Genomic DNA, 288,358 nt, shown 5'->3' with positions numbered 1-288,358 from the left:
TGGTCCTACGGCTGCTGCTGTCAGAGTTTTGAATCCAAACTCAAAGCCATATGAATCAACAGTTGGAAGGCCCTTATGTGTAATTTGCCCTTGCATCTTACCTTTGAGCTGTTTTAAAGTGCCGACAAATGCACCAGGTGGTGTGATTTCCGTTCTAGTCATGATCGCCACACCTTTGATTGATAGGCAAATATTTTAATAGATTCCTCTGGCTGTTTTTTAAATATTTATATGGTGAAAAATAAGTACTATTTGATGAAAACGTGTGGCACAGATGCTTTTGCAAATGAATGGATTAGTCCGTGATGTACAAAGGGACCAAATACAGGGGGTATGAAGGGTGGCATTACTATGTCTGTATGTTTTGAACTTTTGTCAAATGAAATTTCTCAAATATTGTTTACACGTAGATCCAGGGGACATCTGGTTTTGAACTTGTATTTTATTGATTTTGAACAAATGAATTATACACTAATTGTTTTGATTAGGGACATATCTTTTAAGATACATGTTTTTATGTCTGTACTTTTATGCATTTTAATTGATGTGAAATAAAGTTGTGTGACTGACTGACTGAGTAGTTGTAAGCCTGATGGTACAGTTGTATGCAGTAGCAGGACACTCCTGTCACATGAATCCAGTATTGGGCAGCATGCAGATGGCCATCAGGGAGTCTTTCAGTGTGTATCAAGGCAGCTAGACAACACAGATCATCACAGCTGGTCAGGTAGGTGTTTACTGAGTGATTTAAACAGTGGGTGCAAGCATGATGCATCAACTGCCTATTTATGCAGGTGTGCATTAGAACTCATGCCTCTGATGCAGGTTTCATTAATTACTCACAAAATGGCCACCATTTGTGACTGATTCCACGATCCATACCACCCATGAAAAGACTTGTCAGAGTTTATCAGGCAGATAGGGCAGCAAAGGGGCCTGTGTTCCTACATCTCCACAGTGGTTCATTTCTGTTGCCCCAACCAAGGGAGATGCAGACATGTGCCAGTGTAAGCTGAATGGAATTGAGGGGTGATAGGGTCTGTACCACAGGTGGGGGACTTTTCTCAGCATCTCTCATGATTGGGCACAAACACCCTCTACAATGCAGCACTGGGGCTAATAGTGAGAAAATAGACACAGTTTTCTAGGAACCCATTGCCTGATCATGCTGGATTGCAGAATACCAGCACCCTAAAGTCAAAAGTAAGAGAAGTACCACTCCTCTGTCCCACAGCATTTTCTCCACACTTTCACCAGTCATCCTTTGCAAAGTGCATTGACTTGCATAGCAGCATGTGTCACAGCATTTTTATTAACTTATTAGTAACCTTTGATCCATTTGATCTAGAAATTAGTTTATGTTTGATAAAATCGGCAAATTTCCAGCTGCAAATGATGCAGCAGATAATGGATTATGTTGCAAATGTATCAAATCCATAAATATGCAAAACATGCAGTGGCTGCAGAATCGCATAATTCCAGAGGCCCTAAAAGTATTGTAGCTGCCAACTGGGCCTGGCTATCCTGTAAAAGACCGAAGGCTTCTTTAAGGAGCTCTAATGCTGAAGACAAGATGTTGGTTAAAGAATACATCCTTTGGAAACTGTGTGCATACCTTTGTGATAATTTAAAAACCTGCTTGCTGGTTCTCTTTACCTACCTGTTCAAGTATTTCTGCAGCTTTTCTTACTGAGTATTTGTGGGTTGAAGTCTGAGGAGGAAATCATTAAAATCCATCTTTTCTTTTAATATGGGCAAATGCTCCTTTCTAACCAAAAGATTGCAATATGCTCACCAATGCTGACACAACTTGCCCACACGTTGGGGCATATCAGCAACAACCGGTGATAATTATCGCTAAGCGCACTTAGCGCTGGATAATTATCGCCGGCTAGTGTGGATTTTTATCGCTGAGATAGCGTGCTATTAGCAACGCTTATCTCAAAAGCGATAAAAATCCTCGCGCTAACTGCCTAACGTGAGATTATCGCTGGAAACCCAGCGATAATCTCACAAAATGTGGCGTTAGCTTGTTGTTAGGGCCTCACAAACTTAGCCATGATATCCACCCTCCATAGGATACCATGGCTAAGTCAGTCCTGAAGCAGGCGTAAGGAAAGTAGCGATAACAGGGGTTATCGCTACTATTCTTGCCGCAATGCTTCATAGCGAGGGGCTTGATGATAGGAGAAATGTCGCTTAGCGACATTTCTCCTGTAATGTCAGGTCAGGAATGCCCAATTTGCATCTCATTAGAGATGCAAAGCTGGGCGTTAGGTATTTGTGCGCTAATGCAAGGTTTCACGCGTTAGCGTGACCTTGCTAATTAGGCGATAAAATTATGGCCGCTTTTTGGCCAAAAACGGCCGCAAAGGCGGCGATAATTTTCTATCGCCGCGTTGTAGATATGCCCATATATTTGGTAAAGACTTAAGGTATGTGGCTGTTATATTTTGGATCAGGGTGTTTAAACCAATGGTCTTTGAAAGGAAATAATGCATGTCTGTATTGGAATCATCAGGCCATAAGGCTAATCTTTATAAGGGAATTGTGAGACACTGTAAGTTCCATTCTGTTTCAAGAGTAAGGTGGTTATTATCCTCCTGGAGGCCATTTGTCTCAGTGCCGGGACACTCTTCTAGTAGAGGAGTGCTCTAGAAAACCCTTCATTTATTCATTCATTGTGAAAAGTCAAAAGCTGAGGGATGTGACTTGTCTGGAACTAGGGAAATGTCTCTTGGAAATTTGAATAACTATTTAGAGGCAGAGTTTCAAAATGTCATTTTTGTCATTCTATATCTCTCTAGAATGCCTCGTTCTATGTGTATAACAAGGTGCATAATGATGAAAAAAATACATTTCTTTATAATTCAATACATTCAAAATGGATCTTCATTTTCAAAGATAATGTAAATCAGACATTTTACAGTCTCAGTGTCCCTGTCATCAGAAATGGAACTAGGAATAATCACATCATTCGTTGAAACTTTCAACACATATAGCAATTGCCATGTCTCAGTCAATCCCAAAATGTATGTACTCCAAAACTATGCTCTTAGGCACAGGATAAGCAATGATATTTGCAGGTCAGAGATCTTGTAGAGCTCCGTCGGGTGAGAGATGTGGCAGAAGTTCTTGAACCACAGGTTGTGGAACAGTTCTTTGATAGACATAATGTCCATTCAGTAGCAGAAAAATAACAGTCAGCGCAATCAGCCATATAAAAAAACAGAAATACTCCTGTAGCGATCTAAGCTTAGGACCACAAAATTAATGAAAAGCAAGACAAAATCAATGGTGTTGAGTGACTGTGATGGAAGTGTCTCTGTGTAGATGTCAGATTCATTCTCATAAAGTGTTGTTTTTTGAAAAGGCATCATTTCGATCACAATTGAGCCGTGCAGAGGTTCAAAATAAACCATGGTGTTGCTTGGACAATTTGACATTTTTATGATGGCAGCATTGGATTCATCAATAAAATCCATAGTTCAGTATAAAGCTGGAGATGCAAATATCCTTGACTGGGTTCTCAATAGGCCTGGGCGGAGTTGTTGCAGTGCCAGCTCCGTTACATTTTCCGTAATGCATAGCGCAACGTGCATTCTTGCACCAGAAATAGCACGCAAACGGCACCACGCGGTTAGCCCAGGCGGTGTCATCTCGGTTTTTTGTTCTGTTAATGGTGCTGGGCCTCCTTTCTATCTCTGCTTAATCATAATCCTACCCCTCATTGTTTGTATTTTACGTTTATACAATTTCTTTTTGTTTTTTGCATGTCTTTTGTACTTTATTTTTCGCTTTGCTTTCTTTTTCCTTCCATCCCCCTTCATTTTCCTTCTTCTATTTTATTCTCTTCTCCAGGCCCCCACCCAGCACCATGGCAGTGCAAGGGAGCTGCCGAGCCAGGCCCCCCCCGAACAACCATCCGCACACACCTACCTTGGGGTAGGCCATGCCGCGAAAGGGTGCACCCCCGTGCATTATTCATGGAGGTGGAGGTGACAGCACTAGTTTGTTTTTTGTGCAGCACCACCTCCTTTACTGTCACAAGGAAGCAGGCCTGGTAGCGGATACAGCCTCCGGGAGCCGAAGCAACGGTCAAGAGAATGGGCTGAAATTGTGTGCCTCGGCTCCAGGGTACAGCTTACCCAACAACAGCTGATGCACCGGTGGGCAGAAATCCTGGATAGGGACCAGGACCTGCTCGACCTACTGGGCGTGAAGGTTGTTCTTGGTGAGTAATAATTATTTATTTGTTGTGTTCTATCTATACTAATATTGTTTACCCAAATCGCAAGCATGCTGCTCGCACTCAGGTAAGTTAAGTTTATGTTACAAATATTATATGATCATCCGAGAGTTTACAGGTGCTCGCCGGTCCTACCTAATCCTACTTGTTGGTTGCTCGCTCGGACTGTTTATTTAAGAAGTCATGCAGAGACTCCTTTGTCCACTCACTGAGATAGTGGTAATTATTGGCATTAGTGAGCTAGTGCGTTCTTCTCTCACTTCTCTGTGCCTTCGTTTTTGTAGCTCGCACAGTCCCAACTCCCAATCCCAAGCGATTTCCCAGTGATCTGTAGTAAGTAACTAGTAACTATGCATGCATAAGCATGTATGCATTGAAAACTAATGCAGACTTAGGTGACCGGTCAAAAGGTGAGAGATCGAAAATGAGATGAGAAGCAAAGATCATTTGTTAAAATGTATTAATATTTACAAAATGTAGTTAAGACATTTAGAATAAGGTTAGGAAATTGAGGAGTGGGTCCACAATAGTAATAAGAGAGGAGATCTGATTCATAAAAGTTATATCAAATGTTACTGCATTTTCATCTCACAGTCAAAATATGTTTGTTGAGATTAACTGTACCACTAATCATTTTTTAAAAATGTTGTTTGTTTCTTACAAAAGCAGCCAGGGGTAGGAGAGGGATATGGCGTCAGCTAGTACCACCACCGAGGCACAGATGGTTGAGGGGGCTGGAGGTGCCTCCACGAGTGCTGATGGCTCTGCTAACCTCGGAAAGTCCTCCTGTTAATAATATTATTATTTGCCTATCTTGATTCTTCTTTTACTGCTCCACATTTAGAAATATTTTTGTTCCTTTTTACTGTGCCTGTCTCTACATTACCCTATCAATTACTTAATCCACTATACTTCAAAGTTTCTGTATTTGACTTCAAAACTATCTGTTCTAGTTTGTAGATTTCTTTCTCTTCTGCCTTGCCAGTGAGTATTCCCTCTCCCCTTATGGACTGCTGGATCAGTGAGACTCAGAGAATCCATTTTAGGTCAGGTACTCTACTGCGAAGATTGCATGTTTGTTGAGAAACCTTTCTTGCTCTTGCTGAAACAGATCTGAAAAATGAGAGAGTGGCCATGGTGGACCCCCCAGTCTTGTGCATGTATTATTATCAGAGCATACCAGCAGTTAATGACCGTGCAGCATGGCTGGAAGTATGAGGAGGGCAGCCCCATTACATTTGCCAACAAAGACCATATGTCCTTCATTGACCAATTATTGCACCACTTATTGAGCTTCAAAAACTCAGATTCATTATAGTTCTGCCCCTCCATTACAAAAAGTTTTTGTTTGATCCTGACTAGCTAGCTTTTCATTGATTGCCAACCAACAAAATGGCCAACGTGATGCTTCAAATTTGTGATAGAAGACTAAGATACTGTAATCAAACTGTAGTCATGTTTTGTTTTGTGGTTGTATTTTGCTTAAAAGAAGAAGAGGGGGAACCATATTTGGCATCTGAAATTATAATTGTGTAATTTTTTTTCTAGCTGCACAGACCACCAGTGCCAGGGACGGGACCCCCAGAGAGGGCGCGGCTGCAGCGGTCACCACAGAGAGGGGAGTACCAGCAGCAGCATTGGCGAGCATTGGTAAGTTACACTGCTTACTTATTGACAAATAGTGAAGAAGTCACTGCGAGAGCATTGACCGACAGGTGCATATCAAAGTCAAGGGTGAAGATTAAGAATACTAGAGAAGAACAACAATGTATAATGTAATTTGCTTGACTTCTGTGGGTTGGATAGTCTGTGACGAATGTGCCAAAGCTATATTGCGATCATTAATCCTTTTTACTGACTGAACTGCAGTACTTCTCTCTTTTCCCACCTCCTACTTGCTCAAAAGGATTTAGGTCATAGCTGAGGGAGTTTTAGGTTAAATTGGCCTGAGGTGATAACAAAATTGACACGCACATAGCAACACAAGGATTCTTGATTAGCAATCCCTGTTGACAGCTTGTATAACCAGCTATTTAACCCCTTCGATGCGCATGACGGAGCGGTACCGTCATGCGCATCGGTTGCACTGTGCGTATGGCAGAACCGCTCCGTCATGGCCCCGCCCGCGCAATAGAACCTTCAGCACAGCGTGGTAATCCGCGCCCCGCTGAAGGGGTTAAGAGAAAATTAAAATACCTTGACGCAAGATCCAACAGGCTTCGCAAACCTCACAGAGACAAGGGTCTGATCACTCTGTCCAGTTTGTAGTGGACTGATCTCTTATGAAAAATATGCAAATGAAAAGGTCAGACTAGAGATGCGACAAGAAAATTCAAGTTGTCTGATCATACTTTAGGTCCATGGGCACTGCGAAGTTGGGACTGCCAAGAGTTCAAAAGGCACTTTTGTGAGGTAAATCCTTTAGCTTTCTATCAGCTAAAGCTTGGAATAAACTGCCTTTGGAATTGAGGATGCAGCCGTCGGAAGTGATGTTTGGTTTTAACGGTCCCCGGGGGACTTGTGTTAATCACTGCTGTTTGCGGACAGATCCTCTATGGGAGGACTAGGGTTTTTTTGTTGGTGGATAAGGCTCTCCTGTTAAGGACTGAAATGTCTCAGAGCGGGGACACTCCATTGGAGTAACCAAGCACTTTATAAGCTTTAATCTAATCTAATCTATACCAGAATCACTATTGTAGCGAAAACAAAACTGTTCATTAGCAAATGGGCCTAATTTGTGACGCCCCAAACCATCTAGGAACTTTACTAGGAAATCCATCAAAAAAGAAATTAGCAGTTTTATAAAACTAGTGTGTTGCTGTGTTTGTCCTGCCTTTATTCCTTTCAGACAGTTCGAGCTTTTGACATTTGCCTTGAGTTTTATGTGAATGGGTAATGGTTGCTCTGACTCTAATTACATCAAATTAAATGGCCCTAGGGGACCATCAATATACTGCTACTGTGCCACCCACCACATAATTTTAAACAGGTTTTTTGCACAGAGTGACAGAGCATTCTTTACAATTTGTGATTTATTTTCTAGCTATTCCTGGTCACGAGGGACCAGGTCACCAGGATGCAGCAGCCCAGGTGCGGCAGAAGAAGCTGGGGGCAATATGGGCTTAATACCAGCATATGGTGGCCTAGGAGGAGGAGGAGGCAGCGCCTCAGGGCTCAGCCAGGCCCCAGTACCAGCACCTCCAGCTTCCCAACCACAACATCGACACTGCAGTCTGCATGCAGCTGTCCGCCAGCCAACAGCATACACTGCTGCCTCCATCTCTGACTGCACCCTACTGCACCTAGAAGATCTCTTGCTCTGTGTCTAATTCCCAATGCCCCATTTTTAGCTTTTATTTTGGTGGGTGGGACCTGTTTGTTGTTGTGGGTGTGGAGGGTGGGGATGTGGGAGTTGGGATTGGGGTTTCGTTTCTTTTTACAGCTTGGACTTTTTCAGGGACAATGGTTGAGGATGGGGTCATTTCAGTTGTTTGAGGAGGGATTGGGCCTGTAGTTGTTTAAGTTCCTTTATGTCTCTAATCTAGGTCTAATCTAGGTCTTTTCAATGCTGCCTTTTAGCTCAACGTATTTTTAAAATGTGCTAAAAGTGTGTAACCACAATTAAGTACGTGCTATGTCTATGTGGTGCCCTTGCCCTACTATTCTCCTAGTCTCTGCAATCTGCAACTATATTGACCACTTTTGGCAGAGTTTGCCATTGCCTTTCCTCCAATAGCTGAGAAAAACAACGAACCATAGTTCTCTTACCGAATAAAATAAGCAAGGTCGGCATGGTTTTCCCAAGGTTCCATAGTGGTGGTAATAGTAGCAGCCTAGAGCACTAACAACAGTACAGGAATCAGAAGTCAGGTCCCACTCCCACTCCCACCTAGGTGAACTCCAACTGTAGTATTTTAATAGGAAGGATTATTCATCACAGGCAAATAAATGGAAATAAAAAAACTGAGTTAGTGGGTGTTAGAAATGGAGGTCTCTAGTTGGCAATGGTTTGCACCTTTGTCCAAATAGGGACCCTTCTTCCTATTCAAGGTAAGGGTGATACACTCTAAAAAATACCCTGCTCACCCCCTTGGTAGCTTGGCACGAGCAGACAGGCTTATGTCACAGGCAGTGTGTAAAGCATTTGTGCACACATACAGTAAAACAGTGAAAACACTACAAATGGACACCACAGAAGTCTAGAAAACTGCAGAATCTTTATCGAAACAAAACAAGACCAAAACGACAAAAATCCGCAGTACAGTAATCAAAATGTATTTCTTAGAAGGTAAAAACAGTTCTGCCCATAGCAAACTATAGATGCGACACTTTCAACACAAAGTACCTTGAATATGTCACAGTCACACACAAAACTGTGATGCGTCGGTTCCTTACTTCAGGACAGGTGATGCGTCGGTTTCTTACTGCCATGGAGGGGAGGTGATGGGTTGGTTCTTTACTGAAGGGGAGGTGATGTGTCAGTTTCTTACTGTGCGGGGAGGTGATGTGTTGGTTTCTTACTGCAACCCCAGCATTCTTGTGGACTTGGCACCACGGCGCAATGTGTGGTGTTCGGCGATGCATCAGTTCTCAGTGAGGCGGAGGCAACAATGCTACATTGGTCTCTCCAGCCACCGTCCCATGATACCTTGGTTCTTACAGCCGCACAGAGGATGAGACCATGTAGAGTCCAAGATGCTGTGGCTCGGATACTCAACAGCAACTCTGCAGCAGGCATTCACACCAGTCTGATGAATGGTATTGGCAGATGTGGAACCAATAAACAAACAAATAATAAGGCTTTAGTCTAGTATCAACTCTATCTCTTAAGGTATCGCTTCACAAAAGCTTTTCAAATCCAACCTTTACTTTTCATGTTTTGTTTTAATTTATTTTGTCTGTTCAGGCGCCTTCATTAATATTCTTGAAACTGTAGTAGGTATGATTTCAGCATCAAACCCAAAAGCAAATTTGGCTAGGGTTGGCTTCACCCAAGTCCTCTCTGGCAGAGCCTTGCTAACAATATGTACAAGTTGAATAAAACACTGGTTACCTTTTTTTGTACCACAATGTTGCGACTGAGCTCAGCGCGTAACAAAATCGAGTCTGTAAATGTATCTCTCCTTTCTTCTTGTTCTTTTTTCCAACCAGGTGTAAGACTAATGCGGGACGTTCTTTGCGGTGAGCTTGAAGCAAGAGGATCAACAGAGCTGGCGAGCCAGAGTTAGAGACCTAACCCTCTGGATCCGTGGACTTATATGTTTGTATCGATTCAATCTTTGTGCCAGAGGAAGCAAAGGAGTCTTGCTTCAAGACTGTGTAATCACTGGAGTTTTTTAACAAATCTGTAGAGAGCCTAGTAAGAATGTTTTTAGTGAGCCAGGAAAAATAAAACTATGAGTCTGCTTACGATAGCGGATGAACTTCTGTCCGACCTCCATCGACCTAGTGCTGGTGACCGCCTGCCTATAAGGCGACAGTCCCACATATGATATTACAATGAGGCCACCACCATGGCAGCCACAAAAGGCATTTTTTACATTGCGGCGGGTGCTGCTGGCTGCAGAACCCGCCGCAATGCTAAAAAGGCAGGTTTTCCTTTTACCTGCACTATGTGACAGGCACCGTCTTTCGTCTTGACAAAACCGAGTCAGTACGGCTGTCGGAATCGGGCATTGTATTCGCTCGTTTGGTAGCTGGCCTTATTGCATGGTACGATTCAGCTCCAAATGACACGGACTGACTGCATTGGGTTCGGAACCGATTCAGTTGACGTGTTGCATTGCACTTGGTCATTGAGTACGGGGGACGATTTGGTCAGAAACTTAGCCTCCAAATCAAATGTGCTTCTTCCAATTCCTGTATAGAGCCCTTCCTAACAAGATCGTAATCTGCCACTTTGTGTGTGACTGTGTATTTGGGTAGTATTTGTATATCTGAGAAAGTTTTGGGGGGTGGTGTTTGAGTACTTGAACTTTTTGTTCTGGCTATTAGGCATTTTAGGTTAGGGATGGAAGGTAACTGCCCAGTTACATGCTCTGGAACACGTATTAGAACATGTTTTAAGATTTTTGTGCTAGTTTCTTGTGAGCTGGTGCTTACTTCTTTCATGTTCTCTAGAGCGTCGCTAACCTTTAGTTCTGTGACATTAAGGGGGTTGGTTGTGTTCTTTAACCTTGATTACGGTTGCTTCTCTGGCGGTTGCTCTCCCATAGCAAGAACTGCAGCAGTATGTAGTACATTTCCAATGTATTTTATTTTCAGTTAAGTTCTCTTGTGCATAACTGTAACCCATGTAGCATAGTAGTCATTTTTGTTTTTCTGAGGAAATAAACTTAGCCCCTTCTGTCATTTTCTTTCTGTGAATATATATATCTATATATATATATATATTACCTACTGGCGGTCGCTAGTAGGTAGTTATAGTTAGGACCACGTTTCCATAGGAAGAGCATTTTTTGTTTTGCTTATAACTTTGGCATTGTTTGATGAATCTTCATGAAATTTTCCAAGCTTATTCTTTGTTCATATCAACCTATGTTGAAAGTTTGGGGGTGATTCGTCAAGGGGGGGACCGAGACTAAAGGGAGTCCCAAAACGTGTTTTCTCCATGCAATTTCCATAGGAAACTTTAGACAAGGCTACAGGTCGAACGGGTGAACGGAATTACCCCAAATTTGGCAGGGAGAAAGGTCTTGGTCTAGAAAGCACGCTTTTGTTTATTTGGTGTAAATCAATTCAGTAGTTTTGGAGAAATATCAAAATTTACAGATATCGATATTTGGGAATTCTGCAATCTGATTGGCTGAGGCGTTACGAGCACAAGCTTGCTGGTTATTGGCCGCGAACGGATGCAACTAGGAAGTGTTGGCAGCCATTTTGTGATTCTGTTGAAGTGAGTAAGGGGAAAAAAGGGCAAAAAAGTAGGAAAGAGGAGGGTAGGAGCACTGTGAGCTCTGTGGGGTAGTTAGCTTGTGCTATACAGGAAGTGTGAAGCGAAGTATTCACCCCTACCGGTGTGAAAGTGCTGTTTTGCCCAGAGTGAGATGGTGCTGAGGTGAGGTGGCGGTACACTCGGGTATGAACTCGTGCGCCTATACCGTGAGCTGATTGCTGTAAACTGATGTGCTCTGGGCGCTGCAGCATAGCTGTGCAAATGGTGTTAGTATGCGTTTAGACCAGCGTTTCCCAAACTGTGGGCCGCGGACCCCCAGGGGTCCGTGACACATTCCCAGGGGGTCCGCGAGCTGGATCGTATTATATTGAAGCGCCCATGCGCTACTTCGGCTACAAGCACTGAAGGACAGCGCAGGGGCGGCAGGACCAAAAAAAAATCGGGCCAATCACCATTTCAGCTTTGGGGTGGAAGCTGAAGGGTGATTGGCTTATTATTTTATAGGCGTGCACGTTCGCACGGCAGTGCGTCTTCCCTCACGTTTGCGGCCAGCCCAGGAGCATTTGCCACCCAACGCCCTGTCTCTGCTTTCGCATTCCGGCATCTCAGACCACTCGAGGAGCATGTGAGTGTTTATTTTTTAATTACATTTACAGCTAGTGGGCAAGGGTAAGGCCAGGGGAATTCGGACGCCGTGTTTATTGAGGCCGGGTGTACTTACCCATACATGCCAACATTTCAGGAGAGCAAAGTGGGCGATTCTGTAAAAATAATCGGGAGAATGGGGCCTTGAATCGGGTTACTGTCACGTATGGGCCTTGGAAGTGTGTTGCTGCAGGATCGGACATTTAAAACGCAAATGCACGTGTTTTTCTTACCTGTTAGAAGCATGGAGCGCCAGGGCCGGCTTTAGGGCGGTGCGACCGGTGCCACCTTCCTGGGGGCACCGTGCTTGAACGTTTAGTACGCTTTTGAAGCACCTGCTGCAGCGTTTCTTTCCCCGGCAATTACCAGGCTCACATAAATGTCACAATAACTCCTGTGATTAATTATCGTCCGAGAGAGATCAGCATTTTGCATAGTTGAGGTTTTGACTTATGTGAAGTTAGTGAAGGGGGTTAATATGCCTTCTGCAAAGAACGTGTACCAAGTGATTACAGAGTGCGTATGTACAGGTCAGCAGGTTACTGCTTTCAAAAGAAACCTCCTTTTATTACTTGCAATTTATAACTTTAAGAAGCATGGAGCGCCAGGGCCGGCTTTAGGGCGGTGCCACCGGTGCCACCTTTCTGGGGGCGCCGTGCTTGAACGTTTATTACGCTTTTGAAGCACCTGCTGCAGCGTTTCTTTCCCCAATTATCGTCCGAGACAGATCAGCATTTTGCATAGTTGAGGTTTTGACTTATGTGAAGTTAGTGCAGAGGGTTAATATGCCTTCTGCAAAGAACGTGTACCAAGTGATTACAGAGTGCGTATGTACAGATCAGCAGGTTTCTGCTTTCAAAAGAAACCTCCTTTTGTTACTTGCAATTTATAACTTAAATTCCTAATATAGAATAGTGAGCTATTGACTTTCATCCCAGAACTGCATACACACTGCAAAGAATACATTATTGGAAAATTGATTAATGTTGCAAAAAGGATTAATTTGGCTAGAAATCGATTCTTATTATTAAAGAGAACTCCCAACTATGCAGTTTCTTTTTCGACTCTGAGTTTGGGCTTCTCCACACCAAGTACTCTTAAACTATACTGCCTACCAGTATGTAGGACATGTGACTCCTACACTTTTAGTCTTTTGGCTTATGTAACCTTTCCTATACACTGATTTACACACGTATGATTGATTGTCTCTGTGTAATGTGTGTGTGATGCAAAGTGCTCGAACACCCTGCACTAGTATGAGTGGCGCTATATAACTAATTCAATGCATCTGAGGGAGTGTGGTTATGGAGACTTCGTCACTGTTAAAGGGTGCTAGTGAGAGACTCCCTGGTGGAGGTGGTCATGGGGCGCCAACAAACATTGTCGCACAGGGCGCCACCAGCACTAAAGCCGGCCTGTTTTAATTTTTTGACATTTAAATTGTAAAAATTGCTTGGGGGTCCCCGGACTCCAGTAGTGATTCAGTGGGGGTCCTCAGGAGTCAAGAGTTTGGGAACCACTGGTTTAGACTATAGCAGGGGTGGGAAGCAAACTACTCACTCCTACCGGTCTGAAGACTCGGGGATCAAACCGTGAGCCTAAGCCGTGAGCTGATTGCTGTAAAGTGATGTGCTGTGGGCGCTGTAGGATACTGGCCGCTGTAGCATACCTGTGTAAGTAGTGTTAGTATACATTTATACTATACAGGGAGTGGGAAGCGAACTACTCACCCCTACCGGTGTGAAGACTCGAATGCTGTGTTTTCACAAGCAGGAATAAAGAAATAATTGTGGAGAATATAATGCAGAATGTTTCAATGCCACAGAAGACAAATGATGAAATCAGGTGTGTCTAAGAAAGTGGCTGTGTTTAATAAAGCGATGGAGTCTGCAAGTTATATAAAAAGTGTCTTTATTTAAGTGCCATAAATGGACCCACTGGTGCAAGAGCTAAGGCATCCAGCTGAGGAAACTCGAACCGCTTCTGCTGTATTCAAACCTAAGCTCCTGCATCAGTGAATTCCACATTACATGTTACAGTTCCATGTGACATAAACAATAGCTATTAGACATGAATGAGTTAATTCTATAATGAAAATAAAGGTAGGATACGATTACCAGACTGTGCCAACTAGTTCCTAAACAATGTCGTGTTTTTTGATCTTGATCGCCAGCTTGTGAGCAGAGGCTGAGGATGAGCTAATTTGTGTGAAAGGGCTTCATTGATAACAGGCAGGCAGAGAGACGTGTGCACAAAGAATAGACATGGTTTCAAAATGGATGTCGGATTTAGGCTTATTTAGCAAGTAAATAGCGTATTTGCATAGGCCATACATCACCAATCCCTGGTTAGGCTGGAGACGTAAGGGGCAATAATGAAAACAGAGTTCAAATGCCTGAGTATACTTAGAAAGTTATTATATGAAAATAGTTCAATTGAAGTGTATTAAAAAAATGTATAGGAAAACGTTTAAAATAATTGGAAAAAATCAATCCAAGGATAACGTGAATTTCTTACAAGTCTTGGAGATTGCAGTCCGGAGATTGCAGTCCGAAAGTTCTTCAGCAGCTTGAGATGCGTAATGTTCCAAGAGGCGATTGTTGCCATCGTGTGAGAAAAGCGAAGCGATCCAATTCATATCCTCGAAGGGACAGTAATGTTCCTTGAATGTTGGAGCGGCAATTTCAATTGGCAGGCAATCTGCGATATTGTCAAAGGTTGCATGTTGCAGGAGATCTTTCGCAGCTGTGCATAAATTCCATTCCACCAGGATACCTTTTTGCATTGCATACGCCATTGCTCCACTGCCCGAACAATCAAGTTCATGGGTTTCAAGATACTCCATTACCTGCTGGATATCTGGAGCGATTGTTGGGATGGTGGCAAGGCATAGATCCATTCACCAGTCGAATGGGCAAGTTTTGCAATAAAAAGATGGTTGCACGCAGATTGCATATGTGTAAATAAATGTCATGTTGTAGCTGGCTAATAGATAGAGGCAGGCAGCCGAAAAGTTGTTCCATTTTTTCACGGTATTGATGTAGCTTCGCGTAGAGGCGTATTCTGTCAGACATGATTGATACCACAGGGAGTGCAGCCATTTCTTACAAGCAAAAATAGTAGTAGGATGGCCCCAAACAGAGCGAGAATTATGGGCACTGTTCCTGTTATTCCAGAGATGATCGAATGAATGAAGTATGGTATTATACCAAAATCAGTTTGGAAGCCTGTGACAAGGCCCGAGAAGATAGTGTTAAAAAAAATGCGCCAGACCTTGAGTGTCAGATATGTTGAAAATTGTGTAACAATTCACAAAGTGTAATGGGAGGTTCGTATTTAAAAAGGACTGTATTTTACTTGAAGTTCGTGCTATCTGCAGTCGATAAATTTCTTTTGCAGAAGTGAGCGACACTTCTGTTTGAAACAAAAGCACTTTCAGTTTGCTCAGTTTAATGAAATCTGTTTTCAAAGTAGGTATTGAAGGCCAAGTTGAACTTTGGGAGTTACTTTGTGTGGGTGGGAATAGACCCCGAAACAGGTCCTAGGATGCTTCTTTCCAGTCCAGGGAGGACCTGGCTTGGCAGTTCGGGCTGGACTGTTCCCATGAGGCACAGGGTCAAGACTGATTTGCATATGACTGGGTCCAAACTGGAATAGCATGGTGAGCAAAAAAACAATGGGTTTAGGCCAAGATCTCTGTACTGGGGTGAATGTATGACATTGTTCTGCATTCTGTCCATCAACTGTTTTTTTTGCATCTGTCACCCTGAGTGGGACGGGTATGCCCAGACGTGGGTCCTGTGCTCTCCATGCCACTGGAATTAAACTATTCTGGCTGAAGAGGGGTGAAACCCCGAAACCGGTCCTAGGATGCTTCTTTCCAGTCCAGAGAGTACCTGGCTTGGCAGTTCAGCTGGACTGTTCCCATGAGGCACAGGGTGAAGACTGATTTGCATATGGCTGGGTTCAAACTGGAATGGCATGGTGAGCAAAAAAACTATGGATTTAGGCCCAGATCACTGTACTGGGGTAAATGTATGACATTGTTCTGCATTCTGTCCATTAACTGTTTTTTTTGCATTTGTCACCCCGAGTGGGATGGGTATGCCCAGACGTGGGTCCCGTGCTCTCCATGCCACTGGAATTAAGCTATCCTGGCTGAAGAGGGGTGAAACCCCAAAACCAGTCCTAGGATGCTTCTTTCCAGTCCAGGGAGGACCTGGCTTGGCAGTTTGGGCTGGAATGTTCGCATGAGACACAGGGTCAAGACTGATTTGCATATGACTGGGTTCAAACTGGAATGGCATGGTGAGCAAACAAACAATGGATTTAGGCCCAGATCTCTGTACTGCAGTGAATGTATGACATTGTTCTGCATTCTGTCCATCAACTTTTTTTTTGCATTTGTCAATCCAGTGGGACGGGAATGCCCAGAAGTGGGTCCCGTGCTCTCCATGCCACTGGAATTAAGCTATCCTGGCTGAAGAGGGGTGAAACCTCGAAACCGAACCGGTCCTAGGATGCTTCTTTCCAGTCCAGGGAGGACCTGGCTTGGCAGTTCAAGCTGAACTGTTCCCATGAGGCACAGGGTGAAGACTGATTTGCATATGGCTGGGTTCCAACTGGAATGGCCAGGTGAGCAAAAAAATGATGGATTTAGGCCCAGATCTCTGTACTGGGGTGAATGTATGACATTGTTCTGCATTCTATCCATCAACTGTTTTTTTTGCATGGGAATAGACATTGCCACAGGAAGTTACTCGGTTTGAAACAGTAAGGACATACGGTATGCCAGCTCATGTTATTAAGAACCAGTTAACTGCTGTTAGAAAGCTGTGTGAATGTTGGTCTGATTGTGGGAGTTGGTGTGCTTTTAAGAAAGCATGCAAGATTGGGGGCTGTAAGCTTAGAAGGGTCATGCAGTTGGACATTCTTGCATAGTAATGAATGACTTCCATTGTGGTCGCACTTTTCACCTGTGAGAAAAACTTCTGTATCCTCTTTAAGACAACGATATGTAAATGGGAGAAACCACTGCTCATGAATAAATGCGCTACCTTATATAATCACATACAACATGACAAACAACATGTACACTTAGCAGACACGACACTACGTACTGTGGGAACCGTGGCTAGCCATGTGCACAAACCAAACATGGCACCTCTGCCACACAATTCAGAATGCAGGGAGAGATGGGAGCAAAGTATGTGTGAAGGTGGCAAGTGCTTCTCGATTATAAAAGTATACAATGCAAAGTGTTGAGGGGGTGTGCAGGAGAGACTTGAGTATGCAGACCACAGACATGTACATGTCAACATACACTGATGGTCTATTGAGTGAAGTGGACAGTGGACGCAACCATGATAGGACAGTCAGTAGGGAAGATTATGTAAACATAGCGCGTATGTGCCCCCTCCCCCCCAAATCTTTAGCGTAGTGTGCTGGCTCGGCATACGCAAGGCTAACGTAGGGGTATGAATAAAAGACACGTTTCTCTAGGTGTGGTTCTCTTCCGAAATGGCAAACGTGTCTGCCAGGTCTGCGTAGCTTACACCGCCACGAGGCTGATGCCGTGAGCGAAGGTGGGTGCGTGAATGATGCTCTCAGCCTGCTGGTACCCAGAAACCGTCATGGCCGCTGCGAAGCACATATGTCCTACAGTTCACCTTTCGACACCGTCATATGTGAAAGAGGGCCCACCACGTGCCAGCGAAAGCTCCTGGGTCGAGGTCTGCGAGCTCGGAAGACTTCTGAGATCAATGCTGGCTACCCCGACACAGGCACACAGCACCCAGCCTGAGGCCCAGCACCGTGGAGTGCTCTGTATACTACTAACACAGTAGTCCAACAGGTACCAACAATGGAACGGTGTCTTGATCCCATAATGGACGATGTTAGAACTGCATCTGAGAGTGGAGATGAAGGTACTGCCTTCGACCAGGTGCAACCAACTCTAAGTCTCACTAGTGGAATGGTGTCTTGATCCCACAATGAACGATGTTAGAACTGCATCTGAGAGTGGAGATGAAGGTACTCCCTTCGACCAGGTACAACCAACTCTAGGTCCCAACAGTGGAACGGTGTCTTGATCCCACAATGAATGATGTCCTATATTACCTGCTGCTTGGTTTTCACAGAACTCCCTCCGTTAAGGTGCATCACACTCTGTGCTTCCGTAACTAACTGCTGCACATGATTATTGGGCTTGGTTGACTGTAGTCGCTGGAGTACACCGCGGTACAGCAGGTCCGAACAGTGAAACGGGGTCTTGATTCTATGATTGAGGATGTCAGAAGTTAAAATCTATGATGATTTCTGTGTACCCCCTCCGATCAGGGGCAACCAACTCCGTGCTTCCGAATCCAATGGCATGTGGCTGTGAGGCATTAATGGCTACACTCCGGTCAGCAGGGTTCACAATTCAGATCGACTGGTGATTGTTAAATTACGGAATCCAGTAGGCAACTAACTACAACGTCTATTGAAATATACAAAATATCCTTTTACTATACTTGCTTGAAGAACTTAGATGAGTTATAGGTTTAGTACAATGACCAAATTCTTCTTGGTAGTGGAAAAGAACACTGAATAACAGTCTACACAGCAGAGATCGCAATTCGAATTGTTTTGATTTATTTATTGCAGAGTTTTCTGTAAGTTATGTTGTTGTATTTGGTGGAGAGGAAGTGAGAAAAAGTATTGATGGCTGTCTGTGCTGACTACTGCCTTCAATTTGCACTGCAGACAGCATGTTTACAATTCAGATCGAGTTGCTATTGTAGATGACGCAGTCCTGTAGGCAAAAGACATTGCTGCAGTGCGCTATGTCAGCACTACGCATCATCGCATGCTCCGCATCGCTTTTTGTTGCTTCACGCACTGCAAAGAGGACAGCTCAAGTCAATGCCACGTGGCTGTGGGCCCTTGCTGACCGCTCTCTCTGCCCTACACTGTAGACAGCAGTGTCCGCAATTCAGATAGAGTTGCTATTGCAGATGATGCAGTCCTGTAGGGAACAGACATTGCTCCTAGTACGGCCCGCCCGCAGCACGGATCATCGCTGGCTGTGCACATGCTGAATGCTTTTGATGTGGCTATCTGAGTGCACTAGAACTGATCGACCCTTTATGATACAATCATTTTGTGTATTATTTCAGATCTACTGCCTGTATCTCATTATACCAGAAGTTATGGTTCTTTTATGATAGAATCTTTTGTGTATTATTTCACATCTACTTTCCCTACCTTACTGCAGCACAAACTATTGACCCTTTTAATATTGAATCTCTGTGTGTGATCCAATGATTACTGTTGTAGTTGATGCTAGCAGCAACCATTCCCTGAGGGCTGGTTTACACTCACCTCACACGCATTCAGCACAGACGTCACTGGATATGTGACCCTGGTAATAAAGCATGTGCCCATACCCCCTTCCACTATCCGTGTCCGTGTGTTCATTATCTGTGCATGATACTGCATGATACTGCCCCTGGGCAGTACCACATTACATTGTGCTGTGGACAGCGTATGCAACCATGTTATCTCTGGCAGTGGGGAAAACTTTGGTGAAGCAACTTTTAGGTGCATGGCTATCACAGGTGGAAGGCTACTTTACAGGCCATGAATATTGATGAAGATGATGGTTGCATGTTGTGTGTAGTGTAAGATATGTGCACATAGCAAAAAGTTTTCAAAAAAGCCCTCTAAGCAGAAGAGGTGTGTCTCATCAATTCTGTAGAGAGAATGACTAAAATGGGTGGCGTTCTCCAACTGCTACAATGGGAAATGTTATGAACTAATCAAATGCTTTTTTTTAAGGCCACATTGCAATCGCGCACCCAGCGCGCAAGGAGACCGCACCCAACGTGAAAATATATTTACCATAATATAAGTTTATTACAGTTAGAAATCTAAAAATGTTTAAAATATTTTAGATTATCGCTTGCTCTCATATACACTTTAAAGTCATTTAGATATAGTTTTGAGACATAAAAAAATGAGTGAATGGCTTACCTGGCGCGACACCATACATCTATGATGTAACACAGGGCCTGGCAGCGTGCACTTGTCGCATATGCAACACGCAGCGGGCACGGCCCCATACGTACATGAGGTATCGTGCGGCTTGGTACTGCGTACCCGTCGCATACCAAAGTAGCAGCTGGCGTGACCTCATACGTATATGATGTTACGCGGGACACGGTGCCACAAACCCATCGCATACGAAATGCTCATCATTCATTTACGAGATTAGCAATATGGCGGATAGGATTCGCATGCTGATGGAGCTTGGTACACTACCGGTACGGGACTCCCCAAAAAAAGGAAAAAAATACATATTTATTTTTGAAGATATAAAACAATACATAGGGGCTCATTTATGAGCCCCTGCGTCACTTTTGCGCCACCGGTGCGTCACTTTTTGTGACGCACCAGTGGCGTAAAACATGCGCCATGATGCGCCATATTTACAAAGTGACGCATCTACCTAGATGCGTCACTTTGTAAACCCCTGCGCTACATTATACCTGCGTCAGGTATAATGTATGCAGGGTGGGCGTTCCCATGTAAGTAAGCATCGTAGAAGTGACGCAGTGAAATCTACGAGATTTCACTGCGCCACTTCTAGGGTGCAAATGCGTCAATATCTTGCGCCTGCCTCACAGCAGGCGTAAGACTGACGCAGGCCCTTTCACATGGGGCTTGCCCCATGTGAAAGGACACTTTGCTGGAGTTGCGTCACTTTTGTGACACACTCCAGCGATGCGTCACTTTTGCGCCTACAGATACGTCAGAAATACTGACGTATCTGTGACATGATGCGCCATACTGTAAATATGACGCATCATTGGAGTCGCAGGGATTGCGCAGTGAAAAGTGACGCATCACTGTTTTCACGCAGTGATGCGTCACTTTTCATAAATGAGGCCCATAATTTTTAAAGCAAAAAAAAAGGATAATAGAGTTCCAAAATATTACAAAATAAATGTAGAAAAAATATAGGTTTTATAAATAAAAATGAGGGAATGGTGTACCCGGCGCGACACCATACGTCTATGATGTAACACAGGGCCTGGCAGTGTGCACTCGTCGCATATGCAATGCGCAGCGGGCCTGACCCCATACTTACATGACGTAACGCGCGGCTTGGTACTGCGTACCCGTCGCATACCAAAGTAGCAGCTGGCGCGTCCTCATACGTATATGATGTTACGCGGGACGCAGTGCCACTAACCTGTCGGATACTAAATGCGAATCATTTACGAGTTTAGCAATATGGCGGATTGGTTTCGCGTGCTGATGGAGCTTGGTACACTGTCAGTACAGGACTCCAGTTTTCTCCCCCAAAAAAAGAAAAAGATATACATATTTTTTTAAGATATAAAACATTACATAATTTTTAAAATAAAAAAAGGATAATAGAGTTCCAAAATATTTTTTAAAAAGTAGAAAAATATAGGATTTATAAATATTAAAATATGAAATTAACATTTAAAAAACCTTCGAAATTCACTGAAAAAAACATGGGTTTTTACAGACGTCATAGTTAGGAGTTAGCATTTAAAACCTTTGAAATTCACTAAAAAACCATAGGTTTAGTTGGATATGTGACTCATATAAAACCAGAGAAATTCGCCCGTTATAGTTAGTTGAGCTAACTATAACTTGCGCGCCCGCAATGCACTGGTGATGACATCACATATTACATCACTCATGACATGGTCGGTGACATCACAGATGACATCTCAAATGACAGGCCCTTGCCGCGGGGGGTGCACCACCGCTAGAGAAGTGCAGGTCGATCGCTGGGAAATTGTGCCCAGTGTTACCGAAGGGACCAGCGCCGGAAATAAAGACTCGGCAGAATTTGAGGCCCATCCAGGGTTGGCATCTGTGACTGTGTGTGACAACAGCACCCATCTAAGGGTTGTATAAAAGCGCTACACTACATCTACCAGAATGCTGGGAAGGCTGCTGACAATGAACCTATCAGGAGGCAGCAATCTCAATAAAAGGTGTGGCGCAAGACGCCGTGTTACACGCATTAACTGCCGCTGAGAAAGATGTTTATCGAAACGCGTCAGGCTGCATCTCATTGACTGGAGAGTCTAGTAGGCATTGTTGGCCCCGAAGTGCACGGCCAAAGCTGTTGGGCAACTTGGAGCATTATCTGTACACGTGACAGGCCCTTGCCGCGGGGGGTGCACCACCGCAAGAGAATTGCGGGTCGATCGCTGGGAAATTGTGCCCAGTGTTACCGAAGGGAACAGCACCAGAAATAAAGACTCAGCAGAATTTGAGGCCCATCCAGGGTTGGCATCTGTGACTGTGTGTGACAACAGCACCCATCTAAGGGTTTTATTAAAGCGCTACAGTACGTCTACCAGAATGCCTGGGAAGACTGCTGACAATGAACCTATCAGGAGGCAGCAATCTCAATAAAAGGTGTGGCGCAAGACACCGTGTTACACGCATTAACGTCCTTTGAGGAAGATGTTTATCGAAACGCATCAGGCCGCATCTCATTGACTGGAGAGTATAGTTGGCATTGTTGTCCCCGGACTGCACCGCCAAAGCAGTTGGGCAACTTCGAGTATTACATATAGATATCTATATATATATATATATATATATATATATATATATATATATATATATATTATCTACTGGCGGTCGCCAGTAGATAGTTATAGTTACAACCTAGTTTCCATAGGAAATCTCAAAATTCTATTTTGAATAACTTTGGCGCCGGATGACGAACCCTCGCGAAATTTTCAAAACTAATGGGGCGATCCGCTCAGCTCCTACCCTGAAAGTCTCGGGGTGATTCGTCAAGTGGGGGCCGAGAAAAAGGGGGGGTCCAAAAACGTGTTTTCCCCATGCATTTTTCCATAGGACCTTTAGTCGCAGCTACAGCCCGAACGGCTGAACAGAATTACGTGAAATTTGGCAGAGAGGTTGCCATAAGGTCAAGGAAGTGCCTTTTGCAGGTCTGGTGTAAATCTGTTCAGTATTTCCTGAGAAAATAGCATTTAAAAGCATATCAATATCTATACGCGAGCACCATGCGCGCATTGTGCGCGCACCCTGCCGTGCGCAAGCGCAATTCTGATTGGTTGTTAGATGTCGGTAAACATTCGAATCGGTCGAAACCAGGAAGTGTCGGCCGCCATTTTGTCTCTCGCAGTCTGAGGGGGTGAAAAAAAAGGTGGAGAACGTGAAAAAGGGGGCAGAGTGGACAGTTCCTGACCCCCTAGCCTTGGTCAGGGGGTCACAGAAGGACCCCCAAGGGAGAAAATGTATTTTTTTTTTTTTTTAAATCGCGAGGTGCGCGCACCGTGCGCGCACGGCACGCACTGCGAATCGTGGGGGCTCGGTGCGCGAAGCGCACCGGGCCCCCACACCGCGCGCACGGTGCGCAAAGCGAACCGTGCGCGCACTGTGCGAGCACTGCGCACTGCGAATCGTGGGGGCTCGGTGCGCGAAGCGCACCGGGCCCCCACTGCGCGCACACGGTGCGCGAAGCAAACCGTGCGCGCACAGTGCGCGCACCTCGCGATTTTTGAAAAAAAAAAAAAAATTCACGGTGCGCGCACAGTGAAAAATCTGAAAAAAAATATAAATTAATAAATAAATAACTTAGCATTTAAAAAAACGTACAAATTCACTGAAAAAACCATAGGTTTCACACACGTTATAGTTACGAATTAGCATTTAAAAAACCTTGCAAATTCACTTAAAAAACCATAGGTTTCACACATGTTATAGTTAGCTGGACATTTCACTCGTGAAAAACCAATGAAATTCCCCCGTTATAGTTAGTGCAGGCAACTATAACTCACGCAACCGCAATCCTCTGCTGATGACATCAGATATTACATCACTGATGACATATGCGTCTTTATGAAAAATAAATATTTGTGATATATGTATAGCTAAAGATTAATGGAAGAAGACATGGGTAAATAAGTGTCTAAATACAGTGATGTAATATCTGACGTCATCAGCAGAGGATTGCGGTCGCGTGAGTTATAGTTGCCTGCACTAACTATAACGGGGGAATTTCATTGTTTTTTTACGAGTGAAATGTCCAGCTAACTATAACATGTGTGAAACCTATGGTTTTTTAAGTGAATATATATATATATATATAAATATATATGTTAATTGTTAATAAGTGAAAAGTAAACATTTTCGTATAGATTTTCAATTGTTAATCATACTTGCATAAATGTTTCTTTTTTACTTTTTAAATGCTTTCTTGAATTTTGTTGATGGTTTACTGGTTTGATAGTTTCTTCTGTTGGTTGAAAAAAATCAGTAGTTGTATTAAAGTGTTACATTTTATTTCTTAGTTTTGTTTACTTAGTGTCTATTTTTAGTTTGTTATTTTTATGTTCTAAAACACTCTTATTATTTTTCGTTGATGTACTTTATTTCTTTGATCTTGTTTTGAATTGGAAATTCTATAGCCTGTTGAAGGGAAATAAGATACAAGTTTTAATTAGTTATCTATTTTGTTTGCTAGGATTGTTTTTAGGTCTATTAATTTAAGTTTTACAAATAGTTAAAAGATATACTTTATGTGGTTCGTTAATGTTGATTTTGTTCTTTCTTTTTGTAGGAAATGGTGGATTGGAAATTTGTATGTAGTTTAAGGTTTTGGTGAAGTTTAGTCTAACAAAATGAACAGGAAAAAAACCAATGGTTTTGTTTTGTAGGTGTTAGAACCGGCGGTCTCTAGTTGGCAGAGGTATACACTTCTGACAAATAGGGACCCACCTTCTCTAGTCAGGGCAAGGGGATCACACACTCAGATAACCCCTGCTCACCCCCTTGGTAGCTTGGCAGAGCAGACAGGCTTATCTCAGAGGCAGTGTGTTAAGCATTTATGACCACATACAGTAATAAAGTGAATACACTACAAATGGACACAACACAGGAGTTATTATAAAAATAGTATTTTTATATAAGGCTTAGCACAAGACCAAATAACGACAAAAATATACCACAATCTTAATAAATTCTCTTTGGAAGGAAAAATAATAGTTCAGGTAAAGTTTCTTCTTAGGAAATAGTTCTTTAGCAACAAAAGTAAGTATTCTTCTGAAACACAGTTCTTGGCAACAATGTGACCCCCACAGGAGTCACACGACATCGAGTTTACGATATTCCCAAGGTTCGGCGTCGACCGCGAGGAGCGCTACGTCGAGCCTGGAGTTGCAACAGAACCCACAAACACAGTACCTTTGGAAATGAAGAAAACGATGATCCACGGCGTCGAGATGTCGGTGTCGAGGTCGGTGTCGATTGTGCCTCGGATTCGGGTCGATCCGCAGCGGCGTCGAGAGGTGTCGGGCCGGAGCAGCGCTCACGGCATCGAGAAGGGCGTCGCGTCGATGCGATCAGCAGCGGCGTCGAGATGGGGTCGCTTGGAGCTGGAGCCAAACTCACTACTCACTGGCGTCGATACCGGCATCAAGACGGGTCACTTGGAGCTGGAGCCGAACTCACTACTCACTGGCGTCGCTACTGGCGTCGATCGGGCCCGGCAGCCGGCGTCGAAGGCTCAGAACACTGGAGCCGTTACTCACGATGTCGAGCTGGATTCGGCGGCGTCGGCGACGTCGAGACTGCAGATTTCCCCTGTGCACTGGAAATAACACTTTCCAGCAACCAGCAATTCAGTAGAGGGTGAAGTCCTTTGGCCCTGTGACTTCAACAGGAGACTGGCAATCTTCCAGCCCTTGGAGACTTTCTTGCAAGCTTGAGAGTACACACCAAGTTCCTCTCTCCTTGTCCCTTGGCAAAAATAAAGAAGCAACTTCAGGTTCCCCCCAGCAAACAGCACACTGGCAGAAGGGGGAGGCAAGTCCTTGGATCAGCAGGCTTCTTGTCCTTGGTAGAGGTTTCCTTGTCAGAAGTGATCTAAGTTCTTTGGTTCATGGGTCCTTCTTTTATACCCCTTTTCTGCTTTGTTCCCTTTGTCCAAGCAGGGAAATTCCCCCCATCCTAGGTTTGTTGTGGGTGTTGCCAGGCCAAGGCACCTGGCCTATTCACTGAGCAGGGCAGGGTCATCAGCCGCCCAGCAGGAGGGGGAGCCAGTATTGTCACTGGCAGGGGCAGGGCTATCAGTCGCCCGGCAGGAGGTGGAGTCAGCAATGTGTCAGGCAGGGCAGGCTATCAGGGACTACTCTTCCCCCACTCTAAGGTGCCGATCACGATCCGGTAAAAAATTCCCCCGTGCGACTCATATCGGGTCTTTTTACCGTACGAATCGTACAAGTGCCGTACGAACTGGCAATCACGATTCGCATGGTAAAAAGTCCATACGAACCGCACTGGGAATCATTCCCCACACGTCCTCGGGTCGGAAAATGTGTCCGACACGTCCTCGGACGATTTACCTTACAAACGTGAAAATCCAAGTCCGACCGAGGAATCACGATCCATCCCGTGCGTCCGAGGTTACAACCGTATGGAAAAAACACCGTCCGCACCGAACTCCTACAGCAACCATGGAGACATGTGCCCGCATACGCGTCCAACACTCCCCCCAGCCCCCGTACGTCCGACACGTACCCCCCATATCTGTATACCCCCACCCGTCTAGGTACACCCCAGTACGTTCCAGTCGAACCCCCACCCCAGTACGTGTCATAGCCCCGTCTACCTACACCCCAGTACGTTCCAGTCGTACCCCCACCCCAGTACGTGTCGTACCCCCGTGTACCTACACCCCAGTACGTTCGAGCCACACCCCCACCCCAGTACGTGTCATAGCCCCGTCTACCCACACCCCAGTACGTTCCAGTCGTACCCCCACCCCAGTACGTGTCGTACCCCCCGTGTACCTACACCCCAGTACGTTCGAGCCACACCCCCACCCCAGTACGTGTCATAGCCCCGTCTACCCACACCCCAGTACGTTCCAGTCGTACCCCCACCCCAGTACGTGTCGTACCACCGTCAATGTACACCCCCCCACCCCTGTACGTGTCGTACCACCGTCTATGTACACCCCAGTACGTTCCAGTCGTACCCCCACCCCAGTACGTGTCGTACCACCGTGAACCTACACCCCAGTACGTTCGAGCCCCACCCCCACCCCAGTACGTGTCATACCCCCGTGTACCTACACCCCAGTACGTTCCAGTCGTACCCCCACCCCAGTACGTGTCGTACCACCGTCAATGTACACCCCCCCACCCCTGTATGTGTCGTACCACCGTCTATGTACACCCCAGTACGTTCCAGTCGTACCCCCACCCCAGTACGTGTCGTACCACCGTGAACCTACACCCCAGTACGTTCCAGTCGTACCCCCACCCCTGGACGTGTCGTACCACCGTGAACCTACACCCCAGTACGTTCGAGTCCTACCCCCACCCCAGTACGTGTCATACCCCCCGTGTACCTACACCCCAGTACGTTCCAGTCCTACCCCCACCCCAGTACGTGTCGTACCCCCCGTGTACCTACACCCCAGTACGTTCCAGTCGTACCCCCACCCCAGTACATGTCGTACCCCCCGTGTACCTACACCCCAGTACGTTTGAGCCCCACCCCCACCCCAGTACGTGTCATACCCCCCGTGTACCTACACCCCAGTACGTTCCAGTCGTACCCCCACCCCAGTACGTGTCGTACCCCCCGTGTACCTACACCCCAGTACGTTCGAGCCCCACCCCCACCCCAGTACGTGTCATACCCCCCGTGTACCTACACCCCAGTACGTTCCTGGCGCACCCCCAACACAACCTCCTAAGTACGGAGCGCACCCCATGCCCCAACATCACAACCGCATGTACGAGTCGTACAAAGCCACACACAAGGACATAATCGTACAACCAAATGGCCCATGTACACACCGTACACACGCTCAAAACGCACGTACACAACAAGGACAAAACAAAACAACACAAGAATACACCATTCGAAAGGCACACAGCCACTAAACATGGCCAACAACCACTATAATAACACAATCACTGACCTGCAACTGTCAAAAACAAACAGAGGACCAATACACCACCACTCCTTATAACACACCCACCCAAAATTCAAACACTGCCACACCCACCCATGGACCAATGAAAAGGGCCCACACACACAAACCATGAGCCTTTGCAACAGACTCACTGCTGCCAGACACCACAGAACCAGACTACAAGCTACACCACATCTTACACTTGCACACCTTCACACGACCACCCTCACAAACACCCTCTCATCACATTCACACACACACACAACCATCCACACCCCCCCCCCAACATCCACACCCCCCCCACACCCACACCATCCCCACCCACACCCCTCACCATGCCCACTACCAAGAATCCAAAGTTCAGTCACCGAGAGTTGGAGGTCCTTGTTGATCAAATCCTCAGAGTCGAGCCACAGATCTTTGGAACATTGGTCAGAAGCACCAGCCAGGCAGCCAAAACAGCCATGTGGCAGACCATCGTCGATGCTGTGAATGCTGTTGCGGACACCAGGAGGACCAAGCAGGATTGCCAGAACAGGTGGTACGATCTGCGGAGGAGGGTCAGAGCCAAGAGGCAGGAGGAACACGACCAGGCCAACGCCGCCGGAGGAGGGCCCTCCCGCAGAGCCGTACAGTACCATCCCTGGGAGGAGAGGGTGATGGCCATACTGCCGGTGGAGGCAGTTGAAGGAGTAGAAGGACTCCGAGACCCGGGTGAGTACACAAACAACGCACCTCACATGGGGGGAACTGCAACCACAACCAAAATTACTAACAGGCACGCAACCACCACAAGCCATCGCATGACTCAACCACACTCCATGAGCAGGCACATGCCACTGCTGCCACCATGCCCCATGCACCCAGCTGGACAATGTCAAGTCACAGGCCACAGAAGACAACAACACATGACACGGTAACCCGGATGGCGGGAGGCTGGGCACCAAGAATCACATAGTGCGACTCCAAAGCAGACAACAATGCCCTCTGCCCATATGGCCTAGGTCACAGCCAGACAAACACTGTGTCCCAACACAGGAATGACTTGCCAGCAAATGGCGGACGCCTTGCATCAACACATGGGGGTGAAGGCACTGATTTGTACATGACAGCAGCTAATGAACAGCCAACATTGTGAAAGAGTGGCAGCACACACCACCACAGCAGCAGCGCACAGACACACAGCAGACAAAATGGGTGCCTGGAGATCAGAAACAAACTCACATCAACAGGCCAAGGGCCACTCAAAGATCTGCTAACAGTGTGTGCCCAGGAAGCTGGGCCAAGGTGACAGAGGGTGACACACGGAGGGAGGGAGAGGGGGACACAGAGGGAGGGAGAGGGGGACTGAGAGGGAGGGAGACGGACAGAGGGAAGAGGCTGACACACAGAGGGAGGGAGAGGGGGACAGAGAGGGAGGGAGAGGGGGACAGAGAGGGAGGGAGACACAGGAAGATGGACAGAGGGAGGAGGCTGACACACAGAGGGAGGGAGAGGGGGACAGAGAGGGAGGGAGAGGGGGACAGAGAGGGAGGGAGACACAGGAAGATGGACAGAGGGAGGAGGCTGACACACAGAGGGAGGGAGAGGGGGACAGAGAGGGAGGGAGAGGGGGACAGAGAGGGAGGGAGACACAGGAAGATGGACAGAGGGAGGAGGCTGACACACAGAGGGAGGGAGAGGGGGACAGAGAGGGAGGGAGAGGGGGACAGAGAAGGAGGGAGACACAGGGAGAGCAAATCAGTCCTTTGGTGTGTGGGAATGTCTGCTCGTCAGCAGGTGGACTGCGTGCATGTAGACAAGGGTGGCCAGTGCCAGAACCCCCCCTCTTCATCATGGCAAAACGCAGGGCCATGTCACAACCTGTACACGAGCACAAGGACAGCCACCTGCATCATATAAGTGTGTGGATCCACTCCATGTGCACATGTACAGTGCTACAAGGAAGGCGCAAATGCATGGCTCGCCACACATGCACACTCCACTGCTGACTGCAGTCACACTTGACGCAGCAAGTAAGACTGTGCCACACATAGTTAAAGGGGCCAAATTGGTGCCCAAGGGACACACCCATGCACAAGTGCACTGTGAGTGGAATGCAAGACAGATCCTAATTCCAAGAGGAAATGTGCCAACTTTGTAACGGATGAAACATGGATGTTGCATGGATCAAAATTAACATTTTCTCTCTCACACAAAGGTCAACATCGTGCTGCACCCCCCAACACTGGGGGGGAACACTCACAGGACCCGGATCTGCAGGAGACCGATCCCACCGGCAGCGACCACTCTCACCACTCTGCGGACGACCCCGACCGACCTGGCCCCTCTGGTGTCCAACCACCTGCAGCACCTGCGTCAGGTACAACCGTGCCAACCACCACCCCCACTCCTGCCACATCCCAGGAGACACCCAGGATCCCTGCCCCAACACCACAATGCAGCCAGGCTCGCCAGGAGGGACACGGTGTCCCGGGCACCCAGGAGGAGGCAGGCGACAACGCCAATGCCACCCCTCAGGGGTCCCGGAGACCCGATGTTCCCACAAGTGCAGGCCAGACGCAAGTGGGCAGGGGTGGTGGGAGTGGAGGACGGCGGAGGCGCGAGCCTGACCAGTTGGCTGGGGATCCGGTATTTTCCCATGTCCGTAACATCCTGGACTCATACCGGCAGGACACCACGGGCATGGCCCAGGTTGTGTCCGTCCTCGAGGGGATCAAGGTCCAGCAGGCCCAGCAACATGCGGAGCTAATAGCCTGTCTACAGGTACACCAACGGAGGATGGAGGACAGACAGGCTGAGCAAGTGACGGCGTCCCAGGGGATTCACGCTGAACTCCGTCGGATGGCCGACACCATGGCCGACCCTCCCTGTGCCAGAAGGCGGAGAACATCACCACCCACAGGGAGGGATCATGAGGAGGAGGAGGAAACATCCGACGGAGCATCCCAGACGTCGTCACGGCCTGCTGCTGAGGTTCCCCGCAGGAAGCCGGGTCGTCCACGGAAAGGACCGTGAGGGTGGCTGCTACATCACCATCTCCCAGGACACCTGGCCTGGCACCTGGCCCACTGGAGCAACAGCATCACAGCATCAAGAGACATTCTCTGCCACATGGCCCTGCTGGTCACTGGCTGACCAATGTTGACAAAGACTGTGGCATGGACTCTGAGGATTTCAAATGGCAAGGACACCAACTCCCCTACTGAACTTTGGATTCCCTAATCCCGGAAAGCCCCTCACTTTGTCCCCCCCCCCCAATAATAAATCACACTATTAAGAGTAGATGCCTGCTGGTAGCATTATTACATAACATGTGTCTTGTACAGTCTAAACATGCCTGAGTCATCTGTTCACTTCAACCATCCACACCCTGGGGCCTGAGTCTGGCACAGGACACATGGGTCACAGTTTATTAGGCAAGACAGACATGGAGCACCATACACACCCGTGATGGTCAGAACCAGCCGAGGGGGTGGCCGAACAACCGTGCTGACAGACACATTGAGTACAGCAACAGTCATGCGCAGAGGTCAGGGATCCTGGCCCGTGTCCTGGGGGGCACCCAGGTATGTGTAGACAGGTGGCAGAACCATGTCCTGCAAGCTTGAGTCCGGTGGATGCAGAGAATGGGGTCATGGACAACGTTGGATGCATGGGGATGGCACATGTCACAATACCCACACAGTCATGGACATCATGCCCAATACACAGTCTCAGCACACACACACAGCTTGCATCTTGCCACTCGACACATTGACACATAGCCACAATCAGGGAATACCATGCCAGACATGCAGGATGCACCGTGCCAACACACCAGCATTGACTGAGAAGAGGCACCTTGGAGGCATAGGGACACCTTTATTAGTCATGTTTTTGGGATTGCAGAGGCAACTTGAAGTACACATGAACACATCATGTGGAGTAACATGTGGCTCCAACACTGGCACCCCCCTTCTGCAGCACAAATGCGTGATAGCCATGGAACTGGCACACAAGCGTCGGCTAACAGCTAAACACCCACAGCTGCTCACGGAGAGCCTGCCATACACCATACATCCGCTGATGTGGAAGTCCCACGCCATGTCAAGACAATGTTAACCGTATGTGTCCGAGGGCAGTGTCACACACATTGATGCCATCATCACAATCCACTATCCCATCACTGATGACTGACAACCAGGCAGCCCATCTATTCAGGTGTACCCAGCTGCATGTCGTGTCCCATGGGGATGCCACATGTCTGCAGAGGAACCAAACCCCGACCGGGGCAGTGTGCACACATCGTGAACAACTGCCACACCCAATACACCCCAGATGCATCCCTTACCCCATGGAGACTTCCAAACGTGTCCGTGCCTGTAACGCTGAGTCAGCCCACGATGTCATGTCCATGAGGAATAGCAGTGCCACAACAATGCAACCAGCAAACGGCATGCGCAGGTACCTGGGGAAGAGAGACACACAAGAAGTCAGCCACAAAAAGCACAGCCACTTGCATGTGCAGTTACTCGACACATGTATGGATGACAACATGCTAGGTCACAATTATGACTGGGGAAATACTACCATCACTGCCACCATCACTCCAGTGACACACCCACACACACCTCTGACCCACGTGCCATACATGCAGGTGGAGACACACATCACAACGCATGCCACACGGGGACCAATGCGTGCACACTCAGACCCTGGTACTCACCACTAAGCAAAGAAGTCGCGTATGAGCCGAGTCCGGATGTCCTCTTGCGGCTCCACATCCTCCACATCACTAGCCCCATTGCCAAGCCCTTCGTCCTCCACGGGTGGATGGTCCTCGTCATGTTGATTCAGGATGAGTGGCACAGCTCTTTCAACTGCCATGTTGTGCAGCATGCAGCAGACCATGAAGATCTTGCAGACCTTCGCCGGGGCATAAGGGAGTGCACCGCCGGTCTTGTGGAGGCACCGGAATCGGCTCTTCAGCATGCCAAACGTCCTCTCTATCACTCGCCTTGTCCGGCCATGGGCGGTGTTATAGCGGAGCTGGGCCGGCGTGATGGGGTTGCGGAGAGGTGTCAGCAGCCAAGGCATGTTGGGATAGCCAGCGTCCCCTACATGGGAAGCACATGGACATCGTTAGAACTGGTGTAGCGGTCGTGCTGGTCGGCTATACAGAATACAGGACAGACAGACTGTACCCACCAACAACACATGCCCGTTCGTTGCGCAGCTGCATCATCATATCAGGCATCCCGCTACGCCTCATGATGTAGGCATCGTGTGCTGATCCTGGGAAACGAGCACAGACATGTGAAATCACCATATTGGACAGACACACCACAAGGGCATTGATGGAGTGGTAGTGCTTCCGATTGCGGTACGCCACCTCCCGTGCGTGTGGTGGTACCAAACCTACATGTGTCCCATCTATGGACCCAATGACATGGGGCATCCCTCCCAGGGCATAGAATCCACGCTTGACCTCAGTCATCTGTTCAGGGGTTGGGAACTTGATGAAGTCATCCAGGTGAATCAACATGGCCTCCAAGAAATCATGCAGCACACCGCTGAACATGCTCTGGGACATGCCACCAACATGAGCTATGGTATTTTGGAAGGTACCCGTGGCCAGAAAATGTAGGGCAGCCATTACCTTCAGCTGGGGTGTCAGTGCCGTAGGATACCTGTGCTGCGGTTGCAGGTGTGGTGCCAGTCTCGCCGTCAGCTCCAGAATCAACGGTTGGGTGAAGCGGTAGAGCCGGATCCTGTCATTCTCCTGCATGGTAGCCAAGTCTGGAATTCTTCGGGCAACAGGAGGCGCTCTGCAGTAATTTGGAAGTGACAAGGAAGAGTGAGTGCACTACGAGAACAACTCATGTCTACTGAGCACATGTAAATCTGGCAATACACACATGCCACATAGGGAGTCAGGCATGTGCTACATGCCCAGGACACGTATGGATGCAAGGTGACACTCCTTCCAAGACCCAGCTACACACGGTGATTGAGAACCTCCCCATGCCACGCCATGGAAATAGCTGTGTCCCAGTGCAAGTGCACTGCCCGACGCAAGACAGGAGTGACATACACCCACACATCAGCAGAAGTGTGATGCCGATTGCAGAGACTGGTAGCGGAACACTGGAGCCACAGGTCACATGACATTACACTAGTCCAGCCCACACACCTTGCCATGAAGGTGCACATGTCATGACTCACCACACATTCCTTGTGAGTTTGCTGACATGGCCTTGTCACGGTACTCCGTGTCCCATGCATACATGTGCACCTCACATCCGATAACACATGTGGCATGGTGTTGGGAACAGTGTGCAATGACAATCTACACACAGCCACATGTTGGTTGCTGCAACGGCTGCAGCTTTTGAGGGTGCTACAACATCAACCTGATGTAAATCCCGGACACATATATGACATAGTCACATTGTGCACTGTGGGTAGTGACAAGTCATGTGTCATGACCCCTGTACCGGGCATCATGGGACACTTCCGTGTGTTGGTGTCCGTGCCATGCCAGTGACGCTCACCCCAAGTGCGCAGTCCCACATGCACACATGTCAAAGGAGTCAAGGGCATGCCTGGCACACATTGCACCCTCACACAGTACACATGTACACATCTCATCATACATCTGGTGCCTTCTCCACTAAGGAGGCATGTTCCACATCACAGCCTGTGACACCTGTGCCCCACACATGTAGTAATGCACAGACGATGCCCTGATGTCCATTCCTGGACAAGTATGTCCATCCATGGACAAGTATGTCCGCCCTATTCCTACATGTGTGTCGCCTATCACCACAGTGATGTGTAAAAACCGCCGTACTGCTGCTGAGAGGGCCTGTGCATGTTCCCAAATCACTGTGGGAGTGCTGCCGTATGTGCACCCATCGTGATGGCGAGCGTACAGGCATTTGTACGGTCCGTAGCACTACGGGTACGCATACGCGTGCAGACCCATAGTGATAGTGAGCGTAGATGCGTGTGTACGTTCCGTACCACTACGGGTACGCATACGCGTGCAGACCCATAGTGAGAGTGAGCGTAGATGCGTGTGTACGGCCCTATCACTATGGGTCTGCACGCGTATGCGTACCCGTAGTGGTACGGACCGTACACTCGCATCTACGCTCACTATCACTATGGGTCTGCACGCGTATGCGTACCCGTAGTGGTACGGACCGTACACTCGCATCTACGCTCACTATCACTATGGGTCTGCACGCGTATGCGTACCCGTAGTGGTACAGACCGTACACTCGCATGTACGCTCACTATCACTAGGAGTACGCATACGCGTGCAGACCCATAGTGATGGAGAGCGTAGGCATGCATGTACGGGCCGTTGCCATGCATTTGGGGTGCCCTAGGGCCCCGAAACGCACTGTACCTGTGTGTGATGCTCCAAATTACATAGGGGACAAGTATTAAGGCCTACATGCATGCTGGTTGTCATGGAGACCAAGTTCAAAATTCGAAATTGTTCAGGAAGGTGCACAGCAGAAGTCAGTTGGAATTCTTCTACTTTGTTGCAATGTGTTTGTGGGGCTGACATCATGCAGGAGAATGAAACCGATAGAGAACCCACAGACTGCTAGGTTTGAAGGGATTGGTGGAAACATAGGATGCAAATGTGAGTGACCAATCACTCTGTACTCCTGTGCATGAGACTGGGCAGAAGGGCACATATAAGGCAGCCAGGTCCCATGAGGGAGCACTTGCCTGCACATCTTTGCATTCGTCGACCCAGCTGCTGCTACTGATTCCCTGGAACCATGTCAAGGGCTGTGGAGAGGACACAGCCATTCACCCTGGAGGAGAACATGGCTCTGCTGGATGTGATCCTCCCACAGTACTCCATGCTGTATGGGCGACCAGGGTATCAGGTGAGTGCATAGGCCACTGCCACAGACTGTCCCTATGTTGTGACTGTGACTTCTGCCATTGCGTCCAGGTGTAACACACATGCCATGTACTGTCGGGGGGGTCCCAGGGGGGGGTGCCTGATGTCTCCCAGCAGTGCCCTGAGACAGGAGGGGTGGGGGCCTATCACTCACAGCAGTGCCCTGAGACAGGAGGGGTGGGGGCCTATCACTCACAGCAGTGCCCTGAGACAGGAGGGGTGGGGGCCTATCACTCACAGCAGTGCCCTGAGACAGGAGGGGTGGGGGCCTATCACTCACAGCAGTGCCCTGAGACAGGAGGGGTGGGGGCCTATCACTCACAGCAGTGCCCTGAGACAGGAGGGGTGGGTGTGATGCACAGTGTGAGCCTTGATCATTGATTGTGACATTGCCATCATTCCACCTGTGTACCCACTGTGGCACGTACTGCTTTTTCCCTCACCAGGGGATGATGTCCCTATGACAAAGGTGCAATGCGTTGGCTGCATGACATGCCTTGTTGTAACCAGCTAATTTGTACCCATATGTCTCTCTGTGACATGTGGCTGGTGTATTGATGTGGTGTCACTTGTTCCTCCTCAAAGGTAGGCGCCACTGCCAAGGAGCAGATCTGGCTGACCGCCGTCAGTGCCGTGAGGGGTGTGGATGGTCGGAGGCGGAGCCTGCCCCAGGTGAGAAAACGCTGGCAGGATATCCGGTGCTGGACGCGGAGGATTGCACGGCTCCTGCTGGGGGACTCACCTGAGAGCCACAAGAACCGCGGCCGCCGCCGTCTGAGCCACCTCCACAGGCGTGTGCTGCCGGTGGTCTTTCCAGACCTGGAGAGGCGCTTACAGGCGATGCAGCAGCCGGAAGGGGGTAGGTACATGTGTGTTCGTTGTGTGTCACCGGCATTTGTAAGGGCACAGTAGCATGAATTAACTGGCAGGGTTTAAAGGTGCTGTGCAGATCCTGTTTGCCCCAGTATAGCGCTGCGCCCCTGCTACCCTTCCCCTCCTTGCAATGTGTTCCCTGGTCTGTGTGTAGTCACTCCTTCACAAGGTGATGTAGGCTGGCGCTTTGTCCACGAGAACAATGACTGTAGCATCATGTGTGGGGGTGGTGTGTAACAGGTTGTGGGACCTTGCCTGTGCACTGTCAAGTTCACTGCATGTGGGTTCCATGTCAGTTGGCACTGATGCTGACTCCAGACATGGGAGTTGGTCTCTCATGTGTCATGCCTTACAGCGCGCATGTCCTATGTAGTGGCCTGTGACATGATGTGCATGAGTGTGCGATACACATAGTGCAGGGATGGTGACGTGTGTTGCAGTCATTACCATTCAGTAGCATGTAGTTGCGTGCCCACTACTGTCCCCTGGGGCACCTTTTCCTCAGTGGTGTATGTGTCATCATAAACGTGGACAATCTCAGTGTCTACAGCGTAGGTTGTGCTCTGTGCCATTGTCCCCTGTCACCATGTATATAGACGTGCTATTTTGTACAGGTGTCCACTGTGCAGCCTGACCTGATTGTCCTTCTTCATACTCACAGTTGCCAGTGCCTGTGTGTCTTGTTATACTCATCTGAGGATGGGCACTGGTACCTCATTATTTGTACAGGCGCACCTTGGCTGTTTGGCGTCCAATCTTGCTTTTTGCCTGCCCCTGTGTGTATCACCCAGACTATGAGATGTTGGTGCCACCTGTGTCTCAACAATTTGCCTCGTGTAGGGTCTTGTTGGGGCGGGCAATGCCTATGTGTCAAATCCTGATTTCCACTTGCTGGGTCTGGGCAGTGTGTGATGTGTCTGGACACACACGCAATGTGCAGTGACCGAGTCATGTTGGGCATGTTTTCAGCATTACCTATGCAGCATGTGTCTCAAGTTCATGGATATGGTCCCTGGTCATCGGTATTTTCGCCAACGCTGTGTGGTGCAGATGCAGTGCTGGATTGTCCCCAGGGCCTGGGTGCTATGTCAGACTCCGTTTCCTGTGTTTAGCTATTGTCTCATGCTCTCCATGGTATTTCAGTGGCATGGTGGCTCAACCAACTGTGTGTTTCATGCCCTACATCGGTACCCTGTTCAGTAGATGTTAGGGATCTACCTTTTCAGGCTATGCAATGTTACCTATGTAGATTGGACTCATGTGACAGATGTGTACAGCTGTCTGATTAATTTCTGTCTCTCCACCCTGCCCACAGCATCGTCGGGGGACACAGAGGGAGACATGGACACAGAGCAGGCGGAGGGACCGAGCACCAATGCCAGCCGTGACATCGGGGCTGGCACATCGAGTGGGACAGAGGTGGAGGATAGTGCGGCCGAGGACCTGTCGACTGGCACATCAGACTACGAAGCTGACAGGTCCGAGGAGGATGTCTCCGAGTGGGCAGAGGCTGCACCAGCAGCTGACAGCGGAACAACACCTCGCACCGCCCCCTCAGTTTCCACCAGCCGCCTCCCACTTGCTCGTGTCCCTTCCCAGCGTGCCCGGTCACAGCATGTCTCCTTCCTGCCAGGCACCGCACCCCCTGCCCCTGTCTCCACTGCTGCCGCCAATGCAGAGTCTGTGGACATCCAGCGGCAACTGCAGGTTGGTCAGGCTGCGATCCTTAATGTCCTCCATGCCCACGGCAAAACCCTCACCAACATCGAGGCTTTCTTGGAGGGCATTCATTCATCGCAGGCTGACCAACGCAACTTGCTGAGGTCCATCGACTCCACACTGACTGCAGCAGTGGGTCTCCTGCAGCGCGACCTCCCCCCACCTACCCCTGCCCCATCCACACTTCCCACTCCCATGCCTGTCCCACGTACACCCAGACGTCGGCATGCACCCACATCAACGGACACGGGCACCACACCAGCAGGGAAGGTCCACCGCACTCCTCCTGACACGCACACACAGGGTGAGGTAGGCACACCCACTGGGTCGGGGGGCAAACGTGTGACACGCAGCCATAGTGGGAGTCCGCATTCCACCCAGTCCACTCCCTCCAAATCCCCTCCCCTCAGCTCTCCTGGCCACATCTCCCCCAAGGACTCCTTCATGGCCGCTCTGTCCCTGAGCCCCACAGTTACACCACCACGCAAGCGGTCAAGGAGGTCCCCGGTCAGGGTGGTTGAGTCTCCCCCCCTGTCTCCACCCTCCCCCGGTGGCGCTGCGACCCATCCCTCTGACCCCCCCCCCTCCTTGGGGCCTGAGGTCCCTTCGGGTGCAGGGGACTCCCTGGAGGACCTTGCAAAGGTGTGTAGTGCCATCCTGGCCTCCGCCTTTGGCACTGACCCACCCCCTGTGGTGGAGTCCTCCATCCCTGCACCCACAACGCCGCCCCTTTGCCCTGATGTCCCTGCGGTGCCTGTTGCTTCCCCCCCCCCTGATGCCCTCACCAGTGTGGAAGACGATGCCATTTGACTGTGCAGGCAAGGTAGGGGACACGCATCCCACTGTGTCCCCCATCCAGCTGAGAATCATTGACTGCCCTATGGGCTTTGTGAAGATTGAACTGCCTGCGATCCACGGACATTGTGCTCATGCTGAATAAAGCTTAATTTTGTTTTCATTATCACACTACTGCTATGCTGGTATTGGTGTTGGTGGGGCTGCTACATGGTTTTTGGTGGTGTGTAAGGGTTTGGGTGTGTGGGATATGTAGTAGTGTACTGCTCATTGGTGGGACCCTGGGATCTGTGTGCCATCACAAGGTGTTGGCTAACTTTCTTTGTTCATGTAAGCAGTTACTGCATGGTGCACTTGTCCCAGGGTGTATTCCTTCCTCTGTGTACCCAGCTTTCTTCCCTGCAGGGCGTTCCCAATGTTTAGCGCAGAGCTGTGTCTACATGAGCTGTGTGTGTGACGGAGCCCTTCTACTTTGGCCATGCATGCAGGGCCATGTCTCCACCTGCAACAATCGTGGCATCCTTGATGATCACTGTACTTGTGTGTGGAGTCTGTTGACATGAGTTCATGGGGACATGTTCCCTTGTAGCCAGTATGCATGTGGATAATTCTGGCCTCACACACATGTGTTACACCCCTCCTGTCTCAGGGCACTGGTGGGAGGACTCCACACCCACCCCTCCTGTCTCAGGGCACTGCTGGGAGTGATAGGCACCCACCCCTCCTGTCTCAGGGCACTGCTGGGAGGACTCTGCACACACCCCTCCTGTCTCAGGGCACTGCTGGGAGTGATAGGCACCCACCCCTCCTGTCTCAGGGCACTGCTGGGAGGACTCTGCACACACCCCTCCTGTCTCAGGGCACTGCTGGGAGTGATAGGCACCCACCCCTCCTGTCTCAGGGCACTGCTGGGAGGACTCTGCACACACCCCTCCTGTCTAAGGGCACTGCTGGGAGGACTCCACACCCACCCCTCTTGTCTCTGGGCACAGCTGGGAGGACTCCACACCCACCCCTCCTGTCTCAGGGCACTGCTGGGAGTGATAGGCACCCACCCCTCCTGTCTCAGGGCACTGCTGGGAGTGATAGGCACCCACCCCTCCTGTCTCAGGGCACTGCTGGGAGGACTCTGCACACACCCCTCCTGTCTCAGGGCACTGCTGGGAGTGATAGGCACCCACCCCTCCTGTCTCAGGGCACTGCTGGGAGGACTCTGCACACACCCCTCCTGTCTCAGGGCACTGCTGGGAGTGATAGGCACCCACCCCTCCTGTCTCAGGGCACTGCTGGGAGGACTCTGCACACACCCCTCCTGTCTCAGGGCACTGCTGGGAGGACTCCACACCCACCCCTCCTGTCTCTGGGCACAGCTGGGAGGACTCCACACCCACCCCTCCTGTCTCAGGGTACTGCTGGGAGTGATAGGCACCCACCCCTCCTGTCTCAGGGCACTGCTGGGAGTGATAGGCAACCACCCCTCCTGTCTCAGGGCACTGCTGGGAGGACTCTGCACACACCCCTCCTGTCTCAGGGCACTGCTGGGAGTGATAGGCACCCACCCCTCCTGTCTCAGGGCACTGCTGGGAGGACTCTGCACACACCCCTCCTGTCTCAGGGCACTGCTGGGAGGACTCCACACCCACCCCTCCTGTCTCTGGGCCCAGCTGGGAGGACTCCACACCCACCCCTCCTGTCTCAGGGCACTGCTGGGAGTGATAGGCACCCACCCCTCCTGTCTCAGGGCACTGCTGGGAGTGATAGGCAACCACCCCTCCTGTCTCAGGGCACTGCTGGGTGGACTCTGCACACACACCTCCGATTTCAGGATATGTACGCTTGGCACATACACGGTGGGGGTACGCTCAATGCATTCGAGGTGAGGGTACGAGTCTACTTACACTGGTGTGGTGGGGGTACGCTCCATGCATACGCGGGTGAGGGTACGGGTCGAACTTACACTGTTGGGGTGGGGGTACGCTCCGTACGTCCGCGGGTGGGGGTACGGGTCGTACTTACACTGTTGGCATGGGGGTACGCTCCTTGCATACGCGGGTGGGGGTATGGGTCGTACTTACACTGTTGGGCTGGGGGGTACGCTCCTTGCATTCGCGGTTGGGGGTACGGGTCGTACTTACACTGTTGGGCTGGGGGGTACGCTCCTTGCATTCGCGGGTGGGGGTACGGGTCGTACTTACGCTGTTGGGCTGGGGGGTACGCTCCTTGCATTCGCGGGTGGGGGTACGGGTCGTACTTACGCTGTTGGGCTGGGGGGTACGCTCCTTGCATTCGCGGGTGGGGGTACGGGTCGTACTTACACTGTTGGGCTGGGGGGTACGCTCCTTGCATTCGCGGGTGAGGGTACGGGTTGAACTTACGCTGTTGGGCTGGGGGGTACGCTCCTTGCATTCGCGGGTGGGGGTACGGGTCGTACTTACACTGTTGGGGTGGGGGTACGGTCCGTGAGTCCGCGGGTGGGGGTTCGAGTCGTACTTACACTGTTGGCATGGGGGGTACGCTCCATGCATACGCGGGTGAGGGTACGGGTCGAACTTACATTGTTGGGGTGGGGGTACGGTCCGTGAGTCCGCGGGTGGGGGTTCGAGTCGTACTTACACTGTTGGCATGGGGGGTACGCTCCATGCATACGCGGGTGAGGGTACGGGTCGAACTTACACTGTTGGGGTGGGGGTACGCTCCGTACGTCCGCGGGTGGGGGTACGGGTCGTACTAACACTGTTGGCATGGGGGGTACGCTCCTTGCATACGCGGGTGGGGGTACGGGTCGTACTTACACTGTTGGGCTGGGGGGGTACGCTCCTTGCATACGCGGGTGAGGGTTCGCGTCGTACTTGCACTGTTGGCATGGGGGGTACGCTCCATGCATACGCGGGTGGGGGTACGGGTCGTACTTACACTGTTGGGCTGGGGGGTACGCTCCTTGCATACGGGGTGGGGGTAGGGTCCGTACATATCCGTGCCCACGCTATGTGATGTTTGTGCGGCCCGTACCCAGGCCTTTGCCACGTGGGTGCGATCCGTCCCGCCATTGTTGGGGTGACGTGTGTGGGCGTGGTCCGACTCGTACCCACGCTCTTCAGGCGTGGGTACGGGACGTACCTGTCTGGTTGTGTTGCCGGTTCGCGTGGTGACGGACTTCTGTTGTGGCGGTCGCTGGCTTATCAGGACACGCCCCCACCCCCTCGTGGTGACCAGGGCATGGGAGTCAGGTATGTCCAGGCCATGTGTGGTGTGTGACTTATGTGGTTGTTTTGTGGCCTGCCCTGGTCGTGCCACCCCCACCCCACCCCACTTTCCCCCCTCCCTTAGTTATTCTGACCTTCTGCGGCGTCTGCGTCGTAACCTGTAGAGGAGGTGTACTGCTATGAGGGCAGGGATGACTCGTAGGTTCGGGTCCATGTCTGTCCGTCGCGTACTGGTACTCCTTGCTCGCGTCGTCCTGTCGCGTACGGGTCCTCCTTGATCGCGTCGTCCTGTCGCGTACGGGTCCTCCTTGGTGGCGTCGTCCTGTGTGTCCGTCACGTACTGGTCCTCCTTGTTCGCGTCGTCGTCTGTCCGTCGCGTACTGGTGGTCCTTGTTCGCGTCGTCCTGATTTCCCGGCAGTTTTTGGCTGCCGCAAAATATTCACCGTGCGGGGTGACGTCGGTGCGAATCGTGATTCCTGGGTCGTGAATGGCTGGCTGCAAGCGTCCCGACGTCAGGTCGGCGCTTTCCCGGATCGCATTGGTAGGTGTTTTTTTGTTCGGTCGGGCTTTTTTACGATTCGTACGGTAATGGTGTACCCGTGCGAATCGTAATTCCTTGTTTGTGAAAATTGACGCCCGGGTACGCGTCGGGCGGAGATTGTGCTCCGTCCGACGGTTCGTACCCGGTTTTTGCAGGATCGTGATCGGCACCTAAGTGTAGATGCCTCATTCACCCCACACTGACTCATTCAGACCTCTGGAGCCACCCAGCCCCTGACACACACACCAAACCAGCAGAGACCGGTGGATAGTTGGACAAGAAAATAGCCACTTTCTAAAAGGGCTATTTTCAAACACAGAATTTAAAAACCATCCATCCAAAAGGGTGTGTTATTAAATTCTGAGTTCAGGGATACTAAACTCGACCTGCTACCATGCTCCCTGAGTCAGATAGATTATAATGGAGTTAATAATCAGTCTGCTCATTCTGGCCTAAGGGAGGCAGGTAGCCCTTCAATAGTGAAAAACGAAAATGGCTGTAATTCACTATTAGGTCATGCCACACACATCAGGGCATGACCTACCTTTTACCCACAATGCACCCAGCCCTAGGGCCTACCATAGAGGTGTCTGAAATGTGGCAAAGTGAAGGTTTTAGAGACTGGCAAGTAGGTTTCCTTGCCAAGTCGACATGGCAGTCAGGGACTGCACGCAGGCTCTGCGGTGGCAGGCCTGGTTCACATTTTATAAGCTGCTTCTGTGGGTGGCACAACCAGTGCTGCAAGCCCACCAGCAGCAGTTAACTTACATGCCCTTGGCACACGCGGTGCATTAGACTAGGGTCTGAACAGTAAGCCAACCAAGCCAATCATGGTAACACCAATCAATGTATCAATTTAACATAGGGAGCACTTGCACTGTGGCACTGATCAGCAGTGGCACAGTGCCCAAAGCAATATTCCAGCAAAAACATCGTAAACAGAGGAGGCCAACAGAAAAAAATGGAGGAGAGACTCATGCCAATGATGCCAGGTCTAACAGTAGGTTTATATGTTTCATTACTTTTTAGTTAAGGTTATTTATTTATTATAAAGGTTTTGTGCTTACCTTTAATGAGACATTCTGGTTGTAGTAGTATATGTAGATATTTTTCATTGTGTTGTCTATCTGGCAACATTTTGTCCTACTCCAATGTTTGTCAGTTTTGAGGTAATTTTAAGGTTAATTAATTGGTTACTTTTATAGTGTTAGTTTAATTAGTTTAATTAGTTGCAGTTTTCTATTGGTTTTTGTGGTTGTAGTTTAATTTTATTGCTTGGAATAGCATCTGTGTGATCATTTTGGCAGTTATAATTTAATATGTTTAATGTTTTTGTATTTATTTAAAAGCTTTTTTCATTTTAAGTAATAATATAATTAGAATATATGTTTTATTATAAGATATATATTTTTTATTTTATATGTTGTACATTTGTTTATTTCATTTAATAGTGGTAATTATTAATTTGTGTTTTTGTGTTTGTGTATTTATTTATTTTAATTAGAGTTTTGTTAAGTTTATTAGTTAGTAGTATGGTTTTCGTAGTTATTTGATTACATTGTTATGTATATTTTAATGTTTGAAATTAGATTTTTTTGAAATATTTAGTTTATGTCGATATTTTTGTTGGATTATATGTAATTTGGAATTTTCCGATGTTTTGTAGTCAATAGTTTTTTTGAAGGATATTTTTTTCTCGATATTTGTGTAGTTTTAATTGTGTGTATTGGTAGTCGATATTTTTGTCTGCGATATTAGTGATTTAATAATAGTGTAGGTGGATGTAATAGGGGTCCATATTGTGTCAGTGATCCATGAATGTTTTAATAATTAATGTGAAATAGCGCTTAGGAGCAATAAGCGCTTAAATGGGATACCTGGTTGCACTAGAAAGAGGCAAAGTCAAACATTCAGGCCACCCACGATGGAGCACATGCTGGATACAGGGACCCAACCTGGGCCCGCTGAACCAAAGTAACATGATCTGGGATGCGTCGTCATCGACAAAGATGCAAGGTGCAGCGAAAGTGGAGGATAAGTATACATTTTCTCCACACAACTGCTGCGATGGTAAGGTTCTGAGTGCGAGGTGCTGGTTCTGGGTGTGATGCGCAGCTGCTGTTCTCTGAGAAGCGATGTGTTGGTTCCCAAGGTGGTGCACTGGTTCCGGAGGATATGCGCCGGGTCCGCTCCACGCAATGAGGAAGATGCACTGGTCGTGACTCATGCAAAGGCAAAGATGTGCCGGTTCCAGTGGGGAGGCGTGGGTTCTGGTTGAAGCAGCACTTTATACCCACTTCTAAGGACTGGGTTGGCACTACTTGGCAGGGCAAGACTTGCAGCAAGAAAAGTTCAGGTGCTGTAGCAGTATGAGCTGACAGGAGGCAAGCCAGCAAGCCATTGGAGTCAATCTGGGCTCAGGTGATGCAGGTCCAGTCCTTCTTACCCAGGCAGTAGAACAGCAGGTAGCAGAGCAGCTCAGCAAGGCAGGAGTACAGAAATGCAAGAGTCCAGAAGAGTTGAAGTCCTTCCAGCAGCATAGCAGTTCTACTTTGGTAAAGTGGTCAGAGGTCCAGAAGTGTACTGAAGTTATGATGTCAGAGAGGTCCTGTACATATACCCAGCTATGCCTTTGAAGTGAGGGAGACTTCCAAGAAAGCTTCAAAGTGCACAGTGGTCCTCTCTTCTTGCCCTGGATCCAGAGTAAACCCAGGGGGTGTATGTAGCACTTTGTGTGTGAACATGACACAGACTATTCAGGTGTAAGTGTGAGGCTGTTCCCAGCTCCTCCCTCCCATCACCCAGGATGGCCCATCAAGACAGGCAGCATGTACCATGTGGCTAAAGTAAGTAAATGCCAACTGTCTAAAATTGGCATTTGCTAAACTATAACTTAAAATTCAACTTCACCATAAGTTGTGATTTTCAATTTTAAGTCTTGTGACACCAAACCTGAAAAGTCAATTTCTTAACAATTGGGAATTACACTTAAAAGACGTAATAAGGTAATCTCAATGTTATCCTTTGTAGAGAAACTCCTAGCTGTGGTAAAAAATGAAATAGGGAGTTTTTCACTGCCAAGACATTTAAAACTTAAACCTACATTTCCTGCCTTTTAAATCCATTGCACCTCTGCCCTGTTGGTCATACAGAGTCTACCTTAGGGGTGACTAATATATATAAAAAGTAAATGTTTAGGCCTTTCAAGAGTTTTATCTTGTTATGTCCAAGTGGCAGTATAAAACTGACCTTACAGGCTCTGCAAATGGCTTGTCTGAGCCAAGGTATGGGGGATACTTATGTGAGTGGCACAAAGAGTGCTGCATGCCTACTAGTAGCATCTATTTTACAGGCCCAGGGCAGCCAATATTACCATGTTTGAGGGAGAGAGCACAAGGACTTTAGAACTGGTCAGCAGTGGTAAAGTGCACAGAGTTCTAAGCCAGCAAAACTGAGCTCAGAAAATGGAGGGAAGGAGGCAGAGAGTTGGGGAACACCACCTCAAAGATGTCAGTTCAAACAATAATATTATTAATAATAATGATAAGTTAAATTTTAGCAAAAGGATTAGAAAGTATCCTCACTGTTCAGCTCACTATTTGAAATATAGAGCAAGAGTTAGCAGCTTCAGTAGAAACTGCAGCAGATGTAAATCTCTCATCGCCCATCCACCTGTTACTGTCCAGAGTACATGGACTGGGACCAGTGAGTGCTAACATCCTCTTCTGATCCCCATTGTTCCATCAGAAAGCATGGAGCCTTCACAAAATCAGGATCTGCACCTAATCTATGTGGCCATCAGTTTATGTTCCATGTTCAAATCGAGCAAAGGTCAACATTGATATGTATACAGTACATGAAAGACATTTTACTTTCCAGCACATTATATTTCAAAGAAAAGTAGTGCTGCAGTGGAGATACATGCATTTAAAGCACTGATGTATTTTTTAAATCCTAGTATTGCAAACAAGATCAGTTGAAACTTTATGACTGTGCAGGAAGGCTTGGAGGGGAAAACATGGATACTCTAATGCACATCCAAATATGAGGTGTCAAGATCACAATGTCTCATACTTGCTGACATGCAATCAACAAGGCTGTGGGTTTTCATTGTACTTTATGGTCTACATATCCATCAACAAAGAAGTTAGGATAATCAAAATGAAGGACATGTGTACTGTTGAAGACACAGGATGACAATGGATAACAATAAAGGTCTTTGACCAGATCTCCAGAATTCCCCTTTACATGCTGCTTCTTCATTACAAATGACCAAACAGTGGCAGCTGCTACTTAATTGCGGTGGGCGGGGTGGGTCACGGCAGGTGTGGGGGTGGTGGGAGGGAATGAATGAAAAATTCAAACTCACCTACCTGCCTTCCGGTCGCCACCTCTCGGGCCTCTTCGCCCACATCCAGGACTCCAGGGGTAGGAACTGGAAGCACCCATGCTGTTTGCAGCATTTTGATTGGTCTGAGCGCCATTGTTCGGTGCTCAGAGAAGGACTGGGAGGCTGGGCGTGTTCCCCACCAGGCTGTGCAATAGAGCCTGGTGGAGGACATGCTAAGTGCGTGTGACTGTTTGGCCATTCCAATACTGCCAATCAAACCATAATGCACACTTAGAGAGTGCCCACCACCCCTCCCCCTGCTCCTGTTACAGCCAGCCCCACCCTGCCCCAAACCAGCTGAGCAACGAAGGAAAAATATAATGATTATAACAATGCGCCATTATCATTTTATTTGTTCCTTTTTGACCTGCACGCTGCAGTGGGGCGACACTCCTCCGCTTTAGCTAAAGAGCCACCGCTGCATATTAATATGATTGGGTCTATATATTAAGTTCAGTGACAAAGACATAATAAGGTGACTGACGATATCATTATTTGTGGGAAAATGTATTTAAAAAGTACTTAATGTACATGGTAGACAGAACTGAGCACAAGCGATCAAGCTGCAATTACTAAGAAGTGGTGAGAAGAGTCACTGCAAAACGACACCATAGTGTGATGGCAATGGCGCGTGGAGGACATTCCTCAGATTACCTAGAGAGAGTGGAAAATGCTCGTCAAGCAGGAAATGCACCTTTAACCTTGAATGCAACAGTGGAGGGATAACCAGTCTAGTAAGTTTAGCTACAGGAAATATTTAGGGATCCAGAAAATACTTTCAATTATTTGCATAAGACTGCTGATATAAGGAGGCCAGAAGATTACTGAACAGCCATTCTTGACATACAGTCATTTGTTAACAGTGAAGCTTGCTCACCCTGCCTTTCCAGGTAAGACATTTGCTCATTCAGCTGGAAATTAAACTGCTACTAACCCTTACATTCTGCAGCAAGGGCACTGCGCGGGGGAATGGATCAGCCGTGTGTGGGAAGGGAATGCCTTGTAGGGGACCTCAGGATAAGTGTATTTTTCATTGAGCGGGAGACTAGAGAGCAGGAGGCAGCTTAAAGCAAGGGATGTTTTTCCATTGCCCCAGGATGCTGCTTTAGCTGACGTTTTATTTTGTTTCAAAATACGTACATTTGTGATGTGACATATGTTATCATTTTGCGCACGCGTAATGTACCGATGTGTAGATGTTAAACAGTAATTCGACTACAGTGCTGGAACCTAAATGCTGGATATTTTGAGATGTATCACTATTTGATGAAGCACAATGCAGCAAGACAACTTGCAGTGAAGCATCAAATGGAGAGGGCAGGAATGTGTTGTATCTGCCAGGATAGGGTGCATATCTGGTGCTTATGTGTTCTCTACCTGTGCGGACGCACTATGTGCTGCCTATTGCCAATGCAGGTACCCTTGCTGGTACCTGCTCCTGCTGTAATGATGCCTGCGTTGCGGGCAGGTTGGTTTTTCTGCATAAAGTGATCCTGCACAAAACAATCCTTAGAGTTGTTTTCCTCTTTCTAAGTGTGCTGCAGAGTGCAGCACACCAAGCAAGAGGAAACAATAAGGAGAAATAAACCTATTTCTCCTCATTGTGCCTCCATTGGGAAGGCATACATTTCTGATTCAATCCCAGGTTCAACTGTCTAGAACAATTTGGGAATGCACTAAAAACCATGGATGGATGCATGGGAACACCCATGCTCCAACCTTGTAATGCCTTCTTTGCACAGAGTAACGCAATGCAGCGACTTACGCCGCCGTGCATTACTCTGGATTTACCAAGCCACACAGAGCCACGCGATCCTTTGGTAAATCTACGTCTTCACACTAAGAACTTGTACACTCAAGTCTGGAGAATTGCCTGATAAATATAGGTGACCTAGTAATCAGTATCTCCGTGGTTTAGCAGAAACCAGACAACTAGTGAATTCATTCACTGTTATTTAACTATTTTTATAAAGCACTTTTTCATCCAAATGGTGTCTGCGACCTTAAGAAGGAGTGAGATATTAATCCAGTTCTGCTGCAAACTGCAGCTGATGTCTGCAGGCAAAGACTCGGAATTTGAGAGATTTTCTGAACAATGAGACGGTTTGCCCATGTTGGCATGGTATTCTTATTTTGAACCTTGTTAACTTTTGGTGACTGGAATTTATGGATTTGCATAAATGCTTGCCTCGTGTTTGCTGGGGAGGAAGATGGTTTCTTTGGAGACATCACTCTTGCTGAAGCCCTGATGTAGAGGATAATGCTACAATGCCAAAGTTGTCTAATCTCGATTCCACCTCATGCCTCTTCCATCCACCACCATACACTTGCTGCCCCTTTCTCTCACTTTTGCAGGCTCATTTTCATCCCTGCTTTCTTTCTAACTTTGCCACCCTTTTCTTATCGTTCACTTTTTTTAACCACTTTGCTGACCTTTACTTCCTTGTTCTGTATCGATGACTACTGTGGAAAAATGAGTTCCAGTCCCCAAGAAAGAGTGCCAGTGGGCCCCCACTTGAAACCACCGGCTAAAATTAAGCGCTGCCTTTGAGCCGAGGAATACTCACACCACAAATGTTCATATAATGCCTGCTGTTTGTTTGGGGGTAGCTAGCAGTCCTTGCCAGTGCTATTCATAATGAGAGAGCTGGTAGCTTTCCCTAGTGTTCTTGTTCTGTGTGCAAGGGATGGTGCACTGTGGATGACTGTGGTGTAACCCGCGTGTGCGACATTTGAACTGCAGATGCTTGTACTGTGCTTGCACTGTAAATGCTTTCCTCATGACAGGCATACACCACCTGAACCTGTTCAATGTCAATGAAGCATGCAATGTACAGGCTTCTACCATGTACCATAGCTGCTTGGTCACTGTGTTAGAGAACATGCACTCTGGATATTTGACATGATTTGTGTTGTATGTGTGAAAGAGAGACTAGCAACTGTACCTGCTATTTGTATCATATCAGTGTACCATGTACTGAGGATGCCTGTACGGTAGCTGCTCTATTATTGAGGGAAGTTTGCACTGCTGGACCTAGAATGGTACCTGCTCTGTTTCTTAGGTGATGTTTCACTGCAGATTATTCTACTGTACTTGCTCATGAGAGAAGTGTGAATTCTGTATGCCTGACTGGTACCTTAACTTTCTGGTGGTGGTATTACCAACATAGATCTTGTCAAACCACAGATAATCAGATAAATTACATACTCTGTCTTACATTGTATAAAATGCCTTCTTTTGTGATCCTGATTGGTGTTATATTTGAAAGAGGTGAACTTATTTATTCCCAATATACATGCTGTGTAATTTGTACAAAAATCCCGATGATTTATCCAAAATCTAGGTTTTCTAGTAGAAGGTGTGATGTAACTAGGAAATACAATCTCTTTGCTCAATCAATGATACTTTGGCTGACTTTCAACCCACAGGCAGAAGTGTATGTCCATCTGAAGACCACAACTCTTCCCTTTGCCAAGCCAGCAGATACCCTTTCACGTAGCCTAGTCAATCCAGTTCCACAAACACTAGTCATTCCAGACCTTTCCCTTTGGACATTCTTCCTTCTAAGAAAGTGTGACCTCCTATCCATCTCTAACTTCCTGTCCTCCTCATTTAGCAAGCTTTAGATGAACAACCCCGTCCTTTCAGGCTCTTGGCTACTGCCCAATACTGATCACTTTAGCTTCCTTTGTGTTGATCGGGCTTCCTAATCTCTGTAGTACGAATCGGCCAGAGTTGAAATTTTGCTCTGAAAATATTGTTGGTTCAACTGTAAACATAGCATCCTAAGCCTGTATTGAATTATTTTCATTTGTTAATTTATAGTTAAGGCTGACTAAAATATATTTCACTACTGTGTGAACCTTCTTGAGTCTGTCACAAGGAATTCACTAAAAACACCTCATTTTGTTTTACTTTTCAGAAACCATGAAGGAATTCAGCATTCTACTTCTCTTCTCGATCATTGAAGGTTTGTGATTTATTTTATTCATAAAATGACGTGTCACTAGTTGAATGGTCCCACGGGTAATAAGGTTATTGTCTACCTATGTAGCTATTTTATTCATTCAATAGTGTCATAGTTCACAATCACATTTCCAAATTGGATTCAGCCTGAGGAGACTTTGTATACAACTTGTTTTAATTCTGGAGTGACTCAAGTTAAATGCTTGCACATCTATGTTTTCCCAGAAGAGCTTCATTTAGGAAAGATAAAGGATTGGGGCATTAAACACTTTAATGGAGAGATCTTGCAAACATCATTATGGAGAACCAGCGTAGTGACTGGGCAGTTAATTAGTGGTCCCAGTGATCTATGTCTGATCCAATTAACAGTGGCAGCTGGTGAAGTTTGAAAATTGTGGGGCATAACATATTAACTGCAGTAAAATCAAGTGGGAAAGAGAAAGGGGCACGCCTCACTCCCTGTAGGGAGATTCTAGGGGTTGTCTCTGAGATTTGGTGTGCATTTTACCAATCAATTTTCACATAATGGGCTAAAAGTAAAGAGAATCAATGTAATCTTTGTGGTAAGTGTTACCCTCACAAGGGCTGCTGAGATGCACCATCATTGAGAAAGCATTAAAAATATCGCCAAATAGTGTTTGGCCAAGGAGCTGCAAATATTTGAGATAAATCTGGTTACACACTGTCTTTTGGCTAATTTTCCCCCAAAATGTAAATAGCATCCTTCTTTGCTTTCATTATCCCATCTTGCCTAGTATTGTATTGTTTCTATTGGAAGGGCCATGGTGGGAAAACCAAAAGCAATTCAAATCAGAACTACACAAACCCTACAGGTGTGCATGTAGCAAAACTAATACTTAAGCACATAGAAATGACAGAATCAGAAATGTTAAAGGTTCTAATACAAATCTTTCTCAATGTAGGTGATAAAATGCCTCTGCATAACTCATAAAAAACTTCAGTCTGGTATCAAGCAACTACAATTAGCAATACACCTTCAGAGTTTAAAGTATCTCTCAAACACCAGCTTTATTTTATAAATGCAATCATTTTGTCTGAATCACAGATACTTCAAATTTCAATGTCTCGTCTTTCATCATTCGGTCTCTACTGTTCTATTTTTATTCCATGCAGTATCTCAGTATTGTTCTGATTTCTACACTATCTTTCATTGCCTGAAATGCCTCTATGCTTTCAGTGGTGTAGCAGTGGCGTAGCAAGACTCTATTGCCATGCTGAGTATTTAAAGATCATCTATCCCTGAGGTGCAGAGCGAGCCTAACAACCCTAGCCTCGGTGTCACTGTACCTGATGCACTATTGATAGCTGCCCCGTCACCTCTGCTATCCTCCTTCGCTGAACCCTTTTTCCACACTGTCTTTCCCCGGGTAATCATAGCTGCGTAACTAAGCTTTCACTATAGAGTCTCTCTCCATTTCCTCTTTACAATCTGTCTCTGAGAATCAATCCTGTTACCATTCCTCTCTGCTGTTGCTCCTCTGCTATGCTAATCTTCCTTTATGCATTGTGTCTTATCTGCTTCTCTTTCCTTTCTCTCACTTCCTCTTTCTTTCTCTCATTTTTATGGGGGCGTGGCCCCATGCAATTGAGAATCACTTTGCTACTGCGCCCGTGCTGTTTTTTGGCCCTGTAGGTGGGTGTAGTCATTCATGGGTGTCCGCCTGCACTGTGAAACATGGAGTGGCTTTAAAGCAGCTGCTCTGTATTTCACTTGAATGTGCTGCCCTGAGAGAAGGACAAATTTGTGGATGTCCTGGGGACAGCACATTCTTTCTAATACGGCACCCCTTACCTGTTTGCATCCTGCACACCTTTGAAAAGGTGCACAATGGCAAAAACAGGGAAAGTGTGTCATATACATAATACGGCCCCTGGTGTGGTAGTGCATTGCCATTTACAAGCAGCACCTTTTCCATTAAAATGCCAGCCTAATTTGCACACAAATGTAGTTTTACAGGCAAAACGATATAGTGGTCAAACAATAAAGTGTGGAAGTCAGATTTCAGAGAATATGTCATATTAAAATGTCTTGATTTGTTTCGATGCTATTAAAATCTTTGTTCCCATAACACTTCAGAATTACAAAAAATTTGCTTTATTCATACTTTCCTAATTGATGGTATATTTTGATATATGTGTATAATTTATAAGAGATATTTAAATGTTGTTGCATGGTAGGAAGAAAATGTATGACTAACACCCTTTACATTCATTTCCTGTATCCCAGCAAGAGAGTCACATAGGCCAATTTTAGGTCGAGCCTAGAGTCAGCACGCATGCGCTGCTCTGCGAGACTTGCTGTACTGGAATATGGAATAGAAGCCCTGCCCACTCTCCGCCCATATTTGTCATTGGCTTGTATCATTGTCCTCCGTAAATTCAGTAATCGGCTTGTTAGGACCTCCTAAGTATGGCATTGTCTTCATTTGTAACCTCCCATCCTACTTTCGTTGTTACACAGTACCTGTTATTTAGTTTTGTAAGCACTATTATCTTTATTGAGTTTCTCTTAACACAGGCACGACGTGCTTTGCTTACATTCGGCACGCTGTGCGTGCTTTCGCTTTCCAAGCAGCCGGGACAATAGCACCGCTTGTTTGCAATGTCATAGGTCTCACATTTAAAGGCCTATGCATTGCAATTCTTTTTTTTTGTGGGTGAGCGAAAGCCAATCAGAGTGTAACCGGTGCACGAGAAATAGCAGTGGTGGTGATGAGCTGCCTGGTGGTCGTGGGACAGAGGTTATTTTGTCGAAAAAACATGGAAGGGCTGGGGCAAAGAAACACGGTAACATGCAATTTTACAGCAGATAGTAAAGGATTGGGACATCAAGCAAAACCAGTGAAATGTTAGAGTTAGCTACTTCGGTTCACGTTTTTGAAAAAATACTGTGTCGCCTTTAAAGAAAAAAAATATTAAACGTGTATTGTCTCAGCACAGTTATGGTCTTTTCAGTCACTGTCCGGATCACAGACGGGCGTTTATAGCACTCTTCCTCATGCACCACCAAATCAGCACCCTCTGATACATTTTTGCTGCTTTTTTAGTAGGAAATCTTCACAAAAGCTCACAGCCATCCTGACACATATGTTTTCATTTGCTGTAAGGAATCGAGCGTTGTTACTAAAGCGAAAGGAAGCACGCTCACTCACGCCTACACTCGCAAGCCAACAATCACATGCACACTGACACACAGAAACAACACAGACACACTCACGGATACACAAAGAAATGCCAACAGACCCAGAAATATACAGAGACACAGTGGCACACTCGACACCCAGAAACAATCTCTCAAAAATGCACACACACAAAGACGCAATCACAGACACTTACACAGTAATACACACACTAACACACAAACAACAGACACAAATAAACACAAAAATCACTCACTGACAATCACACATATACAATCACAGGCGGACTGATATACACTTCAAACACTCATTCACACACACAAAATTATTTCACACTCATAGGCACACACATACTAATACAGTACACACTCGTAAACATTCATACTTGTGCGCTTGCAAGTAGATGCCTACACCTATATCTAATGTTAAGAAGAATAAAATCACGCCATAAAATACATTTTTCGAATATTTTTCAGACATTCTCCATTATTTACCCTCATTGAACTGAATACTGTAATTTAATTGTAAAATGCGTTATCTAACTCTCCTTCCTTAGACCTAATATCTGGGTTCCGCCTCCCACCCGGTCCTTTTCAGAGATGGCCCAGCTCGACGCCCGCTTCTTGCCGCGCACAATGGCCACAAAAATAGGCTTTAAATGTAGTACACTTTTAATTCTATTACATTTTATGTGCAAGCTTTGCAGAATTGTTTTTCTAAATGCTTATGGGGACTTTAACTCCCTGCATCTTTCTGAATGATGTCCCGTCTGTTCGCAGTTGCAGGCCTTTGCTTAAAAGTTGGGATCAACAAATAATGTGTCAAACTACAGGAAGTGATGAAAATAAATAAATACAGCCTCACATTTGTGATCTGTGACAACTGGGGTGGTACACACGGGTCACTGTAGAACACAGGAAATGATTGGTTTCTTTATTTTCTAAAGGAAGTGCAGCTGTGGGATAACTCAGTGGGTGAATGCATCTGTTGCTTAAATCTTCACGCAATCTACAATACATAACTTTAAATGTGGCAAGTCCAGCAAGTATTTTCACCCTTCTAGGTCAATACAATAATGACCAGGCTCACTGTTTACAACAAGCCTTGCCTATGTGTGAACTAAACTAATAGGGAAACCGGGCAGTTGCAGGGATAATGGGCAAGACACTGGGGGACATCATTAATGCCCTTGTCCCTGCTGGAATTGAATGCAAAGAGCTAGAATTCAACTTAACACATTTCCATTCCACACCACATAATTCAACAACAAACCACATATTTCAACTCAACAACACAATTACACAACACACCACATACATCCAAACCACACCACAGAACTCCCCATCATGCCACAAAATTCAACAGCACACCACATAATTAAACTCCACAACAAACCACCCCACAACACAAATACAATTCCGCATAATTACACTCTATCACACATAATCCCACTCCATCTAATTCCAGTACACTCAATACTAAATAATTACTATCCACATATTTCCACTGCACTCAAGCCACATATTTCCAATACACAAATCAACTCCACTCCATGCAATTCCACCACACACAATTCCACAACTAACAATTCCACTCCAACCCACATAATTCCACTCCACCTCACATACATCCGCTCCAATCCAAAACACATGAATAAAAGACATTCTCATATACAACGCCAATACCTACAACTCTCACAAATGCTAGATCAATTTGGTTTGAAAATGCAAGTTGAAAATGCTCCCACTTTGCAGACAGAGAAAGCCAAATAAACACAATTTTCTGAATAATCATCCAATGATCAGAGGTCATAGCCTAACATTTCATCTTTGTTACCAAATTCACAACAAATGTGACAATAGAAACACAACATTTAAAAAGGCATCTGGATTGATCATTCACCTCTTGAATTCCAGCATGGCTAATTTTGGGGCTGCTACAGCCCTCTCACGTTTCTACTTCCCGTGCCAATGCTTCAGACTGTACTCCCCCATTCTCTCTAAAGCCGCCTTCATTTATAGAGTCTCTCTTCTTCATCAGTATAATTGTAAACGGTGCAGCAGGTGCATTGGCACCAGGGCTTAGGGGTAAGAGAGCCCATAGACTCAAGTAGACCCGTTTTCGACTACCAAGCCAGGAGATGAGATCCCACTTTCCCTGCTGGCGTTAAGCCAGGTCTGGTGGCTCAGTGGATTAATGCATCTACTACAGGGGCCTGTGTTCAACCTCATGGTCACAGGTTCAAATCCTGGCGGATCCACTCAGCCTTTCATCCATCTGAGGTTGATAAAATGAGTACCATTGAGTTGGGTAACAATAAACATCTGTTATTCAGCGCCAAGAGACCTCTGGGTGAAGGTGCGCTTTACAAATACACATGTTATGTTATTAAGGCCCAGGTAGTGATTGCTATGCCACTGCCTACCTTATGATAGCCACCCTTTTTTGGCCCTGAATACAAGTGAACCATTCTTTTCTGACTCCTTTGCAAACTACTGTTGCAACTGAAGTCTAAATTGTGTGTTTTGTGGACTCTCTATTTTCCCCAGGAATATTTTGGCAGTTAAAACCTGCCAGGCTTTAGCGAAAGAAAATGCCTGGTGAATCCCAGGACTTGCAGAGTTTGGCACACAAAGTACCAAAATCTTCATGCGATGTCTAATTTTAAACTTGTAAGAGGGAATAATGATCAAACCTTTTAAATTCTGATCCATGTGGAGTTGAATTTTAAAAGGTGTGATAACATTCGACTTCCAGGCAAAGCCACTCTTAATGAGGGCCTTTGTAGTCTGTGTCCGCTCTCTGCCTTCCACCCTTTCTCTCCCTAGCTCAGGGGTCTTCAAACTGGGGGACAGGCCCCTCTAAGGGTGCCGGAATTGTTCCCAGGGATGGGCACCAGGCTCTGGACAAAGAAAGCATTATGCTGATAACATTGCTTTGTTTTAAGCAGAAAAAAATTAGCGGAAGTAAGCCACTCTGTAATGGGCCATAACCTACATCTTTTGTCATTTATATCCTAGCTGAGAGAATGTGTCAAGAGGAAAGGGACTCCAAATATTCTTCAAAACCTCCACCCTATTTTTAATAATTACACTATGGTAACTTGTACACGCTGGTAAGGCCTGTCTGACCAGAATAGCATTTTTGGCACTCATGCATTTGACTGCATTTTTTAAACTGTAACATAAATTAATTTCAAAGTTTAAATAAGTCTCAATATATTTAAACATTGCAAATTTGATAAAATATTTGTGAAAAATTCTGAGGGTGGTGTCTGATGTTTTTTGTGCCCGATGGGGGGGGGGTGCAACATTTCAAAGTTCGAGGACCACTGCATTGGCTTGACACTGTTTTTCAGGGCTGATAATAGGCTCACATGCCATAACACAGATCAACATTGATTGTATCTGCTTGAATAAAACAGAGTGATTTGATGAGTACTAATGGAATTAAATGAAACAAAAAAATGAACCATCTCAGCACCTTAATCAGAAAGAGCGGCGCTTTTTAATTCTGCTCCATACAATCCTGCCCCTTTTGATAGAGCTACGGACATGACTTCTCATGAGAGCTTTGTTTTGCAGGAAACCAGAACCTGAGGAAATAAACCTTTAATTTAAAAAAAAAATGTAAATCCTAAAATCTCATAATTTTCCTGCCAGCAAACAAAACCTTAGGTGACTTTGGCAACTTGCTGGAGTGTATAGCTGGAGTGTATAAGTGGGGACCAGATCTAAACCTATGCAGACCCCTGTGTCTTTCACTGTGCAGATGTGCTCCCCAAAGATTCCTCGCATCGCAAACTTAACTGCGGCATTCTCCACAGCTCACCATCATTTTGTTTGTGGGAACGCCACAACTCAGGTACTCCGTTTCTCACTGTGCCAATAAGCCTGCTGTTAGCAGTATCCGGTGTTAGGCTAGAGCTAGGAATCAAACCTTCACCCCTGCTCTAATCCTAGATTCTGATTCTGATAGGGCCTGGCAAAAGCTCATCACCACCTGGGACGTCTCCTATCCTTAATAAGCTGCACAGAGCATGCAGACCACACCTAAGAATGTTTGAATGTGTGTGAGGGCTGAAAATGAAAGGTGCCCCTCACATGTGCAAACTCTATTAAGTCTCCCGGATGCCTCCTCTCCTGTGCCCCTGACATGTTCTCTGTGCATTTTCACCAGTTGCGGCTCCTCCACAATGGCGATAAATGTCGCCCCACTGGCTCAGAGCCAGCAGATAGAAAATAAACAATATTTAATTATCGCTTTATTTTTCAACTGATGGATGAGCCAGCGTGTGTAGGGAGGGGCCGGGCCCGGCCATGGAAAGGAAGAGTGGAGTGCACTACTAAGTGCGAATGTCGGATTGGCTGGCCATTTAAGCCAGGCAAAAAGACATGCACAGTAAGGTTTCTCCAACCCAGCTGTGTTGCACAGCACAGACTCCATGTGCTTGAGCGAGCATTAAATCAGCCTGCTCAGTTCAATCCTCGCTCTTCTCCCATAGCATGAGAGCGGCATGGGGATTGCACAGGGCGACTCTGATGCTGTCCCAGTGTCTTCTTGGACCAGGAAGAAGAGGTACACTGAGGCATGAGGAGCGAGGCGGCCGGCAGCTTCAGGGACTTTTTTTGTTATATTAAACTACCCACACTCCTCCTCCTGCACTCCCCTCTGCCCCTCCACCTGCCCAACTACTTCTTGTTGGTGTTGGCTGCCACTGACTATCACGAGCACCATACCTGTTAAATCACCCATATTTGGCGAGTGATATCATCTTCCACACAGGGGCACACACTCGGTTTTTAATTAGGCCAGATCTACCTAGTTCATTAAAATTTGATTCAAGAGGACTGCTCTATACCTATTTTAATTATTTTCACCTCATTGTGCACTACCCAGCCCCCACACCCGCATGCACCTTACGGCTTCTTCTTAAAAAAATCCCCGGCAAAGAGCCCCGGTTTCGGGATCCCATCAGTCATTACAGCGCCGGTCTGACGAGGGGCAACTGCCCGATGATGAAGCAGGACACCTCTCGGGTGTGTGAGGGCATCACGAAGAAAGACCTGTCTTTCCCCCACGTCCTCACAGGAACTGCACACCTTTTCTAGATCTTAACCTCCCTAAACAATGGCATAAAAGTTCACAGTAGTGAAGAGTCAGTATGGCCACCTAGTGGTGTGGCCAGGGTGATGAGCAAACCCTCTTCTGTTGGCACCCCAAACCAGTTTTGGGGTCAGTTCTCTACAAAAACAATTTTGATGCAATAATGTAATCAGTATCTTTTATAGCACTGAAGAAGCCAGCATGTGTTAAATAGAATCTTGTCTCCACATTTCCAAGGCTAGAGAAAAATCAAAAGGAAAGACAGAAGGGGTAAAATAAGTGAAAAACACAAATATCAAAAATTTAACTCCAAAGTCAGAGTAGCAGCATTCAATGTTTGATGTTCAGCCACTTCAGTGCCATAGTGGCTACTGGTAACTTCAGTGCATCAAAATATTTTTGGCTATTTTGAGCCTTTAACTGTGATAACCTGTTGGCAGATATAGTGCCTTTGTTTATTAATTTGTATAAGTGAATTGATGTTTGACACAATGAAATTGAATTTTGTTAGCACAAGCAGTTTACTGCTGGTTAGCAGCGAAAAAGTGCTCAGAGTTATATAGGCAACAAAAAAGAGAGGGCATAAATACGGGGGACCATCACACAGTAGGTGTGCCATTCCTTCAACACTGTTCACCAGGAGAACCACAACTACTACATGTTGAGGGCAGAGTAACACTATAATCAATTCTTACTCATTTCAAGGATGGTATTTAATCCAAACACAGTTTTATGGGGAAAGCAGAGTGCTGTCCCAGGTTCATATTCTCATAGTTTTAACAATCACATTCTTATTTTTATAATCTAGTTTAAAATAGTATCCCTATACACAGCTATCTTATATGAACAGCAACCTGTTACATATTCTCTTCTAATTAAATGTTCTTTGTGCTTTCTCTTTGCATTGCCTTCCTGATGGAAAATGCAAAATATTTAAAAAAGAGGAAGAGGTTTTACTCCTTTATCAAGTGCTGTTTCAATAGGTGTCCGAGAGTGTATTTTGGAATTATGAAATATACAACATTTTAATTACCTTTAGAATTTGCTCTAACATTTTACTCATCAATGATCCTCCACAAGGGAAATAATGATCAATGTTCAGTTTAGCTCAAGGAAACTTATGAGGTACTGCCTGCTGCATTGTTGCCACCTCGACAAAATCCTTGATGACCTCTTGGTCTCGCTTTCGACAACATGTAACCTATCACATCAGCCAAAGCAAAATGATATATTAACACCATCAATGAAGCTGCAAATAGAAGAAGAACCATCTTCAAGACAATCAAGCACCATATGAATATTCTGCCTGACCCTCTTTTTCTGCACTAAAACAAACAGATTGAATGCCATCAATGTGTTCTTAAGTGACAACAGACAAACAACTTGACAGCAAATCAACATCAAGAATGCTTCTCCTCTAAAACCACTCCTTCTCATAGAATACTGCAGTTGTCACTTCAAAGCACTATCATTTGCAAATATCACTGAATAACTCAAATCACTCAAAGCCACCTCCTATGAAGATGATGCCTTATGCTTATGCTTCATCGATGTTCTTTCGGGAGATGTTCTCACCCATACTTACCATTGCCCAATGCTCCCTCACTCAAGGACTCATGCAAAAACTCACATGATATATCAGATTCTCCCACTTCCAAAGATATCAACACCAGGCCCTTATGATCTCGCCAATTACCATTTCATCCCTCTCTTTGACAAGATAATTGAAAAAGAGTTTATGCTGAAGTCCAGCGTTAAATCAGCCCCAAATATCCCCTTAGCAACTACCTGGCTTTAGATCATGTTTCAGCACAGAGACAGCAACTAGATGTAGACGATGATCTCCTGACCAGATATGAAGATGTCCCCTGCCTCCTGATATTTCTGAACCTCTCAGCTGCCTTTAGCACTGCTGTCTATCCCTTCGTTATGCATACTCTGAATGCTTAAGTCGTATTCATAGGCATCATCTTTGAATGGTTCCCCTACCTTTCCATGTGGCACCAATTCTTTCCCAGTGGTACCAACAGGTCCTAGGACACCCATTTAATCAGTGGAGACTTCCAAGGTGTCATACTTTGACACTTTATCCTCAAACTCTACCTGGAGCCTCTTGGGGCACAATTCACCAATAGCAACATCAACCTCTACCAATATGTAAAAATACACAACACGTCCTGAAAGTCTTCTCCTGTCTAGAAATCCACTACCTCAAAGTTTGACTGCATCTCATCTAGACCTGCATGTCCAGTACCTAATTGAAGCCAAGACAAGTTTTCTGTTATTTGCTGAAGAAAAGAGGAAAGATATAGCACAAACCTGGCGCACTAATATACAATTTGAAGGATTTGAACCGCAACTTTCAGCCAATGCCTCCTTTCTATGATCAACCTTGGACGCTAACCTTATCCCGAAGAAACACATTTCTAAGAAAACAAAGATGGCCATGTACCAGCTTTCCCTATTAAAAACAATTAAACTGTTCATCCCATAATGCTACTTCAGAACTGTTATTCAATTCCCTATACACTTGTTTAATATATTTGTAAACATTGAAAGCTCTTATTTGGTCTCAAGATCAGTGGCAGGGTGATACATAGGTCAGATTCTTGGATATTTTAAACGTGCTCGGGATTTCCACCAGTAGATTCAGTGAAGACTTTGTAAGGTTCCTGGATGGCTAGTAGAAACTGTATAAAACATGAGCTGGCCAGAAGACCCTCTCCAGTCTACGGCACGTGCTCTAGAATAAACAAAAAAGAAAAGGCTTTTGAGAAATACAATAATATCTCAATTACTATTGGGCTTTATCTATTCTTTATCCGCACATATTTTTAGTTATATCAGTTAATTCAAACTCTTCTGAAATGTAGCTATAAAACGAACAATATACAACACACGGTCCTCATATATAATCTTATCTTACACAGGCGGTCTAAATGTATTATTTTGCGTTGGGTACATCTCCAGGTAGTTCTGTATAAAATGGCCAAATTTAGACTTGTTTGACAATCCCCACAGACAACTCTAAATACTGGCAGGAACTGCGATCATGTTGGTTCATGTCAAAGTTCTAAAAGTTTGACGAAGGACTCTGTCAAACATGAAGGCTGCCTGTCAAACTTTGAAAACATTTTAAGCAGCATTTTAAACATTTCTGACTTTGGAAATAGTCAAACTAATGCCCCCTACACCATGGGAGTTTCCTCTCATGCTGTGAGATGTCAATTTTTTATTTTTACTGTCCCTTCCCACCGGGTTTTACCTAGTGCTGACAAACAGCACAAAAACATATAACACTGTCCCCTCTAAATCAGGTGGACTTTGTTTATTTGTGTCTCTCCGACTGACATACTTATGAACCACTTGACTGTAAGTTATGTGGGAAGACCATCAGTTTGACAGAGAGGGTACTCTGTCACAGTTGCCAACCCTAAATCAGTTCACATGACTTTGCCTTCAAAGCATGTATGAGAAGTCTGCAATGTTTTGTACCACATGTATGTACACCTCCATTTGATTTTGTGCATTAGGTGTATATTACGCAGGCATGACACTTTTTTTCAAGTGATGAATCAGACATACATGTTTTTAAATCAATGCCTAGGGCTGAATTGGTTATTCAGACTCAAGACTAACCACTATTTTTTGGGTTAAAGGACTACTTTCAGGGATGAATAGGCAGAACAATGTTTGCTCAATAAGGCTTAATAGCAACTTGAACAGTTTGTATTCTCAATACAAACAAATTGCTGCCATGGAAAGAACCTCCTGGGTACAGTGGTCGACACTAACATCTTGGAAAGTTATGAAAGTAATCATTCTGTCACATTTTCAAAAATGTCTCTTGGGAGCAGAATCAACTGTAAGAGGATTAGACTTGCAGGGTACTCTCTATTCCTCTGGCTGAATTCAACTCAATCTTTGATTGTACTGATGGATACCACAGAATTAATAATATTTATTAAGAATATAATTATTTAGAATACTACATGTTTCTGTGCCAGCCTCAACTTAATTGATTTCTTTTCTTTTAATATGCAGTTCGCATTTCAAACACACTTAAAGAGAATTTTTACCAATTCCAGGAGGCCAAACGTACATATAGGCTAGCCTTGTTGTCAGCCCAATCACCCCCTTGGCCAAGGCTCTGCTGCTAAACTGATCCCAGGTTCTCATATCCGCTTCTGAAATGACCTGTCCCCAGCCACTTTTGGGACATTCTAACTACCTTACGTGTATTGCATTAGAAAATAATTTGTCTATCTGGTCATATATTGATATATATGAAAAAAATAACAATAATGTATTTGACTAAAATGCTAAACAATAAATCATCATATGAGGATTTATATTGGAAAGATTTACGGTCTAGCACATGCCATAAATAAGACAATACACTTTTAACAATCCCTACAGTCTTGTTAGGCTAGAACTAGGATAAGTGTCTGCTACATGTCAGTAAGCAACATGGGAATATTCGAGTTTTAGTGTCCATCTTTAACGCAACTGGTGCATGTCTAAAACTCAGATCTTTTTTATGTATAACAAATCATAGGCCCTCATTACGCTGGCAGGTGGACCGCCAACGACAGACTGTCAATGGCGGTCCACCAGTGGTCTGCTTTACAGAGAATCCGGTCAGGCCACAGAGGTCAGGGAGTAGGACCGCCACCTCCGACAGGATCAAATATCCCTTCGGGGTGGCAGTCAAATTCCTGACCCTACAATGGAGGCTGTGCCTGTGCAGGCACTTCCGCAGGCACTAACATATCCCTTTCTGACTACCTGTTCATGGCGGTCCCACCACTATGAACAGGCAGATGGAAACAGATTTTGGGGGTCTCTAGTAGGGCTCCCACCCTCTGTGGCCAATGCTAAGTGGCCTGGAAAAGTAGAGGGCACATGGAGTGCCCCTCCACACAACCATGCAGCGTGTGCCAGGCAACATATGGTGCCTGGCACACAGTACATGGATGTGCCCAAAGCGCCTTTCTCTACTGCTGCTTGTGCTGACACCCTTTTCCTGAGCTGCATTGCAACCAATCCTATCGGGGACTGCCGACACATTGTCAGACTGTCACCTGCCCATAACAATGGCGGCCAGTGGTATGACCGACTGCAATCATAATAAGAGCTCCAGTATTTTTGTTATGATTAGAGCAATGCTACCACCTCCAGTGCTTCTCTTGCTACCTCACAGTAGTGACTGCACATATCATAACATATTTTTTTGTTTTCAAAACAAGCATTATCCTGGGAAGAACTTGTAGTTCTTCACAGGCATAACAAATATTGACATATTACATTGTATTTCAGCCACAGTCCCTGCATGCAAAGAACTATATATATATGTGGTTACCTTTAGGTGAAGTTGTGGCAACTTAAATAGTTGCATCACTTGCCAAATCATCTGGGAAGGTGAGTGATTCAAAATCAGGTCAAACTTGTCAGTCCATGTCTAGCCTCAATGATGTGAAAAAGTGGCTGGTCAACACTGAGAGGATTTAAGGGTGTATTTGTTCAAGCTAGAAGAAGACATAGAACAGAATAATTAATTAGTTTTATGTGTATTTATCAGCATTTTACATAATGTAAAAACATTATTTCTAAATAATGAACCTAAATGCTTAACCACAATAACAGCGGCTAAATCCATCTAACAGCTCCTCCCTGTGCCTCTATATATATCTATATGTCAATTTTTAAATTGGTATGGAAACGTCTAAAAATATTTGCTTGCCTCTGAACAAATATTTGCCTGTCCTTCTAGATGTGGATCTGTGTTCTTTTTTCCCAATGCCACATCAAATAATGGAAAGGATGTTGTTCGATCAACAGAACCATTTCCAGTAATTTCTTAATCCAGTATGGTTTCACTCCCATCTGGTCACAGGAATACAGAATTAACTGTACTCCACCGTTTTTCCATTTTTTTCTTTAGAAAAGACATTCTGTTGTTGTTAATCAATTCTGTATATTTGTGCTCATTCTTTTAGAGGAGGTGAAGGTTTCTATTTATAATTTGTTTTAAATGTGTATATCTAATTGAAACTAAGCTTTGTTAAATGAGGCGGTGTTTGCTATACTTGGACTGGTAACACTCATTTACACAACCCAGCCCTAAGCCTTCCACTAATCAATAGAATCACCCCCACTCCAGTGCAGTCAATCACCCTGACAATTGAGTCCTATAGTCAGCTAGCAGACAAGGATGTTCAAACCCTTGTAGGTCATTTCCGTAAACATTAACAGCTTCCTCCATTATATTAAAAAAAAAGATATTTCTTAACATGAAATGGGCTGACATTGCCCTCATACAGTAAACAAGTCTATATCCTGAAGAATCCCTCCAACTCAAGCAGTAATGGGTGGGCATAGTAGCTGGTTAGTGTAGATAAAGATGAGACTTTTGAAGCTTCTTAAAGAGATGTGGGTGGCCATTGTAATTGAATGTAGAATTCCAAGTAGAATCATTAACACGTGAGCAGACCAAGAAGGCCGATAGGTCTTTGCCAAGATACTGGTACTTAACAAGCCAATGGTCGACAAATAGGACTCAGCATCTTTTGTGCAAGAGCAAATCCTCAAGTATGGGGACCTGAACCTGAGACCAGATCCAATTCTAGACTGTACTGGAAGACCTGATACTCAAAATTATGGTGACAGAGCCCTCTTTCATGACCTCCTGACCGACCACACTTTATCAGACGTGCAGGACTACTAGGGTCTTCACCACAAAGAAGGAGGATGAAAGCTTTTACTTAAAAACAACCGGAGCAAAATGTACAACTTAGGCAACATACCTGCTCTTAACAACATGTACAATGAGGGATCTGTGGTTTCTCACAAGAGCCTTTGGGCAGCAGTGAAAGTATTCCTGAGAGGTGTGATGATGAAGGACCCAACTGGGGTTGACCAGTGTCTCCTGCAGATGACAGTCCCTGAACTCCATAATAGCTAGAGCTCAGCTTAGATCACTACTCTTCAGAAAGAGTTAGCATTGGTCCAGCAACACGCAAATGCATTCTTTACCTGGGTTGTGGAAAAGTCAGAAATTAACCTGCAGGGGCAGTAATATGATGATGAAGAAGAAGTGCTCACTTCTTGGTGGCGCTACTACGGCAGCAAGAGACTGAGTTGGTTATAACAATGATTGCGATGAGCAGGGTGCATTGCTCACCCACCCGAAAGATATCATGGACTGCTATGCTTCATTCTAGTAATTCCTTTATGCATCGGAGCCCCAGGCAATGCTGGAGTGCATTGACACTCCTCTGCTCTTTCCCACTGTTAATCTGGTTGACAGGAATTATATTGAAAGGCATTTCACAGAGTAGAAAATAGCTGAGGCCATTTCACCCTTCTCCACCTCCAATTTTCCAAGAAGAGAAAGATATCCAGACAAATTCTATAAGAGTGCAATACTTTTCCTGTCCCACTCTTAATGAAAGCTTACCCGAAAATGGCAGAGTATGACTCCTTTGGAACCATATCTAACAGAGCCACTATTGACCTCTTTTTGAAGGAGAACATGGACCTATTAGATAGATCTCACTGATCAATGTAGACTTTAAAATGATAGGCAAAATACTTCTGATGCAACTACATAAGGTGATTCTCCAAATCATTCACAATCCTCAGCTGTGCTTTGCAGACGGCCGCTGGTCCCATAAGCACCTTCAGAACCTAAGTCACATACTGTGGCACACGAAAGATGACCCAGAGGGAAAATTTGCCCTACTGCTAGAAGCTCAAAAGTAATTTGATTGTAGAGAGAGGTCATATGTATTTGGGGTGATATCTAGGTTGGGGTTGGGTGAAGATTTTATAGCCAAGATCCGTCTCCTATATGATTCTCCCACAGCAGATGTTAACTGCAGTGACTTCCTGTCCCATTGTGGTACTAGACAGAGTCGACCTCTAAACCTGCTTCTATTTTTATTGATTGTGGAGCCCCTATCCATGGCTATACACCTCTCACCAGTGTTGGAGGGAATTGGGACAGAGGGCAGAGTGTTTAAGGTGTTTATGCAGAAGATATCTTGCTCGTCCTATCCTGCCTAGAGTCCGCCATGTTTTATTTTTTGGGAGTTTTATATAGCACAAACTAGACTTGAAGGTATCATAGCGCTTTACATGAGCACCAGTTGCGTTAAAGATGGACACAGTCATTGTTTTTTGTTAGGCACAACAAGATAAAGTGATTGGCCCAGAATCACAGCATGTTGAACGTCCTTGTGGAGACTCAAACTCTCTTTTCCAGCTCTGCGGTTGACCGCTATAGCCCTTAGACCACTTTCTCTCTCCATACTGGCGGTCATATCCATCATTGACATTTTTGCCTCCCTGACTGGGAACAAGATGAGTAGGACTAAATGTGAAGCACTCATGTTGTCCAGGGTAATCACTAATGTTTGCCTATAGGACAATACCATGAAGTGGGTACCTAAATAACTTAGCAATTTGTCATCCACATCAATAGGCGGCTCACAGACATGGAGTACCCCAAGTTAGTCTTTTTAAAGAGGAAACATTTCAATGTATCACTGTGGGGAATGGTTAAGTTAAAAAGACGATTGCTCCCAGGTTTATTTACTTCTTGGGATAATGCCCCTATGAGTACCTGACTTCTACTCTTGTGGATTGAGGCTGAAATACAATCCTACAACTGGAGTAGCCATAACTGTGAGCGACTCAGTTATGTGCGGACACTACTGTAGGGGTTCCTGCAATTACCATTTGTGATATTGTATGGCCTAGCCTTCCAAATCTCACAACTATCCTCTTCTCTATGTGACAAGAGGGAAGTTCTGTTGTTGTGTCACATTCTGAGTTGCCCCAATCTGTACACCCCATTGTATTTGACTGTTGTCATCTGCTCAAGGGCCGACCATTCCGTCCACAATATGACTGTCATGCTTGGGGCTAGATATTGGTTCACAGTGGGGGATCCACTCTGGCACAACATGGCTCTTAGTATAGCCAGTAAACCATTTTATATATAAAATTCTGGTACACAAAGGCAGAGAAATATATAGATCAGGCTTCATTAACTCATTCCAGGGCCTGAGAGAGGAATTTGTCATCCTCATGAGAGAACCTCGGAGGTATCTGCAAATGACTCACAATCTCACGGCCTGCAAGTGACTCACAGAGCTAGGCCATTCATTGGTTGAGCTGATGATGTCTCCCCTGCTTCAATATCTGAGGATCTGGAATTAACTCAAGGGAGCTGTATTAGATTTCTTTGGAGTTCTTATCAAATTCGTGCAATCTGGTACTCTCCTTGGCACCACTAGATTACACTGATAGACCCTTCTGGGAAACTGGTGTTCACTTGAATACTGGTCAACACTGCTTTCCCATCATGACAGAGGGCCTGATTTGGATCTAGGTGGAAAGGTTACCCTGCCACAATGATGATAGACATCACGTCCGCCGAAATATAAATTCTATTATATCCTATGGGATTTATAGTTCAGTGGACTGGATATCTGTCACCGTTGTGACAGAGTAACCCGTCTGACAAGATCTAAATCAAGCCCATAGTTCTTAGAGAATCCAGACTGAAATTCCTTTACTTTAAGGTTTTAAATGTCTGGTATTGGGGATCCCCGGAAGCTGAAGTAGTCACACCTGCTGCCCCATGATCAGTGCTGGGTCTTTAATGAAGATAACTGGAATTTATATCATGTTCTCTGGTCCTGATTGGCCCTACTATCATATTAGTAGGGGATGTGGTGGCACATGTATTGCCATATTTCTTTAGTCACTTCTTTTTTGATGCAGTAGGCCCTGCTGTGTGGAGTTACTAATTCATTCGACCTGGACTCTTACAAGCTGTGATGGCTAGCCTCCTCAAAGGTGGTAGCCAAAATTTGTGTTCTTTGCCATTGGTGCCAGCCCATCACCCCCCATGTTCATGAGGGGATCATTAAGTTACATGGAGTAGCCCTTCATGAATGCACCACCTATAAGATTAATCACAAACTAGAGGTATTAAAAGGGTATGGGGTCCTTTGCTCAACTCTGAAACAAGAGCCATCTGAATGTTGTTTTTCTTCCTTGCCTAAAGTTTACTTTCAGACTTAGAAATGTTTTGGGATAACAATGGTTGTTGAGTCATCCACGTGAGAAGCTAGATCCGAAGTTTGAAAATGGTGGGTTGCTGAAGAGCAGGGTCCGGTTCGCTAGTCAAACACGTTGGGACATTTTGAGGAGGTGAAGTCCGTAGTAGGTGCCTAGAAAGGTCTCAAAGTTGATGAGTTACCGCTCAGCTTCAATCCCGATGAAGCACCCTAAGTTCAGTCAAGGAGACTTTTCTGGAAGTCAGAACTCCTTTCAAGAGGAAAAACCAGCAAATTCAATCTGACCGGTAATTTAATGTGGACTGCTTCAGCCTCACCTCAGTCTCCTGCTGGTTCTCTGGGGACAATGTTGACAAAAAGTTTTTAACTCCCTGCTTTTGTGGTGTGAGCAGGAGTACGCTCTAACTCCAGCCAATGCTCCATGATCTGAAGGACACAGCTTGGGGGTTCAGACTCACTCCAGTAGAAGCCAGCACCTGGGTCAAGGGCAGGTCCAGTTGGAACTGATAAGCTGGGCCGTTACAGAGACAGAGGCCTTTGGAAGCCTTTTGCGTCCCTGTAGCTGAACAAGGAGGTTAGCCAACTGACTCGTGGCTTCACTTCTGAGATCCTGGGTTCAAGGCAAGCAGGTCCAGTCTTTCTTCAGATTTGTTGGACATTAGCGCATTCTTTCTCCTGATCCATACAGGTCTAGAAATGTTTTGAGGAGAGGTGACGACTTATCAGTACTAAAAAGGTTTAGGCCTGTCAAAAGGTTTATTTTGGTAGGGTGAAATGCCAGTTTAAACCATTATACTCAGGCTGCATGGGCAGGCTTTTAGACCATTTTTACAATGCATCTTTAGTGGGAGACATAACGAATGCTGCTGTCCACTGGTTTTATTTAATTTAAATGCCTGGTATCATACTAGAGGCCTACATGTCCTATGGCCAACATAAACAGGCTCCGCAAAACAAGGAAAAAACCTGGAGTGACCCTGCAGAAAGGGCATATTTCCGACAATGAGGATTGTGAAATTACAATACACATACCTTAATCACTGTATCAATGTATTGCTGTAATAATGTAGTACTATAAAATGGTAATATGGTACCATTAAGATGCTTTAGGTTTTGGATCACTGACTTCCAAATGTCTACTTCACCCTTGTTAGTTTCAACTTTACCCCCCTCCCTTTGCCAGCACATCAATCTATTTCCCACCCCCTTCCAACATAGAATCCCTCTTTCCTTGTTTATTTGACTGAGAAGGTAGGTTAACATGGATTGGCTGCTCTATTGTGTATGTATAAATATGTAATGGGTTTATACATTTCAATAAAAAAAAATGTTTAAAAAAAATGGAATGGTGAAAATTGCCATCTTTCGAATAATAACTCCAGCCTTCTGACAATCACTTACATTTCTATTTTTCTTTCTACATATTTCCCCCTGTCAGTTGTTGCAGGTGCCCAGGAAACTATTTTTTTTGCTAAAGGTGAATGTGAAGCTGGCTGGGTTCAGTATACAAAAGCGTGTTACAGGAAATTTGATTCAAAAGTGTCTTGGCCTGCAGCAGAGGTAAGAATTACATAATGTATTCAGGACAGCTACAGAAACATTGCAACGTGGCCTTATATCTAATACATTTAAGAAAAACTATAGGGAACCTCCCAAAGCCTCAAGAACATTCAAACAAAAATGAATTTTCTAGCCCTAAATCCCATTAAATTCCATCCCAATATGTCGCATTAAACACAAAGCACCATGTCCAGTTTTTGTGTTTGAATTTTGATTGTTGGAGGATAGATTACTAGTGGGGTAGGTATGCTCCTACCACAAGCAACAAGGCCACCCACTCCACGTAAGGTCCAAACATCAGCCCCTGGTTCAGCCCTCAGTAGTTGGCTGTGATAAGCTGGCTTAACTCAGCAGACAAGAACATAAAGCATTTAAAAACATCAGTACATTATATAAGTAAGACACAGCACTCAATTAAAATCCCACACCAATTTATAAAAATATGAAATATTGTTATCGTTAAAATGACATCAAACTACAAAAATCCAATGTATGGTACTAGAGATATGGATTTAAAAAAATTAATCACTTTATAGTGCGTAAAACCTATAGTGCTAACCTGGGACATCTGGTCGCGTTTGACCAGGACAAAGTCAAAGTTTGAGGCTGGCCCTGATGGAGCCCTGGTCAGATACACTAAGCAGGCCGGATTTAGTTGAGGTTCGTCAGCTCGACTCTCGCTGTCAAATCCTGGAAGTCTGGAGCTCCGGAGTTTTCAGCAGAATAAATATAAAATACTGGTCAAGTCGCGTTCGAAGTTAGACGTCTTGACTCTTGACGTTGGGTTGCTCACCTCATGAAGCTTTTTCACAAACGTTTTCCAAGTTCTCCAAACTTCTGTAACTTCTACCTTAAGTTCCTCTTGAGGGTCAATGTGTCCAACACGTAAATCCAAGGGTCTAGATTCTCCTAGACAGTCCGTGGAAGTTTGGAGTACCGTTCCCACAATGCACCTGGCCAAATGCTTAAAAGTCCACTGAACAAACTCCAGGCTGGGGACTTCTTGGAGGAGATGGTGCAGGCAAGCTCTTTTAACCGGTTGCTTTCAAGGAGTCTACTTCTTAATCCTTTTTAAAGCAAGGCAAAGTCCTCAGGGCTGTAGTTCCAGGTGTCTAAACAGGAGCAGTCCTTCAGGGAGCAATCCTGTGTGGTACAGACTAGGGTTCCAGCAAGGCAATCCTTCTTCTTGCTGTTTCAGGCAAAAATTCAAATTCAGAACTCAGTTGCTCCTCAGCTCTCACCCATTTATTCACTGATCTGTAGTGACAAGTAGGGGAGGCACCCATGTCCATTGAGTTGCAGAGTTCCACTCAAGTGTGACATCTTCTTGTCGCACAAAGGACTGCACTTTTAAAGTTCAAGATGGAGGAGCCCACTGTTGTGGCTCGCTTCAATTAGTACACCCCCCATCCTACTGCAAATTCCTTTACTGGCCTTGCCATCTGGCTGGGGGTACAGGATGTAGGGGTAGGTTGGCCTGGCATTCCTTTCTGTTCTGCTCTCTCTTTGATGGCCAGCTTGATTTACCCAGCCCCCTTGTATGACCCATCCTCTGCAGCTGCAGAGCTCTCTCCATCAAATACCCACTGACCACCTCATCAAAGCAGCTTGGCTAAGCCTTTTAAGCCTGTTGAGTCTGATCAATCAGGAGAGGCCACTAGAAAGCTGGATTTGGCTTACCGAAAGAAATCTCTATAACTTATTTTCTGTACTAGTTATTATATAATCAACAGGCACAAGCTGTTGTATTTATCATTACCAATCTTTCAAGTCTTTGAATGACATTTTTAGCCCCTTTCTAGCAATAGTTGCATTTAAATTTTTTTTTGCAATATATGCCTATGGATCTAATAATCTACAACGGTGAAAAATGGAATTGGCAGTTTTTTCCTCAGCAGGAATCATAAAACATCTTTTATAATATCACTGCATAAAGTTAACGAGTACCCCACTGCTGGGGCCACTAGGGGAGACCTTAGTGGTGACTAATATCGAAGAATAAGATAGATTACCCCTTTGGAAGTACCTGTTCCACCTATGTCGAATTTGCAAAGCAAGGCTGCTTTAGAAAATGACAGCAGGCACACAGCAGTGCACACTCCAGTGCGGGAAATCTACTTGGCCTGTAAACTCCCTTGCCCTTTTATATACTAGGTAATTATAGGTAGTTTGCACCACCACTTGCCCTATCATATACTAGGCACTTACAGAGTCTGTCATTAGCAATTGTAATTATGCATAACTACCATATGTTTTTCATCAGGGCACTGGCCCTGGGCCTGTTTAGCAGAGCCCAGGGCGCAGTCAGAGGCAGTTACCACCAGCATCAGTCAAACAAGCATTTGCTATGCAATAGCTCTTGCATTTGCAAGAGTTTGAGCTATTGGCATTGTAAATGACAATGCCTTTTATTCATGTGGTTTGAAAACCTGCAAGTAGTGCATAAACACGTACTATGTACTTATAGTTGTACATTATGAGAAGCAAGGCTGGCAGTAAAAAAAAGCTCAGTTCCTGCCAGCCTTGTTTTTCATAAGCAAAGACCATGAGTACAAAATGCATGTTTATGCACTGCTTGCAGGTTTGCAAAACACATAAATAAAAGGTATTGTCATTTACAAAGCCAATAGCTCAAACTCTCTCAAATGCAAGACTTATTTAATTGCAAATGCTTGTTAGGTATGTTTTCGATCCTATCGCCATATTGGAGATCCTGGGGTTATCGTATAGACTATTTCCTACTTGATCAGCCAGTGGTGGTCTTAGTAATGGCAGATGATCAAGAAAGAGAGGAGGGCAGGGAGGAAGAAGTTAAGAAGAGATAAAGTGATCAGAGAGGGAGAAGAGAGAGAATGGATAGTTGGAAAGAGAGAGGCGAAGGGAGCCGGGCTGGTTTGAGCATCCTTCCCAGTGCTGCTTCTGGTTCGCCAATCCAGCTTTGAAAGTGTTGCTAAAGATGTTAGTGTAACGCACAAAACCGTTTTGTTTTGTAAAGTAGCCCTAAAAGTAATGCAAATGGCACTTTGAGCTACTTTGCATTACTTTGCATCATGGAGTGCGGCGCATGGATGATAGAAAAACCTTTCCATGCTACCGTCCTTTTTTTTGACACAAAGTCCAATGTACTAACCCTATTAGACAGGCTTTGCCCCGAAAAATAACCCATCATCGAGGCAGGTGCTAAATAGGAGAAACGTTTTCAATTCTTCTAACTTTTCTCAAATTGCAAGTGTGCTGCACTCTTCAGCACACATAACAATGAGGGCAAAAGTTGAAAATGTGTGTTTTAGCACAGTATTTCTTACTGGAAGCCCACCTTTCCAGTATGTAACCTGTGCTAGACATCATGCAGAAACCTTTGCAGTGTGTGTGTGGTGCTAGGCAGCCTGTTAGCACACCAGTGTTGGGACAGAGAGCAGCAAAGCCATATCGCACTCAGGGGCATATTTACAAGGGCTTTATCTACGCTTTTTTGGCTTAAAAAGCCCAAAAAGCGGAGATAAAAACAGCGCCCTATTTACAAGAGGGTGCTAACATGCATAATCGCATGTTAGCACCCTTTTTCCCAACGCCTCTCTTTGCATCTCTAATGAGATGCAAAGTGGGCATCACTGGGCGTTCCCCGGAAGGACTACCTTGCAAATATCGCTGATGTTCACATCGCGATATTTACAAGGCAGCCCACAGGATTTTAGCACACGTTAGATTCCAAAAACTAACGTCTGCTAAAATCCAGACTTACTTATGCTTTACATAGGGGGTGTATTATGCTGATACGACCAGAGGGTCGTATCTGCAAGGTTATCGCCGTTTTGCAGGGAGAATCACTGGAAAGCCGGCGATGTTCCCTGCAAAACGGCGATAACCTCGCTATCTCTGGATTTTTTATTACCCTGGAGAAACACGCTCTTAGTAACGCGCTACCAGGGCGACACATTCCAGAGATAGCCTGCGATAAAAAATGTATCGCTAAGCACGGCCAGCGATAATTATCACTGGCCGTTGATAATATGCCCCTCAATGTGGCTCAGTGACGCTCTCTCCCACTAGTGCAACACAGAGCAGCCACTTTGGCTTCTGCACGGCATTGCACACCCTTTTTAGTAAACCTGCTCAAGATGTGGTTTACAATGAGAGCTCGGGTACAACGGGATACACAAGTAAGGGAATCTGCACGAGGAGGCATAAGTATAAAGAGTAATCCCTATTTATGAAAATGAGTGCACATATGTGGCGGAAACAGAGTAAGTAGGTTTTCAAACAAACGAGAATAGCCACTGATAAAAAGGAAAGAAACATGAAATATCATTCAGCGTGCTATTATTTCTAGCTGTAAGACTATTTATATAAAGCCAGGGTACCGTGAGGAGACCGTGAAATGCATGGCCTCAAGTCAAAAGAAATGATGCGTGAATGCATGCAATGGATTGCAGCTCTTTTAAGAAACATTTTCAAAAGAGGAAAGAGTAGGTGAATGTTTTATGCAGGTTTTAATTGTCTTGTTTAGCTCTATTTGTAAACGCTGAAGTAATTGGACAATGCTTTCCCGAGGCAAGAACTGTGCCATTGTTATGCACGTTTTCATGTAGGCTACAGCACTAGACATGGACTTTTCCTGGGTGGTAGATAAACACAGCCTCCCCACACAACCAATCTGAAAGACACAGCACTACTGAAACGGTGAGAACAGGAAGAAACCTACATTGCATTCACTTTCCTGAGAGCTCCTTTGTGCCTTATTTACAGACAACAAATTAAACGTGAATGATGCTAGCGGGAAATTAAAGACAAGTCTACAAAGAAGTCACTATTACTAAAACCCAGGCAGAGTTATAATTTTCCTCTAAATTAGTGTGACGTCAAAATTTGTGTCCGTGTCTCCAAAATACCCCTGCCCTCCCCCTCCCGTTGTCCGTGCCTTCTCCGCCCGCCCTACCTCCCGTTTTCCGTGATGCCAAACATTTGCAATGGAACAGGTCTCGCGTAAATGCGAGACCAATTGCACTGCACATGCTTGTATATATAAGGACAAAATTCACGAAGGTGTGTAAACGTATGTAAAGGAGTACACAGGAGTACGGTATTGCATACTCCAGTCGGCCTGTGTGGACAGCCCCCCTGGGCTTCAGTGGTGTTTTTACAATAATTTGATCTGGATGCATGGTCAGCTGTCTTGTCGAAGTCATCATTTCTCGCCCTCGGATCTACTGTGGTGCCTGACTGGATCAACTGGTCTGGGAGGCGAACTGTTAGGAAGCGTGGAAAATAGCTGTTAGAGATATCTTAAAAGAGCGCGACAGCCCCAAGCCTTTCCTCCATAAATGCACAATCTCCTTGATTCCTCCCAATCCGGCTTCAGAAAAAACCACAGCACAGAAACCACCCTCCTCGCCGTAACAGACAAAATCCACTCCCTCCTGGATAGAGGAGAAACAGTGGCACTCATCCTCCTCGACCTCTCAGCAACCTTCGACACAGTCTCCTAACACGCAGACTCCATGACGCAGGGATCTGGGACAAGGCCCTTGACTGGATCCACACTTTCCTCTCCAGCAGAACGCAACGGGTCAGACTTCCTCCTTTCCTCTCGGACCCTACACCAACCACCTGTGGAGTCCCCCAGGGGTCCTCCCTCAGCCCCGCACTCTTCAACACCTACATGGCTCCACTCACCCCCTTCATCAGAACCCACGAGCTCAACATTGTCTCTTACGCAGACGACACCCAACTCATCCTCTCCCTATCCAACGAACCCAACACAGCAAAACACACCTATCAAAAAGGCATGGAAGCCGCCACCAAATGGATGAAAAGCAGCTGCCTGCAACTCAACACAGACCACGCATGAAACCTTAGAATCATCTTAGACTCTGACCTCAAAATGGATGGCCAGATCAACTCATTTGCATCCTCCTGCTTCCACACCCTCCACCTCCAATGTAAGACCTTCAAATGGATCTTCCTCGAGCACAGAAAGACAGGCACTCACGCCCTCGTCACCAGCAGACTCGACTATGGCAATGCACTCTATGCCGGAATAAACAAAACCCTCACTCGCAAGCTAAAAAACATCCAGAACGCCGCCGCAAGACTGGTCCACAACCTGCCAAGACACTGTCATATCTCCCAGCACCTGTGCACACTCCACTGGCTCCCCATCGAGGCTAGAATCACTTCAAGTCTCACACACACAAAGCCCTCCACATCACCGGACCGGCATACCTGAACAGCCGACTCAAATTCCACACACCCCAAAGTACCCTACAATCAGCCAAGTTCTCCTACACCGTGGTCCCCCGTGCCAGAAAGACCAGATCGGGAGGCCGCTCCTTCTCCTTCTTCGAGGCCAGAGCCTGGAACGCCCTTCCGCTCCACCTCAGGCAGACAACATTACTCCCCATCTTCACGAGAAACCTCAAAACTTGGGTCTTTGACAGGCCCCCTTCTTGATGGACTGGAACCTGCACCTTCTCCCCAACACCTTGAGAACCTTACGGGTGAGTAGTCGCGCTTAACAAACACATTATTAACAAACACATGAGTGCTCCACATTGCATGTCTGTGCTCCAAACGTATGTACGCTCCTCCTTGAAAGTTTTTGTGTTGTGCTTGGGAATAATAATAGGAAAGAGTTTTAATTAGTTGTATCTATGTTTGTAAAGGCGTGTTGCAATGCACCATGCTACATGGCATTTCACCCATGTCAATAAGCCACCCGAGCTCCCCTTACACCTCCTCATCGCATGTCACCGCCTGACCTGTTGTTAGCAGCACGACGCCCTTGAATGCAGGTTTATGCGCCAAACAGGCTAGGCCCATATAACTAGTTCCTGATAAACTTGTAATGGGGCCAGGATGAAGGAAGCATGTGAAACCAGTGCACAAACACCGACTCTCCCCTCAATCAAGGGGAGGACATAGAATGTGAACTCCAAGACTCCATAATTACCGCATCTGGCGGCATTTGGAAATGTTGGGTGCGGTATTTTCACGTTGGGATTTCAAAGGAACTGATTCTACCATCATAACCCAAGGGGACAAGTTGTAATAGGTAATACGGCATCGCAGGATCTCAGCAGCATTGGGAATTCAAAGGAATCGATTCTCCCATCCTTCAGAAGACAAACTGCAATGGGTAATACTGCACTCCAAAATACCCACAACCCGCGGGTGGCATGCGGAAATGCTGGGTGGGTAGTTTCACATTGGGATCTCTAAAAAATATCTGATGCAGCCTCTAGAGTTATCTGTTATTTCGCTTTACCTCTGAACTGGAAATAATCCCGGCACAGAAAAAGTACCGAAAGCGCGCATGTATGCACAAACCCATTCAGAGTTCGGAATACATGCACTGCCTACTGAGAAACGAGCTGTCCGAGAAGAAGTGGTGTATGGCAACTTTGCTCCTGCATTTGTGGTGAGCAACAGTAAAGGACTTGACCTGCGCATTAACAACATTTGGCCCCACTAAAAATGACATTATACGCTGCTGCAGTCTTGCTGAGACAGAGGGTGCAAAATGTTTCCATCGTTAGCAACTCACATAAACTCGCCCCAGATATTTTAACAGTATCTTTCTTCAGAGAAGGGTTGAGGCAAAATAGTAGGTAAGGTTTGGCAAGGGTTATAGCAATTGTTGGATATTTGCTCTTCCAGATGACTCATCTCCTTTTGCTGAACCCTTTTTGGTAGGGCGCTGCAAAACTAGATAAAACAAGCATTTGCAATGCAATACGTCTCGCATTTCAAAGAGTTTGAGCTATTGGCATTGTAAATGACAATGCCTTTTTTATTTATCTGTTTTGAAAACCTGCAAGAAGTGCTTAAACACGCACTTTGCACTTATAGACCTTGCTTACGAGAAGCAAGGTTGCCAGTAAAAGAGGCACAGTTACTGCCAGCTTTGCTTCTCATAAGCAAGTACAAAGTGTGTGTTTAAGCACTTGCAGGTTTTCAAAATACATAAATTAAAGGCATTGCCATTTACAATGCCAATAGCTCAAACTCTTGCAAATGCAAGACCTATTGCATTGCAAATGCTTGTGTATTTTATATTGGGCATTTATAAAGTGCAGCCACTATTATTGGAGAGGAGAAGTAGTGAACATTTAAACTTTTGACTGTGGAACCATTAACCTAAATTCTGACTGCGAATTCACACTTGAGGAAATGTGGTATTTTGAAAGTCACTTTATCAACCCGAATCTCAATGATCTCATCTTGCGAATTAGAGAGTGATAAGACACTGACTAAATAGCCAGTAGCAAGGCACATGCGATTAAACAAATCAATTACATTTGTGTTAATGCTAATATAGGGGATAAACAAACTTAGCACTGTGTGGGTCTTTATACATCGGAAGGGGAATTAAAAAAGCACTTCAACAGCTAGGAACCTTTTTACATATCATATGGGAATGCAAGTTCATCAGCGCTTTTTGGCACGAGGTACATGAGGTAAAATTCACTGTACTACACACCCGTCTTTCACCAGAGGCGAGACGCTGCCTCCTCAACATATGGGAACCCACAGATCTTAACACTCACCAGATACAATGGGCCACCATGGGATTCATGATAGCCAAACAAAACATTGCACAATTGTGGGGAGCTGCTAAGCCACCTGCGTTGGAGACCTGGGGGAGAGATCTTGACTGGTGTATGTTTAGGGAGAACACGTTATATGTTGCTAGGGGTTGCCCTAAAAAATGGGCGTGTATCTGGAGCCCTTGGAATAGTTATTGGGGTGAAATCTGTACACCGCCCCTCTTATGTGGAAATGCAATCCTCATACTCCGTATGTCGCTATTATTTCTTCATTTTCTGTGCCCTCTGTATTGTTTATATTGGTTCAATAAAAATAATTATTTTAAAAAAAAAAACAGTGCTTCAAAGAGCAGAAACATCTTATTATATTTAACTCATCTTACCAGCATAGAAGGTGGTGTTCCTCTTCTTGGACTCCATAGTGCAAAATTACTATGACAGATGCTGGAGTACTTGGATGAAGCAGTGTTAAAGGTTTTAATTATTATTTATCTGTGGGTGTGTATAGCACGGATAAGGCCTATACAGTGGAAGAGCGCTTTACATAGCACACCTGTTAAAAGCCACATTTGACACACGTACTGAACAAGGTCTGCAATGTGTTACAAGGTGTATATTAGTTTTGCAAGCTATGCTGACTGTGGTGTGAATTTGTGCTCAATTTATTGAATGTTTGAGGTAAGAGTAGACTTTTAAAACATTCCTCAACCATGCTCACAAACAGCAAAAAAACACATTGCGCAGACTGACGTGTGTGACCCACCCTTTAGCATAAGTGCTGGTGGCCGAAGCTCTGCTGAGAAACGTGCGGCCTGTGAACGTAAAAGTCCTGGGCTGTAGGAAGTGAGCAATAGAAGGTATGGCTGTGAGCCACATGAATAAAACACAGGCATGGCTGTGGGATGGGTTTAGCCCCTGGTGCTCTGGTTTCTGTAGCGGTGAAGCCTCCTCTGATACAAGCGCCAGGTTATATCGAAAGAGAGCCAGGGCCTTCTGTACCAAGACAGATGGCAGTAACTGGGAAGGGGCTAAGTTTCGTCTTCACTTGAAAACTTTGCCATAAATAGCCTCAAACACAGTGATCTCCATCTTTTAAAGAAGGCGAACCAGCCAGTCGCCATGAGGCGCAAGAGTTACTCTCACGCTAAATACATTGCCTCAAACTCACCACAGTTGTCGCCATGTTGCCAACGCCACTGTGGTCGCCACTTGCAACTGCAGGAGATGCTCATACGTCAACTGCCTGGCCAGAACACCTAGCTTCCTGTCAGAGAAAGACACGAAGGACACAAACAGGACAGAGGAATGTGACTGCCTTTTCTGAAAGGTAACATTCTAGTCGTATGTGCTAAAAATATAAACTGTATCTTTGACAGGAATCTGTTTAGAAATAGAAACCGTCCTCCCTACTCCTCTCTGCTTATAACAGATGAATTGTTGTTGCTTAACTAGACTACAAATATGTAATATTATTAGCTGATTATTTAAAACAACTATGTAAGTATTAGACAACATTTCCATAGCTACAGCCCAGTAGCTAGGCTAACGGCCCAAAGCACTACCCCTGCGAGGCTCTGCACCCAAGTACTTTTCAACACAAATTAGAGCCTTAAAGGGGCCACAGAAAGAGCTGGGTTAACTGAGGCCAGGCGTTTTAGAATTCAACCTTCCATTGTGTTTAAAACGGTCCAATTTGATAAATCAATCAATTCTGTGCCATATAGTAAGGAGGCATGGATCAGCACTAAAGACCTCCAATATAGGTGCAAAATGTCCCAGTGGCTCTATAAAAGAAGCCCAGACATTTACCTGAGAAGTGGCTTTCGGCATATTAGTTTCTATATGAGCTTTGTCACTTAAATTTCAGCCCACTAACTTCCCCAATAAAGTATACAATTTTAAAATTTCCAATATTTGACCTTTCAAAGACCATGCACAATTTCTATATTTCAGCTTCTTTCTCCCATGCATCAGGGGCGTAACACAGGCCCCCGTATCCTCCGTGGTGCGGGGGGGGGGCAAGCTCCAGGGGGCCCCCTCAGCACAATTCTTCGACCTGGGAGCTCCTGATTGAGCACATAAGTGCACTTTTAGAGAGGTTGATCTTTGGGGTACCTCCAGATGGATATTTATAGATTTAGAGGATAGATAAAAAAATTATTATGTTGTCTGCATGAAGTAGGCACACACAATGCTGTCCCCCAACTATTGGGGCAAAACCCTCACTTTGCGACAAATGATTAGGGAGGTTTGAAATATATAGGCAGATATAGTAAGCAAACACAATTGTTTTAGCCCATTTCGAGTAGGGATAGCTTGCGATAAACCCCTATCCCTGCCCAATAAAACTCTACACCAAGTATCAGTATGAAGGGCACAAACTAACTCTAAAAGGGTACCCGGTGTACCTAAATTTAAAAACTTACTCCACAGCAAGGAGCAATCTACTTTATCAAATCCTGTGGAGCAGTCGTTGAAAGCTGTGTATTCCATTCCCCCGCTGACTTTAGCGCCTTTTTCATTTATTACCTGAAGGACATTCATGTATCAGTCATCATCATCCTCATCATCATTATCATCTTCAGTTTATCCAAACCATCAAAGCACTTCTAAATAACAATCAAATATTAAAATACTCTTACTCACATTCCTGATAAAATAGGATAAAAACATAAATACCACCATAAAGCAATGCCAGTAAATTCCCCAGCCATACTATTCTCTCTTCAGAGAAAAGTGCATTAAGCAAATACCTAATCATAAAAAACTCCTCTCAGACAGGCAACAATATTACCAAACACATGTTGACATACTCGATAAGGGCAAATCTCATAATTAGAATGGATTGCAGCCTTCTGGCGCTTAAACCAAACATTCAATAAAAAGTGACTTACAGAGAAAACAATAGGAATAGATGTGTCAGTATTGAGGATAATATATGTAACCGAATAATGTCTGGTTTCCAAATTCAAAAAATTGGTCGGATCCACTTTCTTTGGAGGAGAGGGTATTTGGTTCAGAAAAACAATATGTGTTCCTCAATTTCCGTCACTAAGCCACAAGCAGGGCACACAGGTGTATCATGATCAATGACCCAAGTATTAAAAGACCTTAATTGCAGAGTTCAGGTGAAATCTCACATATAAACTTTTTGCCAATGATGGCGAGATCAGCTCTAGAAAGGGCTCAAACTTGGAGTATGGCTGGAAACGTAAGAACTAAGTGGGTAAGTGCGATGAGGGCATCTCTTGGTATACCGATCTGTCACATACACCCAATACTTCATCTTTGCATTATCTATTTCTTTTTTTCTAATATTGTCAGGGCAATCCCACAGCTTAGCTATTCCCAAAATCCTACACCAGGTTTCAACATGAAGTAGCCATGAAATTTGTTTGCCATCACTGATCTTTAGGGCTTCCATCACTAACTCGTGATAGTCAATTAATTCTGGTGTGGTCCACAAGCACAACCAGTAGATTAAGGGTTATAGTGAGGCCACATCCCCAATTCTCTTTATCGCACGGTAAAAAACAGTGGAATCAGTGGAGTACTAACTGGGACAGAACCAAGGGATCTAATGTACGAATTCTCACATACTCCCAGCTTGTGGGTATCGACGTAACCCCCTAGCTCTGCTCCATAAAAGGCAGTGCTTTGGGCTTTCACCAGAAAAACCTCCACTGCAGGGGTGAGTGATCATGTTTGCGTCTGTCTTTAAAAGCGGAGTATCGATTCAGATATATGACACAAGATAAAGTAACTTTTATTTACTTGTGGTCCCCAACTAAGCGAATCTGACAACCTCACCCCTTGGTAATAGAAAATAAATACCCTTTCAAGAGGTTTCTCAGTGATTTTCACTGTTCTTGAAACGACCTTTCCTTTCCTGGAACACATAAACTTGGTTTTCTCTGCATTCAATTCTAGGCCCCTAGTTACACAGAGAGGCAACAATGTATCTAATAACTTCTGTAGGTCAATAGGGGTCCTTGAAATGAGTAGAGAATCATCTGTAAATAGCAGAATCGGTATCTTGTTGCCATTCAAGTCATTTTCACAATCCCTTAGGGCATTGACAACCTTGTTTACATACAAGGAGAATATAGTTGGCGCGAGTACGTAACCTTTTCGCTCCCATGCCGGTTGGGGTTCTAACTTATTAGTTTGCAAGGTTTCCCATCTAATATGTGCGTAGTAACCCTCATGCAACCTCCCTGGTAGATTTACCAAGTTGGTGGATGCACCAAGACCTAGCGAAACTTTACAAAGTAATTCCCAGGGCACCAGATCAAAGGCAGCTCGTAATTATACAAATGCCACATACAATTTTTGTCTTTTAAGCAGCACATGTTTCCAGGTAAATAATTTAAACCTAATGGCCTGGTCGCATGTACTAGTTTTTACACGGAAGATTGCTTGATGTCATCAATCCATGCATGTAATCTGTTTAGAGCATGCTTTGCCAATATTTTCTGCACGCTATCTATTAAGCTAATTGGTATATAGTTGAAGGGGAGCGAGGCATCTCCTTTCTTACAACTAGAAATTATCTCTGCCTCTCTCCATGCCTCTGAAATTTCTCCCCCATCAACTATTGCATTAGAAAGAAGACTAATAGATGGGGCCCATACCAAGGGCTGAGATTTATATAGGTCACTGGGTATCCGGTCGGGCTCCGGTGATTTGGTTTGATCTGTTAGTAGCCTTGAGTGTATCATTTAAATTAAAGGCTAGGTTGATGATGTTAGCACCTAAGGGTGTACCAGTGGATGGGCTTGGTATTTGATCCCCCATTACGCTCCAAGTACAAATGGCTTCTCCCTTGTCATGTTAAATGGGAAAGTGGTTAACCCAATTCTCGGACTGGATATGGGAACATGGAAAATTTACACTATCTAGGCTCCTGCGAGCTTTGATTTTCCAAAACGAATGACTATCATTGCACTGGGTAGTCACCAATAGATCCTGCAAATTCGTATCTGCCCATCCGCGTTTGGCTTGAAAGTGAGCACTGCTGTACGTATTTCATACTGTAACTAGACCTAAAGATCACCCTCTTCGATGGCATTATTCAGCTCGCTTTTTGTTTGCTTGTACTTAGAGTTGAAACATCCAAATTTCCTACCAACAATAGGTTTCTTCCTAGATGATTTGGTTAAAAAATCTTTTTTCAATGCCTCGTAAAACTCACTGTGTGTTACTAAAATATGCTCAAGCAAAGGTAATGCACTTTCGATGTCAGTAAGGTAATGCACAAATAAATCTTAGATCTTTGCATGCAGTTTGCCATCCTCAAGAACCGTAGGCCAAATTACTCTCCTGTGATTATTTGTTAAGAGTGGTTCATGGAAAGTAGAGTACCATCGGGACAAATCTCTTTTGAGAAGAGCTCCCCTCATGTATCAATCGTTCCATGCTCCGTACTGTACCCAGTTTGATCCATAGGTATAATTTTATCAACTTCTGCCCATTCACTAATCTGGGTCAACAAGCATTTAGCAAAGACCTTACCCACGGCATGAAGAAAAGCCATCTGCCAATCGTTTTCTGGTAGGTTACGGTCTCCGTTCTTGAAGAGTGGAACTATGACACTCCCCTTCCAAGAGGGGAGAACTATTTTCCTTTCATAGCAACATTTGAAAACTGGGCTAAGAATATTACTCCAAAGAGGACCATTTTGTTTTATAACAGTGATTGATATTTCACCAGGTCACATTGCTGCCGAAGTGTGCATTCCCCTAAGTGCATGTTCTATATCTTTTTCAGGGGTCGGTACATACAGAGCATGATCTTCCTTTACCGTAAAATACTTTATGGTACCTTCAATTGCTGCATAGAGTACCTGAATAAAACTGGCCCATTTGAGTTCTTCTATACCAACAGGTATGGATCTTGCCCTAGCTCCACAACCCTATCTGGCAAAAATCATTCTCAGGCCGTTTAATACTGCTTCCCTGAATTTTATCCAATATCTATTTTCCTCCTCTTATCTTAAACATACTGTCAGTCTAATCCTCCTCCTTTGTAATAACAACACTCTAAGTATATCTTTCAGGGGTGTAATCTATATATTGTTCCTTAACCAGAGCGTTTATTTCACAATTTTACCAGAGAAGGGTATCCCTTTAAAACTTTCCTTTGGATTCATTTGTTTTACAGCTTTAACTAGCTGCTGCACGAGGGTGTTCAAACGTTCTCTTTCTTTTCCTGCCCAACCTGGAGAGTTAGTTTAGAGAAGCATCTAAGGTACCTTCAAGGCCTACAATTTCCCTGAAATCACAATGAGTTCTACCTGTTTTCTTATTAAACCTAACAGACTGACCATCGAGCCTCCAAGAACTAATGGGTGATGCATTACAATTTACATGAAAAGTTAGAAGCTTATGATGACGAAGAAGGGAATCGGTAACCTTTAAATTGCCCAATAAAAAGAAGGAAGCACATCCTACCACCACATTGTCCAAAATGGACATTCCTCCTGAAGTTATATGTGTATGGTCAGTGGGAGTGCCGGAAGGTAACCTCCCATTTGCTATACCACCATCCATCTTTATCAGCCCAGCAACTAAGATTTTCCCTCTCTTATTAGTTCTTATTTTTGGAGGAAAAAGAGCTTGTGGTATCCGCATGGCTTTCACTTTTTCTTTCTCCTGTAGTTAATCTAAAGCACAGTTAGATATTTTGCAGTTCAGATCCCCAACCGGAGTTTTGTGTGGGAAACTCCTTTTCAAATGCTTTTTTAATATAAAAAAAACCTCACTCAGAAGAACATCATAATTGGCCTCATTAAGCATATAAGTGAAAGATTAAACAAAGTTACTGCAGGTAATACATTACTCGGATCTTTATAACATTCTTATCTCCATTGAATCTTATTAGACAGTAGACATGAAATAAAATGAAATGAAAAGAGCATTTGTAGAGCGCGATGGCTACCCTGAGGCATCCCAGCGCTATATACAACTGTGTGTGCGTAAGACGAAGAGGGGACCTAGTCTGAGGTATTAAACAGCAGTGTTTTCAGCCCCTTTCGAAAAGATAGATGATTAGATTCTGAGCGTAGGTGAAGGGGGAGAGAATTCCAGAGTTTGGACGAGTTGTAAGAAAACAGCCGGCCGCCGGATCTGGCTCTCTTAATTTTTGGCACTGTGGTCAGAAACATGGAAGCTGATCTGAGTTGTCTAGTGGGAAGGTGGGGAGAGATCAGGGAGTGGTTGATAGTGGCGCCTGTTTTCCAGAAGGCGCGATGAGCAATACATAGACTCTTAAAGGATATTCTTTCCCTGATTGGAAGCCAATGAAGTTTCCTTAGTTCGAATTTTGCTGACAGATGGCTGGGAATCTGCAGAAGAGTTCGTGCTGCACAGTTCTGAATGACCTGAAGCTTATTGAGAGTAGCCTGGGGGGCCCCCAGATAGAGGGCATTCCCAAAATCTAGACGAGATAATATGAGGCCTTGGGTCATGATTTGTCTGGCTTTAAAGGGAAGTAGGGGAAGGATTTTTCGGATGAGCCTAAATATGCCGACACAGGTAGCTGAAAGTTTAGCTGCCTGGTTGGTGAAGTTAAGAGACTTATCCAACCAGATGCCCAGGCTCTTAATTGAGTCCTTGGGAATAGGAGTTGGTCCAAGGCACGCTGGCCAGAAGGGGTTGCTGATGGTATTGGGAGAGTTGCCCAAGAGCATCAGCTCTGTCTTGTCCCCATTTAATTTGAGACAAGATGAGGTCATCCAAGAAGCAACTGTTTCTAAACAATCCCTCATATTATTATTTGTCTGTGTATGAGTTTGATTAAGGGCTAACACTAGCTGGGTGTCGTCTGCATAAGTAACAATTTTTATCCCAAAAGGGCGGACAATTGCAGCCAGGGGGGTCATATAAATGTTAAAGAATGTGGGACTCAACGAGGAGCCCTGCGGCAACCCACATCCCAGCGGTTTGCTGGGAGAGGTGGCATTACTCTCAAAGACCTGAAAGGAGCGATCAGAAAGGAAGGATTTAAACCATCTGAGGACATGAGTTGAAATTCCTAAGTTGGTGAGCCTCTGAAGTAAGATGCTATGGTTTACAGTGTCAAACGCGGCACTGAGGTCCAGGAGGAAAATAGCTACAGTCCTTCCTCGATCAATAATCCTCCTGGCCTCTTCCGTCACTGCAACAAGAGCAGACTCAATCTCATGCAAGGGCCGAAATCCTGTCTGGGAAGGGTCCAGCAGGTGGTTGGTCTCGAGAAACTCCGTCTGTATCTTGTTGACGTGTTTCTCTAAGATCTTGCTAAGCCAGGGTAGTAGGGAAATTGGAGGATAGTTTGCAGGGTTATTGCTATCTAGGTTTTTTTTTTTAAAAGAGCCTTAAGTTAACCATGGCCCGTTTCCAGGGGAACGGGACTATACCGGTAGTTATGGAAGCATTAAGCAGGTCCAGGATAGTGGCTAAAATATAGAGCTGACTAGCAACAAAGATCGCGGGGGCGCTGGATCGTTAGGGGAACCAGACTTGACCTGAAGCATAATGGACTGTAGCATGGAACAGTCGAGAGGGGAGAATTTATCAAGTGTTGCCAGGGGGCGGTGCTCTGTCTCAACAGGTTCAACGGCCATTGTGATGGTCTGGGTGAGAGGAAAAGAGGTGTAAATGGTTTGAATTTTATTATGCAAGAACTCTGCCAGGTCATTGCAACGGGGTTGGGCGTTAAGGGGTTTTTCTGGGAGTTTAAGAAGGGTTTTTGCGATTTGGTAGATTTCCCTAGGCTTGGCGGCTGCTGCGTTGATCTTAGTTTCGAAAAAAGCAGCTTGCGCGATTAAGATTTCATTTTTATAGGATTTTATCGCAGCTCTATATGCGATTTTCCTGGGGAGTGAATAGTCCAAACGCCATTTCCTCTCCAGTTTTTTGCAGTGATGCTTGCTTTCTTGCAAGTCTTGGGAGTACCAAGGGGCAGTCTTGGTTCCATGCTTGGGTTTAATGTAATTTATGGGGAGTACAGAGTCTAAAGAATTAAAAATCCATCTATTATAGTTTCGATTGGCTAAGGTGGGATCAGGGTTAGAAGGAGGTCTGGATGATTCGAGGGCCAAAGCCCAGTCAGCCCGAGGGAGTTTTGACCAATTTCGTTCTTTCCGAGTAACTGTAGAGGAAAGAGAAGGGCTGTGTGCGATGGCCAGGCGGAAGGGGATCAGAAAGTGATCTGTCCAAGGCAGCGGGGAGGGGTTTTCCACCAGAAGGTCTGTGCAGTTGCTAAAAATGGGGTCCAAGAGGTGACCCTTACAATGGGTGGGTTTCATTACTAATTGCTGAAGTTGTAACGCAGCAAGGCTCGTGGACAGATCTAAAGCATTGCGATCGGTGGTGTCGTCAAAGGGAATGTTAAAGTCCCCTAAAAGTGTGTAGTTTGCTGAGCTACACACAAAACTGGCTAATGAAGAAGATAGGGCATTAAGGAATTGCCCCATGGGCCCCGGTGGGCGGTATATAAGTGTCCCCGAAAAGGTACTAGTGGCAGAGAAGTCGAGAGAGAAAGCTAAGCTTTCGCAGTTGGGTGGAGAATTAGACATGCTACGGCAACTATAGCAGTCCTTATAAATGATTGCAAGTCCACCCCCTCTCCCAGTGGGACGGTCTGCCCGTAAGATCTGATATTTTTTTGGCAGTGTCTGGATAATATCGGGTTCTGATTCAGAGTGAAGCCAAGTTTCTGTTAAAAAAAGGGCATCTGGATTTATTTCATCTAACAGCAATGAGATCTCTGTGCCATGTTTGGGAAGCGATCTACAATTCAGTAGATACATGCTATGTTGGATATTTTTTTCTGTGAGATTGCAGAAAGGTTGGAAGCCACAGTGTGGGCAGGCTGTTCCTCGTTCTGCTGGAATGCACATGGGGAGACAAAAGGGAGAAGCCTTTCTTCTAAGTTTGTGTAACACAATAGAACTGTACCTCCTAATAACAGAGTTCTGGGGAGCTGGGATGAAGTCTTTGTGTCCCAAGCACATTTCAGGCCCTTGGAGATCTCCTTCAAGCAGGGGACACAGCACACAGCACAGTCCTTCTCCTTTCCTTAGCAGAAGCAGCAACTGCAGGCCAACCCCAGACACGCAGTTCATACCAGTTCTGGGGACACTCTGCAAGTGCACAACAGCATCCATTGTCAGTGCTAGCCTTGGCTCCAGACACACCACAGGGGGGTGGAGCCAGCATTGTGGAAGGCAGGCAGAGCCTTACTCAGGTACAGGTGCTACTCCCACCACTCCAAATGCAGGTCCAGCCTATTCAGCCTAGTGCTGACTCGTCCAGGATCCTGGAGCCACTGCACCTCCCCATCCCCTGTAACTCCAAATCCAGACAGTCAATCCACAAACAGGCAGAGGCACACAGGATGATTAAACAAGAAGTTAGCCACTTTCTAAAAGTGGTATTTTCAAACACACAATTTAAAAAACATCTGTACTAAAAGATGTGTTATTAAATCCTAAGTTCAGGGAAACCAAACTCCATTTTTTCATCTTATGCCTAGGGAAAGATATGCTTGTAGAATGTTACAAAGCATTCCCCATTCTGTCCTAGTGGGTGAGATAGCCTTTCAATAGTGAAAAAACTAAATGGGCAGTATTTCACTATCAGGACATGTTACACACACCAGTAGATGTCCTATTTTTCACATACACTGCACCCTGCCCAGGGAGTACCTTGGGCCTACCATAGGGGTGCCCTATATGTTAGAAAAGGGAAGTTTAGGGCCGGGCAAGTGGGTGCACTTGCCATGTCAACATGGCAGTAAACAAACTGTGCACAGGCACCACGGTGGCAGGCCTGAGACATCTTTTCAGTGCTACTCATGTGGTTGGCACCACAATCAGTGCTGCAGGCCCACTAGTAGCATTTGATTTACCAGCCCTGGCCCACTCAGTGCTCTTTACTAGGGACCTACTGGTAAATCAAATATGCCAATCACGGAGAACCAATCACAATAACAATTTACACAGAGAGCTTATGCACTTTAGCACGTATCAGCAATGGCAAAGTGTCCAGAGTCCTATACCCAACAAGCACTGGTCAGGAAAAAATAGGAGGAAGAAGCAAAAAGGTTTGGGGATAACCCTGCAAAAACGGCCATTTCCAACATTTACAATATAAAATAATAAAATCATCACAAATCAGTTCACCTACACACCAGGTCTCCTGGAGACAAGCCATGTCTGCCTCTAAAGAACTCAAATAACGCAACTTCTCCCTACTCTACTTTATTCCTGCTGCATTCCAGGATATGATATTTAGCACATTGCTAATAGGAGGGGCGTTTCAGGTGGTTACTCTGGGAAACACTAGATAATGCTCTGGGTAACCAATTCCATTTGAGATTCTCATCTTTAACGTTTCCCTGTGAAGGAAAAGCAGGGGATCCTCTAATTGACACTTGACTGCAGAGGTTATCTAAGTGGATTTTTACCCCTTTTACATCAATTAGTGAGTCCTTACTGAAAGATAGAAATTGGTATGGTGGAGACTTTTTATGCACAGAACAGTATTCATCCTCTTCTAAAATTGGGATAACATCAGTCCCCCTACCTTGTAAACCTTCAGACAATCTTAGTATTAAATTATAGTAATTTTAGAATAAAAATTCACCCTTGATTTAAAACCTGCTTCAGCGGGTAAAAAGGAAACTAAATTAATATCACTACCTTGAATAAGCTTCAGATTCTTAGGGCCTCATTTATGAAAAGTGACGCATCGCTGCGTGAAAACAGCGATGCATCACTTTTCAACGCGCCCTCTTTGCGACATGCTGGATGCGTCATATTTACAATATGACGCATTATGTCGCAAGGAATTACAGATAGGTCAGTATTTCTGACGTATCTGTAGGCGCAGAAATGATGCATTTCTGGAGTGTGTCACAAAAGTGACGCAATTTCAGCAGTGGATAATTTAACATGGGCAAGTCCATTTTAATGTGCCTGCGTCAGTCTTACGCCTGCTGTGAGGCAGGCATAAGATTTTGACGCATTTTGATGCACTGCGTCACTTCTACGAGGCTTAATTGCGTCAAAATGCCCATCCTGCATACATTATACCTGGCGCAGGTATAAAGTGGCGCAGGGGTTTACAAAGTGACGCATTTACCTAGATGCATCACTTTGTAAATATGACGCAACATGGTGCATTTGTTTTACCCTGCTGGTGCGTCACAAAAAGTGACGCACCGGCGGCGTAAAAGTGACGCAAGGGCTCATAAATAAGCCCCTTAATCTCTGAAAAACATTTAAGCAGCCAGCCCCTATTTAGGGTTAAATCTTCACCAAACAGGGGAATAAAATCCAACCTATAAGTGTCCACATTACACCAAACATGTTCTAACCCTTCTAACTCGGAAGGACCTTTCTTTTTACCACAATCTGAGAAAGGAGCTGCCATTGGGTTCAATAAAGATGGTTTATAAGAGAGGGACGCCCTTTGATCTTCCATGGCGCTAACTCCTCAGCCAGAGCATTAGCATGATAACTTTCAGAGACCATATGAGTCAATAGAGGTGATATGGAAAGGGGAAAGACCCCATGCACCACAGTCGACTTCACTGCAAACTCCTCAGCCGATAAGTTAACATGACCACTTTCAGGGTCAATAACTTGATGAAATACGTGCGGGGGTTGGATTAAACACTCTGTGCTAGATATAGCATCTATGGCCTCTATATCATCTCTGAGATGTAGTGTCTCTTTTTTTTGTCAAACATATGTGTATTAGTATTTTACATATACTGTGAAAAAATTCTGACAAATGGTACATCGAGATAAGCTTACAAAGCATGGCAGTATAGAGAGTCCAGGGTTGATGTATGATACTAGACACATATCCCAGCCCGTTTCCCAAAAAGAAAAAGGATCTACAATAACAAGTACAAAGTCCAAGATTGTACAGGCGAGGAGTAAGCTTATCCTGAAAAGGAAGATATACCCATAACCCATCTTTCTTTTGCAACAGGTTTTGTCTCTACCCCTTCAAACGGGTAAGGTGCTCCCCCAAGGTAGATCTTCCCCCCCAAAAAAATGGAAAGAAAAACGTAAACCCACCCCCCTCCCTCCCAATCTAAAAACTGGTGGCAGCTACACAACACCAATGTGTTTCCGGATCATATTGTGCACAGGCAGATTAAAATTGAAAGAGATGCATTTCTCTGGTAGAGGCAGGACAGACTGCCAGTGGTAATCCCCTTGTGAGAAAAGTAACCAGCGGGCCCCATCTGTATTCAAAAGTTTTATAATCATCTCGGAATATATCTGCTATCCTTTCAAGACATAGTAACTTCCAAAGCCTAGAATGCCATAGTGAGATGGCGGGAGCCTCCTTTTTCTTCCAGGCTGCTGCTATCGCTACCTTTGCCGCCCCATGCATGTCCACATAATGGCCTTATCAGCCTTGGTTTGATGGATGAGAGAGGGGTAACGGAGGCCCAGGAGAATCTCTGTCATAGTGGTCGGAATAGGATACCCCAGCATATCTTTGATTTGTGTGAGAATTTCCTCCCAGAAGGGTCGTATGGCAGGGCAGTCACACCAAATATGTTGAAAGTCACCCAATAGTCCACACCCTCTCCAAAATGCGTCTGATGTGTTCGGGAATATTGTTTTGAGTTTAGTGGGGTACAGGTACCAATCCATCATTGTTTTAAGGTGGGCTTTCCGTAGCTCTATAGAGTGATTGAATTTCGTGATATCTGACCATAGCCCCATCCACTCCCTATCCTGGATGCCGCGTTGCAATATTCCTTTCCATATGGTCATATAGCGCGGTCTCGGAGAGTGTGCAGAGGTAAGTAGATATGTGTATAGAAATGAAATCACTCCTTTCATAGAGTCTACATTTTGTACGTATGTTTCAAACTTCGTAAGCGGGCATGTGGCTGCTTCATGGATATGGGGTGTGAGTGAGTGTTTCCATTGAATGTAGTGAAAATGTTCAGTAGGTGCCAAGCCGTAATCCCTCATGCAGTTGTCAAAAGTAAGAAGATCAGAATTATGGAATAGGTGAGTCAATGCCCGACATCCACCCTCTCTCCAAGGGACAAAGGGTCCCTCTCAAACAGCCGAAGGGGAAAGCCGGGTTAAAATGAATAGGTGTATATGGTGAGGGGAATGTGGTCCATTGTTCGCTCCCTGATACGGAGTTCCATACTCTCAAGGTGGTTCAGGTAGGGGTGCTAATGTAGGCATTCTCGGGTCTCCCCCTCTTGGGCCACCATATGAGGTCCCAGATTGTCCTCCCTGCAATAGCTCTGTCCATATGGAGACAGTGTTTCTCCAACTCCCTCTTGGCCCAGTCCGTCACCACCCGCAATTGAGCAGCTTTATAGTAGAGTCCAAAGTCAGGGAGACCCACTCCACCCTCTGTCCTCGAGTTCCTCAGGATTGACAAGGAAAACCATGTACGCCCTCCCTGCCATATAAACCGCAGTATCATGGACCTAACTTAAGGGAGGAAGTATTTGTCGGGTTCAATGGGTAGTGCCTGAAAAAGATACAAGAGTTTAGGGAGCACTGTAATTTTGACTGCGTGTATGTGGCCTAACCAGGATATAAAGAGTGACTTCCAGCGCACTAGGTCCGCTTGGAGCCGTAAGAGGGAAGGTGGGAAATTAGCCCTATATAGCCCTTCCACCCGTGACGTCAATTGAACTCCCAGGTATTGGAGAGAACGGGAGGTCCATTGTAAAAAAAGTGTCCATCTGTAACTCTCTGACCTCGCTCTCTGGACTGTAAGATTAAGTATATAAGATTTATCTATATTGACCTTAAACCCTACTACAGCCTTGAACCTTGCGAGTTCAGTTTGAAGCGTGGGGAGAGAGGTGGCCGGTTCGGTAAGGGTCAAAAGCACGTCATCAGCAAAGAGCGTAATCTTATGAGTATCGCCACTAAAAGGCGCGAGAATGGACATGGCCAGCGGTTCAATGCTAAGGGTGGACAATAGGGGCGATAATGGGCACCCCTGGCGGGTACCCCTAGTCAAAGAGAAGGGAGTTGACAGGATACTCTGTCCATCACCACCCCCTTTTTCTCAAATCGATTTTATCCACACTCAGTGTGGGAGGGTATGCTCAGACGTGAGTCCCTTGCTCATTGCACCATCAGGATTCAGGCAAGCCGAGCCGACGAAGGCTGTGATGCCAGAAACCGGTCCCCGGAAGCTTGTTTCCTTCCCAGTATAAGAATTGGCTTGGTAGTTTGGTTTGCCCTGTTCCCATCATGCACTGGGACAGGTACAGACTAATTTGCATGTAGCCAGGTTCTGAGCTGGGATGGTGCAGTGAGCTAAAAAACGGTGATGGATTAAAACCATGATCTCTTGACTTGGTAAGAGTATTCTGCATCATTCAGAAACTCTGTCCATCACCACCCCCTTTTTCTCAAATCGATTTTATCCACACTCAGTGTGGGAGGGTATGCTCAGACGTGAGTCCCTTGCTCATTGCACCATCAGGATTCAGGCAAGCCGGGCCGACGAAGGCTGTGATGCCAGAAACCGGTCCCCGGAAGCTTGTTTCCTTCCCAGTATAAGAATTGGCTTGGTAGTTTGGTTTGCCCTGTTCCCATCATGCACTGGGACAGGTACAGACTAATTTGCATGTAGCCAGGTTCTGAGCTGGGATGGTGCAGTGAGCTAAAAAACGGTGATGGATTAAAACCATGATCTCTTGACTTGGTAAGAGTATTCTGCATCATTCAGAAACTCTGTCCATCACCACCCCCTTTTTCTCAAATCGATTTTATCCACACTCAGTGTGGGAGGGTATGCTCAGACGTGAGTCCCTTGCTCATTGCACCATCAGGATTCAGGCAAGCCGGGCCGACGAAGGCTGTGATGCCAGAAACCGGTCCCCGGAAGCTTGTTTCCTTCCCAGTATAAGAATTGGCTTGGTAGTTTGGTTTGCCCTGTTCCCATCATGCACTGGGACAGGTACAGACTAATTTGCATGTAGCCAGGTTCTGAGCTGGGATGGTGCAGTGAGCTAAAAAACGGTAATGGATTAAAACCATGATCTCTTGACTTGGTAAGAGTATTCTGCATCATTCAGAAACTCTGTCCATCACCACCCCCTTTTTCTCAAGAGGATACCATTCACCTGCACTCTAGAGCGAGGTCGGACGTAGTTGGCTATAATTATGTTAATAAATTTGTCAGCAAACCCAAAGTGTGTGAGCATTTTAAAAAGTAATGCCCAATTCACCCTGTCAAAATCCTTCTCTGCATCTAGCCCGACCAGTACTGCTGGAATCTTTCGCTTGTTGGCTTTCTCTATAAGGTGTACTATGCATCTGGTGTTATCATGTGTCTGGCGGCCTTCAATAAAGCCGGATTGATCAGGGTGGATTAAGTCCGGCATAAGGGCATTCAACCGAGCGGCTAGAATAGCCGAGTAAAGTTTTGCATCAAGATTTAAAAGTGCGATGGGATGGTATGAACTACACATCTGTGGGTTCTTCCCCTGCTTGGGAATAACTGTGATCACTGCCTCTGCCATCGAAGTGTTTACTTCACCTTCCCCTGCCATTGTATTAAAAAGGTGTGTAAGATAGGGCATAGGATCCGGGGCAAAGGTTTTGTAGAATTGGGCCGTAAACCCGTCGGGCCTGGGGCTTTATGTGGTTTCAGGGATTTGATGGCTGAGTTGACCTCTTCTGCCGTTGTAGAGACTGTACGTTTGTCATTCCATTCCTGTGAGACTTGGGGGAACTGCAGAGTCTGAAGGTAGCTATGTTGCCTGTCTGTGGCTCATGTTTCCTCTGTGTATAGGAGTCTTGGAGAAGGAGCCAAAAATATCAGCCTTTTCTGCGTTTTCATGAGTCAGCCCACCCCACCCGTCATGAATTCCTCCTATGTATTCTCATTCCGGTTTTTCCTTCAGCTGTTGAGCTAAGTGTTAACCAATCTTATTCCCCTGGGAGTAGGAAAGTTGACGTAGTTTCAGGAGTGTGAGTTCCGCCCTATTTTTGTAGATGGCTCTAAGTTTCCCCCGTAATGCATTAAGCGTGGGTAAAGATTCTCTAGTGGGGTTGCGTTTATGGTTCGTTTCCACTAGTGCTAACTCAGCCTCCAGGTCTACTCTCTCTTTGGTCCGCTGTTTATTCAGGGTGGAGTCGAGTGCTATACATTTACCTCGAAAAAACGTCCCAGTTATTCAACACTGAGGTATCTGTGGGTGCATTCATAGCAAAGAAATCTGTGATCGTGTCCCGTAGTTCAGTACAGAGTACCCTATCCCTTGTAAGTGAGGCTGGGAAGTACCATTTGGGAGTGGTAGGCGTGATATTACTCCACGGCAGGCAAATCGAGACCAGGCAGTGGTCCGACATGGAAAGCGGGAAGATCTCGGCTTCCCGCGAAGTTCCCATTAAATTTTGGCTAATGAAAATGTAGTTGAGCTGAGATTACGTGCGATGTACATGAGAGTAGAAAGTATAGTCTTGTGTCTGGGGATAGAGAGAACGCCAGGCATCCCTAAGGCCCATGTCATGTATTTGTTGTTTAGCCTCTGAGGAGAAGGAGCTAGTTTCCGGTCTATGGGGGTGTGTGCTGTCTAAATCTGCCTGCAAGGTTAAATTGAAATCCCCCAACAAGATTGTTGACCCGTCTGCAAAATCCTGTATTTTGCCCGTTAGCGTATGTAAAAAGGTTGCCTGTCCCGTGTTGGGTGCGTAGATCGCAATTAACGTGCAGAGTTTACCCATTATTATGCCCTTAACCATGATCCACCTTCCATCCCTATCTGATTGGGTGTCAGTGGGTTGAAATTTCGCAGAGGTATGGAAATGAATTGCAACACCCCGGTGTTTAGTGAGTGTAGAGGCCCTATATATCAGCGGATATTGTTTGTGACGGAAGCGGATTTCCTCTGCTCTAGATAGGTGTGTCTCCTGAATGGCCACTATTTCAAGGTGATGGTCTGTAAGATATTTACAGACCTTTTGTTGTTTTTGAGGCAAATTGAGACCCTTCACATTCCAGGAGCCTATAGTGAGTACCATCTGTCCAGTGTTGATCCCCCGCCATCTCTTGAACCTGTGTGTTGAACCCATGTTTCCTGTAGCAAAAGCCCTGCTGTGTGGGTGACCTAGATATATCTGCCATGTGGAGTGCACCCTGATCAATACATAGCTTTGCAAGGCGTATTTAAAAAGCCGCCACCAGTCCCCCAACCCTCCCCCACCCAACAAACTTAAAAGCCCAAAACATAACATTAACAACATCAAGAGTTGGATCAGTGGTAGTCCTCTGAGAGTGGGTTGAAGAACCCAAATACACTTGATGGGGGGACAGCGTGACCTAGGTCCCTGCCCGCGCCCATTTCGGACACTCTGAAAAGTTGTGATCACCTTACCAGCTTAACCAGGCACTGAGGCCGACTCTATATGTCCAAGTTCCTAATATAGGCAGAAGAGGTCTGATCGCATCGACTCCATAGCAGAATCTTCTGTCACGGTGCAATAGAAGTTGTAACCCCCTGGGGTTATGAGATATAGTTGACCTTGTGCTTGGGCGTAGTCCCTCGGTGCGACCCCTCCTCAGGCTGTTGAGTTCCAGATTCGCAGACTCGTTGGCACAATTGTTCCCGAGGGCAATGTGGCCAGTCGTTCCCCCTTGTCAGGGCTTTTTGTCATTTCCTAGTCTTAAATGTCTCGTAGTTAGGTGGTGTCGGCCCACAGCCGCCCATATCTCGGGTTGTGGTTGAGACGCAACTGAACCACCTTCTTGCATGATTTTTGGTGTACTCGCAGGCTTGTAGACCATTGCGACATGGGGTAGCCAGCGCTCCGGGCTCCTTGCGTTTTGTTTTGTGAGGGCTCAGAGTCCCCTGTAGAGAGATCTAACAGTTCTAGTCACTCCCGTAGGTCTACAATGTGCCGCTGGTTGTTGTGGTAGTCGAAGCGCAAACCAAATAGGTAGGTCCATCGATATCTAATTTTCTCGTCGCGTAATTTGGACGTGATTGGTCGGAACTGCTGTCACCGTGCCAAGGTCGCAGGCGCCAAATCCTGATAAATGGTATAGGAGTGCTCCTGAAAGGAAATATCACCCTTTTTCCAAGCCGCCAGAAGGACCGCTTCTCTCACCTTATAGGAGTGGAATATTGCGAGGACATCTCTTGTCCGCTTCCGCTCGCCGGTCGATGGGCCTCCAACTCGGTGTACCCTGTCGAGCTTGATCATGAGTGTCTGTGGACTGATGATCTCTGCGAACAGACCCTCGAGGAATGCTTCAAGGTCTGGCCCTTCTGCTTCTTCCTCCAGGTCCTGAATTCATAGGTTCTCCTATCGCACTCTATTTTCTAAGTCTTCTGCTTTTAACTGAGTTTGGCATAACTGATCTTGGAGTGTAAGCACGCTTTCCTGCAGTTCGGTGGTGCGTTTGTCAACTTTCTGAGATTGAACTTCCAGATCCACCACTCTCGTACCCACTGAGTCCACGTCGTGTTGGAGGTTAGCCATCCGAGCGTTGATGGCAGACTTCAGTTGGTCGATGGAAGTCGTAATATCTTGGCTCAGTTCCCTCCGCAGCTCTGTTTTAAAATTTGGTAGGGCGACCATAAGGTCATCCTTGGTAAGAGCCATGGTGTTCGTTCCCTCATCGCGATCCACTGGTAGGCGTTTATCCGCTGGAGGGAATAAATGTGAGACTTTTTTCGATGCTCTGGTCAACGTCTTCTTCAGCAGCATAGAGGCGGGCCCAACCTGACCCCCACCGTTAAAGCAAGGGAGACCCTTTATTGCAACGTCTTTCTCTACTGCGTTCCCCGCTTGTATGTAGTTGTGGGGTATCGATGGAAACCACTGCCTGGTATCCCCACAGGTGTCGGCACCCCTAGACAGTGCCCTCAGATTTATCAATTATGGGTCGTACCACAGGCCTCCACGCAGCGACAGGCACCAGTGAGCCCCGGGCTCCGAATGTCAATCCAGGTTTATTGTTGGTAAGTAGGTAGGAGGGAGATCTGCAGATCCCGTTCTGTTGCCAGTCAGGTGGTTGGCCAAGCCGCTGCGGAGGGTGTAATGTTCAAGCTGGCCTCCAAAGCGGTCGCAGCCCCACATGTTGGCACAGGTCAGCACCGTTCTGCAGTGGTGTCTCCCATCTATCAGCAACCTCGCCCCAGTCAACAGTGTCATTCATTCAGGAGAAGTCTTCTTTCATTGGTGCACCAGGCCCTCTGCATATGGAACAATCAGCGATAAAGTCGGCTCACTGGTCAATGCCTGGTCTGGGCATGGCCGCCATCTTAGGGTCAGGCATTCCGTGCGCGCATCGCTGAAAGGCGCAAACACCCTTAGAGTGCAAAATCGGGGTACAGTCTGATGTTGCCACCTTGCCTTACTTGTGTGGAGCCCCGTGGGTCCCCCGTTCTCCTAGCTTGTCTCCCCCTTGTGTCTTCCAGTGGTGCGGAGAACGACGGGATGATCCACGGGACGCCTTACTCTGCGTCTGATTCCTCACCGCCGGTGTTGGACTTCTGCACCAGTCATCATGGCTCGCAGTTGGCAAACATTGGTGGGGCCTCAGCTCTGGCCCAGCCCCGTGCCTACCACTCCAGCGTTCAGCAGCCCCCCTGACTTAGGAGGCGGCGACCACCATTTTGGCAGGCTCCGGGGCCAATGTGTGAGGACCTCAATGCGGCTCTCCAGGGCCAGCATGCGCAGAGATCTTGGGTTCCCCACATGCCCTGATCTTGGGGCTCTCAGGGGATAGTCTCGGCGGCAGTTGCGGTGCAGGTAGGGGGCATTTAGGCGTCTGGAACTCAAGCACGGACCGGGAGCTAAGATGGATTACGTCCGCTCGGCCATCTTGTCCCATAGTGTCTCTTTTTAACAAATCTACACATAGGTTTTTTTCTTCTTTCCTCTTCGCTTTTCCTTCCTCTCTTTTCCCTATGCCCATGGAGCACCTAAATCAGCAACATTTATTTAATTACTGAGCTGGGTTTTAACAATTGGAAATAATTCCTGTTCAACCCTTTTAGATGTACCATCCAGATACTTCCTATTAGAAGTAGGAGTAGTAATAAGAAGAGATTGTATAGGTTCAAGTGTGGGTTCAAAGAAGCTCTCTGGATTTGAAACCTTTTTAACCAGCTTCTTACATTGTAGGTTACAAGTCTGAGCGCAAACATTATTTTGACAACCAACATCAATCTGAACATTCCCTTTACAGGATGTCAAAACCCCTTCTATTTCTACTGGTTCAGTGGGACCGATCTGGCACATGCTTCAAGCCATGCTTTTGAGAGTCCTTAATTGCGATTATTAAGAAATCGCAGTTAAGGACTCGCAAAAGCCTATGCATGTAGGAATCGCTATAAACATTCCTTAATTGTGACTCACAAATTGCGAGTCGCAATTAAGGAATGGCATACAGGCCCATAGTAATGAATGGGAAATTGCATGAGCAATTTGCGAGTACCAGTAGGTATTCGCAAATTGCGCATGCAATTCAAGGGTGTGAAAAGGACACCCTGTTGCACCCCTGAAATTGACATGTGCACCCATGTTGTGCACACACATGCCCCAAGGGCATTTGTGTGTGTAATGTGGAACTTTGAAAAATGCACTTTACTGCATTTTTCAAAGTATTCGCTAAATACCATCAGGGTTAAATTTTCAGTATTTAGTGGACCCTAATAGCAAAATCGCTATTTTAAATGCAATCTTGAAATGCATTTAAGGCATCGCAATTTGCGATGCCTTAAATGCAATCGCAAATTGTGATTTTTGCATTTGGGATGATGCATCCCAAATGCAAAAATACCGGTCACAAAGGGGCAGATTCTGAGATGCACGTGGCTCTATATCCTTTCCCTTTTATTTCTTACCAACTCCTTTAATATTTGTGTCAATCTATCTGGAGGTGCTACACGTCTACCTGCAGTTCCAACTCAATCAATCAGGGTTTGTTAAGCGCAGCTACACACCCGGAAGGGTCTCAAGGCGTTGGGGTGAGTGGGGGGAACAGCTCCTAGGCGCTCATGTAGGATCATCAGAGGCCAGGTGGGTCAAAGGTGTGCCCTCAATCAATCAATCAATCAATCAATCAGGGATTTATAAAGTGCTCTACTCACCCGTGAGGGTCTCAAGGCGCTGGGGGGGAGAGGGTGCATCTCCGGTTCAGTCAAAGAGCCAGGTCTTGAGTCTCTTCCTGAAGGTTTTCAGAGTGGGGGAGCAACTGATGTTGACTGGGAGCCCGTTACAGGTCTTTGCTGCAACGTAGGAGCAGGCTCTTCTGCCTGCTCTGGTTCTGCATATGTGTGGAGTCTCTGCCAGGGCGAGGTCGCTGGGGCGGAGGTTCCTCTTGGGTACGTGGATGGAGACTCTTATGTTGAGGTACTTGGGTCCGATATTGTGGAGGGATTTGTTGGTGTGGGTGCTTGAAGGTTACTCTCTTCTCAATGGGGAGCCGGTAGAGGTCTCGTAGGTGCGGGGTCATGTGCTTGTGTCGTGGGATTCCGAGGATAAGTCTGGCCGCGTTGCCCTGCCTTTCAGGGTAAGTGCGGTGCTGGATGCTCATTGTGATTCATCGAAGAGCCAGATCTTGAGGTCTGTCAGGAACTTGGGGAGAGTTGGTGTCTGGCAGAGGTGGAAAGGGAGGGTGTTCCAGGCCTTTCCCACGAGGAAGGAGTGACCTCCTGTTCTGGTCTTCTTGATGCGTGGTACCGCGGCGAGGGAAAGCTGGGCTGAGTGAAGGGATCATTGTGGTACCTGGAATTTGAGGTGGTGGCTCATGTAGGCAGGACTTTGTGGGCATGGGTGAGAAGCTTAAAGGTGATTTTCTTCTCTATGGGGAGCCAGTGTAATGCCCTCAGGTGTTGGGTGATATGGCAATGGCATGGTAGATTAAGCACTAGTCTGGTGGCGGCGTTCTGGATGTTCTGGAGTTTGTGGGTGAGGTTTTTGTTGATCCCAGTGTAGAGTGCATAACCGTAGTCCAGTCTGCTGCTGATGAGGACATGGGTGACGGTTTTCCTGTGTTTGTGGGGGATCCAGTTGAAAGTTTTATGTAGGAGATGGAGGGTGTCAAAACAGGAAGAGGTAACAGCGTTGATCTGGAGGTCCATTTCGAGTTCGGAGTCCAGGATGATTCCAAGGTTGTGTCTATAGTCTGCAGGTGGGGGTGGATTCCAGAGTGCTGGGGGCCACTAGGTGTCGTTCCAGGCATAGGGATGTGGGCCTATGGTGAGTACTTCAGTTTTGTTGGTGTTCAGTTGTAGGCAGCTGTTTTCCATCTACCTGGCGACTGCTTCCATTCCTTCTTGAAAATTGTATTTCAAGATGTTGGGTTCATTGGATAGTGAAAGCATGAGTTGCGTGTCGTCTACGTACGATACAATTTTGAGTCTGTGTGATCTGATAATGGAAGCAAGAGGGGCCATGTAGACGTTGAACAGAGTAGGGCTGATGGAGGACCCTTGGGGGACCCTGCAGGTGGTTGGTGTGGGCTCTGAGATGAAGGGAGGTAGTCTGACCAGCTGCGTTCTGCTAGAGCGGAATGAGCAAATCCAGTCAAGGGCTTTGTTCCGAATTCCTACATTGTGGAGTCTGTGGGCTAGGTTGCAAAATAACCAGTTGCTCTCGGTACCAGAAACTCCTGGAGATACAGGCACCCAATGGTGACTTCTGCCCTGCTGTCGAGAGTTACCACCGAACTCCTGTGCAGGAAGAAGTTGTCAGTATATGTGGCAAATTTAGCGATTAAAGTCGCAACTTTCTTTTTCTGAAACGGGGCTCAATATTGAGGATGTCTGTCCTCCTTTTTTCTCTTCCCGTCAGACGAGCGTGCTGTCTTCTTTTTTGGTTTCACATACTTTTCTTGCCTGTGTTCAGATCGTCCTCCTCTATCATACTGCTGGTCAGATGATTCCTGAAAGGAACAAGGAGAACATGTATCAGGAACCTGATACCTGTCTGGAATCTTGGTTTTTGTGCAATCACGAAAATTGTACCGACTCTCAGAGGACTCCAGGGGTGGAGAACCTCTGTGAGGTTTCCTTTCTGTGGTAGTTTAGATTTATCCCATGTTTTTTTTAACAACCACGCCAGCCTGCTTGGCTTCCTTGTCTGTACCAGGCTTACTAAGAGGTGGTTTGGTAATTCTGCTACGGTTCCTCTATTGGTGCTCCAGGGCATTGCGCCACTATATTTATTGCCCCCGTAGTTGTCCTTCTTGGCCCCATAAGAAATAAATACATTTAAGTTCAAGTTGCTTTGTTTTTGGAACAGCAGATGCAGAACTGCTTTTTTCACAGCCACGGGTCGGGTTGAGTAGAGTGAGGTGCAGGGGTGGGAATCAAAAATAATTCACAACAGGCACTCATAGAAACCACACTTTGAAGTGCGCATGTCGTTTTGGCCTGCTGCCTTTCTACGACCAGCACGACATGCACACTGAAGGCATCTTACTACCTACGCAATTAATGACCCTTTCGGGTTCACTGCTGCAGCCACTTGTACTCCTAATGAGCACTGCATTCACCCACCTGAGCAAATCCTGGAATTGATTTCATGCTGTGTTTTGGCACTCGAGCAGTGTCTGGATTGGCTCAGATATGTAGTTAGGCCTCTGGCTCAGTGGGCCTGCACATGGGGCAGCGTGAGGTGGAAGGCTCAGGACCATGAAACCATGCCCAATCACTGCCATTTCTGTCTATCTTCCTCCCTATTCATGTTCAGCACCAGTAACTGCATTGTGCAAGAGGTAGGGGTAGAGACGAGTCATAAAGCTTCTAAGCTCCTGACCTTGCAGGATGAAAGGCAGTGATTGACACTCTGAGGCAGAGGCATACAGAGTAAAGAAAATATTCACTGAGGTAAAATGACTGAATAACTGTGGAATAGTGTTAGCTGTGGCCAGAGTTGAAATATGTGGCTGTCCTAATTATAGAATTGAATGCATCTAAAGCACCTCCCTTGGGTGATTGTGAAAGATTCGGCATGACAGATCCACCAGAAGGCATGGGGGCGGCTCGGAGCTCAGTCTTACTTATAGTTCCTGTACACAATTGGCAGGCCCCTCTCCACACCACTGTTCACAACTGAGGCCTAAAAAGCTCTAAGTGATGAAGAATCACATCACAAGTAATAACTCAGAGCTACGGCGGGCCCGACAAGGGAAGGCGGGATAGTGTAGGGGCAAAGTCTACCAACAAGCAAGCAAGGCACGTCCCAAGAAATTGAATCAATGAGTATAGGTAGTGAGTTTGATTTGAGTCGAGATACAGAGGGGGAACGAAAATGATGCGGGTGTAGTATACGTAAGATAGCAGAGAGCGAGTGAGAGATTAAAAGAATTAATTAAAAGGTTCTATGTTTATTGAGTGGTTCCAGGACACTGATTAGGCATGTATTGTTTAACTGCTGTGTATGAAAGTTTCACATGAAGTGACCACTTCTTAAAATCTTAAATGAAATGCTTCTGTGTCTGAACAAATGTGGCGTGAGGTGTTTGAGCCACCTTCAGAGAGAGACATGCAAAACGTACCTTCCGGTGAACCGCAGTGGCCAATGATTTTCTCTGTTTATGTTTATGGATTTGTAAAGCGCATAGCTGCCCGAGGAATTCCCAGCGCTGAGAGAGTTGGCAGAGGCTGCATAGAGGATTAGAGGATTATGGGAAGAGCCATGTTTTGAGCTTTTTTCTGAATGCCAATTCATCAGTTAGCATGCGTGTTTCTGTGGACTCGTCTTCTGAAGCCTCCTGCCTCTGTCCTTAATGGCAGGTGAGAATAGTTTGGGAAACTTTCAAAGCAATACTTTTTGGCTTTTCAATAGTAATAGAGGTGCTGTGTGCAGGAGGTTGAGGAACCTCCAACTGGTTCAACTGTAAAGTACTACGGGGCATATCAACAAGGGCTTTATCTCTGCTTTTTTTGCTTTAAAAGCCAAAAAAGCAGAGATAAAACTAGCACCCTATCAACAACAGGGTGCTAACATGCAAATTTGCATGTTAGTACCCTTTTACTCTACGCTTCCCCTTGCATCTCTAATGAGATGCAAAGGGGGCGTTCCAGAGTAAAATAATAGGGGAAATGTCACTAAGCGACATTTCTCCTATTATCAAGAATATCGCTAACCCTGTTAGAGACAGAAAAAGCAGCGCTAACCGCGGTTAACGCTGCTTTTTTACGTCTGGTATTTTTCTGACTTAGCCATGATATCCTATGGAAGGAGGATATCATGGCTAAGTTTGTCTGTCCCCATCAACAAGCTAACGTGAGATTATCGCTGGGTTTCCAGCGATAATCTCACTTTAGCCACTTAGCGTGAGGATTTTTATCGCTATTGAGATAAGCGTTGCTAATAGCACGCTATCTCAGCGATAAAAATCAATGCTAGCCGGCGATAATTATCCTAGCGCTAAGTGCACTTAGTGATAATTATCGCCGGTTGTTGATATGCCCCAATGTTGGTAGAGTAGAGAATCTTTCTTCAGATCCTTCTGTTGCACCTAATGCACTGTATTATCATTGTAATTCTGCTGTCCTGCCTTTGTGATTGTGATAACTAGTGTACTGTATCATTTTTGTACTTCTACGGTTTGATCTTTGTTTTTCCAAACCTAGAGTACTACACTATTTTTGTACTTTGTCTGTCATATCTTTGCCTTTCCAAAACCACTATAGCATGCCGTCTTTGGTTTTTTGTCAGACCTTTTAGTTTCTTAAGCTAGAGTAATAAGCCATCTTTGTATTCCAAACGCTAGTGCACTGCCATTGTACCATCATTGTACTTCTTCGGGTGAACCTGTGTCTTTGAGAAGATAGCGTACTACCCCATTTTTGTATTTGTCAAATGTTTGTATTTCCCAGGCTAGTCAAGTATACAATCTTTTTATTTCTTTTAGACCTTTGAGTTTCTGAAGCTAGAGTTTCTGAAGCTAGAGTTCTATACCATCTTTGCACTTCTTCCCACATACCTTTGTTATTCTTACAGCTAGTGCGCCAAACTACATTTGGACACTTGCCAGCGCCTTATTCTTCCAAAAGCTAGTGTACTATATTATCTTTGTACTTCTAAAACCCCACATTTGTGCTTCTGGACATTAGGATACTGCACTATCCCTCTACCATCTTTGAGCTTCTTCTGTCAGACTTTTGCGTTTCTGAAGCTAGTGTACTAACCCATCTTTTAACTTCTTCAGTTAACTAATTGTCTTTCTGAAGCTATTGTGATACACAAGTTTTGTACTTCTGTCAGCTCTTTGAGTTTTCAAAGCTAGTGAACTATACGATATTTGTATTTCTTCTGTTACACCTTGGTTGTTCTGAAAACTAGTGTACCATGTTGTCCAGCCCTGCTCACATTCAGATGTTCTTGCTTAGCATTTGACTCTGTACCACAACCCTACCATCCTCAATGTACAGGTACCTACAAGAACCTGGGGCCTTTGGAATGCATGACCAGAACACCCTAGCTTGCTAAAGTGTTTGCAATTCAAATAATGCTATCCAGAGGCTCTTTATTGATGTCATAACTACACTTTCACAATTGCTCAATTAACATTCTCGCTTTTTCAAATTTGCATGAAAATGCACAATATGGACACTCTTTTAAAAATAAACCCTGGTGGAGAACCCTTTGAACCCCCTTATGGCAGTTGGCCACACTAACTATGTCCTCTCTCAACAGGACACTCATCCATCAGTTTTACGCCTCATCACTTCCAAATGTCACCAGCCACCACTGTCTGCTTCCCAAACCTTTGTGTCCCAAGGATGTGTACACATCAGCAATAATTATACGCAACTCATGTGCACGGTTGGCTGGTGCAATCACCATGACCCACTGGCATATTGCCAGATTGGCTGCTACACCTTTAACATTAGACAGAATCACTGCAGGCACTAGGGGAACATTCTTCAATAGTTTAATCCCCAGCAGGGATGCAGCACCTGCCCTGTGTTCGTTTTGTGTTTATGTTTGAGTACGTCTGGTAAGATGGACATCGAGGGAGTGCCATGACAAGCAGTAAGGACAGCAGCAAAAATGATTCCCTGGGTGTTAGAGTTTCCAATAACGGGAACCATCCCATTGGGTAAGCACATAGTCAAAATTCTGTGCTTGTCCTGTGGATTCGTAAGGGGAAACATATCTTCAAGTTGATCGATTTTTGGGGCGATCCAACTGAATTAACAAGTACAGGACTGCTTGCAACTGGGCTTGCACTTGCAGGCCAACTCTAGCTGACCCGGCCAACAAGGTAAGAGAAACAAACTGAGTCAAGCGTCTATGTAAGGCAACAGGCCAAGCATGTAAAGCTTGTGATTGTACAAATGTTAGCCATATCAGGAAAAGGCGAATATCCGTTACTAAGGGGGACCAAGTGGACAGCTGTAGCTATGTGGGGAAGGGCACAGAGGGTGCTGTCACATCACCGGAGAAGCGTGTCGTAGGGAGGTCGCATCGCTGAGGAAGCGCGCTGCCGCTGATCACCGCCGCAACACCGGAGAAGTGTGTCGCAGTTGCCAAGAGTGTCGTTGCATCACCGGGGAAGTGTGTCGCAGGGCCTGTCACGGATCAGAAAGCCACCGAGTTCGCAGCACGGCCATTGGTCGTGCATGCATCGCCTCCACATTGTCGCATCGCAACTGAGACACCATTTGGTTGCATCGCACCGGATCATCTCTGCGCATTGAGGCGCCATGTTGTCGCATCGGAACCAGAGTGCAGGAAGAATCGACACATCGCCTTCTCTGCGCCACTTTTGTTTGTTTTGCGTTACGCATCCCAGGTACTTTTAAACTAAAGTGTCACATTTATCATCTAGAAGTTTATTTTTGCAACAACCCTTTTTAAAGACATTCTACTGAGTTTCTGTATGTTGGATTTTTGTCGTTTTGGTCTTGTTAAGTTTAGATAAGCATATTTTATTTTTCTAAACTGCCGTGGTATCCATTTGTGTTTTCACTGTGTTACTGTGAGTGTTGGTACAAATACTTAACACATTGCCTTTGGGATAAGCCTGTCTGCAAGTGCTATGCTAACAAGGGGGTGAGAAGGGGTTATCAAAAGTGTGTATCCCCCTTACCATGACTAGAAGTAAGGGTCCCTATTTGGTCAAAGGTACCTACATCTGCCAACTAGAGACATTTCTAACACTGCCAATTTCGTTTTTTTACTATTGAAAGGCTATCTTGCCCCATAGGACAGAATGGGGAATGCTTTGTAACATTTTACAAGCATATCTTCCCATAGGGATACGATGGAAAATTGAGTTTGGTATCCCTAAACTAAGAATTTAATAACACATCTTTTAGTAAAGATGTTTTTTAGGTCTCGCCTGACCCAGCGCATGCGCTGGTCTGGCGAGACTTATTGAGAGGGCTCCAAAAAGTGCAACCAGGCCAGCCTAGAGCTACAGTGCATGTGCGCGGGCGCGCGCGCCACTTTTACCGCGATTACTTTCACTTTAGCGGCCATACGGGTGCTTTGATGTTTGATCGCTATCGCGATCTCTTTCACTTTTGGCATAGTCAATAGGTCTCGCTTTTGGGACCTTATAAGTGTTTAGTTATGCAACTGTTGCATAGCTAAACACTTATAAGGTCCCAAAGGCGAGACCTATTGGCTATGCCAATGCTTGTTAAATTGTGTGCTTGAAAATACCACTTTTAGAAAGCGGCTACTTTCTTGTTCAACCATCCTGTGTGTCTCTGCCTGTTTGTAGATTGACTGCCTTGCTTTGGAGTGACAGGGACGGGGAGGTGAAGTGGCTCCAGGTGTCTGGATGAATCAGCACTAGGCTGAATAGGCCTGATCTGCATTTGGAGTGGTGGGAGGAGTAGCACCTGTACCTGACTAGAGCTGTGCCTGCCTTCCATACTGGCACACCGGAGGCCAATTAAACATATTTAGGTAGCATGCAAGGGACTGTGGGAATGCTTATCATTTACCGATTCTTCAATGTTCTTCACCGTGGCCTTTGATGAAGAAGAATGAAATTTTTGGAACGCGTCAGGCCAGGAGGATGTCAAAATGGGGGGTGAAGCTGCCTGTTTTATCAAAATAATGGTTGTAACCTTACCCGAAGCAGAGTGCGGCCTTAATTGCTGGTGCAATCTTTGGAACATGTTTACGCGGCGGTTCCAGGCCATGAAGGGGATGCACCCCCCAGATAAATAACAAGGGATCACAGAGGGAATCCTCTCCCTGGTTACGGTGCTGCAGGTGATTTGAATCAAACAGGCAGAGTCTCATCCGGAGGCTCAATGTGGGCTGCCTAAACTTTGTCCTTTGAACTTGGTGAATAATCGGACCCACTGGAGAGTGTAATTAGTGCTTAAAAGACCACAGATACCAGCATGCGCTGGAAAGAGAACTGTATTGAAGGGCACACCGGAGGCCAATGAAACCTATTTAGGTAGCATGCAGGGGACTGTGGGAATGCAACACATTTACCGATTATTCACTGTGGCCTCTGTGGAAGAAGAATGAAATCTTTGAAATGTGTCAGGCTAGGAGGATGTCACAATGGGATGTGAAGCTGTCGGTTTAATCAAAATAAAGGTTTTGACCTTACCTGAAGCAGACTGCGGCCTCAATTGCTGGTGCAATCTTTGGAACATATATATATATATATATATAGAGTCGCCAGTAAGTTATAGTTAGGACCTAGTTTCCATCGGAAAAGCGTTTAATCTTTTGCCAATATCTTTGGCGCCATTTAATGAATCTTCGCAGAATTTTCAAAACTAATGGGGCGCTCTGGTAAACTCCTGTCTTGAAAGTTTCGGAGTGATTTGTCCCAAAACGTATTTTCTCCATGTTAATTTCCATAGGAAAGATTAGACATGGCTACAGCCTGAGCTGCTGAATGGAATTACACCAAATTTGGCAAAAAAGTTAGCTTTTGGTCCAGAAAGCACTCTTTTCTTTATGTGATCTAAATCTGTTCAGTAGTTCCTGAGAAATTCATATTTTAAAAAATATTAGTATCTGGTGACTGCAGTGGATCTGCAAACCCTTCTGAGCACAAGCCTGACTCAGATTGCCTGCCAAAACTTCAAACCAGGAAGTGTTGGCAGCCATCTTCTGATTCGGATGAACCGCAAAAGGTAAAAAAACAGGGTCAGGGGTCCTATAGGGACCCCGAGGGCCAAAGAAAGCATTTTTAGAAATATTTTCGGAAGTATTCACATGGGTGCGCGAATCCTGCTGAATAAAAAGTAGCACGCTCTCCCGTGCTTCATTTAAATAAGCCCCGGTGGGCTAGGTTCCAGGTGCAATGTTTAAATTGCATGTGGGCCGAAAGGCCCCCCCAGCCCTGGGGACTGCCACCTACCCAGGGCTTTTTACCAATCAAAAGGTATGGGGGGACTCCTGCCCCCCATGCTACCCCAGGGACCACCACCTCACCATGGCATTCCTTAATTAGTCTTGGGGGGACATCCCGGGCCCCTCAAGCCCCGGGGACCGCCAACTCCCAGGGCTTTTATTAAATGAAAAAGTGTGGGGGCTCCTGCCCCCACACTGTCCCAGGGACCACCACATACACAGGGCATTCCTTAATTAGTGTTGGGGGGCCTCACGTGCCCCCCCAAGCACTGGGGACCGCCACCTCCATGGGGAGTTTTTTAAATGAGAAAGCGACCCTTGACCCTGTGTTCAGGCAGGTCACTCCCCACGCCGCACAGCTAGCACCACCTGTCTGTGCCGTGCCTCTCCACCGCTGCTGCCGCGAGTTCTAGCCTCCTGTGGCTGCTCTCGTTTTGCTCTGCTGCCACTGTAGTTTCACTCGTTTTCTTGCTTGTTCCCCCTTGTTGCACTTTCATCTCTTTCGTTTTTCTTGCTTGTCCTCCCCTTGTTGCACTGTAATTTCACTCGTCTTCTTGTTTGTTCTCCCTGTTGCACTGTAATCTCTCTTGTTTTTCTTGCTTGTTCCCCCTGTTGCACTGTAATCTCTCTTGTTTTTCTTGCTTGTCTCCCCCTTGTTGTGCTGTAATTTCACTTGTTTTTCTTGCTTGTCTCCCCCTTGTTGCACTATAATCTCTCTCTTTTTTGCTTCCCGCCACACTCTGTTTTCCTGCCGCTGCGTCCCCTGCATCCCCATCCCTCTTGCTCACCTATTTGCCAGCCCACCTGCCTCCCTGCTGCCCCTCCCTCCCACCTCCCCTTCTTAATGGTGGCCGCTGCGCGGTAAGGAGAGTGACCCTTGACCCTGTGTTCAGGCAGGTCGCTCCCCACGCCGCACAGCTAGCACCACCTGTCTGTGCCGTGCCTCTTCACCGCTGCTGCCGCTTATTCTAGCCTCCTCTGGCTGCTCTCGTTTTGCTCTGCTGCCACTGTAATTTCACTTGTTTTCTTGCTTGTTCCCTCTTGCTGAACTATATTCTCTCTCGTTTTTTGCTACCCGCCACACTCTGTTTTCTTGCTTGTGTCCCCCTTGTTGTGCTGTAATTTCACTTGTTTTTCTTGCTTGTCTCCCCGTGTTGCACTATAATCTCTCTCTTTTTTGCTTCCCGCCACACTCTGTTTTCCCGCCGCTGCATCCCCTGCGGCCCAGCCCCCCTCGCTCACTCATTCGCCAGCCCACCTGCCTCCCTGCTGCCCCTCCCTCCCTCCCCTTCTTCATGGAGGCCGCTGTGCCTAAGGCAATCCCGTCTGCACCCGTCAGTGCCTGGACCGCGCCCAGCACAAGACCCCCTGACCCCCGCGAATGCCATGACACTCGACACCGCTACGACGCCAGCGCCCTACACAGACTCAACACCGGCCAATCACACTCCTGCTGCCGGGCCTCCCCGAAGCGCACCCATGGACCCTTCTCCTGCCAGAACTGCAGCTACACCAGCCCCCAAACCACCAGCACGTCAACCGGTGTAGGATGCAACAGCAACTAATGCATTCAACTCAACACCCGCTCCACCCGCAAACATGCCATCAAGCTCTGGGACCTACTCGACTCCTCTGCCCCAGACGTCGCCTTACTGACCGAGACATGGATGAACCCCTCCTCGGCACCCGACATCGCCATTGCCGTCCCTGATGGCTACAAGATCACCGCAGGGACCGCAACAATGGAACAGGAGGAGGAATCGCCATCGTCCACAGAAACACCCTCAGAATCTCGACCGGCACCCACGAAACGCATATCACCGCCGAACACCTGCACTTACAGATCCACACGGCCCCCGGCCGCAGTTCAGCGACTCCATCGCCGACTTTGTCACCACGCACGCCCTTGTTTCCACTGACTACATCCTCCTCGGAGACCTGAATTTCCACCTCAAGAACACCAACAACAGGAACTCCACCACCCTGCTTGACAATCCCACCAACCTTGGACTCAAACAGCTCGTCACGACTCCGACCCACTCCGCTGTACACACTCTCGACCCCATCTTCTCTGCCAGCAACCATGTCTCCTTCAGCCACACCACCGAACTCCACTGGACCGACCACCGCTGTGTCCACTTCACCTTCGAGAAACCTACCACGCACCACCGCACACAACGGGCCCCCCACCGCAGCTGGAGCAAAATCACCGAAGACCAGCTAGCCACCACCATCGCCCAAAACCCACCAACGGACACTACCGACACCGACTCCGACGCCCTCAACCTCAGGCATTGGATCAATGACTGCGCCAACACACCGACAGAAAAGCCATCTGGTTCACTACCAACCTCCAGGCATCCAAGTAGGCCTGCTGTAGGCTAGAAAAGTGGCACCACGAACAGACAGCAACACAGCCTAAAAGAGCGCCATCCGCAGACACCAACAACTCATCCAAACCGCCATAAGGAACTCCTTCAAAGAGCGCATTGACAACAATGCACACAACAGCAAAGACCTCTTCAACGTCGTGAAGGAACTCTCCAAACCTCAGCTCCAACTCCAATGACATCCAGCCATCACAAGACCTCTGCGACTCCCTAGCCACCTGCTTCCACCACAAGATCGCAGACATCCACAACAGTTTCAGCAACCAGCCCCCCCGACAGACACAGTCTCCTCAGACGTACCGCCCCCCAGCCACATCGACCCCCTGCTCTCCTGGACCCACATCAACGAGAAAGACACCATCAAAATCATGAACACCATCCACTCCGGCTCACCATCTGACCCCTGCCCGCACCACATCTTCAACAAAGCAAGCCCGACCATCACACCCCATCTCCGCAAGATCACCAACAGCTCCTTCAAGACCGCCACCTTCCCTGTGAGCTGGAAGCCCACCAAGATCAACGCCTTACTCAAGAAACCCAAGGCCGACCCCAAGGACCTCAAGAACTTCTGGCCCATCTCCCTCCTCCCATTCCTGGCGAAAGTCATCAAGAAGATTATCAACAGGCAACTGACCTCCTTCCTCAAAAAGAACAACATCCTGGACACATCCCAATCTGGATTCCACTGCAACCACAGCACCGAAACAGCCCTCATCGCCACCACTGACAACATCAGGGCCATGCTGGACAATGGAGAAACCGCGGCCCTCATCCTCCTGGACCTCTAGCCCGTCTTTGACACCATCTGCCCCCACACCCTCCACACACACCTACACAACGCAGGGATCTGCGACAAAGCACTGGTCCCTCCGCCCAACACTCTTCAAGGTCTACATGGCACTGCTTGACAACATCGTTCGATCGCACGACCTCACCATCATCTGATACGCTGATGACACCCAGCTGATCCTCTCCCTCACCACGGCTCCCACCACCGCCAAATCCCAACTCCACGAAGGAATGAAGGCCATTACTGAATGGATGATGAACAGCCGCCTGAAACTGAACTCGGACAAGACGGTGGTCCTAACCATCGGATCCACCCCCTCCATGTGGGACAACTGATGGTGGCTGGCCGCACTGGGAGCTGCACCAACGCCCACCGACCAAGCACGCAACCTGGGAATCATCCTGGACTCCGCGTTGTCAATAACCCAGCAAGTAAACGCCGTCTCTTCCTCCTGCTTCAATACCCTGCACATGCTCTGCAAGATCTACAGATGGATCCCCACTGGAATCAGAAGGACGGGCCCTCATCAGCAGCAGACTGGACTACGGCAATACTCTCTATGCAGGAACCTCAGCCAAACTCCAGAAATGACTACAACGCATACAGACCGCCTATGCACATCTCATTCTCGACATCCCCCGCCATAGTACATCACAGCCCACCTGAAAGACCTGCACTGGCTCCCCGTCAACAAGAGGATCACCTTCAAGCTCCTCACCCACACTCACAAAGCACTCCACAACACCGGACCAGCATACCTCAACGAACGACTCACCTTCTACAGCCCGACCCACCAGCTTCGCTCTGCTGACCTCACCCTTGCCCCCGTCCCCCGCATCTGTCGAGCAACCGTCGGCAGCAGATCGTTCTCCCACCTCGCCGCAAAATCCTGGAACACCCTCCCCATCCGCCTACGACAGACCCAAGACCTGTTGGCCTTCAGGAGACTCCTCAAGACAGACCTGGCTGTTTGAGCAGTATCAGCACCCCTGCCCCCGCGCCTTGAGACCCTCACATGCAAATAGTGCGCTCTATAAATGATTTGATTGATTGATTGATTGATTGATTGGGGGAGTTCCTGCCCCCATGCTGCTCTGGCATCAGTGGGGGGCCCGGAGGTACGTTTGAAGAGTGGTGTAAAAAAGGGGTGTGGCCTCTGAAAAACTCTCAGCAAAGCAGCTTTGTGGGGCTTACTGGAGTTAACAGGAGGGCTAGATAAGCCCCAGGGACCCTCAGGAGGCAAGGGGACTTCATACCCCAACCAAGAGCGCAGTAGGAGGGACGTTTGCAGAGTGGTGGAGAAAGGGAATGTTGCCTATGTCCACCTCTCAGCAATCCCACTGTGAGGGGCTTCCTGGAGGTAACAGGTAGGGTAGTAGGCCCCTAAGGACACCCAACAGTGAAGGGGACTTCAATCCCCATCCAAGAGAGCGCCAGGAAGTGCTTTTGCAGAGTGGTGGGCAAAGGGGACGTGGGCTGCTATGAGAACTTAGCAATCCTGCTGTGTGGGACTTACTGCAGGTAACAGGAGGGGTAGTTGGCCCTCAAGGATGTTCTTGGGGGCCAACTACCCCTCCTGTTACCTTCAGTAAGTCCCATATAATGGGATTGCTAAGAAGTCTTCGGAGGCCACTCACCCCTTCTCCACAACTCTGCAAACAAGCCTCCTGGCACACTACTGGTTGGGGGATGAAGTCTACTTAATTCCTGTGGGACTTTGGGGGCCAAGAAGCCTTCCTATTACCTCCTGTAAGTCCTAAGCAGCGGAGTTCCTGAGCACTGGTCTGAAGCCCAGCATCTTTTCTCCACCACTCTGCAAATGCGGTTACTAGTTAAAGAAGCATTTGCAATGTAATAGGTCTGGCATTTGTGAAAGTAAGGGCTATTGGTATTGTAAATGTAAAAGTGTTTTACTAATGTTTTTGGGAGTGGAGTGGATGTACATTGTGTGTAGTGGAATTATGTGGTATGCTGTGCAGTTAAATTATGTGGATAGAAACTATATGGTATTTAGTGTATCGGAATTATACAGAGTGGGATTATGTGTTATAGAGGGTGATTATGTGGAATGGTAGTCTGTGTTGTGGAGTGGTAACCTCAGGTTTAGTCTTCCTCATTTCCCTAGAAGCTAAACTATAAACTCAATGAAACAAATAAAAGAAGGAACCACTGAGGAGCACTTCTGGACCTAGTCGGAGGTATGAGCAGGGCCAATGTAATTATACGACTGTTCGGCTGCACCAATTTTTGCATAATTAGACATTTTCCACATTTGCCACATAATCCATTATCTGCTGCATAATCTGCAGATTTAAACAAAGAAAAAACCATGTTTCTAGCTCAAACGTTACCAAAAATGTAGTGACAAGTGTAACAGCATGGGGGCAGGCCCTTTCAAACCTGGAATTACTTATTGCGCCTCTCTTGCTTCTTTCTGCATTTCTCTTGCTTCTTTGTGCACCTTTCTTCCTTTTTCCGTACTTCTCTTGCTTCTTTCTGCCCTATATTCCCCTTTCTGTACCTCCCTTCTTTCTGCACCTCTCTTGCTTCTTGCACCTCTATTGCTTCTTTCTTCTGCACTTCTCTTGCCTCTTTCTGCACCTCTGTTGCTTCTTTCTGCATTTCTCTTCCCTCTGTCTGCACCCTCTTCCCTCTTTCTGCACCTCACTTGCTTCTTTCTGAACTACTCTTGCTTCGTTCTGCACCTCTCTTGCTTCTTTCTGCACCCCTCTTCCCTCTTTCTGCACCCCTCTTCCCTCTTTCTGTACCTTTGTTGCCTGTTTATACACCTCGGTTGCCTCTTTCTGCACTTCTCTTGCCCCGTTTCTGCACCACTTGTGCCGCGTTCTGCACCTCTGTTGCCACTTTCTGTACCTCACATGCTTCTTTCTGCACCCCTCTTGCCTCTTTCTGCACCACTCTTCCATCTTTCTGCACCTCTCTTGCCTCTTTCTGTACATGCTCTACCTATGTAGGCATAGTTAAAAATTAACATTTAAAAAATGTTAGAAATTCACTGGAAAACCCACAGGTTTCAGGGACATTATAGTTAGTGATTAGCATTTTAAAAACCTTACAAATTCACTGAAAAACCACAGGTTTCAGGGTCGTTATAGTTAGGAATGAGCATTTATAAAACATAGAAATTCAGTCATTAAAGTTAGCTGGGCTATCTATAACGTGTGCCCCCGCAATGCACTGCTGATGATGTCACATATCCAAATACAAAGAGAAAGTTTCCCAGGTTTGACCAAAAGGGACCGGGTACGTGAAACGTTCAAAATTAACAGACTTCCCTTTTGGATTTACTCGAACGTCTCCTATCATGAAATTCCAACCAATGTATAGTGAACCAAAGACAAGAAGTCTGAGAGACTTTAGCACAACAGAGATAGGGTATATTGTTACTTTATTTAAAACTTTTTCTGTATCTCAAACTGTATTACAGTAATGTATCCACAGTAATTTGATGTATTGGGGTAAACATCTTTATAAACAACATTCATATAGAAACGTGACAATCAATAAAAATAATTCACATTAACAATTCTAATCGTTAGTTGCACATAATTGGATCAAATATAAAATGAAACATTCAATATGAGTCAAAAATGTTATAAAAAAAGGTAAAATTTAAAAACACAGATACAATTGTGTCCTCTTGTCGACGCGTTTCGGTGTAAAGTATGATATGTAACACCTTCTTCAGGACAAATATGTTAAAAACTGCTCTCACTACCAAGTACAGTCAATACAAAGATAAGGCCTCGTGGTCGTAATCCTTAAATGACCAGAATGACGTGTCAATTCACTTCATCCCTGATTTTGCGCATGTATCTTCTAAAGCTGCTCGCCAATTTTATATATAGCCTTTCAAAGAGATCGTTTCATACTCAATAGATTTATAAAACCAACAAACAATGCGTATTTATTACTTTCTTCTCCTTCCCATTAATTACGAAGAAGTGCAGTTCGTTCCACTTATTTCCCACGATACCGGTGATTATCCCGCTCGTGTTTAATTCAAGCAGGGACCAGTTCCTTACAAGGAGCGTAGCGTCACCTCTTATCGGGTTCTCAGGTGTTCGTGGAACGAACTGCACTTCTTCGTAATTAATGGGAAGGAGAAGAAAGTAATAAATACGCATTGTTTGTTGGTTTTATGAATCTATTGAGTATGAAATGATTTCTTTGAAAGGCTATATATAACATTGACGAGCAGCTTTAGAAGATACATGTGCAAAATCAGGGATGAAGTGAATTGACACGTCATTCTGGTCATTTAAGGATTACGACCACGAGGCCTTATCTTTGTATTGACTGTACTTGGTAGTGAGAGCTGTTTTTAACGTATTGGTCCAGAAGAAGGTGTTACATATCATACTTTACACCGAAACGCGTCGAAAAGAGGACACAATTGTATCTGTGTTTTTAAATTTTACCTTTTTTTATAAAATTTTTGACTCTCGTATTGAATGTTTCATTTTATATGTGATCCAATTATGTGCAAGTAACGATTAGAATTGTTAATGTGAATTATTTTTATTGATTGTCACTTTTCTATATGAATGTTGTTTATAAAGATGTTTACCCAAATCCATCAAATAACTGTGGATACATTACTGTAATACAGTTTGAGATACAGAAAAAGTTTTAAATAAAGTAACAATATACCCTATCTCTGTTGTGCTAAAGTCTCTCAGACTTCTTGTCTTTGGTTCACTATACATTGGTTGGAATTTCATGATAGGAGACGTTCAAGTAAATCCAAAAGGGAAGTCTGTTAATTTTGGATGATGTCACATATTACATCATCAGTGTTCACACCTGAGAACCCGATAAGAGGTGACGCTACGCTCCTTGTAAGGGACTGGTCCCTGCTTGAATTAAACACGAGCGGGATAATCACCGGTATCGTGGGAAATAAGTGGAACGAACTGCACTTCTTCGTAATTAATGGGAAGGAGAAGAAAGTAATAAATACGCATTGTTTGTTGGTTTTATGAATCTATTGAGTATGAAACGATCTCTTTGAAAGGCTATATATAACATTGACGAGCAGCTTTAGAAGATACATGCGCAAAATCAGGGATGAAGTGAATTGACACTACATTCTGGTCATTTAAGGATTATGACCATGAGGCCTTATCTTTGTATTGACTGTACTTGGTAGTGAGAGCTGTTTTTAACGTATTGGTCCTGAAGAAGGTGTTACATATCATACTTTACACCGAAACGCGTCGACAAGAGGACACAATTGTATCTGTGTTTTTAAATTTTACCTTCTTTTATAAAATTTTTGACTCTCATATTGAATGTTTCATTTTATATTTGATCCAATTATGTACAACTAACGATTAGAATTGTTAATGTGAATTATTTTTATTGATTGTCACGTTTCTATATGAATGTTGTTTATAAAGATGTTTACCCCAATACATCAAATAACTGTGGATACATTACTGTAATACAGTTTGCGATACAGAAAAAGTTTTAAATAAAGTAACAATATACCCTATCTCTGTTGTGCTAAAGTCTCTCAGACTTCTTGTCTTTGGTTCACTATACATTGGTTGGAATTTCATGATAGGAGACGTTCGAGTAAATCCAAAAGGGAAGTCTGTTAATTTTGGATGATGTCACATATTACATCATCAGTCTAACTACGACGTCCCTGAAACCTGAGGTTTTAACAATAAATATACATACATATATGTATATATGTATTTTATAATTGCCATTATAAAAAACTGGAACATTATAAAAGATGCTTTTATGCCCTGGTAAGAGGAAAACTGACAATTTCATTTCCCGCAATGTGGTCTTGCTAGCTTCATAGGGTAACATGGGAATGCTTTATTAAAGTTTAATAAAGTCTAACTTTTAACAGGCGTGAGCTGGCTACTTAATTCAAAGTATCAAAATAATAGTTACATTAGCTCCAACAACTTGCCAAGGTTGGATTTATTATAACTATTGCAGTAAAGTAGTTTTTGAACTTACTTTCCTGAAGTTACCTAAAATAGACCTGTGGCAGTCTCTTCTGATTGGCCAGTCTTTGATAGCCTGAGCCGAGCTGTTCCCTGATTAGGTGTGAAGAGGCCTGGGCTGAAACAAAGAAGACATCTGGTGGGAGGAGATCTGCTGCATGCAGATGCCAGAACAAGAAGGGAGCTAGGTAGCCAAACCGGTGGTCAGAGACCGAAGCTCAGACAGCACAGGAAGCAGGCCCAGCCACCATCCTAAACCCCCAGCCAGATGGAAGACTAGCAGGGGAGGCTGAAGGGGAGTTTAGGGAAAAATTAGGCATACCTGTGGGTTTAGTTATCCAGACCTGAATTCCAAAAAGAGATTTTCCCCATTCTGATTTCTGTGGAGATGTCCATTCTTGGACAGAAATATGCCACACTTTCTAGGAAGTGGTAATCACAGACAGTGGCAACTTGAACCCATTGGTTGGTCTGCCCCCCTCTTGCCAGTCCAGAATCTGGAATAAATATGGGAGAGCTGCACTGCAACTCAGATCCCTGCTTGGAAACATCTGGAGAAGAAGGACTGCCCTACTGAGCCCTTGGCCTGCACCCAGAAGGACAGCTGCATTACCGTTGCAAGGCTTCACAAAAGAAGACTTTGCATGTCTTAAAATATCAAGGACTGGACTCCCTGATCAGCAACAGGAATAAAAGCGCTGGAAGTCACCTACTTCAACTACCACAGGACACGCCCAGCTGACCAGCTTCGCCTGCAGTTTACTTGGATTGACCAGGCATATTGTGGGAATTGTAGTTCCAAACATCATGAGGCAAATCAGAGCCTCTGGACCATTGGCTCATGTTGTGGACACTTCAAGACCTCAAAGGACCTTTCGGAAGAAATTCTGAAAATTTGAGAACTTTTGGACTACTTTTTGGAAAAAGCCTCATAAAAAGGCTAACCTTGATGACAAGAGTCAAGCCGGAGACTTTAAATTGCGACTCGGCCTGACTATGCATGTTTGCCCCACTGAAAGCTCTATAATATCATAGTCAAAGACCTCCTGGAGTCACCAAGGCATCACGATGCACCATTGTTGAACTGACATCCAGATTGGCGAAGCCGGTCACTTCACTTTAAGAGAAAATGCTCAACAAAAGTAACTAGGTGAAAAGGTAAATATTGACAGGCCACAATTATTAGACATATCCGACCCGCCCTCCACCTCAGATGGTCTGAAATTTTTACTTGGTCCCGGTCCAGTGTGTCCAGATAGCCACAGTTGGCGAACTTCACTTTTAATTAGAGTTGGATTTTTATTGTGTTTTGTGCCTTACTTTTTAGTGTTTTGGTGACATTAAATGCTTTACATACCTAATTTAAGCCTGGTTGCTCGCCAGCCAAGCTACCAGGGGTTGAGGAAGGAGTCATTTACTGAGAATTGACTGGACTTTATTTGTGATAGTGCTATTTTTAGTAGCTGTAAGTACCTGCCTGTACATAGTAATAAACCACCTTCTAACAATATGTAAGTATATTATGTACATAATATTAGTAAAATCAAATGGTCTTGGCCAATGCTGGGCCTACGATTAATGTACTTCCAACACTGAGCTTGTGCTAATTAACTCTTGGTAAGGGCAGTAGCCCTATTCCACCTTGAGGGTAATGGTTTGTGTGCTCCTCTCTGTTTACCAATACAATCTGTGAAACTGCTGTGTCACACATGCTGGATCTGTGCTGACCCAGGATCCAGATATCTCTGTAGCTGGGGCACTCAGGGCATGGGCACATTTCCAACACCATGCAGGGGACCTTTCTATCCCAACACATGGTGCAATATTCAAATTATATGTATCAATAGTTCTTTAAACTTTCTATTGTTAGTTACGTCAGTAGCAAAAGTGAGACAAATACCAAATAATGTTTTTTAAAGAAATTATGTCAAGATGAATTATCAATGTTGCCAGTAACAATACTATCAAAGAAGTCATAAATAATACAAGATGTGAGATCATAATATGGCCAGTGTACTGAACCATAACTGCCAAATTTAAATGTTTTTTAGGTTTTCTTTAGTAACTCTATCTATCTATCTATCTATCTATCTATCTATCTATCTATCTATCTATCTATCTATCTATCTATCTATCTATCTATCTTGAGATTTATAGGTAGATAGATAGATGGATAGATAAATAGATAGATAGTTATTTAAAATGGCACATCGGTATTATCATTTCACTGACCTTTGTAAAACATTCTTACATTATTTGGGGCTCGACTCATGCTAAATAAAACTAGCAACAAACTTGTTATTTCATTAATAATACTTTTTTTACTTTCTATTTAAGGGGGCATGCTTCGCCATAAATTCTCACCTAGCCTCTATCCATACCCTTGAGGAAAATGATTTTGTGTATAATTTGATGGGTAAACCTAGCGACCCAACTACCGGAGCAGCTTACTGGATAGGCGGACATGATACATTCAAGGTGAGTGATTGCCAGACAGAATTCAATAGAATGCATGCCTCATATGTTGGCCATCCCTACTTTTCTTCCTAATTCACACTCAGATCCTGATTACAAGCTCAGATGGAATTTCTCTGCATAATTTATTTTGCCGGGCACATTTTGAAATGTGCATGTTAAGAGCAGGCCAGGGTCAACATTGTCAAACACTGCACGGCATTAGTGTGGATTCTCTGATTCTCGATTGGGAACAGTCCAGTCAAAACTGCTAGGCCAGGTCACCCCTAACCCGGAAAATGAGCAACCCAGGACCAGTTTCACTTAGGGTCAATCAGGCAGACGTAGATAGGTTACAAGGGAATTTTCTTTTACTTCAAGTTAATACATTTTAACTGGTACTTTGTTAATCAATGAGTGTGTTGAATTAATCACATTGATTTGTTCTTCTTATTTAAAGGATGGAAATTTCATGTTTTCTGATGGATCTAAAATGGCATTTACGTATTTTTCTGCGGGCAACCTTTATAACTTTGAAAACGAATCCTACATCGGATCCTGGTACTTGCAAAATGGTGAGTAGATTCTTATGAAACTAAATATTTATTCATTCTCCCCTTTGCAGCTGCGGAAAGAGCACTGCATTTACTTAGAGTGGAGTTATCATAAAACAAAGAACCTCAATTTATAAACCACCTTCTAAATTCCAAACAATTTTCCAAACTGGGATGCCATTCAACCCCTGGATTGAGCCGGCCCTAGGGGAGACTGACTTAGCCACAGTGACTGCGGCTCCAGGTGAGGACGGTGTGGAAGAAATGACTGGACCACCCGTAGTTGATCTGGGGATCACCTCTCCACCCACCTGCCCCTGAGCTGGAGACCTATCAGGCGAGATTGTAACTGGGCTGCCTCTCCTTGAGTGGCTCCTACATGGTGAGTGCTCTCCTGCCCACATGGATATCAGGGGTTGCAGATGAGGTGGACAGTACTTCCCCAAGTTGACAGCTTCTGGCTCATTACCTCATCCCAGGCTGTCTTATCCTCATTATCCAACATAGGGATTCTGCCATGTATTATGTGAATATATATGCACCCATGTGTGTACTGCTATTTTTATTTTTATTTGAAGTGTTTAGTCATACGTGAAAAATGGTGCAAAAGGATCAGAACTCCTTCTCTCAATTTGTGGGAAGGGCAATGTTCAAAACAATTGTAAAATACCCCTCACACACTGAAACCTGATTCAGTGTCATGCTTCATCATTGGGGTCTTCCCACCCCTCTACGGGACGGGGTGTGTTACAACTTAAGTAGACGCAGAAGCACTTTATTCAGTGATTGGTGGGTATGTGTAGTGGGTGGGATCGTGAAAAGAAAATGTGAGATGGTTAAAAATTATCTGGCTAGTGGAATGAAAATAATTTATTGTCTTTCCTGGCTGAGAATAATAAAAGTGGGGAGGTGTAAATGGTGTACTATAATGAGTCACCTCCTACAAGGTCGACATGTTTTAGAAGCCATCCCCTTGGCTTTTTTCCTCAGGACCATCCCTGTTACACCTCAATGGGTGATAGCATAAATGTACATATGCCTGATAGTCACAAACAATGTCCTTTGTTCCCTGTAATGGGAGTAGAACAATATATCACTTGTATATCTTAAGAACCTGAAAAGAAAAATATTTTGGATAAATCATGGCTTTCATCATTTATCTTTATCTATTCACATCACCATCACGGGGAAAGTTTTAAGCTTTTTTGTGATATATTTCTCTTGTGCAACTCTGTTGTTGGTAATGGTACCATTTGGTAAATATCCTCTACTCATAAATCATCTGAAAGAACACTCCTTGTGATTTCTAGTGCCCAGTATCACATTTATTCAACATTGTTTCATACATATGTATCTCCTAGCAAGACACATCTTATGTTACAATACTTTCATACATAAAGGAAGTATTTGTACACTCCTATTGTGCCCCAAAAGGTTACAGATTAATGTTCACAGCAAACGAGCACTCTCATTCATACTCCCATAACGAGCCTTGGAAAAAATGGGAGATGTTTGGCAAAAGTCTGTGCACTCGTCCTTTTAAACTGTGATCTCATGGTGTGTCTTTTTTAAAAAAAAGATGGTATTCATGCTCTCAAAAGGTCATGCCATAATAATAAATACTTTAGAATTTAATCGTTATCGCTCCATGAGCTCACACGAGTGGTGTAGGGCGCCTTCAAATAGACACTGTGGGTATTTGGAAAGAACAAAAGGAAAAACAAGGTTTTAACGCCAAGGTGGTTTTTGAACAAACAAGCGTGGTCTCTTTGGCTTTTTTAAGGACATGCCATTGTCCTTCTTACATGCTGGAAGGAGCGCGATCACCAAAGGAAGTACATTCTCGTGGCTCGTCGGAACCTAACTGAGGTTTACCAGAGCCCGGTCTTTTAAAGTGCAAGGAGGCACGCTTGATAGAAAACAGGTGTGGCTGGAGACACTAGACCTTGAAATTTTAAAGATGGCCGCCGGTAAATGGACCCAAAACAGGGTTCATTTTGATCCACTTCCTGTTGGAACGATTAACACTGAATCGGTTGAAAAAGCAAGCATATATTTATTTGTTTTGAGGCTTATTTTGGAGGAGTTTCAAAAGGCAGCCGAATGGAGGTTGAATTCAAAGGAATTATTAAACAAAAAAGAAAAACAAATTGCTGCGCTAGAGATGCATGGATGGAGTCATCGCAGACGTGCATTCATGTATTTGGGTTTTTTGAAAAAACGCGGGGGGACAAATTTCTGAAAGATGGAAAACCTAATGGAAAAAAAGGTAAAGAATAAATCCCAGCAGTAGAACGCTAGAGGCTGGAAAAATATTAACTGGAAACATTTTCTGTCAGAGGATAAGGATTGAAAAGCAAAAACCATATATATTTAAAAATAGAGTGTGTGTACACTCAGGTTTCAAAAATTATAGTTTCTCTAAAAAAGGAAGAAACCCAGCTTCCAAGGGCATAAACCTCCTATTTGTTCAGTAACAGTATCAAGATGCGGACAATTCTACCTTTTTCCTCTTCACTCCCTCCTTTGATTTTTTGATTGTCTTATCCTCATGACATGCCCAGACTTTGATCCTTTGACTTTACCTCATAGCCTATTTAGCTCATAACGACAGCTATGGTGATGACAGCGGTGATCGCCTCTACCCTGGCCCTCGATGGTTCTGCAGCCCAAAATGCATCTTGGGGGCAGTGCAAGCGGGCCAGGTGAAAAGTTGAACTGACCTCTTGCCTGCATGTGTCGTCTTTCTGGCTGATGCCATGCCCTTCCACTTGACTGTAGCTGGCTTGGGGCCAGAGTGATCCTGAGACATCCTAATTAGTTCCCATAAGAGACTCATGACCATTGTTACCTCTGGATAGATTCTGTGCAACACAATACCTTGGGGCAGATTTACGACAAAGTGACTCAGTGCATTCCGCAAGCCATTTAGCTGTGCCGCAGTGAGTCACTTTCAGAGCACAGGAATGCAACATATTTACAGTGATATGTCCTACTCCTGTGCTCTCTCCTATGCTGGTGCACAAACAGCTGCCATTTGCCGGCGCAGGCACCCTTGCACCCTGGAGCAAGGATGCCTGCATCATGGGGAGATTGCTGTCATGCAGCACGCATTGAAAGAGTGAAAAACGAGGAGAAATAAAAAACATTTCTCCTTGTTGCGCCTCCCTATGCCTCCCTTGGGGAAGCGTAGCATTCACACGCATTTCCAAATTTATGATTCCTCGTAAATCTGGAAATGTGTCTGGTTCCATTGGTGTTACTGGGATCACCCACAGCAACACCCATGGAATGCCCCTTTCACGCAAAGTGCTGCTGTAAAGGGACCATAAGTAGTAGTAAAACACACCACCAGTACGTCACAAAAAGTGAATCTGCTCCCTAATCCCTACTAGGTGGAGATGAGGGGTCAACTACCAGGGACTCTACTTCATGAGGAAAAACAAGGACTCAAATCTACATGGCCCAAACAAAGATGGATACATTTACATCTCCACCATGAGGCGCACTGGACCCGCACTACAACATCTGGAGATCACTCACTCTACTTACACATGTGGATGTCAGCGTAGTGTCTGAGCATGAAACACTAGTGGAAATTTATGTGAGTTGGCCTGTAGGCAACACTCTCTGAAAAGGAACACGTAAATAAGACTTTCCAAAAACTATAAATGAATAAGAAATAGTATGCTCCCATCACTGCTCAATGTGCATGTCCCAGAGACTCAAACAGTAGTTATGCATCAAATTGAGAGTACTATTTTGTTTCCCCTCTTTGACCTCAGAGCCAGACGTTGTGTCTCATAGTCAATTTCAGGCCTAGGCCTTAATGCACATGCAGAATTTCATGTGTGTTGAGCCAAAAGGAAGTCAGAGCAACAGATTCACTTATAGTAGGATGAATCAGGGTATGGGTGCATGTCCAGTTACCATGCAGGGAACATTCTCAACAGTTAGGGCCTTACAAAGGGCTTGATATGTGAATCATTTTGCCCATGTCCAGAAATAGGTCAAGCTATGTCCCATCTACAGTGATGGGTAGAGGGACTTGTGATGTGTGTGGAACTTCATGATGAGTCCCATGGCAGACTGTTTAATAGGATCAGATTGTGAACATGTACTTATTTACCACTGTTTACCTGGGAATTTACTTTACTAAGAAACTCAGAAATGACCACCAAATAAACCACTATAGCTCTTGACCCTAACTATAGTGAAGCCTAGCTGTCCAACGCTTTATCGGGAGGTGGTGTAGAGTATATGACCCAAGCTTGGTGCAGCATATAACATCGGTAAATAATTAATTGTCCAGCAGGGCTTTCATTTTAGAATAGAATATATTTTTTACCAGCACACAACACAATCCCACACATCAAATGAAAAAAACAAGAATATGGAATCCAATTTGTAAACTTAGGGGCATATCAACAACAACCGGCGATAATTATCGCAAAGCGCACTTAGCGCTTGGATAATTATCGCCGGCTAGCGTGAATTTTTATCGCTGAGATAGCGTGCTATTAGCAACGCTTATCTCAAAAGCGATAAAAATCTACACGCTAACTGGCTAACGTGAGATTATCGCTGGAAACCCAGCGATAATCACACGTTACCTTGTTGATAGGGACAGGCAAACTTAGCCATGATATCCTCCTTCCATAGGATATCATGGCTAAGTCTGAAAATTAGCAGACGTAAAAAAGCAGCGTTAACCACGGTTAGCGCTGCTTTTTTTGTCTCTAACAGGGTTAGCGACATTCTTGATAATAGGAGAAATGTCGCTTAGCGACATTTCTCCTATTATTTTACTCTGGAACGCCCCCTTTGCATCTCATTAGAGATGCAAGGGGAAGCGTAGAGTAAAAGGGTGCTAACATGCAAATTTGCGTGTTAGCACCCTGTTGTTGATAGGGCGCTAGTTTTATCTCTGCTTTTTTGGCTTTTAAAGCCAAAAAAGCAGAGATAAAGCCCTTGTTGATATGCCCCTAACTTCTTACAGCAACTGGCCCCTTTGTTTACTTATTGAAACTGCCCCGCTAGGGCAGGTCACTATGTGAAGTGCAAACATTTTGGCCTGCATGGAGAAAGGCGTCGGCACAGATAAAAGAAAAGGCCATGTTTTATTGGTTCTGGCCATAATATAGAGAATCCTTGCTAGGGAAACCTCCTTTGCTGCCACCCAAATAAAGTTCAGAGCCTACATTGGTGGTTGCACTAGTGAACCAGATAAATGCAGCAGTCATTCTGGTGTGTGGTGAGAAATGTGGATCTAGTACAAAGTCTGCTCAATGACTTTAGTTAATTCTCATGAAAGCACCAATCGTGGTTGTAGCATTCTAAGCATGCAACTGTCAGCCGCTATGTCTAATACTTCTTTATATTTCTTTGTTTCAGATGCCTTCATGCAATAAAAGTGATAGGCACGTTATCAGGGTTGTAGCAAAGACTTCAGTTCACAGAAGGTTACTTAGCTGATGATGGGATCCCAACTTACCATCACTCTAGATGCTGTTTTAGAAATTCTTTATGATCCTTGTAGGTGAAATGAGAGAAGAAGCTCATCACATAGACAGACAGATAATACTAATGAACCTCAAAACCAACTGGCCAATTGTTAAGCCTAATGGGTATTGCACATTGTATTGCACTCTTTGCAGGCATGTTTAGTTAGGAGCAAAAATGTAACCTGATTAGAGAATTTGTCCTATTGATTTATGCTAAAAGGAAGATAGACCTCAACAACTCACAGTTCTTCACCATCTGTTGTCAGTGAACTTATGTGATATCGACATCTCTGGTTTTCTTTTAATCCGTTTTGTTTTCTTCTAGCAATTACATTTTCAGTTGAATACATATGTTTATCTTACCATAGGTAAATATTAGCCTTTTATTAATAATTCCATTACTTTGTTATCATTAACCGGCCCACAGCCATGGCCATACATATAACTATTTAAAGAAATGTTGGTAAGTAATGTATTTCATGCCTATACTGAACATCATCAGATTAAAATGTATCTCTTCTCTTACAGTGTTAGCTAAAAATTCTACTAGTAATGACTAAAATAATAATATTCAACATGAATAAAACTTCACGTCATCCAAGGTGTCCAGAGTTGATCATCTGCAGCAGTAATCACAGAAACTCGCAGCTTTCTCGGCTGCTGTGAACCAAACATTGGTCTTGTTCTGGGGATTTTGGTGGAATTGCAATATGGTTCGAGAGTGATACTCAGATATATGTCTTGCTTTTTCTAAAAATGAGCTGCTAAATTTGAATTTTCATGTGAAGGCGCAGTTCCCTTTATCTTATACCAAAATTGGAAACTCCTTTATTTGTAGCACTTAAAATGTTCAAACCGATTTACCATTTTGGACTCAGCCTCAATATCTCTTATGTATTCAAATATTGGGCTTCATTGATCCTACTGGGCCTTATAGTAACCGCAAATCCCTTGTAATCCAAAGTTCAATAAAATGTGTATATTAGATGCTTTAAATGCTTCTGAAAGTCCCACCAAATGTGCAAAATCATACACAACTTTTACTTTGTTAAATTATTTTAGCTATTAAAGTTAGCTGGAAAAGCCTTTGGTATATTTAAACAAGTTTTAACCAGCAGAAATTGATCTTATCGCATCTATATAAGGCTTATGAAAATTTTATAATATGCAAGCAAGAACTCCAGGAATATTGACTAAAGTCCAGATCATAAGTCAACTTCTTCTGTCAATATATAATTATTTCCTAGAAATTCTGGGATTGCTTTTTTGCCAGATAAAATTATCAGTCTGGGACTCTAGTTTTGAAGAATCTAGAACATAAAGTGGTAACTGCTGAAAAGGTCCTGGCTTCTGGGTCAAACGAGGACTGCTTCCGGTAGCAGGAACCAGGGCAGAGCAGTGGGTTCAAGCCGTAGCTGCTGACCCTGACCTCCTGCTGCCCCCCACTACTGCTGATAGCTGGCCACCACACCACATCCACCATTTTATCTATCCCAGCCCCAGCTATCGGTCAATGAGACTGCCCATGCTGAGTGACTGCCCGTGTGGAGACTGTAGTGACTGTAGTGGGGCAGCAGACTCAGGCCACTCACTGCTGATTGCTTTGCCACAACTGCTCTCTTACCGCCACCACTGTTAGCAGCTAGCTACAAATTACCTAGCGCACAGCTGGGTTTCCACCATGAAAGAGGACCTGCGGGGGAGCACTGTGGGGGCATTTGGCATTGTGGCACTCTAGTGGTTGAGAGTGGTAGAGAGTGTGGGCGCTCCAACCAGGCGCAGTCTTAATAGCCTCAATGGCATTTTCGTAATTCCAGCCTAGCAGCCATAAAGGGGTCCCCTCCTGCCGAATAGTTTAAAAGTTACCCAAAAAGATCAAGCTCTCATCCTATCATCAGTCACAAGCTTGATTGCCATTCTCTCCAAGCAAATTAGAGCACTCAAAACTGGTTGTTTAACTTCACACAAAGAAATGTAATTTAAAAAATAAACACAATAAAATATAAGGAAATCAAACCAAATATAATCCCAAAGGAAAAGACATTAATCAATTATTGACACAGTCCCATAGGACTGACAGGGCCTGGCACAAGTGTCAGGTATCTTCACTGAAACTTTCAAAAAGAAAAGAAAAGATGAGATCTGTCAAAGTCAGCCGGATGCCCGGGCAGAAGTCTAACAACCTGAAGCAAGGTGCAACAAAAACTAAATATAAAAAAAACAATCAAGGCAGTAGACCGGGGCTATACCCAAAGGAGTCCTTTGAGTTTGCCAATCCAAATAATGTTCATGAACACAGAAAAAAGCAAAACAAGAACACAAGCTCTAGATTCTCCTTCTATAAATATAATATACTCGACGCCTGGAGAAATACCAGGCCTTCTGACGCCATGAGTCCTTCAGAGGACAGCCTATAGTGTAACTATAAAAGAGATGCAAAATGACCTTGGCCTGGTAGGCACAAACCAGGCAACCATCGAGAAGGAAATAAGGAAGAAGGGCAACTATAACAGAAAACCAATCACAAATAAGGAACCGGATATAGAGGAAATAATAAAGGGCTCAAACAATAACACCCATGATATAATAGAAAAAAAGATTGAAGCAATTCGCCAATCTCAGCGGAGGAAAATACATGACTACAAAAAAACCATAAAATGTACCTAAAGCCCAAGAAAATCCGATTTACTCAACCCCAAAGATTATAGTAAAACACGCAACAACCCAAGGGAAACAAATAGCAGCACAAGTTCATCAGACAGACCAAGAAGAAGGATCAGGAAATTCATGGTGGCTTACACCTAACAAGGAAACTCCACAAGCTATAGAATCAAAAATGGGCTAATGAGTGGAGACGTGCATACCTTCACAATACAAAGCAATATCAAAATAAATGGCATAAATATTTTAGGAAATAAAAACAAATTCACCCAATCACCTCAGGAAACCAGACAATCACATAGTCAGAATCAGCAAATACATTTGGAATCAAAATTGAAATCAACACAAGGGGAAACACCTAGTGACCCAAGCAGCTATTTGGATCTCTTTAGAACATTATTACATGAGCTACAGACATCTACAAAGGCAATTAATATGTAATTGGATGAACTCAACATTTAAATTGAATTAATGAATATCATAGCTATACATTTTGCAGGGATAAATATGAAATTTGACAACCTTAACAATCTAATATTAAGAGTGCAGTCCTAATACTCAGCTCGGTACAAAAGGGGGTGGTGATGGACGGAGCATCAGAACCAATCAAACACTCACACCCAGTCAACAGATCTGGGTTTGATCCATCACCGTTCTTTAGCCCACTCTGCCACCCCAGTTCAGACATGGCCATATGCAAATCAGTCTGACCCTGTGCCTCATGGGAACAGTCCAGCCCGAACTGCTAAGCCATGCCTTCCCTGGAAAGGAAACAAGCTTCCTAGGACAGGTTTCTGGCATTTCAGCCGTCTTCAGCCAGGCAACATTAGTAAAGGTGGTACACTGCAACAGGAAAACCTGAGGTTTTACATTCAAAACCATGATAAAGGAAGTACAACGGAAAGTAAACAAGTGAAAATGTCATGGGTAAACACTTGAGAGATCGAGCCAGGTTACCCAGAGCAGGATAAAGTGAGCAAATAAAAAGAGGACAATCAGGCATACTCGTCCTCTTTAGAAACCCCAATACACAATATAAAAAAGGACAGCATGACCCAACACGGAATTCTCAGATTTCATACGAAAAATCATAATAAGTCAACCATAGTGGAAGACAAACAGGAAGAGCCAACTTGGGGAAAAGACTTGAGCATGGACTATCAATTCATCAAATAGTTGTAAAACCCAAATTTGAATCACAGGGATGGCACGATATGCTAAAGAGGGGCAACATATTAAGAATTGCTAGCAGAAATCTCAGCCTTAAAACATCTAAACTAACCTTCTGCCCTTAGATTTTCTTCTGACAGGGAAACAAAAAAGCAAAGAACAAACGCTCCCCACATGGCAGTCAGAAAAAGAAGGTCAGCTCATTATGAAATTTAAACTACTGTTCAAAGCCTGGGGTATAAAATTATCCAAACCCACTATACCACATTACCCCGGACCCCTTATTAAAAACTCTTCCCACAACGTAAATTATGGATCAGGACAAATAAAAGAAAAACTACAGGTGTACTCAGTATTGCAGAACCCAAAAAGAAGAATTCCATCAATTCTACAGAAAGAGTGGGGCATACAACGGCCAGAAAGTGGTCACATATTTTGACCAAGATCAATGGTGGTGGCTTCCGGGGACCCTTAATGAAGTCAAGGGTAACTGACCCATCAAAAGACAAATAGGCAAATCCAATGATGAAAACATTCACCTCCTCTCATGGAACTTAAGCCGAAGCAACAAAAAAAATGTTTGGAAGAAGGCAGCCCTTCACAAGGCTGGGAAACATGTGACTTAATAGCCCTCCAGGAGACATGGGCACTGGAGGCCATACCCCTTGCAAGTTTTACCCATTACATCATACCCGCAGAGAAAAACAAGAAATATGGCCACCCGAAAGGGGGCCGGCAGTCTATGTGTTCTCAGCACTACACATCAAATCGGATCAGATAGGCTCCCTTGGACTCAATGTACAATTAATTAAATTCACTCTATACATGTCAGATAAAGCGAGAACAGTATGGTTGATTAACACATAGGCACATACAAAGACAAGAAATCAAAAAGCTCATAACGCCCGACTAATTACCACAATCTCGGACATAAGATGCATTTACCCCTCCTGGGATATAGCCCTGACAGGAGATTTTAATTTGAATCTAATTTACACACCGGATAAGGACTAGAAATTGGCAGCTGATAACATATGTTGGACAACCCATCTTGACCACATAGACCAGCACTTGGTAAAAGCATTAGTGTATCTGGGAATGAGAGTTATAAATGGCAGATAGATGATTGACAACCCTCTCAAACACACCTTTTGTGGAGGGAAGACGCAATCCAGCCGTGATTATATGGTAATCTCTTTGCCACTGATGCCTTTCCTCTCCTAATTTTCGGTTGAATATACCATTAGGAGTTACCACTCTTACCAACATATTAATTTAAATTTAAACTTAACTAAACAGCCGGTTAATCCTGCAGCAGACTGAAGCATTTGCTCAATTGATTTAAAACGCCTTAAATTGTCAAATGAAACCATAGAGGAGCTCCAAAACAAATTAAAGGGGTTAATACCAGCAATCGGAAAGGAGTGACCAAATAAAATACAAGCTTGTGTAAACTTCACAGCAAAATTAACAACACTAATGTCAGGGTAACAAAAAGAGGCACTAAGGAACAAATATTACAAGGAACTAACAAGAGAGGTTTACATCCTGAAACGTGAATTAAAGAAGGCCATCAGGAGTCTAAAAACAACAGACCTGGATCAAACAGAATGGGATAACATACGTCAGCTGAGGAAAGAGTACAAAAAGAAGTTATGGGAAGATAAAAGAAACAGCAAAAATAAATTATTTTCAAAATTACTGTACAGTGCTAGGAAAACTAAGTCCAGCATCTTATGGGAAATAATAAAACAATTTGAATAGGTCAATGAACACCTTAACCTTGATTGTACAAGAACACGAGTGGGCCAATTCTTTTTAACAAAAAGATTCATTGAAACCACATCCCATGATCACCCTTCTTGGAAGCTCCGGGAAGGCTATCATCAACAAGATCTAGTGGTGGTTAAAGGAAGAGCAGAAAATTCCACACATGGAAAAGACGACAAGTGTAACCTAAAGGTAAAATCAGATTTTGAATTTTATTCAGCAGAACAAAAAGCAAGGCATCACAGTAAAGACAGCACTTCTTATCAAAAGGCAAAAAAAGATTTGTCCTTTTATTCAGCAGAAGGAATAACAAGGATAATAAGGAAAGGCAGATGAGATGGTGCACCAGGGGCCAATGGCATTCCTCAAGCAATTTTCAAAAATGATCAACCTTTTTGGAGCAACCATCTAACCATACTATTTAAAGAAACTGAGCTACTAAATCATATTCCTTCTAGCAGGCAAGGCTCAATAATCACACTGATCTACAAAGGAGGAGATAGAACATGTCCATCGAATTGCAGGTTAATTGCCCCATTAGACGTAGAAGGAAAATGTACTACGCCTCACTGATCCTGGAAGACCTGATTAAGTAGTCAGACTAGCTTTACCTAATTCTGGTCAACCAGACAGGTTTTAGAAAAGGGATCGGGCAAGATCACAAATATTCTAACTCCTTAATAGCAGAGACAAATGCAAGCAGTGGAAACAACAACTGTATCTTTTTTTTATAGATCTAAAGACGGCATTTGACAGTGTGGATCATCACCTTCTATGGGGAAAACTGAGAGTTTGGAACATTCCCTAGAGAATATTAAGAGGAATACTGCTAATTAATTCCCCAGCATGGATAAAAATAAAATTGGTCAATGGCTCCAGAATATAAAGAAAGCAGATAGCAAACAAAGGCTTCAAACAAGGATGCGTGTTGGCACCGCACCTTTTCAATCTATTTATGTCTGACCTGGAAGAACGGCTGGATAAGATCAACTCTCAACCAATGGAATTGGAAAAGTTATTATTTCTTTCCTATGCAGGAGATGTGGTGTTAATGAGCCTGACTAAGATCGGTCTCCGAAGGTCTCTTACAGAAATGACAGAATACATAAAATCAAAGAAACTAGAAAATAACACAACAAAAAGCAAAACAATGCTCCTCTGTAACTACCAAGCAGAACATATGTCTCGATGGAAACCTGCTAGCGAAAGTAACTAGCCATAAATACCTGGTGTTTTACATTGATAATAGACTAAGCCATCCAGACCAGAAAACGTATATGTTACAGAGAAGTAGTGCATAAACATTTGCCTGGCAAAAAAACTAAAGGGGGCCGTCATATAAGCCGCAGTGGTATTTGCCAAAATGCTTCCAACAATAACGTATGCCAGTATTGCTCTACACAGCAAAGACTCTGAACTACTGAACAAACTACTAGTCTCAACATATAAAAAGGTTTTTCGAATACATCAGTCGGTTTCACCAGCCCAGGTGCGACTTGAATTTGAACTTATAAATGAAACAATAGGGAGAATGTACACCACAATAGAGCTTTGTTTAAGCCTGGGCAAAGCACTACGCTACGCTCGCGTAGTTTGTGAAGTTTGCGCTACTTTGCACTACGCGAATTGCACGTAGCACAGTGCGATCATGCGTAGCGTAGTGTTGCGTAGTGCTGCGGTCATTTTTTGCTTGCTCGCGGTCCTCAACGTCAAGTTGGCGACCGCGAGCAAGCAAAATGACATCCCGGCGAGACTTTTTCCTTGTTCGCGATCAGCAACATCAAGTTGGCGATCGCGAGCATGGAAAATAAACCTCCCGGCGAGATTCCCAACGCGAGGAGGTCAGGTTTCTCATTGCGAGTGGTCGCGTATGCTCGCGACTGCTCGCGATGAGAAACTGCCAGTTCGCGTTGAGAAAGCTGTCGCTCGAGTAAAAATCTACTCGAGCAGCAGAAAACTACAGCTCGCACTGTGCAAGATGCCATTATCAATGATTGCACAGTGCCGGTTGCTTGTCCGCACTGTGCAATCATTGAAAACGACATCTGGCACAGTGCGAACAAGGTACTACGCAGTTCGCGAAGTACTACGCGTAGCTCGCGTAGTGCGAACTGCACTTTGCGTAGCTTCGCGAAGTGCTATTTCGCGAACTACGCCCAGGGTTAGCTTTGTTATCGAATCAAACAGCATACAGCTAGCTCCCTACTCAATAAGGCCCTCTGGACAGAACTCGAAAAGGACAAACAAATCACCATATAATCAATACCTTCAAAAAGCTCTAACAACTACTTGTACGACCGAGCTATGGAACAATAATCTGCCTTATTCGACCTTCATCGCCATTAAGATCAATGGGGCACCCTGTTTCCCTCGGAACCTGCCTCAATAGTTATAAAGCTACAAGTGGTTCAGTTGGGTAAGTACCATGGGGTACTGGTTCAGAACCTGATTATTTCTTTCATAATGACTAGTGATTTTTTACTAGACTTTTATAAATGTACCACACCTCAGTACATTTTTTATCAAAAATACATATATTTAGTAAATTATTTGTTTTGTTTCTTTATTTTTCTCACTAATTGTGTAATCAATTTTATACAGAAAGATAATACCAATGGGGGCTGTCTGACAAAGAAAACACAATAACAAATACACAGACAATTCAATGGGCGACTGTGGTGACATATAGTGCAAATGGGTGATCTTTCAAATTTCAACAATAAACAAGACAATATCATAAATTCTCCATCCTTTTCAGGTCTTTCACTTTAGCTAGTCCTATTTTTTTAAATAGTTGGTATAATGAGCACATGAGTTGTTTGTATGTCGACATTTCGACCCGGTGTATATATATATATGTGTTTGTAGATACATCAAGGAAAATGAAATTCCTATTAGTGTGGTGTGAAATAAAAAATGGACAATTTGTGAGTCAGCAAACTCTTGGGGTACGCACCCTTGGTGGTTGGGAATTCACAAGATTGAATCTATTAACTCCTCCGAACCCAGGAGTATTTATTCAAGAATCATCTGCAAAATGATGAGATGCCAGTTACTATTCACATCCCTAGAGGTGTATAGCTACTACTCTATGCAGTTGATGCATAAGTTACATGTACTTACCAATCCACCAGCTTTTAAAACTTTAGCTGTGCACCTGCAATGAGAGGGAAAGACTAAGTGTACTCCTCTCCCTGTAATAAAACAAGTCCACACATGGGCTCCCAAAGACGACCCTTCAATGTATGGTCTTAGAAACTCACCCCTCTGAATGTGCTTGTCAGCCTCCAGGGGGTAGAGGGTTCAAAATGTTAGTAGTATTCTGTCCTTAGAGATCATCATATATTGATGCAAAAGTCCATCAGTGCTTGCTTCCCAAACCTCCTTAAATACTGGAGGCAACATGGACATAACATTAGTTCAAGAAGCTAAGCGCTCAGCGGTGCAAACCTAAATGTTCCCGCCTACCCACATACCAACAACAGTCATAGTCTCCTTACCTGTATTCTCGAGTGGCTTTCACCAACTCACGGTCAAGTGAGCTGCGGCCGGTGTTCCCTGTCTAAATGGATTGCTGGGACATCACGTGTCAATGTCACATGGCCATGTGAGGTCTGCTGTCTGCGAGTGCTAACGTGGTGGCCATCTTGACCTCTGTTGTGTTTTCTTTGTCAGACAGCCCTCATTGGTATTATCTTTTTGAATAAAATTGTTCACGCAATTAGTGAGAAAAATAGAGAAACAAAACAAATAATGTCATAAATATATATATTTTTGATAAAAAGTTACTCTGTTGTGGTACATTTATAAAAGTCTAGTACAAAATCACCATTGATTGTTAAAAATAATCAGGTTATGAACCAGTACCCCGTGGTACTTATTCAACCTTCAAACAAGCAATAAACAAGACAGCATAATTCCACTCCTTGTTATTCAATAAAAACATCTTCAACCCAAGATTCCATTTCTGGATGGTGATTAAAACTCTAAGACCCTTGAACCGGCACCTTATTTAAGTATTACATTTTTTTTTATAATTCTTTTTAATAATCAACACATATCAGTAACATAGCATATGTCAAATGGATGTTATGCACATGTGAGAAAACGATAACCAGGCTCAGTATTGATCATGATGTGAGTTGAGCTGCAGCATTACCTGAAACGTTTCATTTAAGGCGATGGCAGGTCTTCCATAGAAGAGTCTTGTGGTGGGGTACAGATCTCCCCCGGTAGGTATTCCAAGCCCCCCATATCAATGACCATTTCTTCAGGCACCCCCTAGCGAGGTATACTGTCTTTTCACGGAACATGCACCAGTCCATGTGCTTTTTCCAGTCTGTTACTGTTGGCGGGGTCGTGGCTCCCACAGTTGAGCTATGTTCCGTTTCGCCACCATGAGACCTAAGGTGACCCAAATCTTGCCCATCCTACTCAGATCTGTGGGCTCCCACACATTCAGGAGGCACCTCTTCCCCTCGAGTCGGATGCCTTGTTCGAGTACCTCACTAATAACAGCATGTACCCTTCGCCAAAATGTCTGGATGGACTCACACTCCCATATGATGTGCATAAATGTGACTTCCCCACCACATTGTTGTCTGCATTCTCCTCCCCGTACCATTCCCATGCGAACCAAGCATGGCCCAGTGACATATATGCTTTGCAGAATTTTCAACTGAACAAGCCTCAATCTAACTAAAATCGATACCTCACGTGGAGAGGCAAGTGCCTCTTGCCGCTCCTCATCATCAAGTTCAAGGCATCTCCCTCCTACTTCTCTCTTACTTTTTGAAGGGAGGTTCCAGTGTTATTTATCAGTTTCTTGTATGTAAGTGAGAACATTTTCTCCAGAAGATAACCCATTGAGTAGTCTATCCTCGAGGGGTGTTTGTTGTGGGGGAGTGGACCCTTTAGGAAAATAAGACTGTAAGGCATGGCTGACCTGGAGATATCGGAAATGTTTCTGTTGCAGGGTGACAAATGGTATGACATCTTCCTTTGCCCATAGGTCTCCGACAGTCGAGGTTCCGATAAGATCCCTCTTATCGAATCCCTTCATTTTCCAAAGATCCCCAAGTGTCTGCGAGTCCCAGAGTGGGGTCACTAGCGTCAGTTTGCACTCCCATCCCAGACTTTTTGTTGCTACATGCCAGACCTGCACGGAATGTTTAGTGGATCCGATAAGCGGGAAACGTCGTGGCCTAGAGTAAAGGGCTCTATTATAGTTTCCTCCTGGGAGTAGCCAGCGATCCATGGCATAGCCTAGGTCGTCCATTGGGTGGTACATGCTGTGGTAAATGGCTGCCAGGTGGGAAGCCCAGTAATATTTTTTTAGGTCTGGAAGACCGATACCTCCATCATACCAGGTAAGTGTGAGCTTGGGCAGCTCTTTTCGGGGCTTTCCGTCCCACAACAAATCTCTCTGCAGTCCCTCTATTTCTCTAAAGTAGCTGGAAGGTATTGGATCAGGATAGTTCTGCAATGCATAAAGGAAGCGGGGCAAGGACATCATTTTAAATGACGCTGCTCTACACAGCAGGGAGAGCGGCAGCGCCTTCCAGGCTACGATGTCTCGTTTCAGTTTTTGCAGAGGCGGTCGCAGGTTTTAAGTATAGCAGAGGTGCAGGTTCGATGTCACGAATACCCCCAGGTACTTAAAGCCTGTCTTGGTAGTTTGTATAGGGCAATCCTAGGCCCTATTGGGGGGTTGCCGTGGAGAGTATACAGATGGGACTTACTCCAGTTTATGGACTACCCTGAAAATCTACAGAAACTTGCGAATATGTCAAACACCGCTATCAATGATTGTCAGGTGTAGGCTAGGAATAGGAGGATATCATCCGCATATTGTGAAATTCGATCCTCCCATGATTCCACCCAGCGCAGGCCACGTATAACTGGGTCCCTCCGGATCCAAGCCGCAACCGGCTCCAATGCAAGAGCGAACAGGAAGGGGGACAGCGGGCCCCATGGCGGGTCCCCCGACCTAGTTCAAACACCTCTGATTTCATGTTGTTCACTACAACCTGCGCCAGGGGCCCGGAGTATAAGAGCCAAGTATTACATTTTTGATCTACCTTAAAAGACTACTGATGGCCTGATGCTTTGGAAATTTACTGTTGATTGCTGACCAGCCAACCTGAGTCCACAAAGAGCCTACAACATGCAGATACTGCGGCTGCAGCAAAGAGGACATTATTCATCTAATTTGCACATGCCTCAAACTTTACACAGCATGAGTCACTTTTTTAGGGAAAGCTCCAAACATCAGAGGAATAAGGAAATGGAGCGGCAATAATAACAGGACTAGATCCGTTATATCCTCAAATGCACTGTAAACTGATCAAATTTCTCAAACTTCAAGATCAGGCTTTGACAACTGAAACTAACTATAAAGTAGAAAGTGAAAGTTATGAATTATTAAGATATTTTATTGTACATGATGTGTACGTGGATAAAACCTCTCAACTTTATGCTCAGTCTTGAAACCTGAACTCGTAATTCGTACGGTAGAATGTGAAAATCTTTTGATTTACACAGTTTATGAACTTTTCTAGTGGCACCTGAAAATTATTTATTGTAACAATGGAGAATGCAAAGCCTATGATGAAAAATATCATTTTAAACATATAAAGACATTTTCTGCTTTCTTTTATCTATGCGAAATATTGTAGGGTTTTAATTAACTAAACAATAGACACTTATAAGCATTAATCATTAGCTGTTGAAATAAAAAGAGCAGTTTAGGCAGTATAATCAAAGTAACATCATTAATTCTGCAAGAGATGGGTAGTGGCAAATTCCTTTGCCTTGATAATGCATTGATTTGGATCTCTACTCATTTGGTGACAGAACTAACTTGGTTAATCATCCTGGTTTTAAATTTCAAGCCCCGGAATATGTAACTTGTTCAGTGAACTTGCTATTGACTGCCCTATAGCAGGAGTAGCAGACATTTTGTAAGCCGTGAACAACATTGGTGTGTCAATGCAAATGGTGAGAAGCATCTAAACCACAATTGTACATATTTGCTTTGATGTGCTATAAAAAATATTGACACATGAATTAGCATGGTACTATAGCCATTATAGATGAATAAGGCAATTAAAATGTGTAGTATACAGCAGTATTTGGGGGGGGGGGGAGACTTTTACTGATACATTGTATGTTTGAAGCATACTAATATCCATTGATCATGAACACAATTAGATTTTATCTAAAGACAAATTTACAAACAATGTGGATTGTTCTAAGAAATTGTTGAGCAATTAAAGCAAATTTTAAAGATCATTGTGCTGAGAAAACCAGTCAATGCTGAACTGATTTAATAACTACGCTGCAAGGTTAACTGGTTCTCTCCCTTAATAGATTTTTTGACAAATGGTGCATATTGTAGTACATTCGACTAGTAACACTGGTACAAAAATGTGACATTTAAATATGATGTATGAAATGGGCCTGGAGTACTTTACCACTACAAACCTTTTACAAATGTAAACCTTTATTACAAGCTGTCATGTAATTCTGCGTGTTATAGAAACCCCTGCTTGCCTAGGGATTGTAATTACAATTTAAATGATTATATCACACACCTATCAATACTAGGTTTAATAAAGTTTGCATAGCCTATTTAACTTTGGAAGGTCAAATCCATTGGATTGTAACTTGAGCAAAAAACTTACCAGACCAAATGAATTATGGTACAATAAGCACCAAAATCTACAGTTCATTTCCCAAAATCTTTTAATAGATGATGTATATTACACCTGTAGATTTAATTGAGTTCACAATATAGTGTAACCTATTACATGCTAATTATAAGGAGAGCCCTAGTTGTATATGATATTGTGCCAACGACAATGGTCAAAACATGGAGGGGTGAAGCAATATCCCCATAAATCTTCTAACAAATTTAGATGACGCAACTAAATAATGTAGGTCAACATTTAGTACGATACAAAGGTTAGTCAACTTAAATCATGGTAAGTACACAAGAGTGCCTAGTCATGAAACCTATTTAAAGAATTCCAGTGCTTGAAGAAGCAAGACGGAATGCCAGACCCCTCACTTCATGAACACAAAATAAACCCCAACTGTAAAGTGCCACATATTCCATTGGACTACACTAAGGGCAGTTGTCCTCAGATAATGCTTAAGTTTCTAATACATTGTATTGAAAGTATCTCAGTTTAAACAACACCTGACTACCATATAACCTATATCACTTGATGTTGAAATGGTGTGGATTCAAGCATTAATGCATTAATACTGTATTAATTCTTCACACAAATCCAAAAGCCTGATTTTTATTCATGTTCTACCTTACAACCTGGTACCAAGCAAATGTGTCCATTTCTTCCTCTTTAGTTTTTCCTGAGTGATAAACCTTTTGTGAATTATATTAGAAATAATGCTGTAGTAAAGGGATTCATTTAAAATATGATAGTAATAAACACTCAACCTTGGCTGATGGCATTTTATATCTGAAACCTCCTAACAACCTTTTTTAAAGCAAGTTTCTTCCTATGATACTGTTTCTGGTGTTGAGCTTGATTCTGACAAAACCAAAGTCCTATGACTGAAGACTGTTAAATATGTTGATGTTTGGTTTGCTAAAGATGATATCCCAACTATTAACATTAGTGTTATTTCTATCAAAGAAAATGTAACATCTTTAATTAATATGTGGCACCATTTATATTTGTCATTGGGGGAAGCTATATAACTATTATCAATGTACCTGAATAAATTACTAGGGCCTATAGGGAGAAGTGTCAGAGTTTCTTTTTTAAGGCTTTCACCGAGATTTTAGTACAAGATAAGCTTTCTGTTTTGGTGTGTAGTTCCCTCCAGGACCTACGTGTTTGGATGACCTAAACTGAGGGCTTTGTGTGCAGACAGACTCTGGACACCCCCACAGGAGGAGTCAGCCATTAGCTCAGCTAGCTATACGGTGCTATTACCACCCCCTGTGCTCTACAGTGGTGTAGGTAGTTTCTGGCAACCACTGAAGATGACAACCCTAATTCCTCAAGTCTCGTGGAAAACAACACGTTATCTTTCGCTAAGTCACTCGTGCTTTGCTTTTCTCAGAATACACATAGAATGGCGATTGAAAAGGTTTCAATAATTATTTATTGGTCTAGTGTTAAACATATTAGTTGCGACAATCAAAAGACAGGAGCAGACACAAGCTATTGCTAGTACCAATATTGTAAATAGCAGATACATTTCTATCATAGTGCTAGTAAGATGAGTAAAAGTGAAACGCCAGCTACCGGGGGCCAGAGAACCACACTGCCCAGCATCTTTTGTGGCACGAGGCCACTGCCGATCACCTGCTGTGCCTGGAGGTATAGAGAAAAGGCCGAACACTCCCTCAACGAAGGACGCGAACTGCCAGCTACTGAGGGACCAGAGAACCACACTGCCCAGCATCCTTTGTGGTGGGAGGGTGCAGACGATTACCTGCTGCGCCTGAAGCATAGAAAAAGGGCCCAACACTCCTGCAGCGCAGGATTAGGGGTGGGCGGAATTTGCGAAATCCACTTCCGCAAATTATCGCGAAAATGTTTAAAATTATCGCAAACAAGCAGAAATATCGCGAAGATGCGGATGTTTTTTTCCAGCATGTTCGCGAGATTTTCTGCATGGTTGCGGGTCGCCAACTTACCCATGTGGTTGCTCGCTGGCGCGGCCATCTTGTTTTGAGTTGTCTCGTGGTGCATGATCGCGAGAAGAAAGACGTGATCGCGCGACGCATGATGTCACTGCGGGCGCGAACTGTCGCGAGACAGCGCAAATGGCTAAAAACAATACATCATCTCATGGAGAACGTGACCGGATCAAGAAAACTTGTCGGCGAACGCAGGGATTCAGGTAAGGTGATCGCGCGCGCGCGAGAATGTATTATTTTACAGCGCGAGCAAGAAACAAATTATCGCCAAGCTGCGGAAAGCGGAAATTTTGCCATTTTCGCGCTCTCCGCGGAACGCGAAAATGCCAAATTATCGCAATTTCCGCGAACTGAACGAAATTTTCACCCAGGTCTACGCAGGATTCGAGCCGCCAGCTACTGGGGCCTAGAGAACCACCCTGGTCAGCATCCTTAGTGGCACAAGGCCGCAGAAGATCACCTACTGCGCCTGGAGGTGTAAAAAATGACTCAACACTCCTGCAGCACGGGGCGTGGACCGCCAGCTACCGGGGGCCAGAGAACCACACTGCCTGACATCATTTGCGGCGCGAGGCCACCACCGATCACCTGCTGCGCCTTGAGGCATAGAAAAAGGGCCCAACACTTCGGAAGCGCAGGACGCAAACCCCACTGCCCAGCATCCTTTGCGGCGCGAAGCTGCCGACGATCACCTGCTGCACCAAGAGGCACAGAAAAAGATCCCAACACTCCTACGGCGATGGACGCAGACCGCCAGCTATCGGGGGCCAGAGAACCACACAGCCCAGTATCCTTTGCGGGGCGAGGCCGCCCTCGATCACCTGGTGCGCCTGGAGATGTAGAAGAAGGGCCCAACACACCCGCAGTGTGGAACCTAAACTGCCAGCTAGCGAGCCCAGAGAACCACACTGCCCAGCATACTTTGCGGGGTGAGGCCGCCGATGATCAACTGCTGCACCTGGAGGTGTAGAAAAAGGGCCCAACACTCCCACAGTGCAGAACTCAAACTGCCATCTACTGGGGACCGGAGAACCATACTGCCCAGCATCCTTTCATGGCACAAGGCTACTGACAATCACCTGCTGCAACTGGAGGTGTAGAAAAAGGGTCCAACACTCCTGCAGTGCGGGACCCACCCGGGCACCCTTTGCCCGTCAGAGCTCGAAGGAGGCTGGGCTGGGCCCACCCTCTTGGCTTTTCCAGGCCACACATCAGGATAAAGGAGTCAAGTTCCAGTGGGGAGGTGCTGCGCAAAGGTAAAAAAGACACAAAGCACCCTGCACCATGGAAAAATGGAAAGCCATGACTGCTGCTAAAACCACTGACACTTCCTTAGATGGCTTCCTGCAAAAGGCTGTAGGGGCTATCAATAAGGAAATAGAACTGGCAGAACGAAGACTTTCATTAATCCCACTTCCTGATTTGTCCATCGAATTTGTCCCTGCCACTGGTGATTTCAACCCAGTTTCAGTTGAAACAAATCTTGAACAGGGAGCCAAAGCTCCACTTTCACCCACTGTTATAATTCATGAGTCAGGGTGACCGAGGTGTTACACACGAGGGAGAGGAGCCTACCACGCAACTATCCACTGGAAAATTGGGGTCTGAGAGCACAACATGAGGGAAGAGGAAGCGTCCTGAACTGGCAGGGATTTTCCACTGACTAAAGGGCCAATCTCCAAGGGTCAAGAGAACTAAACAAGCTCACCCCCTAGGGAACACCGGCAGACCCCGTAACGGTGGAAGAAATATTATTACACAGACTGAAATGGACATATTGAATGATAAAGTCAGCAAAGTAGGGCTAGAAGCTTTGGAACCAATTAAATTACACCTAGTTTGCATAGAGGAGCACATTCACCGACTATTGCAGGCCTCAGAGAAATTAGTGGCACCCGAAAAGCAAAATAGCATGACCATTCCACCAAGCTGCACAGACGAAAGGCAAGCTGATGCTCTTTTTAGTGCCCCTGTGGGTGGGGTGGTCCCTACAAGTGGGGCATCTCTTATATATAATCAGGCAACAACCCATGAGCTCCCCCTTACTTCCGCATAATCCCAATAAAAATGTAACAGTACCGCCACCATGGGCATCTGGATCGGATGGAATCTCCAATGGGGACAATTGTAGGTTGGGGCAAGGTGCCACAAATCAGTCAAGTTGTGGCTTCCGTAGTGGGGGAATCAGTTACAAGAAAACACCCATACAAATGTCTCGTGCCTCGTATCTTAACTTGGCGTGGGACAAATAACACCATAAACTTACCCCCAGATGGCACACCTTATTAACTGATCTTGACAAGGGATTCCTTATCTCCACCCTCGCCAACAATAAAGTTGTCAGAGCCGCATTAACAAGTCTGCTCATTGGTGCACTAGGGAAATCCCATCGCAGACAAACTGGCCTGAACACATTATTATGCAACAATGGGTGACCTGGTTGGGTAAAACAGTTAAATGTATGGAAGGGTCCTGTGTAGCGCTTAATTTTAACAATAGTATGTGCTTACATCTTGTTTTGGAATACCTTAGAGACTCCCCCACTGATCAGCTAAAGTCTCGTCCATTGGGCTTCTACTATCCCCCCTAACAGGGACCATTAAGAGACAACAGCTTATGGCTAGCTCAGAACAGATACTCCCTCCCCCAGCCTCTCTCATTTCATCACCCTAACCGCTTTCAGGCTCTCTCTGGCTTGACAGAAATAGACTGACTACCTGTGCAATCTGGTGGACTAGTCGAATTGGAAAGAATACGTTTCCAAAATATTGACCCTGGGAGAGACTCAAATGCTATTAATATTGTCCTTGACAATAGGTATGCTGAAGACTTACCGGGTCCACTTTTGCAAAACACCATTAGTACTGGTAACAATATAAAGGAATTGGAGACCTATATTTGCCCACCTACTTCATTCCCCATTTACAACCTTGGAGGGGAGCTTGACCCAGTAACCACGCACATTAGGCCTGTCACTAACTGCACTCGGGTGGACACGGCAAACCAGAAACACATGACATTTCCATTTAAAATTATTTCCTGGAATATCGCAGGCATCTATCGGAAACTATTAAATGAGGAATGGCTAGAGTACATTAAGGCCTTTGATATCATCTGTATTCAGGAGACATGGCATAAAGTTGATATTGTGCTGGATGGTTATTGCTCTTTTATTGTCCACACAACTCCTTCACTGGCAGGGAGGGCAAAAGAAGGGCTGGTGACACTGATCTTGGTTAAATATAGGTCTATTCAAGCATGGGTTGTAAACACTTCGCCATGGTATCAACTTATTTCGATCTCCAACCTGATTCGGGTTAAGTTACTATTGGTCAATTGGTGTTACAATTTTTTAAACAAAAATAGCTGTTAAGTTATCGAAGCCCTTCAGGCGGAAATCAATAAGTTAGCAGGGAGGTGGCAGCCCTTGTGTACCCTCTGGGTATGGGATTTCAATTGTACCACCTGTTTGCATAGTACCAAACGAGTTTGTGGGCTGCTGAATATAGAGGGTCAACCTCAGCCACATTTAATTCATACACCACAGGGCAAGGCTTTACATTTTATTATCATTTAAAATGACCTGTGTCCAACTGATACCCTGGTCAGTAGCTCCTTATTAAAGTGCCTTAGTTATGTTGGAGAAGGTAGGGAAAGTACTATTGATTTTATGTTCATATCAAGAAAGTTTGCCCCCCTTGCTTGTAACTTTGAGGTGAAACCAAAGAATGCTAGCGACCATAATCCCATCACTGTTTCCCTCAGTATAAAAGCCCAGGAAGGGAAGGGAGAAGGTTGCCCCATTCAGTGTAACCCCAATAAAGAGTTGAGATTGAAATGGGGCAAAATAAATCCTGTTCAATTTGAGGAGAAAACCATCAAGGCAAACTTAAACCCTCTCTTGAGATGCCTCCAACATGATTCTTTCCCCGATGAGGGTATACAGGACTTCAAATCGATCTGTGTGGATGAAGATGAATGCCTAACAAGGTCAGCACAGAGTAGGGAAGTCCAGGAGATGAGGTGGTTTAACGCTGTGTTCCAGATCCCAAAAGAATCTTAAAAAAGCCCTCCACGCGAACCCCCGTGACAAAAATCAAATTAAAAGTGCAAGATAGGCTTATAAAAATACTATCAATCAAAGGAATGAAGAATTGAGAAGGCTAGGCTTGAAAGATCTGGAAAGAGCCAGTGCGCTAAAAGATACCAAAAGTTTTTGGGAGGTCATAAATCACCTCCTATTCTCGGATGAGGCTAGGCGTGTGGACTCATTGATTCTGGTGGAAGCTTGGGAATCCCATTACTCGGTCATATTTAATCCAAATCATATTCCATGGTCTTTTCAGTTTCTTTTGTTCTTCTTAGTGACACAAATGATAGGGCATCAACCAACATGTTTCGTTCCTTTCAAAGGAACTTCATCAGGGCTAAATATTGCTGGTAATAATATGCAAAGCATCAAGTTTAAAGACTCCAAATGTATATGGAACACTAGGCCCCACAATAGGGGTAGTGGTAGACTCCAGTCAAATAATTCTGAGAAGTCTTAATAGCGACAAGTGTGCCCGGCAGTGCTGTAAAACCTGTTCAAAAGTCATCTCAACCTTTGGGCACCCCTGTTGACTAATGTTTTCAAAGCAGTGGTGCTTGGCCCCATCCCAACATCCTGGAAGGAGGCCATTGTGGTCCCAGTGTATGAAAAGGCCAACAAGAATGACCTCCCCTGTAACAGGCCGATTTCCCTTTATCGATGCCACTGTAAAAGTACTGGGGAGGTTCATTCTTGCCTTTCTTGAGACCTGGGCGAGTAACACTGGGATCATATCAAAAATGCAACATGGTTTTGGGAGGGGGATAGGCACCACAGAACTGTGCCTCAATCTGTCTCTGATTATGGGTAAGTACATGAAGGCCAGGTGGGGCTCTATCCACCTAGCCTTCATGGACTTGTCCAGTGCCTTTGTCCCTGTCAATCGGGCGAAATTGTGGGGTAAAATGGAGAAAATGGATATCGAAGAAGCTCTCTACTCCCTCTTGCGCAGGCTTCATGCGTACACCACTGTTGCCATACAATATGCCCGCGGGGGGAGGAGACTAGGCATCTTGTCTCCACAGAAGGTGTTCAGCAGGGGTGCATATTAGCTCCATTTCTCATTTTATTGTACACTAATTGCCTAGAGGCATTTTTAATAGAGAAGGAACTTGATTTCCATAATATAGGAGGCAATCCAGTCCCACTGTTGTCAGATGCGGACAACACTGTGTTAATGGCCTGGACAGCCAACAGCCTCCGAAAATCTCTGAACGCTTTTACAGATTTTATGTCAGCAAAAAGTCATTTTATTAAATCGCATGGTGTGTGGCCCCAAACCAACCAAACAAAGAAAATTTGCTGTAAGGGGTAAGACCATTGATAATTTTCCCAACTTGACATGTTTGGGGAACATTTTTAATTATAAAATGAACTGGGACTCTCTTATCACTACAAGGGTATAACATACTAGCCTGGTAGTAGCAAGTTTATTCCACTTTGCCTGTAATTTAAGGCATAAACCGGTAACAAAGTTGATTTCCCTGTATAAAGCAAAATGCTTATCTGTTGCATCTTACGGGGCAGGAGTGTGGGGTCATCATAAAAGCTGTCACTTACAAGTTATAGAAAATAAATTCATAAAAAGACTATTGATGATTACAAAGAGCGCCCCCACATTTTTTGTCACTCTGAGGTAGGGCTGGATAACAAAGAGGATCGAATTGATATTGCCCCTTGCTTCTCTGGGCCAAATTTGGCTGTCTGAGGACTTAATGTTCTCAAGGGAAGTCATCAAGGACTGCATCCATCTTGGCTTCGATTTGTGAGATAAGAATTCCATGAGACTGGTCTGGGGCACTACTATGATAATCCTGCTATTATCTATACAACTGCAAAAACCATCATAAAATAGGCACATTACTCTGAGGCACATATGCACTGCCAACAATTGGTAGTGCCAGGTCCCCCATGTTTACAACAGCAATTTTAACTATCTTTCACCACCAATTTACGGACAAGATTATTTATGACTAGACTCTGCTTATGCACTTTGAACTTTCTAGTGGAATTTCCTACACAGTCAGGATGGGTTGATAAACGTATCCCTTGCCCATGTGACAATCTGGCAGCTCAGAGCACTTTGCACTTTATGCTCTTTTTCCCTCTTTATAAAGAGCTGAGGGTACAATTTTTAATCCCAATTTTGAGAGAAATTTGGCCCTGTAAAGACATGGATGGTATTAATTTTTTGCACTCTTTGTCTACTGTTTCTATTTGCACTCATGTCACCAACTATATTAAAGCTGCATTGTCAATAAGAAAACAATATGAGTCACAATAGATAAACAGGCTTTTTAATTTATTTTTTAACTTTTTATATCACAATCATTTATATTGATGAAATTAGACGATCGATAGTATGGCCTGATGTTCTGGGCAATGGGAATGTGGGATTAATTTCCTTTGGAAAATACAAATTGCTCAAATTCTATGAAATGTGTGTTTTTATTGATTTTATTTATGCTACTGCACAAACTTGATATAAAATTCCTTTTTAAACCATTATGTATGTCTGTCAAACTTTTGCGGTCCATGGAACCCAATTAAGTTACTTTTTACTTTAAGTAAAAGCAGATTATAGAAAACAATAGCATTGGCATACTTCTACGACGCAAAGACTACCTAAATGTACCTGGCATAGGTATGTGGGTGCAGCCTGTGTATGTAAATATTAGGATATGTCCTAATGGAGCCTAATGGAGACCAGAAACCACAGGGGAAGTGCAAACCCCTCCCCTGATTGAAGGACCCTGTCTCTGCATCTAGGATGGCACCCCGCAAAGGATGTCAGATAACTGCCTGTCGAAGGATCAGCCTGCAGAGTCTCGGTCCAGCCTGGAAGGAATTCTCCTCTATTTTGTAAGGGGGAGGGAAAGTCTTGTATACTAAAGTAGTAATTCCAGGGTTTTTTCTAGAATCAATATGTTTTGAAAACATTTGCTAATCCCCTACTAATCCTCTTCTGCGCAAACATGATAATGCACAGCTGGCTGTTGGCCATGGATGAATAAAAGTAGTGACCCTTATACAGAATAAATCTATCGTGCATGGGGACATGTTTATGTACATCAGGTAGAGGGATTAAGATATGGTACCAAAAGCCTGATGTCGGAGAGACAGAAGTAAGACCGTTATGTTGTGTGGATGGGACAAAATGTATGTAATCTGTATGTATATGATGGGACCAACTACAGGACATTACAGTTTATCACATTCACAATAACACTCCAAGATGGTTAATTTTGAAAAATACATTAATCCTTCTAAAGACACTCTTATTAATTAAGTATACTTGGGATTTATGGGAAGAATGTATTTTTCTAAAATACATAACAGTGACAATGTTTCTTCTTCAAGATTTGGTACTATAAATAAGTAAAATTAATTTTTGGAAAGACAACCTACCCTAAATGCTTTTATAAAATATTTATAATTGAAAATTATCACTTCCACTTGAACTGCTTCTCAGGTTTATTCCATGCAAATTTCTTTAGCAGAATTTTGGCTATATATCAACAGGCTGCTTGGGCACGGTCATGACCGGTGAAACGAAGTTCCAAGTCACACATGGATCAACCATGTGAAAAAACTCTACTGTAAGTCTTCTCACAACACCCCTCTAGATTATCAAAGACCACTCACAAGCACCAGCCTGCTCAATGTCACCGGTATCAAAAACTTGGTAAATCAAACAACCACGGAAGAAGCAAGTGAACCTCTTGATGTGTACAACCATGTGCTAATAATATTAAAGAACATCAGAAGCAACGAAGCTCCGGGCCCCAACGACCTTCCTGTACAACTTTTCAAAGAGGACTCCTCATTTTGGGCAACAATACTTACCCCGCTATACAAGTTCTGTATGACTAACTCAATAGTTCATACAGCCTGGAAAGGCTCCCAACTACAACCAATCCATAAAAAAGGCGACAGAGTAGATCCAACCAACTACAGGATGATAGCCCTCCTGGATATCGAGGCAAAGGAATACGTAAGTCTGCTTCTACAAGATCTACAAAACTGGGCTAATGAGGATGGAATACTACCAGTCTGTCAATATGACTTTACAGCAGAAGCATCAACATTGGATAACATTCTAGCCCTAGCATACCTGGTAGAACAGTTCACCCGGAAAAAACAGTGCCCCCTTTTTGCATGCTTTATTGACTACTCGGTGAATGTGTCAACAGAAACTTACTCTGGTGAAAATTACAAAACTGGGGGATCCCAATCAGGCTGCTGAATGCCATCATTGCCCTCTACACCAGAACCTTGGTACGCATCAAACTAACCGGAATAGAGCCACAAGGAAGATATACACGGACCAAGGGTTGAAACAAGGCTGCATATTGGCACTGTTACTTTTTAATTTATATACTGCAGATCTTGTCAAAACAATATAAAAAGCCAACCTGTTAGAACCCAAAAATGGGACGACCAGACTGTTGTTAATGCAATATGCTGATGACATGGTCTTAATGGACCACACAAAGTCGGGCCAGAAAAGAGCACTGGATGCACTAAGTATTTACAATAAGGAAAATGAATTGACAGCAAATGCTAGTAAAACAAAGGTAGTCATCTTTGAAAAACATGTTAACAAACTTAAACATCTGTGGAAAATTGGCAACCTATAAATATCTACAACAACCAAGTATAACAACCTGAGGGTATGGATCAGAAGCAACTCAAGCCGAAAGCACACATTGCATCCATAGAATCTAAAGCCAAGGCGGCGACGTATGACCACTGCAAACTCAATTCTAAATTGTGTAGTCTAACAACTGAGCCTCTTCGAAAGGTTATAAAAGCCAAGCTAATTCCTTCAATTGCTTACGGGCAACTAGTCTTTCCTGGGGCCATAATTAACATCATGGAGTCTGCCAACTGCTGAGCATTCAAACTGATTTTCCAGATACCAGCCCACACCAGGAATGCTCTAGTATGGCTGGAATTGTGACTAAGTAAACAATTTTAAGAACACTGGTCATCGGTCATCGGTTATCCACTATTATCGAGAGATATGTGCTGCCCCTCCACACACAATGAAAGCATTCCTAAAATAAATTTTTGCAAAAGGCCAAAGTCCTTGGGCAGATGCTCTATCAATTGCTGTCACTGAGATTTTGTCCGAATGAGGTCACTTTATTCATCAACCGGGTCTGCTTAGAACAATTTTAAGGAAACAAGTAAGAATATTATCAAATCAATAGAGTCCTCTAGCAGCAACTTTGGGATTTTAGCCAGATACAGAATGACAAACTGAGGCAGCCATACCTTGACTCAGTTCTGAACAAATCAATTCTAAAGCAAATCCTTTCAGTCAGACTCATGGTTATGGCAATAGGAGACATAAACACCCACTGGAAATCCCACCTGCAGACTGTGCCATCAGTTTGAGGAGTCTCTGGCCCACCTAGTTTGTATCTGCCCTGAACTGAGACATGCACGTTGCACTTTACTAAAACTCCTGTTATTAAAATATGGCATCCGTACCGGCTTAGATTCAATGAAGCTTCTCTTTAAATTAGAGATCATCATGGAACTGGCTAGGTTAGCGCAATTTGCACACCAACTTAAAGAACTCATAAGCAAAGATTGAGCCTAGGTCTAAAGTAAGACCTCATGACCAAATCTGCAAGCATATATCAGGTATTTATGGACCTTTATTTTATGTTCTTTGAAACCATTTGACATTTATTAAATGAAATGATACAATGCTGTTTTTATGAATGATCGAAGAAAATTCTTTCTTTTTTCAACAAAAATTCCATTTTTTTTGGGAATGGGCTACTATTTCTAAATCTTCATTTATGTATAAAGAACTATCTTACCAAATATTAACCAGAACTCATTAAAAACCTGATGTTCTATCTGACTTAGTGTATGCTCAGTTTAGCAGACACTATACTGTGCCAAATTTGTTGCAGAGTTCCTTATTGGTGAAACTAGGCTAGAGTTTGGCAAATAGGGAACTCTACAACAAATGTGGCAGAGTACCCATTCTAGTAAACTGGTGATCCACCCACTCCCTTTAGTGTCAGACAGACTGTCATGTTTCTGCACTCAGGTTCTCCAATGGCTTCACCGGAAGAAACCTTACACCGATGTACTGACTTGAGGCTGGTAGTGTAAGTACACAAACTATCTATTTTATAAAGGGTGCACAGTCTATTGTACTTTTGTTCTGTTCAGGGCAGCTGACATAAAGCTCTCTGTCAGGCCAGCACAGATCCCAAAATATGCAAACATTTTAATCGGGTCCTAAATCTCCAAAATAAACATTGGGGAGAGAAATCTGTCTGCTTGTTGGCTTACTGATTCATGAAAACTCATAAAATGTTTTTTGTTATTATCCATTATGAAGTATAAATAGTAAATTACTTAAGTTTGATGATAGAGTTGATGATTTATGTTTGTCATGTCGAAAAACATGCCATACATGTGCTGTGCTGGTATATTTTTACAAAGTTTTTAGTTATAAGAACATAATATGATAAAAATATATTGAATTCTTAAAATTAATTTACTCCTCACTCCTCCAAATTTACTAGGAGAATTAAATCACCTAATGTTGGAAGGACACTTCTGAGCTGTCCATTTAATGTTTTGGAATTGCACATTTTAAATGTGTAGTTTGTTAACACTTTGTTAATGCTATTATCGTGAATGCTATAATTTCATTAATATTTAATTGCCAAATGATATAACATGTACATGTATCTTATCACAGTGCTATTATTCAATATTGTATTGTCCTTTTAATACAATAGTGCATATGGAAAAAGGATAGTTTACTCATGCCCTTATAATCTAGGGCATATGTTTAAGTCCTATACCAGCCCAAACCCATAAAAACAAGTACATGTTTGACTGATTGCATCCATTAAACCTTTATTGTATTACTCTGTCTGTTGAATATCTTTATCTTTATTAGTACTGAAAATGGAAAATGTTGATAGAAATTACTTTTGTTAAGGATGCCTAACACAATATAACAAAAACAGTGATGCAACACTTGTCATGTCTTCTCTTTGCTCTAGGACACATGACCTGGAATACTTATCCTTTGAGAAAAACCTTTCCTTATGTCTGTAAATATAACCTCGCGATTCGGTAAGATTCTCTCATATATAAAGCATTCCAGATATTATAAATATACTTCAAGGCACAACTCTAAAATCTTTGTGCAGTGTGCTATAGTCATCGTAATACATGGGGAAAACGCGTTTTGGGACCCCCTTTTTTCTCGGCCCCCGCTTGACGAATCACCCCGAGACTTTCAGGGTAGGGGCTGAGCGGAGCGCCCCATTAGTTTTGAAAATTTCGCGAGGATTCGTCAACCGGCGCCAAAGTTATTCAAAATAGAATTTTGAGATTTCCTATGGAAACTCGGTCCTAACTATAACTATCTACTGGCGACCACCAGTAGATAATATATATATATATACCATGTGATCGAGGATACAGCTGGTAGTCAAAATGCGTAATGAGCAGTGCTGGGTGAAGATTAAATAAACTCGAATTTTGTGCACATCAATTCGTGGAGTATGTGTCCTGCATAGCGTGAAGTGCACTAAAGGGATTGCTTGATATATATATTGTCAATCATAATCAAATGATCATTGCAATTATGGAATGGTGTCTAACCAGGAATATTTTCCTGTTTGAGAAGGAACTGTTCCAACAGGAAAAAGGAACGGCCATGGGTACCTTCTTTGCCCCCGGTTATGCTAATTTACATCTGGGCTGGTGGGAGGAGCAGGGGCTTGGGGGCTAAGTACTTGAACACTGGTCAGAGAAGAGTCTGATTTGGTCTAGAGCTATTGATGATGTCTTCGTGTTGCGGCAGGGCATGGAGGCAGAGGTGGATCAATTCATCAATGAGCTGAATAACATTGACCTGAACCTGAATTTTGTGGTCCATAAAAGTACACAATCAATAGAGTGCTTAGACACCAGGATATGTGTGGAAGGGGAGAAACTGGAGAGTACGATTCTTAGAAAACCTACTGCTGGAAATACTATCTTACATGCAGATAGTGCTCACCATACACCCCTTATCAGGAATATCCCCTTTGGGGAATTTTCCAGAGCTAGAAGAGCATGTAGCACCCTTCGTGAGTATGACCAAGTAGAGCAGGATATGAAACATTGATTTATCAAAAGAGGGTACTCGATTAACAGTCTGGATACAGCATCTAAAAAAGCAAGAAATCTTAATAGAGAGGAGGTGATGTTCAAACCCTCTAGAACAACATTAAGGAAAAACAAAGGTCAAAATAGCACACACAGATTTATAACAACGTAAAATGTGAGACACAAGTTGATGAGACAGGTTTTAAACAAGCACTGGCACTTTATTGTAGAAGACCTGATACTGGGGCAGGAAGTGGAAAAGAGACCAGAAATCACTTATAGAAAATCTAAGTCCCTGAGAGACTATTTAATGAGAAGCGAGTATGGAGGGACGGCCCCACAGCAAACTTGGCTTACACAGCAGGAAGGTTTTTATAAATGTATGAAGTGCAAGGCTTGCCAACATGGGGAAAACCTGTCATTTTGCAGACTACTTTTAAGAAAACAATGAAAATCAAAGGGGTTTTATCGTGAAATCAAGCTTTGTGACCTACATTTTAAGGTGCTTGTGTAGGCAAGTATATGTAGGGAGTACTATATTACCTGTCCATAAAAGAATATTGCAGCACAGGAGGGCCATCATTAATAGGGATAGAGGCTATCCAATAGCAAGGCACTTTGAAAAAGAACATCAAAGTGACCCAACATCCATGACATATAGTTGCCCAGCTCAAGTGCCTAAGTGAAGGAGAGGAGGGGACAGGAAGAGAGAATTGAGAAAATTAGAAACTTTTTACATCCTGGAACTTCATGCTAATGAACCATATGGTTTTAATCTAGATGAGGATTTATTTACATGCCTGTATTAAATAAAATGTAATGTATTCTCCCAAAGTATTTTCATCAGTAAGAGCAACATAAGATAAGTCATGAATTATTTTTAGCACCGAATCACAAGTAAGAGAATACACACTTGTACTTTAGGAAATAAGCACAGAGCACGTAAGACAAAATGGTAGTTTTTCTAAAGGAATTCATGTAAAGTAATAACACTGATAAAAATTATCTCTATCAGGCATTGGGCATTGATCCCAGGGATTGATATAAATTTTATTAAGAACGACCAAGCATTTTAGATAAGTATTAAGATTGCACATTGGAGCACTGGCACTTTATTAATTTTAAGCACTAGCATTTTTAGAACATTTGTGATTAAAATGATATCTGGACCTATGGTGTTAAAGTTGATGATGATCAGGAAAGTACATTAGAAAATGTGGTCGCTAACTGTATAAAACATGTACTGAATGCACATTAAACAAAATATTCAACTAGAAATTGAGTATTGGAAAGAAAAGTATCAATGCAAGAAAAAGTTGTATTACATTGGGAATTTTCCTCATTCAATCAATTGCATTTGAAGTAATGTGAATGCACTTCAAGATGGCCACAACGTTTTTTACAATGAGCTTGTATCATGTACAACTGTAAACAGTGAATGTCATCTTTCTATGTCTATGCCGATGCATCTGCAATTTTTTAAGTACTTAAATTGAAATCTGAATATGGCACGATATCATGAACAAGGCCATGAGGTAACAACTGAAACGCATTGATGTTTCACTCTGTGGAATCAATTATTTACAAGCGCTTCCATTTGTGGATTATAATGTATGACTCTGTCTCCCACAATGGAACGCCATTCATACATAGCTCCGATTTTGGCAGGCAATAGAAGCATCTACATAAGAGGCGGAACCATTCAAGTGCTCTTAGGCTGCATTTCCTTGGAAGAAGAGGCAACTCGAAACGCGTCGAACTGCGGCCTGATGCTAAACAATTTCTGGTGATACAGACTGCTTATACCTATTGATAAAGCTTTGGGGAAGCTTCTTGTTGTCTGAGTGCGGTTTGCTTTATGGACATTCCCCACCAAGCTGATATATTAAGCGGCCGTCCTGCCGCTGAACCTGCACCACCCCATGCACGGGGGGCCACGGGCCGTCTGAATACAGGGCTCTGTCTTGTGGGGAAACGAACAAGGATTAGAACAGTCGAGTTCACCGGGGCTCAAGCTGAGCTTGTATTGGCAATTATTTACAAGCGCTTCCATTTGTGTATTATAATTTATGACTCTGTCTCCCACAATGCAATGCCATTCATACAGAGTGCCGATTTCGGCAGGCGATAGAAGCATCTACATAAGAGGCGGGGCCATCCAAGCGCTCGTAGGCTGCATTTCCTTGGAAGAGTCAACTCGAAACGCGGACTGCGGCCTGATGCTAACATTTTTCTGGTGATACTGACTCCTCATACCTATTAATAAAGCTTTGGGGAAGCATCTCCTTGTCTGAGTGCGGTTTGCTTTATGGACATTCCCCACCGAGCTGATATATATATATATATATATATATATATATATATATATATATCTTCACTGAAAAAACCATAGGTTTCAGGGACATTATAGTTAGTTGGACATTTCACTCGTTATAGTTAGTTCAGCTAACTATAACTCGCACCCCCGCAATGCACAGCTGATGACATCACATATTACATCATTCATGACATGGTCAGTGACATCACTGATGACATCACTGATGACATCTCAAATGACATCACTGATGACATCACTGATGACAACATCCAGTGAATGTGTGTTTCTATAAAGTTTAAATATGTATTATATATATGAAAAGGTGTATTGAAGAATGATTGGGTGTATAAGTGTCTGGATGGAGGATTTAGTAGGTGTGTGACTGACTGTTTAAGTGAGTGATTACATGTGTCTTACTGAATGCATGGGTTAATGACTGATACAGACATTCACACAGTTTAGTTTGTCAGTTGGTGCGTAAGCGGTTGCATGGGTTGGTGAGTAGGTAAATGAGGATCTATATGGTTATTTGTTGGTTGTCTGAGTATCTGTATGGGTGCCTGGGTGTGTGTGTGGGTGCGTGGGAGGTGTGTCAGTCTGTGCATAGATGTTTTAGTGGTTGATTCACTTTGTGTATGGGTTCAAGAGTGCATGTGGAAACAGCTGTATGAGCATGATTGTGTGTATGGTGTGTTGGTGAGAGAATGGATGTCTCAATGTTACATGTCCAAGTAACTACATATATAAAAGGAAGTGTATGTTAAAGTTGAAGTATATAAATGACTATACATGAGAGTCAGTGATTGTGAGAGTGGCTGCATGGATGCGTGTGTACTTGTATCAGTGATTGCAGAAAAGAGTAAGAATGCATTTGTTTCTGTTTGAATAACTGATGTGGTGTGTGTATAACTGTATAGGTCAGTAAATGGAAGTGTGATTGATTCTTTGAATGACTGACCAGGCGTGTGAGTAACTCTGGCTGAGTGGTGGTGTGTGAGTGTCTGTACAGATGTATGAGTGCTTATGATAGTGTTGTATTGAAGAGTGACTACATCTATGAGAGATTCTATGGGTGAATGAGTGGATGTGTATGTAGACTTAGGAATCAGTGAGTGTGTATGTAGTAACTGGTAGAGTGGGTGTATCAAAGGTTATATTACAGTGTGAGGAGGTGGATCAGATTTTCACGTGGATGATGTCATCAGTGATGTCATTTGAGATGTCATCTGTGATGTCATCAGTGATGTCACTGACCATGTCATGAATGATATAATATGTGACGTCATCAGCAGTGCATTGCGGGGGCGCGAGTTATAGTTAGCTGAACTAACTATAACGGGGGAATTTCTATGGTTTTGTACGAGTGAAATGTCCAACTAACTATAACGTCCCTGAAACCCATGGTTTTTTCAGTGAATTTCTAAGGTTTTTTAAATGCTAATTTATAACTATAACGTGCCTGAAACCTATGATTATTTTCAGTGAATTTCCATGGTTTTTTAAATGCTGATTTCTAACTATAACGTGCCTGAAACCTATGTTTTTTAGTGTATTTCAATGGTTTTTTAAATGCTAATTTCTAACTATGCCTACAAAGTAAGGACATGTGAAGAAAGAGGAAGAAAAGCGAAGCAAGAAGCAAGACAGATGCAGAAAGAGGCAACAGAAGTCCAGAAAGACGAAGAAAAGTGCAGGATGAAGCAAGAGATGTGCTGAAAGAACCAACAGAGAAGCAGAAAGTCCTCCTGGGCCCCCAACTTTTTAGAGATGGGTATTGGTGGTAACTGACTCTGACTAACCAGGACCACAGCCGCTGCTATGCTAAATGACACTTAGAATACAGTGAAAACAGATACATACACTAGGGAACACTATGCGATGGAGTACCCCTGTAATGAGGATGACCTCCTGTGTACTTGCCATGTGTTAATGCCTGAGTCATTGTACTAGCAGATGGATAGTGACTGGATACTTAGAGTGCTGCAAGTTGACAGCATGGTGAATTTATAAGTGCTTGGGTTTTGGTGCACTGATTAGATAAGGACATGGTACTGGCTGGATGATTGGAGGAGTGCACGGAGAGTGACAGTGTGATTGCTGGACTGCATAGCTACAACCTGGGTAATTGGAGGAGTCAATCATCAGTAGTGTGGAGGTGGTTAGAGGACTGCATGGATAGTGCAGATTTGATTGTAGCACTGCATGTGTTAATGCCTGAGTCTCGGTACTAGCACATGGATAGTGACTGGATACTTAGAGTGCTGCAAGTTGACAGCATGGCGAATTTAAAAATGCTTGGGTTTTGCCGCAGTGATTAGATAAGGACATGGTACTGGCTAGATGATTGGAGGAGTGAACGGAGAGTGACAGTGTGATTGCTGGACTGCATGGGTTCTACCTGGGTAACTGGAGGCGTGAATCAGTAGTGTGGAGGAGGTTAGGGGACTGCATGGATAGTGCACATTTGATTGTAGCACTGCATGTGTTAATTCCTGAGTCATTGTACTAGTACATGGATAGGGACTGGATACTTAGAGTGCTGCAAGTTGACAGCATGGTGAATTTATAAGTGCTTGGGTTTTGGCACAGTGATTAGTTAAGGACACGGTACTGGCTGGATGATTGGAGGAGTGCACGGAGAGTGACAGTGTAATTGCTGGACTGCATGGGTACTAATTGGGTAATTGGAGGAGTGAATCAATAGTGTGAAGGTGGTTAGAGGACTGAATGGATAGTTCACTTTGATTGTAGCACTGCATGTGTTAATGTCTGAGTCATTGTACTAGTACATGGATAGTGACTGGATACTTAGAGTGCTGCAAGTTGACAGCATGGTGAATTTATAAGTGCTTGGGTTTTGGCACAGTGATTAGTTAAGGACATAGTACTGGCTGGATGATTGGAGGAGTGCACGGAGAGTCACAGTGTGATTGCTGGACTGCATGGGTACTACTTGGGTAATTGGAGGAGTGAATCAGTAGTGTGAAGGTGGTTAGAGGACTGCTTGGATAGTTCACATTTGATTGTAGCACTGCATGTGTTAATGCTAGAGTCATTGTACAAGTACATGGATAGTGACTGGATCTTAGAGTGCTGCAAGTTGACAGCATGGTGATTTATAAGTGCTTGGGTTTTGGCGCAGTGACTAGATAAGGACATGGTACTGGCTGGATGATTGGAAGAGTGAACGGAGCGACAGTGTGATTGCTGGACTGCATGGGTACTACCTGGGTAATTGTAGGAGTGAATAAGAGTGTGGAGGTGGTTAGAGGACTGCATGGATAGTTCACATTTGACTGTAGCACTGCACGTGTTAATGCTAGAGTCATTGTGCAAGTACATGGATAGTGACTGGATACTTAGAGTGATGCAAGTTGACAGCATGGTGAATTTATAAGTGCTTGGGATTTGGCGCAGTGATTAAAAAAGTACATGGTACTGGCTGGATGATTGGAGGAGTGCACGGAGAGTGACAGTGTCATTGATGGACTGCATGGGTACTACTTGGATAACTGGAGGAGTGAATCAATAGGGTGAACGTAGTTAGAGGACTGCATGGATAGTACAGATTTGATTGTATCACTGCATGTGTTAATGCCTGAGTCATTGTACTAGTACATGGATAGTGACTGGATACTTAGAGTGCTGCAAGTTGACAGCATGGTGAATTTATAAGTGATTGGGTTTGGCGCAGTGATTAGATAAGGACATGGTACTGGCTGGATGATTGGAGGAGTGCACGGAGATTGACAGTGTGATTGCTGGACTGCGTGGGCACTACTTGGGTAATTGAAGGAATGAATCAGTAGTGTGGAGGTGGTTAGAGGACTGCATGGATAGTTCACATTTGATTGTAGCACTGCATGTGTTAATGCTAGAGTAATTGTACTAGTACATGGATAGTGACTGGATACTTAAAGTGCTGCAAGTTGACAGCATCGTGAATTTATAAGTGCTTGGGTTTTGGTGCAGTGATTAAAAAAGTACATGGTACTGGCTGGATGATTGGAGTAGTGAACGGAGAGTGACAGTGTGATTGGTGGACTGCATTGGTACTACCTAGGTAATTGGAGGAGTGAATCAGTAGTGTAGAGGTGGTTAGAGGACTGCATGGATAGTTCACATTTGATTGCAGCACTGCATGTGTTAATGCCTGAGTCCTTGTACTAGTACATGGATAGTGACTGGATACTTAGAGTGCTGCAAGTTGACAGCATATTGAATTTATAAGTGCTTGGGTTTTGGCACAGAGATTAGATAAGGACATGGTATTGTATTGTATTGTATTGTATAAACATTTGGATAGCGCAGCTATCACCCCTCGGGTATCCTGGCGCTTAGAGACCCTGATGACCTAGAGCAAAGGTCTGGATGATTGGAGGAGTGCACGGAGAGTGACAGTGTGATTGCTGGACTGCATGGGTACTAATTGGGTAATTGGAGGAGTGAATCAATAGTGTAAAGGTGGTTAGAGGACTGCATGGATAGTTTACATTTGATTGTAGCACTGCATGTTTTAATGCCTGAGTCATTGTACTAGTACATGGATAGTGACTGGATACTTGAAGTGCTGCAAGTTGACAGCATGGTGAATTTATAAGTGCTTGGGTTTTGGTGCAGTGATTAGATAAGGACATGGTACTGGCTGGATGATAAGAGGAGTGAACAGAGAGTGACAGTGTAATTGCTGGACTGCATGGGTACTACTTGGGTAATTGGAGGAGTGAATCAATAGTGTGAACGTAGTTAGAGGACTGCATGGATATGCACATTTGATTGTAGCACTGCATGTGTTAATGCCTGAGTCATTGTACAAGTACATGGATAGTGACTGGATACTTAGAGTGCGGCAAGTTGACTGCATGGTGAATTTATAAGTGCTTGGGTTTTGGCGAAGTGATTAGATAAGGCCCTGGTTCTGGCTTAATGATTGGAGGAGTGAACGGAGAGTGACAGTGTGATTGCTGGTCTACATGGGTACTACCAGGGTAACCGGAGGAGTGAATCAGTAGTGTGGAGGTGGTTAGAGGACTGAATGGATAGTTCACATTTGATTGTAGCACTGCATGTGTTAATGCTAGAGTCATTGTACAAGTACATGGATAGTGACTGGATACTTTGAGTGCTGCAAGTTGACAGCATGGTGAATTTATACGTGCTTGGGTTTTGGCGCAGTGACTAGATAATGACATGGTACTGGCTGGATGATTGGAGGAGTGAATGGAGTGACAGTGTGATTGCTGGACAGCATGGGTACTATGTGGGTAATTGTAGGAGTGAATCAGAGTGTGGAGGTGGTTAGAGGACTGCATGGATAGTTCACATTTGATTGTAGCACTGCATGTGTTCATGCTCGAGTCATTGTACAAGTACATGGATAGTGACTGGATAGTTAGAGTGCTGCAAGTTGACAGCATGGTGAATTTATAAGTGCTTGGGTTTTGGCGCAGTGATTAGATAAGGACATGGTACTGGCTGGATGATTGGAGGAGTGCACGGAGAGTGACAGTGTGATTGCTGGACTGCATGGGTACTACTTGGGTAACTGGAGGAGTGAATCAATAGTGTGAACATAGTTAGAGGACTGCATGGATAGTGCAGATTTGATTGTATCACTGCATGTGTTAATGCCTGAGTCATTGTACTAGTACATGGATAGTGACTGGATATTTAGAGTGCTGCAAGTTGACAGCATGGTGAATTTATAAGTGCTTGGGTTTTGGCACAGTGATTAGATAACGTCATGGTAATGGCTGGATGATTGGAGGAGTGCACTGAGAGTGGCAGTGTGATTGCTGGACTGCAAGGATACCACTTGGGTAATTGGAGGAGTGAATCAATAGTGTAAACGTAGTTAGAGGACCGCATGGATAGTGCACATTTGATTGTAGCACTGCATGTGTTAATGCCTCAGTCATTGTACAAGAACATGGATAGTGACTGGATACTTAGAGTGCTGCAAGTTGACAGCATGGTGAATTTATAAGTGCTTGGGTTTTGGCGCAGTGAATAGATAAGGACATGGTACTGGCTGGATGATTGGAGAAGTGCACGGAGATTGACAGTGTGATTGCTGGACTGCATAGGCATCACCTGGGTAATTGGTGGAGTGAATCAGTAGTGTGGAGGTGGTTAGAGGACTGCATGGATAGTTCACATTTGATTGTAGCACTGCATGTGCTAATGTCTGAGTCATTGTACTAGTACATGGATAGTGACTCGATACTTAGAGTGCTGCAAGTTGACAGCATGGTGAATTTATAAGTGCTTGGGTTTTGGTGCAGTGATTAAATAAGGACATGGTACTGGCTGGATGATTGGAGGAGTGCACGGAGAGTGACAGTGTGATTGCTGGGCTGCATGGGTACTACTTGGGTAATTGGAGGAGTGACTCAATAGTGTGAACGTAGTTAGAGAACTGCATATATAGGCACATTTGATTGTAGCACTGCATGTGTTAATGCCTGAGTCATTGTAAAAGTACATGGATAGTGACTGGATACTTAGAGTGCTGCAAGTTGACAGCATGGTGAATTTATAAGTGCTTGGGTTTTGGCGCAGTGATTAGATAAGAACATTGTACTGGCTGGATGATTGGAGGAGTGAACGGAGAGTGACAGTGTGATTTCTGGACTGCATGGGTACTACTTGGGTAATTGGAGGAGTGCATCAATAGTGTGAACGTAGTTAGAGGACTGCATGGATAGGCACATTTGATTGTAGCACTGCATGTGTTAATGCCTGAGTCATTGTACAAGTACATGGATAGTGACTGGATACTTAGAGTTCTGCAAGTTGACAGCATGGTGAATTTATAAGTGCTTGTGTTTTGGCGCAGTGACTAGATAAGGACATGGTACTGGCTGGATGATTGGAGGAGTGAATGGAGTGACAGTGTGATTGCTGGACTGCATGGGTACTACGTGGGTAATTGTAGGAGCGAATCAGAGTGTGGAAATGGTTAGAGGACTGCATGGATAGTTCACATTTGATTGTAGCACTGCATGTGTTCATGCTAGAGTCATTGTACAAGTACATGGATAGTGACTGGATACTTAGAGTGCTGCAAGTTGACAGCATGGTGAATTTATAAGTGCTTGGGTTTTGGCGCAGTGATTAGATAAGGACATGGTACTGGCTGGATGATTGGAAGAGTGAACGGAGAGTGACAGTGTGATTGCTGGACTGCATGGGTACTACTTGGGTAATTGGAGGAGTGAATCAATAGTGTGAACATAGTTGGAGGACCGCATGGATAGGCACATTTGATTGTAGCACTGCATGTGTTAATGCCTGAGTCATTGTACAAGTACATGGATAGTGACTGAATACTTAGAGTGCTGCAAGTTGACGGCATGGTGAATTTATAAGTGCTTGGGTTTTGGCGAAGTGATTAGATAATGATATGGTACTAGCTGGATGATTGGAGGAGTGAACGGAGAGTGACAGTGTGATTGCTTGACTGTATGGGTACTACCAGGGTAACCGGAGGAGTGAATCAGTAGTGTGGAGGTGGTTAGAGGACTGAATGTATAGTTCACATTTGATTGTAGCACTGCATGTGTTAATGCTAGAGTCATTGTACAAGTACATAGATAGTGACTGGATACTTAGGGCCCGATTCACAGAACTAACTTAAGACAAAATCCTAAACTTACTACCATTTTGTTATTCACAGAAGGCACTTACTCATTTTGGTATTCACAGAAGGCACTAACTCATTTCGGTATTCACAGAAGTTAGGAGTCCTAACTTTAGGACTCCTAAATGCCTTCCATGTATACCGAAAGTCTTAAAATTAGGATTTTTCTCAGTTTAGTAGTAGTAAAGTTAGGACTCCTAACTTTAGGACTCCTAAATGTCTTCTGTGAATACCGAAAGTCTTAAAATTAGGATTTTTCTCAATTTAGTAGTAGTAAAGTTAGGACTCCTAACTTTAGGACTCCTAAACTGAGAAAAATCCTAATTTTAAGACTTTCGGTATTCACAGAAGGCATTTAGGAGTCCTAAAGTTAGGACTCCTAACTTCTGTGAATACCGAAATGAGTAAGTGCCTTCTGTGAATACGAAAATGGTAGTAATTTTAGGATTTTGTCTTAAGTTAGTTCTGTGAATCGGGCCCTTAGAATGCTGCAAGTTGACAGCATGGTGAATTATAAGTGCAATACCGAAAGTCTTAAAATTAGGATTTTTCTCAATTTAGTAGTAGTAAAGTTAGGACTCCTAACTTTAGGACTCCTAAATTCCTTCTGTGAATACCGAAAGCCTTAAAATTAGGATTTTTCTCAGTTTAGTAGTAGTAAAGTTAGGAGTCCTAACTTTAGGACTCCTAAACTGAGAAAAATCCTAATTTTAAGACTTTCGGTATTCACAGAAGGCATTTAGGAGTCCTAAAGTTAGGACTCCTAACTTCTGTGAATACCGAAACGAGTAAGTGCCTTCTGTGAATACGAAAATGGTAGTAAGTTTAGGATTTTGTCGTAAGTTATTTCTGTGAATCGGGCCCTTAGAGTGCTGCAAGTTGACAGCATGGTGAATTCTAAGTGCTTGTGTTTTGGCACAGTGACTAGATAAGGACATGGTACTGGCTGCATGATTGGAGGAGTGAATGGAGTGACAGTGTGATTGCTGGACAGCATGGGTACTACGTGGGTAATTGTAGGAGTGAATCAGAGTGTGGAGGTGGTTAGAGGACTGCATGGATAGTTCACATTTGATTGTAGCACTGCATGTGTTCATGCTCGAGTCATTGTACTAGCAGATGGATAGTGACTGGATACTTAGAGTGCTGCAAGTTGACAGCATGGTGAATTTATAAGTGCTTGGGTTTTGGTGCACTGATTAGATAAGGACATGGTACTGGCTGGATAATTGGAGGAGTGCACGGAGAGTGACAGTGTGATTGCTGGACTGCATAGCTACAACCTGGGTAATTGGAGGAGTGAATCATCAGTAGTGTGGAGGTGGTTAGAGGACTGCATGGATAGTGCAGATTTGATTGTAGCACTGCATGTGTTAATGATAGAGTCTCTGTACTAGCACATGGATAGTGACTGGATACTTAGAGTGCTGCAAGTTGACAGCATGGCGAATTTAAAAATGCTTGGGTTTTGCCGCAGTGATTAGATAAGGACATGGTACTGGCTAGATGATCGGAGGAGTGAACGGAGAGTGACAGTGTGATTGCTGGACTGCATGGGTTCTACCTGGGTAACTGGAGGCGTGAATCAGTAGTGTGGAGGAGGTTAGGGGACTGCATGGATAGTACACATTTGATTGTAGCACTGCATGTGTTAATTCCTGAGTCATTGTACTAGTACATGGATAGGGACTGGATACTTAGAGTGCTGCAAGTTGACAGCATGGTGAATTTATAAGTGCTTGGGTTTTGGCACAGTGATTAGTTAAGGACACGGTACTGGCTGGATGATTGGAGGAGTGCACGGAGAGTGACAGTGTAATTGCTGGACTGCATGGGTACTAATTGGGTAATTGGAGGAGTGAATCAATAGTGTGAAGGTGGTTAGAGGACTGAATGGATAGTTCACTTTGATTGTAGCACTGCATGTGTTAATGCCTGAGTCATTGTACTAGTACATGGATAGTGACTGGATACTTAGAGTGCTGCAAGTTGACAGCATGGTGAATTTATAAGTGCTTGGGTTTTGGCACAGTGATTAGTTAAGGACATGGTACTGGCTGGATGATTGGAGGAGTGCACGGAGAGTGACAGTGTGATTGCTGGACTGCATGGGTACTAAGTGGGTAATTGGAGGAGTGAATCAATAGTGTGAAGGTGGTTAGAGGACTGCATGGATAGTTCACATTCTTACATGGATAGTGACTGTATACTTAGAGTGCTGCAAGTTGACAGCATGATGAATATATAAGTGCTTGGGTTTTGGTGCAGTGATTAGATAAGGACATAGTACTGGCTGGATGATTGGAGGAGTGCACGGAGAGTCACAGTGTGATTGCTGGACTGCATGGGTACTACTTGGGTAATTGGAGGAGTGAATCAGTAGTGTGAAGGTGGTTAGAGGACTGCTTGGATAGTTCACATTTGATTGTAGCACTGCATGTGTTAATGCTAGAGTCATTGTACAAGTACATGGATAGTGACTGGATCTTAGAGTGCTGCAAGTTGACAGCAAGGTGATTTATAAGTGCTTGGGTTTTGGCGCAGTGACTAGATAAGGACATGGTACTGGCTGGATGATTGGAAGAGTGAACGGAGCGACAGTGTGATTGCTGGACTGCATGGGTACTACCTGGGTAATTGTAGGAGTGAATAAGAGTGTGGAGGTGGTTAGAGGACTGCATGGATAGTTCACATTTGACTGTAGCACTGCACGTGTTAATGCTAGAGTCATTGTACAAGTACATGGATAGTGACTGGATACTTAGAGTGATGCAAGTTGACAGCATGGTGAATTTATAAGTGCTTGGGTTTTGGCGCAGTGATTAGATAAGGACATGGTACTGGCTGGATGATTGGAGGAGTGCACGGAGAGTGACAGTGTCATTGATGGACTGCATGGGTACTACTTGGGTAACTGGAGGAGTGAATCAATAGGGTGAACGTAGTTAGAGGACTGCATGGATAGTACAGATTTGATTGTATCACTGCATGTGTTAATGCCTGAGTCATTGTACTAGTACATGGATAGTGACTGGATACTTAGAGTGCTGCAAGTTGACAGCATGGTGAATTTATAAGTGATTGGGTTTGGCGCAGTGATTAGATAAGGACATGGTACTGGCTGGATGATTGGAGGAGTGCACGGAGATTAACAGTGTGATTGTTGGACTGCGTGGGCACTACTTGGGTAATTGAAGGAATGAATCAGTAGTGTGGAGGTGGTTAGAGGACTGCATGGATAGTTCACATTTGATTGTAGCACTGCATGTGTTAATGCTAGATTAATTGTACTAGTACATGGATAGTGACTGGATACTTAAAGTGCTGCAAGTTGACAGCATCGTGAATTTATAAGTGCTTGGGTTTTGGTGCAGTGATTAAAAAAGTACATGGTACTGGCTGGATGATTGGAGTAGTGAACGGAGAGTGACAGTGTGATTGGTGGACTGCATTGGTACTACCTAGGTAATTGGAGGAGTGAATCAGTAGTGTAGAGGTGGTTAGAGGACTGCATGGATAGTTCACATTTGATTGCAGCACTGCATGTGTTAATGCCTGAGTCATTGTACTAGTACATGGATAGTGACTGGATACTTAGAGTGCTGCAAGTTGACAGCATATTGAATTTATAAGTGCTTGGGTTTTGGCACAGAGATTAGATAAGGACATGGTATTGTATTGTATTGTATTGTATAAACATTTGGATAGCGCAGCTATCACCCCTCGGGTATCCTGGCGCTTAGAGACCCTGATGACCTAGAGCAAAGGTCTGGATGATTGGAGGAGAGCACGGAGAGTGACAGTGTGATTGCTGGACTGCATGGGTACTAATTGGGTAATTGGAGGAGTGAATCAATAGTGTAAAGGTGGTTAGAGGACTGCATGGATAGTTTACATTTGATTGTAGCACTGCATGTTTTAATGCCTGAGTCATTGTACTAGTACATGGATAGTGACTGGATACTTGAAGTGCTGCAAGTTGACAGCATGGTGAATTTATAAGTGCTTGGGTTTTGGTGCAGTGATTAGATAAGGACATGGTACTGGCTGGATGATTGGAGGAGTGAACAGAGAGTGACAGTGTGATTGCTGGACTGCATGGGTACTACTTGGGTAATTGGAGGAGTGAATCAATAGTGTGAACGTAGTTAGAGGACTGCATGGATATGCACATTTGATTGTAGCACTGCATGTGGGTAATGCCTGAGTCATTGTACAAGTACATGGATAGTGACTGGATACTTAGAGTGCTGCAAGTTGACTGCATGGTGAATTTATAAGTGCTTGGGTTTTGGCGAAGTGATTAGATAAGGCCCTGGTTCTGGCTGAATGATTGGAGGAGTGAACGGAGAGTGACAGTGTGATTGCTGGTCTACATGGGTACTACCAGGGTAACCGGAGGAGTGAATCAGTAGTGTGGAGGTGGTTAGAGGACTGAATGGATAGTTCACATTTGATTGTAGCACTGCATGTGTTAATGCTAGAGTCATTGTACAAGTACATGGATAGTGACGGAATACTTAGAGTGCTGCAAGTTGACAGCATGGTGAATTTATACGTGCTTGGGTTTTGGCGCAGTGACTAGATAATGACATGGTACTGGCTGGATGATTGGAGGAGTGAATGGAGTGACAGTGTGATTGCTGGACAGCATGGGTACTATGTGGGTAATTGTAGGAGTGAATCAGAGTGTGGAGGTGGTTAGAGGACTGCATGGATAGTTCACATTTGATTGTAGCACTGCATGTGTTCATGCTCGAGTCATTGTACAAGTACATGGATAGTGACTGGATAGTTAGAGTGCTGCAAGTTGACAGCATGGTGAATTTATAAGAGCTTGGGTTTTGGCGCAGTGATTAGATAAGGACATGGTACTGGCTGGATGATTGGAGGAGTGCACGGAGAGTGACAGTGTGATTGCTGGGCTGCATGGGTACTACTTGGGTAATTGGAGGAGTGACTCAATAGTGTGAACGTAGTTAGAGAACTGCATGGATAGGCACATTTGATTGTAGCACTGCATGTGTTAATGCCTGAGTCATTGTAAAAGTACATGGATAGTGACTGGATACTTAGAGTGCTGCAAGTTGACAGCATGGTGAATTTATAAGTGCTTGGGTTTTGGCGCAGTGATTAGATAAGAACATTGTACTGGCTGGATGATGGGAGGAGTGAACGGAGAGTGACAGTGTGATTTCTGGACTGCATGGGTACTACTTGGGTAATTGGAGGAGTGAATCAATAGTGTGAACGTAGTTAGAGGACTGCATGGATAGGCAGATTTGATTGTATCACTGCATGTGTTAATGCCTGAGTCATTGTACTAGTACATGGATAGTGACTGGATATTTAGAGTGCTGCAAGTTGACAGCATGGTGAATTTATAAGTGCTTGGGTTTTGGCACAGTGATTAGATAACGTCATGGTAATGGCTGGATGATTGGAGGAGTGCACTGAGAGTGGCAGTGTGATTGCTGGACTGCAAGGATACCACTTGGGTAATTGGAGGAGTGAATCAATAGTGTAAACGTAGTTAGAGGACTGCATGGATAGTGCACATTTGATTGTAGCACTGCATGTGTTAATGCCTCAGTCATTGTACAAGAACATGGATAGTGACTGGATACTTAGAGTGCTGCAAGTTGACAGCATGGTGAATTTATAAGTGCTTGGGTTTTGGCGCAGTGAATAGATAAGGACATGGTACTGGCTGGATGATTGGAGAAGTGCACGGAGATTGACAGTGTGATTGCTGGACTGCATAGGCATCACCTGGGTAATTGGTGGAGTGAATCAGTAGTGTGGAGGTGGTTAGAGGACTGCATGGATAGTTCACATTTGATTGTAGCACTGCATGTGCTAATGTCTGAGTCATTGTACTAGTACATGGATAGTGACTCGATACTTAGAGTGCTGCAAGTTGACAGCATGGTGAATTTATAAGTGCTTGGGTTTTGGTGCAGTGATTAGATAAGGACATGGTACTGGCTGGATGATTGGAGGAGTGCACGGAGAGTGACAGCGTGATTGCTGGGCTGCATGGGTACTACTTGGGTAATTGGAGGAGTGACTCAATAGTGTGAACGTAGTTAGAGAACTGCATGGATAGGCACATTTGATTGTAGCACTGCATGTGTTAATGCCTGAGTCATTGTAAAAGTACATGGATAGTGACTGGATACTTAGAGTGCTGCAAGTTGACAGCATGGTGAATTTATAAGTGCTTGGGTTTTGGCGCAGTGATTAGATAAGAACATTGTACTGGCTGGATGATTGGAGGAGTGAACGGAGAGTGACAGTGTGATTTCTGGACTGCATGGGTACTACTTGGGTAATTGGAGGAGTGAATCAATAGTGTGAACGTAGTTAGAGGACTGCATGGATAGGCACATTTGATTGTAGCACTGCATGTGTTAATGCCTGAGTCATTGTACAAGTACATGGATAGTGACTGGATACTTAGAGTTCTGCAAGTTGACAGCATGGTGAATTTATAAGTGCTTGTGTTTTGGCGCAGTGACTAGATAAGGACATGGTACTGGCTGGATGATTGGAGGAGTGAATGGAGTGACAGTGTGATTGCTGGACTGCATGGGTACTACGTGGGTAATTGTAGGAGCGAATCAGAGTGTGGAAATGGTTAGAGGACTGCATGGATAGTTCACATTTGATTGTAGCACTGCATGTGTTCATGCTAGAGTCATTGTACAAGTACATGGATAGTGACTGGATACTTAGAGTGCTGCAAGTTGACAGCATGGTGAATTTATAAGTGCTTGGGTTTTGGCGCAGTGATTAGATAAGGACATGGTACTGGCTGGATGATTGGAGGAGTGAACGGAGAGTGACAGTGTGATTGCTGGACTGCATGGGTACTACTTGGGTAATTGGAGGAGTGAATCAATAGTGTGAACATAGTTGGAGGACCGCATGGATAGGCACATTTGATTGTAGCACTGCATGTGTTAATGCCTGAGTCATTGTACAAGTACATGGATAGTGACTGAATACTTAGAGTGCTGCAAGTTGACGGCATGGTGAATTTATAAGTGCTTGGGTTTTGGCGAAGTGATTAGATAATGATATGGTACTAGCTGGATGATTGGAGGAGTGAACGGAGAGTGACAGTGTGATTGCTTGACTGTATGGGTACTACCAGGGTAACCGGAGGAGTGAATCAGTAGTGTGGAGGTGGTTAGAGGACTGAATGTATAGTTCACATTTGATTGTAGCACTGCATGTGTTAATGCTAGAGTCATTGTACAAGTACATAGATAGTGACTGGATACTTAGGGCCCGATTCACAGAACTAACTTAAGACAAAATCCTAAACTTACTACCATTTTGGTATTCACAGAAGGCACTTACTCATTTTGGTATTCACAGAAGGCACTAACTCATTTCGGTATTCACAGAAGTTAGGAGTCCTAACTTTAGGACTCCTAAATGCCTTCTATGTATACCGAAAGTCTTAAAATTAGGATTTTTCTCAGTTTAGTAGTAGTAAAGTTAGGACTCCTAACTTTAGGACTCCTAAATGTCTTCTGTGAATACCGAAAGTCTTAAAATTAGGATTTTTCTCAATTTAGTAGTAGTAAAGTTAGGACTCCTAACTTTAGGACTCCTAAACTGAGAAAAATCCTAATTTTAAGACTTTCGGTATTCACAGAAGGCATTTAGGAGTCCTAAAGTTAGGACTCCTAACTTCTGTGAATACCGAAATGAGTAAGTGCCTTCTGTGAATACGAAAATGGTAGTAATTTTAGGATTTTGTCTTAAGTTAGTTCTGTGAATCGGGCCCTTAGAATGCTGCAAGTTGACAGCATGGTGAATTATAAGTGCAATACCGAAAGTCTTAAAATTAGGATTTTTCTCAATTTAGTAGTAGTAAAGTTAGGACTCCTAACTTTAGGACTCCTAAATTCCTTCTGTGAATACCGAAAGCCTTAAAATTAGGATTTTTCTCAGTTTAGTAGTAGTAAAGTTAGGAGTCCTAACTTTAGGACTCCTAAACTGAGAAAAATCCTAATTTTAAGACTTTCGGTATTCACAGAAGGCATTTAGGAGTCCTAAAGTTAGGACTCCTAACTTCTGTGAATACCGAAACGAGTAAGTGCCTTCTGTGAATACGAAAATGGTAGTAAGTTTAGGATTTTGCCGTAAGTTATTTCTGTGAATCGGGCCCTTAGAGTGCTGCAAGTTGACAGCATGGTGAATTATAAGTGCTTGTGTTTTGGCACAGTGACTAGATAAGGACATGGTACTGGCTGCATGATTGGAGGAGTGAATGGAGTGACAGTGTGATTGCTGGACAGCATGGGTACTACGTGGGTAATTGTAGGAGTGAATCAGAGTGTGGAGGTGGTTAGAGGACTGCATGGATAGTTCACATTTGATTGTAGCACTGCATGTGTTCATGCTCGAGTCATTGTACTAGCAGATGGATAGTGACTGGATACTTAGAGTGCTGCAAGTTGACAGCATGGTGAATTTATAAGTGCTTGGGTTTTGGTGCACTGATTAGATAAGGACATGGTACTGGCTGGATAATTGGAGGAGTGCACGGAGAGTGACAGTGTGATTGCTGGACTGCATAGCTACAACCTGGGTAATTGGAGGAGTGAATCATCAGTAGTGTGGAGGTGGTTAGAGGACTGCATGGATAGTGCAGATTTGATTGTAGCACTGCATGTGTTAATGATAGAGTCTCTGTACTAGCACATGGATAGTGACTGGATACTTAGAGTGCTGCAAGTTGACAGCATGGCGAATTTAAAAATGCTTGGGTTTTGCCGCAGTGATTAGATAAGGACATGGTACTGGCTAGATGATCGGAGGAGTGAACGGAGAGTGACAGTGTGATTGCTGGACTGCATGGGTTCTACCTGGGTAACTGGAGGCGTGAATCAGTAGTGTGGAGGAGGTTAGGGGACTGCATGGATAGTACACATTTGATTGTAGCACTGCATGTGTTAATTCCTGAGTCATTGTACTAGTACATGGATAGGGACTGGATACTTAGAGTGCTGCAAGTTGACAGCATGGTGAATTTATAAGTGCTTGGGTTTTGGCACAGTGATTAGTTAAGGACACGGTACTGGCTGGATGATTGGAGGAGTGCACGGAGAGTGACAGTGTAATTGCTGGACTGCATGGGTACTAATTGGGTAATTGGAGGAGTGAATCAATAGTGTGAAGGTGGTTAGAGGACTGAATGGATAGTTCACTTTGATTGTAGCACTGCATGTGTTAATGCCTGAGTCATTGTACTAGTACATGGATAGTGACTGGATACTTAGAGTGCTGCAAGTTGACAGCATGGTGAATTTATAAGTGCTTGGGTTTTGGCACAGTGATTAGTTAAGGACATGGTACTGGCTGGATGATTGGAGGAGTGCACGGAGAGTGACAGTGTGATTGCTGGACTGCATGGGTACTAAGTGGGTAATTGGAGGAGTGAATCAATAGTGTGAAGGTGGTTAGAGGACTGCATGGATAGTTCACATTCTTACATGGATAGTGACTGTATACTTAGAGTGCTGCAAGTTGACAGCATGATGAATATATAAGTGCTTGGGTTTTGGTGCAGTGATTAGATAAGGACATAGTACTGGCTGGATGATTGGAGGAGTGCACGGAGAGTCACAGTGTGATTGCTGGACTGCATGGGTACTACTTGGGTAATTGGAGGAGTGAATCAGTAGTGTGAAGGTGGTTAGAGGACTGCTTGGATAGTTCACATTTGATTGTAGCACTGCATGTGTTAATGCTAGAGTCATTGTACAAGTACATGGATAGTGACTGGATCTTAGAGTGCTGCAAGTTGACAGCAAGGTGATTTATAAGTGCTTGGGTTTTGGCGCAGAGACTAGATAAGGACATGGTACTGGCTGGATGATTGGAAGAGTGAACGGAGCGACAGTGTGATTGCTGGACTGCATGGGTACTACCTGGGTAATTGTAGGAGTGAATAAGAGTGTGGAGGTGGTTAGAGGACTGCATGGATAGTTCACATTTGACTGTAGCACTGCACGTGTTAATGCTAGAGTCATTGTACAAGTACATGGATAGTGACTGGATACTTAGAGTGCTGCAAGTTGACGGCATGGTGAATTTATAAGTGCTTGGGTTTTGGCGAAGTGATTAGATAATGATATGGTACTAGCTGGATGATTGGAGGAGTGAACGGAGAGTGACAGTGTGATTGCTTGACTGTATGGGTACTACCAGGGTAACCGGAGGAGTGAATCAGTAGTGTGGAGGTGGTTAGAGGACTGAATGTATAGTTCACATTTGATTGTAGCACTGCATGTGTTAATGCTAGAGTCATTGTACAAGTACATAGATAGTGACTGGATACTTAGGGCCCGATTCACAGAACTAACTTAAGACAAAATCCTAAACTTACTACCATTTTGGTATTCACAGAAGGCACTTACTCATTTTGGTATTCACAGAAGGCACTAACTCATTTCGGTATTCACAGAAGTTAGGAGTCCTAACTTTAGGACTCCTAAATGCCTTCTATGTATACCGAAAGTCTTAAAATTAGGATTTTTCTCAGTTTAGTAGTAGTAAAGTTAGGACTCCTAACTTTAGGACTCCTAAATGTCTTCTGTGAATACCGAAAGTCTTAAAATTAGGATTTTTCTCAATTTAGTAGTAGTAAAGTTAGGACTCCTAACTTTAGGACTCCTAAACTGAGAAAAATCCTAATTTTAAGACTTTCGGTATTCACAGAAGGCATTTAGGAGTCCTAAAGTTAGGACTCCTAACTTCTGTGAATACCGAAATGAGTAAGTGCCTTCTGTGAATACGAAAATGGTAGTAATTTTAGGATTTTGTCTTAAGTTAGTTCTGTGAATCGGGCCCTTAGAATGCTGCAAGTTGACAGCATGGTGAATTATAAGTGCAATACCGAAAGTCTTAAAATTAGGATTTTTCTCAATTTAGTAGTAGTAAAGTTAGGACTCCTAACTTTAGGACTCCTAAATTCCTTCTGTGAATACCGAAAGCCTTAAAATTAGGATTTTTCTCAGTTTAGTAGTAGTAAAGTTAGGAGTCCTAACTTTAGGACTCCTAAACTGAGAAAAATCCTAATTTTAAGACTTTCGGTATTCACAGAAGGCATTTAGGAGTCCTAAAGTTAGGACTCCTAACTTCTGTGAATACCGAAACGAGTAAGTGCCTTCTGTGAATACGAAAATGGTAGTAAGTTTAGGATTTTGCCGTAAGTTATTTCTGTGAATCGGGCCCTTAGAGTGCTGCAAGTTGACAGCATGGTGAATTATAAGTGCTTGTGTTTTGGCACAGTGACTAGATAAGGACATGGTACTGGCTGCATGATTGGAGGAGTGAATGGAGTGACAGTGTGATTGCTGGACAGCATGGGTACTACGTGGGTAATTGTAGGAGTGAATCAGAGTGTGGAGGTGGTTAGAGGACTGCATGGATAGTTCACATTTGATTGTAGCACTGCATGTGTTCATGCTCGAGTCATTGTACTAGCAGATGGATAGTGACTGGATACTTAGAGTGCTGCAAGTTGACAGCATGGTGAATTTATAAGTGCTTGGGTTTTGGTGCACTGATTAGATAAGGACATGGTACTGGCTGGATAATTGGAGGAGTGCACGGAGAGTGACAGTGTGATTGCTGGACTGCATAGATACAACCTGGGTAATTGGAGGAGTGAATCATCAGTAGTGTGGAGGTGGTTAGAGGACTGCATGGATAGTGCAGATTTGATTGTAGCACTGCATGTGTTAATGATAGAGTCTCTGTACTAGCACATGGATAGTGACTGGATACTTAGAGTGCTGCAAGTTGACAGCATGGCGAATTTAAAAATGCTTGGGTTTTGCCGCAGTGATTAGATAAGGACATGGTACTGGCTAGATGATCGGAGGAGTGAACGGAGAGTGACAGTGTGATTGCTGGACTGCATGGGTTCTACCTGGGTAACTGGAGGCGTGAATCAGTAGTGTGGAGGAGGTTAGGGGACTGCATGGATAGTACACATTTGATTGTAGCACTGCATGTGTTAATTCCTGAGTCATTGTACTAGTACATGGATAGGGACTGGATACTTAGAGTGCTGCAAGTTGACAGCATGGTGAATTTATAAGTGCTTGGGTTTTGGCACAGTGATTAGTTAAGGACACGGTACTGGCGGGATGATTGGAGGAGTGCACGGAGAGTGACAGTGTAATTGCTGGACTGCATGGGTACTAATTGGGTAATTGGAGGAGTGAATCAATAGTGTGAAGGTGGTTAGAGGACTGAATGGATAGTTCACTTTGATTGTAGCACTGCATGTGTTAATGCCTGAGTCATTGTACTAGTACATGGATAGTGACTGGATACTTAGAGTGCTGCAAGTTGACAGCATGGTGAATTTATAAGTGCTTGGGTTTTGGCACAGTGATTAGTTAAGGACATGGTACTGGCTGGATGATTGGAGGAGTGCACGGAGAGTGACAGTGTGATTGCTGGACTGCATGGGTACTAAGTGGGTAATTGGAGGAGTGAATCAATAGTGTGAAGGTGGTTAGAGGACTGCATGGATAGTTCACATTCTTACATGGATAGTGACTGTATACTTAGAGTGCTGCAAGTTGACAGCATGATGAATATATAAGTGCTTGGGTTTTGGTGCAGTGATTAGATAAGGACATAGTACTGGCTGGATGATTGGAGGAGTGCACGGAGAGTCACAGTGTGATTGCTGGACTGCATGGGTACTACTTGGGTAATTGGAGGAGTGAATCAGTAGTGTGAAGGTGGTTAGAGGACTGCTTGGATAGTTCACATTTGATTGTAGCACTGCATGTGTTAATGCTAGAGTCATTGTACAAGTACATGGATAGTGACTGGATCTTAGAGTGCTGCAAGTTGACAGCAAGGTGATTTATAAGTGCTTGGGTTTTGGCGCAGAGACTAGATAAGGACATGGTACTGGCTGGATGATTGGAAGAGTGAACGGAGCGACAGTGTGATTGCTGGACTGCATGGGTACTACCTGGGTAATTGTAGGAGTGAATAAGAGTGTGGAGGTGGTTAGAGGACTGCATGGATAGTTCACATTTGACTGTAGCACTGCACGTGTTAATGCTAGAGTCATTGTACAAGTACATGGATAGTGACTGGATACTTAGAGTGATGCAAGTTGACAGCATGGTGAATTTATAAGTGCTTGGGTTTTGGCGCAGTGATTAGATAAGGACATGGTACTGGCTGGATGATTGGAGGAGTGCACGGAGAGTGACAGTGTCATTGATGGACTGCATGGGTACTACTTGGGTAACTGGAGGAGTGAATCAATAGGGTGAACGTAGTTAGAGGACTGCATGGATAGTACAGATTTGATTGTATCACTGCATGTGTTAATGCCTGAGTCATTGTACTAGTACATGGATAGTGACTGGATACTTAGAGTGCTGCAAGTTGACAGCATGGTGAATTTATAAGTGATTGGGTTTGGCGCAGTGATTAGATAAGGACATGGTACTGGCTGGATGATTGGAGGAGTGCACGGAGATTAACAGTGTGATTGCTGGACTGCGTGGGCACTACTTGGGTAATTGAAGGAATGAATCAGTAGTGTGGAGGTGGTTAGAGGACTGCATGGATAGTTCACATTTGATTGTAGCACTGCATGTGTTAATGCTAGATTAATTGTACTAGTACATGGATAGTGACTGGATACTTAAAGTGCTGCAAGTTGACAGCATCGTGAATTTATAAGTGCTTGGGTTTTGGTGCAGTGATTAAAAAAGTACATGGTACTGGCTGGATGATTGGAGTAGTGAACGGAGAGTGACAGTGTGATTGGTGGACTGCATTGGTACTACCTAGGTAATTGGAGGAGTGAATCAGTAGTGTAGAGGTGGTTAGAGGACTGCATGGATAGTTCACATTTGATTGCAGCACTGCATGTGTTAATGCCTGAGTCATTGTACTAGTACATGGATAGTGACTGGATACTTAGAGTGCTGCAAGTTGACAGCATATTGAATTTATAAGTGCTTGGGTTTTGGCACAGAGATTAGATAAGGACATGGTATTGTATTGTATTGTATTGTATAAACATTTGGATAGCGCAGCTATCACCCCTCGGGTATCCTGGCGCTTAGAGACCCTGATGACCTAGAGCAAAGGTCTGGATGATTGGAGGAGAGCACGGAGAGTGACAGTGTGATTGCTGGACTGCATGGGTACTAATTGGGTAATTGGAGGAGTGAATCAATAGTGTAAAGGTGGTTAGAGGACTGCATGGATAGTTTACATTTGATTGTAGCACTGCATGTTTTAATGCCTGAGTCATTGTACTAGTACATGGATAGTGACTGGATACTTGAAGTGCTGCAAGTTGACAGCATGGTGAATTTATAAGTGCTTGGGTTTTGGTGCAGTGATTAGATAAGGACATGGTACTGGCTGGATGATTGGAGGAGTGAACAGAGAGTGACAGTGTGATTGCTGGACTGCATGGGTACTACTTGGGTAATTGGAGGAGTGAATCAATAGTGTGAACGTAGTTAGAGGACTGCATGGATATGCACATTTGATTGTAGCACTGCATGTGGGTAATGCCTGAGTCATTGTACAAGTACATGGATAGTGACTGGATACTTAGAGTGCTGCAAGTTGACTGCATGGTGAATTTATAAGTGCTTGGGTTTTGGCGAAGTGATTAGATAAGGCCCTGGTTCTGGCTGAATGATTGGAGGAGTGAACGGAGAGTGACAGTGTGATTGCTGGTCTACATGGGTACTACCAGGGTAACCGGAGGAGTGAATCAGTAGTGTGGAGGTGGTTAGAGGACTGAATGGATAGTTCACATTTGATTGTAGCACTGCATGTGTTAATGCTAGAGTCATTGTACAAGTACATGGATAGTGACTGGATACTTAGAGTGCTGCAAGTTGACAGCATGGTGAATTTATACGTGCTTGGGTTTTGGCGCAGTGACTAGATAATGACATGGTACTGGCTGGATGATTGGAGGAGTGAATGGAGTGACAGTGTGATTGCTGGACAGCATGGGTACTATGTGGGTAATTGTAGGAGTGAATCAGAGTGTGGAGGTGGTTAGAGGACTGCATGGATAGTTCACATTTGATTGTAGCACTGCATGTGTTCATGCTCGAGTCATTGTACAAGTACATGGATAGTGACTGGATAGTTAGAGTGCTGCAAGTTGACAGCATGGTGAATTTATAAGAGCTTGGGTTTTGGCGCAGTGATTAGATAAGGACATGGTACTGGCTGGATGATTGGAGGAGTGCACGGAGAGTGACAGTGTGATTGCTGCACTGCATGGGTACTACTTGGGTAACTGGAGGAGTGAATCAATAGTGTGAACATAGTTAGAGGACTGCATGGATAGTGCAGATTTGATTGTATCACTGCATGTGTTAATGCCTGAGTCATTGTACTAGTACATGGATAGTGACTGGATACTTAGAGTGTTACAAGTTGACAGCATGGTGAATATATAAGTGCTTGGGTTTTGGCGCAGTAATTAGATAAGGACATGGTACTGGCTGGATGATTGGAGGAGTGCACTGAGAGTGGCAGTGTGATTGCTGGACTGCAAGGATACCACTTGGGTAATTGGAGGAGTGAATCAATAGTGTAAACGTAGTTAGAGGACTGCATGGATAGTGCACATTTGATTGTAGCACTGCATGTGTTAATGCCTCAGTCATTGTACAAGAACATGGATAGTGACTGGATACTTAGAGTGCTGCAAGTTGACAGCATGGTGAATTTATAAGTGCTTGGGTTTTGGCGCAGTGAATAGATAAGGACATGGTACTGGCTGGATGATTGGAGAAGTGCACGGAGATTGACAGTGTGATTGCTGGACTGCATAGGCATCACCTGGGTAATTGGTGGAGTGAATCAGTAGGGTGGAGGTGGTTAGAGGACTGCATGGATAGTTCACATTTGATTGTAGCACTGCATGTGCTAATGTCTGAGTCATTGTACTAGTACATGGATAGTGACTCGATACTTAGAGTGCTGCAAGTTGACAGCATGGTGAATTTATAAGTGCTTGGGTTTTGGTGCAGTGATTAGATAAGGACATGGTACTGGCTGGATGATTGGAGGAGTGCACGGAGAGTGACAGTGTGATTGCTGGGCTGCATGGGTACTACTTGGGTAATTGGAGGAGTGACTCAATAGTGTGAACGTAGTTAGAGAACTGCATGGATAGGCACATTTGATTGTAGCACTGCATGTGTTAATGCCTGAGTCATTGTAAAAGTACATGGATAGTGACTGGATACTTAGAGTGCTGCAAGTTGACAGCATGGTGAATTTATAAGTGCTTGGGTTTTGGCGCAGTGATTAGATAAGAACATTGTACTGGCTGGATGATTGGAGGAGTGAACGGAGAGTGACAGTGTGATTTCTGGACTGCATGGGTACTACTTGGGTAATTGGAGGAGTGAATCAATAGTGTGAACGTAGTTAGAGGACTGCATGGATAGGCACATTTGATTGTAGCACTGCATGTGTTAATGCCTGAGTCATTGTACAAGTACATGGATAGTGACTGGATACTTAGAGTTCTGCAAGTTGACAGCATGGTGAATTTATAAGTGCTTGTGTTTTGGCGCAGTGACTAGATAAGGACATGGTACTGGCTGGATGATTGGAGGAGTGAATGGAGTGACAGTGTGATTGCTGGACTGCATGGGTACTACGTGGGTAATTGTAGGAGCGAATCAGAGTGTGGAAGTGGTTAGAGGACTGCATGGATAGTTCACATTTGATTGTAGCACTGCATGTGTTCATGCTAGAGTCATTGTACAAGTACATGGATAGTGACTGGATACTTAGAGTGCTGCAAGTTGACAGCATGGTGAATTTATAAGTGCTTGGGTTTTGGCGCAGTGATTAGATAAGGACATGGTACTGGCTGGATGATTGGAGGAGTGAACGGAGAGTGACAGTGTGATTGCTGGACTGCATGGGTACTACTTGGGTAATTGGAGGAGTGAATCAATAGTGTGAACATAGTTGGAGGACTGCATGGATAGGCACATTTGATTGTAGCACTGCATGTGTTAATGCCTGAGTCATTGTACAAGTACATGGATAGTGACTGAATACTTAGAGTGCTGCAAGTTGACGGCATGGTGAATTTATAAGTGCTTGGGTTTTGGCGAAGTGATTAGATAATGATATGGTACTAGCTGGATGATTGGAGGAGTGAACGGAGAGTGACAGTGTGATTGCTGGACTGCATGGGTACTACCTGGGTAACCGGAGGAGTGAATCAGTGGTGTGGAGGTGGGTAGAGGACTGAATGTATAGTTCACATTTGATTGTAGCACTGCATGTGTTAATGCTAGAGTCATTGTACAAGTACATAGATAGTGACTGGATACTTAGGGCCCGATTCACAGAACTAACTTAAGACAAAATCCTAAACTTACTACCATTTTGGTATTCACAAAAGGCACTTACTCATTTTGGTATTCACAGAAGGCACTAACTCATTTCGGTATTCACAGAAGTTAGGAGTCCTAACTTTAGGACTCCTAAATGCCTTCTATGAATACCGAAAGTCTTAAAATTAGGATTTTTCTCAGTTTAGTAGTAGTAAAGTTAGGACTCCTAACTTTAGGACTCCTAAATGTCTTCTGTGAATACCGAAAGTCTTAAAATTAGGATTTTTCTCAATTTAGTAGTAGTAAAGTTAGGACTCCTAACTTTAGGACTCCTAAACTGAGAAAAATCCTAATTTTAAAACTTTCGGTATTCACAGAAGGCATTTAGGAGTCCTAAAGTTAGGACTCCTAACTTCTGTGAATACCGAAATGAGTAAGTGCCTTCTGTGAATACGAAAATGGTAGTAAGTTTAGGATTTTGTCTTAAGTTAGTTCTGTGAATCGGGCCCTTAGAGTGCTGCAAGTTGACAGCATGGTGAATTATAAGTGCAATACCGAAAGTCTTAAAATTAGGATTTTTCTCAATTTAGTAGTAGTAAAGTTAGGACTCCTAACTTTAGGACTCCTAAATTCCTTCTGTGAATACCGAAAGCCTTAAAATTAGGATTTTTCTCAGTTTAGTAGTAGTAAAGTTAGGAGTCCTAACTTTAGGACTCCTAAACTGAGAAAAATCCTAATTTTAAGACTTTCGGTATTCACAGAAGACATTTAGGAGTCCTAAAGTTAGGACTCCTAACTTCTGTGAATACTGAAATGAGTAAGTGCCTTCTGTGAATACGAAAATGGTAGTAAGTTTAGGATTTTGTCGTAAGTTATTTCTGTGAATCGGGCCCTTAGAGTGCTGCAAGTTGACAGCATGGTGAATTATAAGTGCTTGTGTTTTGGCACAGTGACTAGATAAGGACATGGTACTGGCTGCATGATTGGAGGAGTGAATGGAGTGACAGTGTGATTGCTGGACAGCATGGGTACTACGTGGGTAATTGTAGGAGTGAATCAGAGTGTGGAGGTGGTTAGAGGACTGCATGGATAGTTCACATTTGATTGTAGCACTGCATGTGTTCATGCTCGAGTCATTGTACAAGTACATGGATAGTGACTGGATACTTAGAGTGCTGCAAGCTGACAGCATAGTGAATTTATAAGTGCTTGGATTTTGGAGCAGTGATTAGATAAGGACATGGTACTGGCTGGATGATTGGAGGAGTGCACGGAGAGTGACAGTGTGATTGCTGGACTGCATGGGTACTACTTGGGTAACTGGAGGAGTGAATCAATAGTGTGAACATAGTTAGAGGACTGCATGGATAGTGCAGATTTGAATGTATCACAGCATGTGTTAATGCCTGAGTCATTGTACTGGTACATGGATAGTGACTGGATACTTAGAGTGCTACAAGTTGACAGCATGGTGAATTTATAAGTGCTTGGGATTTGGCGCAGTGATTAGATAAGGACATGGTACTGGCTGGATGATTGGAGGAGTGCACGGAGATTGACAGTGTGATTGCTGGACTGCTTGGGCACTACTTGGGTAATTGGAGGAGTGAATCAGTAGTGTGGAGCTGGTAAGAGGACTGTATGGATAGTTCACATTTGATTGTAGCACTGCATGTGTCAATGCCTGAGTCATTGTACAAGTACATAGATAGTGACTGGATAATTAGAGTGCTGCAAGTTGACAGCATGGTGAATTTATAAGTGCTTGGGGTTTTGGCACAGTGATTAGATAAGGACATGCTACTGGCTGGATGATTGGAGAAGTGCACGGAGAGTGACAGTGTGATTGCTGGACTGCATGGGCATTACCTGGGTAATTGGCGGAGCGAATCAGTAGTGTAGAGGTGGTTAGAGGACTGCATGGATAGTTCACATTTGATTGAAGCACTGCATGTGCTAATTTCTGAGTCATTGTACTAGTACATGGATAGAGACTGGATACTTAAAGTGCTGCAAGTTGACAGCATCGTGAATTTATAAGTGCTTAGGCTTTGGCGCAGTGATTAGATAAGTACATGGTACTGGCTGGATGATTGGAGGAGTGAACGGAGAGTGACACTGTGATTGCTGGACTGCATGGGTACTAATTGGGTAATTGGAGGAGTGAATCAATAGTGTGAAGGTGGTTAGAGGACTGCATGGATAGTTCACATTTGATTGTCGCACTGCACGTGTTATTGCCTGTGGCATTGTACTAGTACATGGATAGTGACTGGATACTTAGAGTGATGCAAGTTGACAGCATGGTGAATTTATAAGTGCTTGGGTTTTGGCGCAGTGATTAGATAAGGACATGGTACTGGCTGGATGATTGGAGGAGTGAACGGAGAGTGACAGTGTGATTGCGGGACTGCATGGGTACTACCTGGGTAACTGGAGGACTGAATAAGTAGTGTGGAGGTGGTTAGAGGACAGCATGGATAGTTCACATTTGATTGTAGCACAGCATGTGTTAATGCCTGAGTCATTGTACTAGCACATGGATAGTGACTGGATACTTAGAGTGCTGCAAGTTGACAGCATGGTGAATTTATAAGTGGTTGGGTTTTGGCGCAGTGATTAGATAAGGACAAGGTACTGGCTGGATGATTGGAGGAGTGCACGGAGAGTGACAGTGTGATTGCTGTACTGCATGGGTATTACTTGGGTAATTGGAGGAGTGAATCAATAGTGTAAACGTAGTGAGAGGTCTGCATGGATAGTTCACATTTGATTGCAGCACTACATGTGTTAATGCCTGAGTCATTGTACTAGTACATGGATAGTGACTGGATACTTAGAGTGCTGCAAGTTGACAGCATGGTAAATTTATAAGTGCTTGGATTTTGGCACAGTGATTAGATAAGGACATGGTACTGGCTGGATAATTGGAGGAGTGCACGGAGAGTGACAGTGTGATTGCTGGACTGCCTGGGTACTAATTGGGTAATTGGAGGAGTGAATCAATAGTGTGAAGGTGGTTAGAGGACTGCATGGATAGTTCACATTTGATTGTAGCACTGCATGTGTTAATGCCTGAGTCATTCTACTAGTACATGGATAGTGACTGGATACTTAGAGTGCTGCAAGTTGACATCATGGTGAATTTATAAGTGCTTGGGTTTTGGTGCAGTGATTAGATAAGGGCATGGTACTGGCTGGATGATTGGAGGAGTGAACGGAGAGTGACAGTGTGATTGCTGGACTGCATGGGTACTACCTGTGTAAATGGAGGAGTGAATCAGTAGTGTGGAGGTGGTTAGAGGAGTGCATGGATAGTTCACATTTGATTGTAGCACTGCATGTGTTAATGCCTGAGTCATTGTACTAGTACATCGATAGTGACTGGATACTTAGAGTGCTGTAAGTTGACATCATGGTGAATTTATAAGTGCTTGGGTTTTGGCGCAGTGATTAGATAAGGACATGGTACTGGCTGGATGATTGGAGGAGTGAACGGAGAGTGACATCGTGATTGCTGGACTGCATGGGTACTACCTGTGTAACTGGAGGAGTGAATCAGTAGTGTGGAGGTGGTTAGAGGACTGCATGGATAGTTCACATTTGATTGTAGCACTGCATGTGTTAATGCCTGAGTCATTGTACTAGCACATGGATAGTGACTGGATACTTAGAGTGCTACAAGTTGACAGCATGGTGAATTTATAAGTGCTTGAGTTTTGGCGCAGTGATTAGATAAGGACATGGTACTGGCTGGATGATTGGAGGAGTGCACGGAGAGTGACAGTGTGATTGCTGGACTGCATGGGTACTACTTGGGTAATTGGAGGAGTGAATCAATAGTGTGAACGTAGTTAGAGGACTGCATGGATAAGCACATTTCATTGTAGCACTGCATGTGTTAATGCCTGAGTCATTGTACAAGTACATATATAGTGACTGGATAATTAGAGTGCTGCAAGTTGACAGCATTGTGAATTTATAAGTGCTTGGGTTTTGGCACAGTGATTAGATAAGGACATGGTACTGGCTTGATAATTGGAGAAGTGCACGGAGAGTGACAGTGTGATTGCTGGACTGCATGGGTACTACTTGGGTAATTGGAGGAGTGAATCAATAGTGTGAACGTAGTTAGAGGACTGCATGGATAAGCACATTTCATTGTAGCACTGCATGTGTTAATGCCTGAGTCATTGTACAAGTACATATATAGTGACTGGATAATTAGAGTGCTGCAAGTTGACAGCATTGTGAATTTATAAGTGCTTGGGTTTTGGCACAGTGATTAGATAAGGACATGGTACTGGCTGGATAATTGGAGAAGTGCACGGAGAGTGACAGTGTGATTGCTGGACTGCATGGGCATTACCTGGGTAATTGGCGGAGCGAATCAGTAGTGTAGAGGTGGTTAGAGGACTGCATGGATAGTTCACATTTGATTGTAGCACTGCATGTGCTAATTTCTGAGTCATTGTACTAGTACATGGATAGAGACTGGATACTTAAAGTGCTGCAAGTTGACAGCATCGTGAATTTATAAGTGCTTAGGTTTTGGCGCAGTGATTAGATAATTACATGGTACTGGCTGGATGATTGGAGGAGTGAACGGAGAGTGACAGTGTTATTGCTGGACTGCATGGGTACTAATTAGGTCATTGGAGGAGTGAATCAATGGTGTGAAGGTGGTTAGAGGACTGCATTGATAGTTCACATTTGATTGTCGTACTGCACGTGTTATTGCCTGTGTCATTGTACTAGTACATGGATAGTGACTGGATACTTAGAGTTATGCAAGTTCACAGCATGTTGAATTTATAAGTGCTTGGGTTTTGGCGCAGTGATTAGATAAGGACATGGTACTGGCTGGATGATTGGAGGAGTGAACGGAGAGTGACAGTGGGATTGCGGGACCGCATGGGTACTACCTGGGTAACTGGAGGAGTGAATAAGTAGTGTGGAGGTGGTTAGAGGACTGCATGGATAGTTCCCATTTGATTGTAGCACAGCATGTGTTAATGCCTGAGTCATTGTACTAGCACATGGATAGTGACTGGATACTTAGAGTGCTGCAAGTTGACAGCATGGTGAATTTATAAGTGGTTGGGTTTTGGCGCAGTGATTAGATAAGGACATGGTACTGGCTGGATGATTGGAGGAGTGAACGGAGAGTGACAGTGTGATTGCTGGACTGCATGGGTACTACCTGGGTAATCGGAGGAGTGAATCAGTAGTGTGGAGGTGGATAGAGGACTGAATGTATAGTTCACATTTGATTGTAGCACTGCATGTGTTAATGCTAGAGTCATTGTTCAAGTACATAGATAGTGACTGGATACTTAGGGCCCGATTCACAGAACTTACTTAAGACAAAATCCTAAACTTACTACCATTTTGGTATTCACAGAAGGCACTTACTCATTTTGGTATTCACAGAAGGCACTAACTCATTTCGGTATTCACAGAAGTTAGGAGTCCTAACTTTAGGACTCCTAAATGCCTTCTATGAATACCGAAAGTCTTAAAATTAGGATTTTTCTCAGTTTAGTAGTAGTAAAGTTAGGACTCCTAACTTTAGGACTCCTAAATGTCTTCTGTGAATACCGAAAGTCTTAAAATTAGGATTTTTCTCAATTTAGTAGTAGTAAAGTTAGGACTCCTAACTTTAGGACTCCTAAATTCCTTCTGTGAATACCGAAAAGCCTTAAAATTAGGATTTTTCTCAGTTTAGTAGTAGTAAAGTTAGGAGTCCTAACTTTAGGACTCCTAAACTGAGAAAAATCCTAATTTTAAGACTTTCGGTATTCACCGAAGGCATTTAGGAGTCCTAAAGTTAGGACTCCTAACTTCTGTGAATACCGAAATGAGTAAGTGCCTTCTGTGAATACGAAAATGGTAGTAAGTTTAGGATTTTGTCTTAAGTTAGTTCTGTGAATCGGGCCCTTAGAGTGCTGCAAGTTGACAGCATGGTGAATTATAAGTGCAATACCGAAAGTCTTAAAATTAGGATTTTTCTCAATTTAGTAGTAATAAAGTTAGGACTCCTAACTTTAGGACTCCTAAATTCCTTCTGTGAATACCGAAAGACTTAAAATTAGGATTTTTCTCAGTTTAGTAGTAGTAAAGTTAGGAGTCCTAACTTTAGGACTCCTAAACTGAGAAAAATCCTAATTTTAAGACTTTCGGTATTCACAGAAGGCATTTAGGAGTCCTAAAGTTAGGACTCCTAACTTCTGTGAATACCGAAATGAGTAAGTGCCTTCTGTGAATACGAAAATGGTAGTAAGTTTAGGATTTTGTCGTAAGGTTTTTCTGTGAATCGGGCCCTTAGAGTGCTGCAAGTTGACAGCATGGTGAATTATAAGTGCTTGTGTTTTGGCACAGTGACTAGATAAGGACATGGTACTGGCTGCATGATTGGAGGAGTGAATGGAGTGACAGTGTGATTGCTGGACAGCATGGGTACTACGTGGGTAATTGTAGGAGTGAATCAGAGTGTGGAGGTGGTTAGAGGACTGCATGGATAGTTCAAATTTGATTGTAGCACTGCATGTGTTCATGCTCGAGTCATTGTACAAGTACATGGATAGTGACTGGATACTTAGAGTGCTGCAAGTTGACAGCATGGTGAATTTATAAGTGCTTGGATTTTGGAGCAGTGATTAGATAAGGACATGGTACTGGCTGGATGATTGGAGGAGTGCACGGAGAGTGACAGTGTGATTGCTGGACTGCATGGGTACTACTTGGGTAACTGGAGGAGTGAATCAATAGTGTGAACATAGTTAGAGGACTGCATGGATAGTGCAGATTTGAATGTATCACAGCATGTGTCAATGCCTGAGTCATTGTACTGGTACATGGATAGTGACTGGATACTTAGAGTGCTACAAGTTGACAGCATGGTGAATTTATAAGTGCTTGGGATTTGGCGCAGTGATTAGATAAGGACATGGTACTGGCTGGATGATTGGAGGAGTGCACGGAGATTGACAGTGTGATTGCTGGACTGCTTGGGCACTACTTGGGTAATTGGAGGAGTGAATCAGTAGTGTGGAGCTGGTAAGAGGACTGCATGGATAGTTCACATTTGATTGTAGCACTGCATGTGTTAATGCCTGAGTCATTGTACTAGCACTTGGATAGTGACTGGATATCTAGAGTGCTGCAAGCTGACAGCATAGTGAATTTATAAGTGCTTGGGTTTTGGCACAGTGATTAGATAAGGACATGGTACTGGCTGGATGATTGGAGGAGTGCACTGAGAGTGGCAGTGTGATTGCTGGACTGCAAGGGTACTACTTGGGTAATTGGAGGAGTAAATCAATAGTGTAAACGTAGTTAGAGGACTGCATGGATAGTGCACATTTGATTGTAGCACTGCATGTGTTAATGCCTGAGTCATTGTACAAGTACATGGATAGTGACTGGATACTTAGAGTGCTGCAAGTTGACAGCATGGTGAATTTATAAGTGCTTGGGTTTTGGCACAGTGATTAGATAAGGACATGGTACTGGCTGGATGATTGGAGGAGTGAACGGAGAGTGACAGTGTGATTGCTGGACTGTATGGGTACTACCTGGGTAACTGGAGGAGTGAATCAGTAGTGTGGAGGTGGTTAGAGGACTGCATGGATAGTTCACATTTGATTGTAGCACTGCATGTGTTAATGCCTGAGTCATTGTACTAGTACATGGATAGTGACTGGATACTTAAAGTGCTGCAAGTTGACAGCATCTTGAATTTATAAGTGCTTGGGTTTTGGCGCAGTGATTAGATACGTACATGGTACTGGCTGGATGATTGGAGTAGTTAACGGAGAGTGACAGTGTGATTGCTGGACTGCATTGGTACTACCTAGGTAATTGGAGGAGTGAATCAGTAGTGTAGAGGTGGTTAGAGGACTGCTATGGATAGTTCACATTTGATTGTAGCACTGCATGTGTTAATGCCTGAGTCATTGTAAAAGTACATGGATAGTGACTGGATACTTAGAGTGCTGCAAGTTGACAGCATGGTGAATTTATAAGTGCTTGGGTTTTGGCGCAGTGATTAGATAAGGACATGGTACTGGCTGGATGATTGGAGGAGTGAACGGAGAGTGACAGTGTGATTGCTGGATTGCATGGGTACTACTTGGGTAATTGGAGGAGTGAATCAATAGTGTGAACGTAGTTAGAAGACTGCATGGATAGGCACATTTGATTGTAGCACTGCATGTGTTAATGCCTGAGTCATTGTACAAGTACATGGATAGTGACTGGATACTTAGAGTGCTGCAAGTTGACAGCATTGTGAATTTATAAGTGCTTGGGTTTTGGCGAAGTGATTATATAATGACCTGGTACTAGCTGGATGATTGGAGGAGTGAACGGAGAGTGACAGTGTGATTGTTGGACTGCATGGGTACTACCTGGGTAACCGGAGGAGTGAATCAGTAGTGTGGAGGTGGTTAGAGGACTGAATGGATAGTTCACATTGGATTGTAGCACGGCATGTGTTAATGCCTGAGTCATTGTACTAGCACTTGGATAGTGACTGGATATTTAGAGTGCTGCAAGTTGACAGCATGGTGAATTATAAGTGCTTGTGTTTTGGCGCAGTGACTAGATAAGGACATGGTACTGGCTGGATGATTGGAGGAGTGAATGGAGTTACAGTGTGATTGCTGGACTGCATGGGTACTACCTGGGTAATTGTAGGAGTGAATCAGAGTGTGGAGGTGGTTAGAGGACTGCATGGATAGTTCACATTTGATTGTAGCACTGCATGTGTTAATTCTAGATTCATTGTACAAGTACATGGATAGTGACTGGATACTTAGAGTGCTGCAAGTTGACAGCATGGTGAATTTATAAGTGCTTGGTTTTTGGCGCAGTGATTAGATAAGGACATGGTACTGGCTGGATGATTGGAGGAGTGCACGGAGATTGACAGTGTGATTTCTGGACTGCATGGGCACTACTTGGGTAATTGGAGGAGTGAATCAGTAGTGTGGAGGTGGTTAGAGGACTGCATGGATAGTTCACATTTGAATGTAGCACTGCATGTGTTAATGCCTGAGTCATTGTACTAGCACTTGGATAGTGACTGGATATTTAGAGTGCTGCAAGTTGACAGCATGGTGAATTTATAAGTGCTTGGGTTTTGGCACAGTGATTAGATAAGGACAAGGTACTGGCTGGATGATTGGAGGAGTGAATCAATAGTGTAAACGTAGTTAGAGGACTGCATTGATAGTGCACATTTGATTGTAGCACTGCATGTGTTAATGCCTCAGTCATTGTACAAGAACATGGATAGTGACTGGATACTTAGAGTGCTGCAAGTTGACAGCATGGTGAATTTATAAGTGCTTGGGTTTTGGCGCAGTGAATAGATAAGGACATGGTACTGGCTGGATGATTGGAGAAGTGCACGGAGAGTGACAGTGTGATTGCTGGACTGCATAGGCATTACCTGGGTTATTGGTGGAGTGAATCAGCAGTGTGGAGGTGGTTAGAGGACTGCATGGATAGTTCACATTTGATTGTAGCACTGCATGTGCTAATTTCTGAGTCATTGTACTAGTACATGGATAGAGACTGGATACTTAAAGTGCTGCAAGTTGACAGCATGGTGAATTTATAAGTGCTTGGGTTTTGGTGCAGTGATTAGATAAGGACATGGTACTGGCTGGATGATTGGAGGAGTGCACGGAGAAAGACAGTGTGATTGCTGGGCTGCATGGGTACTACTTGGGTAATTGGAGGAGTGACTCAATAGTGTGAACGTAGTTAGAGAACTGCATGGATAGGCACATTTGATTGTAGCACTGCATGTGTTAATGCCTGCGTCATTGTACAAGTACATGGATAGTGACTGGATACTTAGAGTGCTACAAGTTGACAGCATGGTGAATTTATAAGTGCTTGGGTTTTGGCACAGTGATTAGATAAGGACATGGTACTGGCTGGATGATTGGAGGAGTGCACGGAGAGTGGCAGTGTGATTGCTGGACTGCAAGGGTATTACTTGGGTAATTGGAGGAGTGAATCAATAGTGTAAACGTAGTTAGAGGACTGCATGGATAGTGCACATTTGATTGTAGCACTGCATGTGTTAATGCCTGAGTCACTGTACAAGTACATGGATAGTGACTGGATAATTAGAGTGCTGCAAGTTGACAGCATGGTGAATTTAAAAGTGCTTCGGTTTTGGCACAGTGATTAGATAAGGACATGCTACTGGCTGGATGATTGGAGAAGTGCACGGAGAGTGACAGTGTGATTGCTGGACTGCATGGGCATTACCTGTGTAATTGGCGGAGCGAATCAGTAGTGTAGAGGTGGTTAGAGGACTGCATGGATAGTTCACATTTGATTGTAGCACTGCATGTGCTAATTTCTGAGTCATTGTACTAGTACATGGATAGAGACTGGATACTTAAAGTGCTGCAAGTTGACAGCATCGTGAATTTATAAGTGCTTGGGTTTTGGCGCAGTGATTAGATAAGGACATGGTACTGGCTGGATGATTGGAGGAGTGAACGAAGAGTGACAGTGTGATTGCTGGATTGCATGGGTACTACTTGGGTAATTGGAGGAGTGAATCAATAGTGTGAACGTAGTTAGAAGACTGCATGGATAGGCACATTTGATTGTAGCACTGCATGTGTTAATGCCTGAGTCATTGTACAAGTACATGGATAGTGACTGGATACTTAGAGTGCTGCAAGTTGACAGCATGGTGAATTTATAAGTGCTTGGGTTTTGGCGAAGTGATTATATAATGACCTGGTACTAGCTGGATGATTGGAGGAGTGAACGGAGAGTGACAGTGTGATTGTTGGACTGCATGGGTACTACCTGGGTAACCGGAGGAGTGAATCAGTAGTGTGGAGGTGGTTAGAGGACTGAATGGATAGTTCACATTGGATTGTAGCACGGCATGTGTTAATGCCTGAGTCATTGTACTAGCACTTGGATAGTGACTGGATATTTAGAGTGCTGCAAGTTGACAGCATGGTGAATTTATAAGTGCTTGGGATTTGGCGCAGTGATTAGATAAGGACATGGTACTGGCTGGATGATTGGAGGAGTGCACGGAGATTGACAGTGTGATTGCTGGACTGCTTGGGCACTACTTGGGTAATTGGAGGAGTGAATCAGTAGTGTGGAGCTGGTAAGAGGACTGCATGGATAGTTCACATTTGATTGTAGCACTGCATGTGTTAATGCCTGAGTCATTGTACTAGCACTTGGATAGTGACTGGATATCTAGAGTGCTGCAAGCTGACAGCATAGTGAATTTATAAGTGCTTGGGTTTTGGCACAGTGATTAGATAAGGACATGGTACTGGCTGGATGATTGGAGGAGTGCACTGAGAGTGGCAGTGTGATTGCTGGACTGCAAGGGTACTACTTGGGTAATTGGAGGAGTAAATCAATAGTGTAAACGTAGTTAGAGGACTGCATGGATAGTGCACATTTGATTGTAGCACTGCATGTGTTAATGCCTGAGTCATTGTACAAGTACATGGATAGTGACTGGATACTTAGAGTGCTGCAAGTTGACAGCATGGTGAATTTATAAGTGCTTGGGTTTTGGCACAGTGATTAGATAAGGACATGGTACTGGCTGGATGATTGGAGGAGTGAACGGAGAGTGACAGTGTGATTGCTGGACTGTATGGGTACTACCTGGGTAACTGGAGGAGTGAATCAGTAGTGTGGAGGTGGTTAGAGGACTGCATGGATAGTTCACATTTGATTGTAGCACTGCATGTGTTAATGCCTGAGTCATTGTACTAGTACATGGATAGTGACTGGATACTTAAAGTGCTGCAAGTTGACAGCATCTTGAATTTATAAGTGCTTGGGTTTTGGCGCAGTGATTAGATACGTACATGGTACTGGCTGGATGATTGGAGTAGTTAACGGAGAGTGACAGTGTGATTGCTGGACTGCATTGGTACTACCTAGGTAATTGGAGGAGTGAATCAGTAGTGTAGAGGTGGTTAGAGGACTGCTATGGATAGTTCACATTTGATTGTAGCACTGCATGTGTTAATGCCTGAGTCATTGTAAAAGTACATGGATAGTGACTGGATACTTAGAGTGCTGCAAGTTGACAGCATGGTGAATTTATAAGTGCTTGGGTTTTGGCGCAGTGATTAGATAAGGACATGGTACTGGCTGGATGATTGGAGGAGTGAACGGAGAGTGACAGTGTGATTGCTGGATTGCATGGGTACTACTTGGGTAATTGGAGGAGTGAATCAATAGTGTGAACGTAGTTAGAAGACTGCATGGATAGGCACATTTGATTGTAGCACTGCATGTGTTAATGCCTGAGTCATTGTACAAGTACATGGATAGTGACTGGATACTTAGAGTGCTGCAAGTTGACAGCATTGTGAATTTATAAGTGCTTGGGTTTTGGCGAAGTGATTATATAATGACCTGGTACTAGCTGGATGATTGGAGGAGTGAACGGAGAGTGACAGTGTGATTGTTGGACTGCATGGGTACTACCTGGGTAACCGGAGGAGTGAATCAGTAGTGTGGAGGTGGTTAGAGGACTGAATGGATAGTTCACATTGGATTGTAGCACGGCATGTGTTAATGCCTGAGTCATTGTACTAGCACTTGGATAGTGACTGGATATTTAGAGTGCTGCAAGTTGACAGCATGGTGAATTATAAGTGCTTGTGTTTTGGCGCAGTGACTAGATAAGGACATGGTACTGGCTGGATGATTGGAGGAGTGAATGGAGTTACAGTGTGATTGCTGGACTGCATGGGTACTACCTGGGTAATTGTAGGAGTGAATCAGAGTGTGGAGGTGGTTAGAGGACTGCATGGATAGTTCACATTTGATTGTAGCACTGCATGTGTTAATTCTAGATTCATTGTACAAGTACATGGATAGTGACTGGATACTTAGAGTGCTGCAAGTTGACAGCATGGTGAATTTATAAGTGCTTGGTTTTTGGCGCAGTGATTAGATAAGGACATGGTACTGGCTGGATGATTGGAGGAGTGCACGGAGATTGACAGTGTGATTTCTGGACTGCATGGGCACTACTTGGGTAATTGGAGGAGTGAATCAGTAGTGTGGAGGTGGTTAGAGGACTGCATGGATAGTTCACATTTGAATGTAGCACTGCATGTGTTAATGCCTGAGTCATTGTACTAGCACTTGGATAGTGACTGGATATTTAGAGTGCTGCAAGTTGACAGCATGGTGAATTTATAAGTGCTTGGGTTTTGGCACAGTGATTAGATAAGGACAAGGTACTGGCTGGATGATTGGAGGAGTGAATCAATAGTGTAAACGTAGTTAGAGGACTGCATTGATAGTGCACATTTGATTGTAGCACTGCATGTGTTACTGCCTCAGTCATTGTACAAGAACATGGATAGTGACTGGATACTTAGAGTGCTGCAAGTTGACAGCATGGTGAATTTATAAGTGCTTGGGTTTTGGCGCAGTGAATAGATAAGGACATGGTACTGGCTGGATGATTGGAGAAGTGCACGGAGAGTGACAGTGTGATTGCTGGACTGCATAGGCATTACCTGGGTTATTGGTGGAGTGAATCAGCAGTGTGGAGGTGGTTAGAGGACTGCATGGATAGTTCACATTTGATTGTAGCACTGCATGTGCTAATTTCTGAGTCATTGTACTAGTACATGGATAGAGACTGGATACTTAAAGTGCTGCAAGTTGACAGCATGGTGAATTTATAAGTGCTTGGGTTTTGGTGCAGTGATTAGATAAGGACATGGTACTGGCTGGATGATTGGAGGAGTGCACGGAGAAAGACAGTGTGATTGCTGGGCTGCATGGGTACTACTTGGGTAATTGGAGGAGTGACTCAATAGTGTGAACGTAGTTAGAGAACTGCATGGATAGGCACATTTGATTGTAGCACTGCATGTGTTAATGCCTGCGTCATTGTACAAGTACATGGATAGTGACTGGATACTTAGAGTGCTACAAGTTGACAGCATGGTGAATTTATAAGTGCTTGGGTTTTGGCGCAGTGATTAGATAAGGACATGGTACTGGCTGGATGATTGGAGGAGTGAACGGAGAGTGACAGTGTGATTGCTGGATTGCATGGGTACTACTTGGGTAATTGGAGGAGTGAATCAATAGTGTGAACGTAGTTAGAAGACTGCATGGATAGGCACATTTGATTGTAGCACTGCATGTGTTAATGCCTGAGTCATTGTACAAGTACATGGATAGTGACTGGATACTTAGAGTGCTGCAAGTTGACAGCATGGTGAATTTATAAGTGCTTGGGTTTTGGCGAAGTGATTATATAATGACCTGGTACTAGCTGGATGATTGGAGGAGTGAACGGAGAGTGACAGTGTGATTGTTGGACTGCATGGGTACTACCTGGGTAACCGGAGGAGTGAATCAGTAGTGTGGAGGTGGTTAGAGGACTGAATGGATAGTTCACATTGGATTGTAGCACGGCATGTGTTAATGCCTGAGTCATTGTACTAGCACTTGGATAGTGACTGGATATTTAGAGTGCTGCAAGTTGACAGCATGGTGAATTATAAGTGCTTGTGTTTTGGCGCAGTGACTAGATAAGGACATGGTACTGGCTGGATGATTGGAGGAGTGAATGGAGTTACAGTGTGATTGCTGGACTGCATGGGTACTACCTGGGTAATTGTAGGAGTGAATCAGAGTGTGGAGGTGGTTAGAGGACTGCATGGATAGTTCACATTTGATTGTAGCACTGCATGTGTTAATTCTAGAGTCATTGTACAAGTACATGGATAGTGACTGGATACTTAGAGTGCTGCAAGTTGACAGCATGGTGAATTTATAAGTGCTTGGTTTTTGGCGCAGTGATTAGATAAGGACATGGTACTGGCTGGATGATTGGAGGAGTGCACGGAGATTGACAGTGTGATTTCTGGACTGCATGGGCACTACTTGGGTAATTGAAGGAGTGAATCAGTAGTGTGGAGGTGGTTAGAGGACTGCATGGATAGTTCACATTTGAATGTAGCACTGCATGTGTTAATGCCTGAGTCATTGTACTAGCACTTGGATAGTGACTGGATATTTAGAGTGCTGCAAGTTGACAGCATGGTGAATTTATAAGTGCTTGGGTTTTGGCACAGTGATTAGATAAGGACAAGGTACTGGCTGGATGATTGGAGGAGTGAATCAATAGTGTAAACGTAGTTAGAGGACTGCATTGATAGTGCACATTTGATTGTAGCACTGCATGTGTTAATGCCTCAGTCATTGTACAAGAACATGGATAGTGACTGGATACTTAGAGTGCTGCAAGTTGACAGCATGGTGAATTTATAATTGCTTGGGTTTTGGCGCAGTGAATAGATAAGGACATGGTACTGGCTGGATGATTGGAGAAGTGCACGGAGAGTGACAGTGTGATTGCTGGACTGCATAGGCATTACCTGGGTAATTGGTGGAGTGAATCAGCAGTGTGGAGGTGGTTAGAGGACTGCATGGATAGTTCACATTTGATTGTAGCACTGCATGTGCTAATTTCTGAGTCATTGTACTAGTACATGGATAGAGACTGGATACTTAAAGTGCTGCAAGTTGACAGCATGGTGAATTTATAAGTGCTTGGGTTTTGGTGCAGTGATTAGATAAGGACATGGTACTGGCTGGATGATTGGAGGAGTGCACGGAGAGTGACAGTGTGATTGCTGGGCTGCATGGGTACGACTTGGGTAATTGGAGGAGTGACTCAATAGTGTGAACGTAGTTAGAGAACTGCATGGATAGGCACATTTGATTGTAGCACTGCATGTGTTAATGCCTGCGTCATTGTACAAGTACATGGATAGTGACTGGATACTTAGAGTGCTACAAGTTGACAGCATGGTGAATTTATAAGTGCTTGGGTTTTGGCACAGTGATTAGATAAGGACATGGTACTGGCTGGATGATTGGAGGAGTGCACGGAGAGTGGCAGTGTGATTGCTGGACTGCAAGGGTATTACTTGGGTAATTGGAGGAGTGAATCAATAGTGTAAACGTAGTTAGAGGACTGCATGGATAGTGCACATTTGATTGTAGCACTGCATGTGTTAATGCCTGAGTCACTGTACAAGTACATGGATAGTGACTGGATAATTAGAGTGCTGCAAGTTGACAGCATGGTGAATTTAAAAGTGCTTCGGTTTTGGCACAGTGATTAGATAAGGACATGCTACTGGCTGGATGATTGGAGAAGTGCACGGAGAGTGACAGTGTGATTGCTGGACTGCATGGGCATTACCTGTGTAATTGGCGGAGCGAATCAGTAGTGTAGAGGTGGTTAGAGGACTGCATGGATAGTTCACATTTGATTGTAGCACTGCATGTGCTAATTTCTGAGTCATTGTACTAGTACATGGATAGAGACTGGATACTTAAAGTGCTGCAAGTTGACAGCATCGTGAATTTATAAGTGCTTGGGTTTTGGCGCAGTGATTAGATAAGGACATGGTACTGGCTGGATGATTGGAGGAGTGAACGAAGAGTGACAGTGTGATTGCTGGATTGCATGGGTACTACTTGGGTAATTGGAGGAGTGAATCAATAGTGTGAACGTAGTTAGAAGACTGCATGGATAGGCACATTTGATTGTAGCACTGCATGTGTTAATGCCTGAGTCATTGTACAAGTACATGGATAGTGACTGGATACTTAGAGTGCTGCAAGTTGACAGCATGGTGAATTTATAAGTGCTTGGGTTTTGGCGAAGTGATTATATAATGACCTGGTACTAGCTGGATGATTGGAGGAGTGAACGGAGAGTGACAGTGTGATTGTTGGACTGCATGGGTACTACCTGGGTAACCGGAGGAGTGAATCAGTAGTGTGGAGGTGGTTAGAGGACTGAATGGATAGTTCACATTGGATTGTAGCACGGCATGTGTTAATGCCTGAGTCATTGTACTAGCACTTGGATAGTGACTGGATATTTAGAGTGCTGCAAGTTGACAGCATGGTGAATTTATAAGTGCTTGGGATTTGGCGCAGTGATTAGATAAGGACATGGTACTGGCTGGATGATTGGAGGAGTGCACGGAGATTGACAGTGTGATTGCTGGACTGCTTGGGCACTACTTGGGTAATTGGAGGAGTGAATCAGTAGTGTGGAGCTGGTAAGAGGACTGCATGGATAGTTCACATTTGATTGTAGCACTGCATGTGTTAATGCCTGAGTCATTGTACTAGCACTTGGATAGTGACTGGATATCTAGAGTGCTGCAAGCTGACAGCATAGTGAATTTATAAGTGCTTGGGTTTTGGCACAGTGATTAGATAAGGACATGGTACTGGCTGGATGATTGGAGGAGTGCACTGAGAGTGGCAGTGTGATTGCTGGACTGCAAGGGTACTACTTGGGTAATTGGAGGAGTAAATCAATAGTGTAAACGTAGTTAGAGGACTGCATGGATAGTGCACATTTGATTGTAGCACTGCATGTGTTAATGCCTGAGTCATTGTACAAGTACATGGATAGTGACTGGATACTTAGAGTGCTGCAAGTTGACAGCATGGTGAATTTATAAGTGCTTGGGTTTTGGCACAGTGATTAGATAAGGACATGGTACTGGCTGGATGATTGGAGGAGTGAACGGAGAGTGACAGTGTGATTGCTGGACTGTATGGGTACTACCTGGGTAACTGGAGGAGTGAATCAGTAGTGTGGAGGTGGTTAGAGGACTGCATGGATAGTTCACATTTGATTGTAGCACTGCATGTGTTAATGCCTGAGTCATTGTACTAGTACATGGATAGTGACTGGATACTTAAAGTGCTGCAAGTTGACAGCATCTTGAATTTATAAGTGCTTGGGTTTTGGCGCAGTGATTAGATACGTACATGGTACTGGCTGGATGATTGGAGTAGTTAACGGAGAGTGACAGTGTGATTGCTGGACTGCATTGGTACTACCTAGGTAATTGGAGGAGTGAATCAGTAGTGTAGAGGTGGTTAGAGGACTGCTATGGATAGTTCACATTTGATTGTAGCACTGCATGTGTTAATGCCTGAGTCATTGTAAAAGTACATGGATAGTGACTGGATACTTAGAGTGCTGCAAGTTGACAGCATGGTGAATTTATAAGTGCTTGGGTTTTGGCGCAGTGATTAGATAAGGACATGGTACTGGCTGGATGATTGGAGGAGTGAACGGAGAGTGACAGTGTGATTGCTGGATTGCATGGGTACTACTTGGGTAATTGGAGGAGTGAATCAATAGTGTGAACGTAGTTAGAAGACTGCATGGATAGGCACATTTGATTGTAGCACTGCATGTGTTAATGCCTGAGTCATTGTACAAGTACATGGATAGTGACTGGATACTTAGAGTGCTGCAAGTTGACAGCATTGTGAATTTATAAGTGCTTGGGTTTTGGCGAAGTGATTATATAATGACCTGGTACTAGCTGGATGATTGGAGGAGTGAACGGAGAGTGACAGTGTGATTGTTGGACTGCATGGGTACTACCTGGGTAACCGGAGGAGTGAATCAGTAGTGTGGAGGTGGTTAGAGGACTGAATGGATAGTTCACATTGGATTGTAGCACGGCATGTGTTAATGCCTGAGTCATTGTACTAGCACTTGGATAGTGACTGGATATTTAGAGTGCTGCAAGTTGACAGCATGGTGAATTATAAGTGCTTGTGTTTTGGCGCAGTGACTAGATAAGGACATGGTACTGGCTGGATGATTGGAGGAGTGAATGGAGTTACAGTGTGATTGCTGGACTGCATGGGTACTACCTGGGTAATTGTAGGAGTGAATCAGAGTGTGGAGGTGGTTAGAGGACTGCATGGATAGTTCACATTTGATTGTAGCACTGCATGTGTTAATTCTAGATTCATTGTACAAGTACATGGATAGTGACTGGATACTTAGAGTGCTGCAAGTTGACAGCATGGTGAATTTATAAGTGCTTGGTTTTTGGCGCAGTGATTAGATAAGGACATGGTACTGGCTGGATGATTGGAGGAGTGCACGGAGATTGACAGTGTGATTTCTGGACTGCATGGGCACTACTTGGGTAATTGGAGGAGTGAATCAGTAGTGTGGAGGTGGTTAGAGGACTGCATGGATAGTTCACATTTGAATGTAGCACTGCATGTGTTAATGCCTGAGTCATTGTACTAGCACTTGGATAGTGACTGGATATTTAGAGTGCTGCAAGTTGACAGCATGGTGAATTTATAAGTGCTTGGGTTTTGGCACAGTGATTAGATAAGGACAAGGTACTGGCTGGATGATTGGAGGAGTGAATCAATAGTGTAAACGTAGTTAGAGGACTGCATTGATAGTGCACATTTGATTGTAGCACTGCATGTGTTACTGCCTCAGTCATTGTACAAGAACATGGATAGTGACTGGATACTTAGAGTGCTGCAAGTTGACAGCATGGTGAATTTATAAGTGCTTGGGTTTTGGCGCAGTGAATAGATAAGGACATGGTACTGGCTGGATGATTGGAGAAGTGCACGGAGAGTGACAGTGTGATTGCTGGACTGCATAGGCATTACCTGGGTTATTGGTGGAGTGAATCAGCAGTGTGGAGGTGGTTAGAGGACTGCATGGATAGTTCACATTTGATTGTAGCACTGCATGTGCTAATTTCTGAGTCATTGTACTAGTACATGGATAGAGACTGGATACTTAAAGTGCTGCAAGTTGACAGCATGGTGAATTTATAAGTGCTTGGGTTTTGGTGCAGTGATTAGATAAGGACATGGTACTGGCTGGATGATTGGAGGAGTGCACGGAGAAAGACAGTGTGATTGCTGGGCTGCATGGGTACTACTTGGGTAATTGGAGGAGTGACTCAATAGTGTGAACGTAGTTAGAGAACTGCATGGATAGGCACATTTGATTGTAGCACTGCATGTGTTAATGCCTGCGTCATTGTACAAGTACATGGATAGTGACTGGATACTTAGAGTGCTACAAGTTGACAGCATGGTGAATTTATAAGTGCTTGGGTTTTGGCGCAGTGATTAGATAAGGACATGGTACTGGCTGGATGATTGGAGGAGTGAACGGAGAGTGACAGTGTGATTGCTGGATTGCATGGGTACTACTTGGGTAATTGGAGGAGTGAATCAATAGTGTGAACGTAGTTAGAAGACTGCATGGATAGGCACATTTGATTGTAGCACTGCATGTGTTAATGCCTGAGTCATTGTACAAGTACATGGATAGTGACTGGATACTTAGAGTGCTGCAAGTTGACAGCATGGTGAATTTATAAGTGCTTGGGTTTTGGCGAAGTGATTATATAATGACCTGGTACTAGCTGGATGATTGGAGGAGTGAACGGAGAGTGACAGTGTGATTGTTGGACTGCATGGGTACTACCTGGGTAACCGGAGGAGTGAATCAGTAGTGTGGAGGTGGTTAGAGGACTGAATGGATAGTTCACATTGGATTGTAGCACGGCATGTGTTAATGCCTGAGTCATTGTACTAGCACTTGGATAGTGACTGGATATTTAGAGTGCTGCAAGTTGACAGCATGGTGAATTATAAGTGCTTGTGTTTTGGCGCAGTGACTAGATAAGGACATGGTACTGGCTGGATGATTGGAGGAGTGAATGGAGTTACAGTGTGATTGCTGGACTGCATGGGTACTACCTGGGTAATTGTAGGAGTGAATCAGAGTGTGGAGGTGGTTAGAGGACTGCATGGATAGTTCACATTTGATTGTAGCACTGCATGTGTTAATTCTAGAGTCATTGTACAAGTACATGGATAGTGACTGGATACTTAGAGTGCTGCAAGTTGACAGCATGGTGAATTTATAAGTGCTTGGTTTTTGGCGCAGTGATTAGATAAGGACATGGTACTGGCTGGATGATTGGAGGAGTGCACGGAGATTGACAGTGTGATTTCTGGACTGCATGGGCACTACTTGGGTAATTGAAGGAGTGAATCAGTAGTGTGGAGGTGGTTAGAGGACTGCATGGATAGTTCACATTTGAATGTAGCACTGCATGTGTTAATGCCTGAGTCATTGTACTAGCACTTGGATAGTGACTGGATATTTAGAGTGCTGCAAGTTGACAGCATGGTGAATTTATAAGTGCTTGGGTTTTGGCACAGTGATTAGATAAGGACAAGGTACTGGCTGGATGATTGGAGGAGTGAATCAATAGTGTAAACGTAGTTAGAGGACTGCATTGATAGTGCACATTTGATTGTAGCACTGCATGTGTTAATGCCTCAGTCATTGTACAAGAACATGGATAGTGACTGGATACTTAGAGTGCTGCAAGTTGACAGCATGGTGAATTTATAATTGCTTGGGTTTTGGCGCAGTGAATAGATAAGGACATGGTACTGGCTGGATGATTGGAGAAGTGCACGGAGAGTGACAGTGTGATTGCTGGACTGCATAGGCATTACCTGGGTAATTGGTGGAGTGAATCAGCAGTGTGGAGGTGGTTAGAGGACTGCATGGATAGTTCACATTTGATTGTAGCACTGCATGTGCTAATTTCTGAGTCATTGTACTAGTACATGGATAGAGACTGGATACTTAAAGTGCTGCAAGTTGACAGCATGGTGAATTTATAAGTGCTTGGGTTTTGGTGCAGTGATTAGATAAGGACATGGTACTGGCTGGATGATTGGAGGAGTGCACGGAGAGTGACAGTGTGATTGCTGGGCTGCATGGGTACGACTTGGGTAATTGGAGGAGTGACTCAATAGTGTGAACGTAGTTAGAGAACTGCATGGATAGGCACATTTGATTGTAGCACTGCATGTGTTAATGCCTGCGTCATTGTACAAGTACATAGATAGTGACTGGATACTTAGAGTGCTACAAGTTGACAGCATGGTGAATTTATAAGTGCTTGGGTTTTGGCACAGTGATTAGATAAGGACATGGTACTGGCTGGATGATTGGAGGAGTGCACGGAGAGTGGCAGTGTGATTGCTGGACTGCAAGGGTATTACTTGGGTAATTGGAGGAGTGAATCAATAGTGTAAACGTAGTTAGAGGACTGCATGGATAGTGCACATTTGATTGTAGCACTGCATGTGTTAATGCCTGAGTCATTGTACAAGTACATGGATAGTGACTGGATAATTAGAGTGCTGCAAGTTGACAGCATGGTGAATTTATAAGTGCTTCGGTTTTGGCACAGTGATTAGATAAGGACATGCTACTGGCTGGATGATTGGAGAAGTGCACGGAGAGTGACAGTGTGATTGCTGGACTGCATGGGCATTACCTGTGTAATTGGCGGAGCGAATCAGTAGTGTAGAGGTGGGTAGAGGACTGCATGGATAGTTCACATTTGATTGTAGCACTTCATGTGCTAATTTCTGAGTCATTGTACTAGTACATGGATAGAGACTGGATACTTAAAGTGCTGCAAGTTGACAGCATCGTGAATTTATAAGTGCTTAGGCTTTGGCGCAGTGATTAGATAAGTACATGGTACTGGCTGGATGATTGGAGGAGTGAACGGAGAGTGACACTGTGATTGCTGGACTGCATGGGTACTAATTGGGTAATTGGAGGAGTGAATCAATAGTGTGAAGGTGGTTAGAGGACTGCATGGATAGTTCACATTTGATTGTCGCACTGCACGTGTTATTGCCTGTGTCATTGTACTAGTACATGGATAGTGACTGGATACTTAGAGTGATGCAAGTTGACAGCATGGTGAATTTATAAGTGCTTGGGTTTTGGTGCAGTGATTAGATAAGGACATGGTACTGGCTGGATGATTGGAGGAGTGAACGGAGAGTGACAGTGTGATTGCGGGACTGCATGGGTACTACCTGGGTAACTGGAGGAGTGAATAAGTAGTGTGGAGGTGGTTAGAGGACAGCATGGATAGTTCACATTTGATTGTAGCACAGCATGTGTTAATGCCTGAGTCATTGTACTAGCACATGGATAGTGACTGGATACTTAGAGTGCTGCAAGTTGACAGCATGGTGAATTTATAAGTGGTTGGGTTTTGGCGCAGTGATTAGATAAGGACAAGGTACTGGCTGGATGATTGGAGGAGTGCACGGAGAGTGACAGTGTGATTGCTGTACTGCATGGGTATTACTTGGGTAATATGAGGAGTGAATCAATAGTGTAAACGTAGTTAGAGGTCTGCATGGATAGTTCACATTTGATTGCAGCACTGCATGTGTTAATGCCTGAGTCATTGTACTAGTACATGAATAGTGACTGGATACTTAGAGAGCTGCAAGTTGACAGCATGGTAAATTTATAAGTGCTTGGATTTTGGCACAGTGATTAGATAAGGACATGGTACTGACTGGATAATTGGAGGAGTGCACGGAGAGTGACAGTGTGATTGCTGGACTGCCTGGGTACTAATTGGGTAATTGGAGGAGTGAATCAATAGTGTGAAGGTGGTTAGAGGACTGCATGGATAGATCACATTTGATTGTAGCACTGCATGTGTTAATGCCTGAGTCATTCTACTAGTACATGGATAGTGACTGGATACTTAGAGTGCTGCAAGTTGACAGCATGGTGACTTTAAAGGTGCTTGGGTTTTGGCGCAGTGATTAGATAAGGACATGGTACTGGCTGGATGATTGGAGGAGTGCACGGAGAGTGACAGTGTGATTGCTGGACTGCAAGGGTACTACGTGGGTAATTGGAGGAGTGAATCAATAGTATAAACGTAGTTAGAGGTCTGCATGGATAGTTCACATTTGATTGTAGCACTGCATGTGTTAATGCCTGAGTCATTGTACTAGTACATGGATAGTGACTGGATACTTAGAGTGCTGCAAGTTGACATCATGGTGAATTTATAAGTGCTTGGGTTTTGGTGCAGTGATTAGATAAGGACATGGTACTGGCTGGATGATTGGAGGAGTGAACGGAGAGTGACAGTGTGATTGCTGGACTGCATGGGTACTACCTGTGTAACTGGAGGAGTGAATCAGTAGTGTGGAGGTGGTTAGAGGACTGCATGGATAGTTCACATTTGATTGTAGCACTGCATGTGTTAATGCCTGAGTCATTGTACTAGCACATGGATAGTGACTGGATACTTAGAGTGCTACAAGTTGACAGCATGGTGAATTTATAAGTGCTTGAGTTTTGGCGCAGTGATTAGATAAGGACATGGTACTGGCTGGATTATTGGAGGAGTGCACGGAGAGTGACAGTGTGATTGCTGGACTGCATGGGTACTACTTGGGTAATTGGAGGAGTGAATCAATAGTGTGAACGTAGTTAGAGGACTGCATGGATAAGCACATTTGATTGTAGCACTGCATGTGTTAATGCCTGAGTCATTGTGCAAGTACATATATAGTGACTGGATAATTAGAGTGCTGCAAGTTGACAGCATGGTGAATTTATAAGTGCTTGGGTTTTGGCACAGTGATTAGATAAGGACATGGTACTGGCTGGATAATTGGAGAAGTGCACGGAGAGTGACAGTGTGATTGCTGGACTGCATGGGCATTACCTGGGTAATTGGCGGAGCGAATCAGTAGTGTAGAGGTGGTTAGAGGACTGCATGGATAGTTCACATTTGATTGTAGCACTGCATGTGCTAATTTCTGAGTCATTGTACTAGTAAATGGATAGAGACTGGATACTTAAAGTGCTGCAAGTTGACAGCATCGTGAATTTATAAGTGCTTGGGTTTTGGCACAGTGATTAGATAAGGACATGGTACTGGCTGGATAATTGGAGGAGTGCACGGAGAGTGACAGTGTGATTGCTGGACTGCCTGGGTACTAATTGGGTAATTGGAGGAGTGAATCAATAGTGTGAAGGTGGTTAGAGGACAGCATGGATAGATCACATTTGATTGTAGCACTGCATGTGTTAATGCCTGAGTCATTCTACTAGTACATGGATAGTGACTGGATAATTAGAGTGCTGCAAGTTGACAGCATTGTGAATTTATAAGTGCTTGGGTTTTGGCACAGTGATTAGATAAGGACATGGTACTGGCTGGATAATTGGAGAAGTGCACGGAGAGTGACAGTGTGATTGCTGGACTGCATGGGCATTACCTGGGTAATTGGCGGAGCGAATCAGTAGTGTAGAGGTGGTTAGAGGACTGCATGGATAGTTCACATTTGATTGTAGCACTGCATGTGCTAATTTCTGAGTCATTGTACTAGTACATGGATAGAGACTGGATACTTAAAGTGCTGCAAGTTGACAGCATCGTGAATTTATAAGTGCTTAGGTTTTGGCGCAGTGATTAGATAATTACATGGTACTGGCAGGATGATTGGAGGAGTGAACGGAGAGTGACAGTGTTATTGCTGGACTGCATGGGTACTAATTAGGTCATTGGAGGAGTGAATCAATGGTGTGAAGGTGGTTAGAGGACTGCATTGATAGTTCACATTTGATTGTCGTACTGCACGTGTTATTGCCTGTGTCATTGTACTAGTACATGGATAGTGACTGGATACTTAGAGTTATGCAAGTTCACAGCATGTTGAATTTATACGTGCTTGGGTTTTGGCGCAGTGATTAGATAAGGACATGGTACTGGCTGGATGATTGGAGGAGTGAACGGAGAGTGACAGTGGGATTGCAGGACCGCATGGGTACTACCTGGGTAACTGGAGGAGTGAATAAGTAGTGTGGAGGTGGTTAGAGGACTGCATGGATAGTTCCCATTTGATTGTAGCACAGCATGTGTTAATGCCTGAGTCATTGTACTAGCACATGGATAGTGACTGGATACTTAGAGTGCTGCAAGTTGACAGCATGGTGAATTTATAAGTGGTTGGGTTTTGGCGCAGTGATTAGATAAGGACATGGTACTGGCTGGATGATTGGAGGAGTGAACGGAGAGTGACAGTGTGATTGCTGGACTGCATGGGTACTACCTGGGTAATCGGAGGAGTGAATCAGTAGTGTGGAGGTGGATAGAGGACTGAATGTATAGTTCACATTTGATTGTAGCACTGCATGTGTTAATGCTAGAGTCATTGTTCAAGTACATAGATAGTGACTGGATACTTAGGGCCCGATTCACAGAACTTACTTAAGACAAAATCCTAAACTTACTACCATTTTGGTATTCACAGAAGGCACTTACTCATTTTGGTATTCACAGAAGGCACTAACTCATTTCGGTATTCACAGAAGTTAGGAGTCCTAACTTTAGGACTCCTAAATGCCTTCTATGAATACCGAAAGTCTTAAAATTAGGATTTTTCTCAGTTTAGTAGTAGTAAAGTTAGGACTCCTAACTTTAGGACTCCTAAATGTCTTCTGTGAATACCGAAAGTCTTAAAATTAGGATTTTTCTCAATTTAGTAGTAGTAAAGTTAGGACTCCTAACTTTAGGACTCCTAAATTCCTTCTGTGAATACCGAAAAGCCTTAAAATTAGGATTTTTCTCAGTTTAGTAGTAGTAAAGTTAGGAGTCCTAACTTTAGGACTCCTAAACTGAGAAAAATCCTAATTTTAAGACTTTCGGTATTCACCGAAGGCATTTAGGAGTCCTAAAGTTAGGACTCCTAACTTCTGTGAATACCGAAATGAGTAAGTGCCTTCTGTGAATACGAAAATGGTAGTAAGTTTAGGATTTTGTCTTAAGTTAGTTCTGTGAATCGGGCCCTTAGAGTGCTGCAAGTTGACAGCATGGTGAATTATAAGTGCAATACCGAAAGTCTTAAAATTAGGATTTTTCTCAATTTAGTAGTAATAAAGTTAGGACTCCTAACTTTAGGACTCCTAAATTCCTTCTGTGAATACCGAAAGCCTTAAAATTAGGATTTTTCTCAGTTTAGTAGTAGTAAAGTTAGGAGTCCTAACTTTAGGACTCCTAAACTGAGAAAAATCCTAATTTTAAGACTTTCGGTATTCACAGAAGGCATTTAGGAGTCCTAAAGTTAGGACTCCTAACTTCTGTGAATACCGAAATGAGTAAGTGCCTTCTGTGAATACGAAAATGGTAGTAAGTTTAGGATTTTGTCGTAAGGTTTTTCTGTGAATCGGGCCCTTAGAGTGCTGCAAGTTGACAGCATGGTGAATTATAAGTGCTTGTGTTTTGGCACAGTGACTAGATAAGGACATGGTACTGGCTGCATGATTGGAGGAGTGAATGGAGTGACAGTGTGATTGCTGGACAGCATGGGTACTACGTGGGTAATTGTAGGAGTGAATCAGAGTGTGGAGGTGGTTAGAGGACTGCATGGATAGTTCAAATTTGATTGTAGCACTGCATGTGTTCATGCTCGAGTCATTGTACAAGTACATGGATAGTGACTGGATACTTAGAGTGCTGCAAGTTGACAGCATGGTGAATTTATAAGTGCTTGGATTTTGGAGCAGTGATTAGATAAGGACATGGTACTGGCTGGATGATTGGAGGAGTGCACGGAGAGTGACAGTGTGATTGCTGGACTGCATGGGTACTACTTGGGTAACTGGAGGAGTGAATCAATAGTGTGAACATAGTTAGAGGACTGCATGGATAGTGCAGATTTGAATGTATCACAGCATGTGTCAATGCCTGAGTCATTGTACTGGTACATGGATAGTGACTGGATACTTAGAGTGCTACAAGTTGACAGCATGGTGAATTTATAAGTGCTTGGGATTTGGCGCAGTGATTAGATATGGACATGGTACTGGCTGGATGAGTGGAGGAGTGCACGGAGATTGACAGTGTGATTGCTGGACTGCTTGGGCACTACTTGGGTAATTGGAGGAGTGAATCAGTAGTGTGGAGCTGGTAAGAGGACTGCATGGATAGTTCACATTTGATTGTAGCACTGCATGTGTTAATGCCTGAGTCATTGTACTAGCACTTGGATAGTGACTGGATATCTAGAGTGCTGCAAGCTGACAGCATAGTGAATTTATAAGTGCTTGGGTTTTGGCACAGTGATTAGATAAGGACATGGTACTGGCTGGATGATTGGAGTAGTTAACGGAGAGTGACAGTGTGATTGCTGGACTGCATTGGTACTACCTAGGTAATTGGAGGAGTGAATCAGTAGTGTAGAGGTGGTTAGAGGACTGCTATGGATAGTTCACATTTGATTGTAGCACTGCATGTGTTAATGCCTGAGTCATTGTAAAAGTACATGGATAGTGACTGGATACTTAGAGTGCTGCAAGTTGACAGCATGGTGAATTTATAAGTGCTTGGGTTTTGGCGCAGTGATTAGATAAGGACATGGTACTGGCTGGATGATTGGAGGAGTGAACGGAGAGTGACAGTGTGATTGCTGGATTGCATGGGTACTACTTGGGTAATTGGAGGAGTGAATCAATAGTGTGAACGTAGTTAGAAGACTGCATGGATAGGCACATTTGATTGTAGCACTGCATGTGTTAATGCCTGAGTCATTGTACAAGTACATGGATAGTGACTGGATACTTAGAGTGCTGCAAGTTGACAGCATTGTGAATTTATAAGTGCTTGGGTTTTGGCGAAGTGATTATATAATGACCTGGTACTAGCTGGATGATTGGAGGAGTGAACGGAGAGTGACAGTGTGATTGTTGGACTGCATGGGTACTACCTGGGTAACCGGAGGAGTGAATCAGTAGTGTGGAGGTGGTTAGAGGACTGAATGGATAGTTCACATTGGATTGTAGCACGGCATGTGTTAATGCCTGAGTCATTGTACTAGCACTTGGATAGTGACTGGATATTTAGAGTGCTGCAAGTTGACAGCATGGTGAATTATAAGTGCTTGTGTTTTGGCGCAGTGACTAGATAAGGACATGGTACTGGCTGGATGATTGGAGGAGTGAATGGAGTTACAGTGTGATTGCTGGACTGCATGGGTACTACCTGGGTAATTGTAGGAGTGAATCAGAGTGTGGAGGTGGTTAGAGGACTGCATGGATAGTTCACATTTGATTGTAGCACTGCATGTGTTAATTCTAGAGTCATTGTACAAGTACATGGATAGTGACTGGATACTTAGAGTGCTGCAAGTTGACAGCATGGTGAATTTATAAGTGCTTGGTTTTTGGCGCAGTGATTAGATAAGGACATGGTACTGGCTGGATGATTGGAGGAGTGCACGGAGATTGACAGTGTGATTTCTGGACTGCATGGGCACTACTTGGGTAATTGGAGGAGTGAATCAGTAGTGTGGAGGTGGTTAGAGGACTGCATGGATAGTTCACATTTGAATGTAGCACTGCATGTGTTAATGCCTGAGTCATTGTACTAGCACTTGGATAGTGACTGGATATTTAGAGTGCTGCAAGTTGACAGCATGGTGAGTTTATAAGTGCTTGGGTTTTGGCACAGTGATTAGATAAGGACAAGGTACTGGCTGGATGATTGGAGGAGTGAATCAATAGTGTAAACGTAGTTAGAGGACTGCATTGATAGTGCACATTTGATTGTAGCACTGCATGTGTTAATGCCTCAGTCATTGTACAAGAACATGGATAGTGACTGGATACTTAGAGTGCTGCAAGTTGACAGCATGGTGAATTTATAAGTGCTTGGGTTTTGGCGCAGTGAATAGATAAGGACATGGTACTGGCTGGATGATTGGAGAAGTGCACGGAGAGTGACAGTGTGATTGCTGGACTGCATAGGCATTACCTGGGTTATTGGTGGAGTGAATCAGCAGTGTGGAGGTGGTTAGAGGACTGCATGGATAGTTCACATTTGATTGTAGCACTGCATGTGCTAATTTCTGAGTCATTGTACTAGTACATGGATAGAGACTGGATACTTAAAGTGCTGCAAGTTGACAGCATGGTGAATTTATAAGTGCTTGGGTTTTGGTGCAGTGATTAGATAAGGACATGGTACTGGCTGGATGATTGGAGGAGTGCACGGAGAAAGACAGTGTGATTGCTGGGCTGCATGGGTACTACTTGGGTAATTGGAGGAGTGACTCAATAGTGTGAACGTAGTTAGAGAACTGCATGGATAGGCACATTTGATTGTAGCACTGCATGTGTTAATGCCTGCGTCATTGTACAAGTACATGGATAGTGACTGGATACTTAGAGTGCTACAAGTTGACAGCATGGTGAATTTATAAGTGCTTGGGTTTTGGCACAGTGATTAGAAAAGGACATGGTACTGGCTGGATGATTGGAGGAGTGCACGGAGAGTGGCAGTGTGATTGCTGGACTGCAAGGGTATTACTTGGGTAATTGGAGGAGTGAATCAATAGTGTAAACGTAGTTAGAGGACTGCATGGATAGTGCACATTTGATTGTAGCACTGCATGTGTTAATGCCTGAGTCACTGTACAAGTACATGGATAGTGACTGGATAATTAGAGTGCTGCAAGTTGACAGCATGGTGAATTTATAAGTGCTTCGGTTTTGGCACAGTGATTAGATAAGGACATGCTACTGGCTGGATGATTGGAGAAGTGCACGGAGAGTGACAGTGTGATTGCTGGACTGCATGGGCATTACCTGTGTAATTGGCGGAGCGAATCAGTAGTGTAGAGGTGGTTAGAGGACTGCATGGATAGTTCACATTTGATTGTAGCACTGCATGTGCTAATTTCTGAGTCATTGTACTAGTACATGGATAGAGACTGGATACTTAAAGTGCTGCAAGTTGACAGCATCGTGAATTTATAAGTGCTTGGGTTTTGGCGCAGTGATTAGATAAGGACATGGTACTGGCTGGATGATTGGAGGAGTGAACGGAGAGTGACAGTGTGATTGCTGGATTGCATGGGTACTACTTGGGTAATTGGAGGAGTGAATCAATAGTGTGAACGTAGTTAGAAGACTGCATGGATAGGCACATTTGATTGTAGCACTGCATGTGTTAATGCCTGAGTCATTGTACAAGTACATGGATAGTGTCTGGATACTTAGAGTGCTGCAAGTTGACAGCATGGTGAATTTATAAGTGCTTGGGTTTTGGCGAAGTGATTATATAATGACCTGGTACTAGCTGGATGATTGGAGGAGTGAACGGAGAGTGACAGTGTGATTGTTGGACTGCATGGGTACTACCTGGGTAACCGGAGGAGTGAATCAGTAGTGTGGAGGTGGTTAGAGGACTGAATGGATAGTTCACATTGGATTGTAGCACGGCATGTGTTAATGCCTGAGTCATTGTACTAGCACTTGGATAGTGACTGGATATTTAGAGTGCTGCAAGTTGACAGCATGGTGAATTATAAGTGCTTGTGTTTTGGCGCAGTGACTAGATAAGGACATGGTACTGGCTGGATGATTGGAGGAGTGAATGGAGTTACAGTGTGATTGCTGGACTGCATGGGTACTACCTGGGTAATTGTAGGAGTGAATCAGAGTGTGGAGGTGGTTAGAGGACTGCATGGATAGTTCACATTTGATTGTAGCACTGCATGTGTTAATTCTAGAGTCATTGTACAAGTACATGGATAGTGACCGGATACTTAGAGTGCTGCAAGTTGACAGCATGGTGAATTTATAAGTGCTTGGTTTTTGGCGCAGTGATTAGATAAGGACATGGTACTGGCTGGATGATTGGAGGAGTGCACGGAGATTGACAGTGTGATTTCTGGACTGCATGGGCACTACTTGGGTAATTGAAGGAGTGAATCAGTAGTGTGGAGGTGGTTAGAGGACTGCATGGATAGTTCACATTTGAATGTAGCACTGCATGTGTTAATGCCTGAGTCATTGTACTAGCACTTGGATAGTGACTGGATATTTAGAGTGCTGCAAGTTGACAGCATGGTGAATTTATAAGTGCTTGGGTTTTGGCACAGTGATTAGATAAGGACAAGGTACTGGCTGGATGATTGGAGGAGTGAATCAATAGTGTAAACGTAGTTAGAGGACTGCATTGATAGTGCACATTTGATTGTAGCACTGCATGTGTTAATGCCTCAGTCATTGTACAAGAACATGGATAGTGACTGGATACTTAGAGTGCTGCAAGTTGACAGCATGGTGAATTTATAATTGCTTGGGTTTTGGCGCAGTGAATAGATAAGGACATGGTACTGGCTGGATGATTGGAGAAGTGCACGGAGAGTGACAGTGTGATTGCTGGACTGCATAGGCATTACCTGGGTAATTGGTGGAGTGAATCAGCAGTGTGGAGGTGGTTAGAGGACTGCATGGATAGTTCACATTTGATTGTAGCACTGCATGTGCTAATTTCTGAGTCATTGTACTAGTACATAGATAGAGACTGGATACTTAAAGTGCTGCAAGTTGACAGCATGGTGAATTTATAAGTGCTTGGGTTTTGGTGCAGTGATTAGATAAGGACATGGTACTGGCTGGATGATTGGAGGAGTGCACGGAGAGTGACAGTGTGATTGCTGGGCTGCATGGGTACGACTTGGGTAATTGGAGGAGTGACTCAATAGTGTGAACGTAGTTAGAGAACTGTATGGATAGGCACATTTGATTGTAGCACTGCATGTGTTAATGCCTGCGTCATTGTACAAGTACATGGATAGTGACTGGATACTTAGAGTGCTACAAGTTGACAGCATGGTGAATTTATAAGTGCTTGGGTTTTGGCACAGTGATTAGATAAGGACATGGTACTGGCTGGATGATTGGAGGAGTGCACGGAGAGTGGCAGTGTGATTGCTGGACTGCAAGGGTATTACTTGGGTAATTGGAGGAGTGAATCAATAGTGTAAACGTAGTTAGAGGACTGCATGGATAGTGCACATTTGATTGTAGCACTGCATGTGTTAATGCCTGAGTCATTGTACAAGTACATGGATAGTGACTGGATAATTAGAGTGCTGCAAGTTGACAGCATGGTGAATTTATAAGTGCTTCGGTTTTGGCACAGTGATTAGATAAGGACATGCTACTGGCTGGATGATTGGAGAAGTGCACGGAGAGTGACAGTGTGATTGCTGGACTGCATGGGCATTACCTGTGTAATTGGCGGAGCGAATCAGTAGTGTAGAGGTGGGTAGAGGACTGCATGGATAGTTCACATTTGATTGTAGCACTTCATGTGCTAATTTCTGAGTCATTGTACTAGTACATGGATAGAGACTGGATACTTAAAGTGCTGCAAGTTGACAGCATCGTGAATTTATAAGTGCTTAGGCTTTGGCGCAGTGATTAGATAAGGACATGGTACTGGCTGGATGATTGGAGGAGTGAACGGAGAGTGACAGTGTGATTGCGGGACTGCATGGGTACTACCTGGGTAACTGGAGGAGTGAATAAGTAGTGTGGAGGTGGTTAGAGGACAGCATGGATAGTTCACATTTGATTGTAGCACAGCATGTGTTAATGCCTGAGTCATTGTACTAGCACATGTATAGTGACTGGATACTTAGAGTGCTGCAAGTTGACAGCATGGTGAATTTATAAGTGGTTGGGTTTTGGCGCAGTGATTAGATAAGGACAAGGTACTGGCTGGATGATTGGAGGAGTGCACGGAGAGTGACAGTGTGATTGCTGTACTGCATGGGTATTACTTGGGTAATTGGAGGAGTGAATCAATAGTGTAAACGTAGTTAGAGGTCTGCATGGATAGTTCACATTTGATTGCAGCACTGCATGTGTTAATGCCTGAGTCATTGTACTAGTACATGAATAGTGACTGGATACTTAGAGTGCTGCAAGTTGACAGCATGGTAAATTTATAAGTGCTTGGGTTTTGGCACAGTGATTAGATAAGGACATGGTACTGACTGGATAATTGGAGGAGTGCACGGAGAGTGACAGTGTGATTGCTGGACTGCCTGGGTACTAATTGGGTAATTGGAGGAGTGAATCAATAGTGTGAAGGTGGTTAGAGGACTGCATGGATAGATCACATTTGATTGTAGCACTGCATGTGTTAATGCCTGAGTCATTCTACTAGTACATGGATAGTGACTGGATACTTAGAGTGCTGCAAGTTGACAGCATGGTGACTTTAAAGGTGCTTGGGTTTTGGCGCAGTGATTAGATAAGGACATGGTACTGGCTGGATGATTGGAGGAGTGCACGGAGAGTGACAGTGTGATTGCTGGACTGCAAGGGTACTACGTGGGTAATTGGAGGAGTGAATCAATAGTATAAACGTAGTTAGAGGTCTGCATGGATAGTTCACATTTGATTGTAGCACTGCATGTGTTAATGCCTGAGTCATTGTACTAGTACATGGATAGTGACTGGATACTTAGAGTGCTGCAAGTTGACATCATGGTGAATTTATAAGTGCTTGGGTTTTGGTGCAGTGATTAGATAAGGACATGGTACTGGCTGGATGATTGGAGGAGTGAACGGAGAGTGACAGTGTGATTGCTGGACTGCATGGGTACTACCTGTGTAACTGGAGGAGTGAATCAGTAGTGTGGAGGTGGTTAGAGGACTGCATGGATAGTTCACATTTGATTGTAGCACTGCATGTGTTAATGCCTGAGTCATTGTACTAGCACATGGATAGTGACTGGATACTTAGAGTGCTACAAGTTGACAGCATGGTGAATTTATAAGTGCTTGAGTTTTGGCGCAGTGATTAGATAAGGACATGGTACTGGCTGGATGATTGGAGGAGTGCACGGAGAGTGACAGTGTGATTGCTGGACTGCATGGGTACTACTTGGGTAATTGGAGGAGTGAATCAATAGTGTGAACGTAGTTAGAGGACTGCATGGATAAGCACATTTGATTGTAGCACTGCATGTGTTAATGCCTGAGTCATTGTGCAAGTACATATATAGTGACTGGATAATTAGAGTGCTGCAAGTTGACAGCATGGTGAATTTATAAGTGCTTGGGTTTTGGCACAGTGATTAGATAAGGACATGGTACTGGCTGGATAATTGGAGAAGTGCACGGAGAGTGACAGTGTGATTGCTGGACTGCATGGGCATTACCTGGGTAATTGGCGGAGCGAATCAGTAGTGTAGAGGTGGTTAGAGGACTGCATGGATAGTTCACATTTGATTGTAGCACTGCATGTGCTAATTTCTGAGTCATTGTACTAGTAAATGGATAGAGACTGGATACTTAAAGTGCTGCAAGTTGACAGCATCGTGAATTTATAAGTGCTTGGGTTTTGGCACAGTGATTAGATAAGGACATGGTACTGGCTGGATAATTGGAGGAGTGCACGGAGAGTGACAGTGTGATTGCTGGACTGCCTGGGTACTAATTGGGTAATTGGAGGAGTGAATCAATAGTGTGAAGGTGGTTAGAGGACAGCATGGATAGATCACATTTGATTGTAGCACTGCATGTGTTAATGCCTGAGTCATTCTACTAGTACATGGATAGTGACTGGATACTTAGAGTGCTGCAAGTTGACAGCATGGTGACTTTATAAGTGCTTGGGTTTTGGCGCAGTGATTAGATAAGGACATGGTACTGGCTGGATGATTGGAGGAGTGCACGGAGAGTGACAGTGTGATTGCTGGACTGCAAGGGTACTACGTGGGTAATTGGAGGAGTGAATCAATAGTATAAATGTAGTTAGAGGTCTGCATGGATAGTGCACATTTGATTGTAGCACTGCATGTGTTAATGCCTGAGTCATTGTACAAGTACATGGCTAGTGACTGGATACTTAGAGTGCTGCAAGTTGACAGCATGGTGAATTTATAAGTGCTTGGGTTTTGGCGCAGTGATTAGATAAGGACATGGTACTGGCTGGATAATTGGAGGAGTGCACGGAGAGTGACAGTGTGATTGCTGGACTGCATGGGTACTAATTGGGTAATTGGAGGAGTGAATCAATAGTGTGACGGTGGTTAGAGGACTGCATGGATAGTTCACATTTGATTGTAGCACTGCATGTGTTAATGCCTGAGTCATTGTACTAGTACATGGATAGTGACTGGATACTTAGAGTGCTGCAAGTTGACAACATGGTGAATTTATAAGTGCTTGGGTTTTGGCGCAGTGATTAGATAAGGACATGGTACTGGCTGGATGATTGGAGGAGTGAACGGAGAGTGACAGTGTGATTGCTGGACTGCATGGGTACCAATTGGGTAATTGGAGGAGTGAATCAATAGTGTGAAGGTGGTTAGAGGACTGCATAGATAGTTCCCATTTGATTGTAGCACAGCATGTGTTAATGCCTGAGTCATTGTACTAGCACATGGATAGTGACTGGATACTTAGAGTGCTACAAGTTGACAGCATGGTGAATTTATAAGTGCTTGAGTTTTGGCGCAGTGATTAGATAAGGACATGGTACTGGCTGGATGATTGGAGGAGTGCACGGAGAGTGACAGTGTGATTGCTGGACTGCATGGGTACTACTTGGTAATTGGAGGAGTGAATCAATAGTGTGAACGTAGTTAGAGGACTGCATGGATAAGCACATTTGATTGTAGCACTGCATGTGTTAATGCCTGAGTCATTGTACAAGTACATATATAGTGACTGGATAATTAGTGTGCTGCAAGTTGACAGCATGGTGAATTTAAAGGTGCTTGGGTGTTGGCACAGTGATTAGATAAGGACATGGTACTGGCTGGATAATTGGAGAAGTGCACGGAGAGTGACAGTGTGATTGCTGGACTGCATGGGCATTACCTGGGTAATTGGCGGAGCGAATCAGCAGTGTAGAGGTGGTTAGAGGACTGCATGGATAGTTCACATTTGATTGTAACACTGCATGTGCTAATTTCTGAGTCATTGTACTAGTACATGGATAGAGACTGGATACTTAAAGTGCTGCAAGTTGACAGCATCGTGAATTTATAAGTGCTTAGGTTTTGGCGCAGTGATTAGATAAGTACATGGTACTGGCTGGATGATTGGAAGAGTGAACGGAGAGTGACAGTGTTAATACTGGACTGCATGGGTACTAATTGGGTCATTGGAGGAGTGAATCAATAGTGTAAAGGTGGTTAGAGGACTGCATTGATAGTTCACATTTCATTGTCGCACTGCACGTGTTATTGCCTGTGTCATTGTACTAGTACATGGATAGTGACTGGATACTTAGAGTAATGCAAGTTCTCAGCATGTAGAATTTATAAGTGCTTGGGTTTTGGCGCAGTGATTAGATAAGGACATGGTACTGGCTGGATGATTGGAGGAGTGAACGGAGAGTGACAGTGTGATTGCGGGACTGCATGGGTACTACCTGGGTAACTGGAGGAGTGAATAAGTAGTGTGGAGGTGGTTAGAGGACTGCATGGATAGTTCCCATTTGATTGTAGCACAGCATGTGTTAATGCCTGAGTCATTGTACTAGCACATGGATAGTGACTGGATACTTAGAGTGCTGCAAGTTGACAGCATGGTGAATTTATAAGTGGTTGGGTTTTGGCGCAGTGATTAGATAAGGACATGGTACTGGCTGGATGATTGGAGGAGTGCACGGAGAGTGACAGTGTGATTGCTGTACTGCATGGGTATTACTTGGGTAATTGGAGGAGTGAATCAATAGTGTAAACGTAGTTAGAGGTCTACATGGATAGTTCACATTTGATTGCAGCACTGCATGTGTTAATGCCTGAGTCATTGTACTAGTACATGGATAGTGACTGGATACTTAGAGTGCTGCAAGTTGACAGCATGGTAAATATATAAGTGCTTGGATTTTGGCACAGTGATTAGATAAGGACATGGTACTGGCTGGATAATTGGAGGAGTGCACGGAGAGTGACAGTGTGATTGCTGGACTGCCTGGGTACTAATTGGGTAATTGGAGGAGTGAATCAATAGTGTGAAGTTGGTTAGAGGACTGCATGGATAGTTCACATTTGATTGTAGCACTGCATGTGTTAATGCCTGAGTCATTCTACTAGTACATGGATAGTGACTGGATACTTAGAGTGCCTCAAGTTGACAGCATGGTGACTTTATAAGTGCTTGGGTTTTGGCGCAGTGATTAGATAAGGACGTGGTACTGGCTGGATGATTGGAGGAGTGCACGGAGAGTGACAGTTTGATTGCTGGACTGCAAGGGTACTACTTGGGTAATTGGAGGAGTGAATCAATAGTATAAACGTAGTTAGAGGTCTGCATGGATAGTGCACATTTGATTGTAGCACTGCATGTGTTAATGCCTGAGTCATTGTACAAGTACATGTCTAGTGACTGGATACTTAGAGTGCTGCAAGTTGACAGCATGGTGAATTTTTAAGTGCTTGGGTTTTGCTGCAGTGATTAGATAAGGACATGGTACTGGCTGGATGATTGGAGGAGTGCACGGAGAGTGACAGTGTGATTGCTGGACTGCATGGGTACTAATTTGGTAATTGGAGGAGTGAATCAATAGTGTGAAGGTGGTTAGAGGACTGCAATGATAGTTCACATTTGATTGTAGCACTGCATGTGTTAATGCCTGAGTCATTGTACTAGTACATGGATAGTGACTGGATACTTAGAGTGCTGCAAGTTGACATCATGGTGAATTTATAAGTGCTTGGGTTTTGGTGCAGTGATAAGATAAGGACATGGTACTGGCTGGATGATTGGAGGAGTGAACGGAGAGTGACAGTGTGATTGCTGGACTGCATGGGTACTACTTGGGTAATTGGAGGAGTGAATCAATAGTGTGAACGTAGTTAGAGGACTGCATGGATAAGCACATTTGATTGTAGCACTGCATGTGTTAATGCCTGAGTCATTGTGCAAGTACATATATAGTGACTGGATAATTAGAGTGCTCCAAGTTGACAGCATGGTGAATTTATAAGTGCTTGGGTTTTGGCACAGTGATTAGATAAGGACATGGTACTGGCTGGATAATTGGAGAAGTGCACGGAGAGTGACAGTGTGATTGCTGGACTGCATGGGCATTACCTGGGTAATTGGCGGAGCGAATCAGTAGTGTAGAGGTGGTTAGAGGACTGCATGGATAGTTCACATTTGATTGTAGCACTGCATGTGCTAATTTCTGAGTCATTGTACTGGTAAATGGATAGAGACTGGATACTTAAAGTGCTGCAAGTTGACAGCATCGTGAATTTATAAGTGCTTGGGTTTTGGCACAGTGATTAGATAAGGACATGGTACTGGCTGGATAATTGGAGGAGTGCACGGAGAGTGACAGTGTGATTGCTGGACTGCCTGGGTACTAATTGGGTAATTGGAGGAGTGAATCAATAGTGTGAAGGTGGTTAGAGGACAGCATGGATAGATCACATTTGATTGTAGCACTGCATGTGTTAATGCCTGAGTCATTCTACTAGTACATGGATAGTGACTGGATACTTAGAGTGCTGCAAGTTGACAGCATGGTGACTTTATAAGTGCTTGGGTTTTGGCGCAGTGATTAGATAAGGACATGGTACTGGCTGGATGATTGGAGGAGTGCACGGAGAGTGACAGTGTGATTGCTGGACTGCAAGGGTACTACGTGGGTAATTGGAGGAGTGAATCAATAGTATAAACGTAGTTAGAGGTCTGCATGGATAGTGCACATTTGATTGTAGCACTGCATGTGTTAATGCCTGAGTCATTGTACAAGTACATGGCTAGTGACTGGATACTTAGAGTGCTGCAAGTTGACAGCATGGTGAATTTATAAGTGCTTGGGTTTTGGCGCAGTGATTAGATAAGGACATGGTACTGGCTGGATAATTGGGGGAGTGCACGGAGAGTGACAGTGTGATTGCTGGACTGCATGGGTACTAATTGGGTAATTGGAGGAGTGAATCAATAGTGTGACGGTGGTTAGAGGACTGCATGGATAGTTCACATTTGATTGTAGCACTGCATGTGTTAATGCCTGAGTCATTGTACTAGTACATGGATAGTGACTGGATACTTAGAGTGCTGCAAGTTGACAACATGGTGAATTTATAAGTGCTTGGGTTTTGGCGCAGTGATTAGATAAGGACATGGTACTGGCTGGATGATTGGAGGAGTGAACGGAGAGTGACAGTGTGATTGCTGGACTGCATGGGTACCAATTGGGTAATTGGAGGAGTGAATCAATAGTGTGAAGGTGGTTAGAGGACTGCATAGATAGTTCCCATTTGATTGTAGCACAGCATGTGTTAATGCCTGAGTCATTGTACTAGCACATGGATAGTGACTGGATACTTAGAGTGCTACAAGTTGACAGCATGGTGAATTTATAAGTGCTTGAGTTTTGGTGCAGTGATTAGATAAGGACATGGTACTGGCTGGATGATTGGAGGAGTGCACGGAGAGTGACAGTGTGATTGCTGGACTGCATGGGTACTACTTGGTAATTGGAGGAGTGAATCAATAGTGTGAACGTAGTTAGAGGACTGCATGGATAAGCACATTTGATTGTAGCACTGCATGTGTTAATGCCTGAGTCATTGTACAAGTACATATATAGTGACTGGATAATTAGTGTGCTGCAAGTTGACAGCATGGTGAATTTAAAGGTGCTTGGGTTTTGGCACAGTGATTAGATAAGGACATGGTACTGGCTGGATAATTGGAGAAGTGCACGGAGAGTGACAGTGTGATTGCTGGACTGCATGGGCATTACCTGGGTAATTGGCGGAGCGAATCAGCAGTGTAGAGGTGGTTAGAGGACTGCATGGATAGTTCACATTTGATTGTAACACTGCATGTGCTAATTTCTGAGTCATTGTACTAGTACATGGATAGAGACTGGATACTTAAAGTGCTGCAAGTTGACAGCATCGTGAATTTATAAGTGCTTAGGTTTTGGCGCAGTGATTAGATAAGTACATGGTACTGGCTGGATGATTGGAGGAGTGAACGGAGAGTGACATTGTTATTACTGGACTGCATGGGTACTAATTGGGTCATTGGAGGAGTGAATCAATAGTGTAAAGGTGGTTAGAGGACTGCATTGATAGTTCACATTTCATTGTCGCACTGCACGTGTTATTGCCTGTGTCATTGTACTAGTACATGGATAGTGACTGGATACTTAGAGTAATGCAAGTTCACAGCATGTAGAATTTATAAGTGCTTGGGTTTTGGCGCAGTGATTAGATAAGGACATGGTACTGGCTGGATGATTGGAGGAGTGAACGGAGAGTGACAGTGTGATTGCGGGACTGCATGGGTACTACCTGGGTAACTGGAGGAGTGAATAAGTAGTGTGGAGGTGGTTAGAGGACTGCATGGATAGTTCCCATTTGATTGTAGCACAGCATGTGTTAATGCCTGAGTCATTGTACTAGCACATGGATAGTGACTGGATACTTAGAGTGCTGCAAGTTGACAGCATGGTGAATTTATAAGTGGTTGGGTTTTGGCGCAGTGATTAGATAAGGACATGGTACTGGCTGGATGATTGGAGGAGTGCACGGAGAGTGACAGTGTGATTGCTGTACTGCATGGGTATTACTTGGGTAATTGGAGGAGTGAATCAATAGTGTAAACGTAGTTAGAGGTCTGCATGGATAGTTCACATTTGATTGCAGCACTGCATGTGTTAATGCCTGAGTCATTGTACTAGTACATGGATAGTGACTGGATACTTAGAGTGCTGCAAGTTGACAGCATGGTAAATATATAAGTGCTTGGATTTTGGCACAGTGATTAGATAAGGACATGGTACTGGCTGGATAATTGGAGGAGTGCACGGAGAGTGACAGTGTGATTGCTGGACTGCCTGGGTACTAATTGGGTAATTGGAGGAGTGAATCAATAGTGTGAAGTTGGTTAGAGGACTGCATGGATAGTTCACATTTGATTGTAGCACTGCATGTGTTAATGCCTGAGTCATTCTACTAGTACATGGATAGTGACTGGATACGTAGAGTGCCTCAAGTTGACAGCATGGTGACTTTATAAGTGCTTGGGTTTTGGCGCAGTGATTAGATAAGGACGTGGTACTGGCTGGATGATTGGAGGAGTGCACGGAGAGTGACAGTTTGATTGCTGGACTGCAAGGGTACTACTTGGGTAATTGGAGGAGTGAATCAATAGTATAAACGTAGTTAGAGGTCTGCATGGATAGTGCACATTTGATTGTAGCACTGCATGTGTTAATGCCTGAGTCAGTGTACTAGTACATGGATAGTGACTGGATACTTAGAGTGCTGCAAGTTGACATCATGGTGAATTTATAAGTGCTTGGGTTTTGGCGCAGTGATTAGATAAGGACATGGTACTGGCTGGATGATTGGAGGAGTGAACGGAGAGTGACAGTGTGATTGCTGGACTGCATGGGTACTACCTGTGTAACTGGAGGAGTGAATCAGTAGTGTGGAGGTGGTTAGAGGACTGTATGGATAGTTCACATTTGATTGTAGCACTGCATGTGTTAATACCTGAGTCATTGTACTAGCACATGAATAGTGACTGGATACTTAGAGTGCTACAAGTTGACAGCATGGTGAATTTATAAGTGCTTGGGTTTTGGCGCAGTGATTAGATAAGGACATGGTACTGGCTGGATGATTGGAGGAGTGCACGGAGAGTGACAGTGTGATTGCTGGACTGCATGGGTACTACTTGGTAATTGGAGGAGTGAATCAATAGTGTGAACGTAGTTAGAGGACTGCATGGATAAGCACATTTGATTGTAGCACTGCATGTGTTAATGCCTGAGTCATTGTACAAGTACATATATAGTGACTGGATAATTAGTGTGCTGCAAGTTGACCGCATGGTGAATTTAAAGGTGCTTGGGTTTTGGCACAGTGATTAGATAAGGACATGGTACTGGCTGGATAATTGGAGAAGTGCACGGAGAGTGACAGTGTGATTGCTGGACTGCATGGGCATTACCTGGGTAATTGGCGGAGCGAATCAGCAGTGTAGAGGTGGTTAGAGGACTGCATGGATAGTTCACATTTGATTGTAACACTGCATGTGCTAATTTCTGAGTCATTGTACTAGTACATGGATAGAGACTGGATACTTAAAGTGCTGCAAGTTGACAGCATCGTGAATTTATAAGTGCTTAGGTTTTGGCGCAGTGATTAGATAAGTACATGGTACTGGCTGGATGATTGGAGGAGTGAACGGAGAGTGACATTGTTATTACTGGACTGCATGGGTACTAATTGGGTCATTGGAGGAGTGAATCAATAGTGTAAAGGTGGTTAGAGGACTGCATTGATAGTTCACATTTCATTGTCGCACTGCACGTGTTATTGCCTGTGTCATTGTACTAGTACATGGATAGTGACTGGATACTTAGAGTAATGCAAGTTCACAGCATGTAGAATTTATAAGTGCTTGGGTTTTGGCGCAGTGATTAGATAAGGACATGGTACTGGCTGGATGATTGGAGGAGTGAACGGAGAGTGACAGTGTGATTGCGGGACTGCATGGGTACTACCTGGGTAACTGGAGGAGTGAATAAGTAGTGTGGAGGTGGTTAGAGGACTGCATGGATAGTTCCCATTTGATTGTAGCACAGCATGTGTTAATGCCTGAGTCATTGTACTAGCACATGGATAGTGACTGGATACTTAGAGTGCTGCAAGTTGACAGCATGGTAAATATATAAGTGCTTGGATTTTGGCACAGTGATTAGATAAGGACATGGTACTGGCTGGATAATTGGAGGAGTGCACGGAGAGTGACAGTGTGATTGCTGGACTGCCTGGGTACTAATTGGGTAATTGGAGGAGTGAATCAATAGTGTGAAGTTGGTTAGAGGACTGCATGGATAGTTCACATTTGATTGTAGCACTGCATGTGTTAATGCCTGAGTCATTCTACTAGTACATGGATAGTGACTGGATACTTAGAGTGCCTCAAGTTGACAGCATGGTGACTTTATAAGTGCTTGGGTTTTGGCGCAGTGATTAGATAAGGATGTGGTACTGGCTGGATGATTGGAGGAGTGCACGGAGAGTGACAGTTTGATTGCTGGACTGCAAGGGTACTACTTGGGTAATTGGAGGAGTGAATCAATAGTATAAACGTAGTTAGAGGTCTGCATGGATAGTGCACATTTGATTGTAGCACTGCATGTGTTAATGCCTGAGTCATTGTACAAGTACATGTCTAGTGACTGGATACTTAGAGTGCTGCAAGTTGACAGCATGGTGAATTTTTAAGTGCTTGGGTTTTGGCGCAGTGATTAGATAAGGACATGGTACTGGCTGGATGATTGGAGGAGTGCACGGAGAGTGACAGTGTGATTGCTGGACTGCATGGGTACTAATTTGGTAATTGGAGGAGTGAATCAATAGTGTGAAGGTGGTTAGAGGACTGCAATGATAGTTCACATTTGATTGTAGCACTGCATGTGTTAATGCCTGAGTCATTGTACTAGTACATGGATAGTGACTGGATACTTAGAGTGCTGCAAGTTGACATCATGGTGAATTTATAAGTGCTTGGGTTTTGGCGCAGTGATTAGATAAGGACATGGTACTGGCTGGATGATTGGAGGAGTGAACGGAGAGTGACAGTGTGATTGCTGGACTGCATGGGTACCACCTGTGTAACTGGAGGAGTGAATCAGTAGTGTGGAGGTGGTTAGAGGAGTGCATGGATAGTTCACATTTGATTGTAGCACTGCATGTCTTAATGCCTGAGTCATTGTACTAGTACATGGATAGTGACTGGATACTTAGAGTGCTGCAAGTTGACATCATGGTGAATTTATAAGTGCTTGGGTTTTGGCGCAGTGATTAGATAAGGACATGGTACTGGCTGGATGATTGGAGGAGTGAACGGAGAGTGACATTGTGATTGCTGGACTGCATGGGTACTACCTGTGTAACTGGAGGAGTGAATCAGTAGTGTGGAGGTGGTTAGAGGACTGCATGGATAGTTCACATTTGATTGTAGCACTGCATGTGTTAATGCCTGAGTCATTGTAGTAGCACATGGATAGTGACTGGATACTTAGAGTGCTACAAGTTGACAGCATGGTGAATTTATAAGTGCTTGAGTTTTGGCGCAGTGATTAGATAAGGACATGGTACTGGCTGGATGATTGGAGGAGTGCACGGAGAGTGACAGTGTAATTGCTGGACTGCATGGGTACTACTTGGGTAATGGGAGGAGTGAATCAATAGTGTGAACGTAGTTAGAGGACTGCATGGATAAGCACATTTTATTGTAGCACTGCATGTGTTAATGCCTGAGTCATTGTACAAGTACATATATAGTGACTGGATAATTAGAGTGCTGCAAGTTGACAGCATGGTGAATTTATAAGTGCTTGGGTTTTGGCACAGTGATTAGATAAGGACATGGTACTGGCTGGATAATTGGAGAAGTGCACGGAGAGTGACAGTGTGATTGCTGGACTGCATGGGCATTACCTGGGTAATTGGCGGAGCGAATCAGTAGTGTAGAGGTGGTTAGAGGACTGCATGGATAGTTCACATTTGATTGTAGCACTGCATGTGCTAATTTCTGAGTCATTGTACTAGTACATGGATAGAGACTGGATACTTAAAGTGCTGCAAGTTGACAGCATCGTGAATTTATAAGTGCCTAGGTTTTGGCGCAGTGATTAGATAATTACATGGTACTGGCTGGATGATTGGAGGAGTGAACGGAGAGTGACAGTGTTATTGCTGGACTGCATGGGTACTAATTGGGTCATTGGAGGAGTGAATCAATGGTGTGAAGGTGGTTAGAGGACTGCATTGATAGTTCACATTTGATTGTCGCACTGCACGTGTTATTGCCTGTGTCATTGTACTAGTACATGGATAGTGACTGGATACTTAGAGTTATGCAAGTTCACAGCATGTTGAATTTATAAGTGCTTGGGTTTTGGCGCAGTGATTAGATAAGGACATGGTACTGGCTGGATGATTGGAGGAGTGAACGGAGAGTGACAGTGGGATTGCGGGACTGCATGGGTACTACCTGGGTAACTGGAGGAGTGAATAAGTAGTGTGGAGGTGGTTAGAGGACTGCATAGATAGTTCCCATTTGATTGTAGCACAGCATGTGTTAATGCCTGAGTCATTGTACTAGCACATGGATAGTGACTGGATACTTAGAGTGCTGCAAGTTGACAGCATGGTGAATTTATAAATGGTTGGGTTTTGGCGCAGTGATTAGATAAGGACATGGTACTGGCTGGATGATTGGAGGAGTGCACGGAGAGTGACAGTGTGATTGCTGTACTGCATGGGTATTACTTGGGTAATTGGAGGAGTGAATCAATAGTGTGAAGGTGGTTAGAGGACTGCATGGATAGTTCACATTTGATTGTAGCACTGCATGTGTTAATGCCTGAGTCAGTGTACTAGTACATGGATAGTGACTGGATACTTAGAGTGCTGCAAGTTGACATCATGGTGAATTTATAAGTGCTTGGGTTTTGGCGCAGTGATTAGATAAGGACATGGTACTGGCTGGATGATTGGAGGAGTGAACGGAGAGTGACAGTGTGATTGCTGGACTGCATGGGTACTACCTGTGTAACTGGAGGAGTGAATCAGTAGTGTGGAGGTGGTTAGAGGACTGTATGGATAGTTCACATTTGATTGTAGCACTGCATGTGTTAATACCTGAGTCATTGTACTAGCACATGAATAGTGACTGGATACTTAGAGTGCTACAAGTTGACAGCATGGTGAATTTATAAGTGCTTGGGTTTTGGCGCAGTGATTAGATAAGGACATGGTACTGGCTGGATGATTGGAGGAGTGCACGGAGAGTGACAGTGTGATTGCTGGACTGCATGGGTACTACTTGGGTAATGGAAGGAGTGAATCAATAGTGTGAACGTAGTTAGAGGACTGCATGGATAGGCACATTTGATTGTAGCACTGCATTGTGTTAATGCCTGAGTCAGTGTACAAGTACTTGGATAGTGACTGGATACTTAGAGTGTTGCAAGTTGACAGCATGGTGAATTTATAAGTGCTTGGGTTTTGTCGAAGTGATTAGATAAGGACCTGTCACTGGCTGGATGATTGGAGGAGTGAACGGAGAGTGACAGTGTGATTGCTGGACTGCATGGGTACTACCTGTGTAACTGGAGGAGTGAATCAGTAGTGTGGAGGTGGTTAGAGGACTGCATGGATAGTTCACATTTGATTGTAGCACTGCATGTGTTAATGCCTGAGTCATTGAAATGGTACATGGATAGTGACTGAATACTTAGAGTTCTGCAACTTGACAGCATGGTGAATTTATAAGTGGTTGGGTTTTGGTGCAGTGATTAGATAAGGACATGGTACTGGCTGGATGATTGGAGGAGTGAACGGAGAGTGACAGTGTGATTGCTGGATGGCATGGGTACTACCTGGGTAATTGGAGGAGTGAATCAGTAGTGTGGAGGTTGTTAATGCTTTAGTCATTGTACAAGTACATGGATAGTGAGAGTGCTGCAAGTCACTCCCCCTGCCCTCGAGCAGGACCGCCCAGTCTCCCTTTTTCTCTATGTAGGCTGCTGCAAGAGCAGCCTACATAGAGAAAATGGCCTGACTGGGGCACTCTCCGCTGCGCCTCACCAATCACAACGCTACCATTGCAGCTGTGTGATTGGCGGATGGGAGGGAGGGAGGCTGCCTTTCCTGATGAGATGAGAGCTGCAGGAACCGGAAAACGCAGGACAGAGGGAGTCGGGATCCATCCAGAAGCTGAGCTGGTGCGGGACGGTAAGTTTTATTTTATATTTTTTTTAATTAATCTCAATAGAGAACATGTATCATTCCAGTGAAGGTGAGAGTGGCTGCGGTGAGAGTGAATGTTGTTCCAGTGAGGCAGAATGTGGTTGCACTGAAAGTGAATGTCGGCGCAGTGATGGTGAGTTTGGTTACAGTGATGTTCGGGTGTTTGCAGTTCGGGTGACTTTTTTCCATTGATGTTAAATGTAGTTGCAGTGAAGTGGAGATTGTTTGCAGTGAGGGTGAATATAGTTGCAGTGATGGAGGGGGGATTGCACTGAGAGACAAAGAGACAGAGCACAGTTGCACTGTGAGGGAATGTACTTTAATTCACACAAAGCTCCAGTGAAGGTGAACTTTGTTGCAGTGAGAGTGAGTGTGGTTACAATGAAGGTGGTGTTTGCTGCAGCGTGTGTGGGTGTGGCTTGCGGTGAGTGTGAATGGGAATATTGGCCCATCAAGTGTGCATGTGGCTCTACTGAGAGTGAACACGGGTCTAGTGAGGAGCTGCATGTTTGCAAGAAGGATTATGCAGTTAAAATGATAGTCCGTCTGTGTGTGTGCTTGCGTGGTAGTGTGTGTGCATGCTAGTGGGTGTGTTTTGTTTCAGACAAGTTAACTGTGGTTGCTGTGAGAGTGCATGTGATTGCAGTGAGGGTTTATGCCGTTACAGCAACAGTGCGTATGGTTGCAGTGAGGTTTTGCGCAGTTCCAGTGAGGGTGAATGTGTGACTGCAGTAATGTAATCAGTACTAGTGAGAATGAATGTGGCTGCAGTGAGGATGAATGCGATTACAGTAAAGATTAGGCGGTTCTAGTGAGGGTGATTGTGGTTGCAGTGCGGATACGTGTGGTTCTAGTGAGGGTGATTGCGGTTGCATTGCGGATACGTGTTGTTCCAGTGAGGGATCGCACAGTGCCACTGCCCTGAAATTGAATGTGGTTGCAGTGAGATGTTTGCGGCCTCAGTCAGTATGCAGGCATAGTGAAGAGAGTATGGGTACAGTGACAGTGACTTTGGTGGCAGTGAGCGTGAATGCAGGTAAAGTGAGGGCAAAATGGTTGCAATGTGCATTGCTCCAGTCCAGTGAGGGTAAAGTAAGGGGGCTACCTGTTAATATTGCAGCAGCTGCAGTGCCAGTGGGGTGCAGCGATGTTAAGGGCCTACTTCACCGCAATTAAAGGCTGTATTTTAGTGAGGGTGGTGCGTTTTAGTGGCGGTTTGTGTTTGCAGTGAGAGTGCTGCAGCGAGATGGAATAAAGTCGCAGTGAGGATGGACGGTTAGAAGTGACAGTGTGTGGGCCTGTTGTGAAGGTGAGTAGTTGTACTAGTATCTAGATTTTGTTGATAAATCTAGGCGTCATGCTCTCGCAGACCAACTGACTGTAACAGCAATCCTCGGTTAATGGCCGTGCCTGCGGAGACATTAGGACCAGCCGATGATAATTTAATGCGTATTATTTTAATAATAGCGTTATAATAATAACGTTATCATATAGCACTTCTTTAAAAGCCTCTGCCGCTTCTATGCGCTGTAAACAATATGTGTTATTCTTCCACAATGCAATGGTCCTCGGTTTACCGACCTTGGAAGCAAGAATGAGCCATGTGCGGGTCCGAAATGAACGGGTCACACATGGCATCAGCAGCTGACTCTGAGTCAATAGGTAGTGAGATGTGTCCTCCGGCGGCGGGTTCGTCGCTGGTTTTTGGGGTCTGCTCGGGTGCTTCAGTTGATTCCCCTTTTTCTCCCTGACCTTCTGGGTGCCCTTCAACGCTCCGTCGATCCCATACAGCGCCTCGTTGTTCTGGTTTTCGCAGCGCTGTCTCAGAACCCCCAGCTATTCATCCGGGTCGCTGAGGTCGCCAATTCACTTTTCATCTGCACACTTAATGGAGAGGCACGCGTGTTCACTAAGCAATGACAGCTGTTATTAATGCCCCATCTACACACAGAACCCGTAAACCGAACGCAGACACAGTTCTGTTTAAGCACGAGTCGGAATGACGAGTTCGGAGCTGATTACGAGTTAATCTGTAAATCCGACCCCTGCGTAAAACCCCTCTTTTATTATATTCTTACCCCCGCCCCACCACCCCTGCCCGGTAGCGGCCGCTCAGGGATCACATAAAATGCAATTAAAGTTTTACCGCTAGCCGGTGCATTAGGAGAAAGCGGCGAGCGGAAGGGGAATTCTCTTTACGCGAGGGCTGAATGGAGAGCATGTTGTACTTTATTCAACTGAAAAAGCAACCTGGCAAGAAACATAGCGGAAGTTTGAGCAGTCAGCCAGGCTGCCCAAGAATGTGGAAATGCTTTTTTTAAACCTGAGATTATCCTAATGTAATGACTGTATCGGGATTGCAGGAAAGGCCACCCCTAGGCACACACACTCTCTGCTGCGAAGCCCACCCCTTTGGATAAAGAACTACGGGTGGACGCAGTCGTGAGGTTGGTACTTTATTTAAATTGGACATATTTACAGTTTAGCCAACCTAATATGGTGTCGTCATTTGATTTTGCATCTATGATAGAGACGCAGCTCATTCATGTGCAAAATTTCCATCAAGATTATTGTATTTGCCTATTTGACAAATTTGTTTACTGTCTGTGATTGTTTATTAGTTTTGACCAGTCTTTCTGTTTCCAGTTGTTAAACGCCCATTCTTGACCTTTCCTTCTCACATCCACAAAGATGCAGGTTTGCACTTTGTCCAGTGCCATTTTGATGCATTCTTCTGTGGTGATTTCCTTGTGTTTAAACAGTTTGAGGTTTCTGGAGGACCAGAGACTTTCTTTTACACAGTTTATCAGCCTCCATAGCGTGTCTTTTTTCTCCTGTGCGCATGACATGCCAATGTCGTATAGAATACGTTCATAGGGGAGTGATGTTTGTTTGGTGATTTGTTTGGTAAGTTTCCCCATTTTCTTCCAAACTTCCTGTGCAAAGGCACAGTTCCACAGGAAGTGTAGGACGCTCTCTTCTCCAGCACATGATGATTTGGGACATTTTGCATCTTTAGCCAAGTTTCTTTTTTGTTGAAATGCCTTTACTGGCAGGCATTTTGTTACTGCCATCCATGCAATGTCCTTTTGGTGGTTGGACAGGCTTTTGTTGCTTGTCTGTTCCCCAACTGCTTTGGATTGACTTTCCGACAAGTTATTGGCTATGAGAACAGATTCAGAGTCTTTGAATTCATGCCTCTAAGAGTTCTTTTCAACACAAGTTTTAAAGTCAATGTCATTCTTTTTGCAATGTTCGATGATTGTTCTCAAGGGTCCATAGATCTTTGGGGTTAAAAAACAGTGGGGGGTACTGTTCGTGACCTGGACCAAGTCATATTTCTGCAACATTAGGGCAGTTGAGTATGCAATATAGTCCACGATAAATCCTGTTTTTGTTTGCAGGGCGCTCATACATAGATGTAGGTATTTTGAAAACAAAAATATTTTTAGGTTGGGAACATCTTTCCCCCCTTTTTCTTTGGGTTTGTACATGTGTTCTCATTTGTTTTTTTCCATTTTGGAATTCCATACAAAATTATAGATCATTTTTTGTAAGCTACTTAGCATTACAGTTTTAAGTGGGAAAACCACCGCAATGTACAGAAGAATAGGCAATATAACAGCTTTAACAATCAACAGTTTACCTTCCATGGAAAGGTTTCTTGGTATCCAAAAGTAAATTTTTTTAGAATTTTTTTTTTCACTGGAGGCCAGTTTTGTTTCCCAGCTATGTCCGTGCTGAAATGGACCCCCAGTATTCTTATGGGATCTCTTGTAACTGTAACAGGGGTTTTTGCAAGGTTGTCCCACCGGCCTATGACCTTGCAGACTGGTTTTTCCTTGTTGATCTCAAGGGCTGAGGCTTTTGAGAAGGAGGAGGCATGTGTGATGGTTCTGTTTACTTTTTGGGCATCATTGTAACAGATTGTTACATCGTCCTTGTAGCTGATGCATTTAATTCTTCTCCCTTGCCCTCCCGGGACAAAGTGGCCTTTGATATTTTGGTCTTGTCTGATTTTGTTTAGGACAGGTTCGATGGCACATATGAAGAGGGCCGGTGATAGAGGGCATCCCTGTCTGTCCCCAGATCTGATTTGAATCTTTTCGGAAAGTGACCCATTTATCAGAATTTGGCTGGATGCTTCTCTGTATAGTGCCTGAACAATACCGGTAAAGGATGTGGGAATACCCATTTTATCTAGGACTCTAAAAAGGAACTCATGTGAGACATTGTCAAATGCTCTTTGCAGGTCTAAGGACAAAACGCCTAGATGTTGGTTCTGCTCTACTGCGAGTCTAATTGTTTCCCTTGTCGTCATTAGACTATCCCATACCTTCCTTTGGGGGACTGCACAGGATTGGTTCTCATTGATGAGTGACTTCAAAACTTTTTTCATCCTGTTCGTTAGCACCTTTGCCACTAGTTTACTGTCTACATTTAGTAGAGAAATGGGTCTCCAGTTTTTTAGGTCTTCTTTCATGCCTTTCTTATATATTAGGGAGATGACTCCATGCATTCTTTTACCATATCCATGAAATCAGCGCATAGTGGTGTCCAATTTTTTTTATAATATTCCCATGGGAGACCAACCTCTCCTGGAGAGGAAAGAGGGCGGCATTGGGATAGGGCTTCCAGGAATTCTTCACCATCTAGAGGCATTTGTTGGAAGTTGTTTCCTTGTGAGTAAAACCATTTTCAATGGTGTCTACATAATTAGAGTATTCTTGTGATGTTATAACTTTCTCTTTCTATAAGGTGTTATAGTAGTCCTGTAGAGTGTTTTGTATGTTTGCTTTGCCTTTCCCTATTACACCTTCTTTGTTGAAGATTTTGTTTACTTCCTTGTGGATATGATTGCTCTTTTTGAAGAAAAACCTCGTGCATTTTTCGTCTTCTTCAAAAACCTTAACTCTTGAATTGAAAATTGTTTGTTTACCTCTTTCTGTAAACCACTTCCTAAGTTTACTTTGGGTTTCTTGGAGGTCTTCTGCTACATCTACCCCATAGTCTCTAAATCTTTCTAGTAGTTGTAACTTGTCCTGTATCGCTTGGTAAAGCTCTCTTTTGTCTTGAGCTTTTCTCTTGCTTACATTGATAAAAAAAAGTTTTCTCTTTTTCTTCACCCATTCCCACCATTTGGCTTTAGACGTGAAATTATGTTTTGCATTGCACCATGTTTTGTATTCTTTTTCATAGCTTGTGACCACGTCCTCATCTTCTAGAATAGATATCCTAAGTTTCCATATCCCTGGGCCTTTGTTGTTTTCAAAATTTAACTTACAATTTAAAAAAAGCGATTTGTGTACTGTTCTCTGTGTGTGCACTAGCGTAGGAGATTTTGAGGAAAAAACAAAATCTATTCTAGATAGTGGGCCATATTATCAAGGATCGGCGATAACATTATCGCCGATTTAGCGGCAGGAAACTGCCGCTAAAGCAGCGATAATGGGCTTGATAATATGCTCTTGTGAATTCACATAGAAACCCAGGTTCACACCAGAACCCGGGCTTCTATGGGAATTCACAAGGCATATTATCAAGCCCATTATCGCCGCTTTAGCGGCAGTTTCCTGCCGCTAAAGCGGCGATAATGTAATTGCCGATCCTTGATAATATGGCCCCATGTGTCCCCCTTATCTGACTTCCATGTCATCCATGTACCTTTAGGGTTGTTATCTCCATAGAGGTCTTTTAAGGATAAGTCCTGTGCTATTTTCAGCCATGTTGTGGAAGATTTGTCTAGTTTATAATCTGTGTTGGTCTCCTTCCTGTCTTTTGGATGCATAATACAATTAAAATTCCCAGTGACAAATGTGGGGGGTAGTCCCTGTAAGGAAGAATGAGATATTTTAAAAAGGTTCTATTCTTCCAGTTTCATTTGAGGGTGCATATACATTGCATACTGTGAGGGTTTGCGCTCCTATTTTAATATTAACCATTTGAGCTCTCCCTGGGTTTATGTTAATCTCATTGAGGAACGAGATGTCCTTATTTTTGCTTAGGAAAGCCATGCCTGCGTTCTTGTTCCCCCCCCCCCCGACCATGCGGAGGGACTCGCTTGCCACTCTTTGGCATAGCTTTGGTAGTCCTGCATTTGCGGTAGGTTGCATTCCTGGAGGCAGATAATGTCCGCTTTGCTGATTTTGCAGTACTCAGGATGGTGGCTCTTTTGATGGTCTGCTTTATGCCTCTGACATTTAGAGTTGCTATTGTGAGTTTCATTGGTGTATCCATCATGAAGATTAAAAAGGTGTATGTTCTATTTGTTGCTTTTTTCTAATTCCGACCAGACTTGTGTTCCTTTCTGTTGGGCATGTATTTCTTCTATGCTTCCCAAGAAAGGAGATGACACGAAGAGGATCTCTTCTGTATGGGATTGGAGGTTTTCTTTTGAGGTTTCATCTTTGTTTGAAAGGTTTCCCATATCTGAGAAGCCAGCTAGGGGTTCCCATCAGTTCTTACTCAAATGTGTTACTTTTTTCTTCCCTTTGTTGGAGGTGTTTTGAGGGAGTTCTTTTTGGTTTTCTGTTTTCTTTTTGTTTCTTGTTGTTCTGCTTTTGCTTTTTTCTTCATCTTCTTCTTTGCTTTTGCTTGTTTTTTTGTTTCCACTTTTTCCCACTTCTTTGGGAAGGATTTGACCATTAGTGTTGTTGCCTCAAAGTTTTCTGAGTTTGATTCTGTATCTGATTCTTCCTCTGGGAGGTTTGTTGCTTGTGTGTTTTCTTGGCTCTGAGTTGGGGTTTCCGTCTCACCAGATGATATTTCTATTCGAGTCATGGGGAGCTCTTCTTCTTGTGTCTCTGGGACTGTGAAGATGTTTAGGGTAAAGTTTTCCATGGGATCTTCTGTTTGTGCATCTTCTTGTTGCTCTATTATTTTCTCATATTGTGGTTGGTCATTTAGGGAATCCCGCAGTACTTCATCTGTTTCTGGAATACCTGACATTTAGTTTGTATTTGGGTCTGTTCGAGTGTCATTGTCTGGTACGATTATTTCATTTTCTTTCTTTGACTTAGAAGTGTCTTTGGGTTGGTTGACTTGGTTGCTTCCTTGTTGTTGGGTAGGGGAGGATTGTTTTTGTGAGGCAGTGGTAGCTGGGCTTATAATTGATACATAGTCCATTTTTGATGGTTGAGATTCCTTTGTTTGGCTGTTTATAACATTGTAAATGTTGTCTCCCAAACGGTTTCCTTGTTGCTCACTGCTGAGGCATAGGATTTCTTTTTGTCAGGGCAGTTCCAGTAGAGATGGCTTCTCAGACCACATAGGTAACATTCCCTAGGGATTGGGCATTCGAATGTGTGGGTTGCGAGTCTTGGCAACAGTTGCGGCACCCATTGTGTGTGCAATCTTCTTTGGTGTGACCAACTTTCCTACATTTTCTGCAAAATATTGTCTGTCCTGGATAATATAGGTACCCATTGTTTGGTCCTATGGCGAAGGTGTTTGTTAGATGGCAATACCCCCCTATGCCTAATGCATCTCTTTTTAGGGTTACTATGAACATTCTGCGACCATTCCAGACACCCCATTGTTTTTTAAGTTCCCTCCCTCCTCTTACTTTGGAACAGTATGTTTGTAAGAACTTATCAATTTCCCATGTTGAGACCCATGGGTTGCACATATAAAAGTATACAGCTATTTCTGCTGGTATGGACAGTGAAGTGACTTTATACCCCATTGTTTTTTCAGTATCAAACAGCACATTTTGCATGAAATTATTACGGGCATATTATCAAGGGCCTATCGCTGCTTTAGCTGCACTTTTTTGCCACCAAAGCGGCGTTAATTATATTTCACTATTAGCAAGCTGCAGCAAACGGACCTTAGCGTGAGTTTTTAGGCGATAGCGGCCCCGTTTTTTTATCTCAAAGCATGTTAGCGATATTTATCGCTAATTACATGCAAAGTAGGCATTCCCATGCAAAAAGGCAAGCAAACACGACTACTCCGATATTATCAAGGGGCTCCTTGAAATTCTGAAGAACAAAAAAAATGTCTCTAACAGCAGTTAGAGACAGTTTCTTAAGACCAGAAAATAGCTGGTCTTAAAAATGGTGATACAACTTGGGCCCATATCTCTGCAGGTTTTAGCGCTGGAAATGTTGCAGCGCTGGCCTGCATCAAAACTACAGTGCAGGAATGCGCACACTCAATAAGGTGCGCATACCTGTGCCCCAGTCATGAAAGGTGTTGCTGTGCTGCGACAAGGCAGCATTGCAACACTTCTCACTACGGCCTTTTTGCGACAGCATGAATGCGCAGTAAACACTGGACAGCGCTCCATGATGCAAGTAATGACAGATACGTCAGGAATCCTGACGTATCTGCTGGCGCTTAAGTCAAGTATTGGTGCAGTCGTATCACAACCATGATGCAACTCCAGCAATGCATGGGGCCAGCCTACCCCTGTGGCACTGCCTCACCCTCATGCCTGCCATTAGGCAGGCGGAAGGTACTGATGCAGTGCTGTTCAGGAGGGGGGCCCTAATGTTGGAGCTGTTGGAGATCCATTGGTGGTGGTTGCGTGCTGCTGTGTCATCGTTTGGAAGCATTGGTGGAGTGTTGGTGCAGAGGGAGTTGACGAGATGTTCTTTGCTGCCATTGATCCAGCTGCGAGGGGGTGCAATAATGGCGGTGGCGTCCGGTGGGCAAGGTGAAGATGTGATGTTACCAATGATGGTCGGTCCAGAAGAGCCCGTTGTTGTGGCTGTAGTTGAAGTACCCTTTGGCAGAGGTGACGTGTTCGACCGTGTGTCTTGCTATGTGGCCTGTTGAGGTGACTTGCTGCTTGTGTTTGATGTCGGTGACCCTCCGCGGGAGGGGATGGTGCTCTGGTCACTGAGGTTGTCCAAGTGGAACTTGAGTACACCGAGTCGGATGTCGTTGGTGGATGGGAGACCCTGGGGTGCAATGAGGTCGACAATGGCATTGGAGAATGGGGGGCCATGGCCTGGGCGCCTGCACATGAGGGTGCAACAGAGGATGTTCTTGGGTTTGGGCCGGATCTGGGAGTTGACGTGGTCCATGGTCAACCTTGGCCCATTGGAGTGCGCTTTTAGTTGGAGTGTGCCTCTGTAGGTGATGACAATGCCTCCTCCTTGACGGTCTGGGTGCTCCTTGCGGGTGATACTGCAGCCATCAATGATGGTGAAGGCGATGTCTGGCATGAAGCAGAAGTTGGTCCTGGCAGGCGAAGTGGCGTCCAGGGTTGATGGCGAGCAGGGTGCAGGTGTTGTAGCAGTGGAGTGTTCAAGAGGAATGCTCCTCGGTTTTGAGTGCGGTCCAGGGGCAGATGGACGCAAACTGCGTAGCCTATGGGTTGCCTTTGGCATGGGAGATGACCATTACAACCCAGGAGGTACATCGTTAACGACGTAACTCCGATAACACGGGTCCATTAACATCGCATTTGATCACAACGCATTGTGGGGTCAGTAATGGGGTAAATTAAAGTTTCTCATGTGTGAATGGGTTTTGGGGTAAAATTTGAAAATGTACTTTTTTTGGCAGTAAAATATGAAAAATGGGGTGAATTTTGGGGTAAAATATGAAAAATTATGTGAATTTTGGGGTAAAATATGAACAATTGGGTGTTTTTTGGGGTACAATATGAAAAATTGGGTGAATTTCGGAGTTCAATATGAAAAATGGGGTGTTTATTGGGGTAAAATATGATAAATTGGGTGAATTTTGGGGTAAAATATGAAAAATTGGGTGCATTTTGGGGTAAAATATGAAAAATAGTGTGTGCATTTGTGATTTATGTGTGTGTTTTGGGGACTCAAAAAAGGAATTACAGGGTTCACGGTTGGGTTTGTGGTGCAAAGGTCAGTTTTGGGTTGCACTCACTGAAGTGGGAACAGTGATCTTTATGTCTTCGCTATGCAACACCCACTCTACTGTTATCAGTATGCTTTGGAATGGAATACGAGGTGATGGCATGCTTCGCTACAACGTATGTGCCTTTGGCACATGAGCGGTACTCCCGCTCTGCATGGGGACGCAGCGGCCAACATCGAGAAGTGCGGGGGTCTGGACAGCTGTGAGGTGGGAAATGCTGGAAATAACACTGGATGGTGCGTGGACGAGGGGATGTGTGTGTGAGTGCGTGTTGTTAAAAATGTATTCAGGAAAGTCTTACCTCGAAGCCGTGTCCCGTGTCTTTGGAGCTCCTGCTCTCCAGCGTCTGCTTCCAGGAAAAGGAAGTAGGCAGCTAGGTTTCCTCCCCTGAGACAATCACAATGCTGCGATGCAGCGGTGGGATTGGTAATTGGCAATGGGACAAGTCATGCAGCCAGAAGCCAGAGTGGTGGCCATATTCCCCATGCAGGCTGTATTGTATCACCAAAGGCCCCACCACCGCCAGACTCAACTTCCAGAAAGGAATGCATGACGTCGAAGTCTGGATGACCAACAGCTGCCTGTAGCTCAACGTCGAGAAGACAGTAGTCCTCGTCCTTGGAACCACCCCTTCAGCATGGGACAACAACTGGTGTCCACCACCCTCAGAAGCTCACCTAACCCCTCGGACAATGCCAAAAACCTCGGCATCGTACTCGACTCATCCCTCACCATGAACCAACAGGCCTACGCCGTCACCTCCAGCTGCAAGACCTTCAAATGGAGCCCCCAGGAGTCAAGGAAGACAGTCACCCATGCACTCATCACCAGCAGACTGGTGCACTAACTGCGGTTAGCTGTAGTTATCACCAGGCATTGATAATATGCCCCCTTATCTCTGTTTTGCACAAGTGTCAATTTCAATGCTTTTTTGAAGATGGGAAACCCGCTGCAAAATATTTGGGACTACCCATAGACGTTTAAGTTTGTGGGTGTTCACTCCAGTTTGCAGGGCCATCCCAGTAACACTACCTTTTTTGTCCCTAAATCTAAATGTATAACACTGTTAAATCTACCATGTTTGAAAACTGCCTGCCATGAGAAAGACAATTTACAGAATTAAAATCCCACACTTTCTGATTGGGTGAATCAGACTCTAGAAGTTAACATTGCAAATGTACTTTTTTGGGTACCAAAGTTCTATGTAGGTGTACCTTTTAATGATACTGCAACAAGAGCACTACAGACCGTGTAAGTGTATGAAAACGACTGTTTTTTACTAGGCTTCAACTGTTAAAGGAATCTAGAACTGACAGGCATTTTTGTATCTGTGAAGTACCATAGATAAGGCACAGCTGCCTGTAATATCTCCTACCAGTGTTATGAACCCAGCCTCTTTTGCCCGCCTCCTGTACCCCACAGTGTCCTAGAGCTGCCTGTGCAGGACAAGAGCGGTTTAAGAAATCAGTGACGAAGAGAGACTGCCACAGGCTGCGCTCACAAGTGCTAAAGGCCACCTTATGCCCTTAAATTAGTGACTCCAGTCTGTCGTTCCACAAACTAGCCCTGAAAAACTGGGAAATAAATGTCAAAGAAAGCCCCTCATATCCCGCTTAATGTGGTCCCATAAACTGACCACTACTTTCCAATGGCTACTCTAACTCCGAGGTTGGCCCAGAGTGGTGCAGTCATTGGAATATCTATTATCATCCAAAGAAATCCAGTGCTATTTTGATTTAACGCTGTGAAGCAAATCCAAAATTTGAATAAAAATTGGTACAACCTGAAACACAAAAATATTAATTCCCGAAATTCTAAGTAAATGTGATTGATTAAGTTGTTTCATGCAAATATAATTGCATAGGAGACATTTGCTGGCTTTTTGACAAAAATGTACATTTTTAAGGAAAATATTATTCCCAGGTGTGAGGCTGTTCGATAGTGAACTGAGTCAGTGAGATTGGCCAAACGTAAGACTGCTCTAAACGGTGTGACACTTTCACTCATCGGGTGTGACTTGCCAGTGGCATAGCTCTCTAGACAAAGGGCTCTCGTTGCTGTAACATGAAAAGGATAAGGTTCTTTCACAACATGGCAGACTCGGAATTTCATCCTTCGTGGGTTGATTACATGTTAACGGGCTGTTAATAATTGTTTCGCAAATTATATGTAAATTGCTTCGCATTAAAGTGCTGCGTGATTGGTTATGACTTAAAGCATCTGCTCAGATGATAGTTTTCACAGACAGGTAGGCAGGCGCGCAACACCCATTGGGCTCACCGGGCTTCAGCCCCCCCCCCCCCCCGTCATGTGTGTCAGCCCGGCTGAGACAGCCTCGCGGGCTGGCGTCTGTGTAATTGCAGCCGCACCTGAGTACTTCACGGGTCTTTAAAAGACCATTGACACGTTAATGAGGCTTTTGTTGCGTTTTCGCCCCTTCTTACAGCCACTCTGCCAATGGCTGGAAGACTTAGCCCCCCCCCGAAATCTTTTTCAGCCCCCCCCCGAAATTTGGCTCTAGTTGCCCGCCTGCAGGTAGGCATGATGTGCTGAAGTGGGCAAATGACCGCGTGCACAGTGACAGAGAGGTGCACTGAGGAGAAAAAAGGGGGAGTTGCCAGTCCTGCTCGTCGAGCTCCGCGGAAGGCGGAGCCTGTTGTCTCCAGGCACCCCAGGGCCCAGGCTCTATGAAAGGCTGCAGGGAGCCGGCGAGGCAGAGCACAGTACAGGCGTGCCCCGGCCCTGTGAGGGAGAGGAGGATGCTGCAGCTGCACTGTAATGAAGAAGTGAAGTGGAGAGGGGCAGAGCCGGGTCCCCGAGCTGTGAAGCTGCTCCAGAGCGCGCAGGCACATGCCAGGCACATGGAGGCTGGGAGAGCTGTTTGCAGGCAGCGTGGTAACAGGTAACTGATACCCCAAGGGCCCGGGGCACTCACGGCACCGGGGCCGTGCGCCCTCCTCCATCCCCACTTATTAGTACTCACAAACCTTCTTGGGCAGGAGAAAGGGCATTTTATTGACCGACACGCACCCCTACTGCTGCTGAAGCCCTTCCATTGGCTGGGTCGGCTACCCAGCATCCATAATCCTGCTTTCGCAATTCTGAACTTCACTCTTTCAGGTTGCACCTGTTAGACACTTGCAAATTAACTTTTCAGATTAGTTTGCTCTGGGTGAGACCCTTGCAGATGCTTCCTTTGTCATTCTTGGGCTTCTAATTTCCAATAGGCCAATTAAACTTTTTGGGAAGGCCGTCTGGGTTGGGTGTTATGTTGGTAGTGGTCGGGGTTATGTTTTCTATGTTTAATTGGTACATACACTTCAATGTTGTTATGAAATAATACGGAACATTGGCGGTGAGGGGATCACGGACAGGTGAATGAAGCGTAATTTGGAGTGAGCTGGGGTGCAGCTGTGCTATGTGCGTTTCATGTGTGAGGTTACTGGGTTGCACCCGGAGGATAGGGAATTGGGGGATGGACTTCCAAGGGAGTGTGCACAGTGAGATAAGATGCACAGGATCTATGTGTGTGAGAGAGAGATAAAGAGGGGAGAAGAGAGAGTGCGTGCCCGAGAGAAGAACTGAGCTCCAAAAACCTCTGAAAAGTACTTCTGATCAAGGTGATCAAATAGTTTGAAGTGTGAAATTTGTTTCAGACCCACTAGTTTTCCAAGAAACAGTAAATATACATGGACTGTGTGCCAGAGTGTGTACAGTTTCTAACTCAAAATATGAATCATATTTAAGAATTGCGTCGTTCAGATGCTGGCCTTCCAAAAGAGTTGACATTTGGGAACCAAACTTTGCCTTTTGTGCCGAATGCATGTGTATCCGGGTACCCCATCCTGTTTCTATATGCTATGTAAGTATAGTGAGACATGCGCCCCATCCGGACATAATTCTACGTATTTGATCAGGTTGGTACTGGGAGTTCGCATGCGAGGTCGCAATGCAGCAGCACCTTACTTGCCACTTTATCGGTTCTATTTTCGTCTTGGGGCGGTAAATGGTACATTGGTCGCTTTCCAAGACATTTTAATAAAAAGTAAACATCTATTAAAAGTGAAGCAGGCAACAAGGAGCCTGAGTGTCACATAGGAGCAGTTAGACCACAACAAAGTGAGGAAAACCGGTTGCTGAAATAGGGAACAACCGAAGGCCAGCAATTTAACGAAGTCGTTTTGAAAGCAAACTGAGAAGCAGATGCCGGTCGAGCAATTTAACAAGAATTCAGGAGCATAATCTCATGCCCATTATCGCCGCTTTAGCGGGACTTTTCCTGCCGCTAATGATAAGAGAATAAAGAAAAACAGGGGAGGCCCTTAACCTGTGGGAGGGAAAACACAGGGTTATATCTTGCCTTTGCAATTTATGGATACGCCACTTCTGAGTCTTTTCAGATTAAAGATAGTGCTCTGCTCATGAACTCGGCTGTGGCGGTGTGCTTTAGAAAATGACTAGTGAGCTATTGTGGTCATGTGTGAGTAAATCCTTGGGGTAGAGTTAGAAAAGATAAAGGTTTTCACTCCTGCCCATTTAAAAGCATCTGAAATATTTAGTGCCTGAAGATTGGTGCTGCCCTGACCCCTGAATGCTCCCGGCGTAAAGGGAAATCAAAGGGGGTGTGTGGGGATGGAGGACGTCCGCGCTGTGAAAGGAGGGGGTGCAGACTCACCTTGTTCGTGGAACGCTGTTTTCTTCGTGGGAAATCCTTTTTAGGTCTCGCCTACGCAGAGCGCATGCGCTGCATAGGAAAAAGACCTTTAGCCATCAATGCCCTTTTTCGGGCAAAAACGTGGAGTCGTCGCATTGCTTTGAATGGCAACGCGTGCACGTTTGGCGATTCCCTTGTGGGAGCGAGCGGTGCTATCTGGTAGCAATTATTGCTCTTGCTCCGACAAGGGACATGCTGCGCATCCCTGCTCTTGGCCGCACTCCCCCACTTGTGAGCGTGAGGCACGCGCGCGTGTTCTTATAATTAGGGAACCCTGTGCTGAAATGCAGCTTTGCTTGCCATGTGCCTCTGCTCTGACAGGACGGACCTGTGGCTCACAAGGGGCTGTCTCGGGCTGTTTGCTGACAGGTGATATGTTTGCATGGCTGCGGATGTCGGAAGGGGTGTTTAACCCCCGGAGCTGTGCCCTTTGAACTCTCTTGTCAAAGGGAAAGAGACCCCCTCTCAGGATCACAGGGACAGCTGCTCGTATTCACCTCCCTGGGGTCATTAGAAGCCCTTAGACATCCTGGAGGACCCCATGACTCCCCCCGGGGTCCTCTCTCTGCAGTCTATTTGCATTCTTCCCGTCTACTTTTATTTTCGTGGGGTCCCACTCTTCCTCGTGTAGCTGCCAGGCTGTCGCGAGTCATTTATGACACATTCTGCAAGTCACTAGCGTTCCAGAGCTGCTGGCTGGGTATGTGTCGTGACAGAGCACAGAGCCATACTCCATTTTGAGCTAACAGCACTATGCATGCTCAGATTTGAAGTTTCACTTTTACTACTTTTTGATCATGATCCTAGAAGTCCCAACATACTTAGATGCTGTTATATGAAAAAAAGATGACATGGCTTACAGAAAGGCTTACTCATCAAAGGTCAGATGTCATATATTCCATTAGAATGCTGTCTGCTTGGCCCATACATACAACGGGACAAGTAAACCTAAAAACCCACAATGCAGTTTGCGGTTGGCTAAAAAGCGTGTCTGGCTAGAAGCCTTACTCAAAATGACACATTTACGTGCAGGCTAGTTTTGTAACAAGAATGTTCACCCCATTATGTAGTTCTTACCATAAACAGATATACATATACAATTGTAATGTTTTTTTCCCTTTCGCGTAGACTATATGAAGGTGAAATTCTTCTACAAGTGTTATGGTCTCTGTGTCTTGTACATGTATCTGTGTAACATGTCTTGTAAAGCGCTAATACCCTCGGGTCTAGCAAGCACTATATAAAAGTCTTGAAATAAATAAGTAAAGCGTCCATTGGCACTTAAATAACAAATTTTATTATCAGCTGTAAAAAAAAGGGTATCTGCTGCTGGGACTGAAAGCTGCTATATACAATCAAAAAGGATGGTATAAAAGGAATTGATACACACATTATTTTTGAAAAGAGCACATTTAATTACTCTCTCTCTAGTTTATCAATCTAGCTAGAATATATCAAAACATTTTTAGCAATCTACATAAATAATGGCATCTGATCAAGAAAGAAGTAACTACATATATACACAAAATTTTGTACATACACGGAGAACTAACGTAGAACAACTCATACACATACGCTAACCCCAAGAGTACTTTCCACTAGTGTCCTCCAGTTAGTTCAGGACGGACCACTAGGAGGTAGTCCAAGTAGCACACTGAAAATCTTTCCGTTAGTGTAGACCATCTCAGAGTACTGTCGTGCAGTGTCCAATCATTATTTTATTTCTGCGACTCCTCCTTCTGAAAATGTCTACGCAATTGCGTTTCGGCCTTACTCTTTCCTCGGCCTCCTCAGGACAGGGTTAATACATAACTGTATACACACTACAAAAAATAATAATCATAATAAAAATCATGAGCTAATAATATTACTACAACCCTCCATGCCGCCCGGAAAGGTGGTTGGTGATGGTAGGTGCCCACACAAACAAATATAAATCAGAGAATCTCTCAGAAATCTATCACCATCCCAACACAGGGTGTGTAGGGCCAACGGGTGACCAAAGTGCCCATAAGGGAGAAACTAATCTAAAAATCTAATGGCTGCTTAGAAAGTAAATGAAAACAATTGGGTCTCTCCGGATTCTAACACCCTCCCGAGGTCGGGTGTGAAAAGCCAGGGAAAAAACCAAGGTGCACAAAAAGAACCAAATCTATAATAAACTATGAAGGGAAAAGGGCCTGATAAAAGTCTCCGTGTGCATTCCTATTTCATAACCCAGTGCCCTCCTCTTCTGATGAAAATGGCATGCATCTACCGCCAGGCTCCTATGTACTCACGCCTAGAACGGTGTCCTCCTGCCGTACAATCAATGAGAGCGGCCAAATCCAAAAAGCCCCGATGCTATGGTGCGAGCACCTAGGGAATAATGATAGGGCCCCTATACGTCAGATCCCGTGTCAAAATCAAAGTCCTACAACAATTCTACAAGTACAGGATAACAAAAGCACACGGGCTTACCTTCCTTGCCCGATAAACGGGCTTTCCTTATAGACACACACCTGCATCAAAATAAATATCCTTTCTTCCCCGTCTAGCTTGTCAACGATTTAAAAAGGACAAAGAACAGCACTTAATCTATCTCATGCCTTACGTCTCGTAGTTTCATGAATGCGCGCGGTCTATCTAAACCACAATCTAAAGTGGACAAATAACAGTACTTAATCTGTTTCGTATCCTGTATCTCGAAGTCACATAGATGCGCGCAGTGCTCTCGCATGAGCAGAGGATGCACTTACTTCAAAACTTTCTGGGGTCCTGCACAATGCTCGGTACTTCAGTAAACGCCAACCGTCGCTTGATAGCTACCGCAGTGCACTGCTTTCTATACACCCGGTAATCATCGAGACGTATAGAGATAGAGATAGGACTACAAATCTTCTGTATTAAAAAAGGGAAGATACGGGAGCAGCCATCTTAACAGGGTGCAAAGCCTTAATCTCGATCAGGCTTGTCCTCCATACTCGCACACCATGCAGGGGCGGCAGCAGAATATCTTTATCGAAATTTATTATGATGAAGGGGAAGAAACAGGAAAGTAAAAAGCACACTATGTCTCGAAAGGCGGACATAAATAATAAATAAATATCGAGGGTAGTGACCAAATTCACCAACCCCACTGAACTAACTCAACAAAAGGGCACCACCACCAACCTAAACCATCCCTCGAGGGCCGCATAGGGGGCCGGGCAATCCCATTACTCATCGACTCAACAATCTGTACAAAGTGTACAAAATTACATACATTATACACGACATTATAACCATTCATAATAGAGAAACGTCGAATCACAACCTGCCATGGTTTCTCAAGGCATCACAGTTCACCAATCCTCAATCGAACTTCGCCCTACTTTTCAAGATATCCACAATACTGAGGTACTCAGATCAATGACCAGATCTCATCTCGATCGTTCAATCCCTGTGTGGATGTATGATATTGTTCTATCATGCGTGCCTCAAGGCGGTTCAAATTACTTGGCAGTGTCATTTTATTAGATGCTTTCACCACTGCCAACACTGTCCAATAAAGTTTGTCTTCACTATGATTCATTTCAATGAAGTGTTGGACCATAGGAGCCCCTACGGTCCCGCAACGTATGCGAGATTTATGCTGCAAAATCCTCATCTTGATGGCTTGAGTCGTCTGCCCAATGTATGTTTTCCCACATGGGCATGTAACTGAATACACTACATTTTTAGTGTTACAGTTAGAAAAACTCAGCTGTAGGTGTACCACTTTATTTATTTCTACGGACTTAGAGTCTTTAGTTTGCGGACATACCCCGCACCCATTGCATCTGTAATGTCCAATGAGCGCTGGTAATCCCATCATTCCTCGCAGATCACCTGGTACCGATGCTGAGCGAGTAGCTTTCACCAGATAATTCCTCACATTTTTTCCTCTCCAGAACGCAAATAATGGCTTGGGAATATTCAGATGTTCCACTAATCTAAGGTTTCTTAAAATTATCTGCTTAACCTTATTTGCCTTAGGATTGAATGTCAGTACACAAACGAATTGCTCTGTTTCCTGTTTGATTTTTGGGGTGAGTAGCAATTCCCTTGGGGTATTCCAAGCTCTCTTTAGGGCTCCCCTGACCAGTTTCTCGGGTATCCTCTTGTAGTGAGTTTTTTTTGGAGGATTTTGGCATTCTTGAAATAATCATTTTTGTCCGTGTAATTGCGCCGTACTCTCAAAAACTGCCCGTAGGGCAGGTTATCCCTGAGGTTACGCGGATGTCCAGATGTATATTTCAATAACGTGTTCCGGTCGGTGGGCTTGGTATACATGTCCACCTCAAACTTGCCTTCCTTATCAACAATCCACACATCTAAAAAGTTGATACGTTTGTTACTTGATACCATCGTGAATTTTAAATCTGGTGTCCGGGCATTAAGCCATGTATGAAATTATGCCAGCTGGTCCTGTGACCCCTTCCATATCATGAACACGTCATCTATAAAACGGACCCAGCCAAGGGTCTGTTCCCTGAAGGGGGACGCGGCATGGATGATGTATCTCGTTTCAAACTGGTCCATTACCAGATTGGCAATTTCAGGCGCAAAACAACAACCCATCCCTACACCTTTAATCTGTAGAAATAAATCCTTTTTGAAAGTAAAGAAATTATTTTTCAAACAAATCTGGGCTAGGGAAAGTAAAAAATCGAATACCAACCGCATGACCATCAGAGCTTTATCCTGAGGTATATTGGTATATAGACTCTCAATGTCGAAGGAAACCAGCAGCTGCTGGGTTCCATCGAACACCTTAGAGATAAGATCCATTGTATCTCTTATATAAGCTTTAGTTAGTGGTACAAATGGTTTCAAAAATACATCGATGTATTTGGCCAGTGGCTCTAAAATGGATCCACAAGATTCAATAATCGGTCTTCCAGGGGGTTGGGTACTGTTTTTATGTATTTTAGGTAATACATATATATTGGCTAGCACACTACACCGGAGGCTCTCAGTATTCTGTCACCAATAAAGTTATCTTACCAGTTTCTTAGTTTTTCCCTGTGTAGCATAGTGATTATAGCGAACCGTGCCAGCAGGGCCTTGGGCCTAGCACGCCAGACCTGGGAAACCACCCGTGGATGATGCTCCAATGTGTAAACAAAGGAATGCATAGTGTAGCTGCAGATAGGGGATGGCAGGTGAAAGCTCAGACTGCAAAAAAAAACCGTAAGACTCTAAAACACAAATTGAAAACATCGTGCCCTTACGTGAGCGGTGGGAGGATGCGCCTAGAGCTGCCGACTATGAAACCTTAACGCAACATCGTGTAATTACATCAATTTGGGCAAAATGATAAATCACTTCATCAGCCTGTGCCTAAATTCATGTGAAAAGTAAGTTTGTAATTCCCATTTGGTGTGCACAGTAATGCGTTTGGATGAATTTAGGAATTATATACAGATCACATGTCTTGAAGAGAGAGAGTGCGGGAGTGGGGTGGCCATATATTGCCTGTTTTCTGAATCCTTCTCAGACACGGTAGCCAATTTAATTGCTTACCTAGCTCACCCCCTTGTACTGAATCTAAATTCCTCCATTTCTCCCTTTAACTCGCAAATTCTACTTTTGTGTTATGATTGCTTCAAAAGTAGACATTTGATGGAGTTTACAGTCTATTGAACTCCATAAGAATACAAGAAAATTTACCGACAAGCCACCACTTACAAACATGGTGAGGTGAGTGTGGTCTTAGTGAGTAACTCACTCTGCCGCTGTCACTGGCAATAAAGACCACTGGTTAGCCAGGCTTTGCACGCAACCTATTTGAAAGAAAACAATACAGGGTGTCTGTACAGGCCAAACCCGATGCTGGAAGATGTCTAAGCGAGTTAACACTCACCACTGACACATGCAGTGGTCTGGAGGTCAGGATTTTAAATCCCAGTAAGGCCAACTCAGCTTTTTATCTTTTTAAGGTCAATAATTTGGGTATCAGTAAACTCTTTACCAGTAATGTGTTATTTATATCACTTTAAAAAGTCAGATCTGAGATACTGTACACTTTCGACTGCTCAGGGGTTAATTGCCAGCTATTCTGACCTTAATTTAAATTACCTTCAATTGATTCCTCTCATTTGGTATTAAAATATATTGACGTTCTGCTGTGATCTTGAAATATTTGAGCGCCAGTCAAGGATATATCCTTACCAAAGATTTATTTAAATTAGGCAGTTAAGCACAGAAGAACCGCCCACTTAATCTATAAATGTTGCTAACCACGTGTTGGCTTGTGTGCTTCTAGCAACACCAGAAGTCCCTCGTATTTATTTATAGCGGTGTTTGAATAAAAACTTAAAAGTTGGAAAAGAAATAGATGATTTAATATCGACCTTCTGAAGTCTTACTGGTTACTTGGGCTTCTAGTCTGTCTGTTCAAATTACAGTTTGACGCAGGGTTAAGGAAGGAAAGCTGCCATCTTGAGACCTGTGTGCCAGTCAGTCCTATGTCCGTCCATTCCTACTCTACAGCTATTGAAATAAATACTATTTGAAGGGAAGTTTTTGTTACCCACTCACTTTCTTCTCTCAATTGTTAATGCTTCACATAACATTTAAAAAAGTAGAGGCACTGTTAATGTTTATAGACTGGTAGATTAAGCAGCAGCAAAAGAGGGCGCTGTTATTTCACATGGTGACAGTGTGCCTCGAACCCTGGCCTCCTGGCTCCACAGCTTGTTCGAGTGCTGGATCGCAGACTTTCTCTTTTCCACTCATGTATGGCCCTGGCACCAACATGCATAGTCCTCGGGAGTGCCACTCACGTGCCAGGCGGGCACAGGAGCACGGAGACCCAAGGGCACATTGCAGACAAGTTGAATGAGCCGCCTGTAGATGTCCTTGCCTCCACCTCCAAGAGTGTGCCCACAAAAATGGGCGAGAGCCTCCTAGAGTCGTGCCAAGCAACATCTGCAAGAGCGAGCACAGATTTAATGAAAGTGTGGGCTCTCTCAGCTCTGGTCCCACGAGCCTTCTCGGGTGTCGGAGACCTTAGGTGGTGGCGTCCCGAAGATTGTGGCAGCCTCGCTCCGGTCACGATCTTAGGATCGCATTTAAGCATTGCTATTTAAATTACCTTTCGACTGCAACGTTTCCTGACCTCAGCTTCTCTCGTGCCTCATTCTAGTTATGGTCGTTAACACTAGTGATATCTCGTATATATATATATAGGTACCATCAACAAATGATTTATAATATAACTAAAGTATTAAAACCTTCTATTAACTGCAATGCTTTTTAATGAGGTGCTATCATGTATATTGGTCCCAAGATGGCTGCCAACACTTCTTGGATGAAGTGCTGACAGCCAATCAGATCTCATGATGAGATGTGTGGTTAGGCTCCGCCCAGATATATCTATCTTTGAACTCTAATTTTCTCAGGAACTTCTGAACGGATTTACACCATTTGAGCAAAAGGCACGAGTCTGAACTGAGGACTACCTCTTTGCCAAATGTGTGTAATTCAGTTCAGCAACGGGCTGTAGCTGCGTCAACCGGTCCCATGGGAAAATGCACGGGGAAAACGCATTTTGGAACCCCCCTTTTTTCTCGGCCCCCGCTTGACGAATCACCGTGAAATTTTCAGGATAGGAGCGGACCGGAGCTGGCCAAAAGTTTGGTACATTTCGCGAAGATTCGTCAATCGGCGCCAACGTTATTCCAAATAGAATGTTGTGGATTTCCTATGGAAAATAGGTCCTGACTATAACTACCTACTGGCGACTGCCAGTAGGTAATATATAAGTCCAAAGCTCTATATAATAAAGTATTGTGTGTATATATTATCTACTGGCGGTCGCCAGTAGATAGTTATAGTTAGGATCGTGTTTCCATAGGAAATCTCAAAATTCTATTTTGAATAACTTTGGCGCCGGTTGACGAATCCTCGCGAAATTTTCAAAACTAATGGGGCGCTCCACTCAGCTCCTACCCTGAAAGTCTCGGGGTGATTCGTCAAGCGGGGGCCGAGAAAAAAGGGGGGTCCCAAAACGCGTTTTCCCCATGCATTTTCCCATGGGACCTTTAGTCGAAGGTACAGCCCGAACGGCTGAACAGAATTACTTGAAATTTGGCAGAGAGGTAGTCCTCAGGTCAGGGAAGTGCCTTTTGCATATCTGGAGTCAATCTGTTCAGTACTTCCTGAGAAAATTGCATTTAAAAGCATATAAATATCTATAGGCGTGCACCGTGCGCGCACGGTGCCGTGCGCAAGCGTAAATCTCATTGGTGGTTAGATGTGAGTCAACGTTTGAATCGGTCGAAATCAGGAAGTGTCGGGCTGCGAGAAAGCAGAAGTGCCTGGTTGGGGGCGGGAGAGTGGGCGGTCCTGCTTGAGGACAGGGGGGAGTGGCTTACCCACTGTTGTGGGTACTGACTGTTTGGTCGGCCCCTGGCCTTGAGCACGACCGCCCACTCTCCCTTTCTCTCTATGTTGGAGAAAATGACGTGGCTGGGACGCTCTCCCCTGCGCCTCCCCGCGTTGTGATTGGCGGAGGGGAGGGAGGGAGGCTGCCTTTCCCGATCACGAGGAGAGCTGCAGGACGGCGGAAGTCGGACCTATCTAGAAGCGGAGTAAGTTATTTGATATTTTTATTTCATTAAACCCCCGTCAGCCTCCCCCGCGACGATCCCCATTTCCACCCCCCCCCCCAGCCGCCTGTAATGCCGGCCGCGACTGACTGCACACCACAATCTGGCCTCAAGAGGTAGGTAAGCGGAACAGCCTGAGGAGCCTTTTGATACACAGTGCTCACGGGGGCCGCAAATCAGTAATCACAGATTTTAGGGGGGGGGCGCTATCCACTCATTCCAGTCAGGCCCAAGACTTGAGGCAATGCAGGCAAAACGACTCCCAGAATGACGGGCCCACTCAAGAGCCCTGGCCAATCGGTCACTTCAATGGCAGGAGGCCCACCCGGTCAAACAGTCCGCCCGTAGTGTACAGGACCGAAAGAGGGACGCAGGCCCGACGGAACCCCCGCTCTCTCGGGTGTCTCCAGACCTTCAATGAGGTGTGTCTGTGGGGGCTTCACAAGCAGTACTTCACAAGGCTTGTACTAAAACAACATGTGTCACGGGAGAGAGTCTAGCAGAATGGCGGGTCCTCATTACCTCTAGATCATCCTTTGATGTAAGTTCCTTCCTGACATCTGTACCGCCCAGTTCCAGACCTTCTTAAATATTTGGCCACTTTAAAGTGCCGATTCTGGGGCCGGTGAAGCGCCCTCGGAGTCTGAATAGCCTGGTCTGTGTCTCGAGGACTGTGGCTAGTGTAAAAGTGATGTTCTGCCATCGTTAGTGTTCGAGTAAAAAAACATGTCATAGGGCCCATGTGATTGCCACAGCTAAGTGCCGCGGTCTCTATTACTTCAAGATCGGATGTATATTACAGTGGTTGCTGCCTAGCCATTGCCAGAGTTATTCAGGGATGTTCAAAGGTGAAGAAAAGTGCCCTGTGTCTCGTCATATTTTTGCCTTTGCGTCTTTAACTTTGTATATTAACTTTTCATATGCGCCCATTGTATGCTTATCAGAAAGCAATGTACGGTAGGGGGGTGGCATGTAAGCTTTCTAGTGGTGTAGTATTTCTACTTTCGCCTCCGTCAAAGCCGTGTACAACCAGCCATAGCTCTTTACATTTGTCTGAAGAGAAAGCCTGCAGTACACTTTATACAGCCATGCCCTTTAGCTGCGTGAAATAGATTATTATAGCTTTGATGAGAAACTTGTACTAGCAAAATAATCTAGCCGGCAGTCTTATAAAACGGTTTCTTAACAAAAATAATCGACGGCACAAAATCTTTTTTCTGTAAAGTGAAATATGAACATAAGAGTATGTTGTTTTGTTCCCCCCGTCTGCGATGTTGGGATGTACTATTTGAAATAACCTCCTTATGTATCATTCGCAGTATAAAAATCTTCTGTTTGTGTAAACCACTTATTGCTCTGTTCGTGTTGTTAAATTGTGCCTCCGTTTGACTGTTCCAAAATTAATCTTTCATCAGTCATATCCAGTGACCGGAGTTCCCAGCAGGCAGAGAGTTGGAAATTATATTCAGGCTGACCTCTCGCCCGAACTTTGTGTGATCTCAGATCCAAATGTAAATTCATCGGGCCTCATTTATGAAAAGTGACGCATCACTGCGTGAAAACAGTGATGCGTCACTTTTCACTGCGCCCTCCCTGCGACTCCAATGATGCGTCATATTTACAGTATGACGCATCATGTCATAAGGAGTCACAGATACGTCAGTATTTCTGACGTATCTGTAGGCGCAAAAGTGACGCATTGCTGGAGTGTGTCACAAAAGTGACGCAACTCCAGCAATGTATCCTTTCACATGGGGTAAGCCCCATGTGAAAGGGCCTGCGTCAGTCTTACGCCTGCTGTGATGCAGGCGCAAGATATTGATGCATTTGCACCCTACAAGTGGCGCAGTGAAATCTCGTAGATTTTACTGCGTTACTTCTACGATGCTTACTTACGTGGGAACGCCCACCCTGCATACATTATACCTGACGCAGGTATAATGTAGCGCAGGGGTTTACAAAGTGACGCATCTAGGTAGATGCGTCACTTTGTAAATATGGCGCATCATGGCGCATGTTTTACGCCACTGGTGCGTCAGAAAAAGTGACGCACCGGTGGCGCAAAAGTGACGCAGGGGCTCATAAATGAGCCCCATCATATATAATAAACCCTTCTACAAATCTATTCCATATGTTCACCGACAGGAATAGCCCTTCGTGTATCAAGAAATAGCGCCATGTGTGCCTAGACACTGAATGAGGGAGGGGATAGGAAACATGTTTGCGTGTATATCTGCCTTGCAAAGGACTGGAAATTGCCCTACTTTGTATGAAAAATAACTCTGTGTGTGCCTAAAGATAGCCTGTCTGTAATTCGGAATAGTTGTGTGTAGAAAATGGGGGGTGACTTTGAGGCCCTGCTGCCGTGGTGGAGTACGTTGTTGGTTTGGGCAGGCTTTGAGGCCCTGCCTGTCGGCGCACACTGATAGGATATTAAAAGATAAAAATGGTGAAGCATGCAAATCTTTCATTGTGTATTTTAAACTATAAAAAGTACTGGAGAATTCTCGGTACGTTTTATAGTTTAAAATACTCTTGCATGCTTCACCATCTTTAGCGTTTAATATCCTATCAGTGTGCGCTGGCAGGCAGGGCCTCAAAGGCTGAGAATGCCAGGCACGGGAAACACAATTCGTGCACCTGCAGAATTCTAAAATTGTCTGTTATTTTAATGCATAATTGTTTTAGGCTAACAGCTTTAAGTCTTGCACTTATGTTTTTGACCGTAGTAGATATGCACATTATGTATTGCAACGCCACACTGGATTATGTATGCAATATGTATGTATGTCATCCAGGTACCATCCATTAAGTTACCCTAAGCAACTTCATGTGCCACTCTCATCAAGACTGAGACTGATGTTTGCTCCCTAGAGCATAAACAGAAGTGTGTCTTTCCCACTATTAAGCTCCCACATTATGCATCATTCACAATCTGGTTTACCTCTTCATAGTTGTATCTGTATTCATTTAGGTGAAATACTGTTTTCAATGTGGCAAACCAATATTGAAGTATTCAATTATTTTAGCTACAAAGGTAAAAAAAAAACACACACATATTGATTTCACTAGACTCCCTCTTTTGCACTTGACCCACCAAAAGCCACCCTTCTGTCTGATCCCCAGTTCTAGACAATTATATCAGCGCACACTGCCCATTCAGCATGGCAGCTTGACTCCAATATGTGTGTTGCACCTAAGCGCAGTGAGGACTGACTGCCTCCAGCGCAGTGACGCATGCCTACGCTCTCAGGCACATAAAGTAAGTAAACATGTCTGGGTTGTGACTGGGTCACTTCTCTCACCCTAGTGTAATTTACAACTCCGTTTTTGAAGTAATCTCACACAGATTGGATTGGATTTTTCCAATGTACAGTAAACAGGCTCAACAGTCTCGTTGAAATGAAGCTTGTTTGCGAATATATTTACTACATGATTACAAACCGCTACATCAAAGACCGGAATATTCCAAAGCAAGGCATACATCTACACTGTAAAATATAAAATAATTTGCGAGTTCTAGTCCTTGAAATGTCCTGATGCCCAAAACAAATTCATATATTTGTCTGTCTTGATTTTATTAATGGGGCATGTGTGTCTGTATGTGTACGACTATGCACTCTCAAGAACCACATAATTGAGCATGGATAGGGTTTCGCATCATATGGAAAAGAAAAAGGAGCGAAAATGTGTAATATCTACCGCTGGAGTTATTTCCGTCACACAGACCGCACAGGAAACTACAGAGGCAAAACGCACACGTGCTAATTCATCTCAAGATATTGCATAAAGGTGATCCAGGTATGTAACTACGAAAAGTGGTATTCATTTTTTAACGTAGAGGGCCTTCACTCTCAAAATGTAGTTTTTCAAATCAGTTATTCATAAAAATGCTATGTTTGGATCCCCCTTTTTTTCAACAATTTGCAGTAAATATGGGGTGTAAAAACCACAATTTTTTTCAAAACTTTTCTTGCACCCGCACCCTCCTTTTGCAGTTCGGACTCGCTCACTTCGCTCGATCGCTTATTACATTAGGGTACAACCTTTTTTGCCCACCACTTTCAAAATCCACCAGCCACCACTGAGTGAGAGTTGCTCTATTGTTTTGTACATAGGTATGTGAGTTTCTGTATGGTAGGCCACTGGATGCATAAATGGTTATATGGGTGTCTACATCTCTTTGTAACTGACTCAGTGCTGGGTGCATGCATAACTTAATCTGTGTCTCTGTGGATGCGGCATTGCCTCAATGAGCGTGTAAATGACTGTGTATGTGGATTTATAGGTGAGTTTATGTGTGTGTGAATGGCTTTATTGGTATCTTTCTGAATGTGGTATATTAGTGGTGGGTATCAGTACCTGCCTCACTGTGGGAGTCCCTATAAATTATGTACAATTAAAATATATACTGTAAATAATCACCCACTTCTACTTCCAAACACACTCAGTCATACCGATTTAGTAAAATAACTATTGCTTCTCTATAGCCATTTTTATTTCGCCTTTACTACTCATTATTGGGGTCATTATGATGACGGTCAAATCGTTGTGGGATTGGAACTGGCCGACAAGTAGTCGGTGGTCCAACCCGAAGATTAGGATGCAGCTGCTGTGTAGGCAGTCAGTAACATCCATTTTTCGAATTGCGGCATATGCTGCGGCCCAGAATAGGGCCGCAGCACAAGCATAAATTGAAAAAGGGATTCTTTAAACATCCATGCACCAGGTGCCAGGCCTCATGTGGTGCCTGGAACATGGTGCATGTTGTTTTGGCCACATACTGGAGATGGAGGGAGAACGGCCCCTATCAGGGCTCCCAAAGTACCTTCATAGCTGCCTGTTCATGGCATTGGAACCTCCATGAACAGGCAGTCGGAAAGGGATATCCTAATCCCTACAACAGTGTCTGCGTAGGCACGGCCCCCATTTTAGGGATTAGTAATCCAACCGCTGTCCCGATGGGATCTTTGATCCTGTTAGAGGTGGTGGTCCTACCCCCCACATCTGTGATCCAACTAGCTGCATTGCAATGCAGCGCTCGGACTGATGCCCTAGATGGCGGGAGGACTGCCACAAACGGCCTGTCGTCCATCGTAATGAGGGCCTATGTTTTTACTTATTAGCTCACTTTTATTATCTCTTCACATTTTCTTTAAGCCTATAAACACTCATAACTTTTTATTTACATATGCTTTTTAAAAGTACACCCTAATTGTCTTACCTGTGAAATCTCTTTGCTGTTCTCCAATTTTTAACTCAGTATCACTAAGAATCTCTTGTCAGTGAAAATCTCAAGTCACAAATATAGCAATGGCGTTACACTCTCAAACACTCCTTAATAATTGCATGTGTACTACACAGTTGTCTTCAGTTTCACAGTGCATTCTTTTTTTCCCTTACCCCTCCCTCTTTTTGCTCCATTTCCCTGGTGACCATGTTTGCAACACTCTCTAGCTACCAATAGGTCAAACGTTCACTTTCATCACTGGAGTAGCCAGGCTATATTGTATCTTGGCTGAATCTCCGAATCTGGGCGGATTTCCGGCAGTGAGCGGTGGTGAACGGCGGTGTGCGGTGTGCTGGCAGCTGCAGTGTGCGGCGGCGAGGCAGCACGGAGTGGGGGTTCAAGTGCCCTGCTACAGCTAAAAACATTGCCGGCCATTGAGAACATCTTGAGGCCACCGAAATCGGAGCTCGGTGAGAGGCGGCAAAAGCAGAGACAGTTGCAGACCCAGAGCAACGCAGTGAATAGTGTGCAGTGTGCGAGTGCGGCCGCCATTAGGGTGGCCGTGAAGTGTGAGCCCGGGGAGGAGATCACGGAGGCGGCCTGACTAGGATGGGCATGGCTTGTGGTCCCCCTGTGAGCCCCACTCACCCCCATCACCTCGGTTATCGTGCCCCCAGTCACGCAGGCTCATTTACGGAGGCAGTTTGAAGGGGGTACAGACCGGAATCTGTCACGTCTGCATCTGCGCCTGTTGTATGCCAGCTGCTCCCGACCCAACACGACCCGCCCTCTAGCCCCCCGCCCAGCTCTGGCAATTTCAGCAAGGCCCTCAGGGGGACTAGTCAAATAAATCTGCGTACGTAGTCCGGTTGGCACAGAATTAACTTGTCGGACTGATAGTACCGACAGCACCAACTGGATCGAACAGTGTTAACAGCACCAACAGTTCCAACAATACCAATACTGATAACACCAATAATACTAACACCACCAACAGTAACAGTAGCACCAGGAGCACCAATAATACCAATAATACCAATAATAATGCCAATAAAATTAATACTAAATTAATACTAATAGTACCAACGGTAGAATTATCAACAGCCACCAATATTCAATAACATTCGACAGCTACAACAAAAAAAACAATAGTAAAAACAATAGTAACAACAACAGCAATAGCAACAATAATAGCATACTGATAGTACATAAGTGAATATGAGATCTGGCAAGGAGAGGCGGACTGTAACAAATGTTATCAACAATAGGAAAAGGAAGAAAAAGGCTTTAGGAGAACCAACCAAAAGTCATATTGTTACATCAATAAATAGCCCTGGGATTAGCAGAGTCAACAGTGGAGTCAATTGCCGACAAGGGCTCTGGATCACTAATGAGTCCACTGGTAAATATAGACGGGGATGGAATAATGGGAGGACCAGCACAGCCGCTTGCTAATTCGGGGAAGAATTATTACCAACCTAAAATATGCACCAAATTCTCATTTGTGAAAGACTCTGGTGCAGTGCTAAATCTTAGGATCAACAAACAACTAGACCTCCCTTCTCCACTGCACCCAGAAGTTTCAACACGTAAAGGCACATCGGTCAAACCCGTGCCAGGAGTAAGCAGTGTGACCCCACCTAGCTCATAAATTGACGAAGCAACAAAAAAGACAGCAGATCAATCAATCGATCAATCGTTGGAGAAAGTGACAGCCCAGATAGATCTGGAAAACATAAGGCATACCGATAAAAACATTGGGAAAAGGAACGAGGAAAGAACACGACACACAGGATATTTGGCTTCCTCTACTCTATCGGAGGGTTTAAGATCTCCACCAAGAATACCATTGGAGCCAGACATTAATATACGGCCTTGTCAGAGCGTAATGACATCCACAGCTGTAGCACTCTTAGAGCTAAAGCCCAAACATCTACCCCCGAGACAATCACGGTGGGTACCATGGCTACCACTACTCTAGATAAAATCATAACGAAAGTAGTGGGAGGAACAACCCCACAATTGAGTTTGGACATCACAGATCTTGACCTCAAAGACATTAACAGGAAAATTACAGCGACAACATCGAAGACACTGCCCAGTAGAGTCTCCGGAAAGGTAGGAAACAGAACTGACAATGGTATCAAGGTTGAACCACCAAGTTTAGTTTCCCCTGGATCACAGGCAGAACCCTTCCCCCTATGAAGAGGAAGGGAGCAGCAAATACGGGGGGGGGAGGGGAAGAAGACACCACAAATGATGAGGCCAGCAACATGTCTTTTCTTACGACTGAAGAATGAGAAAACTTGGTCACCACATACTCCATTGAGGATAAAGGAGACCTAGCACCCAAAGACACAGGAAGGGCTACAATTGGGGCGCCTGGAGGAAACACCATTAAAAAAGAACAAAATATGGGCCTCACTCCTAAATACCATGCAACTCTCAACAAAGGCTCTGGAATATCACTCGGACAAGATGGATTTCAACTTACCCTCCTCAATTGTCTAGCCCTTCATGTTACAAGTATCGACAGCAAGCTGTCAGAATTGAACAACTTTATTAAAAGAGCCCAATTTGAAACCGCAATGATCCCTCCAAGTTGCCCTTGCCATCTTATTGTCGACAAATTAGCCACACTACCCGCAGCGATTGGCGATCTTCTAAGGGACATAAAAATTACAAACTTTAACAATACAACAAACATTGGAAAAACTAAATCCAACAAAAGTAATCAAGAGAGAGATCATTACAAAGAAATGACATCACTCGCCCAGGATCAAAAAGAGTGATCCCAGTCTGATAAGAATGAAAATACTCAAGTCATCTCCTCTGTGGTGGCTGGTAAGGATCGGAACAACATAAAGAACCGGGAACTTGAGGAATAGTTAAAGTGAGCAAGCCTTAGAGCTTAGACTCTCTAGGGCCTTTAGCCACCCTAGACCATCAACAGGCGGTGCAGACCCCCAGTAGTGGGAACAAGCAGACAAGTCAACAAGATAAGGGGCACGTCCAGTCGAACAAATGGCAATCATCCAAACAGCGACAGAAATAGAGGGGAAAAGGGAGGAATAAAATCTATCAATAAAATCCTTTTTTCAAGCAGCAGTAAAAGCCTCGAGTGAACCCCAGTCAGAACGTAGAGTAGGTTGGGAGCCATCAAATGTACAGCCTGAGCTAATTGCCTCTGAACATAAACATCTAGGATTCACCAACTTAAACAAACAGGTGGAAAATCAACCGGTAACAGCATCGGCATGTGAAGTTGTCCCTGCGGTAACAGCAGCCGCAATGGCACACACTGAACTACTAAAAACAGGAGGCGCTAAATCAAAAGTGAAAACAGTAAACAGAGCGGGTTCTGACACAAAGCAACCTTCTAACTGATGGCGGATGGAAAAAGAGCAGAGCTCGGACTCTGCAGAGAGGGTAGAATTACAAAACCGGACACCCTCAAATGCAGGGAGAAGAAAAAAGGCCCCACATAGCGGAACTCCCCCGAATAATTCCCTATTGGAGATGTCCAAGTCAATCGTGTTCAACCCGAGTATAAATCTAAAGGACGGGGGGACAACCTAAATAGAGGAAGTATCCTCAGAAAATTAACTGCCATTAGCAGTCTGGCCCGGATTGGCTCACAAGACCTGGAATCTGTAGAATTCAAAACTTTTAAACACCTCTCGGGGCAAGAAGTAACAAAAACAGTCAGGGCAACTCGAGAAACAGTGGAGAAAATTCTCAAGGAAGAGCATCAACTAGACGTCTGGGGATCAGACTGCATCTCCACCATGCAGTCGATTATCCGGACCCATTCCTCTATTACCATCAAGAGCCCACCGACAGTAGACCAAGCAGCAGGAGAGGTTTGGCGCCAATCAGCTCTGTGCTTAAGGGGGCACTCAGTACCTCTGTAGAGGCTTCAGAGAGGAATAACTCAACTATCGGAGCATTCAGGTTCAAGATGGAACTGATGCATCAAAGGAGTGGTCCTGGATAGCAAAAACTATAAATATAAGACAAGAGACCCTATGACAGAGATTAGAACAGGTAACTAACAATCCAAACTTAAAATTTTGCTCCTGGAGCAGAAATGGCATTGGAACTAAAACCACAGACAGAGCCTTATTGATGTACTTTCAACCATTCGACCTAATCCTGCTTCAAGAAACATGGTTAGAAGATCCATTCCACCTGCCAGGTTTTAAATCATACCATCTTCCAGCAACTAGAAACTCTAAATACCGTCATTTAAAAGGCGGTATTACGACTTAAGCCTCGATGAAAACCATAATGACTGTTAAGGAATTAACAAGCAAAAACACCTTAACACACGAAATAAAAACAATACAGCTGGAAATAGCGGGTTTTAAAGACAAACAGCAGCTAATACTTGTTAACAGCTATCTACAACCCCAAAATAAAAAAATTGTCGCAAAGCAACTGGTAGCAGAATTAACAAAGCTAATCACCGAGGAGGAGACTTCAAACGATATCATCTCAGGCCACTTCAATATGTTCCTTACAGGGAGCGCGGCCACAGACAGGCCAGCAGCAGATCAACAATCAGCATGGGGGATTCTACTCCAGGATGAGTTCAAGTGGGGCAAGCCAACTAAGATCTCTAAAGACCTGTTGAGTAACCTAGAAAGTCTGCCCTTGGTGGCATTAAACGGTCGAGTTGCAGGGGAGTGCCCCCAAGGTGCAACCTTTCATAACACATTTTCAAATACCGCAATAGATTACATCCTTCATCTCTTTACCACTTTATAGTTTAACAAAAGATTTCAGGATCGGAATGCCGGACAACAGCAATCACCAACCACAAGAGTTTACGTCTCTTACTTATCCAATTGATGACTTAGATACAAAGGTCACATCTTATCATAGGAGAATCAAATGTAAAACAAGTAACCCAGGAAAACTCTTAGCAGTATCAAAAATACAGAGGAAGGAAAACAAACTGCGGTGCAGTAACAGCTTAACAGCTTGGGAAAATGTCATCAAAAGCTTCGAACTATCATACCCCAAAATAGACCCAATGAAACCTGGGCAAAACATTCAACGGAAAGTACTTAGCGGGCCAACAAGCAATCAAAGAATCCATCTTTCGGCAAACCAATATGCCAAATTAAGAAAAATAAGGGGGGAAACAAACAGAGCAATGCGTAGTCTCCATCAAAACTGCCCCGCAGGCAACAGGCAACTGGAACTAAGAAGGCTAGAGGCCTGCAACAAGAAAATTATTTGGCAAGCAAAAAGGGAGAACAACGAAATAATATGGGTAAAACTATTATACGGCGGCAGGTTTTAGCACACAGTCAAGAGGCTAGTGAACCCTACAGCTCCAGGAATTAACTCATATATAACGGAGGAAGCTTGGGTAAAATATCTAGATACTCATTTTAACGTGGAAGCAGGTGAAAATAAACAAGTCCTGGCGGTACACCAGCGCAGCCAGCAGCCCCTAAAACCTCCAGACTCAGAGCTTCCTCCCCCCTCTCAATAAAATTAATTGTGAACAGAATCTCAAATAGTAGAAAAAAGGGAGCACCTGGGCCTTACGGCTTACCACCAATTATATACAAGCAAGACCCAAACTATTGGGCAGGGGCAACATCTTGGAAAATGAACAATTACCAGACTCTTGGAAGGGATCGATTATCTCACCTATCTATAAGAAAGGCAGTAAGACCGAACCGAAGAACTACAGACTCATTGCACTCACTGACATTGAGGCCAAATATTATGCAGGCCTACTATTGGCAGAACTTACCGAGTGGGTGCTGGAAAAAGTCTAAATTCCAATTAACCAAACAGGCTTCCAAAAAAAACATGGGGACAACCACAAACATTCCCGTTCTTTCGCTTTTAATAGATGCTACAAAATCAATTAATAAGCCATTATTTGTCTGCTTTATTGACTACAAAGCTGCCTTTGATAGTATCAATAGAGGAAAACTGTGGGCAAAACTAGCCGGGTGGAAAATAGCCCCATACCTTCAGAATTAGCTAATCTTACTCCACTATAAGACATGGGTCCAAATCAAGTTGGGGGCCGGCGACAGTCTGTCAAGGAGAATATCAACCACCAAAGGTCTAAAACAGGGCTGTGTCCTTGCCCCAACCCTTTTCAACCTCTCCACTGACAACTGAAATCCCCATGCCATCCCCATGCTCCGAACTTGGGCGGTTTGACACTTTCAAACTTATTGTACGCCGACGATCTGATATTGATCTGTCGAACTCCAGTTGGCCTGCAGCATTTTATAAACTCCACAAGCAATTTTGAAGACAAGAACGGGCTAAATATAAAACTTGAGAAATCTAAAGTTTTGGTATTCAATCAGCGGCGCACCAAAAACCAACCGAGATGGCTGCTGGGTGGCAGGCAGCTGGAGACGGTCACGGAATACAAGTAGTTGGGAATAATCTTTGACAGGAAGGGTACATTCTACAAACAAAAAGCGTCTATCAAAGGCAGAGGGACCCAATTGGCCCATATGCTAAAAAACATCAAGCACAAAATAGCAGGCCCCAACCTAGTCCCTCTATTGGAAGTGTTTTGAGCAAAGCTTTTACCTTCAATTACGTACGGCAGCGAACCATTGAGAGGGGCAGACAAGACAATTTTGGATAAGGTGATCTTGAAAGCCATGAAAATAACATTTAATCTCCTGCAGTACTCCTCTCCAACACAATTAAGGCTAGAGTTTGGCCTTCAAAAACAGCAAATAACACAGAAGAGTGTCTATGCAAAGTGCTGGTACATAATAAAGGGAGCTAAGCCCGGCTCATTAAACTCATACCTATGGAAGGAGATGTTAAGGAAAAACGATGGTCCCACCATGGTCTACCTCCAGTCAGGAATAAGGCTGCTTGCTATTCAGGACCTGTAGGAATCTGGTCTTCCCTATAACAGCTTCAAGGTCTTGGTAAATACATCTGTAAAGATTGTATCCCTTGAAAAAGACAAAACAGACGTAAGTAGAAGGGCTCACAGCTGGTTTGTAATCCAGAGTTACTCAAGGTGTACGCCACAACCATACCTAGAAACAAGCTTCTCGAGAAACATAAAGGAAAGTTTCTTGGCTCTGAGGCTGGGAAGCTAACCTGCAAAGCCGCATTGACCACCATGGAAACACACACATCCAACAAACCAATACAGACTGTGTGGTGAGATCAAAGAGGATGTTTTACACTTATTGTGCATCTTCAAGAGTTTAGATGTGGAACAAACACAGTTTTTAAAGCTGCGCCTGAATGAAAACCATATACGAACATGTAGACATGCGGTTGAAGAAATCAAAACCTTCTCAGGTGCTTCACTGATACACCTGGTCCTTTTAAACCAACAAAGAAGAGATTGGCACAGAAGCTGTAATATAAAAGACATCTTTGTATTTAACCTCAGAAGAGGGAAAAATGCGTCATACAGTATTCTCAAATCACTGTAGGAGACCTTTCTAAGGAGTACAGAGAACAGGGGCCTTATATACCCACACAGGGGCTTAAAAGAAGGCGGTACAAGTACACATGAGAAGAGTTACACACATAGATGGTCATACAGAAACTGCACAGTCAACAAGTAGGAGGAGCAATAAGTTACTGACATCAGTTAGAACAGCCTGACAGTTCTATACTAGGAGCAGGTGCATTCTACTAGCTAGGCACTTCTGAGCATGTGCAAGACTCTGGAAGAGGGAAACAGCAAATGGCCAGCACATAGCTAACTAAAATGGCTGCCAAGTACAAAATGACTTTCAGCTCATGCTAAGAGATTAATGCAATCTTTAACAGATGGTCCTTTTAGCATGAGCTAAAGACATTTCCCATAATCCAGTAGGAAAACAGAAAATATGCACATTAATTTTTTCATAAATTTATCAATATCCTAATTCATTGCTTGGTGGGCATTTCTCATTCTAAATATTGTTCAGCGGGTATGTATAAGGTATAAGCAGGAGTACAAAGGGAACAGAGCATTGGGTTATGCAGATAGCAGGAGAGAGTAATTATTATTATCAGAAACAGAACTATTAGCTTTCTAGTCCTAAGCAAATCCTAGAACCATCCAGTAAAAACATTTTCAAGGCTCCTATGCATTTCAGTGACCATCCATTTCAACTTCAGAATAGCCAACAGCACATATCTAATAAAAACATTTTTGCTAGACTTTTCCAGTGTTTCCTGTATGAGGGCTAGAGTATCAATCATTATCAAGGAAATGGTAAAGTAACGTTTGTCAACTGCTCAGATGAACTTTTCTCTCGCAGAATAAACATTATTCCTAATACAAACATTAAAGCAGTCAGACATATTATTACAAAAATGATCGTGGATCCAGGGGACCAGGAGGACCACACAGGACCATGAGAATTAGGACGAAGAGCTGCAAAGGGCTGCTCCTCCTCAAAAATGGGACGACCAATGGGGTACATTTTCAACAAAAAACAAAAAGAAGTCCTTGGGAAATTAAAGCCGCTCTACAACCAACCAGACGGGAGTCTTCTCCCTGTGTCCGTTTGAGCCTCACAGGCAGGCTCTTGTTATTCCCACGGTGGAGCTGCACAACTCGCAACTCAGGAATCACGGCCCAGTTTCAAGGGAAAAGTTTCTTTTTTCAGGATAGGGCAATCACCCACCAGGGCAAATGCTCTCAGCGATTCTGTCCAGTGTCTCAGGCAGTGCACCAGTTTTCCTCACATCAATCTAACAGGCACCAGAGACACAGAACCTGTACCCTGAACTCAAGTCCTTCCCTAACTCCTGTATTGCTCTGCTTGCACACTGCTCTTTCTTTGGGGTCATAGATTGCATCCAGTGTATCCAGGTATCTCTTGACCAATAACCAAAAGGTGCTAACTTGCAGCCACTTTGGGACCAGGATTCAGAGGCCATATGCTAGGATCTCTGAAGCAACCCTTGTTGCAAAGGGGGTCACCTCAAGCAAGAATTTCCTTGCTGTTCTGGTAGGTCTGTGACTCTCAGCTGGGCATCAAAAACTTGATCCACGATTTCTCCTTTCCGATTTGTGACCCCGTCTTTCGCCCAAGACAGTGGCAGGGGTACTCACTTCACATCCCAGTGCTTCCGGCCTTTTACCTTCACTGAGGAACTGGTTGCCAGCAATGCCTGTGCTAGTTACCTTCACCTTGACTTCAAGCTGGACTGGTGCTGACTCTCCAAGCTGGATCTGATGTCCGCACCCCTCAGGCAATGGTAGTAAGGCAGCAAATATCTATTGCTGGACAGAACAAAAGGTCTTTAGACAAGGTACAGAAATAATCTATCAACAGAGAGGATACTCTCAGAATACTTCCTAGTCTTGGGACGCCCCATATATTAGCAAGGCACCCAAGAACCATTTTCATCTATGTGAGAGTAAAAAAACCACAACAGCCTGGACCCATTGGCAAGTATAAAAGGAACTCTTTGGTGAACTGGCAAGAGTAATACGTCACCCAATCCCAAGCAGCCAAGGAAGTCTGTGTTCATTTACTAAATTGTGAGGAAAAGAGAAAAACAATACAGACATACTCCAAATCCTTACATCTGTATATTCCTATCTTAATCATCTAAAGACCCTCAAGAAAAAAGGAAATGTTCTACACTTTTATTCATAGACTTTGCATTACTTGTACAGGACATCAGGCACTTCTAAAATGATTTCTCTTAATAAAAGCACCTACATTGTACGCTTGGGACCATGCTCTCATGTTATAGGAGCAACAGGAAAGTCGAAAACTGCTAATTTAACAGGGTTCCTATTATATAAAGAACTAAATTCTTCAACATAATGGGTACAGTTTCTCCAGTAGAACATATTGTGACAAACTCCTATAAAACAATTTTTTCCTCAAAAATGTTTGCTAAGGATCACATGGGCATCTTCCCTGAATTCTACTTTTCACAATCCAAACTATGCAACATCAGCTCTAGTAAGGACTGTCAGTTTATTTACACAGACTAGCTAATAAAAACTAGCAATGCCCTTGCACAACTGTATGTAGCATGAGAATAACAAACAATAGTGGTGTTATCACCTGAGAATTTTAGAACAAAAACTACCCACATCTAGTTCCCCTTAAAGATCAAATAAGGAAGCAGCAATCTAGACTACTCATCCTTTCATAATTTCATCAGACAGGATGGGAAGTAACATAGCAAATGTATTTATTCATTTTATTAATGCTAACAATGTTTAAAACAGTATTACTGAATAGCCAATTAAATGTCTCATGGCTATTTCACAGACAGTTGAGACAAGCTCAAAAGAAATTGAGAAAAAGAGAGAGAGAACATACATTTGCCTACCCTTAATTTGTAGAGGAGCTAGCCTCCTTCCCCCATTTTTGACAGTAGGAAACCTGTAACAGGTTTCATTCTGTCAACACTATCAACCCCTATTTGTAGCAACTGGGCATCAACAAACTCTGAGGAGGTAAATAGCACATTGGGCTAGCTAAAGAACATATTCCTTTAGCAAATGTAGAAGTGTAACATGAGGCCGTATGAATTCAAACTAAATCCCATTGCTTCCTTAATTCAGTCCTAAAAGCATTAGTGCTATATATATGGCAGAGCCATTCTCTTAATCAGAGCTCACATATACCATTATATTTCACTCTGTTCATATGAGTGCACAAAAACTTGATTTTGCCAAGAAAAGTAAGCAACACCTCTTTCTTTCCCTGCCCTGCCATTTCGTCATTTGCGCTGAGCCCTGCTAGGCTTCTAAATGTAGAACTTCGACCTTTAACCTATTCGCAGCTGTTCCATCTTGTGTTCAAGATTTTCTATGCAGTGCTCCCAATTCAAAGTGACCCTGGAGACTGAGAGCTCAACAACCCACTCCATTCCTGTCTACCAGCAATTCAGAGGTAAGCTTAATAACTTCTGCCAGTTTTTTGTACATATCTAAATTTGTAAGCAGTGTGCTTGTCTAGCAGTATAGATGTCAGCTATTCATTCTATACTTACATATGTGCATTTACTGGAGCCGAAGGCAGTTTAAAAGCTGCTCTGATTGGAATAACCTCATTTAAATAGTGAATTTTACTCAATTTCGACTTTGATGTTTGGGGCACTTAAAAATGAATATCCTACAATGTTTTTGCATAATAGTCATCCCCAGAATGTCCTCTACATATCCCAGAGATGTGGCATCAGAAATGTATAATGTATACCCTTATAAAAATGAGTTTTGTACGCCTGGGTAAAGTGACATTTCACATGTAAGTGACCCCCTATTGCTGTATAGCACTGCTTAAATTCAATTTGGAAGCTAGCAGTTCACAGCATCATTATTAGGCATTATAAATATTAAAAAACGAATTTAATTCACCCTTCTTAAATAATTTTTTTTTATATAATCAAAATATATATATTTTTTTTTTAATAAATCCAATCATTTTGATGAGTCCCCATATGAAAAGGAAGCTGCATCCCTTGCCTATCATATTTAAACGCATTCATTCATAACCCTAAGCACAGAAGTCTAAATTGAAAGTCTGCGCCACTTTTAAAAGACAGTCATTATTATTTAACATTAAAAACCACTCTTATCCTCATTTAAAAAGGCATTAAGAAAAGAAATCCCTACTGTCAATCTGTTCTCTGTTATCCAAAAATAATGAAACTTTATTTCTAACTTTTAAAACAGCAGTCTGAAATGAAGGATTTTACACCGTGTTTGCACTGACTTAAGATGTAGTCGACTTCAGCTATTTTCTTACTGTGGCCTGGAGTCAGAAATAGCCTCATGTTTACACAGCTGCTTGACAGGAAAAGGCGTCGAATCCACACACCTTTAAAGCCAGCCTTTCAAGCCAGCACAAATCTGTTGTTCTGTAATGTGTATTTAGTTCAGCAACAACCAACTCACTCAGATAATGTGAATGCCTTTTAATACCTAATACAGAAGGATACATGCTGTGACATTTTGTATCTTAATTTATTTATTGCAAAACACACAATTTCATTTTTTGAAGCTTTTTTTTATTCCTATTCAATGTGGATTCTAATTTTATCTTTAACATTGTGGCAATTTGCACACATGTATAGTGTCTCACTCTGTCAATTTAATGATAGCGTGCAGCTATTTAGCATATATTATATAATTCATTGCTGGATTATTTTAAAATATATATTATTTTAATAATTTTTTGCATAACAGAATTATCACAAAAAAACCACACTGACCTCATTCCAGACAGTTTCAAAATGGTGTCATATACATAATACAGGGCACTTAAGGTGAGCCATTCTTGCACCAAGAGCGCAATCGTTACTTACTCACACAAGTACCACTAATGACAAACCACAGACATTTAAACACACATTTAACCCACAGATCAACACTTAGGACAGAAACAAAAGACAGTCCACAGACAGTACTTAAACCAAACCTTTTCTGAATACTAGTTGTAAGTCATATTCACTAGATTTGGCTGGCAGAACACCAGGAAAAAAACGCTCTGCATAACACCACTTGAATGTTACGAAGTGCACAGACCAGGATCCTTTCTATGTACATATTTAGTTCCTCGGGGTACTAGTCACCAAGGAAGAAATACATTTTATACCTAAACCTAGTTAAGTATCCCCTCTAGGGGAGCCGGCAAATTCTATATAAGTTCCAAAATGGCACCTCCAAGAAAGCAACACATTCTATGATGAGTGCTAAGAACAGGCATGCCAAGAATATTGCAGCATATACAATATTATACACAAAGTAGCACTTAACTCAAAGTGTGCTGTTCAAGTTTACAAATGTTTCTCATTACCTGCCTCCATAAATTGCATTTTATGTATTTCCAAATTCCAAATATTGGCCAATTTCCATACAAGTCCAAAAAGCGTCGCAACAAACATCCTTACCAAGCACAAAAATCTCCAACCTCAGTGCCAAGTTCTGAGTGACGAAACGGTTATTTTTAGAATACACACGCCAAAAATGTTCTCAGTCAGGAGTGGTAAGCAGTTGGAGGAGTCAAATCAGGAAGACCAGAAATATACTGGGCTGCAGAGACAGAATCTCAGTTTTAGGGTACCTTTTTACTAGAGTCCTGTTCTGTCCTCCCCAGTAGATTCCTGTCTCCCATCAAGATCACTCCCTTGGATAGCCACTTCTCTGGTCCTTTTAAACCAACAAAGAAGAGATTGGCACAGAAGCTGTAATATAAAAGACATCTTTTTATTTAACCTCAGAAGAGGGAAAAATGCATCATACAGTATTCTCAAATCACTGTAGGAGACATTTCTAAGGAGTACAGAGAACAGGGGCCTTATATACCCACACAGGGGCTTAAAAGAAGGTGGTACAAGTACACATGAGAAGAGTTACACACATAGATGGTCATACAGAAACTGCACAGTCAACAAGTAGGAGGAGTAATAAGTTGCTGACATCAGTTAGAACAGCCTGACAGTTCTATACTAGGAGCAGGTGCATTCTACTAGCTAGGCACTTCTGAGCATGTGCAAGACTCTGGAAGAGGGAAACAGCAAATGGCCAGCACATAGCTAACTAAAATGGCTGCCAAGTACAAAATGACTTTTAGCTCATGCTAAGAGATTAATGCAATCTTTAACACGGTGAAGGCTTGCTTTGAGGGTAAAGATGTCCGAGTGGCTTGCAGCTTTATTCACTTCATTATTGCAGTAAAAACAAAACTTATTTCGCCAGCACCCTAATAAATTAATCACCAATTCACTCTCACTGACTGTTAGCTATTTACAGGAAGCTGGTCGTAATCAATTCATATCCTCTTGGATGACCAATTTTAATTCTTATGCTAGCTTGGCCAAAATTTTACAAACAATTTACAGACACCTGCACCGGGCCCGGGATTGTTTTCAAAGCTGACATTTTCTGTCTTCTAAGATACATATAGAATTTTTATCGCCAGTAATACATGTTAGTTTTACATTCTCTTTATAGTATAGAAAATCAGTGTAATTTTATAGAAACGTGTTGTTTTACTCATTTTATATATGTATGTCACTGATTGCAAAGGTTTGTACTAATCACACAATAAAGGTTATATTTACATTTACGTTCATTTCTCTAAGCAGCATACTAGCTACAAATTCAACTGTAGCAGGTGTTGTTGACTGCTTGCAATTTCAAGCATATCCCTAACAACATACTTCTTTTTATTTTCCCAAATTCAATCACAGAGTTAGTTACTGTATTTTGTTAACTCACTACCTAATTTTAGTTACCTGCATATCTCCACCATCCAATGAAATATGTTATTTTAGTTTGCAGGTGCTGTCCTCCATTTTAACTGCCTTTCATCTTTGCAACTGCCTCATTCAGCTGCAGCCTTTTTCCCTGTGATACTACTTGTTAGACTCGGGGATCTCTGATTGGCGCAAGGATGTCCTTGTGTCAAGTAGGGACCCTCTCCTCCACATCAGGGCACAGGATAACCCCTTTTGGAATGACCCTTGCTCACCCTCTAGGTGCGTGGCGTGAGCAGCCAAGGCGATTCTTCAGGCGTTGTTGGTTAAGCAATTATAATCACACACACAGTAAATACATCAATCTCCCCCAGAAACGGACACCAGGCTTAGGTATGTGAAAATACGCTTCTTTATATAAAAATAGTTATCTCAATACGCAGACTTATCACAAGACTAGTAACGTTGTTTCTATGCCACCAGATTATAAAGCAGGCAAGCGGTTCCTTAAGCGGATGCTTCTTTAGTCTTTTACCAATGTCACTTGGGGGATTCCAGTCTTGACTTACTGCAGGCCTACCGCGGCTCACGCATCTGTCGTGAGCACGCCTGCGCCGTGCACAGCTCCCCCCGGCGGCTCCGGGGCAGCGGGAGGTGAGACGGGCGTTCGGTGCGGTGAGGATTTACGGGGAAATAAGGCGGTGCGGGCCCCGAGCCTGATACTGGAACTCCTTTAGCAACGTTGTGTGGAGAGTCGGCACGGGTCGGTGCGACGCTCAGCTTTGGGAAGTGTTCTTGGGTCCTCAATCAGCGGGTGTGGGCAGGTAGGCAGGCGCGGCCAGCGACCCTTAGCACGGCGGTGCAGGGGGGGTCTCCACAGCGGGGGCGGCACGGCCTGAGGTGTTCCGAGGATAACGAAGCGGGGTCACAGGGCAGGGTCCGTGCAGCTGGTGACCCGGCGAAGATCACGATCATCGGAAGGATTCCGGCGGGAGGGGTGACAGCGCTTTCAGCGCGCTCCAGTGGCAGGCGGTGACAGAGGCGCAGACAACCTAGCCTGGGGCGGCTCCGGATGGAGCGGGGCTCTCACGGGGTTAAGGCGGCGAGCTCCCGAGTGTCACGGCCCTAGGAGGGGGCGATGAGGGGCGCAGTCCCTTTCCAGCGGGATGCACACACGGCTCGAATTGGAGGACGAGCAAAAGCACAGAGAACCCACTGGTCCTGGGGTTCAGTTCAGGGGGCAAGCTTAGATCAAGCCCTTGGAGAATGTTCAAGCACAAAGCAGCAAAGTCTTTTCAGCAAGTCTTTTCCTCTCCTTTCTCAGCAAGGCAAGCATCAGGCCAGTCCTTCCAGCGTCTTCTTCTCCTCCTAGTCGGGCAGAGGTTCTTTGTGGTAAACAGGATTCTGATTTGCAAGGAGCAGGGCTCCTACTTTTATACTTTTATACCACATTTCTTTTGTTCTTTCAGGCCAGGGGGGCCTTCGCATAACCGTTCTCAGTCCTGAGCACTTTGTTGGGGGTACTCTGACTTCTGCTTTCAGTATGAGGGGCAGGCACATCAGCCGCTCCACAGGAGGTGGAGCCGGCATTCAGGGGGCAAGTACTTGCAGGAGCACCTTGTGGACAGCGCTTCGCCCGTCCTGGGCCAGGTGCAGGCTGAGTCATCAGTCGCTCCCCAGGGGTCAGAGCCAGCATTGTGGTAGTGGAGCACTGCCCTATTCAGAGTCCATGGGGCACTCCCACCTCCCACCAAGGTGTCCTCCCACCATTCGCTACCTGTCGTCCCCCCAGCCCTGTCACTCACATAGCCCAGACAGTCAGCTACACGCACAGCAGAGGCGGGCTGAAGTGGTCAAGCGAGTAAATACTAACTTTCTAAAAGTCGTATTTACAAACCCAGGATAGTAAAATAAACTTGGCTACAAGAAGTATTTTATCATTCCGAGTTCAGGCATACGAAACATATCTCTCTACCATGTTCCCTGAGCCTGCTGGGATTATAGAATGTAATAATTCCAGCAGCTCATCTGGCCTAAGGGGAAGAGGCAGCCTTGCAATAGTGAACCACGAATATGGCGGTAATTCACTACTATGACAGGCCACACACTCAGGGCTTGTCCTACCTTACACCTACAATGCAGCCTGCCCGTGGGCCTACCAGAGGGGTGACTAACATGAGGCAAAGGGAAGGTTTTGGAGGCGGGCAAGTGTGTGCACTTGTCCGGCCAGCGTGACAGTACGGGACTGCACGCGGGGTCTGCAGTGGCAGACCCAGGACACATTTTACATGGCCGCTGGTGTGGGTGGAGCAACCAGCGCTGCAGCCCACTAGCGGCATTGGCACTCACAAGCCCTGGCACTCCGGGTGCACTTTACTGGGGACTGACAGTGAATCCAATAAACCAATCATGTATATCAATTATGAACACTTTATCTAGGGAGCACTTGCGCTGCGGCACGGATTAGCCGTGGCGCGGCGACCTGAGTGGACAACACCAGCAAAACAATCGAGGCACACCATCAAAAAGTGGAAGGGAAACTCACGCCAAGGTGCCAGGTCTAACACTACTACTTACCTACAAAATGTTCAGAGTGGGATTGTAGATCATAGTTTTATGTTTTGGGCCAGAGAGAGTAATAGAAAGAGAGCCATTGACATGGACTTGGGTTTGCCTAATAAAGACTTGGCCAGAGAGGGTTAAAGTGGCATCAGTCCCTGTCTTTGGTTGTCCGAGTTTCATTTGTTCCCGACGAGGAAGACCGTGCCACGCACATCCGAGCAAGTAGAGATTGAGTGACCCTTCGGCACCGTCTCTGGACACAACCTATCTTCTTTTCTATATATCAGACGTTGGCACGGTTACCGACCACAGATACAGAATTTAAGGTCTCATGAAAACCTAGGTTCAGAATACATAGACACTATGGCATGTCTGTGAGCCAGGCAAGAAGTGCTAAGCTCTGTTCCATTAAGACTGGATGTAACCAAACACCAGGTGTGTGATACTAAAGAATCGTCTAAGAATATAAAAATAAGCTCAGAAGTGCTGGCAGGATCCGTATGGACATTGCTTACTAAAGGATTCATGAAAGTATCTATGATTTTAACTGTTGGGACTGTACTATATTATTCCTGAAGAAGGTGCCGGCTGTGAATCTTGGCCCACCGAAACGCGTCGATGCTTTTATAAAGGAAAACCACTCAAAATCCAGTAACACTGATTTGTGTGACATATCATTGATAAGGACACTGATTCTGGTCACAATTTATGCAACTTTCTGATTTGGTGTTTTCCTTATGTGAACAAGACTATAAGTTGAATTTGTTCCTCCCATGCTGTTCCCAATTTTAATGTTGTGTTTTTCATTATTGTATAGGTCGTGTTTTAATTTTGAGTACATTACATGTTTTTTACATGTTTTTTAATATTCATATATTGATACAAAGAATTTGTCTCTTTGTTGCATCAGTAACTTTATTGATTGTGTACACCATTTTTATTATATCCAATAAATTTGTCTGATTTATTTCTTCTTATTGATTTTTTATGCTGCTGCTGTCCATCCTCATCCCCTTGGTATGAAAGGAGTATAGGTTTGAATGGTTTGTTGACAAGGAGGTTTTTTCTTGACTGAGACCTCATGATTGTGCAGTGAAGGCAATGACCTAGTCAAAATTACTGGGGTAAGACTGGAAATCCCAATTAAGGATACCTTTGGTGAATTAATGGCACTTTTCCAATATACTGCCTTGGTGTTCTCCAACATTTTGCCAAAAGCAGAAATGGAACCTGGCAAACAAATTGTGAACACAAGTAGACAAATCCAGGAAACATGTCAATAAAACTATCTCTACATTCCTCATATACCACAATATTGGCACTATATATACAACAACAATTTATGATTTGTTATGGACTGAATAGATTGAAATGATGGAGTTAATTTCACAGGGAAAGGCAACAGGGTGTTCCTCAACAACTTGAAAGACTGCATGTTGTCTTATGTGTAGGTGTCACCTACATGCCATAAACACAAATGATCTTTTCTGAGCCAACCCTTTTCCCAAGCACTGTTATATTTTTGTTTTCAAATCCTTTTTTTAAAATTTCTTATGAAACTGTTGCAGATCCCCAACCAAATTAGGAGTCTGTAGGATCCACAGATCTGTTCTTAACCAAAAGCACACATTCAGCACAAAACAATAATACATTTAATATGTTGGTATGACTCTGTGGATCTGTGAGTGGCTGAATAAGTAGTTTCTTATGGGCGTGTGAGTGGGTCTGTTAGTGGCTGTATGGGGGTGTATGTGTGTATGTCAGTGGTTGTATTGTTGTGTCAGTGGTTGTGTGAGTAGAACTGTGCATCTATGAATTGGTATGTCAGCGGAGGTATGTATCTGTGAATGGGTATATGGAGTGTGAGTGGCTGTCTGTGCTGGTGAGTGGCTATGTAAGTGGCTGTGTGGGCAAGTGAGTGGGTGTGTAAGTAGCTGTATGACTTTCTGACTGGATGTGTGAGTGACTGTATGGAAATATAAGTGGGTGTATGAGTAGCTGTTTGGCTATGTGAGTGGGTGTGTAAGTAGTGGTATGGGTTTGTGAGTGTGTATATAAGTTTCTGTTTGGGACTGTGAGTGGGTGTGTCAGTGGTTATATGGGTAGTTGAGTGGGTGCCTCAGTTGTTTTATGGGTCTGTGAGTGGGTGTCTCAGTGGATGCATGAATCTGTGAGTGGGTGTATCAGTGGCTGAATGGGTCTATAAGTAGGTGTGCCAATAGCAGTATGGGTCTGCAAGTGGGTGCATAATTGACTGTATGGTTATGTGACTCAGTGAGTGAGTGGTTGTGTGAGTGGGTGTTTGAGTGGCTGTACAGGTTTGTGAATGGCTGTGTCAGTGGTTGTATGGGTCAGTGAGTAGGTGTGTGAGTAGAAGTATAGGTCTGTGAGTGTGTGTGTGAGTGGCTGTATAGATCTGTGAGTAGATGTATGAGGAGCAGTATGGGTCTCTGAATTTGTGTGTTTGTGGTGGTATGGGTTTGTGAGTGGGTGTGTGAGTAGGTGTGTGGTTGCGAGAGTGGATTTGTGAGTTGCTATATAGGTCTATGAGTAGGTGTTTGAGTGGCTGTATGAGTCTGTGAATTGGTATATAAGTCAGTCAGTGAGTAAGTGTGTGAGTGGCTGTATAGGTCTGTGAGTGGATGTGTCAGTAGCTGTGTGGATATATGAGTGAATGCTTCAATTACTATATGGGTCTATAAGTGGATGTGTGAGTGGCTGTGTGTGTCAGTAAGTAGGTGTGTAAGTGACTGTATAGGTCTGAGTGCATATGTGAGTGGCTAATGGGGTCTCTGAGTGGGTGTATGAGTGACTATATGGGTCTCTGTGTAGATGTGTGAGTAGGTTTGTAGGCATGTGACTGGGTGTACTAGTAATGGTATAGGTCTGTGAATGGGTGTGTTAGTGGTTGTGTGGGTCAGTGAATGGGCGTGTAAGTGGCTGAATGGGTTTGTGAGTGGGTGTGTAATTGACTATATGGGTATGTGGGTAGGTGTGTGAGTGGCTGTATTGGTCTATGAGTGGATGTATGAGTAGCTGTATGGGTCTGTGAATCGGTAGGTAAGTAAGTCGGTGAGTAGTTATGTGAGTGGCTGTATGGGTTGGTGAGTAGATGTGTGATTGGCTCTATGGCTGTGTGACTGGGTGTGTGAGTGGCTGTATGGGTCTGTGAGTGGGTGTGTGGGTGTTATTATGGTTGTGTGAGTGGGTATGTAAGTGGTGCAAAGGGTCTGTGAGGGGGTTTGAGTGGTTCTGTGAGTAGGTATATATATTTTTTAATTTCACAAAGGATCTCCAGATCTATTGCAGAGTCACAACGGAGCACACTAGGCACCACAATGGATTCACAAATCCCCTCTATTGCGATTATGCCCACTACAAACTATGTACAGTTGGCTAACAGATAGTACTATACCCCCATCAGCCAGGACCCGACTATGAGCTTGAACTCTCAGATCTCTTACATTGTGACCTCTGTTGAGGCACAAGGATGGATCAGCAAGAATATATCTGATTTCCTGGTTAATAAACAACCAAAGATTCCATACCTTTACATTTCCCTCAAAATTCATAAGGGGCAACAACCCCCCACAGGCATCAGCACTCTTTTAGACCCACCATAAAAATTGTGACCACTTTTTACAACCACTGGTAAAAGAGACATCCTCTTTCATGCAGGACACCAGAGATGTCCTTAATCTCACAGAAGACACAAATGATACACTACAAATTGACCTACTAGTTACCCTCAACGTAGAGGCACTCTACACCAATGCCCCACAAACAGCAACCCTGGATGTAATAGAGTGTGCCCTATGATCTGCCGAGTGGACATCACTTACCCGGTGAGTTTTATCATTGAATGTGCCAACCTGGCTCTGACTGAGAATTTTTTCCAATACGATGAGCAATTGTATCACCAAGCACAGAGGACTTCCATGAGGAGTACATTCGCCCACAGTCTAGGATGCCTCTATTTGGCTGTGTTTGAGAGAGACAAGGGGGAAATTTACTAAAAAGTCACGCAATGCAGTGCAGCCACCCGTGAGGCTACGCTGGATTGCGTGAGAGGGAGGGAGAAAGAGAGCACCATATCTTCAAAGATATGGCTATCTCCTCCCCAAAACCTTGCGCCGGTGCCGATTACAGCTGCCGTCCACCATGCACACACCTTAGAGCCACAGCGCTATGGTGTGTGCATAGCAAAGGTTTTGTACAGGAATGGTGATCTTCCTGTACAAAATACTATGCTAGACACAAGGGAAAGCTTTTCCCACTTTGTATGTCTGCTGCACAGTGCAGCACACATGCACAGTCTGAAAAGGAAGGAGAAATGAAATCATTTCTCCTTTCTTGGGCCTAGTTGAAAAGGGCGCAGTTTTCTCACGCTAAACCCAATCTACTGTTTCTAGTAAATTGGGTTTAGCGTGAGAAACCTTGGGTGGTTGCATGGGAACGCCCATTCCCCACCCGTGGTACGCCCCCATGGTGCAAAGTAACACGAAGCAAGGGAAAGCGCTGCTTCATATTACTTTTGCGTTATTTCCTGCACTAAACTTGTTTAGCGCCGGAAAGAAAATTACAAAAAAAAGATTTTGCATTGTTTTGCATCACTTTTGTGACACAAACATGCCCCAAAAGCTTAGTAGATCTGCCTAAAGGTCTTCCATGATTCCAACCCCTTCAGCACCAACATTTCTCTCTGGTTTGAATATATTGATGACATCCTCATCTTCTGGAAAGGAGCTAGGATAGCGTGGTCATTTCTGTAGTTTGATAAACACTCTGAATCCCTAACTATTCTTGCAACATTTCTGATGAAAAGCTCCCCATTCCTTGACCTCATGATATGCCAAAAATGGTTTAGACTACAGACTACTACAAATAGAAAGCTCACTGATTATACCAGCTTTCTCTTGTACAGAAGCCACCATCCCAAATCACTAAGGCATAACCTTCCCTACAGACAGTTTTTACGACTGTGCCATAACTGCAGTAACACACAAGACTTTGACACACAGGCACAACTGCTATCTCACAATCTGGTGGCAAGGGACTGTGAAAAAATGTGACAGGAATAATAACAGAGAAGCCTTATCAGAAACACGTACAAGACCACAAGAGGACATACTGACCTGAATGACCACTTTCACACCTGACTCCAACAGAGTCCATAAAGTCATAAGAAAACACTTGGGTATCTCACAAATAGGCAGCCTATCATTACCACCACCCAGTTTTGCCTTCAAACATACCTTCAATCTAAAGGACATGCTTGTGCACACTAGATCATATAAATCTACAAGAAACAAACAAAGACCTTTATGGGGCCAACTCCCGGTCTAGGGGTTCTTTCTCATGCGCAGTTTGTGCCTTCGCAGATGCACCAAAAGAGGTCAAACTCACAGGTACATTCACCTGGCACCAGAGAACTCATACACACTGCAACACAAAAATTGCATATATAGGGAGATATGCCATTCGGAAATTCAATTCAGATTCCCTCCTGACCGACCCCATCAAAACGGGTCAGTCGGAAAGGAATCCAAATGTCCGATTATGATGCGGTCTGGACGGCTACAACTGCCGTCGGAGCCGTTTCAGTCTGCATCATAATCAGGCCCATAGTATTAAAAATAAACCCTACAAATTAACTAAAAAAGTAAACATTATAAAGACATACTATTTTAGAAATGCAATTTGAAAAACCTTGATAATTCACTGAAAAAAACAAAGGTTAAAGGGATCTTATAGTTAGGCTCAGATTTCACTCACACAAAACCATAGAAATCCAGCAGTTATTCTTACCTGAGCTAACTATAACTTATGCCCCCACAATGCGCTGCTTATGACCTCAGATATTACATCACTTATGTCATGATCAGTGACAGCATGGATGACATCACTGTTGATTTCATCAATTAACTACTCACACATCCACTCAACTATCCATAACCTCATATATACCCACTCAACCACTCACATACTCATTCACAGACCCATACATATAAAATACACCCACTCACTTATCCATAGAGCCCCTCCCACAACCCCACACGGTGTTCCTTACAGCTACTCATATAACCAGTCACTCACCCATAGAGCCACTCACATACCCATGCATCTACTCACACACCCACTCACTCATATAGCTGCTCACACACCCACTCCTATAGCCACTCACTCAGCCACTTACTCATTCATACAGCCACTTACACATCCACTCACACATCCATGCAGCAAATCATACAGCCACTCACTCACCCATATAACAATGCATACATCCACTCACTCACTCATACAGCCACTCACATACCTACTCACTCACTAATACAGCCATTGACACAGTTAATCACTCTCCCATACAGCTACTCACACAACCAAATTATACTCATTTTCAATTTCATAGTATTATGGATAGACAATTCCAAAAATGTGCAACAGCCAAATGTTGCACATCTATAATGCTATGAAATTGAAAATTAAAAGAAGATAAAAAATAATATGCTCTAGAGGTTGACTTGTGTGCTGTATGGTAACTTCTACTGTCGTTTTGGAAGTTGGAAATTATAAAAAGAATTTCTTTAAGTGATGTAAAGATCCTACTGTGCTCCTCAAACCTTTTTTTTTTTTCAGTTAACCCAAAGAGATGAGCACATTTGGTAATAATAGGGATAAACTGTGTGCAGATGAAGTCTAGGCCAAAATCGGAGTGTGTGTACTATTGTCTTTATACCATCCTTATATTTCTTTGTACTTATAAATCTTCCAGATGATTTCATGTATTTGTGGCGGAGGGAAATGCAATGGTAGAAGGAGATGATAAATTTTAGAGAAAATAGGGGAATTGGAGGACAATGGGTAAATAATGTTAGCCAAGCTCTTGAAATAACGTTTGAATATATAATGAAAATTGTGTTGTAAAATGCCCATTATTGCCATTTTTTCTAAATTAGCTTTAAGGGAATACATCCCCAAACCCTCCTTGTAGCGGTTAGGCTCACTGGCTGCCCCCGCTATGCACTATATAGGTAGTGGTTAGACACAATTTCCCAGGGCTGCTTTGGCTTCCCATTCTGGCCCTGAGGCAAGCTCATATTGTGGGGTTCTCCATTGAGTCACCGAGTGTTCAAATGAGGATCTTATTCTCTGCACAAAAGGACTGAGCTAAGGTACAAAAACAAAAAAATGTGGCTCGGGGAGAGAGGGTGCTAAGAGTTTATGTTGGTTCTTGATGCACCCTCTGTATAAATATACAAATGGGAGGAAACAACTTCTAGGCACACATCTCCATATATGCCTATCTTCTATGTTGTGATGGGCGTAACTCGAGCAATACCGTGTAGTGTAGACAAACAGAATTATCCAGGAATCCTGTGAGGTTATGCAGATTTATGAGAGATGAGTAATTCTGCATTTAGAGCAATCTCTTAAAGCAAAAATTCCTCCTCGTGCACAAATGGACGCAAGGATGCATTTTTTGCCAAGAAACAGTGCTAAATGCAACAGAAAATGAATAGCAAGCACAAGCAGCCACTCACACTCACTAAATGTGTTCTTGGGGTGGGTTTTCGCCCAGTTGCAGCTGGGCTTTTAGAGCTATTTTGTCAACCAGAAATGCCTCCTCACATTCAAAATAGATGTGAGGATGCTTTTTGTGCTAAGAAACACCTCTAAATGCAGCAGAACGTGAATAGCGAGCCTGAGCTGCCTCTCACTAAATGTGCTCTTGCCATATGATTTTGTTCCCAAATATTTAATAATGCAGTATTGCCTATATTTCTCCCATTACTCCAGCATAATCGAAATTCGGGGGCAGATTTATGTTTCCTGGCGCATCCCTGCAAATCAGCAAGGATACGCCAGGAATGATGCGTCACGCAAGTTTACCCTTGCGCCACACATGATGCGCCGCATTTACAATGCGGCGCATCATGGCGCAGGAATAAACAGATGCGTGACGCATCCGATGGCGTAAGGTTGGCGCAGTGCTACAGTTGCGTCGCAAGCGCGACGCAACTCCAGCACTGTTCCAACCTACCCTTTCCCTAACATGGTGCGTCAAGCCTTACGCCTGCTTCAAGCAGGCGAAGGGTTTTGGCGCATCAGTGTTGGGAAAGTGACTCAGTCAAATCTTATAGATTTGACTGAGTCACTTTTCAGGGGCGTTCCTGCGACGGAACGCCCCCCCCCTCTGTCGACACGCCCACGTGAAACCTGACGCAGGTTTTACGTGGCGCAGGGCTTTACATCGTGACGCATCTCCATAGATGCATCACGATGTAAATATGCCGTAACGTGGCGCAGGGTTTACACTGCCGCTGCGTCACAATTGTGACGCAACGGCGGCGTAAAAGTGGCGCATCTCCAATATAGATCTGCCCCTCGGTCTATGCCACTGCTTATGAGCAAACTTCCTATTGCAGACTCTAGTGGCCTGCTCCTGCAGGAAGTTTTTTATATTCCACTCAGACTATACCTGGATGGAAGGAAGAAGTGAAGAATTGGACTATCATTGTTCTCTCTCTATATGGTCAGCTGTCGTGCTCCATCTTGCAGTCATTGGTTCTAGCCAAAAGACATCCACTGTCATCTGAGGCAGCCCTAAAGATAGTTGCACTAAAGGTGATCAAGAACTATCTCATGAATGCCACTATTGTGATGTTCACAACCACTATTGCAAAACGATGAACATCTAACTAGAGAGTATTCACATTGTTAAAAAAAATGGATGTATGTCGTTACAACGCACACTTTTACAACGCATGCACTTACAACGCATTTTTTACAATGCACAATCCATTACAACGCATGACATTACAACGCAGGACACTACAACGCATTTTTAAAAACTACCTTTACAACGCATTTCCATTTCATTGCATACTACCTTTACAACGCATACCATTACAACGCATAATATTAAATTGCATTTAAGGTAAGTATTAGATAGTATAGGGGTAAAAATTACTATTCTAACTCCAGGGGGTGCAACAGTAGGGTAAGTGTTGGATAGTATAGGGTTAAAAATTACTATTCTAACTCCAGGGGGTGCAACAGTAGGGTAAATGTTGGATAGTATAGGGGTAAAAATTACTATTCTAACTCCAGGGGGTGCAACAGTAGGGTAAGTGTTGGATAGTATAGGGGTAAAAATTACTATTCTAACTCCAGGGGGTGCAACAGTAGGGTAAGTATTGGATAGTATAGGGGTAAAAATTACTATTCTAACTCCAGGGGGTGCAACAGTAGGGTAAGTGTTGGATAGTATAGGGGTAAAAATTACTATTCTAACTCCAGGGGGTGCAACAGTAGGGTAAGTGTTGGATAGTATAGGGGTAAAAATTACTATTCTAACTCCAGGGGGTGCAACAGTAGGGTAAGTGTTGGATAGTATAGGGGTAAAAATTACTATTCTAACTCCAGGGGGTGCAACAGTAGGGTAAGTGTTGGATAGTATAGGGGTAAAAATTAATATTCTAACTCCAGGGGGTGCAACAGTAGGGTAAGTGTTGGATAGTATAGGGGTAAAAATTACTATTCTAACTCCAGGGGGTGCAACAGTAGGGAAAGTGTTGGATAGTATAGGGGTAAAAATTACTATTCTAACTCCAGGGGGTGCAACAGTAGGGTAAGTGTTGGATAGTATAGGGGTAAAAATTACTATTCTAACTCCAGGGGGTGCAATAGTAGGGTAAGTGTTGGATAGTATAGGGGTAAAAATTACTATATTACGCGTTGTAATGGTATGCGTTGTAATGGTAGTATGCGTTGTAATGGAATGCGTTGTAAAGGTAGTTTTTAAAAATGCGTTGTAGTGTCATGCGTTGTAATGTCATGCGTTGTAATGGATTGTGCGTTGTAAAAAATGCGTTGTAAGTGTAGTGCGTTGTAAAAGTTGCGTTGTAAAGGTTGTTCCCCAAAAAAAATCATTAATATTAAGGTAGTCTATTTATCAGGGTTACTCCAAGGTGCAGTCATTCTCCTTATGTGCTGACACCGACTGCATCTTTAAACAGTATAAATTATTCCACTATCCAAGACTTGGGAAAAGGGGTTGGGATGGCTACGTTCTAGTGGAAATGGCCAATAGGGACCAACTTCCAATCTCCCTTAGAGAAGACAAGTGTTCTCAGAACCTCTTTCAAATGGGGAAAAGGTATCAGACTGTGACTCTTTCGCAGACAAAGAACAAAATACCATGGCTGCAGGGTTGACGCTAAATGCATACAACAGTTCTCAGTCATTTATGACTTTTACCCATCACAGGGTAATATAGTTGAATTTGCACTGAAGTACACTCATAATGGACAACGTAGCATTAATGGTAACAGCAGGGATAGAACTACTGGTGGGTGGTGCAACATCATTGTAGAGCTACTCCATTTTGGATGACTTACCTTTGATAATGAATGTCTTTTTCTTTTCAGAATGTGTTCTACTGATTAAGTCACCTGGAATGTACATGAATCATGACATCAATGCAGTAAACAGACAACAAGCAGAGACAAGCAACCAACGAAGTAATGTCTCTCTGGTATAAGTGAATATCTGAACTACCAGCTTCAAAATGTTTCTGGGATTTTTTTATGATTAATTTACAAAGAGACAATCACCTTAAGAAAGTGAACTGACTCTAAATAATGATTTACTTATAAACATAATAAAAATGCTATCTTTGAATTTGTTGTGTTTTTTGGGGGAAATATAAGGGCACTTTCTTTTGAAACATGTATAACAATTTAAGTATAAATGTCTCTTTACTAAAAGGTTTTGTTAGTATCTTTGTTAGAGTCTTTGACCTATGGGCCTGGTTTACAAAACATCTTTGATTGTAGTTTTCACATCGTAATGTTGTGAATCAAGATTTGAAAATGTTTTTGAATTGTAAAATTGACTTGTGATGTTGGCACATTTGGCACTCTGGCAAATTTTCCAGGATTTAAATTGGAGTGTGAAAGAAAGTCCTGGCCACCATGCAGAAGCATGAGAACAACCATTGTGACAAAGTAGATTCAGCACCTTGGCAAAATTCCCAGCACAATTAATATAGGATTGGGTGTGTGACATGAAGCCCTGTCTCACCATGCGGAAGTAGGTGAACAACCAGAAATGCAAAAATTGGGAGTATGTGGGCATTCACATATATAGATATATCTTACCTTGAAAACAAAACCAGACTTGGGCATTATTATAAGTTTGGCGGTCTGATGGATGTCGGTGGTGTGGTACTTCTACACTGGTGGACGACCCGCCCAATGACATGTAGGGTGATCGGACTGCCATGGGACCGCTGCCATGTTTGTCCATTGGTCATTGTGCCTGTGAACAAACTGTGTGCTATGCATAATATGGGACATTGTAACAGTGCATGCACAACAGTGCAGGTGCTGCATTGGGACAGCATTGACTTCAGGCTCAATCTGTGAGCTGAAGCATGCTGCCACCCTAAAAACTCTGCCAGGATACCGCTGATATAGCTGTCCACTCGTGATGAGGTGATCGGGATGCCGCTGACTTGAGGGCATACTCCAGACCGGTGCAAAGGTGTACTGCCAGTTGGACTGCCATTTTCAGAATCAGGCCCTCAAGGCAGAAAGAGTTGCCTTTATAGTGTGATAAAAAGCATGGAAATATCCACATATTTGATAAATAAATAGAGCAACAGATGAATCAGGTGTGATAGCATACAAAAGGCAAATAATTCCCTCATTTACGAGGAGCTACGTCTGCAAGCGGATGAATGAGAGATTGACCCACGTTAATACTTAAAAGTTATCTGTGTTTCTGCATTAGGGATTACTTGGTGTGATAATTTTACAAAAATCAGAAATGTACCTTGCAAAAACCCATGCACTTCTGAGGCTGGGGCTGAAGGTGGTGGCACAGCCAGGATGTTGCCAGGCCCGTTTCTGCACCATGGAGACAGCAAGGGAAGCTCTACCAAGTGGCCCTAGAGCCTGTTTCAAGCGTTATATTTCCTCTCAACCCCACCAACCCGAACCATTAGCTGCATTTGCCCCACACTTTTATTTAGAGGGTTGGTCACACCTGTTCACAGCAGGTGGTAAAAGGAAGCAGTACCTAGAATCAGAGAAAACCATGTGGGAAAGAACCTAGTAATTCTGGATCCACATGTTTATTGCCAGTACAGTTGTCCAAAACTCACAAATTTGTGGTGCCATTAACTTCCAGAATTAGTCATTAGAATTATTCTGGCCACTTGTAATTTTGGCACACTTGCTCCATGCAACTTGTAATTGGGCTCACAACATTTTCAGAGCCCACAGCATAAACATAATATCCTACGCTG

The 288,358-nt window shown here is 44.2% G+C and overlaps 1 protein-coding gene across 1 annotated transcript; it reads left to right on the top strand.

Annotated features, from left to right (window-relative positions):
- Positions 1 to 48,044: 48,044 nt before the first annotated feature.
- Positions 48,045 to 286,728, top strand: LOC146854044 (alpha-N-acetylgalactosamine-specific lectin-like). Its single transcript, XM_085650490.1, has 7 exons — positions 48,045 to 48,107; positions 51,141 to 51,188; positions 70,981 to 71,102; positions 122,471 to 122,611; positions 123,048 to 123,162; positions 155,062 to 155,134; positions 286,476 to 286,728. The coding sequence occupies exons 2-7, from the start codon at positions 51,146 to 51,148 to the stop codon at positions 286,492 to 286,494; spliced, it is 513 nt and encodes a 170-aa protein (XP_085506616.1). The 5' UTR covers positions 48,045 to 48,107; positions 51,141 to 51,145; the 3' UTR covers positions 286,495 to 286,728.
- Positions 286,729 to 288,358: the final 1,630 nt, after the last annotated feature.

Source organism: Triturus cristatus, chromosome 4_1 (assembly GCF_964204655.1).
Source record: "Triturus cristatus chromosome 4_1, aTriCri1.1, whole genome shotgun sequence".
NCBI lineage: Eukaryota > Metazoa > Chordata > Amphibia > Caudata > Salamandridae > Triturus > Triturus cristatus.
The sequence above is the reverse complement of the archived record's forward strand: the minus strand, read 5'-3'. Positions and strand labels throughout refer to the sequence as shown.

What these genes read in the sequence shown, in the direction of transcription:
- LOC146854044 (XM_085650490.1), top strand. Translation starts at nt 51,146, where the DNA reads ATGAAGGAATTCAGCATTCTACTTCTCTTCTCGATCATTGAAG. An exon ending in GCGGACATGATACATTCAAG is followed by an intron (nt 122,612 to 123,047) that starts GTGAGTGATTGC and finishes TCTTATTTAAAG; the next exon opens with GATGGAAATTTCATGTTTTC. An exon ending in ATCCTGGTACTTGCAAAATG is followed by an intron (nt 123,163 to 155,061) that starts GTGAGTAGATTC and finishes TCTTTGCTCTAG; the next exon opens with GACACATGACCTGGAATACT.